This window comes from Neopsephotus bourkii, unplaced genomic scaffold, assembly GCF_033783945.1.
Source record: "Neopsephotus bourkii isolate Nb327-2 ecotype Australia unplaced genomic scaffold, CSIRO-AGI_Nbou_v1 NB_1511, whole genome shotgun sequence".
Classification (NCBI taxonomy): Eukaryota; Metazoa; Chordata; class Aves; order Psittaciformes; family Psittacidae; genus Neopsephotus; species Neopsephotus bourkii.
Genome location: NW_026901987.1, coordinates 1,228,966 through 1,484,885, shown reverse-complemented (window position 1 = coordinate 1,484,885; position 255,920 = coordinate 1,228,966). Strand labels below are relative to the sequence as shown.

General features: G+C 39.0%; 3 protein-coding genes across 4 annotated transcripts; 2 read left to right on the top strand and 1 right to left on the bottom strand.

Annotated features, from left to right (window-relative positions):
- Positions 1–18,024: 18,024 nt before the first annotated feature.
- PNRC1 (proline rich nuclear receptor coactivator 1) lies at positions 18,025–20,130 on the bottom strand. Its single transcript, XM_061369779.1, has 2 exons — positions 19,702–20,130; positions 18,025–19,094 (listed from the first exon to the last, which is right to left on the bottom strand). Exons 1-2 carry the CDS (start codon positions 20,128–20,130, stop codon positions 18,654–18,656), a joined length of 870 nt encoding a protein of 289 aa, XP_061225763.1. The 3' UTR covers positions 18,025–18,653.
- A 107-nt stretch (positions 20,131–20,237) lies between these two features.
- BORCS6 (BLOC-1 related complex subunit 6) lies at positions 20,238–23,504 on the top strand. The gene is given in 2 exon segments (XM_061369778.1): positions 20,238–20,388; positions 20,391–23,504. Coding segments are annotated over 2 exon segments (1,140 nt in total). The 3' UTR covers positions 21,380–23,504.
- A 13,996-nt stretch (positions 23,505–37,500) lies between these two features.
- Positions 37,501–221,761, top strand: RNGTT (RNA guanylyltransferase and 5'-phosphatase). 2 transcript variants are annotated; one of them, XM_061369796.1, is made up of 16 exons: positions 37,501–37,732; positions 42,690–42,799; positions 49,675–49,778; positions 49,908–49,996; positions 55,491–55,566; positions 58,629–58,878; positions 65,171–65,280; positions 66,029–66,130; positions 85,438–85,573; positions 92,663–92,734; positions 107,396–107,560; positions 128,857–128,925; positions 159,697–159,797; positions 188,980–189,046; positions 216,041–216,164; positions 218,913–221,761. In XM_061369796.1, exons 1-16 carry the CDS (start codon positions 37,669–37,671, stop codon positions 219,074–219,076), a joined length of 1,803 nt encoding a protein of 600 aa, XP_061225780.1. In that variant the 5' UTR covers positions 37,501–37,668; the 3' UTR covers positions 219,077–221,761. The 2 variants fall into 2 exon arrangements, with proteins under 2 accessions (XP_061225780.1, XP_061225782.1); XM_061369798.1 differs by lacking the exons at positions 188,980–189,046; positions 218,913–221,761.
- The last annotated feature ends 34,159 nt before the right edge of the window (positions 221,762–255,920 follow it).

Here is a 255,920-nt window from a genome sequence, read left to right as displayed (position 1 = left end):
CTTGCAGCCCAGAAAGCCAACCGTATCCTGGGCTGCATCAAAAGGAGTGTGACCAGCAGGTCGAAGGAGGTGATCCTGCCCCTTCATTCTGCTCACGTGAGACCTCACTTGGAGTATTGTGTGCAGTTCTGGATAAACATAAAAAAGGACATGGATCTGTTGGAACAAGTCCAGAGGAGGGCCACGGGAATAATCAAGGGACTGGAGCACCTCCTGTATGAAGGTAGGCTGAGAAAGTTGGGGCTGTTCAGCCTGGAGAAGAGAAGGCTGCGTGGAGACCTCATAGCAGCCTTCCAGTATCTGAAGGGGGCCTATAGGGATGCTGGGGAGGGACTCTTCATTAGGGACTGTAGTGATAGGACAAGGGGTAATGGGTTAAAACTTAAACAGGGGAAGTTTAGATTGGATATAAGGAGGAAATTCCTGTTAGGGTGGTGAGGCACTGGAATGAGTTGCCCAATGAGCTTGTGAGTGCTCCATCCCTGGCAGTGTTCAAGACCAGGTTGGACAAGGCCTTGGGTGACATGGTTTAGAGCGAGGTGTCCCTGCCCATGGCAGGGGGGTTGGAACTAGATGACCTGAAGGTCCTTTCCAACCCTAACTATTCTATGATTCTATAAGGTAGTTCCAGCATGCTTTAGGAACCTCTCTAAGCATGGATCAAACCCAACAACTTTTGGACTCACGGAAAGAGCTGGCTCCTGCCCTAAGTTGTAGTGAAGAGGGGGGGGGAAACATCACACACATTTTTTCTTCCTAAGTACCTGGTTCCCTGAGGCGCAACTGTTCATTATAGAGTTTTGTATTTCTTGCTCCTGCCTCTCCTGTACTTTTTGTGCAGTCTGTAGGCCACCTGCATGTGATGCAAAGAATGCCCCATATGATGCAGCTTGTGGTCTGAGAATTGAAAATAAGAGGCTTTTTTGCCTGAGTTAGTTTTCTGCCAGGTCACTGAAATGGCTTTGCATGGGGTTGGATGAGAGCAGTCAGCACAGCACACTGCAGAGAACGTGCCAACACGTGGCCAGGGTGGCTGTGACATGAAGAGCAAAGCCAAAGTGGTTCTAGTCTAGGACTGGCTTAGGCTGCTTTGTCATTACAGCTGAGGATGCTGAGTCTCAGAGCCATAGCTGAGCCTTAGCTAATGGGCACAGGAACAGCAAGGCTTGGCCATGGAGCAAATTGCACTGTGGCAACTGCCTGCAAAAAAACAGCTGTTTGTCTGAAGGGCTGAAGAAGGAGCAGGGAGTGCTCAGGAATGCAGGCGTCTGAAAGTGAGACAAACTTAGTCCTGGCTCATCCAGAGAAAATTTACCACTCATGGGGAGCAGCTAAATTACTTTTAGGGATTATGTTATCTGCTCACAGCTTCCTGTTCTCTTTTCCAACCAAGACATCTCAGTTAATCAGAGGGTTGAATTACTCATGTGACCACAGTCTTAATCGCTTAATGAAACTAACTTTTAGGATATACTCTGTCCTTTTTGTCTGCCATGACAATTTGTGAAACATGCATTAGTAAGATATCCAATAATTAAAAGTACCAATATATTAGAAAGCGTCAGTTCAGCTATTACACTGTCATGGTTTTTCTCCTGCTTTAGGAGAAGGCACCAGTATTTCAAAATTTTATGCCCATTTGAAAATTCACTGAACAATACCAGTAGGAAAAAAAAAATCACTTATATTAAATATCTTACTTTACTGTAGGTTGTGCCTGGGTTATGATTATGAGAATGTTGTATTATAGTGAGTCTAAATTATAAGTATACAAAATGCAAAGCATATACCCCAAACATGTTGTTCTCATCTACTAGATATAAGAAAGAAAGAAAGAAAAAAAAAAGTAATGCACTTTTTAAAAACAAGGTCACAAATACTATGCTGGTATTTTGATTGTGCCAAGCAAATTATAATGCAGTATTAGACTGTTAAAAATACTGTTCCTATATAGGGTAAATACTATTCAGACAACATCGTGGTTCTTTGGGCAAAGCAAGAATTGTGCATATGTTTATTTGTAAGTAAACAAGAACAAGCTTCACAGATGCTAATTCAATTCATATTCCTGGAATCAAGCTGTAAACAAATGCTTGTATTTTTGTTTTAGAGGGTGGATGAGGTTTGGTAGCTTTCCATTGGTCTAAAAGAAGGAACATCTGTTGTGGCCATAAAAAACTTGATGATCAAGTTTACCACATCCCACATTAGCAACGTTAGGTATTTATGTTGAAATCTGGATCAGACTGAACTAGGTGAAAGTTTTACTGTTAAACTCATGGTGGTCTGGATTTCAAGCCAAAATCCAAAGCTTTAAAAACAACAGCACAGTGAGTATTAAAACAAAAAGTGGGCTGTTGCTCTGTGTAGGAGCTATATACTGGCCTGCCTAAAATAGCAGTCCCGTCTGGTTTACAGATAGCTTTATATTAGGAAGTATGTATCCAGATATACAATGCTACAGAAGTGGATTGTATGTTTAGAAAGAAAGTGTGATAAGGGCTTCTTTGGTCAGATTACAATGTTCAATATCATCACAGAGCAGAAGAATTGTAAAGATTTCAGGAAAATAAATGGCTTAAGTCACTGTCTTCTTTAACCATTAATGGATCAAGGATGCCACTCTCTTGTACATTTCTTATAAAGGGAAAAGAAATGCAGAATGGATGGATTCAGAAAGGCAAAAGCTTTCTCCCTATAGACATACTGTTTCCACCACTCAACAGTTAATCATAGTGTGGGCAAAATTTTGTTGTACAGAGCAGACTGAGTCAGAAAATAGGAGCTTAATGTTCCCTTTAGATTTGGTTACATCATGTAGAAAACTTGGAATTAAATCTGAGTTTCTTCACACAGAATGTTTATTTCTCAGGACCTTTTCCATCTTCCTTTTCCTGACACCTGTGTGTTAGCTATTTAACTTAGTGGTTAAGACCTCAACGTTTGTCCAAATGCTGTGAACCGGTAACCCAAAAGGGCAAGGTAAAAGCCGTGCTTATTGCTCAGCTACATTAACTGAGAAGGCAACCGTAGCTATTTGAGTCACCACTGCCCCCAGTTCTTTGTACCTGCCAAAGTTGCCTGCCACAGTTGTCATGGCAGAGAGGTGAGTGCCTCTGAGCTGTTTCAGTGTAAAGTCCAAGAGCTTAACTCAAGCTGCCGTGATCCCCCTTGGCATTTTATGCGTTAAACCCTGGGCTTTCTCCTGAAGCAGCTTAGAATTATCTGTGTTTTCAGTCTGCTGACTCCACGAGGTGGGTGGCATCCTCTGGGAGAGAGGCAGTAATATTTTAAACCGACACAGTTATTTTCAAAACAATCACTTTAATGAGCCATTACCCACAGAGGCTGGTACGAGTTTTGCTGGTTGACTGGTTGAACAAAACAGTGCTTTTCTATCTGGTGCAGATTTTCATCTGGCTCTGAAAGCTGGAAGAATGCAATGAGGGCTCAGTTATATTTTTGCCTTATTTATTTATTTAGTTATTTATTTTTAACAAGAAATATGAGTTAGCTCCAAGAGAAGACTGAAAATTGCCCGATTTAAGCATTCCCAATTAGGGCAAGTAGCTATTTAAAAGACAGGGCTAGATAAACTCGCATTTTTTCCTTTGTTTTGGCTCTCCGAAGGGTTACATGAAATTTATCAGCTATTATGGGCCTCCCTGAAGTTTGTACAGCAGAATGTAAACAGAGAATTAAGTCACTGGTGTTACTGATATCCAAACGTCTTAACAGGCAAAACTTACTGACTGCTTGCTCTCTCTTTGATACTCAGACTTCTTTAGATGCAAGAAAAGCATCAAATATAGGACATATAGGGATGCTGGGGAGGGACTCTTCATTAGGGACTGTAGTGACAGGACAAGGGGTAACGGGTTCAAACTTAAACAGCGGAAGTTTAGATTGGATATAAGGAAGAAGTTCTTTCCTGTTAGGGTGGTGAGGTATTGGAATGGGTTGGCCAGGGATGTTGTGAATGCTCCATCCCTGGCGGTGTTCAAGGCCAGGTTGGACAGAGCCTTGGGTGACATGGTTTAGTGTGAGCTGTCCCTGCCCATGGCAGGGCGGTTGGAACTAGATGATCTTAAGGTCCTTTCCAGCCCTAACTATTCTATGATTCTATCACATCTTGGAGAAAAATGCCTTGAACCCCTCCCATTCCTCTAATACACAAATCCTGGCTCAACTATGCCTTTTTATTTCTACACCATTAAATTTACATGTGTATTTTAACCTCTAATATGGTCATGTATTAGTATAGGTCAATTATTATATTTGTATCATTTCTTTAGTAATAGCATCATTATGGTCATAATGTTATCCCAGCTTGAAAAGATTCATGCTGAAAACGACATGATCACATAGATGTCCCATCAAGACATCTTGATGCTAAACCAGCTCCATTACTGACACTATGAGCCTTTTTTTGTTATATTTATTTAATTATTGTATTATATGTTATATTATATTTGGTTGTGTCTTATATGTATACTTCCTTCCTACCTCTAAAAGGCAGATTTCGCTCACTTAAGTCAGATAAATTCACCAATTGATTTCATAGCATGACTTTTTAACCGGCCAATAAACACAAATAGCCCAGAATGAAAGGAAAAAGTGATCATAAGGTGCAAAAAGCTTAAGTCTCTGTTGATGTCAGCTCCTCTCTACAGCCTGAGCAATAAGCTAACTCACCTTTGGGAAGGACAGGAGCATGCGTACAAACAGTTACGGCTGGCTTTCCTGCTGTGCATTTGCTGGCTGACTCATGGACCACTTGTGCTGTGGGCAGCACAGAAAACAAAGGCACGGAAAACAGGCAGGTATACACTGCTCAAAAACTGCAGGCTCTTTGCTCACCATTGGTAACCTCCTCCCCCCACTACCTGTAAAAGAGAGTTAATAGATCTCTATATTCATGAGACCAAATGTTCCCCCTGTTAAATCTTTAAAGAGCTAAAGAGAAAGTAGAAAAGTCTAACACAAATCTCTATGCATTTAACTGCTCCTCTCCTCTGCCAATTTTAAAAGTGGTTGATAATATTTTCCGTATTTATGACAATGCAAATACACGTGAAAAATGAAAACTAGACTCCGATAATGAAAAAATGAAACTGATCTTTCCTGATGTTCAAATGCTCCTTTACTAACATATATGTGCCACTAGTTATATACAATGACAACCTATGCTGTTGGAAATAAAGTTTAATTCTGCCATTGATTCAAACAGAACCACAGTCAGGCCCCAGCTCTTTTATTCCCTTGGAGAAAGAAAGTATTTTGCAGCTCTTACAGATTTTTATTTTGAATCCATTGAGTCTGTGAAGTATAATAGCTGTTTGTTAGTTGACAGTATCTATCTGTGGGTTAGACAGACAAAAGATGACCACTCAATTCAAACAATTCAATATTACATTTTCTATTGTCAGATTTCAATTTAACTATAGATGGAGATTTTCATCTCATTAAAAAATATGTGAAAGCCTCTAGTTTGTTCCGTATGAGTGTACTGTTTTGCAGATAGACAGCAAAATTATGATGTATTTACAATCCACAAGAATCTTAAACGGATTACTTCTGTTAGGCCTCACAAATTACTATTAAGTACTTTGTCAGGGATTTAGTGGTACTGAGGAGCTATTGAGACAGTAAACCAGCAGCTTGCTGTGTCTAATTGCAAATCTCTTTACCCCCAAAGCTTTTTTGTTATTAATTTTTTAAAATCTGGAGTATGATATATTGCATAATCATAAATACACTTGTATTAAGTGTTGACATTTTCCATAATACCCAGGGAAATTACATTAAAAAGAGTCATTATTTGTGTTCCCATTACTGAGCAGATTTGTACCAATCATGCAAATACAAACACAACAAGCCTTATGGGTATTCATTAATAATGATTATTTGCCTGGGATATTAATTTCAAAATAAACATTTGCAAACCCATATTTTATCTATTCACAGTGGGAATATATAAAGCAATAACATGCTGGCAATAGCCATTATAACACACAATGATTTTTTAGTCTTTATTTAACTTAAGTGGTATCATACCCTTAAGTAAACTCAGAGTATATTTGCATTAACCACATGTACTCCTGGGTTTCCTGATGAGAAGAAGCTTACAAGTATAGTGAATTTGCAGATTTGTTTGAGTTTATATCAGAACACAGTAATCACTGTGAAATGGAACCAGTATGTTTTTTTATTTTCTTAAATTTAAGGAAACTAGGACATCCAGTATATCCAGAAACCTGTGAACAAGTACTGAAAACCACAAACAGCTGTGGTCAAACTGTATTACTGAAGGAGCTAGTCAATCCATTTTGGTTTCAACTAATGGTTAAAATGATTTTCAGGTGAAGCCATGCATTGCACAGTGACATCTGGCAAACCTGGGTAATGTGTTCTAGTTGTTTCTAGTCCAAGAGAGTTTGATCGTTAGTAACCCTCTCCTATTCGTTGCTGCCTAGAGTTAAGCTACTTTGGTTTTAAGCACATCATAGAGACCCTGAGTTGCAATTTGGTCAAGTACCTCATAACCTTATTACCTTCTCTTAGTTTATTTTAAATCTCAGGTTTGGTCTGTGCAATTACACTTTCTAGAGATTTGACTCTCCTTCTACCATCACAAATCTTTTCATGAAACGTGAGACAAAAGTGGCTCAACATTAGCAGGTGGAAGATGGTTATATCTCAAACAGCATCCTGTTAGTAGCAAGGTGGCCAGGGCCAGTTCCTGTAATTAACAGGTGCATCTCCTGTTCATGCACCAACAGATACCTGTGTGCTCTCTAGTATGTTTTATGTATGTTATGTATCACATGTGACCTCCCTTCTCCTTAGCATGCTGCTTACTCTATCCCATACCAAAGGCAGTTGTTAGGACTTGTATGTGATGCCAGGGGATGCATCCCCTATTCACTCATGTGGAGATATGCCTTTCCAGAAATCTGCATGATTGCATTGAATGTCATCACTTGAGGTCAAGACCACTATTAAAAGAATATAATAAAAATCATCCTTGCATTGTGCAGGTAATCCATAGTGAACAGGCATGTCAGAAAGAGCTGAGGGCGCTGTGCGAGGAAGTTAGACAACTGTGGACATGAAATGCTCTTTATGTTCACATTAGAGAGCAAGAGAAGCAAATTTAACCAGAGACTGACAAGACCCATGATACACCTGTCGGGGACTGATCACTTCCCTTAGCTTTCAACAAGGCTGCTGGAGAAGCAGTAGGCAGAGAGACACAATCACCTCTTTGCTGACCGCAGTGTTGCCCAGGATTCACCATCAGCAAAAACATTGCACCCTCCTTGTTGCATTCCCTCCCCACTCAGTTACCCTCACGTCTCATATATGACTGCAAGACCTGCACTCAGTTGCTAAAAACATTACCTGATTGAATAAACTCTGGTGATTAGTGGTCTCACTACACGAACCAGCTAGGTAGAGCAAAAGTGCATTAAAAATATACGTTAAACTGCAGGATACCATAGGGAATCTGGAAAAATTCTGTGGCTTTTAAGTGTGAACAGATGGCAGAGTGACCTACTTTGGAATAAATAAAGACAGAAAGAGAGGCTAAAGTTGCTGTGGTGAGGATTGCCTGTGCTGGTACTGGGAAGCCGCAGTGGCTATGGGGCTGACAATGGGGAGTCTGGAGGCTGCCAGCTGACTTCACAGCCCGGGCATCATTAGTATGTGCTGGCTGTTCTGCAGCCTACTCTATATGTGCTGGTAATATTAATCTGGGTTCCCTAGCAGCAGGTGCCTCTCTAGCATGATTACTTTGCAGATTGGCAGAAAGTCCAAGGTTTGAGTGACTTGAAAGAGCAAAATGAAATCTCTAACCCAAGCAATATCTTTGCTGGAGTCAGGCTGGGTATTGATTGTACAGTATCACATTTTACTTTTAATAGATGCTTAAGAAAAAATGACTTCATTCTCCAAAGAGAAAAAACCTCAGTCCGGTACTTTTGATCAGCACCACAAACATAAAAGTAGTTGTCAGATTTTTCCACTCTCCTCTTACAGTTGCTGTAAGGTATACACCTTGTATTAGTACTACTGTCAATTTCAATGGGAAAATCTCTAAAATGTGTTTTTCCTATAACATCAAGCATCCTCACTCTCCTCACCAGCTGTTTTGTAAATTCCACCTATTTTCACTATCACATCTGGCCTTTTCCGGAGTTTTCCTTAAACAAAGAGCACAGAAACCCTTCCAAAAGTATAAGGGAAAATTAAACTTGGATAAAATGTGATACTGTGAGACAGTGTATGGACAGGTCAGGTACTTTACTGAGCTCTGCTTGTTGTGTAACATGGTTGTGAAACTCAGTACCAGCATGTATCCCCTTGATTTTATGGACAGTTAATGCAAAACTGCTGTTTCCACCTGGCAAGCAAAATGAGTTATCTTAAGCCTGCTGAGCATCCTGTTTGTGAAACAATATAACAGATTAATTATCCAGTATAGATCACTTGCTTTTTCTCATCTGTTCAAATTCTTACAGTCTAAATCCATATAAACATCCAGTTCAATTATGAGTACAGAGTATGTACTTGGCTGCCTGTGTGTAATAACAAGGATATGCTTTCCCACCAATCTGGGACGAATCCTCCCAAGGGACACTAGGCTAAATATCAATTTGTTTTGAGATGGCAATCGCAGAATTAAAACACTCACACAAGATCCGTTGTGATTTTGTTAAATCCTCCTGCTCATTCTTAAACATTTTATATCTTTCAGACCTTTTAACTCAACATGCAGAAAACAGGGACAGGTTGATGTCAAAGCTTTCCCAAACCATTAGCATTATGGAGCTATATTTAGACTCTCTGACAGGGAAAATCCTGTATGATAAGAAGATGTTGAAGGCACTCAGTCATCCAAGCCTCTGCCAGGCTCCATTTCAGATGATCAGAACTGGCCTTGAGTAACCTGTAGCTGACTCTGCTGTGAATAGGATGGACTGGAGGACTCCTGAGGTCCCTTCCAGCCTGAATTACATCATGGTCAGTATCCAGAGTCAGGTCTTAAACCTTATAGTGACATTTTTCTGAGGCTCACTGCATATAGTGTGCATTTTTTGCACTTGCTTCCTCTTGGAAACGCCTCTCTGAACCCTTTGAATGCTCCCTCCTGGGCACTGCAGAAGCCCTTGTGTCTGGAAAGTAGACCCACACTCTGTGAAGTGGCCAGGGCAGGAGACCTCTCTGGACATGAGGTAGAGGTCCCAGGGTAAGGGGGAATTTATCTTGTTCAGCATTGTAAGGGATTAAATCATTAACAAAGCTTTATTTATCTTTATGGCTAAAATGGTCCCAAATTTTCATCTGTTACCTATATATCCATCTCCTTTGCTTTTATCTCCTGCAGGTTCTGTGCTTATACAGGAATATTCTATTTGCATGCAGGATGTAAAAAAGGTCTTATGAAATTACTTTGAACAAAGGCCTTGATTCACAAAATATTGTTTAAAATACTTGTGTTAAGCACAGTGAAAGGTGACACACAGGTAAAACACAGTATCCATATGGCATCTCATATAAAAATGCTATTTAAAAAAGTAAATAAAAGGTGTATTTATGCATATAAAGTCACATTTTGCTGTAATGAAACCTTGCATGTACCTGAACTCATCGCTTTTATATATTGCTGAATGGTGTCTTCATTATATTATAACTGTATTTTGAAAGTATGTTGCATTAGAAGGCAGACATCTATACCTTGGAAAAGAATGTGTCACAGTAGCATGTTTTATACTTAACCTCACCTTGGTTTTGACCAAATGGATAATTTTTTTTGGGGGGGAAAATAAGGAACTATTGGATTCTTCTTCCCTTAAAAGTATTAAGGAAATTTTGGTGATTGTTGAGGGTGAGGTTAGACAGAGGTATCTAACTTTTAGACCCTCAATTTATGGCATATTCTACACTGTGTATCCTATGATAAAAACACAGGATGGAGAGCAACAATATACAGTTTTACTCCTAGTTACTGCAATTTCCTCTGAAGTTCATAAGTTCACAGTAGGAATTATGTTCTTCTGTATTTTTAAAACCCCAGGGACACAGTAATTAATATGTCATAAGTCTGTGTTTTACACTATCTGCCAAAAGTGCACTGGATGTTTCCTTTTAGAAATAGAGGTTTCCTGTCTAATCCTTTTGTCTTAATCTTCCATCTGCCTTTTTGGTAAAACACGAGATGAAGAAAACCCAAAACGTCAACTGTTTTATTTTCTTCTGGTTTTTTTTGTTTTTTTTTCTTGATTGCTGTCTTTTCAGTGTTCTAATGCAAAAGTACAACAATAATCCAACAATATTTTCTCCTACTAAATTACAGTCTGATGTTCACTTAAAATAAGTGTATTACACTGAACACAAATACAGACTCAAGCTGCTGCTGGCTGTATTTACCATCCACAGAGCCTTTCCCCAAACTACCTAATAACATCCCATAGATTATTCTGACTCACTAGGATCTTACAAAGCCTCTGCCTAACACAGGTATTAGCAACAACAAGTATTAGCAGTGGACGTCAACTCAATGAAGCAGCAGAATAAAGCAGAAAATTTTTAAGGGTGGTTCTGTCTGCATGTGAACTAATGAAAAATAAATACAGGGAAGGATTCATTTAATCAGTTTACATAACTCACTTAAAAGTAACTTGTATTAGGACCTCACCTAAGGAATTACTCTTGTGATTATACCCTCCAGGACCCTTATATAAGTATGGGTTCTCGGAAAGGCGGTAATGAAGAGTGATGCTCTCAAAAGGGGTCCTTTGTGTGCCACCCCTGCGAAATGCCAAAGCAAGCCACTAGAGGGAACTCAGCCTATGCCCTACGCGGCCCTGGCACTGGATTTTCCCTACTACTCACTCATCACTTGGACTTCTAAGTTATATACATATGTGCACTTAAAGCTATATGCGTACGCTTTAAAGAAACCTGCCACAGTAACTCCATCTGTTAAAGCGAACGTACCAGTGTTCTGTCTCTCACACGCACATGATGCATTTCATCTTTTATGTTACTAGTAGTTTTTAAACTTTTTCTCTTAATTATTTTCTTTGCTCATCATTTCTTTGTCTGTGTGGTGTCAACACTCTCTGGAAGTGAACCAAAAAATTACCTAATGTGCTTCTGGTTACTAGTGGGTGTGTAGAACACATTCCTTGCATTTCTGGAGAGAAGGGGACTTGGGAGTAGGAAACTGAGGAAGGGTGGAGACTTCCTAGAGATCCTTAGAAGGTAAGGTCAAGGAAGCTGGACGGAACTGAGGAAGACAATATCAAGAAAGATTTCTAAGTGAGCAAAGAGTTCCTTCTTCTTTTGGTCATCATGTATTGGTTTTCTGCTCCTTCACCTTGTACAGTATCTTACGTCTGTGCAGAGGGAAAGCATCATCCTTCATGGTCCTCAGGGCTCAGCCCACACAGCCATCTCAGTAATGTTAAATGTAAGTGAAGCTCTTCCTAAGAAAAAAGTGACTAAGCTGGCATTTGGATCAACACAGCAAGATTGGATTAAAATTACTTTTACCCTTCCCCCACATTTCCACATTGTGTCACCACAGTATTTGAAAAGTAGGGCATGTTTGTGTTAAAAATGGTAGAAAAATGCAACAGTTTAGAAGAGAGCAAGTAATAGCAAGCTGTAATAGCAATACAGGTCCACTCTTCAGTGTTGCCACAGGGGGAAGGAATAAAAACAGGCTGTCTCGTCTGTACGTAAGTTTGCTTCATCTCAGGGATATTTAAGTGTGGGGGTTGCCTTCCCACTGGGTGCTACTTTTGGGGCAGTGGAGGGAAAAAACCCTTTTGTTGGAAGGCTTCTTTGTCTGAATGCTCTGAAATACACTGAGATGTTGCCATTGATTCTGGCACATTTCACAGGATTACAGAGGATAGTGACTATGGGATCCAGATGGGCGGGCGTGTGTCACCAGAACTGGGGGTTCTCACCTGGCCCCTCTCTTCACCCCAACACTTCCTCAAGGCAGGAATTTCAGTGAGTATGTTACTTGTTCATTCTTGTGTACATAGCTACAGCTCTCCAGAGCTTCAACATTTATTCAAAACAGCATGGTAGTTAGGAAAAAAAAAAAAGAAAAATTATTGAAAAATAAGGAGTGAAAATGAAATATTGTGAAAGTAGGAATTTAATTCTGCACGGGCATAGTTAGTTGATCACAGTTACCTGTGTGGACAAAGTAACGGCACCTATGTTGCCATTTCCTCAGTATGAAAGTTAACTCGCAGCAAAAAGTCATATGGCTGCTGTTGAATAAGATCTCTATTATTATAAATTTGAAATTCTACCCCTAGCAAAAAATAGGAGGAAACTGTAGGTTCCATGTTAAAGCTTTTGGGGTATTTGCTTAAGAAGGACTGTCTGGTGGTAGAGAGAGACTGAGACACTCATAAACTTCACCTTCTGTCCTGCTACAGGAAGATCCTCTTTCTTGGGAAAGACTGTCTGTCTTCCAGGATCTAATGAGTGCCAAAAGATAAAGCAAATGTAAATTCAAGAGACTGAGGATACAGTGCATGTGCATGGCCCCTTCTGCCAACTGCTGGCTGCAGCATGTTCGCACAGCAATGGAGAGCAGCAGCCAACAAGCAGAAACTCTGTCATCAGCCTTCCCCACTGGCGCCTCTGTGGAGAGGACAGAGGGGATGAACTGAAAATGACAGTGGTGTGTACAGGTTATATATTATATCAAAGGGTCAAAAGCAGCCATGGAGAAAAGTGTAATAGTCATCTTTCACATGCAAATTACTAAAACTAATATGTAATAAAACTGTACACAACATAAAACCTAAATGCAGCCTAATTTATCTCACCAGCCCTATCAAATACCAAACATTTCAAAGCAAAACATTATATTAATTCCATTTTACATACTACACACTTAGATGAGGAAGACTTGCAGATCACACAGCAACCACGTCTACTAGCAAAGGGAAAACCTGGCTGGAGCTCCAGAAACTGTGGTTCTCTTCCTGGGTTAGTGGAGTGTCTGCTGAGTGATCTTAAGCAAGCTAGTTCACTTCTGTCTGCCTGTTTTTCCAGCTGTAAAACATAAAAGGTGCAATCATTCATGTACATACTTTACCTGACCACTTCTAAAAACCTGTGGAAACCTGAGAGTAGTAAGTACTTGTACAGCATTTGGTGATACCTAAAGCAGTGCTAGCCATTAGGAATGCTGTGTCAAGGTGCAATTCCTAGTAATGAATAATAGGTACTCATCAGACAAAGTCAGTTACAAGACTTGTCAGCTCATTCTGTCTTTCCCCAGATGGTCTCAGTCAAGAACTGGTAGCAAATTGCATTTCATCTAGTCATTAAAATTCCCTAAATTTGCAGCAACATCATATACTTAGGGAGATATTTTTTTCTTGCAGCTTCATTCCTTCCCACATAATTCAATGGTGACATCTATGCTGCTTCTCTCTTACCTCGAAGTTGACCTTGTTTTTCAGTTTTTTTTCCTACCTGTCTTATCAATTATCTTATCACTCCTAGGACAGGACATAAAAAGGTATCAGCATTTTCTTCAGTGCTCGCATAAAAAGAATGCCTCAAATTTGGACAAGATCTATCAATCTACTACTCCATTAATTCCTGCAATGATCTGTTGACATTCTAAATATGACAACATGCAAGTTCTTAATATTCTGATGCTAGGAATGCAACCTACAAAAAATTAATTTGTATATATATATAACATAAAATTACAGATTTCAAGCTATATACTAAGTAAGGGCTAACTTTTTTTTTCTCATGCAGCTATGCCACCAGACAGTAAAGAACACAAGATTGAGGTGATGAGAGAAAAATAAGAGAAAGGCCTAACTCTATATACTAAGCTCTTTACTGAATGAAGCTCTAAGTCTTATTTCCGGGAAGAAAAAACAAAGTAAATTGTATTTTGATGGCCACTGCCATCACCACTTACAAGGATATTTGCAAATTAAGGTTCATAGACCTACCTGGTTAAAGCACGGTGCTTCATTAAAGGAGTAAATGACATCTTTCATAGAAATCACATCTCAAAACTTTATGCTTCATGACATCCTGAAAGACATACAGCCATATACTGAGCTACAACTAAAGACTTCGCAAAGTCCTATAAATACAAGAAAAGTTCTTGATCCCCAAATAGTTCCTTTCAGGTATAAATTACAGAAATCACACTGGTTTGCTCACCAGTGCCAAACTACAGCATAAGTACACATAACGAGTGTGGTTCTTGAACTGAAGGGCTTATGAACTACTTGGGACCAAGTGACCACATTTGTCATGCACAAGCCTGAGTATGTGTAACTTGTAGTAATGTCACCCAACTAACATTAAACAGAAGTACCAATGCAGTCAGGGCTTTGTAACATCTAAAGGCCCACTCCCTGGCGTTTGAACAAATGAAATTTTATCACCTCATTGGAAAAAAAGGGTAGAACAGAATGCTGGCTTCAACACAGGCGAACACCTCTGCTAGGGCATATTTGCTGTGCTAATTAATTCCTCGGGGTTTCTTTCCAAATTCAGCTGAATTCTTGGGCTTCCTGTCTTCACTTTGATAACATTCTTCTGTACCCTCAATGCAAAACAAAAAGTTCTCTGCACTGCTGATAACATTCTGTTGCTCAACGTCAGTAGTTAGTTCTTTTTATTGGATAATTTATTTCTTCTTAATTGATGGATGTTCCCTTTATTAATCTTTTCTATTGAATCAGCAGCTAAGTATTTCCTGCTACCAAAAATACCTCAAACTGTGGTTCCTGTTATACAAGGTATCAGCAGATTTTCACAGTAAATGTTAACATTTTACAATCTTCATCTTTTACTTGCTTACTTCCTAGCCTCTTTAGGGTAAGGACAAGCCTACTCATAACATAAACATTTCTTAGAAATTACAACAGAAGATAATTCCTCTTAAACAGTTCAGAGAGACATATGATATGAAGAAAAAAATCTAAAGAATGCATTTTGAAATCAACGTTCAAAGGGTACAAGAAGTTGTGGAAGAAAATAAGCAATGTGTTTAACTGCATGATGGAAGTGGTAAGACTTTCTATGCACAAATAAAGGTGAACTTATTTCTAAAACTACAATGAAACCCAATCTATAATCCTTAAGATTCATATAATCTCTAGGTGTCATATTTGATCTTAAGACTGAGTAAAGCAGGAAAAAAATTATCCCAAAGTGTGGCAGGTATCAAATGCTTTATAATGTAAAAGTTTAAACAATACAACCTGAAAATAACGACAACTGCTTAAAATGACACCACTTAGAGAAAATATTAATCAGATGAAACAAAATTCAATTTTTGGAAAAATTCACCACATCACACACAGACTAGCCAAGACTTTAGCAGCATCTCTCAGGAGATTCTGATGTAACGGAGCTCAAATGCACATGGGATTTCTAGCTCCTCCTGCACTGGGAGGCAGAAGCATTTCAGCTTTAGTGGAGCACCAAGCCAGCCGTTATTAATGAAGCTGTCCAATGGGCTGAAACTCATCCACGCATGAAAACCCAACAACAGATATTTCTGCGCTCCATGAAAGCTCATTTTTCAGTACCATCGCCACATGACAATTAACTGAAAGTAAGCTGGTAGTTAACTCGCACAGTTGATTCCTGTGCAGTTCTCACAGCATTGCGCTGAAGGTTTTAAACGGAAAATATTTTCATTATAACCAAAATGCAGTATGTTCAGTATCCTGACCCTGACTGAAGTCAGACTTAATGAGCAATTCATTTAATTTCTGTACAGCAGGCACATGACCAGCTCATGATAACACATCCACTAAGCTTGTTAATGTTCTTCTGTAAGGGCTGTTCATTTCAGAAGACAACATACTGCATTGCAAAGAAGTCCTCCAAACATGACGCTCATGTTTTTCTTTCATTTACTGACTCTAAACTCAACCAACAGTATGTTCATGTAATACAATGCCTTGCCTTCAGGGAACTGGGAGGAGTAATTGGACTAAGTGGAGGAAATCTTGAAAGTGAATGTAAGTAAAAAGTATGGTAAGTAACAAATTAGATTCAGAACAGTCTTAAGAGATGACGCTGCTCTGACTTTTCAGGCAATCTTGCTGAAGTGTATGTAGCACATAGGCCTAGTTGTACCAGCCCATTGGCCAGGAAGGGACTTAACCCAAGAATCTCAAGAAGATGGAAATGTAAAGTGTTCCACCACTTCGGCCAAGTTTCCACAGGACCAGGGATACTGACCCAGAAGTCAGTTAAGTAAGGGGGAGTTCTGCACCCTTTGGAAAGGCCAATGAAGCCTTTATGGTCCAAGAAGGTATGGGAAGTTTTAAGATTTTCAAGACTTCAGAAGTCTCATCTAAGCAGCCGAGAACTGAGAAGCCGAGAACTATTGGCACTTGTATTTAACGAATTTTGCAATCCCCAGGGATGTGTCAGCGAATCAGAGCAGAAACAAAGAGGTATGTTATTCTGTAGCATCAGAGTTAACATTCAAACTACATAATTTGATGTCAGCTCTAAGGGGCATGGAAGAAAAGAGGCTGATGATTAGAAAGATAATAATCACGGGGAAAAAAAGGGTACTGCCTTTTAAATAATGCCAACCTACATGGCTGATGGGAACTAACTCTTGTCAAGCTAGTTATCAAGTTCAGAAGTTCAGCTGTCAAAAGTAACCGTTGCCTAAAGCTACAAGGAATTGCTAAAGGCATTTTCTTTTGTGCCTGATGACATTCAGGAGGAAGAAAAAAAAAAAGGCACAACAGGAGATCAATACAGCATATTGCCAGCTTTAGAGAACTGGAACTTGAGTCATTCTGAGATCTCACTGGAATTTTTTCATGCCCCAATACTATAAAAAAGGAGGGGGGGGGGGGTAATAACTCCTAGAAGACATACTAGGGTGTCATGCTAGGATATTCAGACTAGGCAGCAAACTGGGCTGTTGAAATCGTAGATTTACCTTGGGCAAGCACGAGCATTAATCAAGGAATATAGGCCTGTTCTGCAAGACAGTGAACCTAGAAGTCTTTGGGATGGACCAAAAAATTGTGTATTGATTCTTAGTTTAGAACATACATAGTTAAACAGCCTAAAGCCATTATAATGAAGAATTTTGCACTTCTATCATTAATTCCTATGAACAAAGCAAAGAAGTTGTTCCTTAGTTTTCAACCAACAAAGGGCTGCAACATATCGGAAGCAGTAGTGCACATGGCACGAACATGACCAACATTGCTCTAAGAACCTGAAAACACCACTTACGTAAGAAACCACCTCAGCTGCAACCTGGCTGCTGGCATTGTTTTCCTGTGTATCATTTGTAGAATACTACAGCTCAGATAAGACTTTATCTTATGTAAAATCTACATTATTCCCTGCTTTATGAATCTTATTTGAAGACCGATTAGCAGAGTACCTGCAAGTCTGTGTTCTCTCCTCAACATGCACATCAGACTAACCTACACTCAGATTCCGTAAGTATTTTAGATCAGATGAATGAGTTTTCCAGCATAGTCATCAGCAAAAGACATCTGGTGAAAGTTATGAAGTGGAACTTGCCCCATGCTCACCCTTCTGTGCTACTTTTCAGTATGAACTAGTTTCATAACCACTAAGAAAACAGGTGCATTGCAGCATGAATGTGAATGCACAACTGCCCAACTTTCTTAAAATCTGAATTTTCAAGAACCAAAAGGATAAGGAAGCTAAAATTACATATCAAAAAACACTTCTTAAGACAAGGAATTCTTACTGAGCTACCAATGCCCTTAATTAATTCCATAGTTAAAAGCTGAGAAGGACAAAACATTCCTACTGCTCACTAGAAGACAACCAAGTACTTTAAATTCACATACTTTAATTAACACACACACACACACACAAAAAAAGAGACATGCTTAAGGGGAGGCCAAATTGTTTTATTTAATTTTTTAGTAACCAATTGGATTTTTGGCAGAAAGCTCTGCTATTTTCTGTTGTTGTGGGGTATTTTATTTTTTTTTATTTTTTTTTTTTTTTACTTCTTTAAAGGAATCAGCAGTGCTCAAATTGATGGGTTGGAATTTTGGTCAAATTCCAGTTAACTTCAAAAACACACAGATGGACAGGAATTCCAGATACCGTTTCCAGAGCAGAGAGCAAAACTTCACATTTGTATGAAAACTCCGTGTTTGGGTACTGATTGGGACACAGCACGTAAAACTATTGTCAGTAGTGCATGAACATTCACATTTGATCTGGAACCTTAAAATCAGAAAGCTGTACTCTCCTTCCAAAATTGTCGTTACCTTGTGCAAATCAAGTCAAGTCTTCATGTGTCAAGTACACACTTAAAATTGTCCATATTTTATATACAAGACATCTACCATTCAGGCAGTGCAAAATACATCCTTTCATAACAAAACTAAAATGTACCTCTCAAAAGTATGAACAAGAATATACACATAATACATGATGTACATTATTTACATAACCATAAAAAATATAATACAAGGAATTTCTTTTTTTATGTGATTATAAGACTTGACAATCTTTTGCAAATTTAGTTGCAACAAGGCATGTTGAAGTTTCCTGGATGGAGTTTTCTCTTTGTCAATGACTCAAAGAGGTCTTGGAAACTAGGCTTGAACTTTCAGGAGAGTTTTCAAGTGGACTGCCATCAACTCGCGGTTTTGGTCAGACAGTTCAGCTGTGCCACCCACCCAGTGGCTGGGAGGCTTTGGAAGGACACTGGGAGATGGCGGGTCACTGAATTTTGCCCCAGCGTAACTTTCTTTTTGGCTCACTTCAGCTAGGGTGATTGTTTTCTTGGACTTGGCATTTCTGAAGTTCTCTGTGTTTTTAAGTGGCTTTTTCTCCTGCTTCTGAATCACTTCTGGCGACACAGAATCTTGCCAGAAGTTCTCTATCTTTTTTGCCGAGGGGATCTTTGTCAGCGGCATGTTACATTTACTCTTTTGCCTGTTTATCTTTGGTTGTTCACACAGATGTAAACTGTGAACAGGCTGGCTGTAGGGGACGGCAGCCTTCTCAGTCTTTCCCATCTTGCTCTTTAACAACTGCGGAGACAAAGAACTCGCGTCAGCGCGCCACCCCTCTCCTCAAGCGGTACCTCCCCACACAAAGCACCGGCCACTCTGGGGGACGCTTCATGCAAGGAGGCGGAGGGTAACAACGAGCCTCCCCCCGCTCCACGCCTTGCACAGCTGCCCCGTTATCACGTACGCGGCCGTGTCAGCGCCAGCCAGCAGCCGGGCCGGCACCACAGCCCCGTCCGCCGGCGGCAACAGCTCACCGCCTGCCTTCCCTCCCCTGCCGCCATGGGGCGCTGCGCTCCGCGCACGTCCCGCCCTGCGCGCTCAAGGGGCGGCGGGCGCGCGGCCAGCAGGCTAAATCCGGCTGTTGCTGGGCGCAACGGCGGCCGCCGATTGGTGGCGCCGACCAGCCAATCGCAGGCCACGGCCCCTCACTCCCCCACCCCCGAGCCCCGTCCGAGCGGGCGTAACGGAAACTCTCTGCCCCCTCCCTCCACAGGCAGATAGGGGCCGAGCCGCCCGGTGACCCCCCTGCGGCGGGGAGGAGAGCGGCCTCCCGGAGTGCGGAAGAAGGGGATGGGGGGAAAAAGGGCAGAAAAAGTGATCAGAAGTAGCGGAGCCCCGTGTTTACCTCCTTCCTGAGGGGTTTGCTGGGCGCGGGTCTCGAAGGGGTGGGCGCGGGGGGCTCCTCTGCGGGGGCTGTTACCGCGCCGGAGGCGGCGGAAACCGCTGGCGCAGGGGGAGCGCTAAATTCGTCCTGGCCGTGCATGCCCAGCGGGGTTTTTCTCCCCAGGCCGGCGCGATGCTGTTGGTACTGTTGGTAGCGGCTGGGCAGGAGCCCCGCGGGGCTGGGCCGGATCTTTCCCTTCCTCCGACGGACTCTCCTCAGCGCGGGCCGTGCGCTGCCCCCCGGGCCCGCCAGGCAGCAGCTAGGCTGGTTTTCACAGTTGCTGTCCCCTCGCCTGAGGCGCTGTATAAGAGCGGAGGGCAGCCGCCTGGGGTCTTCGGTGCCTGCCGAGATCCGAGCCAGGAAGGGCGGCGGCGCCGTGGTGGTGACCATGGTCGGACGTGGGTACCCAGAGCTGTAGCGGGAAGAGGGGTCGAGCCCAGGAGGGAATGAGAGGGTCGGGTCGCTAGGGAGTGTCTGCCCGAGCTTTGTGGGCTGAGATGGTGGCGCAATTAGATCCGCTGCTAGGAGAACATGGCGGGGGAGTGAAAGGAGCTGCTAGCAGCGCCCCGGTGTTGTTACCCGAGTGGGCACACCCCTTTCCGACATCTCACCAATCGCTATGCGAAGAGAGAGCAAGAGGCACGCCTCTTCTCTGGATCCGCCAATCCCGAAGAAACGGCTGCCTCTCTGGCCCCGCCTCTGCCAATCAGAAGCGACACAAACACTTGGAGTCACGCCCCCTTCCGCAGGCAGCCCAATCGGAGCAGACACAAACAGCGGACACGCCCCCGTCTCCGAGTCACGGGCCCGCAGTGCGAAGCTAAGGTACGGGACAGGCGGTTCTCCTTGTGAGCGCCACCGGCCAATCAGAAGGCACGAAAACAGCCCCGGCCACACCCCCGCTCTGTCCGCAGCCAATCGAGGGGGACGTAAACAGGCAGTGGTGCGCCCCCTGGTGGTTGGCGGCGCGCTGGGGAGCAGGCACGCGTCGCCTGCTATGGAGGGGCCGGGGCCCGGGCCCGTGGTGGCCGGGCTCACAGCCACGGCGGCGGAGGGACCCGGTGGCGAGGCGGCGGGGCAGAGACGGGACGAGCGCAGCCTGGAGGCGCTGAGCCTGGCTGCCGGCGGAGCGGCGGCGGTGGCGCGACAGCAGCTGCCGGAGGGGAGGCGGGCGACGCTGGCGAGCGCCCTGGAGCTGGAGGGGACGGTGCTGCGCGAGGGGCGCCTCACCCAGTTCGTAGCCAACAACCTGGAGCGGCGGATCCGGCTGAGCGGCGCCCCGAGGAGCGAGCTCCCGGCGGCGGCGGGGGGCGGCGGCTCCATCCCCGCCATCGACCCCGGGGCGCTGCAGGACGTGGTGGCCCTGGCCGGGCAAGTGGCGGCACAGGTGGACGAGCTGCTGCGGAACGTGCACTGCGGGCTGCAGGCCTTGACGGCCCTCAGCGTCGGCTGCATCCAGACCTACCGCGACGGCGTGGAGAGCCTGGGCGAGGCGGCCGACCTCAGCATCCGCGCCATGTACGCGCTGGTGGCGCGCTGCGAGGAGCTGGACCGCGCCATGCAGCCCGTGCCCGCCCTGGCCAAGCGCATCCGCGACATGAAGGGCACCCTGGAGCGGCTGGAGGGACTCTGCAAGTAGTGCCGCCCCGGCGGGGGTCGCCGCCCCGCCGCCCTGCTACTGCCACCAGTGCGTTGAGCGAGGAGCCGCCGGGGATGCCGTTGCAGTGCCAGTGGCGGGGCCGTTGGGCCTGCTCCGTGCACTGGACGGAGCTTGGCTGCTCCGACAGGCCCCGGCTCGGCGGCTGCCCGCCCTGCCAGGCCTTCCGCCGGGGCTGCCGACGGCCGTCCTTAAGGCCTCAGTTCTCGCCCCGGTAGACGCACCGCCGGGCCCGCTCTCCACCTGTACAGCCTTCCTCTCCCTCAGTGCCGCGTACCTGACCAGCCGAGATCCGTAGCCAGTTCGCTGGTATTAATGTGGAGGAAGTGAGATTTTTGCAACTGACGAAGGAAAAGGTCCTAGTTGAAATCGCGGGGTAAATGGCAGACGGTGCTTCTTAGCTTCAGCTCATTAAAGAATCTGGATTCCACATGCCTTATGCTTTCTATTTATTGAGGGCTAGGAAAAACTAACCAATCGTAATGAAAAGCAGCTGTTAATATTTTGTTTTAAACCAGATTTGAAATTGTTGTGAACGCTTGCTTGCTGCTTACAGGCATACATGCTTATTTGTAATAGACTTGGGTGCCTGATGAGTAGTTCTCACTTGTGCTGTTAACAGCAAGTAAGGACACAGAACACTGCTGTCTCTTAATGGGGCACAGTTTTAAGAGAAGAGGAAATTTAATATATACAGCAAAGACACTTGCTTACAGATAATATAAAATCCATGGAATATAATTGAGGTTCAGATAAAAAATCTACATGCAGAGTTCTAAATAAAAGCCTTCAGATAAAATGTGCTTTGCCTCTGTTAGTCTCTGCTGCTTTTTCAGTGTAGAAGTTTAAATGGCATCACTCTGAAATGATCCTGTGATTTTGCTGTGGAGCTTGTGTTGGTTTGTTTTTTTCAGCTGGGAATATACCTATTTAATTAGATGAGGAATATATGACATGGTTGTATGACTAACATAAAATGGGTACTTTTGGGGGAATGTGTAACTTGAAGCTTTTGTATGTGCATCACTCTATGCAGAAGTGATTTTGCTGTATCAGTAAGTGTTTCCTCTGAGGCCTGAGAGTAGCCAAATTCTCTGATCACTATGGTTCCTATGCAACTAGCCTCTTAGATGATGCTCTTAGCAAGGTGTTTAGGACACAAATGCCTTTGTAACAAGACTTCCAGAGAGAAATGATCACTGTGACCTTGTGTATGTATAGTGGTGCTTTCAGTGACCAGTGGCTCCTAAAAACCTTGGGGCAAAGGCAGCCAGAAATACTACTCAAGTCTAGTAACTTAGGGTTGAAGAGCGGATAGGTTTACAATGGGTGCAGCTGCTACCCCACCATAATCTCATTAAACACACTGAGTGAGGGGTGGATGCTGTGATAAGACTGTGCTTCTGTATGTAGACAGTACTGAATTGTAACAAAATAGTTTGTTTTTATGGCATGCTGGTTAGCACAATACCGGTCTCTGGCCTGTTTTGGGTTTCTCAACATGGCCATGTGTTTCCATCAGCACAAGGTGTACTTCATGTGTGACCCAGTGGGAGGAGGAGGCTGGAAGTGGGCTGTGCCAAGGTCATGCTCTTTGCAGTCACAGTTCTTGTGGCACTGTCTTCTGGGGAATACTTGTGGCTCTGGAAAGGGACCAGCCGTCTTAACAGAGATAAGTGGAGAGAGAAAAATGAGAACTTAACTGCCCCTGCCCATGGGCCTAAGGATATACTAAAGATTTCCTAACACCTCTGCAACAGCTGTACTCTTAATAGTTTTGGGTTCTTCCTCTTGGGACAGTTTGAACTTCTTTATCATGGAGACATAGTAGTTTTGCTAAGTATGTTTTGTATATGTCGAGAGTGAAAACCAAAGTTCTGTCTTGCTTAACTTGTGCATATTGTTGAAATGCTCACACAAACTTGTTTGTATAGTCACATACATACACCTGTGCTTTATTCACACAGGCTAAGGTGAAGCCTTTAAAGCAGACTTGTTTCAGTACGCTGTCAGTTTTCAGTAGCGTTTCATTTAGTCACTTTCAGCGATAATTCCCTGCTAAAATTGTCAAGTCTGTAGAATAAAATGATTACTTTTATGTTTTTAATTGGTAGTGATTAGTTGTCATTGAAGTACTTCACTTCTTAATTATTGCTCTTCTTATTTGGTAAAATGATTTGAAAGCTAGTTTAAACTCTGCTCCTGCATCTGCAGAGACACTTTAATGTGATTGCAGAGCCGGTTTCAGCCTAGGTCCTCAGGCAGTAATTTCTGACAGTGATATCATTCATGTGATGAAAAAGGGATGACTAGCGAATTACAAGCTTGAAGGAAGAAGTAATTACGCTGTTTAAATTTGTTTTTTAATATCTGTCTGAAAGCTGTAGCCTGTTTGAAGGGCAGACTTCCCTGAGCTTGGTGAAGTTGATCCTGTTCCAGGTGTCTTTTACGTTTGCCATCCCTGAGGCAGGCATGGCTGAAACCATGCAAGCCTGTTCTGTGCCACCACAGTCAGTATTGATGTGTTACCACATAGCTGCTTGGTCCTTCTGCAGCGAGAGGCTTCTGTACTGCCTTTTGATCCTAGTCCAGGCTTTCTTGTGCTGTTAATTTTGGCACTTTGCAGCTTCTGGTTGTTGAGCCTGAAAACTTTCAGGTTCTTTGAGTCTTTTTTGCTTAACCTGTTGTTGAGTAGAACCATGTTTCGGTTTTCCAAGACCTTCAGATGGGTTTGCATATATTCTCTTGCTTAGTCACTCAGCTTTTCAATTGACCTCCTTTTCCTCCTTAGCTGCCAAGTGAGCTCTCACTGTAGCAAGATGGACAAGGTCAAAGTAGAAAACTAACAAAATGATGTGCAGAGCACTAAGCAAAGCTACACACAAAATTAGCTGTGTGCCAGGAATGACCTCCCTGCTCTGATAACCGACAGTGACTCTGTTAGGAATTAGGTTAGTTTGATGATTATTTTTTTTTCCCTTAAGGAAAAGTGTCAGATCTGACTATGAAAATCCTTTTTCTGATGAAGCTGTGATTGGTTCTGCTTCCTTCGCAACTTTTTTTCCTTCCCTCCTTTGTAAGGGTTTATATTCCCTGACTGAATCAATTCCATATGCATGCTATTTAAAGGAGCTTTACCAGATAAAACCTTACTGCAGCTGAAAAAAATCCAATCAATCACCCAAAGCAGGAATGAACATCACTGACATTTCACCTTTAAGGCTTTTCTTCAGTCTTACTTAATTGCATCAGGTATTCAGTAAGTAAATATATCAACTTTGTGTATGTCTTGCTGCCAGCCAGACACCAAAATACATAAGTCTTTGTCTGGAATGTCCAGATTTATGGTGGTACTTACACCCATGAGTAAGGTCTTGGCTGAGTTACCACTATGAGGTACAGCACGCGAGTTGAATCCAAGAGCGTATCTCTTAGCTCACAACTATTTTAAAATGTGTTTAAATAGCATGGCTGTATTACCAGAAGACAACCTCCTTAATGTTAAAGCTTTAAAGTTAGCAGCAGCTTTCCAGAGGTGTCAGTAGATCAGCTCTCATAGCAAACCTTGTTAGCTGAAACTGAAAGGTCTTGAAGATAGAGGCCTCTTGCAATAGGTGTCGTCCAATGTAAGACAGGTTCTTGCTGTCAGATGCCTTGTCCTAACCAACACTGGAGCGTACACCTGAGAGCAACTTTGAAGGACTAGCAGATTATGTTGCTGTCACAACCTGTGCGCTTATTGCCAGGAAATTGCTTTGAGAACAGTCCTTTAAAAATGGTACTGGGTCCAATTAGTCCATGTTTGTGGATATTGACTCCTAGCCCTATCCAGGAAACATATCCTGGATCCTCCTGCCATGCATGTAAGAGCACACATGGAAGAGAGAGATTTGTGACGTCTCCTTTAGAAAGCTTACCACAGTATTGCATCAGATGCCGGAACTGAAACTCAGCTGCATTTCACATTTGCTGCTCCAGCTTGGTGCCTGGGGAAGGCTTTTGTCATCATCAGCCTCTGCTATTCAGAGCTCCAGGAATAGAGATACAACAAATGGACTTGGGCCCTGACCTTCCACCCTGTTAAGACAACTGTAGCACTCTGCCCTTATAACAGGAAAAATGATAAAAGATCAAAATTTCAAAGCTTTCTGCTGTTCTGATTCTCTCCTACTGTTATACACATTAGAAGCAATGCAAAAAACCCAAACCAAAATAAAAAGCTGTAAAGCCCCTTCCCCTCCTGCCTCCAAGAGTGCTGATTGATCTTCTTCCCAAATCGGAGAGGATGTAAATAGGTTGGCAGTTTCCTAAATAGTAGTTCCTGGCTGTAAAGGATATTGTGCTTGAGATGTCCCCCCCCACAGTAGTGTTGAATCCTAGTGAGACTTAACGGAACCTGAGCTTAAAGAAAATTAAATACTACATTTTAATTATAATATTGACAGGGTTGGAAACGGGGCAGTCTACACAACACTCGGAACACTGGCATCTGTTGTTTGTTAGCAGGGTTGGGCTGCTGTGTGCATTGACCAGGATGCAGCAATATTCATTAACTGGGAGAGCAGAGAAGCAGAGTTAAAACTATCTTGATTGTTTTCCTAGAAAGTGCTGTCACTGTAATTGGTCTCAGAATTCGAGTTAATGTTGCCGTGATTAATTACTGTGAAGTACCTTTGTCAAGAGTTGATTTATTTCAAAGAAGGGTAATAATTTATGTCAATATTTTTATTATCAGAAATGCTAGTTAGTGAGGGAAGAATCCCAGGATTTTGTCCAATGCTGCATTTCTCGTCACTGTGTGACCTACCATGGTTTTTCCTTGTTTTCACTGTGGGCAGTGATGGAAGAATTCCCAGCATTGAACTTGCTTGTGAGACAAAGAGCCATACCCAGTGAGTGGTTAGGAAGCACTTTTAAGTTCAGCTTCCTTGTCTGGAAGTACCTGTAAATGAAGGGGGAAAAAGCTCTGCAAACTTGCTAGACAATCACTGCTAATTTCACAGTTACATAATAATCCTGGGTATCTGGTTTGTCACTGGGATTGTTTGACAACACTCAGTAGCAGAAAATCAAAAAAAATCCCAAGTGGAAATCTCAGCTTTTTAATAAATTATTTTCTGTGTATGGCATAATATCAGGAGTGACGTTTACCAGCCACTTTCACTCTAATGAGATTTTTTCTTGTCTGAACTTGAACTGTTGCTGTGCAAGGAAATGCTAACCTGAAAATAAAACCCTTTAAAGTCAGAACATTTGACTTTGTTCCTCTCCCTGTTTTCGCTGCCTAAGCAGTTTGTTTACTTGGTGGATTTTTTTTTCCCAGGCTGGGACTTTCCAGTGACGTGTCCTTAGCTGGAAGGGGAGGGGAGTTTCTTACCAGTGAGCAACACTGGGATTTTCCGTTTTCCAAAACTCTTCCCTCCTGCCATTTATAGTTGATGATACGGATCTAGTTTGGTTTTGTTTCCCTCTTTAAAGAAAGAGATGTGCAACTGGGAGCCTTTCATTTCTCCTGCTCCTTTGTCATCAGCTTGCTTTTGTTGGCTGAGAGCACTGGAAGGTTATAAGGGTGTCACCCCCCCTGCTCACTTGTTTTCCACAGCCACCAGCTGTGCTGTCTTTCCCCCTGTGAAAACCTTGTTCCAGACCTCATCAGATTTCACCATTATTATTTGATCCTGCTTATCTTCTGTCTTCAGTTGCATGAGTTGCTACATCAGTGGTGTTATACTACCAAGACACCGGCTTTCTTACTTGGCTCAGTTATGTCCTCTTTCAGCTGCCCTTGCTGTTTTCTGTCCCTATTCTGCCTCAAATTCAAAATGGTTGTCTGCAAGTCCTGGCTGAAGCTCGCTTCTGCTGCCAGCTGACCTATTCTCATTTGATGTCACCCATTCCTTTATCCTTTAAAATACCTTAATACATTACCTTATGCTTACTTGTGCTATTATTTCCATGCTGCTGTCATTTGCAATGCTCCTCGCATCCAGAATATGCACCACCAATTGTCTGTTTTATAAATTAACCCTCAGGAGCAGGCAAGGTAGAAACTACAGAATAGATTTCTACTTATACTAAACAGAAAGCATTACAGAAAAATTAAACATCTATAACAGAAGAAAGCTCAATCTTATGACGTGGTTCTGATCTATTTTAATAATATGCCAACAGATGCAAATAAAACTGAACAAACTACTTGCAAAATAATGCTAGTATAACTGTGTGCTATGATGTATCTGGTCAGAGATGGGAAGATCAAATCAGCTGTTGCTTACACAGGCTCTTGAGGACGGGGTTATAGAATACCAAATACCATGTGACATGGTGAGGTGAGGCCATGTTTGTAAAATGCGTGCAAGACACCAAAGCAAACTGTGTTGTTTGTCCTTTTAATCATAGAAAGATTAAGTAAATACTGGAGTAAAGCTACTGCTAAATGGGATTATGGTCTCCCTGCCTTCCTTTTTGCTTGTACACACACGGGGCCCTCACTGACTTTACTATCTGTATGTATTTATGTGGAAATTAAAAAACTTAATAGAATGTGTTATATTTGTTACTTGCAACAAACCTTGGAAAGGAACAGTGGCAAAGAAGGATGGGCTTGAATATTAGGAGTACAGGATATACCAACCACTTTCTCCCGTTTGTTCACCAAGATTCAGATACACATACTTCAGTATGGCAAATAAATTCCTTTTTAACAAGATTCTTCTTTCCTTACCCTCAGTGATGCAGTTAGTGGACAAAGTCATAACCAAAGGATTAATTTGTTTTAAAACAAAAATTAATGTTGGGCTGTACTGAGTGGAATAGCTGTAAAAACTCTAGCTTAGAAGTTGTTAAAATTCAAGTCTTAATAATGGTCAGCTAGGTAGTTCTTAAGAAGTATTATTAAAATTCCTACCAGCAACGACTGCAGGCTTCAGTCCAACTAAACGTCAGGGTCCTTTTCTTACCCTCTTAACTGAACCGTAAGTAAGTGACGTAACTGTTTGGACATCCAGTGAAGTAGGAGTCACGGAACATGTTTCCCCTATGTGTAAATGTAAACCAGAAAAATTGTGCAACTTGTTGACGACTACTGGAATTTACATAGCACTGTAGAAATTTTTAGTTGCAGCATTAATTCGTCAGCATTTGGGGTTGTGAAATCGCATGTACATAGCCTTTGTCCTTGGTTATTTACGAGCTGTGCTTCCAGACAGGCATTAACACTTTGACTCAGGAACAGCCCCGTTTCACTAACAGACAAAACAAGGACTGAGACAAACCTACATTTGTTTCTCTATGAATCTGTAAGCGAGACATTAATTCATAAATATCTTGCTGATAGTCATTTGTATAATACTTTGGAAAAAACCCTCTCTTATGTTGAACATAGGCGATCAACTCCTTGCACAACGTATCTTCAGCAGCATTACTCGTCACTGCTGCCTGCTAGATAATGTACCTTTAATGGTATGAATTACTTCTGTAAAAAGGGAGCTGGGTGATGCAAACACAGGAGTCATATCAAAAGCTTTCTCTGTTATATCATTTTCTTTATTAGCTTTTTCTTTCCTTCTGATCCCTTTTAATTTCTTACTAGTTCCTTCAGGGAATCCCACAACTGAGCCCTTTTTTCCATTCCCAGCTTTCCTTCTGGTTAGTGGATCATTTTTCTAGGTTGCACTGCTGTTTTAAGCTACCTCTAGGAAACTAAATCAACAAAGACAGTTTGTGCATACATCACGCTGGCACAGCCAGTGTGCTAGCAGGCTGAAATACTTGGCTGTGCTTTGGAAACCTATTGGTAGCAGGCACGGTTGAAAGGGAATTCTCACTGCAAGAGAACATTTTTGTGAGCTGCTGCAAAAGTGGCATGGTCCTAGGGCTGAAAAGAATCAGAGATCCCACAGGGACCTCTGCAAGCCTGGCTCCAGGTTGCTTCTTGAGAAGTAGGAAGAAAGAATAAATAGGTTAGGTAGTAAGTTGCCTGTATTACCATAGATCTGCCAGGGTGGATCTGCGGAGCTGGCAAGTACTCACTGCAGTCACTGTCTCCTTCAGTGACAGAGATTACTTTATCTCTGAGGTGACTGCTACTGTTGAGACTGGGTACATATTTATTTATTATGCCTTTGGATTTCATGGTTCATGTAGAAGAAAATAATACTTAGCATTAAATAGATGGTGAATGTGATAGAACCATCCTTTGTAGCTCACATCCTATAAAAAAAGAGAGAGAAATTACCAGTTTTTGTACATGTGGTTTTGTCACCCAAAGGTAAAAAAGCTTCTTTATGACAGTGGGTGTCAGCAACAGATGGAAAAAAACACAGCTAGATTAGGAACAATGGTAGATGTAACCCGAGTTTGCTGACTGTGGTTCCAAGAGCTGCCCTGAGTTTTAACTTTGTTTTGGTGTTTTCCACATTGGAAATATTAAAAAATACATCAATAAAATTCCCATGCATTTTTTTTCTCTTAAAGGTTGAGCAAAGTGTTTATTTCCACATTGGGATTAATAATGTCAGTTGTGTTCTTTTCTTAGTTTAGCTTTACACATTAAGCTGACCCAGATTTCCTTCAAATCCTTGATAGATCACAAATCTAAGAAGAATCAAGGCTATGTTTTGATACTTTGTGGCAATACCAGCTATGTGTTAAGGCAGCATGAACAGCCCCTTTCCTTTTCCTGCACCTGCCCTGCCCACCTTTTTTTCCTGACCATCTGATGCACTTCCCTCTTGAATTTATCCATACTCCTTTTGCAGCTGCAGAATGAACCAGAGCGAGGAACTCAACCCAGCTGAGCCCAGCAAAGAGGGAGGGGGAAGCTTGTTTGCCTTCTGGCTGCATTGATTCTCTGCTTTGTTCCACTGCACAGGCAGTTGCTCAGCACAAGGGAGGAATCAACATGGCAGAAGAAAGAGTGTTTGAGCTTGATCGCACAGCTGAGATAAGGAAAGTACTCTGGGAGGGCTTGCAGCTGCTACCACTTAAATCACGTTGACCTACAGCCTACAAAAGTACATTGCTTGTGCAACCACGCAAGTGGTTGGGTTGCTCCCAGGAAAGAGGCCCATGGCTAGGAGCAGGGATGTACTGGAAACAGTCATTAAACAATGCCTTCGATTTCAATTTTATGCTGTCAGATACATAAACACTCTTCCTTGTGTGGCTGAAACTTCAGCTACCGAGTGGGTAAAGAGCATTACCTAGCAACAGCTCTACCCATTTTGAAGCTGGTACATACTGCAGTGTAGAGAAGAATAGAAAATAATGAAGTGGGCTGTGTTTCAGGACAAAACTGCCTCGTCTTTTCATTTTATCTTATCCCTCTGTGGTAATCTGATTTTGCATCTGAGATGCAAAAGGTCAGAACAGGCTTCCTATTTTAAACCATCATCATCTTGTGTATAATGAGCATTGTGTCCTTACTGTTTATACTCATTTTGAAACTCTCTGCATCACCATTCACTAATTTACATTTAATAAATCAGTTCGATTTGTGACTCGCTGCTGTTGTGTACCAGCTTTTACTGGCATGTTTTTTCTGATTTTCCATGTTAGAGAACATGTATAGGAAGGGCCTCAACGATTGTCTACAGAGGCTGAGAAAAGTCTTCCCCTGAAGTTTAGAAAGCTTAGAACACATCACATGGCAGGTTTATGACAAAACATTCAATTATAGTAAAAAATACTTAACTAAACTCATTTTAGCAGATTTAGCTCCCAGTACATGGAAGGTTATGTGGAGATTTTCCTCCCGAAAAGGACTTTTGAAAAGCAGTTTCTGTAGAGCAGAGGTAGATATAGGAACTCACAAAGTGACTTTTCTGAAGAAGTGTAACATTTTCCAGTAACAGCTTGCACTGTGTGTAAAGATTCAGCCAAAACCCTAAACTTCAAACTACTTGGAAATACAGGAAATCCATTTCAGGCAAGTACAGAGTCATCTTTGTACCTCCTTCCCTTTCTCAAGGACCTTAATCACTGTGAGTAACTCCCTGAAAGTCCATCTGGACAAGGACAATTTCATACTGAGCAAAGGTTTGAGTACAAGGGTAATAGGTTTGGGGTTTCTTTGCATTAATCTCAGCCTAGTTACAGCAGGTAAAACCAGCACTGGGAAGAAGTGGCATGGCTTCAACTGTAGTTGTATGAATAGCAATGGACCACAGGCACTTTGTTCTCAAAGTTTATCCCAGAATGTCCATCATAAGTTGCCACTGTGCTATGAAGCCTAAAGTGGTGAAAATGTGAAAGAGTATTTCTAGGGATGACAAACATACTTCAAATGAAGAAAAAATCTTATCCTTTCTTTAAGGAATGTTTGCAAGATGTGAATTTACAACCTATACAACATCATGGTCTACAATGACATCTGCCAACATATTCTTAAGGTTTGCTAGATCAGTGATGCTGCAGGTGTATATGCTGGGATATTCCTTTTGCTCTCTATTTCATTTTGAGTGAGACTTTTTTTGGAAAGAATAGTATTTGTTCTTGTAAAGCTCATTCCCATACCGACAGAAAGCAAAACTAACCTCTCAAGGGCAACGTTTGCGCATCTGATTTTATACGTGTATAAATGCATACACATTTTTCATAACTTAATTTGTATACAATATAAATTATGTTCAGATTTGATTTTTAAAAAGCCTGTGTGGCTGCCAGGCTGATCACTTTGCTTTATTTCTTTCCTTTGCCTTTGGCCAGTTTCTTGGTGTTATCAGCAGGACTGCAAACACTTCAAGAAAGAGAATGGGTCTTCATTTACATTTGCACAGTAGTTGCACATGTTTTGTATAATAAAGCCATATAAATAAAACGAGGTCTGTATGTATTTTCTCTGGTACTAGGTTATAGCTCATACATGCATTATTCTTCACAGGCTTTATATCATGTATATTCATGTGTGTATATATATATATATTACATTCACTTATAATGCAAAAGGTCTCAGAGACTGCCTATGGGTAATAATATTTTCTTTGTATGACTAATCACATGAGAAAAAGATTTCTGCCAGTATAGCAACCCAGAACTTCATCATCACATACGCAGCTTTGCGGGCTGAAACGCTGACCCTCTCTTGGCTATTTCAGGCTGTAGAGGAGTGATGACCCTCCAGCAGTTATTGACTGTCTTAGTCTGCCTTCATCATTAATCAGGACCTGAGTTACTCCATTAGTTTTAAACACAGACTCAATTCAGGGCAAGATTTTTGCTAAGGTGTCCATATTCAGGCAGTAGAAAAACTAGAAAGTGTAGCAATAGAACACTGGTTTACTTTGTGGAATCTAGTCACTCCCCAGCCCAGATCCAAAGACTATGAGTCATGCTTTCCACTTGCATAAATCAAATGAGTTTCTTGTATATTATGTCATACTTTTGCTTACTGCTAGTCATTTTCCATTGTGAAATGTTAGCTGGTTGATAACTTCATCTATACTCAAAGCACACTACTTCCATCTTATTTCATTTTGTGCAGTAGACCATATATTCTTAAATGTTACATGTGGCTGTTTCTTATAGTGTAGATTTCCATTGAAAATCATACTTCACATCTGATGTGAGTAAGGCCTCAGATGTCTAGGTCAAACCATAAGAACTCTAGGGAGACAAGAGTTAGTCTTCCAGAAATGACAGGCATCTTGCTTATACGTTTGCTGTCCAGCTTCTTATCTGTTCCATCAAGCACACCATCATTTCAGCTGCAGGGGAACGATTAGCAAGGCATCTTGTTTTTCAGGCCTACTAAGTGCTTGAAGTCACAGCTGTAGGCCTTTTACAAAAACAGCAACCCTTTGGACAGACAGACACCTTCTTCTTGCTGCACAGGCACACATTTTCCCAGTTCCTTCCCTCTTACAGAAAGGAGGGTGTAGTCTGTGTTCTACTAAATGTCTGGGTTGTCTTCTGTTGGAAATTTTATTAAGAACTGTATCATAATCTCACACTAGGGAGTGACTCCAGGAGTTGATTTTGCTATTTTATGCTGTTTCCTGTTTACTTTGGACAGGAAAAGTATTTGTACTTAAACTTACATCATTTTAAGTCTGTGAGATCATGGTGCCCCCTAATGTTGTGAAGACTACAGACTGGTATTTTTTATGTCCTCTCAAAGCTTTCTATAAGAAGAACATTGTAAATGACATTGTGTTTTCTTAAATATATTGCAGCAGAAAAATAATTTGTCTCAGAAGTTAGGTTCTTAATTATTTGTTGACACCGAACAAATAAGTTAAAAAGTGTTGAGCTCTTAGCATTTTAAGTGAGTGCATACTTAGCCTTTTTAAATTTGGAAGCCTATGTATGTATTAGAGAACTTAACTATAAGCAACTATAATACTAACTTTTCATTTCTCAAAGTATGTTCTCACTCTATTTTTTTTAAGGTTTTGGTTTTGCTTCTGATACTATTAGAATCTAAGTATTATTGGCATAAAATATGACTATAGTACCAAAGAAGTTAAAATATTTCTTCAGATTTAGACAGTACTCACCCCTCCCCATTAAAGTTTCATGCACACTGAAAGTAAATCAGTCAGAAAGGAACACTGTACTAGTTATGTGTTTTGTCATAAGTCAGTTTGCCGTGAACATTAAAACCAATAAGCAAGAAATTAATTAATTGAATCAGTAAATAAAGCATAAAAATATATTTTTTTCTGTTCCATATATGATAACTTACAAATTCATAGTCTCGGGTTTCTTTACAGGTGAACATCTATACCATAAAGTAGAAAAATAATACCGTTTAAATCATGTTTGCATACAGTTAGCTTCTTTCATAATTACTTTCACTTAAATCCTGTGGTAGTCTCAGGTTAGCAAATAATACATTTGATCTATGTTTTTTTTAAGAAAGTGTATTTACCAAGTAAGAGTCAGAAATGTCTGCTTCATAGAACATCCTAAGGGATTTTTTTTTATGTTTATTATTACTTTATGAACACATGGAAAATAATGTTATACTGAAACAGAATAGTAATAGCATTGTTGACCTATGTCAGTATAGAAGAGGGCAACACGTGTTCTTCCTTCAGGCAAAATACATAATTTATCCACTTTGCACAGAACAAGTGAACAAGTAACTTAAATTGTCTAGCTACTTACAATATTAATATATGACAATAAATGTGTAAAATTATTCATCAGTCATAATTTGAGTAAATGTTCAGTTTGCAATTAGGAAAGTGTTAAAGTGTGTGTGTGAGGGTAGTGTGTGGTATTTTTTTGATGGGTTTAAGTCAAGGGAGAACACAAATGCAGTTCTCCACTATCTGAAGCAATGAGCTGAAACCAAAGAAGTCAATGTACCCATGGCACAAAGGATGACACACATCCTGGGAAAATGACTTCCTGATCATTGTGTCTTCTCTGCCAGGAAAAGCGTTTAAATTGGTGGGCCGAAACCAGAGTAAGAATACAGGCATCCGAATGCCTCTAGATGAAAGAGAACTGATACAGAGAAAAGAGGAAACGTTGTATCATAGCTGCTTTCTCAAAGCAATCCCGGCAACGAGCACTACGGCCACCTATGTGTTCCTTGCTCAGACACAGCTATGTCTGCTTGTGAAGGTGACATGAATACACCTCTGCCCTCTGCTGTTACACCAGGAAGAAATCATCTTAACTACTGATGTTTCAAAGTCAGGCAGGAAAGTATGCCAGTTCACAAAGGCTGTTTGATGTCACATGCAAACATCATCCTGTGCCTGCATAAACTGCTTCAAAAACGTCTGACGTGACAAAGTTCAGTCTAAACTATTTATGCACAACATGTAACAGCAGCTGTAAATAACTGAGTTTTCCAGACCATAAGGACACGTCACAAAGCACAAGATCAAGTCAAGAGTAAATAGAGTTGCTTGAAATCTGTGTTTTATCTGTGGGAGGCAATGCAGCAACACATTCTCAAACATGAATACTCTATTCTCTGGAATAATGTGGAGAACACTGGTCTTTTGGGTGACTGAATTTTCCCCATGTAAAATTCCCTAAGGAATACACTGAACAATGAAGGCAGCAACAGGGATTATTTCCTGCTTCAGTATTCTCTGTCCTGTATTCCGTTCTTAATGTCCTATTTATAGTATATTCACTTTTAAAATCCAGATGCAAACCACCATTCCTATGTCACCATCAACTGATCAACACACCATCACTCATCTTACTCCATAGAAGCTGTGACACTGCTTCCTCCTTTCTCATTCAACAACTGGCTTCAAACTGTCATCATTTTTAGTACCCGATGTGGAGAAAGATGGTATGTGGCACACTCAAGTATCACAACTCAGGAAAAGCCCTACAGTGTAGTGAAGGTGCTCCTCTAACCAGCTAGTCAGAGGGACTTCCTCAACTCGGCTCAGAACCACCAAAATGCTGAACTATGGATGATACTTGGCTAAGCTCATTTTGCTTCATTTATGCTTCATTTAACTCCCTTATATTTAAAAATTCTAGTATTTTATTCGCCTTGTGCATTGCTAAATAAAGTCAGATGTACATACCCTCCCAATTTAACTATAACATATTCATGCAGCATTTTTGCTCTGTAGCTGTTGTTTTAAACACGCATCAGAATCTTAAAGCTAGATGACAAAACCAGAGATTATTGCTCATTCATACCCTTTTGTACTATTCTTTACCTCTGAAATGGTTTTGTTCCTAATTGTGCCATGCCACTGATGTTAATGTATGTTGCTCCTAATTCACTGAAATAAGAAACGGAGTCCTTTGCTTCTTGCTCTTTCTGAACACTCCTTGCACGTTTCACTTTCTTTTCTACCTGGTCTTCAGCACCACCTGGTGTCTAACTGCTGCATGTTTGTTCTGTAACGGAAAAGTCAGCACCTTTTTTCAAACATAATGTAAGTGTATTTAACACTTAAGGAAAGTAATAAAAATAGTCCTTTGATGTAACAAGATTTTAAATTTTACCTAGAATTAGAAAACTAATATCTGAAGATCACAAAAGCCCTAGAGGACAGTCAGAAACTTCTAATGTAGTATGAGAACCTAATGACTCAGATATGCAAACTACTTAATTGACTACTTCAATTAGTATGAAAGGATAGTCTGTGGAAGAAACTACGTCTAATAAAACCTAGAGTGATAAAATGCTGCAGGAAACAGTCACCTGCTGCTTGGGTTGGGCTGGGTATAGGTCAGTGGGTGGGGAGCAACTGTACTGTGCATCACTTGTTTGGATTTTTGAGGGGGAAGTGCAGGGCTTATTAGTTCATATCTATTTAATTTGATTATCATTAATTATTATTTTACTTTTATTTAAATTATTAAACCGTTTTTCTTGCAACCCATGGGTTTTTACCTTTTGTTCCCACTGCTTCTCCACCCCATCCCACTGGTGAGGGAAGGTGAGCAAGTGGCTGCATGGTACTTAGCTGCTGGCTGGGCTCAAACCATGACACCAGTACAGGGGCATCTCTGCTACAGTAGCATATCTATTACAAGCAGGCTAGCACAGTCCCACGATTAGCTGGCACGGAGATCCATTTCCACCTCCACTCTCAGCTATATGGCAACATCAATAGAAAGCCAAAACCAGAGCAAACATGTCTGTCCAAACCTCCTGCTGTTCTCAGCTCATTACGTTTCCCGAGCCTGACACAGTCAGCTACTTTAATAGCCTTCAATTATTTTCTCTTTCTAGTTCCTGCTCAGTCTCTCCTATGCCCACATAAACTCTCCACATGGGCAACAGCCTTTCCCAGGGAGTCCGGAAGCTCCGGACAACCGATCCCTCCAAAGCCTCCATCCCAGCTCCCACAAGTTTGGCTCGGAGGAGCCTGTGACATAGCCCGGCTACCTCCTCTCCAGGCTGAGGAACTACTGGTAGCTTTGTCCGTCCTCTTCCGACGAAAACCTCGCTTTTCACCAGGAACCTTTCCCGCCCTAACATGCCTTTTTCAGAGACAAGCAACCAATCAGCACCTCTGGCTTGTGGAGCTACAGAACCCGGCGCCACACCGACGCGCCCCGTCCCGCTCTCGCCAACTCTTCCACTACCCCTAAAGCCCAGATAGGCCAGACGCCCCAACCCCGCCTGCGGCAGACACCCGCAGGCCGCGGCCCGGAACCGGAAGCGGCGCCCGCGGTGCATTGTGGGCTGGCGGCGGCTGAGGCGGAGCTGCGTCTGAATGAAGGCGCCGCGGGCGAGGGGCCGTTGAGCGCCCTGAGGCTGTCCTGCACCCCGCGTCTTTTTCCTCCCTTACTTTCCCCGGCGGGCGGGCAGCGGTTGCGCGGGCCCCGCCATGTCCTACAACAAGATCCCGCCGCGCTGGCTCCACTGCCCCAGGAGGGGACAGCCCGTGGCAGGTGAGCGCCCGGCGGGGCCCGGCCCGGTCCGGTCCAGCCCGGTCCTGCCCTGCGTTGCCCGGTTCTGCCCTGCCCGGGGCTGCGGTCTGGTACCAGTGGGGGCGCCCCCTTGCCCACCGCTTCGCTCCTCTGCCCGCCGGTCCCCGCATTTCCGCAGCATCGGGGGACGGGCGATGGCCTCCCTGGGGCCACTGCAGCTCTTCCGGGCCCTCTTCGACCTGTGCCGCAGCGGTGTTGGTTCTGGCCTGTTTCCCCCCCCCCCCGCCCCACCATGCGCTCCCTTGGCCGGTGCTTGTCCTGGAGGTGCCTTCCCGTAGGACGGCTGTTTTACTTAAAGCCCAACTGGCAGCATCAGGGCTCTGCCTTCAGCGCAGAGGCTTGCTTTCTGTTCTGCTGGTGCAATCCCTGGGACCGACTTGCCCGACCCTCCTGCTCTCGAGAGCCTTAATGTTCAGTTCTCACTTTGCACTAAGACTTTTCCCACCCGTTACGTCTAATGAATAGCCGGGTGCGCAGAAGCTACTGAAGTGGAGCCATATCTCAGCCCTGACCGGTTCCCTGTAGAGCCTCTTCCTTGCTTGCTTGCTTTTCCTGAAGGCTCCGATGATTATGAGTGTTGGTCTGTTACTGGGCTGACTGACAGTGACCTGTTAGTCACTGGTGCATTCCTAAGCTGCTTAGCTGGAAGATGCTTAAGCATTGTGCTCCAAAGTTTCATGTGTGTTTCACATATGTGTCGGTGATTGCCGTCATCTTGAATATTCTTACCTGTAATACATTGTCTCGATTGTTGCTAGGTATCTAGTCTTGCTGTATCTGGTGGCAATGAATTAGGTCTCACGTAAACACGTTTTTTGATTGTGAGTTAACTGCCATACTGACTTAAGATGAATGTTTCTCTTGCTGCCTGGTACGAGGTAGAATAAACAAGCTTTGGTGGTTCAGCTTTTCTCAAGTTCTTCTTTACAAGATAAGCAATTGCAACCCCTAGTCTTCTCCCCACAATATTTTCTAGTTTTTACTTTCATATTTCTGTCTGCAGTAATTTAAAGGTATTTTTACAAAACTCAGCAGTTGTTGCTATTCTAGATGGCACTATGCCATGATTTTAATAATTACAGTTGTTACATTTTTCTATCCCACGTTTCTACATCATCATCTTATTTTTTTTTACATTTGATTGTGAAACTGAAGACCCTGATGACCGTTTATTTAGAGCCTATTGAGTCATCTCAGCAGGCTTAATCTTCCCATCAGTATGCATTATTTGGCATGTCAATATTTAATGATGGTTGTTCATTTTATATGTTTACTGGTTTTCCTTGAGTTCCTTATATTTCTCTGAACTTGACTCAGTTAAATAGCAGCACTGCTATATTGTCTCGTTACCTCTTTTTCCTGATCACTGTCAAATGCATTGCTTTGTATCTAAAAAGAGATTTGATAGCCTAAATTGTTAGCCTTTGGCCACAACAAAAATAGACTAATGACTCTATTCTTTGTTTTACTTCTCAGCAAGTTCTTGATCTCTAGAAGTTGTCTCTTTTGTTTGTTTGTCTGTCCTTTAAGCCATGGCTTCTCAAAAATAGCAGCATAGAGTAAGCAGGAATCCAGGTCATCAGCATGTCATCTGCTGTGCCATCACTGCTTGTGTGTTTGTTTATTCAGTAACTGCAAGGTAATTCTTTTCCATTCAGTGTGATCATCCACAAGAAGTTACTGCACAAAAAAAAAGTGCTTGGTTCATTTCTTTGGCTGCTTTATTGTAATGTATTCTTATATTAGTTCACCCGATTTTTAGGTCTTTAGAGGGTACAACTTACTGAAAGTCATAATACACCATGAGTTTTCTCTCTTGTTTTTTTTTTGCTATTTTACATTCAAAGACATCTAACACCTTTATAGAGAATTTTTTAGTTTGATGTTGGTATTGTCTCTGAGGTGTGTTACAGTCTGGTTTTAATTAGCATTTCAGTCAAATTTCTTAGCATCTGTGCATGACTTTATTCCCATCTGATAGTGTAATAGTAATAATGTTGTTGAGCAAGGTTTGTCTGGCTTCTGAGGACTAATACTCATCAAATGTTTGGTCACTCTTGTCTTATGGCTGTGGCATGTAGCATTTCCAGGTTAGCTCAAATACAAGTATCAATGAGGCTTGGAGCTCTTCTCTTGGTGAGATTGGGTTCATTCAGGTTAACAGGACCCTTCATCCTGAATGAGGTGAATTGATCTACATCTCCCATTATTTTCCGGTTTACTTCTTTAAATCTTGGTGATTTTCTGCCACTTCCTGGTTTTATGGTTCATCAGAATGGCACATTTTCACATTTGTTGTATTGTGGTAACACCTCAGTACTTGATGAAAAGAGCTTTCTCTGAACTCTTAAATCTGAAGTGATAAGGTTGTTTCAGCCTTACTTCCTTGTCATTGCCATCTCTGGAGGTACCTAGTTTTATACCCACAGAAAACCCAGTTCATTTTGGTTTTCTCATGGGAAGTGCTAGCAAGATACTGAAAGAGAGACATGAGAAGTGTCTCAGCAGTGTCTTTTAGTCTCCTATTGATTCATGTTAGTTAAACCTGTTATAGACAAACATGCAGAACAGTGATACTATTAAAATCATCCATAACTGCAAGTGGTTGTTGAGACAGCACCTCAAATAGAAGAGTAATGTCTCTGGTTCAGGAAGTTGCTGAGCTATAGCTTGTAGGTGGGAAGAATAATCCAGTGATGGATAGTCATTGTCATTGTTTTAACACTCTTTCCTAGGCATCTGTTTTGGTAATGAGATAATAGGTGAAATGGATGCCGTGACCCAGCATAGTTGTTCTTGGAAACAGAAGACTGTTACGTTTTAGGGTGATGATGTTTTCGGTCTTGTGTTTTTTGATTGTAGATTTTACTCTTTTGTTTTATTCAGGTCTCCCTTTCTTAACCTTGTGCACATTACAGAGTCTAGCCTTCCTAATTGGTGCTCAGTCTAAACATGCCATGGTTGTACATTATTAGTGGCTACTGTAACATATTGAGTTGATAGCTTCCTATTACAGAAAATAAGACTAAATTAAGGGTAGCATTTCCACTGGCATGCTCTAGGATTCAAATGTGCCAAAATGAGAGCATGTATATGTTGGAAATGTGACATTTTGCGTTTTTCACTTTGAGTTCTCTTGGATTTATCCACTTGATGTTCTTACATACTGGGCTGTTATTTTTAGAATTTTTACCTATTTTTCAGCCTGAAGTAAAACCATCTGTTATACAGGTAACTAATTTGGAAAATGGTTTTTAATATCCACTTTCCAAAACTATTTGAAAAATTTGAAGTGATTTATTTAAACAAGACCAAAATGAAATGACAAAAAAGAGACATTGTTTTCATAATCTGATTATAAAATTTCCCTAAATTTGAACCAAATTATAGGAATTCACTGTTGTCTTCTAGACTTGGCAGGCAGCTTGTTTGTTTGTTGACATATGAGCTGTTTCTCAGTGATACAGACTGGAATTTGTAGAAGTTGGGTATCTAAATACTTCTAAAGATATGGGTTTGATCTTTAGAAGTGATAGTAAATGGTCCGTATTAGAATTCTTATCCCTTCCACAGCTGTGTAAAGGTCTTCAGATGCTGCAGGGGATGCTGACTAAACTGGGTCTGTCTTTTCTTGGTGATGAGCAGGAATGTATTATGGTTGCTCAGAAGGAAATCAGAATGCAAATCAGACACTAAATCAAGGACCACTGCTGAGAAGAGAATGAATGTGTTTGTTTTCTATTCTAGAAGATGGAGAACATGAGTCTTCAGTGCAAATGTGCAGTCTAATCAGATCCTACAGGAAATGATCTTAACCTTCAAGCACTGTCTTCCAACTCTATTCTCTTTTCCTGGCATCTCATAAAGGGTGGTAGTTTTCTTTTGTAACCGTTGACTCTTTTTGTCAATAAAGGTCCTTTTCTTGAATGCCTTGGCTAAGGAAAGTTAATTATATTCTTCATGTTGTGTAATGAGTGAGTGGATGTATTGGGATGGGAGTGACAAATTTATAAAACCTTTGAAGCATGCTTGACGTTTTGTAAAACTTACGTTGACGGTAGATTTTTGCATTAAGGTGGGAGTGACCTGGACTATTAAGTTCTTGCCTGTTTAGAAGCATGGGAAATGTTGTCGGGTCAGTATATCCTGCACTTGGAGGGAAAGGCATGCCTGTAGCTGTTCAGGACAAGCTAGGAATCTGATGAGATTATTGTAGATATTCTGTGGTGGATATGATTGATAAAAAATACAATTGATATTAAAAAATAATAATTTGAGTTTCTAGGGACTGATGGATGTAGTCCAGCAAGTACTAATTCCAGTCAAGTTTTTGTTGTGGTTGTGTTACAGTTCTCCAATGTCTGAAGCACATGTAGGTGTTGTGTTTCAGGGGAACTTTGAACACTGATGCAGATCTCTTCCAACAAGCCTTAAGGAACACATTGGGAAGATCTGTAGTGCGTGTAGATATGTCTTTTTCTTTTTTTGTTTTTTTTTTGGTCTGCAGTCTTTACCATGTTTTATGTTTGCAGGTGATGAAAGCTTGATGTTTACACAGTTGGGTAATAGATTGTCATTTAGAATGCTATTTTCATGTTTTTAAATGGACCGAGTTTAAATGTTCCCTGTTCTGTTGTGTGCTGTAGCTCTGCAGCTTAAATCACACTAAAAGGTAGCTAAAAACGTTAAATCACTTTGGTCTGCATTTCCTTTAAACTTCTAAACGTATTTGTGAGTTTTGAGAATTTGTGTCTAAAAAATACATTCCACTTCAACTGTTATTGATACTTTTCCTGTGGTTATTTTTCATTGAAGGTGAGCCTCTAAATCTGTTCAGCATGTTGCTTTGAAATTGCTAAGTTATAAGTTTACATATGAATACACATAAAATACTGCAAAATTTCATTATCTTTCATAGGGAAGTTTTTACCTTTGAAGACAATGTTAGGACCAAGATATGATGAACAGGTTGCTGAAGAAAATCGTTTTCACCCGAGTATGTTATCCAACTACTTAAAGAGTCTGAAGGTAAAGTTACATTTTCTAGTAACTGAAGCATTACTTTGTTAATATTCATTCAAATGTTGCTTTTCAGATTTAAGAAAAAAGTTGTTGGTGGCTTCCTTTGGGACATCTGTATGGAAAATTTATTTTTTTATTTACTTTTTCAGGTTTTCTCTGCAAATCCTGAATTTCCAAAAGTACTTTCTTACAGGCAAGAACTGTGCAAAACCCTCCAGCTCATTCACTGTGTTAGCAGCAATAATCTTGCTCTTCTTTGTTACTAGTCTTGTATCTTGGAGAGATGTCGTCAAAATTCAGATAGTCCAAGTTTGTAGTTTTACAAATTATTCGTGTATAGATACGTTAAGTTGCAATTTTGCTTAAGGAGTGAAAGCATTTGAAAGTGACAGGAGAATTTCATACAACTCTTCTCTAGTTTCAGTGCATTATTTTCTTCTTTTGATGCATAGAATGCATAGATGCTTTATTGTATCTAGTCTGTCATACCCAAGTGTTGAAGAAAATGACTTGCGGATTTTATCCAGTAACTTTTTAGTGGAAAAGCAAAGTGTATGAATAGGGGGAAAAAATACAGGCGCAAAGATGAAAAAAAAGTAGGACACAAGAAGGTGGGTAGATACCTTTATCATTGAGTGACAGAGCTGTGCTTTTGGCTTATTTTTAAATTGTTTCACCTATTTCTGTCCATCTACTTCAAATTGCATGCTGCTCTGCACTATAGCACTTCTTTAACAATAAAGGTGGGGAACAGGACCTTTCCAGCCTTTTGTATAGGTCTGTGAAATGTTGTGCCACTCCAGTGCATCTGCAGATGTGGGAAATGGCATTTTGAACCTGCCAGGCAAAGAAAGGCCTGCAGGCCTACAACCTAATTCTTTTAATCTGTTTATTAAACAGTTATATAGAAAGATAGCATCATTTTGTTTTTACTATGCGTTATATAAAGGTAATAGTGCTACTTCTGTGGTTTTTGTTTGTTTCTTTTATTGCCATTGATCTAAGTTAAATTAATTCTGGATTTGTTTAACAATATCAGAGCTTAAACACTAGAAGAATCAGGTGACTCAAATATGGGAATCTTCATTTTATGAATCTCATTTAAACTTACATATAAAGCAGATGGTGAGGTACTCAGTGTAGCAGCAATAGAAGCACCTGTGGGCTAATGTGATAAGAAAGTACTATCAATGAAGCATATGTGTCTGTTCTCAGGTGCTTGAACTGGTAGGATTTTGTTTTGAATTCTTGGATCTATGCATCTAAATTCTATTTGATTTCCTCTTTTATGCATTATATTGGTTTTGACTCTGACCAGCTTTAGTGGCATACCTAGAATTTCCCAAACCCAATCTTATTTGTAGTTCAAAGTAATTTAAAATTCTGCATTTGTTTTGAAGTTATAGGGAACTTTGTAGATTTATTCAGTTTCTTACTATTTACTTGTTAGTCACTTGCCACCAAAAAAAAAGTCATAGTGAGCCTTCATAGCCCATCCACTAGGCACATCAATCAGTTCTACTGCGGTGCTACGAATTCATAATGTCTTGAGTGACATCAGATGATTAGAATCTGATAGTACAGTTACTAGCATAAGGATCCTCACTTGTGTTTTGGTAATTTTGGTTAACAGGCAGAAGACAGAAATTTTCTAAAACTCCCTATTCTCATTCTGTTATATTGTCTTGAACCCTGGCATTGTTGCTGAATGTTTTCTATTTTAAAACATGACTTTTTTATTTACTGAGATACACAGTGGGTTACTGGAGTACTATATTTGTAGAACATCAGTTTTCCAACGATCTGGCAATAAGATGAATGTGCAATTGAGGAGACCTTGAAAAATGGATTTTTGTAAGGCAAAAGTAGCTCGTAGTGCATGGTTCTCATCATTTTACTGCATTGTGCTCTGCTGCTAATACTTTGCAGAACTAATCACTTCTGAGACCTGGTTATTACTTAAGTCTGTATAATTTATCTTCTAAAAAAGCGACTTCAGCAGAAACTTCTGCATCTGTATTTTTGTAATAGTGAGATATTATTGCTGCCACAGATTTTTGAAGATACTGGTTCAGCATTTAAGACAACATATGTGTGGGACGAACTTTCTCTAACAAGCTTCCTGTGTGATCCCTTTTTCTCATGGAGCTGGTTACTGAAAACCTAAATGTTAGAAACTGATTTGATTAGGGATGGCAATCCCGGTTTTCTTCCGATTGCCAGTGTTGATGTAGTATCTTAATAGTCTCAAAAAAACCCAAAATTGCAGGAGCAATTTTTTTATTTCTTTACATATGTAGTCTAGTACTGTTCATACTTCATAAAAGGTAGTTTTAGTTCTGTTACAAAGAACTAGGACGTTAGTTAACTCAAAAGAATGTTTGGGCATTTAGTATGCTCAAGTTACAGTATTCTTATTAGGAAAACTAGTTATCACTTGTCAGCCACTTCATTGTTTTCACAGATAAATTCAGTCACTGATTTAAACTACTTTCCTCAAATAAGATATGCAAGAAAAAAATCCTGGGACTGGTGGGAATTCAGTGTATTGTAGTATGCTCTCTCTCTCCTGGGGAGAATATTTTCAAGTTCCAATGTCTAATGAGAAACTTCTGGGGTCATACAAGGAGAGCCTAGCTAAGCCCATTTAATTACACAGCAGCAACAGAGCACATGCAGAAGCCATTAATAGCTGGAGATAGCTAGAATGTGGAAAAGTGAGGGAGAAGGCTTTTATTACTGCAGGAGGACATGGATAGCCTGGCCAAAGTATTAAGAGCAGAATTAATGTGGTATGAAGATCATGATATATTGTATGTATAAGATGAGAATTTCAAGCTGTCCGTGAACTTTTTGTCCTTCTATGCAGTCATCTTTTACTATTGGAAGCAAGAAAAGTAACTAGTTCCAGTTGTGTTTCAATGTGGTAACTAAGATTGCAGTGTTGCAACAGTCCTTGTGAGAAATAAATGTATGTTTTGTTGAGAAGTTGTGCAACAATTAAAAAATTATTCTTTCTTCCAAAGCTGTGTCATTCATTGGCTATGGTGGGCTGAAAGATGTGATTCATGTGAAACATTGCCTGGAGAAACATTTTTATTTTCCATTTTAGCGTAGATAGTCTTTCAAAAATCAGTTCTATTAAGAACTTCTAGGAGCAAACTTAAGAGAGCATGAATGAGAGGATGACTGTGATGGCTGGTGTGATGTCAGGGGTTCAGAGCAGAGCAAAGCACCTGCGTGATGAAAGTACATGTACTAGAATCTGTTCTATAGGAGAGAATTCTGGGTGGTCAGGACAAGCATAATATAACCCCAGCTCAGTAACTGAAATACTAGGATTCCTGTGGTACAGTGGGAATCGCATAGGTTTTCGGACATCATAATTGTGTACTTTGATGTATTAAATAATTCCCCTGCTTTTTTAAAATTTCTTTATCCTTTTGCCTTGCACAGTCTAAATTGTAGTGTGTTTTGTGCAGCTAATCTCATGAACTGAGAGAGAGCAAATGTTTATGCTTTGTGAAAGACAAGGAAACTACTTTCAGACCTTATACACTTTATATGCCATACATGCTTTTATAGCTTTGGCTGGATTATATCTGATGCCTGCTTCATTTACTGCTCTGAAATGTGTGAGAAACAATGTCACTTCAGAAGATCTTAACTTGTATATAACTGAAGTGATTCATAACAATGACAAAGGAAGAGCAGGCCAGAAGCCCTAGAATCCTGTAGTAGAGAATTTCCTCTCTAGCAGGCACTTTTCTATATTTCATTCTCCTGTTCAAATTAAATGCAACATTCCAAACGCTTGGTGGCACTTTGGGTCTGAAGTATGTTGCAGTGTTCTCCTAGCTTTTACATGTCAGACAGGAAACAGAAATCTGTGAGTATGCTCAAAAGAGTAATTTCTAAAAGTTGAGGGAAAAGCATGTGAGTATTTTTTGTGCTCAAAATCTTTGCCATAAAAGCATTTTATTGTCCTTTTGTGCACCACCTTAGTGATGATTCTTCATTGTGGTAGGAGTTTGGGGAAGTTTGGAAGCTTCTGGTGGGAACTTTTGAAGATGCTGGTATTTGAGAATAGTGGGGCTGGGAACTGGCTTTGAGTTTTCAGCAGTAAAGTGGAATTCTCTCTTTCTTGCTTTTGGGTGGGAGGGTATGGAACTGTTCTGTAGATCACTTGCATTTCTTTTTGTATCTCTCCTTAAGCAAGTTGCAATATTAAACAGTGTTACCTTTTAATCTGTCTTCATGTTTTTATGAAAGGTTGTTTCCTCACAGTTCCTTTTCCCGTTCTCCAGACTCTCAGATGATGGAGGTTGTTCCCCCTCCCCAGGAGTAACTCACATTTTGGAACATCTTCTTTCTTACTAGAATGGGACTGAATGCAGAAAACTTTACTTTTAAATGGTGTTTTCATTAAATCTTAATCTTACTTTAAAAATAACATTTTTTTTTTCCTCCTTAGCTGAGGACATCTTGGAGGAGTTACAGTTAACCCTGTATTGTACATGAAAGAATAGATTGTCAAGCTGAGCACTATGTACAAGTTAGGGGGCCATTTACGTGGCTTCGTAGTCTAGAGCTCTCTGGTGAAAATACACCTGATTCTCACATCAGTCTTTTTGCCAACTTTAACCACGCTATTGGTAGGATGCAGAATGCAAAAGGGAGATTCTTATGCTTATTTGGGACCATGGCATGTTACTGGAAGATAGTCTATGGATTCCCTCCATGGAGCCATTGCTTGTGTAGAATGGTAGAAAAATATCTAAATAGTTTTTAAAAAAGTAGCTCATTTGTATATACTTTTGTATTTTATCTGTTGTTCCGTACAATCAGCTGGAAATACTGATATGAGAGTATGTCATTCTTCTTTGAACAGTTATTTTCAACCAGTTTATGTCAGTGTCATAGTGCTATGGACCTACTGTGTAGTACCTGTAAATTCAGTGTGATCTTCCTTGTGAATTAAGCAGTCTTTGAGATACTTGGTAAATGCTGTTGAGAAAGGATGGGGAGGGAAGGAATCATCGAATTAATTGCTTTTGTGTACTTCCTACAAAACAAATTGCTGGCTAGTATGCTGTTAGTTTGTATGTTTAGCACGTTCTCACTATATATCTGAAGTTTCAGGTGATGTAACATTGTTCTCATGTGGACCCCTACTGAAGTTGCTTGTGTATCTGCAAAACAGTGTAATAAAAGTGAATAAAGGATTTCATGTGGACCCCTACTGAAGTAGCTTGTGTTTCTGCAAAACAGAGTAATAAAAGTGAATAAAGAATTATGAATAAAACATACAAAGTTGAAGTAAACAAGGTGAAATCCAGAACAGATTTGGCTATTAGACTATAAATGTTTACTGCTGATATAACGATGCTTTTTAAAATCTGATAAAGTATTATAAAAGTATTATGGGAGTATATCCTTAGAACTTTGAATACCATGGATAACTACCTCTGTAGGTAATTGGAAATTTGTCTTTGGGGTCTGCTGAACAATATAGCGATGTAAAGCAGCTGTTTCTGTATTCCAGTTATAATTGGAATTTATCTTTTCTGAATGGTCTGGAAGCAGTGTTTTAATTTGCAGTTCTTTCAACTGCACTGGTAAATTATTGCCAGTCCGTTGACCTAAAGGCAAATAAAGCCTAAAGGTAAATCAGAATCCTGTTTATGAGTATGTGCTTGAGTTTTAGATGCAGTGTTTTATGTTTTTGCATGTGTAACATGCATCAGTGTTAATGTATTTTTAAATGCTCTACTGATATATCTTAAAAAAGAGGTGAAAGTATGGAACAATGATTTTGCCATTCTAAGACTCTTAAAATGCCTTTTAAAAAGACATATTGTTTCATGGTGAGGATCCTACTCAGAAGCATGACATTCAGCTTTATGGCTGAAAACAATTACTTGGACTGTTAAGGCAGGAAAGCAGGAATGCTTTCAGTACACAGGTGTGTCAGTCAGTTGTTTTTGCGCAGTAATACTGGGAGGTTATGGTTGGTGTAAGTTTTGTTTGGATCAAGGACCAGTAGGATGTACTTTGCTAATGTTCTCTGTGTGTTGGATGCCACCCAGTGTAATTTATGTTTTCTATCTTACTTTTGAAACAGTAACTTCCACAAGGCTGCTTTAAGAGATGTATTTTGCAGCTATAAAAAGCAAACACTGAAAAACTAAGTTCATGCACAAGGGGATACATGAGGGTAGAGTGGGCAAAACAGCCTGAATTCAGGTGCATCCTAACATCGGAGGGGTTGACACTGCCACCTTAGTTACTGATAGAATCTTTAAAGATTTCAGGTTATTTCACATTTTAATTTTGAATAAAATCTTTCTGAGAACTTAAGGGAATGTTTTGTTTTAAACTTGAAAATGTGTGTGTTTGTTTTGCACTCTTAATTTAATGCATAGGTAAATTGAGTTATTTTTTCTGAAAGTATACTTAGCCTTAAATAGTTAATATTTTTTATGGTAAATCTACTGTGTCAGTGTTTAATACTGTTTTACTTAAAGCATTAAAAGCACCTGATTCCATCTTATTTCTCTTTTAACACATCAAAATAATTCTTTGCTAGATACTTCTTGCTGTTAGCAGACCTGTCTTGCTTAGAAACGTTGGTGGGGACAAACAAGTTTTTGCACTGATGGCTAGTGCTGATTCAGACACCAGGTTTCACAAAAAAACACAAATGACTGTGGTGGTAAAATACAGATTTTGTGAACCAATGCAATATTTAAGAATTTTTAAATGTGCATCTGTAACCTGCCATTTGTTTTAATGTGGATGTTACTGGCTGTTTAGTATTTAGGCACTGATATTTGAACCTCATATTTAAATTTGTTTTGGTTTGTTTGCTCTTTTTTTAGGTTAAAATGGGTTTACTGGTAGATTTGACCAACACCACTAGATTCTATGATAGAAACGATATAGAAAAAGAAGGAATTAAATATATAAAGCTCCAGTGTAAAGGGTAAGTTGTCAGCACTTTTTGAATATTTAGCCTTTAATATGAAAGATTGCACTCAAGTAACTTTTTTTTCTTTTTCCTCTTCCCTTTCCCCCAGCTGGCTCCTAATCTGTGTGTTCCTGTGTTTTTCAGGCATGGTGAGTGTCCTACACCTGAAAATACAGAAACATTTATTCGTGTGTGTGAACACTTCAGTGATAAGAATCCCTCAGAGTTTATAGGTATGTCTTATATCCATCTTATATCCATCACTCATTTTTACTTTTAATTTATTTCATACTTGCTCATAAATGCAGTCTCTTAAAGCTCTAAGCAAAGGAGTTTCCTCTGTACAGTGTTTATACATGTAGAGATTTGGTGTTTTTACTCCAGAAACTAGTATGTTTCCGTGTCCATCAGTTTGATTACAGCTGTCAACTTCATGTGGAAAAATACACAGGCTTAAGAACTGTCTACAGATACATAATACTATAGAAATGGAGGTTATGTATTGTCTAGGTATTGTTTTGGCATGTGATGATCTGGTTTATTTGAAGTCATATCATTTGAAGTGGCTGATCACACTGTAAGACAGACTTTGAGGTGCTCAAGTGTGCCCAGGGAAGGGTAGTGAAGCTGATGAAGGGTCTGGAGCACAAGCCTGATAGGAATGGCAGAGGGAACTGCAGTTGTTTAGTCTGGAGAAGAGAAGGCTCATGGGGGACCTTTTCATTCCCTGCAACTATCTAAAAGGAGGATGGAGTGAGGTGGGTGTCAGTCTCTTCTCCCAAATAACAAGTGATAGGACAAGAGGAAACAGCCTCAAGTTTTGCACCAAGGGATGTTTAGATCGGATGTTTAGGAAAAATTTCTTCACAGAGAAGGTGGTCAGGCATTGGAACAGGCTGCCCAGGGAAGTGGTGGAATCACCATGCCTGGAGGTGATCAAAAACTGTGTAGATGAGGCCCTCAGTGACATGGTTTACTGGTGGACTTGGTAGTCCTGTGATAACAGTTGGACTTGATTTTACAGGTCTTTTCCAACTTGGTTGATTCTGTGATTCTGTGGTTATTTGCTGAAAACTGGTAATAGATATTAGGCTGTATTGTGGGTGGTGGTTGTGGTTTTGGTGCTTTTTTTTTTGTTGTTTTGTTTTGTTTGTTGTTTTTGGTGTTTTTTTTTTTTGGTGTACTGTTCAGCAGTGAATATTTGAATGCTCCTAAGGATAAATGTTTTTTTTCACCCAGTGTAAAGTGAGTTCTCAGTTCAATTTGGGTAGCTTCTAGATTTAGTTAAAACGATTTTATTCTGTTTTCTGTTGAGCATATTAATGTTTAACTTTATTTGCAAACTGTCAGAGACAAGAAATTACTTTGTAGCTGAGTTTCTAGAGTCAGAGTGGGCATTGTTCTCAGCCCTCTTTGATGATAATTCTGCAACCTGCCTGAATTTGAGTGTCTGTGTGACTTAGGAGTGCATGGAACAGTTGTTTGTGTAGGTCTCATTGGTAACAGCTTGGTAAACTAAGCCGGTATGTTCATATAGTTCAGGATCCTTATGGAATCATGGAATTGTACAGTAGCTGAGGTTGTTGGAAGGGACCTGGTGAAATCAGCTAGTCACTTGCCCTTCCTTAGAGCAGGGCCAGCTAAAGCAGCTTGCTCAGGACTGCGTCACTTTGGGTTTTGATCATATCCAAGTTTGGAGACCCTACAATATCTTCTGGCAAGCTCTTCCGGTGTTTGTTCACCCTTATATAGGGTGGTTTTTTTTTTCCGTATGTTTAAACGCAATTTATTCTGTTTCAGTTTGTGCCTGTTGCTTCCTGCCCTGTCATAGTATACCACTGAATTTTATTTTTTTTTCCCTGGTGCTTGAGAAATTTAATTTGGGCTCACACTTTTTCACAAAATTTTCTTTTAGGTACTTTATTATTTCTTTATTTCACATAGAATACAATTTTAATCTGAGACCTTCTCTGAACTGTAATGCAAGTATTTGATCTGAAAAACTGAGGAGCTGCTAAATGTGAGTGAGGGGGATCAGTCATCAGCAGTATTTCAGAGCTCGCACCAGAACTTGAAATACTGTTGGATGACTGATCCCACTCACTCTCATTTAGCAGTTCCTCATTTTTCACTCTCCTTTCACAGTTCCTCCACCTTGTCCTCCAACAATATTTCAGAACTTGAGGTGTTGTTATGGTCAGCAATTTGTATGGAGCATGGATAGCATGGTGATGTTCTATAAATAGTAGACACATTTAACTGATATTTCAAAATTTAAAATGCCATTTTTATCATTGAGTCACTAACTTTTTGACTTTTATGATTTTTTTGAATGTTCTTATGTAGATTGTCCTACCTCTATAGAAAAAAAAATCAGTTGGAATCAAGGAGAAAATAATGAAGTTCAAAAGGCTAAGCTTTTAGGTAACTTGTGGTTTCAGCTTTCCCAGTAAAAGAGAAATTAAGGATTTTCCATTTCCCTTTCATTAATTACTGAAAAGTTGGTTTTGGTTCTGGCCACTTACTGTCTGTGACAGAGCATTAGAGAGACTGGCATGGAAGATACTTTTATCAAAAGTGAAAGCAGTCTGCAGCAGCGATAGTACTGCACCCTGCGTGATCTTTCCCTTCCAAGCTGTTGGTCTCATTGCTGATATCCTTCTTATCTTTTGTCATGTGCGTAAAATTATTGACTTAACCTTCTTGGTAGCAGTAACAGTTGCAGGACTTATTGGTAGCAGTTGTGTGCAATTTAATTTCCAGTGTCAAGATTAGATATGAAAAGAGACTGAAATGTGAATGATAGCTGAACACAATTTTCTATTCAGCTAAAACAATATAGGATGAGAACTTTATTTTTGCAGCTTGAAGGACTGGAGCATGCTTGCCAACCTTAAGGAAACAAAATGCAAAAATTTTGCTTAAGCAAAAAACAATGGAGAAATGTTTGTGGGAATAAATTCTATAAAGAAGCTAAAATTCACTTTGATTCAAGTTACACAGTCTTAAATATTATTAAATGGTTAGAATGGAGGCATACAAGAAATTTGTTATGGTTTTTGCCTTGCTTCAGAAAGAAGGCAAGTTTGATGGGATGGGCACAAAACCCGACCCTGATACAGTTGATACATGTTTCTGTTTATGCAGATAAGTTTTATCAGTCTACTCTTCATAGGCTTTTTTTGGATCTCCAGTAAAACCAGAAGAAATACTTGCAGTGCTGGGGAGCATATATAAAAAAATATAGATACTAACATTTTGTCCGCATAAGTGTTAAATGAATTGCTGCTCAACTTACTTTGCTCACTATGGTAGAGAAGTAGTATTAGCTTAAAGTTACTTGCTTTATGGTGTTAGATCCTGCACTTGTGTTACAGCAACCTCATGCAGCAGTGCCACAGGCTTGGGGAAGAGTGGCTGGAAAGCTGCTGGGCAGGAAAGGACCTGGTGGTATTAGTTCACAGATGCTGAACATGAGCCAGCTTGTGCCTAGGTGGCCAAGAAAGCCAACAACATCCTGGCCTGTATCAGAAATAGTGTGGCCAGCAGGGCCAGGGCAGTGATCATCCCCCTGTACTGGGTACTGGTGAGGCTACACCTTGAATCCTGTTTTCAGTTTTGGGCCCCTCAGTACAAGAAAGACATTGGAGGTGATGGAGCATGTCCAGAGAAGTGCAACAAAGCTGGTGAAGGGCCTGATGAGGAGTGGCTGAGGGAACTGGGATTGTTTAACCTGGAGAAATGGAGGCTTAGGGGAGACCTTATTGCCCTCTACAACTACCTGAAAGGATGCTGTAGTGAGGTGGGTGTCAGTCTCTCCCAAGAAACAGCTGATAAGACAAGAGGTAACAGCCTCAAGTTGCACCAGGGAAGGTTTGAATTGGATATGAGGAAAAATGTCTTCACTGAAAGGGTTGCCAAGCATTGGAACAAGCTGCCCAGGGAAGTGGTGGGATCATCATGCCTGAAGGTGTTTAAAAGATGTGTAGATGAGGCCCTCAGTGATATGGTTTTGTGGTGGACTCGGCATTAACCATTGGACTTGATGACCTTACAAGTCCTTTCCAACCTGAACGATTCTGTGGTCACAACTGAGAAATATGTGAGTGTTAAGAGTAATTGTGCTAGGTGTTAGTGAAACCTTTGATATTTGTAATTTTGTATGAGGAAGAGGCAGTGTCTTGCTGGAATCCTTCACATTTTTAACAGCACAGGTTTTTAGTCTGGCTTACTTATCACTAGATGGTGCTGTTGCCTTGAGAAAAAAATGTTCCAATGCGTTTGACTTGCCATCCTTTCACTGAGGGATGAATTCAATAAAATAGAGGCTGAAGACTTAATTCTTTTATTCTGACATTGAGAAGATAAGTAATCCAAGGTGATTATACTGTTGCATATTTTTATTTTTGGTGTTGTTTTTTTTTTCCAAATTAATAAGTCTGGTCTTAGCATGGTAGTAGCAAATTTGAAATAGAATTGTGGTCTACTGACACCTCTTTCAGGTTTCAGATAGGGTAACCTGGATATGATTTTTATGCCTGATGGTGCGAAATGAATGTTATGCTTCTTGAATTCACTAAAAGCACAATTACTGAATTTGATTGCATTGTCTTCTGATAAGCATTTGAACAGTCATGAAAAAATGTTTTGAAACTTATCTGTATTAGCTGCATTTCAGTTGCAGTAAGGTAGTGCTCTTGAATTGGGATAAACTGAAGTATCCTATACTCTTGTTGCTAATAATTTGCAGAATGAATGTAATAAATGGCTTTTAGGCTTATGTGCCTTATGTGATCTAGGCTGCCTTGATGGGAAGGTACATAAGTGTTTAATGTTACTGAGGAAGGTAGAAGGATCCAAAAACACACTTGTGAAACTAAAGCATGCAGGGAAATCGTGACATAATTGTCATCACAGAAACGTGGAATTCTTAGCATGATTGGAGTTCTGCAGTGGGTGGCTACAAGCTCTTCAGAAGGGACAGGCAAGCAAAAAGGTGGTGGGGTTGCACTGTATGTCAGAGTGCATCAAATGCCTGCAACTCAGTGGTGTAAATGAGAAGGCTGAATGTTTGTGAGTGAAGGGAAGGCCAGCCAAGCAGATATCCTGGTAAAAGTCTGTTATAGACCCCCCAGCCAGGATGAAGTTACAGATGAAGTGCTCTTCAAACAACTGGGAGAAGTTTCACGATTGTTTGCCCTTGTTCTTGTGGGGGACTTCAACCTGCTAGATGTATGCTGAAAGTACAACACAGCAGAGAAGAAACAATCCAGGAGGTTCTTGGAGTGTGTGGAAGCTAAATTCCTAACCCAGCTTGTTAGTGAGTCAACTATGGGAGATGCCTGGCTAGATCTGCTGTTCACAAACAGAGAAGGACTGGTGAGTGAGATGATGGTTGGAGGCTGTCTTGGGCAAAGCGATCACAAAATGATTTAATTTTCAATCCTTGGAGAAGTCAGGAAGAATGTCAGCAAAACATCCACCTAAGACAATATCTGAGGGTAATCAGGTATTGGAACAGGCTGCCCAGGGAAGTGGACTCACTGTCCCTGGAGGTGTTCAGAAACTGTGCAGATGAGGCCCTCACTGAGATGGTTTACTGGTGGCCATGACAGTCCTGGGGTAACAGTTGGACTTGATCTTACAGGTCTTTTCCTACCTTGTTGATTCTGTGATTCTGTGCTTGTCAAAACTACTTGCAAATGATTATACTCTCGTCTTGTCTAGGTGTCCATTGCACACATGGTTTCAATAGAACTGGATTTCTGATCTGTGCCTTCCTGGTCGAGAAGTTGGATTGGAGGTAACTTTGTTAATTCCTGGGGATTTGGGAAAGTTACCAAAAGCATCTTCAGTATGTTTTAGTCATTGTTCTGACAGCTATCCTCATGTATTCAGTGTTAATTATTTTAAAACTGCCGACTAGCCTTGAGCAAATAATCTATGTTAACATTATTTGTATGATGCCTTGGTAGTTTAGCGTGTTTCAGCTGAGCTTTCCAGGTCCAGTACGTCAAGAGTCAGCTGTATCTGCTGTGTGTGGGCTTTTAGGAGTGTATACACATCTTCCCTGTGATGTGTCCCATATTTTCAGTAAGAATGTAGAGTTTCAGAGATGTCTGAAAGATTATTTCTTTTACTTTTTCATCTTTTTCCATGGAGGCATTTTGGGGTTCTTTGAGTTCTTAAGAGCAGACATTAGCTAGAAAAACAGCAGAGTGGCATACTTGCTTCTGAAGGGTCAAGGGGGAGACAAAGTCATTGGTTTTAGCTTGTTTTTTGACTAAAGTCCACAGCATGCTTCTATACAGACTCTCCAGAGTTGTTTTTTTTTGTTTGTTTTTATAATCTAGAAATGTTGGTGCCTTCATAAAGAGTAGTGATCTGTTTAGATAACAACAGTGTAAAAAACCCATGCCTGTACAATGCTGGTGGGCATGACTTTTGCATGTTTGAGAATACTCACAGAATACAATTTCCTTGCTAACGGGGTCCCATGCAACACCTGTTTCTTCACAAACCCTTTAAGCATTCTGATGATGTTTCTTCTGTGGTCCTTTAAGTGAAGAAAATTCTGCTTCTGTTGCAGCATTTTCTTCTTACTGGACATACATTTATTTGGTGCTTAGCATGTATGTGCAAGCTGTTTGCAAAGAACCAGGTCATTGTTGCCCGTTAGTAAACTTGGAATAAAGACACTATAGTAATGGAGACAGAACTCCATTAGTAGTGGGTGCCTGAATCTTGGCAGGATGTTAGCTGAGTATAGGAAGTAGATGCAGATACAGATATCTTTTATAGTATGATTCTGGCTGTTCCTATGAACTAGAAAATTTGTAAACTTTTATTCTAACAATTTAAAAGCAGCATGCAATAGTTAGAATTGGTCCTTTGTTCTGAACAGGCAATGCACTTGAATCTTTTTGAATCTCATGCTTTTATGCAGCCTCTCTTTACTTTCAAACCTCTGTTTGTTGCATCAAGTTGTTTCATCTCTTTTGTTAATAGAACACCCAGATATCACTTGGTTGGGGAAAAATGTCCATGGCAAAAGAATGAAATTTGGCAAGGTAGTTAATGCTAAGCATCGTATCAAGATAAATCCAATTTGCTGTATCATTCTTTCAAATAAGGCACTGTTATTTGCTGATGAGGAAATAAGATTTTCCTCATGGAAAAATCCATCCATATTCATTCCTTAAGCATATGATGTAGGAGTGCTGATGATATATTGTGAATACTGAGACATATTTTATAGTTAGTTTAAAGAAAGGTCATCCAGACTGAAAGCTCTTCAGCTAGTGGATAGAAACCTTACTTGGTTCTGCTTTTCACAACTCATTTTCCCAAAGACTGCTGTGTTTCTAGAAGTTGCAGAATGTTTTCTTCCAGCTAGGTTTCTGTGCTTGAAATCTGTGCTGCCTCTTTCGGCTTTGATTGCTATCTATTCAAATATAGTATAGAGTTCTAATATCATCAGAGACCAATTTGGGCTACTGTCAGGCCTCATTCCTTTTGGTTGATTTTGTCATTTCATGTAATCAGGTCATGTGATCAATGGCATTGATTACAGAAGATGTGAAACAATTAAAAAAAATACAAAATAAAAATGTCTTGTGAGGAAGAAATTAGGAGTCTTCAGAAAACAGAATGGGGAAAAAAGCACCTACTATAACTCAGATTCTTAAAGGGTCACTTCTGAGATCCGATGACCATCTAATAAAGCATTTTACACTCTGGAAGATGTTTGTTTTTCCTCTCAAAAGATCAGAAGAGAGAACCAAACTTACTGATTTTTAGGAAGTGTTACTGTCTATTCTGGGAAATTTGCCTCAAAGTTCTTGTGCTCCTTCCTGTACTGTACAAATCAGGAAAAAAAGAAAAAAAAAAGTCTTTTGTACTTAAATTCTTTTTTTCCATTTTAGCTGAATATTTTCCTTGCTCCAGTGACACGCTGTTTTCTTACTTGAATATTTTGAAAAAATCTGTCTGAAAAATCTTCTAGTCCAGTTTTAAGAATCCAGACAGGGGCATGTACCCTTTGTGATTTCTTCTCTCTTCTATCTGGCAAGATTTCTAAGTGTTGCTCCATGGAGTGTTACTGCTTCACCCAACCATCATAAATTGTATAATCAGTGTTTTCTGTTGAAACATTTTCTTAGTGTTGGCCCTTGTGCTGTGCTCGCTTTCCTGTTGGCTACTGAAAGTGCATGACTAGTTTCTGGGTTTTTTGTGGTCCAGTGTGCAGTTTCTTAAAGCAGTTAAGATTACTAGCTGCATAGTAAAAGGTTTCTGAATGACAGATCATATATTTATTTATTTATTTATTTAGAGAAGCTTCTGGAAAGAGAAGTAATTTCAAAAGGTTAGGATGCTGTTTTACATTGTGATGGCAAAACCTCTAATGAAAGGAAAGATAATTCTTAGAGGAGAAAAAATGTAGCCAGAATTGAATTTCAAATCTTGAATTTTTCTTCATTAAGTTTGTTCATCTTTTTTCTTTAGTCCTTTTTGTCTTCATTCAGTCCTTAAGTACTTATCTATGTGTCATCCATTCCTTTCTGTAGCAATAATAGAAGTTTTAATTAGGTGACCAGCACAACACCATTAGCTACAATAAGGAGGTGAAGCAGCTCAAGCTGCAGTTCTGAGAACATAAGCAGTGCATGGAGAATTTTGTGCAAGTGCAACTGTTGCCAGGCTAATCTAAGCATGATATTTCAAAAGTAATGAATGTTCTTGCAATTACCAGTTTGGAGTTTGCTGTAATTCGCAGTCCAATAAATCTTAATGTTTGGTAAGGCATAACATGACTAAAACATGTAAATTAAGCATCCAGAGTAATTTTCAATTTTTATTTGACAGTATTGAAGCTGCTGTGGCTACTTTTGCTCAGGCTAGACCACCAGGTATTTATAAAGGGGACTATTTGAAGGAACTGTTTCGTCGTTATGGAGATGAAGATGATGCACCATCACCACCTGAGCTACCAGAATGGTGCTTTGATGATGATGAAGAGGAGGATGATGATAATGGTAAAACAGGATGCCAAGAATCAGAACCTGGATCATCAAGCGCTTCCTTTGGCAAGAGGAGAAAAGAACGCCTAAAACTGGTATTTTTGATTAAGAACTTAATATTCAAAAAGCTAAACTTAATTTCATAAACTCATAGTCATCATTTACTACATAATACATGCTATAAAAGTGTCAGTGCTCTTGCAAATGAGGACCTGCAGTATTGTCTCTAACCAGGAAAATCTGTTAGATTCATTGTAAGCTTGCTTGTGTTTCCTATATGAAACTTAGAGTTTAACATTCAACACCTCAGCTATTTCAGTTGTAAAAGTGACTTAAAATTTCTGTAATACAACAATTTCTTTTGAAGTTTGAGTTGGGATAGTAAAGCACTTTTTAATTATTTACTCTTGTCTTTAGAGGTGAAATGTTATGCAGGAGTGGAGTGTGTAAATAGTTTTTACTTATTTTTTGTAGCCCTGTGGATGAAATTCAGAATCTTTAAAATTCAGTGTTCATTTTGGTAAATACTCTTCTGGAAATACTGGAGGATGGAGAATAGGATTAGCAAAAAGCAAGATGAATTTAAAACCCTCAAGGCAGCTTTGAAATTATATATTTTTCAAAGCAGTTTTAACTGTATAATGATAAGAAATATGGCTGATCACTTATTATGATTATTTTGACATTTGCATAATCGTGAATTATGAAGTGAGTTATTGTAGTTACCGTAATACAGAACTAATACTGAAGTACAAAGAATATACTTGTGTCATCTGAAGACTAATGGCTCGGTTCCCTCCAAATTCCTGACTCTTTCTTCTTTTTCATTTGCAGGTAAAGTAGGGGAAAATGTTGCTGAGTGCAAAAATACATTCTGTTCTTTTTGCATAATACTGACTTATTGAGTGCTGAGGTGTGTTTGTTTGCAAACAGTTAAAAATCCTCATATGAAATATGCTGCAAAAATGCAGTTTGTTGTTACTGCAGCTGCTCAACACTGTTTACAGATGGAAGAAAATAGCCTGAAAGGCGTACAAAATGTAGTCCACAGAAGCAAAATGAACTTTGAAAACTTTCAAGTGGTCCATCAGCTGGAATGAAAAATTGCCCACACTGTGAAAAGGCATAATAAAAATGTGTTCGGGGTATAGCCACTACCTCCATTAGCCTTGCAGTAAAACTTGTATCTAAATAAATTACTTGGACTGGACTGAAACCTCAAAACTTTTTTTTTTTTTTTCTTTTTTTTTACTTGCCTTTTCATGTATTAACAATTGAGGTGTGATTGTGAGGTCCAGTGACAGCCTCTTTTCAGACAGTATAAAACTAAACTGGTCTGTTTAACAGGAGTCGTGATACTGGCTTCCTAGGCTTTTTCTTATCTGCCACCATAGGGTTTTTGGAAAGCTGGAAGCTAAATTATACGAATAAGCATATTAATAATGAAAAGTTAATTAAGAGAGAATTTATGAAAGAATCATCTAGTTAATATGCATATTCGTATAATTCAGTTTTGCAGCTCTGGAGGAACATGAAGAGGAGGAACGGGGAGAATTCTTTACCATGGTTCTTGGCTGGCAGATTGGACTGCTTCTTAACTCAATAGAGAGATGGATACAGTCTATTTGTGGTTCCTTGTAAATAGGCGATCTACAGGGGGAATGATTATCAGGTAAATACCTCTTGCTCAGATTTTCTTATTTTGCTTTCTGAAGAACTACATTTTCAGCATTACATTGATTTCCTGCAGCAAATGATTTCGGCCTTCTAATATGAGTCTCTCTCTAATCACCTAGGGGTAGACAGTGTCAAACTAGAGGTGGCTTTGGTGATAGTGGTGTTCTGAAATATTTTCATTTTGACCCAAATCTTTGTGGGGACAGAATAAAAGTTTGGAGTTAGAGGAGGAGGCAATAAACAACTGCCCAGCTCTCTTGCAAAGTGAAGTTATCATGCTGTTCATCTCAGAAATTCCATCTTGGATGTGAGAAGCCTTACTTCAGCATGTTTCATTAAAACGGCCATATTTTGATGTCAAGAAGTCTTGACAGCCTTTCTTTTCTATGCTACAGAAACTAGGGGAACTGTTAGAACATAATGTCATTACAGTTTCCTTTGTCATCACCCAAATGTAGTTGACAGGTAACAGCAAATCTGTTTGCTGTAGTCTCAAATTCTACACAGGAACTCCAAACATGTTTTGACTTTGTGAGTACATGCCGTAATAATTGTAACATTGAAGTGTCATTGTTAACTGACACTTAGAATCTCACCTCAGGAAAAAAAGTCTTTAGAATAAAACCCCTTGATTTTGCAAATAGGACCAAAAGTTACAGTTCTGAGCCAGAACCTTCAAACTTTTCCTGTGTGAGCTGGATCTTTGTCCGAGGTTAACCCCTGTACATATACTTCTGCCTGTGGGCATCTTGATGGGTCTTGTTTTGTGGTTTTGCAGCAGCATTTTATGTACTTGAATACATAAATATGGGTGTAATTTCTTTTTAGCCATCTCTTTTCCCACATGAGATGCCAATGCAGTGTACCATCTAAAAGGAAGAGAATAAACTCTGTCCCAGCTGAAACCAGGATGTGACTTCTTCCTGTAGTGCATATTTTTTATACTTCTGACCATTCTTACTATTTTTTGTATTCTGTCATGTTGACTAACAGTTTTGTGAGACAGTGGTACCTATAATTGAACACAAGCCTTTAGCTGAGGCCATCCTAGTGCTTTATAGAGGAATTAATTTCACATGTCTTAAGGCTAATACTTCTGTTTATATATCTTAATATAATTGCCTTTTGCAAAACAGAGTAATACTAATTGAGCTTTTGGTCTCTTGCTGCCTCCATATCTTTTTCTCTAATTATCTACCAATGTGTGTTTGTATAATTGCTTATTCTTTATTAACTGTAGAACTTTGTTTATACTGAATTGCACAGTGTTTTTTCTAGCCTGTTCTTAAAATTAAGGATAACACTGAATTCTTAAGCTACCGTAACAGTCTGTATGCCTGTTACTAAACTCACAGATTTAACAAAAATAAGAATATGCTAATGAGAAATGTAGGGAAAATAAATTAATTCTTTTATACCTAAAACAGACTTCACAGATCCTCCTCAATACATTCTTCCATTATGTTAATGAAACTAACTCTGAATCTAGTTTTCAGACAAGTTGCTCTTTTTTTACAGAAGTTACATCTACCTCATGTTTTCTGAGTTCTGTGAACAAGATGAGCAAACGAAACCAAGCAGGCATCAAAATATGTGATATTTCCTGCTTCTCCCAATTCTGTGAAGCCTTTTTCTTCACCAGAGCCAAATGATTTGTTGAACACTGTTGTTATTGAGTGGCAGTCAGTATGATTTTGTGTATCACTTTTACTTGTAAATGCCTAGAGGCAGTTCTTGTGATTTGGTCTTGTATTTCTAGGTATTAAATCTAAGCATTGTAACTCCCTGTCTCTCCCTTCTTCTCTTTTAGAAGATGCAGGCTCTTTCTCTTCCTGATGTGCTTTGGAATGTTTCTTGTCCTCTGGAAAATAGTCTGAACATAGTGGCACTCGGTCAAGTCTGGGTGGCTGAAGGTGGCTATTGCCTGGGCCTGGTGATGGGCACTAGGGTCAGGGAGGCTTGTGTATGGGGTTATTTCCACTCAGCCAGTCCTCCAGATGGTGTTTGTGGTCTTCCCAAGACATTGCCACATCTTCAGCTGAAGTGATGGGTGGAGGGGTACAGATCAAGGAGAACTTGATCAGTGCACATGGTGTTGAGGTTGTGCAGAGTGTAGAAACTAAGTACATGTAGGTTACCTTGGATTCATTAAGGCTTGGCACTTTTGGCTTAATAGCAGCGCTGAGGACCTGAGGTGCTCCTGCTGAGCTGAGTGCTCTTGCATCTTTGCACTGTGTTCTCCACTGTCCTGTTTCCACCACACCGGGGCTGTTAGCTGAACTGTGGTGTAGAAAGTGCATGCATCTGGCTCAGTTCTGGCACTTTAAACAAGGAGATGTCCTGAAACCTAGAGTGCTGAGTTAGCTAAGCATGGGCACCCACATGACTCACCTTGTTTTCATAGTGCTCTTGCCTTAGCTAAGTGGGTATACTTAAGGCAGATAATCTGCAAGAGACACATTATAATGGCAGGCACCGATTTCATGTTTGTGACTTTTCTGGAAAATCTTTCCTGTTGCCTGCCTTTTTGCTTTAATCTTAGCAGTTGTACTGCCGTCACACTCGGCCATTATTCTGGGAAGCAAGGCTTGACTGTCTTCCTTTATTATGTCGTGCTCTTAACCACTTGGAATTCAGACAATGTGCTAGCCAGCCTTATATAGCTGCTTGCCTCCCTCGCCCAGTCGCCTGTCTGCTGTTGCACCTGCTGGTGCCCACAACAGTAATATGGGATAAGTGATGGGCCAAAAGTCTGGGGAACTTAAGGTAATTAAGGTTATGAACTAGTGTATTTCTTTAGGATGTACTATTCTCAGAATACAATTTGCTAATACTGATACAACTGAGCCAGTCTTAACTAAATGCAGGCTATCCTGAAAACTGCTTTCCCTTTACTCTGTATTCCTTCTGCTTCCCTTGTGCTGGCACTCATGCTGATTTATCCTATGGTGAGCTAGTTTAGGATACAAATTTGGCAGAAAATTGCTAATTTATAATGTTATTTTTGCTAACTTAATTCCTAGACTCGTTCAAGAGTAGAGCACAGACAAGTGCCGTGGTATGTGCAAAGAGAAGGGAGCAAAAATCCTGCTTTCTTCAGTAGTAGGCAGCTAGATTTGGTAATGCAAGTTTGAAGCATTTTAGGGAACAGATAAGAAATATTTATATCTTCATGTGCAGGATTCATAGCTCAACAGGTGAAATGTCATGCATTAATTTTCTTAGTCTGCATTGAGAATTTGAGTTTTGAAATATGGTTGATTTTGGATCTGCATAGAACTCTTTAGTTTTGTAGCTTTGTAAATCTGATGGCTTTAATGTGTTCTGTTGTGCAGAATTTGTTTTATTCCACCCAGCATCATTTTTTTTCTGGAATGTGCAAGTCATTTAGAGTTTTATTTTCAGTATTGTTGATCTGTGCATATGCTCTTTTTGTGGCATTCGGGAGACCACCTCCACTTTAGTAATCTGGTTTATACTGAGAATAAAATTACTCAAGTATATTTTTACACAAATATTTTGTTACAAACCAGCTGTACATGTTTTCTTGTTTGTTACGAAGTTTGTCTCAGATCAACTGAGAATCCTTTAAATTTGCTACTGCATGTACCCTCATTCTTTCCATTGTTTTCACTACAGTGTAAGTTTAAGTTTTGAGTCATGTAATGTGGTAGTTCACCCAGGTAGAGGTGAAATCCATGTAGTTGCACTTCTTGTATTGGAATTCCTGTCTAGGTCTGAAAGAAAGACAATATTATATTGAAAGCTTGCATCTCCAGGATTTGAAGGGAGAAAAGTGCAGATTTTTTTTTATTTTATTTTTTTTTTTTGGAAAAAACCCACTGAGCTCCTCATGCCTAAAGATGTTTTCCAGTGACTTTAGTTCACTAATTACCGGACTGCTTATGTATATCTTCCATGTTAGATCTCTACTCTTGGTGAGCAGCTCTTACTTTCCATGAATCAAGGAGAGTATGGAATTGCTGGTCTAGAAATACTATGTATGTATGAAAAAAATCTATTTAACATTTCATAGGTCAATTTTGCCCTTAGTTTCCAGTTTACTTATTTTGGGGTTGTACCTTTTGACACTTTAAAAATTGGCTTCACTGCCAGAAAGAGTTTTGTCACCTTTAATGTGCGGTATTTTGTTCTAGGCTTAGAATATTGTTAGGTTCAAATTCTCATCCACAAATAAATGTCTGGCACTGCCTTACTGTATAATGTTTTGTGTACTAAGGGTGATTAATTTGATCCCTGCAAATTCCATATGTGATCACTTTACTATTAAATACTTCATAATACTGTGCCTGCTTTACAGATAAAACCACTTTAGTTACAAATGAAAATAATGAGTCAGACTGATGCTGTAGCTTGATGTGGGAACTTTCTGGAGAGCACTTGCTAAACAGTGCCTATCCCATATCATTTTCCTCCCTTTTTTTTTTTTTTTTATTGTTGTTTTATTTTTCCCCATAAATAACTCATTTCAGTTCCTGGGTTCATAATATGGCTCACCAGTGAGTTTACTGGCAAAGCTCAGCTGGTATGTCTTGGTATTTGGGACTAAATGTTTAAGGAATATTGAAGCGGTTATTGCTGGTGAGGGTCAAGTTGTAAAAAGAGACTTAATCTTGTATTGACATGTTCTGATCTGCCTTTGTGAAAGCTTAAATACTATTTCTTAATTTATTTATTTTTTCTTTTTAGGGTGCAATTTTCTTGGAAGGAGTAACAGTTAAATGTGTGACCCAGGTGACAACACAACCAAAGTTAGGAGGAATACAGCAAAAATGTCAGCAGTTCTGTGGATGGGAAGGGTATGAGAACATGTAGAACTTGTTTATTTACACTGTCTAGAAATAAGTGTCTCTGTTTTTTACAGTTATTTCTAGTTTCTTGTAAGAAAATGGCCCATTGTAAAAATAAGAACAGGTGACTGTTTTTCGATGGATTGTTTAAGAAAAAAAGCAAACCTCAAAAACGCTCAACAGTGAAACAGATGAGGATCTTTCATTGCACTATGAAAGGGGATTATCAGCTGTTGATCTTAAGAAATGAGATTCTAGAACTGCTTTTCCTTGAAATAACAAAACTTTTTCAGATGCATTCTTGCTGTGCGAATTCCAGGTATTTGTTTAAAATTTAGTGCATGTTCAAGCAGTAGACTCATTTATACAACTACTATTACACTTCAATATTAAGGTATTTATAGCCAACTGTTTTTATAGCCAACTTGGATTTGTGTCCAGTGTTAATGAGAATGCTGGTTTTAATATCTTGGATTCTGAGCTCTCAGTTTCTAAAACTGATGATCCAGGTTGATGGTCATGATGCTTCCTAACTTGCTGATGTTTATAGTTCTTCTAGTGCATGTGATTTTGAATTCAATTATCTTATCAGACATTTGATTCCTCTTGCAAAATACCTGATTGGCAAAGATGTTCTAACTCAAAGTTAACCTTGCAGCAAGTCTAGTACAAGGTGTGACTTTGGTCTAATGTCACACAAGGCAATGCATTTTTTCCTATTGCAGAACACTAACAAACATGGTTCTGTTTTCTTTAGGTCAGGATTCCCTGGAGCACAGCCTGTTTCCATGGACAAACAAAATATTAAATTTTTGGAGCAGAAGCCATACAAAGTTAGCTGGAAAGCAGATGGCACTCGGTAAGTTCATTTTAAATGACAAAGAAACTCCTGGTAAATTGGGTAGATGGTTTGTATTTTCTCGGGAAAGTGGATTTGCTTGTACAAAGGACAAAGCATATTCTAACAGCAAAATTGACTCCAGACATTATTTTTTTTGCTCTCTTGGTACCCAATATTTGCTGAAGTTTGTGGCCAAGTTTCTTTTTAGCAGCTGTTCTGCACACTGAACTAAATGTATGTATTTTTATTCTTCTACCTTGCCTGTCTGTCAGCCAAGACTTGGCACCAAGGCCTTAGAACAATCTTAGATAACAGTAAAAGTTTGTTAAGCTAAATAATTTGTTTATAAAAGCTAAATTAAAATTTCTGGTTGATTCTTCAGAAGCTGGCTAGTATTAGAGATGTATTCATACTGTAATCCTTTGTTCAAATTTGTAGTTCCAGTTAGCCAAAGAGTCAGTAGTTTCATGTTACCTCACCGGTTCTCATACGTTGTTTGTAGGCATGACATTTTTCTTATAACAGACTACAGTCTGATTGAATCAGTGTGTAGAATCATGGGATGCTTTGGGTTGGAAGGGACCTTAAAGGTCATCTAGTTCCAACCCCCTGCCATGGCCAGGGTCACCTTCCACTACACCAGGTTGCTCTTGACTGGTGTTATCACTGATTTGAAATGAATGCTTGTATTTTGATTTCTCCAGTGTTCTCGTGTTAGCATTTCAAAGTAGGAGAGACTCCACACATCAAAAATAGAATGGGAAAACAGTTTTCTCTGCTTGCAACTGGTTATAGATTGGACTCAACTGCATGAAACTCGGTTGTCTAAACATGGGTCTCATTGGGTATACTTCCATTGCTTTGTCTCGTATAGGGTCTTTTGCCTTTACACTCAGGAGCTTGGATGAGGTATAGAAAGTATTTGCTATTCACATTTAAATAAAACACCAAATGTTAGGTTCCCTGTTTGCTTGTACTGTTGTAAAGAGGTAGTGTGGCTCTTCATACAAACAAATCTTTCTTGATCATCGTAAGTGGAGATTGATGCTCCAAGCTTTTGCTTTTCTTCAGTATTTCTGGTTTCAAAGCTAAAATCAAGAATCCCTGATATTAATACAAATGTTTTTAACCTATACTATTCATACCATACAGATCACAACCTTTCTTTTTGTTGTGGGTTCTGTCTTCAGGCAATTAATAATGTAATTTCTTACATTATAGTCAGTAGTGTTTCAGTAACAGGAAGAATGTAAATTGTGTGACAGATTCATTTCAATAGCTTGATTTTTATTTCTAAAAGATGTTCTTTACATACAGTGGTATTTAAACATTTATAATCTGTGCTAAACAGAATGACTTTAGTTTTTATTCACTTAGAGCAGATAAATAGGGTTTTAACCTGCTTCGACTTGATCAGAAAAAGTGCAATTACAATGAATTTACACACAGGAAGAGGAGGACTCTTGTGCTCACTTGTGCGTAGTGGCTTAGACTAGCAAAAGAGTTAAGTGTTTACATGTGTACAGATTAGAAGGCATTGGGTATGTGGATGAAATATATGCTTTCAAAAACGGGAGGCAAGAACTTTTAATTTTCAGGCTGGTGAAGTTAAAATATTGGTTTTGTGTATAGATATGGGAAAAAGGAGGGGTTTTTTGTTTTGGCGTGTTTTTTTGATTGTGGTTTGTTTGTTTGTTTTGCAGGGCACTGGGATATCATTCTCCCATGTGCTGAGACAACAAAGTAAAGTTTTGATACTAAATAAACAAGCAGTGTGGGCTGTAGCTTGTTTTCTAAAGTTCATTCTGCATTCTTTATTTTGTTAAGTTTGTTATCTTTAGTAAGTAGAGTGGAGTATCCCAGATACTGAAAATCCTGGATAATGTGGGGAATTGGGTTCTTATGAGAATTACCAGATGATTCCACATGGAGTCAGTCAGAATTCAGCACAATTGAGAATATAGGACAAGCTGTGTCCTATGAAAAAAAGCCAAACCCCTTCAGGTGTCTCTCATCTGTGGAGTTTGTTCTTCAAGGATTTATTAGCTTGGGCAGTGCATGGTGTGAAAATACAAAGCAAGCTTACACTCAGTATGGCATGCAAGCATTAAGAAATGGGTGGGAATATTTGGCTTATTAACACTGGCTGGTTGCATGCATGGGCACTTGAGTGATGTGATGCAGGAATTCTCAGGATGAGAAATTACAGAAGGATGGTGTTGGGAGATACAGTCTTACTCACAGAGCAGTACAGTGCATTCAAACACTGCTGAGCCTAAACAAGTAAACTCAGCCAACTTAAACTGACCTGAAGAGTCCTTGTCACTTAAATTTTTAATTTGGAATATTGAAGTCTTATGAAACATTCTTATTTCCTTACTCAAATGTACAGGATACATATATTCTGAATACTAGAATTACTATGTAGAAAATTGTGGTGCACCTGGAAGACTGTCTTTTGTGAAAGAGATTAAGAGTGCATATGTAATTTCTTGTGGGAATTTTCAGTATTTTGGACATTCTGTCCATGTTTTTGGAGTTCTAGAATGGTGACAAACCAGAATGGGTGAAGAATGAAACTGAGGGAACTAAACAGTTCTTTTAAATTTTCTCTAAAGATAATCACTTGTAGTTAATTATGGAGATACACAGGCTGATAAGTATATGCAGGGAAGAAAATGGTGCTACAGTCTAAGATCCAGTGTTAATGAAATTCAGCTGAAGGAATGTTGTGAAAGAGAAAGATGAAAAACTGAGCTATTATTTGGACATTTAGACACTGTGCATGATAGCTACCCTAATAAACAATGAAAAATGGCTGTCACAGTTCTTGCATTGGATGTTCTTCTAATTATTTTGTTCTCAAATGATCTGGACTCCATATACAATTAAACAGGTTTTTGTTAATTATTCTGAATACTTGAGTTATCAGGCGTGACCTTCCTCAATTTAATATTAAGACATGAGTTAGTGGAGATCTGTTTATGGATCCCAGCTTACTTTATCTGGAGGTGAAACCCGTGTCATCAGATATCTCTGAAGCTATTCTGTTAAGGGTGGTTTAGATGCAGCAGTCTAGGGTTTGCCTATTACAATATTATTTGACTTACATACTTTGTTTTGTTCTTTGCTTAAAAAAAGCACTGCTGTTTCATTGACCTGATTGGTCTTACAGAAAAGCAGATGCTTAATTAATAGCTTTGTACTGTACTTTCAAATAAAGGGTTCTCATTTCAGTTAATAGCAATATCTGCTCAACTTAGCCAGACTTCTTAAATTTCACCATTCTTGAATATCTCCTGCATCAGTCTTTTTCTAGAGGTTTTAATTGACATGTAGTGTTGGTAATTTCAGTGACGACTTTTGTTTTTTTCCAAAGGCATTTGCTATTCCTAGATTTCAGCTGAAGCTGAACTTTCACTCTTCTGATTCAAGAGCTGTGGTGGTGGTTCTTTTTAATTGTTTAGTGGTTGTACTGTGCATGTTTTCTTGCTTTCTTAGCATAATTACATTTTTATACCCATAATTTTTTTGGGAAAAAGAAAACCTAAATGAAAGAGCATTGTTTAGCATCTTGCATTGACTAAATGTGAAATTGATGACTTCAATTATTTGACAGTGACCCTATAAAATATTTTGGGGAAATTAGCTGGGGTAGTATTTTATACACTTTTGTAACTGTGTGGTTCTGAGTCTGGTTTGGGTCAAAACTCATACTCCTCAATTCAGTTCTCTTGGAGCCTTGAGTCCAGAATCTTTTGACTTACATTTGCTTTGTCTGTCCTTATTGGCAGAGTTAGTGCCTGCGCTGTGGTCTTGCTTATTCAGTGCCTCGTTTCCAGAGCCCATAAGCATCAGCTAGGCATACCAGCTTTTTCTCACTCCTGCTTTCCTTCTGAGGCATGCTTGCTCCAAAGAGCAATGAGTGTGAACAAATACTTCTCCCTTCCTGTATATAAATGCCTCTGTGTAAAGATTTGCATCTCTGGTTTAGACACATGAACTTTAAAGAACTTTGAAGCTCACTTAGTTTTGTCTGCCTTAGAAAAATATGTCCTATGTGCCAGCAATTTGCGTGTATGTAAATGTTATATGTAACTCTTACTTTTGAGGAAAAACACCTCTAAAATCATATTGCTTTAAATTATTACTATGAAAATATAAATTACTTAAGTCTGCAGCTATTCTGACTCATTTGGTATGAATTCTCTATATTTATTGGAACTGTTGTCAAACTTCTGGTGTTATAAAAATAATTTTAATGCTATTCATAAGGCACAGAAATCCAAAGGGCAAATTTGCCACTACTAAAATCATTCCTCTTGGCTTTAATGAGATGGACTATATCTTGTATGTTGACAGTATCTACAAGGCATATATAGCTTTACGAATTTATCCAGTTTTGTAGTTCTGTGCTTCTGAAATAGTAATTGCTCTCTGAAGAAGATAATTGTAACAGTATGTTTAAGGCATACTGTATGACTCTGCATGGTCAACTTTGTACTGTAAAATGATTAACCCAGGTGGTTAGTGGCTTGCTGTATCCCCTGATATGTATTTCATTAATACTGTTTGTAGCAGATGATTGTTCTAATGAGTGGAGATGAATGTTCAGACAGGAGTAGGGTTGGTAAAGTAATAAGATGCCAATTTTGAAAGGGAAAAAACCAAAAAAGATTGTTACCATGAAGAATAATAAAAAGCTTTAAAATGTCTGTGGAATAATTCAGATTAATGCAATCAAACAGGAGTAGATTTTATAATGGTAAAATGTGACCTGAACTAGATGCAAGCTATTAAGGGGTGCAAGTTAAATTTTTTTTTTTTCATTTGTGTGAGTACCTTTTCATTTTCACATCTGTACGCATGCAGTTCTAGTAAAAAATGATAAATATGATCATAATCCTATGGCTGTTCAATTGTGGTAAGGCAGCTATTTAAGAAAATGCAGAGCAGGTAGTTCTTGCCAAAGGCCATTATATTTGAAAATATTCATGCAGATTTGATGGCTTGCAGATACCTACATACAAACTAGATACCGAATATAAAACAGCTCTTTGCCAATTGCTGCTAATTGTCTAAAAGGTGTTTGTAACAACATAGAAAAATCTCTGAAGTTAGGTTTGTTTGTTTGTTTGTTTTTTCATGATTACCAAATTACATTTTAGAAAAAGAAGCCTCTTGCCTAAATAATTCTCATTTTGTCAGCATCATAATAATAAATAAAAACAGTAAAGGTACACTAAACTATATGATAAAAGGGGTGGCCAGATTTTTGGACCGTGTTATTAATAATTTTGATTTATCCAAAGCATGTAAGTTAGTATATTATAAAATTCATGATAGCTTCCCACTTTTCTTAATTTTAGCTTTTTATAGAAATGGAAGAAAATTTCCATTTTTGCTAAGAACTTTAAAATTACTGGCAGTTGCAGCCTCTTCAGAAACACATTTGTGACCATAACTTAGAGAAAGTCTACTGGGTGTGTTTTAAGATAAAATTTCATGAATGTTGTTAAAATTCAGACAAGGTAAAAGCTTTTCCTGACTTTGCATAGCTAAATACTTCTTTCTTTCCCTATTGTTTGATAATTTAGATGATGAGATGAAGCTTACATGCGTAACTGAGAAATTGCAGATTCCTAATATGAAAAGTTATCCAAAAGTAATTTGTGACAAGAGTAACTTGTGAAAAGGTGATCATTGCCGAAGAACAGCTCTAAAAGAAGAGTAAACAGAAACAGCTTTTTTGTTTTAGAAATTAAGACGTAAAAGAAACTAGCTCAAAATTAGGTGGCAAGAAAGAAAAATAGTAGCCGTTGTGCAGAGGATTAAAGAAGATGTGCTTAAATGCGTTCATGGAGAAACTGTTATCCCTGAGAGACAGAAGGAGGTTAGAGAAAAAGTTGGGATGAGTATGAATGAAGACAGAGAAGACTGGAGGTAGTACTCATCCAGTTAAAAAAATCTATACACTTGAGAATTCATTGTTAAGAACAAGAGATGGGCTTGTCACAAAAGCAGATCTAGAGAACAGAAAAATTGTCACCTGGGAGCAAAGATACCAATGTGGAGTTGAACTGTTGGGAATGAGAAAGAAGCTGTAGATTAATTTTCAGATTGCTACAAATGATGTGACCAGATTCTTATGGATGTGGAATTTTATGCCCAGTAGTGGAAATGCCTGAAATAGAGGTTTACACAATTTTTAGTGGATTCTTTCCTAATTAAGAGGAGGGGATCAAAAATGCAGAATGTTGAGATTTGACAGATGGCTTCAGAAATGGTACCAACAGGAAGGTTTAGAGCTATTAATCAGTGGAAAGCATCTGTGAATAAAGAGCTTTTCTCTGTCCCCTTTCTGGACACCTAGATGGCTAGTGAATAAGTGAATATACTGTGCTTGAGTGTTGTCATTTAGTTGTTTTAGGGTTATACATGTCCATGGTCTTGGGGTCAGCAAGGACCTTTTCCCTCCTAATGATAAGATGGGATGAAGAACCCATACAAGAATCACCTGGGTGCTTTGAAACTGCACCTTCCTTTCCTTTCTTTTCCTCATCTCCCCCCTTGTCTTAAGGAATAGACTTAAATGTTCATCAGTTTTGTACCATTGGTTCATAATGCTTTGTACCCCTTTCTTTGTGGCTGGAGCATATTTCTGTGGTCTAAAATTTTGAAGGACAGAAATACTGAGAAGTATTCAGGGCATGTACTGAATAGACTTTTTGGGACCAAATGGATTTTTTAATAGGAGTGACAGGTTTTGTGAACGACTGGACTTAACTCAAGTGGTTTGATTCCAAGTTAAATGAGCTTTATTCAAATCATATGCTTATGTAACCAGCAGCAATGGGCAAAGCCTCAACTGTTGGGTGTTAATTATACATCATTTGTGTGTAGGACAGCTACTCTTCAGGCATTTGTTATCATTTTCATTGAAAAGTAGTTGTAAGGGGTTTTCTATTATTCTTATGAAACTGTCAAAATGGTATGGTAATTAAAGAGAAGGTGTGGAACAAAAACCTTGGTTAAAAGGGTAAAGTGATTGCTGCTAGTACTCTATTCCTAACTGCACTGTTTTCTTTTATGCTATGTTTTTAAGGTTTTTGGAAAATGCAGTTTTTGATTACATGGCATAGTCTCTCATGGTCCTTTTAAATAATTAAGTAGCTTTTTAAGACAAAACAAGCTCAACCATTTTTAAACTAGTTCTGTAGTTCTACAGCTGAAAGAACCTTGGTTCTGCATGGGTCTGAAATCCATGTGGGATTTATTTCACTGACTTTTATTTTGAATAATATACTAAACTGGAGATAGCATATATTTTGGCTGGAAATTGAAGTTGTGAAAGTTATTGAAACAGTTCTAATAAAGCTTCCTTCCTTCCTCCCCCTCCAGTCAAGATTAAAAGCTGCAAGTAGCTTTTCTAGACTACAGTACTAAGCAGTTACTAGGGACCTGCAGATTAGCTCTCAAGTGTGTAACGATAACATAATATCAAGGTTCTGCCAAAGTATAAAGAGGTCACATATATGATTCTGGATTATAATGCATAAGTTGCCTTTCTAAATGGTTGCTGAAAAGAATAATTCATAGGTGTTAAGCATTCTAAACATTCCTTTTAATTTTGTGAAAAAGCAGATGCTTAACTCATTGTTTTGTGTGTTTAGATCGAAGGGGAAGAGAAGATGGGATGAGGAAGCAGGAATGATGTGTTTTGGATCTAGAAAGTTGGGGTTTTGGTAGTTGAGATGCGAGTCTGCTCATTCTGTCATCATAATTATCCTTTATAGTTGTGTTTGGCAATAACTTTAGGATTACAAGACTGGTATCAGCCTGTTCTCCACAGCACTAGAACCCATGAATATTGTAATCTTACTTGAGTTTTTATTTGGGGGTGCAAAAATAAAACTTTGATAAATTCAGGTAAGATTACGGGCACTTTCAGCATTTGTAGCATGTCCCGTTTCTCAAAGTAAAGACATTCTGTAGCTCAGGGTGAAGAAGCCCTAGCACAAGGTGTCCTCATTTCTACCTGTTGACAAGTTCTCTAAGGGTATGTTGTCTGTTCCTCCTTTTCCAGATACTGCACAGGGAATGAGAGCATGCCTAGGCTTTGGCTAGAAAACTGGCTCTGACAGCAGAAAAGGAGCTGGCAGATTTTGGTAGCCAGAGTCATGGGTATCTTGTTGGTCCTGTTTTAACTATATTGATTATGAACCAGGAGTGGTCTCTTTTGACTGTCAAACGAAGCAGCAGAGAGTATCATAAGGTGTTAGATGAATATCTGGAAGTGTTTGGTATAAATATTATTACTCCTAAGAAGTTCCCACAAGGCTGTATTATGTAAAGTAGAGATGTATATTATAGACCAGGTCTGTTCATTTCACTGCTTTTGGGCTAGGCAGAAATTGTTTTTTACCTTAATGCTGCCTTTGGGTTGGGTGGTTTGGCATGGGATTTTTCGGGGGCAGAGGAGTGGTGGTAATGGTGTATTTACTTCTTTATTACTAAGACACATCCATATCACTTTGTTGCTTCTCCATCTGCTGAAGCCAGTTATCACTGGATAAATATAAAGGAATGAATAAATAGATGTGACAAAACATGTAATCCCGGTCTGAATCCAAATTGATCCGAATGGCCAAAGAAGGCATTCTTACTCCGAGTTGTTCTTTCCCATTTATATGTGCCTGCAACAGTGTCAAGACTCTGAAAAGTAATGGTAGAAGGAAAACTTTTGGGGTTTTGTCTCTTTCTTAAGCGGCTAAGGACCACTGCTGATGTGATACCATACGGAGGTATATTTTGTGAAGTAGCAGGCTTGATGCTTCAGAGTTCTGAAGCCGTTTGACAGCTCACAAAGATTTATGGTCACAATTCTGAGCTTTTTGAAAAGGACTGCTTAGCTGATTATTCATATATAACTATTTGAATATTTGGACAGATTGTCTTCTAAGCAAGCTCTTTTGTTTATTTATAAATAGTTAATGCATTAAAATGCTTATTATATAGCTTGTGCTATGAATGCTAATCTTAGAGTATTCAACTGTAGTCCTAAAACATCCTAATTAGGTTGGGATAAATGGTGTGCCTATGTGTGTACCTGATGTTCAAATGATAAGTATCAGTGATTACTGGCTTATTTATTTATTTTCCTTTCTCCCAGACTGCTTTGAATAGTGGAACAGTGCGTCCTGTGCTGCTGGTTTTCTTAGGGGGATTACAGGCACAGCCGTTAAGTGTAATGACTTAAGTTTATTCAGGGAAGAATGACTTTCAGTTTGTAAAGTTTAACTATACAAGTATCTAGGGCAGCCATTTCCCTTGACACTGGTCTTCTAATCTGTGAGCACAAATGGCAGTTGTGCTCTTCTGTGGCTTGTGCCTGTGATGTTGACAGAATTGACCTAGCATATGTTCGGGCATAAATCAGTTCCAAGTTGAGGGAACCTCCTTTTTTCAAAGCTTGGGATAAAAGTTCAAGCTGGGGTACAAGTTCAAGCAATCTTGAAGTTTAATAGATAATAATAAATTATAAGAGAATTAAGTAGTTCATTCAAGCTTTAGATATAACTTGTTCTGTTAATGTTTTAACTAAGAAAAATGAATCAGAGCATTATACTGTACGGTTTGTTTTCCAGTACTGTTCCACTAATGCAGAAATGTACTTGACAACTTAGCATCATTAAAATTTGGGTGAAACAAAGAGAATCTAGTATTTAAAATAAATCTATTAGTATAGAGATTTTGTTACTGGGTCCTATCTTTTCTAGCTAGTGAAGTTTTGCTTTGCAACAGGCATGTCATAGTGCACTGTAAGAATTCTTTGGTGTATAGTAGTTGTAGAGTAATTTACCCTTTGTTGTAGGTCAAGTAATGACAATAAGACAGCTTCAAATTTAACCCATAAGGTTTAATATCCTTTTAGAAACAAAACCCCTCAAGCATTCTAACTTAATTAAAACCCTGGAAGGCAGTCAAGAGAAACACTGTAACTGGATAGTCTTTAACCTTGCTAAATTCTTGGTTTTACCAACTTTGTTGCAGAATTTCACAGTCTAATAATACTTTAGATAGAAAATGTAGTTTTACGTTGGTTTTAAATTTGCCATCTGTTAAATTAATTAAAGGCATATTTATCCTTGAGTTATAGAACAGGAAAAACTAAAGTTTGAAATCAGTCTAAACTATGATACTTTATTAGGAGAAATGATACCTGGATACCAGTTTCCACACTTCTTGTGCATTTACCCGTGCTCCATCCTATTACTTACATTCTTTACTGAAAAACTGCTGGCGCACACTGTATCCCAGGTGAGGGGATACTGGTATGTTGTACAATGATGCAAAATTATTTCTTTATTATGCACCAACCTGTTAGTTATTTGACCTAATGGTTTGTTTGCAGGTTTTGTTTGTTTGTTTTATTTGTTTCTTTATTTTTTTTTGAATTGCAGATGCATTTCTGATCTCTGAAAAGTAGCTGCTGCATGCTGCTATATCTGCTTTCTCAACTGACAGTTAATTTAGAATCTTGTAAGGTGGGGAAGTATGGTCCTATCTCCCTCTTCCTGCCTGTGTCTTCAGATAGCCTGCCTTGGTACCTTTTGAATATTGAAACTTGTATTGCTCATTATTGTAGTTTGGAGCATTCTGAAGATTTCTGTAGTAAGTGTTGTCATCTGCAGACTCACTGCATCACTTCTGATAATTCTCAGGGTCATAATAGTGACAAAAATTTTTTTTCTGGAACTTAGGTTGTCAAGGAGAGCAAAAAAAAAAAAAGGGGGAAACTTGCATTCAGAGCTTAAAGGAGAGTGGTGACAGGCAGGAATAAGACAAGTAATTTGATACTGAGTGAGAGAGCAGTGGAGGAGACTGAAAGGTAGTGAAGGTTATGGAGATGAATGCCTGTATAAGCTATGGTCTACTTGTTATCTTACAGTGGTAACTTGCATAAAGTGTATATATTGTGGGGAGTACCACCTCAATGGATTTTGTGCAAACAAAGTTCTGTGGTTTCAAATAAGAAGGATTAATTGATGAATCTAAATTCATTGATACGTGGAGGTACTTAAAATACATGTGGAGGTGGTGCTGAGGGACATGGTTTAGTGGTGAGCTTGACAGTGTTAGGTAGTATGGTTGGACTCAGTGGTCTTTAAAAGGTCCTTTCCAATCTAAACGATTCTGTGAATATTGAAATCAAGCATAGCCCTTTCATTGTGATATATGAGGTGCTAAATAAGAAAATGACTTTTTTTTTTTTTCCCCATACTAGCATCAAATCAGGGCAGCAGTCACTTGAAGAAGTGATTCAGAACATCAGGCTAGATATTGGGAACCTTCTAGCTTCTCATGAAATTAGACACTGGTCTAGCAGATATGCTAGCATAACTTTCCTTACTGTATAGCATGGGTATTGGAAAGCATTCATTGTTTGGGAAAGAATCAAAATAAAGTTTGAGGGATAACATTTTGTTTTCATAATGGCTGAAGGATAAAAAAGTGTTGCAGATTTTAGGTTTTGTTTTTAAATATCACTACAGGAATCTTCAGGTAAACTTCTGGGTTACTGCTTTATCTGCTGCAGATAGATACCCAGCTGGACCAGAATTATCACTGTGAGCACACTTTAATGCATGTTGAGTGTCTAGATCTCCATTGACGTAATGAGAATTTAGCTGACACAGTTCTTGAAGCCCAGGGTACTATTCATTTTACCTTAAAGTAGACATCTTATGAGACTTTTCTACTCCCTTGTGAAGATGGAGAATTCATGGAGAATTTTGACCAGTGACAAATCCAGGTGTTTCCAAATGTAATAAGAGATACATGAGATACGTTTATTTGCTAAACAGCAGCCTAGTAACACAGTATTTTAATACTGAGGAAAAAAAACCCCTTGGTTGTAGAAGGTAAGATTGGATCATTGATGAAAAGGCTTTGCTTTAAACTTATAACATTATGATTGTAATGAGGGTAAAAATAGATCAGTAATGTAGGTTCTCTCTTTCTAAAATGACAGGTTTGGATAAATTAGGGGAAGTAGTTAATGGAATTAGAAGGAACGAGGAACAGAGTTTTCAGTATAGAAGAGGAATGGCATTTCCTCCGAGTTCAACCATTTGGTGGGAGTCTATATACAATGTAATGGGGAAATAGTTTTTTGACACAGGAATAGTGTTAGATCTCATGCTTCTGGACTTTGACAGAATTTTGATTTATTATAGAATGTGAGGCTAATAAAGATTGCCAGAATTGTAAGGTAGGTAAAGAATGGATTGAAAGAAGATGTCGGCGCATGTTTTTCAAAGAAAATGCACAGAAAGCCACAGGTGGAGATCCTGAATGTTAATTTTATGTTGTCCTTAAGAACTTTGAAACAGAAACGAAGTATGTTCTGACAAACAAATGGGGGAAACAAGTCCTCACTGAATTCACTGAGGAGCAGGATAATAAAACTGGAAAGATACTTAGTTGCAGAAAATGCAAGGTCATGAGTTAGAAATCTTGGAGCTGGAGGCTGTTAATTGGGAATGACTGTTGGTCAGGAGCTAAGGTTTGTGGGTTTTTTGTTGTTTAAAAAAACTGGGGAGACTGTTGGTGAGAATTTAACCTGAAAGTTAATATGTAATTAATACATGAGAGAAATATGTGTTGGTATATTCAGAGCAGACTAACTTCCAAGGGCCTCTGTGTGTGGTTTTTTTTTTAAATTATTTAGAATTTGGATCAAGTCAAATACATAATTCTACAGCTGTTTATGTGTAGCAGTGTTTTGTTTTTTTTTTTCTTGCTGGCTGATATGCTGTGTACTTATGCAAATGAAAACACGTGTGCAAGTTAAAAATGGTATTTGTGATGGAGCTGTCAGTGTGCTGATTAAAAAGATACTGTTTTCCTTTCATTTACACACTGAAAATAATATGAGTCTTCACATAACTTCCTGTGTTAGTGTTCCTGTATCCAGGCTTTATCATCCTTCAGGACACATAGTTTGAAGCAGCGATCATTGTCAGCAGCAATTAATGTAAGAGAAGAAAGCAAGCTGAGCCTTCTCCTTTATCAGGACTTCAGGGTATATTGCTCCATCTGCCAGAGGCCAACTTCAAACTCGTCTAATTTAAACTTACTCCAGATCCAGCACAGTGTGGATTCAGGCCAGGACCTGGAACTGCAGTGACTTAGTGACACAGATAGATGACCTCTTACTGTTAGTGGATAGAGGGCAGTCATTAATTTTCAGTCTCCTGCCCTTTTCTACAGTGTTTGATGCATCTGCCCAGAAGTTGGTGCTGTCTTGCCAGGAGGGAGTGGTAAGGCCCAATGTGACGTGCTCAAGTTGCTTGTCTTGTCCTAGGTGATTTATCTATGGAGTGGTGACACGCTAAAGGTTTTGAAGTGTTGCTGATCATAAAAGGAAATTAGGAAGTTGAAAAAGCCATCTGCAACAAGATTTTGTTGTTGCCTATGCGTCAGTGAACATATTAGTAGTGCTAATTGCTATTCTGAGTTGGGTAATGCTTATTTGTGTGGGAGGGCAGTGCTTTCACAAGACTGAATTCTAGGCTGTGTAATGAACTCCCCTGGGAATGGAGAGCTGCTGTGTATTTTGTGCAGAGAATTGATGATGGAATTTCTTATATTTTGCATTCCTTAATGTGATAACACAGACTACAAGCATATAAACGGGGAAAAAAGAAGAAAGCAATGACAGCAGTTGTTGAAAATAAATTATCTTCATTGATGTAGCCCATCTAAAGCAATGCTGTGGGGCAAAGAAAGCTCCTATTTTTATGCTTGCTTTAAAACATATTTATAATCCATTTGCTACTTGTAGGTTTTTGTAAAATAACTTTGTGTTGAACTCAAACTCAGAGAACAGGGTCTCAAAGTTTGAGGAAGCTGTGCTGTATTTTTATAATTACACTTCAGGTTTTGAAACTCCTATAATGTACAAAATTAACATATAACCTTACTACTAGGATTGTTGCTGGGGCTTTGGCTGAGGGAAAGAAGTTGGACATAGGTAAGGCACATCATAACATTGAATTTAGTGGCAAAAGTTCTGTGGACTTTTAGGAGATCAGCTTCACAGTAAATGTGTTTTCACAAGCACTGTGCTAAATATGAGATACTGTGTTGGTGTTAGAGCTGGTTTTGTGACTCCTAATAAGCTGGGAAAGGGGATGGACGCTGCATACTCTGGTGGGTACAGTAATGGATTTGGAGCTTGGGAGACACAGTTCTATTCTTGTTCCTGTCTCTGAATGGAAGACCAAGTAACTTGCCATATATTGCCTTAATATTTTCCTGAAATGTACTTTCAGATTTAATGGTGAAAAATACCAAACGTCTGCATAAAGGAAAATCCAAAGTTTTTGATTTACAATTTTCAGTGTAGCTTGAGTCAGCTTCAGAATTGTGTTAAAAAAAAAAACAAACAAACCAAAAAACCACCCCAAAAAACCAAACAAAAAAAACCCAACAAAACCCAAACAAAGAAAAAAAACCCCCAAAACTCCATTACCACCACTAAACCAATCTAAACTGAAAATGGAAGTTGAATAAAATCATTCTTCTAGCATGTATTTTGGGACCAACTGATGTGGACTGCATGAACAGGATATGTGTGGAGGCAAATGAGCATTTATTCGAGTATGCTAAAAATAATTGTTTTCTGAAGAGGAAACTTTTCAAGATGATATTTAGTGGTTGGCATTTTTTAAAGTTTAAAGATTAAAGTTATTAATACTCTGGTAGGTGATTCGGAGATCTGCCTGTCTAATGCCAAGAGCTGTAACTCTTTGCTAATGCAATTTTCATCCTGTTTCCTGAATTATTGCATTAATACTAATGTCCAATTAGAATTGATAAGAGACCTTGCCTCAGGACCAGAAGTGAATGAAAAGTAGCTTCTAATGAAACTTTAACATTTCTGACTAGATGTTTATCTGCTTTTGAGATTAATCTGTGTGGACACCATGATACTTTTTCCTTTAACTTGCTTGTCAGAACTTCTGTTGCAGTGGAAACTGACTGGTTTGTAGTAGTTGGATTGGCAGTTTGGAGGTATGATGTTTGTCATTCAAACACAGTTCTTCATTGTCATGTATAGCTATCAAAGGTGATTGAGCAGTTCTGTTATTGCTCTTATTTGTGCTCTACTCTTGCTCTTTTATTCATCTTGTTTTAAGCTCAGATTGAGCCATCTGATACAGGGCCATGTCATCTTGTGTATTTATGCAGAATCTAATACAATAGGGCCTGGTTACTAATTGGAGCTTTTGGGTGCACACACAATAGATAATTAGTAATAAATGTACAGCTGTAATAGCAAGTAGTGCTCACATAATGAAATACAATGCATGACAGTTAAGCTCCTATGTGCTGCTTTAGTTCCTATTGAATGTATTTGAGAAATCATTGTTCTGTCTTTGCCTATGTGGTATTGCCCAGAGGTGCTCTCTCTATTCTGGTGTAAGTGCTTATGCTGCTAATACCTTAATTAACTTCTTAGAATATCACCAGTCAGGGCACATTCAAGTAATACTCAGAAATGTACTGATCAGCAGTCTGCAAGATTTCTCAAAGCCTTATGGTGGTAATAAATTAGTTTTTCGACAAACTGCGTTGTTTGGACTACAGTTAGAGATTTTATCAAAAGTTTATTACATTGAGGGGTGGAGGTGTTTTCAGGCTTTCAGCTTAAAAAAAACCAACAACCCCAACAAATAAACCCCTTTCAAAACAGAAATGCTAGATCAGTCTTACGTCTTTCTCGTACAGAGAACTTGTTCAGCTTTAAGTTAGGCAAATACATCATTATCACAAGACCCGTGACAATGGGTCTACATTAATTTATCGTCCTGAGACCAAATTTTTTTTCCTCTTTTTTGTCTTCAAAGTAAGCACACACTGATCTCAGTAGCTCTTTGAAGTAGGATATAATTGTGATGCCTGGTGATCTTTGATTGGAAGTCTTTTATGTGCAGTTGTAAGACTTACCGTTGTCCCTGTCATTTAGAATTTATGGTATAAACAGTGGCAAATTTTAAAAAGATAAAGAGAAATCATGGGAGAAGAGGTGTAACATTAGTGCTGTGGTTTGAAAGAGAGGGAATCTCGCCACTAGTGGCTGGTAAGCTATCCTGCTACCAATTCTGAAGTAATTTGACTGAAAGATCTAGAGAAAGTAGCGTTGTGTTAGCCTTAGGTTTGATGTTCGAGTAATAGGTTTTGATGAAATCTTCTGTATGTTGTCTGAACCTGTAGATGTTTTAGGTGGCTGAAAGCAAAGCTTTAAACTATCAGTGGTTTTGTTTTTGTTTTTCTTTTTCTTTTTCTTTCAAACTGGTTGTATTGTACCACATCATAATGATGCACATACATGTTTTTTTTGAGTGCTAGATCTTTTGAAGCATCAGATGCTCTTTTTCCATTGAAGCAAGTTACAATAAAAGCATGTATTTAAAGCAGCAGTGAATATGGGAGTGTAGAGATGGCTAATTAAACTTGTTTATAAAAGTGGCGTGCATAATTCCTTTTTCTGTTACTTATGCACCTCTTCTTCCCTCCTTGTGGTTTCTCTAAGTTTTGAGAAAAAACAAAACGTGCTTTTCGTAATTAGTTTTGAATAAATTTACATGGTTTGAAAAATGAATGTTGTCTGTAGATTATTCTTGCTTCTGAAGAACTGGCGCCAAGTTATCTGGGTGAATGTTTATTGAATTATTTTTTTCATAAAGCATCTTGTGCAGCTTTCAGCTCTCCTAATGTTGCATTGATTTAATCTACTCACCCCTGCTGACTTGAGGTTTTCTGCTCATATGTCTTTTTCTTTTTTTGCAACTGCTGTGTAACATCTTGAAGTACACATCTTGTGTGCAGAGAAATGTTAGTTAAGCTGATCCATGGTGAATTATGATTATAGTCATAAGATTGAAAGAAGGTATTAATTTAAGCTTCATGGGTGGTAATGTGCTGCTGTAGTTAGATCTACTGAGTTCTAGAGGCAGCATCTCTGCCGACAACAGGACAGCTGCCTGTGTAGACCATTTGCCTGTAGGGTTTCTGGAGGATACTGTCTGATTTGTTTTGACAGCAGGGGTCCTGTGGGTATTGCTTGTAAGATCAGTGGTGAATTTTAGAGGAAACTACTGATTGCTTTTATTTCTTCATAACCAGGACTTTCTAAAGAGACATGGGTGAATTATAAAAAGTACTGGTTCCTCCCTGTATATATCCAAAAACTTTTACAAGTTCTTTGCCAAATGAGTCTTCAAAATATGCTTTCATTCTTTCAAAATATTCTAGTATGGATGGTGAAACGCCTAGAACCTTTTATGTTTAATCAAGTGATTCCCTGGTCTGTGCCGTGAAAGGAACTGCACTGCAGTCCAAATGGGTTAGTTGCTCTGGGAAGACTGTCCCCACCCTATTTACATCAGAGGTTATTCAAGAAAGTTAAATACTGTGAACTTTGATAACCATTGAACTATCCTGGCAGTTGCTAGTGCTCTTAGTTTTCTCTCTTTTGGGGTTTCTGTTATTTTGACTTTTATCTTCAGAAAACTTCAGAACTTCAATAATAAGACTTGTTTTTAACACATCTGTGTGCAAGGTGAAATGAAAGGATCAATGAAGAAAGCTCGGCTCTGGGTCACACTCTAGTTTGGTGTAGACCAACAACACAATTACAGCACGATCAGGCATAAGCTCAGTCACAGCAGCTCAAGTGGTAGTTAGTAAAACTGACGTAACTTGGGTTTGACTGAGACACTGAACTTGGATTTACCTTGAGTCTTCATGTCAGCTTTGTCTCATGGTTATTTCTTGCACTGCTGGTAAGCCATGGTGTTTCCTGTCTGATTATTCAGTCACATCTTGATAGCTCTATTGTTCTTTTCACGTATCTTACTAAGTGCAGTTACATTTTGTTGGTTCCAAATAGGCACTTCTCTGGTCTTTTTTGCTTTGCTAAACCTCTTAGCACCATGGTAGTTTCTATCTGCCTTTGCCATATCAGATTCAAGCTGCTGTTCTTCACTTCCACTCGCTTGTGGTATATAAATCATGGAATAATAGAATGGCTTGGGTTGGAACGGACCTTAAAGATCATCTGGTACCAAACCCCTGCCCATGGATGGGGCATCTGCAGCTTCTCTGTGCAGGGCCTCACTGACCTCACATTGAAGAAATATGCTCAGCATTTATTACTTCTCATTCACTGCTAAGATGTTGACTTGTTGCATCTGGCCTTTGATACTAGTTTCTGCTGAGATGCCTTCAGTTTATTTTCCCCAGTCAGAGGCTGTGCACTTCTAGGCTGCTGCAGAAGTTTGAGAAGACCTTTGTCTGTGCAGCTATCTGCTCTGTTATTCTTCCTGAAACTGCTTTAGTACTCTTGCAAAGATCAAAGCAAACTTTACAAAGGTAGCTCATGTGTGTTACAGCTATCATGCTGTTTTCTGTCTCTTGTGTTGTCTCTTCCCCCCCCCATTTTTTCTTGCTTTTTCACTGTTTTTTATTGTATACAGAATACAGTAGAGTTACAATAACAATAGTTATCCCTCTAGAGCAGTCTTCTGTGGAACTAGTTTAGAGCTCATTAATCTCATTAATTGAGATTAATGAATTGAGCTCCCAAATGCTGTCATAATGTAAAGAAACTTTTAGAAATATCAGATGTTTGCAAATGAACAAGGCTCGCAAGTTGCTGGTGATAGTGTAGTAAGCTTTTGTGTTTTCTTTGTGTATAATGTGAGAGGAATATACCTTAGCAAAATTTGTCAGTGTTTTAATGAAAAGTGGCTCAGTATTGAATGGGACTTTGCAATACTGCAGTGTTAGGTAGCCAGTAATAGAATGAGGGGAAAGGTGTTTCTTTTGAATGAAACTCTGCAGATTTATACCAGGCAAGGTTCTGGTCCATATAATAAAGCAAGAAATGCAGTAAAGGATCTTTTAGCTGAGTTTAACTGAATTAGCCTCATGTATTTCTTACAGCATTAAACCTCTGTTATTTTTCATAGATTTTCAAGCATCATTTTGTCTGAACATATCAACATTGACATATATATATATTCTGAACTTTCTTATTTGAAACATTTTTCTTTTTTGGCAGTTGCACTGAGCTAAACTGTCTGCCTTCCCAAAGCAATAAGTTTAAACTTTTAACTGTAAAAAATTCCTTCTAAAATGCTTCTCTAATAACATCTGTCATGATTGCTTTTTCTTTAGCACTTAATGTAAGTCAAAAGAGTAGATGTAGAGGATATACCTTAAAGTATAATATCTTAACATTGCCTTTGCAGGTACATGATGCTGATTGATGGCAAGAATGAAGTTTATATGATTGATAGAGACAATTCAATTTTTCATGTATCTAATCTGGAATTTCCCTTTCGTAAAGATCTTCGCACACATCTAGCAAACACTCTTCTGGATGGGGTAAGGAGTGTACTGCATAAGTATCAGTGCTATTTGATTTTGTTCAGAAACAGGACTAAGTTTTAGGCTTGGATCACTGAATCGTGGGGTTTCAAGAATAATATAGATTCAGTCGCTGACTGAATGTGGGAATTACACTTTGTAAGTAATTTCTTATCTACAGAATAGCAGTGATGACTGCTCTGGGGGGAGCTGTTTGTCTTTGAAATAAATCAAGGTATTGAGATGATGTTCTTTGAATATGAGAAAAGGCTTGAAGAGAATCTAAAGAAATTATTGCAGAACTTCATCTCTTGTGTTACAGCTTTATATTTTGATGCAATAAACATGGTCAGTTTGGTTCACTTAATGTAAATCTTTCCCAAATTTGATAAAATTTTCATCATCTTTCGATAGACTTCTGTGAGTTGCTGTTTTTGCTTTTGTCACTTTTTTTTTTCCAGCTGAACTGAATTCTTGATGGACTTAGAAACGGCTTAGCTACATTTGTTTAAGACTCAAACATTTCTATGTTGTCATGCTAATATAAATTATGTAGACTTAAATTATTAAAACTGAACTTTTTAAGGTAGTTGTAAAACAAGCTGTAAAGCATCTGTATTTGAAAGGCTGGCTTGGAAGATTCTTCATAAACTTTTTCAAACAGTATTCACAAGAAGGGATTATTTCTTTCTTGACTTTCCTATTTCCCTTAAGCAAAACCTTATTAGCTCTTACACTAAATACCTGTCAGTGTAGATGGATGCAGTTTCCTGTCATATTTCAGTAGCAGTGGAGGCTCTCTATACTGCTGTAACTCTTGCTTACTGAGGTGTTGAATATCAGAGGTGGTTTTCGATGGTGGTCTTCTGAAACCTAATGCACCTTTCAGATATGGGAGACCATATTGTTAGCTTTCCCTCCTTTGTCAGGCCTTTGTTGTCAGTATCTTTCTTGAAATGTCACTTCTGTGAATGATCTATCTTACTGAGCACACATTTACATGTGAAGCATGTATAAGTTCAATCTGTGAGGATAATTATTGCAAGGAACAATGTACAGTCTCAGGGACAGAGAAGCAGATAATAGAGTATTTTCCACCTCCTCTGCTTCACTGAAAAATCAAGAGCATAATGCAAGAAATGCCATGTTGTCAGCTCAGAAGTGGTTGCACAAGCTGTCATGTCTAGTAGGAGCCTCTTCAGCCAGGCAGTTTCCTAGTGACATACATAATAATATTCTTAATGACATACATTAGGTTCCATACTGTTGAGATAAAAAGCCTAGTACTATTCCCCCCCCCCTGCTTTTTCTAATGCTCTCGAGAAAGTAATGACTTGCTAGTATCCATATGGTGTGATCCTAGGTGTTCTTCAGGGAAACTACTGCTCTTTTTGGCAACTGAAAACAGATGATTTAGTAGGAGTGGCTAATATGTGCATGGAGCAAGACAGGGATGCCCATATATTGAGATACATGCATAAATGTGGGAAAGGGGCTCTCATCCAGTGTGTTGTGTTTCCCAGATTTATAGTTTGAATCTCTGAAGAATAAGTTAAGTTTTCCCAGTTACCCATGACATGAACTATAAATTCACTTAATTTGTTATTCAGTAAAAGTTTGACTGTTATAATGCATTTCAGTATTTCGCGTCATTAACATAAAATTAGTCATAATGTGATTTTTCTTTTTTTCCCCCTAACCTGCTTGCTTCCCCCCCCCCCATGAAATGGAAAGCAAAATGACATTAAATGAACAAGTATTGGTGGAATGAAATACCTTGAGACAGAACTAAAACATTTCATAGTACAGGTTTCTGAATTTATTTAAGTATGGGCAGTTGAAATAAAAACAACAAAAGAACTGTTGAAATTCCTCTCAGCAAATTTGAGAATAAAATTTGCCTGTTATTAGAAGCATGAGAATAGCTTAACTTTGTAGTTGGATATTTGTTCAATGTTGTTGTCGAGTGATAATTTCCATGACTATTTCTTTACTCTGGTTATATATTATTTCTCTTTCTTAGTTTTTAATCCATGGGAAGAAAATTTTGGCTTTTTTTTTTGTGTTAGCATATTTTGCGATTTAATGCCGTAAGGCTGTTGAAGTTAATGCATTAATTACAGGTTGAAGTAGTTTATACTTACTGCCCTTGAAGTACCTTTCTCTCTGAAAAGAGAGTGCAAATACGGAATGAGGTAGCTGAATTGGCATTGCTTTATAGTAATCTTAAAAAGTATGAGAAAAAAGCAAAGACAAAACAGAGGTACTGATGCCATGCAGCAAAAAAGAATAGGGGTGTTAAGAATACAAAAGATTAGGTAATTTTCCCTACCTTTATTTAGAATGACAGTATATATAAAACTTTCATAAAGGCAATTACCATTGAATTCAGTGATCTATTAACTTGCTTTAAGGCTTCTGGTATAAGGCTTTCATATGGTTGTCTTTGGAGAATTTCAAATGCATTTACAGTTCACTTCAGGCTGAAATTACTTGGAAACAGTTCTTATTATGATCAGTTATGACTTGGATGACGAGAGATCTCCTGCAATACTCTGTGCTCACCTCCAGCTCTTCAGTTGTGGTTGTTCCCTTGGCGTGGAAGAAAGTTTTCTGCAAAGCTCATTAGGGGTAATTTGAATATTATCAACAGGTGACTAATGTAATATGAAGTATTCCTTTAGAAGCCAAGTGTTTTGCATCGATACTGCTGTCTGAGGGAATGTGTAGATTTTTGTTCAAGTGTTTTGGCTGTTGTGCAAGAAAACTAATTAGCAATTGTCAGAAACTTTCTTGGCCTTCTGCTTAGATTTGGAACAGTTGAGTAGAAAATACAGAGGCATTCTTGGGCTTGAAATGCTTTTTATAATTTTAATACGGTTTTGTGTGTATTTTATTTAACTTATGTATAAAATATTGTTTACATTTGAAGACTTAGGAGGGCCAAGGACTCCAAAGTGGAGAGCAAGATTGAGATTGATTTATGTATACATTTATGTATAAGTACAGACCTCACTTACTTGTGAGCTCTCTCAGAAATGGCATAACTTGCAACTTTTTGAGTTTGCAAAGGCTGGTACTTTATGCAAAATAGATTAAAAAAAAAGAAGACATTAGACAGATGTGTGATTACATTGGATTCCATACTCTGTACTGACAAAAAATACAGTCTGCAAATGGCTCGTAAAGTGAGATCCTCTGCTTTGTGATTAAATTTTGGATTATTTCACGTCCAAGTTGCTTGCTAGATATGTGATTTAAGGAGAGAAAACAAGTCCATGAGCTGTCAGTCCATTATTGTTCTTTGGTACTAAAAGCTCTAATGCTGCAAGACTATGCTCTGCAGCACCAGAAGATTAAGAAAAGGCAATTAACACCAGCACAGTTTTGCCAGATTACGTGGAAGAAACTGGCCATTGGATTTTCCTCTGCAAGCCTACAAGTTAAGCTGATTCCTAAATTAGCAGCTGATGGACAAGTGGTAAAGATCATACATACTAGCAATGGTAATTTTAAACCACACAATAGTGGCTGTAAATCTACATGTGGTATATAAGAGGAAATGCATGGATGCAGGTGCATCTTACGGATACTTTTGTGTTCTCTCATGTCATTTGAGTCTGGGTTTAAATTTTTAGTTATCAGAAATTTGCCTTAAATATTGCCTTACAGTATCAGGTTATTTCTCAAATCAGAATGAGTGAGTTGGAGTGTGATGAGTTTTCACATACTACATTTTCACAGCAGTTTATAAACTTGCATCTGAGGTCTGTTCCCTGAGGTAGCTTTCAATTCTTATAATTTCAAGGAAGATTCTGAAGTCTAGACTGTTAAATACTGATGCGTTAGAGTATTTCTAACCTAAATTGTTTTTATGACTGCTTTACGGAGTTTGCATTGTGACAGTTGGTGTAACTAATGGAGCAGTGAATGTTGTTGTCATGATGGAGATGAGCAGCACAGGAATTTGCCACCTCTACTTCTAAGGCATATTGTGCTACTGTTTTTTTGTTCTGGTAGCTGGGATTTCAGTCAGGATGGGAAAAGAGAGCAAGAGGTGGGAGGAAGAAAAGAAGTGAGGATGTGAGGAAAGAGGTTAGTTTGACTCAAAGTATGATTTATATGTAAATCATATAATAGCAATAGACTCAAAATGATTTATATGTCTGAAGTAGAGAAAGCAGGTTTCTTTACAAAATAAATTCTACATTAAAACAGAACATTCTGGAGAAGATTTAAAAATCATTCTTAATCTTCTTGGCTGTATTTTGCAATTCTTCTTAAACTGAATATCCAGAGATTCAGATTTTAAAAAGTAGGCATGAAATCTTGTAATACCAGCCATTGAAATGTTTTCAGGATTTTGCATACAAATAGAATCATAGAAACATAGAATAGTTAGGGTTGGAAAGGACCTTAAGATCATCAAGCTCCAAACCCCCTGCCATGGGCAGGGACACCTTGCTCTAAACCATATTACCCAAGGCCTCGTCCAACCTAGCCTTGAACACTGCCAGGGATGAAGCATTCACAACCTCCTTGGGCAACCCATTCCAGTGCCTCACTACCCTAACAGGAAAGAATTTCCTCCTTATATCCTATCTAAACTTCCCCTGTTTAAGTTTTAACCCATTACCCCTTGTCCTACCACTACAGTCCCTAATGAAGAGTCCCTCCCCAGCATCCCTATAGGCCCCCTTCAGATACTGGAAGGCTGCTATGAGGTCTCCACGCAGCCTTCTCTTCTCCAGGCTGAGCAGCCCCAACTTTCTCAGCCGATCTTCATATGGGAGGTGCTCCAGTCCCCTGATCATCCTCGTGGCCCTCCTCTGGACTTGTTCCAACAGATCCATGTCCTTTTTATGTTGAGGACACCAGAACTATACACAATACTCGAAGTGAGGTCTCACAAGAGCAGAATAAAGGGGCAAATGCTAACTCTGCATCAAGCTTGAGGCTCTGAATATGCATGCTGAAGAAATGGGTCCTTAAACCTTAAATATATGTTCAGTTAAATCATAAAATCGTAGAATGGTTTGGGTTGGAAAGGACCAACCCTCCTGCTGTGGGCAGGTATGCGTCTCCCTAGACCGTGTCACCTAAGGCTCTGTCCAACCTGGCCTTGAACACCGCCAGGGATGGAGCATTCACCGCTTCTTTGGGCAGCCTGTTCCAGTGCCTCACCACCCTCACAGTAAAGAACTGAAGAAATGTATTCAAAAAATTTATTTTTCCTGATACTGTGATTGAAGCTTTAAAGAAATATGGTAGCATTGCTTTGTTATTCATTTCACCTGATTGTTATTAGGAATTTTGGGTGGGATTCCTCCTGCCCTCCCCCTACATTATATTTTTACATACTCTTTCAAGTTTGAACATTGTGGCTTCTTTCTTCTTTCTTCTATTCCATCTGTTCTGGCAGTTAGTTATAAAATTTATTGTCAAAGAAGGCATTGGAGTGTTGCATCTGCTATTCCTTTGATAGCTCACTAGCTTCCTACCTAAATATTGCAAAATAATAGAATAGCATTTTGTTACATCTCTTCTATGTAGACCTTTTGCAAATGTTATTTGACCTGTGAGTAAATGATTTTTAGGGTTAGGAAAAAGGCATTGTAATGTTAAAAAGGAATATTTTTCACTCATTGAATTATTTTCTAATATATTATTTTAATGATGAGGGTTGCTTCAGGAAGGGTGCTGAATTCACAGCATTCACCTGAGAATGCTGCATTTGGCTGTGAAAGCGCAATATCCATCTTAGCATTGTACTCACAGGAGATGAGATTCCAAAATACTAAGTAGCCAACTTATAGTTCCTAGTGGTTTTTGAGAACAAGAGGTTCATGTACCTAGTATAGTTTTAAATGCTTCAAGCATTGCTTTTGCTTTAAAACAAACCTGTGGTTTTACACCTGCTTGCATATTTATTTTTCAAAGCCAAATGCATTTAAATACTAGGTACAGTTCAAGAAGTTTGGTATGTGTACAAAGTGAAATCAGTCTTACATTGAGACTCTAGTTTGGATTTACTTTGTAGGAGTTATGGATTCTAAGGGAAGCGGAAAGGTTGTAAAACTCAAAAGCGCAGCTGACCAAGCAAAAAACAAACTAAACTAAGTTAATTTGAGTTGATGTAAAGTTCTCTTTTGGAATAATTCTTGAGCTCACAATTCATTTCATCATGTTACAGTGAAATATTTTCATCTTTTTTCAGTTTTTTATTTTGTATGATTGAATTTGGAATTTTAGCTTGGGATGGGCAGCAAAAAGAACCTTAGCTGATAAACTAACTTAGTAGCCAAGAACTGGGTGAGGGAAAGGAGGCAGGGAGAAGATTGAATGTGAATCAGTGTATCAACTAATAAGCTATGTCTAATTCATATCACAGGAACCTTGAATTACAGATACAGGTACCAGCATGTATGTTATATGCATTTTTATATGTACCATTAAGTTCAGGAAACACTTTTTATTTTGGATGTTGATCATTAGTAGTCTTTCTTCTACCTAATGTATTTTCAAGATGGTTTACCAGTATATATTGAATGTTAAGTAATTTCATGTGATGCAGATAGTATCTGTGATATTTCCATTTGAAAGAACACTGATGTTTAGTCACAGTGCAGCATGCAAGTACATTGTGGTTGTCACTGCTGCCTAAGATGCCTTTAACATGAAAAGGTCCAACTGAGCCTTGGGTGTTAATGCTTGTTACGTAATTCCTTGCTGTTTATACTTCTTTCTGTAGGTGAGATTTCCAAAAATGCTTGGTTAGGATCACAGTTCTCACTGAGGTTTCTGAAAACTCATTATTCACTCAAGAAAGGTAGTAATTTTGAAAGCTGTGGGAAAACTAATGTATAATGTTGCAGACCAGAATGTGGAGCCTTACTGTCACTTTCTGACTTCTTATTGAAAGCTTCATGAGAGACATTTAAGACCATAATAATATTTTCTAATCTTGACCTAATACAAAATCTTTTTTGTAATAAAGATGTAGCCAGTGTTTGAGCGCATCACACTTACAGGTATGTGCACAATAAATGTGTTGACATTCTTCTATATTCATTAAATAAATGTTAATGTAATCTCTTTTCTTTTAAGGAAATGATCATCGACAAGGTTAATGGACAGGTTGTCCCTCGGTACTTGATATATGACATTATTAAGTTTAATGTAAGTACTTCGTTTCATTGCTTTTATCATTAGTTATTGATTCTCATTGCTATTTTAATCTTATTTCTATAAGTAAAAGCTTCAGAGTGAATTGAAACACCAAAAGTGTTTGGTTATTTTGTAACTCAATAGCGAGCAATGCATCAGAATTAAGATTGAAAGCACCCTTATAATAGATGTTAATTTATTTTCACCAGCTCAAGAAAAGATGGCAGTTTGAAACAGTCTGCTAAACACTGTTGGAAAATCTCCCATTTCTAGAGTTTGTTGGAACTATAGGCAGTGAAATGCAGAGGGGATGGATAAGTTGGAACAAGTCCAGAGGAGGACCATGAGGATGATCAGGGGACTGGAGCACTTCCCGTATGAAGATCAGCTGAGAAAGTTGCGACTATTCAGCCTGGAGAAGAGAAGGCTGCATGGAGACCTCATAGCTGCCTTCCAGTATCTGAAGGGGGCCTATAGGGATGCTGGGGATGGACTTTTCATTAGGGACTGTACTGACAGGACAAGGGGTAATGGGTTAAAACTTAAACAGGGGAAGTTTAGATTGGATATAAGGAGGAAATTCTTTCCTGTTAGGGTGGTGAGGCACTGGAATAGGTTGCCCAAGGAGGTTGTGAATGCTTCATCCCTGGCAGTGTTCAAGGCCAGGTCGGACGAGGCCTTGGGTGATATGGTTTAGTGTGAGGTGTCCCCGCCCGTGGCAGGGGGGTTGGAACTAGATGTCCTTTCCAACCCTAACTATTCTATGATTCAAAGTTACCCTGTAAGTGGTGTATTTGTTACCAGAGCATCACAGTGCTCCTTGTTAGGCTGCTCCATCACATCTTTCTCAAATTTTATTTTGAAACTGGGCAGCTGGTCCTCTTTAGTCCTCAGCAGCAGGCTCTCCTGTTTACACTGGCTGTAGGGCAAGTATGTAATAAGGAAATATATTATGGAAGTTTGTGGAGGAAGAAGCCTTTGTTGAAACATTGACAAATGCAGTCTTTTATAACTACTCCTGAGTTCTTATTCTGTCTTTACATTTTCTTACCTGTTTCCCTGCCTGTGATTCTATATCCCTGGCAGTGTTCAAGGCCAGGTTGGACAGAGCCTTGGGTGACATGGTGTAGTGTGAGGTGTCTCTGCCCATGGAAGGGGGGTTGGAACTAGGTGATCTTAAGGTCCTTTCCAACCCTAACTATCCTATGATTCTATGATTTATTTACCTTCATGTTGTCCCTTGTCTCTGCTCACACTTGTGTCAAACCTGCCATTCACTGCTGTTACTGTCCTTTTGAAAAATAAATGTAAGGTGAGAAGTGTACCATCTCCTCCTTCTCAGTTTGGGATATGCATATACTCTCTTTGCAAAATAAAATAACATTTTTCAAAAGTCATAATTATTTTGCTGAAACATTTTTGGGGTGGAAAGGGAAGAAAACCCCTCATTCATTCTGAAGCATCCAGTCTTCACATGAAGAATACCACTTGGCAGCAGGAAAAATAATCAGGGTTTCCAGAGGATTGTCAAGGTTTGGGAGAAGTCTGCTTTTGATCAGGGCTGTAAATGCTCTAAAAGCTTTGTTTGTTTGTTTGTTTTTAAATGCTCTGGGAATCTGGAAGAGAGGAGTTAGTGCTATTCTAATGTCAAGGACAAGTTAAGATACTGTTATCAGTATGAGTACAAGCAGGGCTTCAGCCGCAGAAGTCATTAGCAATGGTCCTACTACAAAGATTAAAAAGCACAGCGGTTTGCAGGTTAATTTTAGAACCTTAATTACAGAAATGGGCACCCGTGAATGTTTGGCTTGGAAAGAAATGATCTAACAGAATTTTATCAGCAAGAGAGGTGAATGTATTAAAAACTTGTTGTTGGGAGGGAAGGATAAGTTCTTTTTTAAGTTGTGTAAGTTAAATCTGTGTAAATTTTCCTTAGCAGAGCTTCAAATAATTACGCAAAGCATCAGTCCTGTTTAAAATCACCACCTTTCCTTTCCAGAACAAACCCCTTGCTCTGAAAAAATACTCCCTGCCAAAACAACCTGGCAGGCAGCTATATGAGGTGCTTGACGTTGCTCCTTTTGATCTTGAAAGTAGCTCTCTTTTCCTGAAGGTGGATGGTGGAGTTGCTGTACTCACTGTCTTATCATGCAAGTTACAAGATTTCCAACATGTCCCCCATCTCATACTCCAGCGATTCAGCATACTCTGCTGTTAGAGATGTGACATTGCAGATGAGGGAAATGTGAATACAAATTCTGTAGATAAGAACCTTTGCTCAGGCAAAACTAATGTTTTAGTCAGGTCTAGTGGATGTGAGACGTTTTCAGCTGATGTCATTCTCAAATGCTCAACCTATTCTGCTAGCCAAGTACTACAAAGTTTTCTGACTTTGTCACAATATTCCTTCTGAAATATTGCATCCACAAATTCCACATGAAGTCCCAAAGACTTATGTGCACTATTAATATTGCTGAGATTTCGTGTGTTTGGGTGTCCAGCACTTAGTACTACAATAAAGTAGTACATACTTTTTCAGAATGCACCATGTATTTATAGAAGATATACATCAACATGTGGCCCTCAGGGTGACTCTAAATAGTACAGTGAAAGCTGTTAATGTGTATACAGAAAAATCATGGGATTAAATTCTAGATCACAGCAAAATAATGTCATAGAATTAAAAATTTCCAAATGTCATTTACTGTAGTATCACTTTGAACTACTCCCAGTGTATTTGACCAACATTATTCTGCTTCAACATTGCAGTGTGCTCCATTCTTGTATTTATTTTAGTTCATTATCTTGTTTTTAGGGGGCTAGATAGTGCTAAAAGTCATGTTTGGAAGTGTAGCAGTTGAGTCAGTGCAACATTCTCTCTGTTCTGTGCATATTTCTCTGGCTGGGGGATATATATACATATATCTACATATACAGGGGATATGTAGGACTGGAGACAGATACGTAAGAGGAGGTAATTCGGTCCTGTTAAGCAAGGGTGATGTGTTCATCAGTACAGAAGGGTAGCAGAAACTGCTCTGAGTAGAGGCATGTCCTGGGTTTAGCAGTGGCTATAGAAACAAATGGAAGAGAATAATAAGGGAGAAAGCTGAGAGAAAGTAAGTGGGCAAAGACTTACTGTTTACAAATTTTAATTTGCATTGTTATCAGTGGGGCTCATTGTTGCTTAGTTTTTTGATTTTGCCGGGTGTATCAGGAATAAACTACAGCAGCCTTATAGAAAGAACCAAAGAAAACTTAAGATAATAGACTGCTTGAGATGTGTAGTGTGTATTTGGCTGTAGATGTCCACATAGGAAAAATCTTGGAAAGAAGGAAAAATAAAAAGAGTTTTAGTGACTGGGAGAGACTACGCTGGAGTTCTTAGGGAAAACGTGGAAATAATCTGTCTTGGCTGTGTCTTTCCATGATGAATTTTTGTATTGAATTCTGATGCTTGTCACCTATAGCTGCTGCAAAAGTCAGTCTTCAGGGAGGCTGATGGAAATGTTCAAGTTCATTTCTTTGAATCATTGCTTCTGTGACATTTGGTTTCTAGAAGCTTGTGTAACAAAATCCCATTGTTTTTCCTGAGATGTCTGTGTCACAAAAAACAATTGATTCTTCAGGAGATAAAAAAAGATGATTTTTTAAATTTGTAATTTTTCTTCAGTCTGAATCATGATGTTGATTGTTATTAATAGCAACTCAAAATATGCCATTGCTGTCTCACTGCTTTCATCTCACATGCTAAAATTAAATTCATAGAAAGGAAGCTATATCCTAGTGAAATAAATCCATCTTTTGAGCTCAACTCTTCGAGGAAACAGAGCAATCCCTGCTTTTTCTTTTCTGCTCTGCTTGGTTCTTTCTCTAAAGAGCAACTTAGAGTATATAAAATCATCTCTCAAAGTCCATTTTTGAGAGGCAGCATATAAATAAATGAAACTGTGAAAAGGTCAGGATCCTGCCACTGAAAGTGTGTTCTCTTTTTAAGTAATTAAAATGGTCCCTGACACAGTTTTGGCCCTGGCTGGCTACAGTGCTCTTGATCAGTTCTCAAGAATAGTTTTAAGTTTAACATTGCTTAAGGATTTTCTGAGATGTCATCATCCTCCTTTTGAAAGTGTGAAAGTGGTCAGATGGTCAGTGGCTTCATGGGCAGAGATGAGGCCTTTGCTATGTTGCTTCACCAGTGTAGATGTACCCAGAGTGTCTCCTAGTTCACAGACCTGGGGCTCGCTTCTCTGAAGTTCAGATGGTGCTGTTCTGTGCAATATCACATATTCTGCTATTAAGGTGCCCTTAAGCGCTGAGAGCAGAGGGCATATGCTCTGCACACATGAGTTCTGTATTTTTCATATTGCTCTGAACGTAAAAGGCTAATTGCACCCAACATTCCTTAGGGTGTTTAGACCTAATGAGTACAGAGCTAGATCCCTGCAATGCCAGTTACTTTTCATCTTCCCGATGTATGTCTTTGTGTAGTTGAGTTCATTATTATAGTAACCGTAGCTATATAGCACTACCTGTTTCACTGGAATAATGAATAAAAAGTTCAAATTTGGTGGGTAATTCTAGTGTAACGGAGGAAGCTGACGATAGAATGATTAACAGTCCCAGAAGCGAATATAAGTAAATCCAAATCCCCATTCCTCAGAAACAATCCACAAAAGAATATATCTTCATTCTCCAGTCATCTTTGAGACAGCTTTTCCTGAGACACCTTGTTTTGAGAGGCTTTTTCTTAGATCATATTTGGTAGCTACATGTAAGATGCATAGACATTAAACTTAAGCAACTTTATTCTTCCTTAGTTAAGTGATAAAAAGTAATGCTGGCGTAATGTAGGATCTAATTAATACATTCTTAGCAGAGATGCTAAAAATTAATAGAACTTTCCTTTTCCTTTCTAACCTTGGCCTTTAAATTTTTCAACTCTAGCCAAGTTTTCATGAGACCAGATTGCAGTGGTAAGAATAGACTGAATGCTTGAAGAATAATTATTTGAATGTTTAGAAAGGAGATAGAATTTTGATTAAATTTCCTAATACTCTGGGCATTAAATTAAGTCAAGATCAAGATTTCTTTGGTTGTCATTACACTTAACAGTGCTGTAGCTATTAGATAAAATTTGTCACGGTAAACAGATATGCTGGTCGTAAATCCTGCCCACAGCAAATGTGCTTATTGAATTCATGCATGAAAAATTTTTGTTTTAAATCCCTGTAAAATATTACCGTGTCTGAGTTTTCCATTACAAACCTCATTTTAAAGTGATGTAAAATGCACAGTACATGCTGTCTCTCATTTATTAGCCTATTAACCTTATCTTAAAAATGTACTGTGAAATTGTAAGGGCACAATTCAGAGATGCAGGTGTTTAATTACATCTTTTCTGTTTAAAAATGCACCTGACTGCCAGTCATCCTTCCACTCTTAATTTTAATTCTGAGGGTACTTCTCAAATGGTACCTCAAAATACAGATTTAAAATGCTTTCATTACTAATAGCACTGGGGAAAATGAGGATGCTGTGCATGTGGCACCCTTTCTAATAAGAAGCACCTAAATGTTTGTAACAGTGCTCTTACTGTGTGTTATGTTCTCAAAATTGGTTTATATCACTTAATTCTATTGGGGTGTAGAGGTGTCAGGTAAGTGACATACAGAGCATCTACTCAGTTGCGTCATGCTTTGTTTTCTGGTGTCACAGTTGGAAGAGATGCATTAAGGTTGCTTTCTCCTCCTCCTCCTATTTTTATAATGCAGTTTATTGAAAGCAGAGGCAGGTTGGCCGTGTGATGTGTTCCAGTATTCTTTAGGCTATGAGAATTAAGGTAGCATTACAGAATAGGGAAGGCAAGAGAGGGCTAGGAGAGCTTGTAAGATGGAGAATCAGCATGGGAAGAGAGTGATGCTTCAGGAGCTTTTGGGTCTATGGAGATGGTTGGACAGAAATGCGTCTTAGTTTGCTTTTCAAAAGTCTTTCTTGCTTTATTCCCCTTCCCTTCATAATCTTGTATTCATCATTGAAAATCTCACTTGTATGTCTGAGCAGCAAAACTTGCAAATCTCCTTACCTGTTCTGTAAATTCCAAACAAATAGTTTGTGCTTTCTCTGCTGTTGCTCTTCGTGCTTGAGTAAAGTGCATATGCAACCGAAAAGCAGCATTTCTATGCAGTTTTGCATCCCTCTTTTAAAACCTGTTTTATGCGATGCCTAAATAATTGCTGAAGAGTGGTAATTAATATATACTTAATTTTGGTTGGTTTTTTTTTTTTTTGTCTTAACAAGCTGTTGTCTTTAGTGTTGTAGTTAGTTTGAAAGTTGACTGTTTTACTTGCTGGTTTGAATGTGTGAAAAATACGTCTGATTTCATTCTTTCCCTTGCATTTTCAAGTTAGATACCCCTTTTTTCAATCCAGGCGCACTATAGACAGTGAAGGTAATCTGTGTTCCGCATTTTCCCAGGTAAAGAATGCATAATGAAATACCACATAAAAGCAAAGGGAGTGTATTAAATTTTGAAATGTCTTGTTTTAGTTCGCAAAGGTCTTCCCATACCTTAACATAGACTGTGTCTCATGAGAACCTTTTGGATTGGCAGATTATTACTCGTTAGAGGAAGAGGCAGAAAGTGTTGCTCCTGGGAGGATGGACAAAGATGTGTAGTTCTCCAAGAGCAGCTCTAGAAGCTGCCATGATATTAATTCCTTTAAATTTTTTCAGGTGTTTTGGTTCTGTAGCTTGCTCTGTTGTAACACTTTCTCAGCATACCATGAAACTTGCTACAAAAAATACAAAGTGAGACCTGAAAGTTGAAGTTGCATCGTAAATGAAAGCGACTCTGAAATACTTCAAACCTTATTGAATTTAGAAAATAAAGTCCACAAACAATTTTGGTTTTGCTTGTAGAAAGCCTCTTTAAAGAACTTTTCACAATATTTTCACTAAGCAGTTTTGTGCCTTAAACCCCTTCACTTCTTATTTGAAATTTTTTTTTTATCTTCTTGTGCTAGGAACATGATTAAATAGAAAAGCTGTCTCCTTGAGCTTGCAGTTTATAACAGTCATTCCCATACGAACTGCCAAGTGGACTTAAACCCACCTTCTGTCTCAAGCAAATACTTGGATGTCTCAAGAATCTGGCAGTAATCACAGCTGAAGTGGAAAGTGTGAAGAACTACAGTGGCGCATGATTTCTTGTTGCATTATCATGTCCAGTTTCCTAAGTATTGGGAATGAAGGATTGAAGTCTAACATGGGGCTTTTTTTTTCTTCTGTGTATTTCAAACAGGAAAAAACTACAGAGGATGTAAAACAGAGGATGCCTGGGGGGGATATCATATGGGAGCAGTGGGAGTGTGTTCAAATGTTGCCACGTTTTATTTCCCTGACTTAGTTTTAATTCCTCCTTTTCTACAATTATTCTGTAATATTTCATATTTTGAGTTTTCTCCCTGTCTATTGCCTTCCCATCTTTTTCCTGTTTCTAGGGGAAAAGAGCTAAAGAAAAAAAAACAAATAGTCAATGAGAAGGATGTACCAAATCTAAAATAATTACACAATTCAGGATAGCTTTATAGGGTAGGATACAATTTGGTATAGCTTTATAGGATATGATACAATTCAGTGTAGGAGAAAGCAGGACCTCTATAATATGTTCTTTTCCATGGGTAATATGTTTGAATAACCTGAGTGACTGTTATGTTCCTGGAAAGAATGTGACAGCCATGTTTTCAGCCTTTTTAGAATATTTCTTTTTAAAAAAGAAATATAAAGAAAAATGCTTTTTTTCTCTTGACATGAATATAAGGTTGATCACTTTCTTACTCATAAGCTAACCATGCACAGAATGAATTAGGTAACTTAAGGACAGATTTGAGTACTGAAGTTATAGATATTTTAGAAGTCTTCAGGATGATGATAACACTGATTACAGGCAGATACTTAATTTCTAGTTCTGTGATAGCTTAGGAACAGTAGGTGCTTACTTATCTAAGATAGTGTTTGTGAATCAGTTCTGGTTGTTACTACTTTTTTTCCCCCCTCTTTTCTAGTTTTTAGGAGTCTTGATACTTGCTGTATTAGGACAATCTTATTTTAAATACTGTGAAATGATTTATATTCTAAAAAAAATCACTGTCATAATCTTTTCAAGTATGAAATGCCCTGAATAATATCTTTACAATGGAGGAATTTCCCTACGGTTCTTTTCTTCATTGTAGTGATAATTATTTGTCATAAAGACAGCTGTGTAAAAAAACCCCAGCAATAGCCATTCTTATGAAGAGTCACTGTGAATGGCTGGTAGAAAGGAAAAGAGTGTGAGGAGAGTAGAAGCAGAAAGAGAAAATACTGACTGGATTATTTAGTATATGATGCAGTTAAAGTAAGGATGCCTCTATACTATGTACAACAACAGCACTAGGAAAAATAATCCAAAAAAACCATCAGCAGTAAAGCTTTGTGTTTGATATGACTGCAGATTGCCTAAATTCAGTGCTATACAAATTTTATATTTCACTGGAAGAACCATGTGCAATTGTTTTGTGTGTAAATATCTTATGATGATGATGATGGCAAAACTAGTTTATGGTTATGGTTTATTAGAATTATGACTTTTACTTCTGTAATTGAAACGGGAAGTTCATCTACTCCTCAGATTACTTGAGGAGGGGCAGCCAGTTTAGAGAGAGCATCATTCCTTTTGGTTTTAATCTTTTACATCCCAGTAAAATCCCCGCACTGAGTTCTGTTTTTGAGGGCTCAGAAGGATTTACAAGGATTATAAAGATCCTAAATGAAGCCACTGCACATGTAATCAAACAATTAATTGGACTGAGTTGTCTGTGCTCCCAAAATAGCAGCTACTAAGCTGCTGATGCCTAACTGGAGCTTTGTTTGCTAAAGAGAGGGCTTAGGTGCTCATCCAGGATAGATGGCTGTTTCCATAAGTCTTCCTCTTTATTATACAAAGTTAATGGTGAGAATTTGTATTCTGTTTTGAGCAATCCAAGGAGAAGAGCAAGCAAAGGAGCAATGTTTGTAGTGCAATCTACTTTTTCTGTTTTGATCTTATCTGTTTAGTCACAGTTTTGACAGTCTGCTGTTTCGTTCAAGATATGTTTGCTAATAAAATAAAAAGTGTGGAGCTATATTTGTGTGTTCTGTTAGGCCTTGATGTTTATGCATGGGCTACAAACTTCTTTCCTTTGATTCATACATATTTGAATTTATTTTCAGTTATTTTATTTGTTTTTAAGGAAAAGACAAATAATTTAATACCTGTCTTAAGCAATCGTTTTAATAGGTCTGATTCCCCAAACCATTTTCCTTCTGTGGTAAATCAAAGTGATATTCTATTGTATAAGCTGACAACATATAAATAGTAATTATATTCCTCCCGCACGTTGGTTGTATTGCTACAATTGAAACAGTATTTCACATGCTGTACCTCATTGATGCCAAGATGAATTTTAGAAATAACTTTGAAACTGCTAAATTACTTGCCATTGCAGTATCTGTTTTGAATATTTGAGTGATAAAAGTTAGAAAAACCCACCAAATTTTAGAAAATATTTTCAGATTTTGATGGTTGTCTTGCCTTTTGCCTTTTAGAAATCAAAACCATGAGTCAATTCTACAAAAGTTTTTTCATTTCTCCAACACTTCACTTTTAATCCTGTTTTTAAAGTAAAACTTAATTGGAAATAAAAAAAAAACACCTTTTAGGTAATTGAATATAGAAATAATCTTATTTGGAGGATGAAACAGCACCTTCACATTGTTTTTACATAAAGCCATGTGTATAAAAAAAGTAGCATCTACAAAACTACGGTCAGAAGAAATACATGCCAGACCATTAATATAAAATGCAAAATATTAGAAGGCATGGTCTTCAGAAGATGGGAGAACTAATAATGGGCTTTTGTTCGAGATGCAGATGTCAGCTGTGGGTGCCTTGAATTGTCAATAATAATGTTAAACACAGGGTAGAATATCAGCCTGAGCTTATTCTTTATTCTTCTCTCAAAATCATTAAAGCGAAGACAGTTGTGACATATGTTCCGCTATGGCTCAATAAGTGAAGACGTGTGTGGAACATATATGTGTGTATCTGCTGAATTATTCATGTCTATAGTACTGCTCTGGGGGAGCAAATGAAGCGTGCTTTGCTGGCAGGTAGGCTTTGAACCATATCTCAGGGAGGAAGAGAATAAATATTCTCTGTTTATCCCAGACCAAGCTAGTTATCAGCTGTGTACACAGGCTCAGGCATTTTTTTCCTTTTTACTATAGCTGCATTGGGATAAAGCTAGATAGATATCAGATTCTTATAGAAAGTACTTTTATGGGATTTAGCACCGCATACCACGTTTTGTTATCTGTACTGCATCCATCTAGGTAAAGGACTTGCCATGTAATGCTCACAGAATTTACTGAGCTGTAGCCACAGGATCTAACCTTAGAGGCAGGGAAAGGGAGACTTAAACCTTGAGGGTGATGGTAGCTCTTTGGGGTACCTTTCTCCAAGCAGAGAGAGAGGGGACTGGGGCAGGTTGTGCAGCAGAAATCATGTTGTCCTCTTACACCTGTGTTGGCAATTCCTGACATCTTCCTGTATTTAATGACCTGGGATTTGAGTTGCCCACTAGCCCTTGTAGCCATATGAGCATGAGGTTGTGACTTGAAGGTGGAGGTCTCTCTGAACCAGATGGAGAGCAGGATGCATGGCAGGAGAACAGCCTGATTCTTGACCAAAATCAGGCTCCTGGCACCTATCTGGAGGAGTTTTATTGGGACTGTGACTGTTGGTGGGTTGTTGTTTTTTTTTTCTTTTGTTTGTTTGTTTGGGGTTTTTTGGGGGTGGTGGTGGTAGTGGTAGTTGTTTTGTGTGGGGTTTTTTGTTTGTTTTTCTTTAGCTTCTTTCAGCAAATAACTTTCCTTTCCTTACCCCCTCAATACAATGGATATTAAATGAGCTGCAGACTGTTTTTTAGTAGTTCTAAACATGTATTTCTTTTGGTGATACACTAGGTTCTTATGTGACTTATTCTTATGGGGTCTGTTGAGAAGTTAATTTGGAATAATGTAAGCTTAAGTTTAGAACTGTTTGGTCCTGGGTAAATTTCAAAGCTCAGTAGAAAAATCATTTCATGTTTTGAGCATGTATGGAGGATTGTGTTTAAAATCAAAGTAATATTTTCAAGCATCACATATAGTGTAAGCCCACTTCATGCTGTGACCTCTTAGTGCTATGCACCAAGTTTCAACAGGTGAAGAGGATTCACTTGCTTGAGGTGTTGATTCAACAGATGACTTCTCTTGAAGCTTATCTAAATGATATTTTGCTTTAGGATACATTTTAATTACAGTGAGGGGGAAGTGTAACTTTCTAGCATAGATAGGAAACACATGCTACTTGTTAATTTTGTTTTACCCTTTACTAACAAACTTATTTTAGGTTAAAAATGTCTAGAACAGGAATTATCGTGTAATAGACTCCAGTAACTGCTGTTAGGCAGTGGTGACCCTGATCCTTCTGAGACAAGTGAAAATCTATATACTGAAAGAAAATCTCAAACATCTGAATGCTTAAATTAAGAAAACAACGTTGTATACAAATGTAGTAGTATTTGATGGCTGGGTTTAGATTATACATGCATCGAAGTCTTGGTTTTGGACAACTTTTAAATGAATGTGTGCTTTATATACTAAATACTCCTGTTTTTGTCAAGGTTGGCAAATTATTTATTGCAGCCTACATTACCCTCCTACGTATTTGCTAAAAGCTGGGATTTTACCTCTTGAAGGTTTTGGATCTGTCTGGGGTAAAATACATTGTATAATAGCAACATTTTTTGTAATTATGGCAAGTGTCTAGGAACAAAGAAGAAGCCCTCCTCCAATATTGCTTTTGTTCAGTATGTCCTTGATTTAAATTCAATGTTATGTTAATTTTCTTATTGCTAATGTCCTGTGATTTTGTGAGAATGAAATACTACTTCTTGGTTTACTTGGCTGATGAAGGAGCTGCTCGGCAGCATTGTCTGTGTTTTCTCATCTCGTATAATCTTATGTCAACCTACCTCTGACCTTTATATGGTGGAACTTAGTGGTAATACACCCTTCTGCTTAACAAGCTTTGAAATAAAAATATATGATTGGCAGAGCTGCAGGAAATAATTGGTTCCTCATAGATGGGAGAAGTGAAAGGATTACTTGGAGGAAAACAGTCATTCAGCCAGTTTATGGTGCATATGAAGTCGTCTCAGCTTTTAATTTAACTATTAAGGGGTTGAAATAAATTTAAGTCACTATACAAAAGCATTTTTGAATGCATCACTGGAAAGAAGCTCTCTAAATAATTTTACTGCTTATTGGAAGCTCAGATATTTGAAACATTAATTAGTTCATTTGCTCTTTCAGGCCTACTCATAAAATGTGGCTGAGTGGAAAAGCTGCTGTAGGAAAGAGAGCATGTGCACTAGATCTTGCTGAAACATACCTAGAAAACTGTTCATGGTGTTCTTTGAAATCCTAAAAAATACATATACACATGTCTCAGGAGAGAATTCTTCAATCAGTTCTTCAATCAGTTGTTACAAAGGTCAAGATGTGTTTTCAATGTTCAGATAAATCAGGAGAAGCTCAGTCACTGCATAGATGAGTTCTCAAGTATGCTACACATGGGGGAAGAAAGAAAGCAAGCAAGCACTATTCTCCAGAAGTTTGTCTGTGGCACTTAAAAATCTGTAGATTGTGCAGCTGTGTTCTTCAACAGATGCATAAAGAGGGAGCCACTCTTCTGCTCCTTGGATTTTTCCATACTCTAATTTTCCATTCTTTTGAATGACTCTTTACTAATAACACCTTCATGTATGAAAGGAAGGCAATGCTGAAGGCAAAGTTAACAACCAGAGAGGCTCTCCTCTTTTTCTCCAGCATGGATCAATGATTAGAGATTAGGCGACATTTCATCAAAGTTGCTGGCTTTGTGCAGGATGTGCTTCCCCCGTCCCCCGTCCCAGGTGATGGTGGCTGTGCTGCCCCTCCTTGTATAGATTCGAGCAGTGTCCTGAAGGAAAGTGGTTGTGAATTACATGTGGTATGGGAGCAATGCATAGTTCTTAAAGCTGTTGCAATGAGCAATTGAGGACTATTGATAGAGGTCTAGTAAGGATCTAGTGCTAGGAAAGAAATGCAAGAGAAACTTAATGCCCCTTTTGGGAGTATGAAATGCAGAGGATTCTGGTGAAAGCCAGGATGAATTTGGAAAGAACTTGATTAAACTCATGTTGGTCTAAAATTGGCATTCCATTTTTCTCGTAATTTAGAGATCTGTTCAGATACTACTCATTCTGTCTCTTTCTGTGCCTCATCAGAATGTAATTTTGCCATTTATTTCCTTTGCATTCGAAAGAATGCAAAGATTGTCCAGTTCTGATTCTCTTCAGTGCACATTAGAGTGGGGCTTTTTTTCCTTTTGGATTTTTACATTTCTCTTCCAGCTGTGTTTAGTACAGGATATACATGGTTCCTGGTTCTCTTGCTCATCCGTGCTGCTGCCATTGATGATTCGAGTCCCATGTCTTCCCAGTTTTCTGTGCTCATTGCTTTCAACTTCAGAAAAATGTTGGTTTTGTAAGCCAGATCTCTGTGGGCTTATTCTCTGTGGAACATGAAAGGGATTTTTTTTCTTTTTAAGAATTAGTTTGTTGTATGAATGGGTGGCAAAATGAGGGGTCATCTCATGTAAATAGCTGTCAGTGTTGTTTCGTACTTGTAACAATGCAGATCTGAGTTTTGTGCCTCATTGCCATGCAAATACCATTTCTGACTGAAACTAACCTTAGAATTTATAAGTTGTCTGTTGCTTATGTTCTCTTAGTGATATCCACTGTGTTCTCTTCCCTGTCTGATGCTCAAAAATATAATAAACTTGGTTACGAGCAATTATTAATCTGAGAAATGCATATTTGGAACATTCGTACTGATCTGGTGCAATGCACCAAATGCATAAAGAGCAGTGTAAATCTACTGCTATATTTCAGATCTTGAAAGGTCAGACTGTGCTACAGAGGCTTAGAGAAGGGCTTTGACTGCCTCGGTCACCTGTATGACTGAGCCACCACGTATCTTGCAGGGATTTGCAGGCACTGTTTATTGGCACATTTGCCAAATGCAGCTATATTGTTCTCTTTTCTGTGACAGAAAAGTGAACATTTGCATAATTAATGTTTCTTTCAAACATCAAAGCAATGAGTTTCCCTAACTCTTTAAATCCCATTGTTGTGTTTTTATTAAGAGTAACAAATGACTTCAGAGGAAAACTGTGTGTTAAAGTATCTATTTGCTATATCAAAAGCTGTAATTAGGGTATATTTAAATTATTTTTCTTAACTTTAAAAGTATTTAGCTATTTAACTAGCATACGCTTGAATACATTCTATCAGTTTTTATCTTTCTACAAACTTTGATTTGATTAAACCTCTTACAGTCTAAGACAAATGATTAAAAACCAAGCGTCTGACAAAAAAAGGTAGTGATTTGATAATATTTTTATCTGTATGCTTCTTAATATTGTGTAAGGAAAACTTGGACTGTGTAAATAATTTGATGCTTGGTTTTAATACTGGTTTTGTTTGTTTGTTTTTAATTTGGCAGGGACAGCCTGTTGGAGACTGTGATTTTAATGTTCGACTTGCATGTATAGAGAAAGAAATTATATTTCCACGACATGAAAAGATGAAAAATGGTCTTATTGACAAAGCACAGGAACCATTCAGTGTTCGAAATAAACCATTTTTCGACATCTACGCTTCAAGAAAGGTAAACTTGATTTCAGTTGCTTATGTTGTGGTGCTGAAGCAAAGCAATATTTGGTATAGTTTTTCCGTCAGCTTTTTTAACTTCCAGGGAGTTCCTCTACTAACCAAGTGTTCAGGAATGCTTGGGGGGGCGATTGGCAGTTTGGGATACCCTTAAAAGTGGTTTTAGGCTACCTTTTCCTTTTGAATTACTGTTTTCCCATATCTAAAACCTGTACTTCATCAAAATATAACTATTTAGTTTTGCAATGTTGAATGATTTTATAAAAGTTAATAGCTTTAGGTTTGAAATATCTCTGAGCTCAAGGGAATGACTGAGAGCTATGTTGTTTACACTATCCTCCTTCATAGGTAAGAATATAATGTTCTTTTTACTTCCAGTTCCCATTTGGCCATAGTATAAGAATCATGAATTGTGCTTAAATTCCCACTTCTTGTTCAGCTGTGATTACTAAAGCCCATTCTAGTTGATGTCTCCACATTTTACTTATTACAATACTGCCCTAGGTCTTCTGAAGTAATGCTTATGACTTGCAAATATATATATGAGTTCCTATCTTTCATTGTGCACTCTTTTCTTCAGTATAGAAATATTCTAACATTCTGTAAAAAACTTTTTTCTGTGAATTAAATGGCTCCTGGATAACACTTCCTTCTAGAGGAACCCATTTTTCTCAGCACTGCTGTTAAAAGTACTGCCATATCTCACCAACACAGAGCAATGAGCGTCACATTTTGGCTTCTATTTGCTTTTGTCATTTCCTTGATCCTGTATCAGGTAGCGAATCTCACCCCAAGAGGAGCAGTAATGGTATTTTGGCTAACCAAAAGTAGCTGAAAGGTAAAGAGATAAGGCATCAGCTGGACCACCTGGCAAAGTGTAGCTGTTTTGGGGAAGTTTAAGTTGCAAGCAATTCTATGAGAAGTTTGTGTAGATAAAGATTGCTCCTTTGTATTTCTGTTGTTACATTATTGCATTGTCTGTTTAAGACCAGCATCATAAATTTAATTTACTGGGGGGTGAGGGAGTAAGGCTGTTTGTCTAGGGCACATAATTTTGAGCTTTTGAAATTAAATAAAACTGGAACAAAAGGAACACATCTTAAGGTTGGTTTCTTACATAAATGTATGGTTTCTTGAAGCATTCAGATGTTCCAGGCTGTTTAACCTCATTTAAAAATCATAGGGAGAACATGGTTGGAAGTATTCATAGAAAAATTTCTAGGTAAAACACATCTGGAAGCAAATCTCATGCTAGTTAAATCTAGTTGCTAGCACATGTCTATTGAAACGATTCTCTGCTTCCCCAAACCTAGGAAATTAAAATTATGCTCCATGCTTTTCTTTTTTTGTGTAAAGGAGATTTCTGAATTTTCCATGTGCATCCCAGTGTATTAGATTTTAAGAGTTCTGACTTCTGTACTTAAATTCAGCAGTGAAATGTGTGCTATTTACTGGTCTTTCTGCCTTTCTCAAAGCTCTGAACATAAACTCTGTAAGGCATTGACTACCTTATTGCCCAGCAGTTGTTAAAGGGAAAAAATTATACATGGCTAGGATGTGTTTCATAATGGAGTTATTAGTGTCAAAAGCAATTATACTTGGGCAATTTTTTCTTTTATTTTGTCCATATTTTTGCCACCAGTTTTGATTAACTTGTGAATTATGGAATGAAGTGGTTATCTGGCCAATTTTCTTCATTTTTATGAAGAATATTACTGTATGTAGCCATTGGAGATAAACACAGAAAGCAGGAGAAGTGGAGTTACTGGCAGCGCAGAACAAATAGTCAGTGCCATTTTTCTTACAGTTTAATAATTGCAAACATTTATGCTTTGTCTATTCTGTGCATATATTAGATCAATTTGAGTAAGAAAATAAAGCAAGGAAGAGTAATATCCTGTTTTTTATCAAACTATAAGTTTTAAGAGATGAGCTGTTTCTTTTCAGTTAACTTTTCCCATACTTACAGCAAATAAAATTCCATGGCTTGTTTGCCCTACAGTTAAATAGCACATTTTCTTTCTCTGAGGGTTCTCTTTCCTCTGAGAGTTTTGCTGCTTTTTTACGAGCAATGAATATACCCTTGGAACAGATACAGTGGCAACTTATGCAGGTTTAGAGAACAAACATCTTTGAGTTAAATGTATCTGTATACTTTTAATTTATAGTGGTGTTTGGGTTTAGTGTGGGTTTTTTGATGGTTTTGGTGGGTTTTTGTTTGGTTTTTTTTAATTTGGGTTTTTTAGGTGGTTTTGTCATTTTGTTTTTTTTTTTTAAGTGGCAGTCAGGGCAGGCTAAAACTTTCTACATTTTGAGTCTGAAATAACCTTAGGTTTTAAAATTATCTTTTTCTACAATGTATGTTATCGGTTTTAAACAATCCTTGTTCTCATTTGAAGTCAGTCATTTAGTTCATTATGCTACTGTTGTAACAGAAAACTTCTTATGAGGCTTTAAAACCGATCATTGTTTTCAATAACTAAGAAGTTTTATGTCTGTTTTTAAGAATTGTTTGTATGGTCTATGAAAAGTGTGAGGAGCTTTAGGTAGTACTACCAGTGCTGATGTGGAGTTTTACCAAAGACAATATTGGCAAATGTTGAAGGGAAATCATTATAGATTCAAAATATTTCAAATCTGTGTCTGCTCGAAAGAATTGTGTATATAAAAATATATTCTCAAAAGAATAATACGTAGACTAAGAATTGTTGTTGCTCTTGTTTACTTCAGAAATACTTTTTTTGTTTGTTTCACTACTTCTCATTACTTCAGAGAACTGCATGAGTGTGGTTCCTGTAACACTTTCTCAGGATAATGAAACAGGGATTACCTCTTAATATTCATCACAACTTTGTGAACGGAACTTTTCATTGTATGTGGTCAGAATAGGCTATTATTATGAATCATTGACCTATTCTAAAAGATGACTATTTAAAAATAGTATTGCTTTGCCCAAAAGATCTTTTCCTATGTTTATTCAGTCATCTCTGCAACTATAGCAACAAATATACTCATAGGGATGAATACCTCACTAGTATAGTTGAAAGAGCAAGGTGGGTTTATTTGCATCAATGGCAGGTGTCTTGACAGGGTTTGCCAACTCTGTGTACAGCACAGCAAGTTCTACACAGAGACAAGGAATTCCTTCTAGCTTCTAAGTCTGCTTATATTCATATTGACTCAGCATATCCATTAATCACCAGATCTGGTGGCAGCTGAATTGATGCTGAAGGACTGGCAAATAGGACCTGCTTGAATAGATCTTTTTCTTATGTTTAATTAACAATTTTTTCTGTACTTCTCCAAGAACAGTGGGATCCTTTTATCTTTAGAAAAGATCTTACAGGATCCTTCCTTTCTTGACCAGAGGTCCTTAAAGATTTACATCCTTGAGTGAGTTTTCCTAACCGTAGGTTTCTCCCCTACCTCCAGTTCTTGTATATTTCACTGACAGAAGATGTAGCTTCTTGGGTTCCCCCCCTTCTGGCTTGTTGTTTTCAAAGAAAGATCAAGGGACATAGCATCTTTGGCCACAGATGAGGTGGGTCTCTGATTGCATCAGCATATTCAAGGCTAAGAAGTTGAAAGAAGTTGAAAACCCCTACCACTGGTCAGAATGAGTTTTCATCAGAATTCTTGGAGCGTATCTTAGAGTTTTTTTTGAAGCATAGCTGGGTTTTGCTTAGGGTTAAGAGAAGAATCAAGTGTACTTCTGAATTGCTGCAGCTGGAACCACATATCACATCTTATTTTTGTTTTGAGAAACTTCAGTTTCTGAAGTATGTTCCCAAGATGCAGTTTGAAGCTCACAAAAGTAAGTATTGTAGACGTCTCCCTTCACAGCCTCCCTCCCTCATTTCTTTCTATAAGCAGAGTTAAGACATAGTGTTCCAAACGGAAAGCTGTCATTGGCCATTCTTCTTATTAATGATAGCACGTGTCAGCAAATGTGTTAGCTTGGGTGGATTGTAGCAAGATTACGCAAAAAGGCCAGGAGTTTCAGTATTATGTTTAATAGCAGAATGAATGGCTAAACTCTTAATTACACCAGGAAAAAACAATGTCCAGGTAGGTTTAGTTATTTTCAGTGAAAATGTGGCAGTAACTGCCTGAAACAGCAGTAAACTTTGTACTGTGTTATATAATATGGCCAATAATGAAATTGTTAGAGTTATGGATTTGGAACTTTAATAACAGGGTACTGGCTGGTTTTTTTTCTAATCTGAAAATCAATTTAGTGTGAAATGAAGTGCACTTTCAAAGTGTAATTACAAAGTATGGCAGTATTTATAGTTGTGCCTTGACATTTGTTGTTGCTACTAGATTTTGGAAATAAGGGCTATAGCTTTCTAATGTTATATCTTTCTGATGTTGTCCTGAATTTTATTTTAAGATGTTTTGATGGACTTCTGTATGTTTCTTGTAAGACTGAGTTTTGGTGCTAAGGAGAAGAAGAGGAAAGGGACAGTTACCTGGGGTCAGGTTGTATATTTTTGCAGTCTGTAGAAATGTTGCCTTGTTGAACTTTTGATATTGATGGAGAAAGCAGTATTGGTAAATTTGTCAGCCTCTATAATCAAGGAATCATTAAGTACATTTTAATGTTAGTTGGGAACACATTTAGTTTTTGAGTGGTTTTTGCCATTTAATGGCAAATTCTTTTAGAAAGGTATTTTCAAGTAATATTGAATCTTTGCTGTTTGTCATTACACTTGCATAGTTAGCCACTTCTGTTGCATATCTTGCTTTCTTTTCATATATTAACATGCATTAGAAAGCAAGGACATGATATGGTCAAACATGTCAGCTCTCCCACCCATCACGTAAGGATAGGGGTAGTGTGTGGATAAAGCTAGAGTTTAGGCTTCCTTGATGATGAAGTATTGAAGACCAGTGAGATTAATGCTTTGTGCAGCACGGAGCTGTAGCCTCTTACTTATACAAATATTTTAGGATTTTCAACAAGGACATTATCTTTATTATATTAAAGGGGAACTGCAGGTACATAGAAGTAATTAAACTCTTGGAAATTACGTAAGTCTTGGCTTTCATTGCCTAAACCAACCTACTGTTCTTTTGCAAGGCTTTTTTGTTTGGGCAGTGTTATCATCACTAAAGCCTATTGTTTAGTGAAAATGCTGTCTAGTATGAGTAGGAAAAAAGTTCCTTTCCGTGCAGTCCATGATCCCATGGAGAATTGTGCCCATCACTCTCGATGGAACAATAGGGCTAAAGGTTAAACAATGATACAGGTCAAATGAACAACCTTTTCAAATGTTAGCACACTGTATGTCAATGACTTGTCAGTTCTTAGACTATTATCTGGGTTTAAAATGACAGTTTGTCCTAGAGGGATTAAAATGAAGATGAGTAATCTCTGCTAGAAGATTGAATGGCCTAGGATCTTGAAAGTTTTCAGTCAAATCTGTGAAGTGTCAGATGGCTTATTTTGTTCCCCTGGTTTATTTGGCTTTTGGATTTTTATTTTTATGGGGGTTTTTTTTTGGTGTTTTTTTTCTTTTTTTTAACAGCTTTTGTTGTATTTAGAAGAGGTGGAATGTTTAAAAGTTCGTACCAGTAAGTGTATACCTACTATTGAGGTTGTTTGCTTTGGCAAATTAAGTGGCTGTGGACCTGTAATGATGAAGGATATGGTGTAAGCACATCACTTGCTAGTGTTGGTGTGAAGTAATTTGCAGGCAAATGTGACAGCTATATGCTAGCATTTGCATGGCCTGAACAAATGAAACCTGATAAATGCAGAATATGTGGACACAGCTCATCCATGTCTGTCAAGAGAGGTGTTAACCCAGTACCGAATGTAAATGACCACAACCCCCTGTTTTATGTCACCAAGTAGCCTACAGACAAAAATGTGGAGAGGTTTGCAGTCATGGGTCAGAAGATCAAAGAATGTAATGGCAGCAATGGCAGCAAAGTGTCAAATAATCTGTATTTATTGGAGATTTTCAATTCTGCGCCTCGGTTGAGGGGGAATGTTACCATCTGGAGAGCATTTAATGCCAAAAGGACTTGTTTCCTCTGTTTGTTTTTTTATTATTTTCTGTTCCTTAAGGAGTAGCTTTGTCTGCTCACCTTTCAGTCCTGCATTTCCTGACCCAGAGTTGGCAGTCACTCTTCATGCCTGGCCTACAACATAGTCCTCACTCCATCTGTTCTCTTCCAGGTTTTTGGCCTGTGTATCATCTCATCTCCTTTTAATTATCTTGTAACCCATCTCACCTCTACCATTTTGTTTGTTTGCTTTTATTTATTCAGATGTTTCTTCCTCACTTTGTTCTATTTCATCTTCCCAAAAATGGAAAGTAAAATGTAAAAGCAGCATTGCCTTATTCTGCCCTTAGACGTTTTTGTGCCGGTGGTTATCTTCACTCATATCTTCTTTTTGGAGGGCTTTTCTTCCTGTAAATGAAAATAATGCTGACCTGAGGAATCTAGAAAACAAGTAAGTGAATAAGAAGCTGGAAAGATGTTACTTTACGCTTGTATTAGATTGAAGTCTTCACTTGGCAACAGTCTTGTATCCCAGCATGTAGTACTTCAACCTGACTTTTCAAAATGATTTCACCATGTGAATTTTAAAGGAACGACAGCCAACCAGACCAGGAGGAAGGTTTGAAATTGCAATATGAAACAGTTGACCAGACTGTGTCTCTTGAGCTGAATGTGAGCTACTACCACTTACAGTTCAGTGGTTGAACTGAGGCTCCTTCATGGAGTCAGATGCAGCTCCGGAATGATATGGATAGTCTTGGGTAAATATAATTTCTGGCAGTGGGAGGATGAAGGTAGCAGGGACTTTGTAGCTGCAGGGGGTTCCAGCTGTCCAGTGGGACAGGGAGGCTGCAGTTATTTGATTAGATTTATACTAGAAAGATTTCTTCTGTGTGCAAGGGAAAAAAAGGAGTGAGCTATGGATAACTTTTCAGCCTTCTTGCTCTTGGTGGAGTCACTTGAGGAGGCCTATTCGAGAATCTCTGTTCATTTCCTAGTGTTAACAAAGGAGGATTAGGCTACTTGCTTTTGATTATTATTATTTGTGATGCCGAAGGTCAGGTATAATATTTCAGCACAGTATAATTTTGGCTAGGAAAAGAAATATTTTTTTTTTCTTTTGGTTTGAGAAATTATTTATGCATTAGTTATATCTCACATTTTTCAGAAAATGATCTACTGAAGTTAAAACAAACAGTCTCAAATATTTCCATAAAGGATTATTTTCGTAACTGGTGGCCCATGTTATATATTGCTAGTGGTACAAATTGAATTAGCATAGGATAGTTCAGATGTGGAACATATAATTAAATTCTGACTTGCCAAACTCTAGTGTGGGAAAGAAACAATGAAACTAGTACAAAAATAAAGGCATATTTATGAAGCCTTGTGCTTGGTGCACACTGTAATTTTAACATCAGAACAGTACGTATTCAGTTTAGTTTTAACATTTTAACATTAACTTTGAACATTCTAATATTTTTGTAAATTATTTCTTTTGTGTTTTGTGCAATGCAAATAATATAAATTTCCAAGTAGGAAAAATGTCTTTAACAGTGGTTTTTACTTTCAGTTTTGTGGTATATTGCATAAACAGTGAAAAGCAAATCTGTTTGGACCTAATTACCAGTTGGTATCCCACTATAGTTAGTTGAATTGGTATATTTGATACCTTCTGAATTACTTAGAGGACACAGCTGTGGTGACTAAGTGGGTCACTCCACTCATTAATTGAGGGGCAACTGTCTAATATTGTCCGCTGTGCCACTTCACAGCCTGTCACTTTCCAAACTGCCTCCTGGCAATAGAGCTCTGCAGGGAAGCCATCAGCCTTCTCGTATTGGAATGATGTTCAAGAGACATGTGCCTAATTTGGGTAAAATGAATAAAAGCACAAAGAAAATTGTGAAGATGGGAGTGAAATTTAAAGCCATTTATTATGATAGAAGATTATAGGACATCCCTGCTAGCTCTTTTCTTCTGATATGCCCAGTTTTGAGAAAGGAAAATAAAACAACCCCACAACAAAACAGCACCCCCCCCCCAACCTATATAAAATTAATATTTTTCTTTAAAGTCAAGAAACTATAAAATCTTTGTATTTTACTGTTACGACCTTACAGTGGTAAGTTTTAATTTCAACTTTATAGCAAATAAACCCTCAAGGGCCATTGCATAGCAAAAGAGTCAGATGTTTTTAAACATCCAGAATATAATGTTAAATCTTACTTTTGAGCTAAAATCTCTGCATCAGTGCCTGGTGGAATACATTAGCCCAGTTTGAATCAGGCATTGCAACAGTAAATGTATGAAGACTATATTTTTGAATATTGTTTTATGTCTTCTTGAATTATTGTATATACAGTTTTGTCTTTGTTGATGAGTATTAGTAAAAGTGCTTAATAAAACATCCTTAATTATCTTATTTAATTAAAACAGGCCTGTCCAAGTTCTTGTCAAACAGAGAAAAGATTATGTTGTAGCAGTTTATACAGGGCTGGATAACAGATAAACCCTATCAAGTTTGCAATGTTGGAAGATCATTTAGAAAACAAAATATACTCGGCCCCATTGCACTCAACTCAGTTTCATTCTTTCCTTTGACAACAGAAGAACTTTTCAATGTTGTAATTGATCAAACGCAGAGTTGTTAGGGAGCTTCTCTACATCAGTGGGAGAACCTTGCTCATTTGAGGACATTGGGTAACAGGCTGTACCAAGTATCTGCCATCCATTCAGGAATGTCACAGATTGTAGATAATTTGTAAATAGGTCAAAGAATTTGCTAGTTGCACCTGTTAAACCTCCTCTAGCTCCAGCAGAGCTCTAGTCTGAGGCAGCTGTGCTCTACTAGGTAGGATAGGATGGGGCAAGTCGTGTGGACAAAATCCCAGTCCCTAAAAGAAAAAAATGAAGGTACCTTGCAGGTTGAAATAGGGAACTGGCAAGAGCGCAGTGAATTAAACAGCCAAGCTCTGAAATATATTGCTGTGTTTCTTCATCAGGCAAAATAAATATGAAATATTCTTACTGTTTGGCAGTGGCATTTCCTCACAGCCTCCAGGAATCCATGTTCTTCCCATTTTAAAGCTATTGCAAAAGTCAATTAAAGTTTCTTGAAGCAGCCTATTTCTCTTACTTGAAAGAAGCATTTGAAAACATCATAGTTAATTGATGGCAATTTCTCAATTGTGTTTTTGAGAAGAGATTGACAGCGAGAAATGCCTAATGCTTATTTTAAATTCAGAAATGCAGATGTGTTGTCAAATTAAGCATTAACACATAGCACTCATGTTATTCTTGGGTATTGTTTTGAATATATTATGTACATGACCTTTGGAGTTGTTCACTCAGAACCAGCAAAGAGGTGGTAGCTGAGTGGGACTCTTCCTGCAGCTTGCTCTTCATTTTTCTATAAATGTCTCTATCCCAGTAGTTAAGGGGCATGGCATGTGGCTGGTGCTAATAGCAGCTTTCAAGGGTGCAGTGAGTGAATTAGTTGCAAAACCAAAAAGAGATGATGAAAGTTAAATAAAAAAACCTTCAGACTTTATTCCCCACCTCCTCCGCAGTGTATTTTATTGTTCACTACAGTATTTTTTTCCCTTACGGCTGGGTAATGAAATCAAGCTAGTGCAGTTATTCCACTTTCTCAGTATCAGAGGTTGCATCCCATCACAGGCTGCAGTAACTTCCAACTGTTCATATACCTGTAAATGGCTTTTCTCTAAATCTTTCAGAGAGGTAGTGAAAAAGATTTAAGAAGTACGTTTAAGAAGATAATATATATGATTTCTTGCGCTTTATGTTCGCTGTGAAAAAGGCTGACTATAACACTCCCTTGTGAAACTGGGAAAGCTCTGAGAGTCCAGTATGAGGATCAACTTGTTTTTTTTCAGAGGTGCCCCAAGCATGACACATAGCAGGGATGAATCTCTTTGGCTTTCTTGCTTGGAGTTGCTTGTTCCCCATCATGTGAATATAATATTGACTTCCTCTTCTGGAAGGAATACATAGACTCTGGAAAAGTACATTTGCTTTTCTGAAGGACAATCAATGAAGACTGGTGTCATTAGTTAGAATGCTAATGCCCAGACCCAGTAGTTTGGGTTGTTGTCTGTCATCGGCTATAAAATTATATGGGCTGGAGGAAGAAATTGTACCATAATTATGGTTCTTTGAATTATGATGTTATTTATGGTCTGTGGCCTACTACCGTCAAGTCTTCGGGATACTTGTTGGCTTTTACATCAAGACGTCAAGGAGTCTATGAGCCCTTCACATCACGCTCTTAGAAAGAAAACAGAACACTTGAAGCTGAAGCACAGACCTCAAGTTACACTGGTGGCAGCCTGAAGCTTTGGCCTTTCAGCTTCATCCACTTAGAATGCAAGAGAGCCATCAAATGAGATCATATTTCTAATACATCTGAGAGGGCTATTGTTACTGTGGTAGCTGTGAGGTAAATAAAGGTTTCTTTCAATGCTCCTGCTGAGTCTTCAACTAGTTTTAAACCAGAGGAAAGTACCTAGGTGCCGGAGCAAACCCAGGTAGAATTAGGTCACCTTCCTTTCTCTCTGTGTGTGCACCTGTCTGTTGCCACTTCATGTTATTTCAGCCCTGCTGCTCCCACTGTTATTAGTGTAGAGCTTGTGGAGGTTCAGTGGAGGTGCCCAGGTGAGCTTTAGGGTACCAGGTGAGTTCCTGTCCTGCTGCAAAAGGTGGAAATGATGTGTACATGGGAGAGGTGAACCCTAGTAAAGCTGACCACCTGCAAAGCACTGTGAAATACTAGACCATGAACCTACTGCGGAAAGATTTTGTCTTGCCAGTATTCGTAATTAGAGCAAGTGGAAACTGTCAACATTTTCTGGTGGAATATGAATTTCAGGCTCATTGTCTTCTAGCAGTGTTTTGCTACATGAGCCGTTAGTTAGGGCCATATGTACTTGAATACAATTAGTGATGCTTTAAAGGGTAAAGCAGCGTGTTCTGTACAGGAATGCTTGCTAAAGATGTTGGAGCGTAGAGAAAAAGCTACGCATGTTCCTCTTGCAAAATATTTTTTGTTACTAGAGACTGGTCAATCTGTAAAGTAAATTCAGTATTACCAAACATACCTTTGGTCAAGCTTGAAAAGGAGAAAAGCTTGCTTTACATGCCCGCTTTTTCTGGCTATGAATTTCCTGTCTTTTTGTGCTGGATTCTGGTCTAGTGTATTTAAATTTATTAGGGTAGCTCCCTTACGGAATTCTTATAATGTACTTCAGTGACCAGTTGTATACACTGTGCTTTTGTTGTGGCTGTTGGCTATTCCTAAACCTAACAGATGGCACTCGCTTAAACTGACAAGCTGTGGGATAGCTGAGCATTACTAATAAAACCTATCACATGTTAAACTTGACCTGACATTAATCAAGTTTTGAACGCTACAAATGATTCATGGATAATAATTAGTCTCTTGATCATATTAGTGAACATCAGTCTCACATTGCTGCCATTATCTGCTTTCATTCTTATAGGGAACAAATCCATTGTGGTAATTAGGTGGTTTTAATGTCTTTTGAGCCAAAATGTTCTGTATGATTAACTTGGCAAAGAGGTTATTTTTAGTCTTTCAGTATGATTGGTTTCAAAGCTTCTAGTAAATTAACAAACTGAAAGGTTTTCCATAAAATACTATTTCATAAAAAGTATGTAGGTTTTTAATTTTATCAACTGAGAACACTCCTGTGTGTCTACGCAGTGAGTTGGTATGATTTTCATCACAGTATGATTCAGCTGTTGCCACAGATAACACAGTTCAGAGTAGCAGTAATTTTGCTAAACAGATGAACCTTTGGAGTTTACTTTTACTTTATTTGTTTAGTACTGAGTTAGTGGTTAACATCCAGCGCTTTCAAGCGGTACATATTCATACAGGCAGCTTTTCTCTGTTTACATCTTGAATTAGCATCTTCAGCGGATGGCTGCATGAAAGCTAGGAGTTGAGCTTTGAGCATAATTTTTTGTAAAGGATTTTCATCCAATTTGAATTACATACTGATTTTACAGCACAAGAGCATGAAGCTTCTTTTTAAGTAATGAGCAAGTGAGAAGTGTTCCTTGTGCAGTTAGGGCAGAGGAGATAAGTAGATAATTTCACTGGTTTACTGAAAATGTAGCAGTTATTTTTCAATATGTGTTTGTTCTTAATTAGCATATACAACTTCTTTAAATAATTACTTCTATGGGAGTTCGGTTTTTAATTTAGTTTCTACAGTTTTTGATCCTTCTCTTCCTTTATGCATATGTTTAGGCCATTAGCATGGGCCAGGAAATATTTTGCAACTTTGTGATTTTTTTTGATTTTTTTTTTTAATGCTTTAGCTTAAGCATCTTCAGTATAACTTGTGGGTTTGTGACTGTACTCTCAGCTGTCGTGCTGCATTTCCTTTCTTGCCTTTTGTTGCTTGTTTCCCAGCAAACAAAAATTCAAGGTCTTTAAGATAAATACAGCCAAATACAATGAATAATTGAGGATGCATTATAGAATTGGACTGTATACCCTACTGTAGGATACTAGTTTTATCTCATTTATTTCACATAAGGTAGCATATCATATTTTGATTTGGAAATGAGAATAATGTGAAAGAAAAAGGATAATGTTAAATTATTAAAAAATCTACTCAAACATTTTTCTAGGTGATTTGGAGGCAAACAGGAAATCATGTAAATGAGAGACAGAACATTTGTGTTTTTGTGAGGGAAGTAAATGTTAATGTTGAAATACTAGTTATAGCTTCTGAAATCACAGGGTGCAAGCAGAAGTATTGCCTTGTATGGCCATGAGCTAAGTTATACTGCTGAGACCATGGCCGTGATTTCAGGACCTTCACCATTACTTGGAAGGAGCTACTTTGAGTCAAGCAGCCAGTTGTAATGAGCCAGTGTAATGGTGAAATACTTTGGCAAGTGTGCATGTATCCAGAGATCTCCTTGAAAGAAGAATCCTCTGGAGGAGAACAGGGAGTACATTCTTTCTTGCTGCTGTGGCCCTTCTGGAATATTCTGTCTGGTCTAGCAGGAATGGTTTCATGAAAAAAAAAGAACTGCGAGTCTAGGGGAGGCTTTATTGAAATATCTGAAGAGTTACTTCTGCTTCCTTGTGAAATGCTTGAAATGTGAAGCTTGTTTCTTTGCCCAAAAAATCTCTAAGAGCTGTCTTTGTCATTGTCTAAATAGAGAAACAAAAAAGAAAAGTTGGAGGAAAAAATTGCTGAGAAATAGGCATTAGTCTTTTAACTGTGCATGCAATACCCGACTAGAAAATTGAACAAAGATTGTGGTTCTCCATCACAGCATGCTGTAACTTGAAACTGCACAGTGATCCAAGAAATTACTTGGTATTTGAGCATAGCACTTGAAGAGGAACTTAAAATATGCATGAGAGGTTTTCATCCTCATAGCTGCCTGAAAGTTAGTCTGAGCTGGTGATTAGTCTGTGTCTGGGTTTGGGCAGGAAGCAGTGGAACTGATGGAGGTACATCTTTGATCCTCTCCCTTCTCCCTGCTGTTAATTTGCATGAGTTTTGTTTAGATCAACTGTTTTACTTCAGATGCTAATGCTAGGATGCTAGGGGAGGTGAATAGTATCCCCGAGTGTGAAAAGATAAAACTCTGAGTGAATTTGGCTTGATTTTTTTTTTTATTCCCCCCTCCCTATTTTTCAGAAGGTCTGTGTTCCCTTTTGTTCCCAAAATCCTGTATTCCCTGGGGTCACTAAGCACTATTTTGACAGTTTTGCTGTGTATTTGTGGTAATTTCAGTCAATGAACCAAAATCAAAGTGTCTTTTAACATTTCATTTTGGGGTCTATTTCTCTTAAAATGTTAATTAGCTTACTGTTATTTGTGGAAAGTTTGAGATTATGAGTTGTAGTTTAAAATAATGTACGAAACTTTCCTCCGCTCATTTGCTGTCTGGTGCTTTTTTGCTTTGAGTCTGAAAGCAGCTGTTTAATTCTTGATACCTTCTCTTCTTTCAGAAGCAAACCAAACTTAAAAAGAGATGATGCTGAAGGACAGAGGGAACTGGAAAGGTTCTGGGGATAAGGAAGAAACAGGGACTACAACCGTAGCTTTCAGGGACCATCTCCCTCACCTGACATTAAGCTCCATTTGATAATATTTTCAAGCATTGCACAGTAGTCTGTGTATCATCTGAAAGGAAGCTTATACCCTACCACCAGCATGTTTAATTCTTTTCCAGTAGGCTTTCTTTTCAAAATGTAATATTTGAAAGCTGAAGTTTCGAATGTTAATTGCGTGGATAATGTCTCTGTCATTGCCTGTTAGTGACTGATTTATTTTGGGAAATGTAATAGCTTAGATAAATCTGTGTCAGACTGGTTTTGTTTTATTTTCACTTAACTGAGCTTAACATAGAAGTTCTGCAGTAGGATTTCTTATGCAATTCAAAATAGGTTTTCTGAATATATTACCTAGTAGGCTATTCACAATATATTTTTCTTCTACCCATGACAAGGGAGATCCAGATTTCAATTCTGATTTTTATGTGGAAGAGTTCAAAATGGTTATGTTAAACAGGATTATCTTTTTTGTGTGTTTGTGGGTTTTTAGAATCATAGAATAGTTAGGGTGGGAAGGACCTTAAGATCATCTAGTTCCAACGCCCCCGCCATGGGCAGGGACACCTCACACTAAACCATGCCACCCAAGGCTCTGTCCAACCTGGCCTTGAACACTGCCAGGGATGGAGCATTCACAACTTCCTCGGGAAACCTATTCCAGTGCCTCACCACCCTAACAGGAAAGAACTTCTTCCTTCCTGAAGAGTCCCTCCCCAGCATCCCTATAGGCCCCCCTTCAGATACTGGAAGGATGCTATGAGGTCTCCACGCAGCCTTCTCTTCTCCAGGCTGAACAGCCCCAACTTTCTCAGCCTATCTTCATATGGGAGGTGCTCCATTCTCCTGATAATCCTCGTGACCCTCCTCTGGACTTGTTCCAACAGTTCCGTGTCCTTTTTATGTTGAGGATACCAGAACTGTACACAATACTCCAAGTGAGGTCTCACGAGAGCAGAATAAAGGGGCAGGATCACCTCCTTCGACCTGATGGTCACACTCCTTTTGATGCAGCCCAGGATACGCTTGGCTTTCTGGGCTGCGAGCACACACTGAAGCCAGCTCATGTTCATTTTCTCATCGACCAGCACCCCCAAGTCCTTCTCCGCAGGGCTGCTCTGAATCTCTTCTCTGACCAACCTGTAGCTGTGTCTGGGATTGCTCCCACCCAGGTGTAGGACCTTGCACTTGGCATGGTTAAACTTCGTGAGGCTGGCATCAGCCCACCTCACAAGCGTGTCAAGGTCCCTCTGGATGGCATTACTTCCCTCCAGCATATCAACCAAACCACACAGCTTGGTGTCATTGGCAAACTTGCTGAGGGCGCACTCAATCCCACTGTCCATGTCAGCGAGAAAGATGTTAAGACCGGTCCCAACACCGATCCCTGAGGGACACCACTCGTAACTGGTCTCCAGCTGAACATAGAGCCATTGACCACAACTCTTTGCATGTGGCCATCCAGCCAGTTCGTTATCCACTGAGCAGTCCATTCATCAAATTGATGTCTCTCTAATTTAGAGACAAGGATGTCATGTGGGACAGTGTCGGAACGCTTTACACAAGTCCAGGTAGATGACATCAGGTGCTCTACCGCTGTCCATCAGTTCTGTAGACCCATCATAGAAGGCCACCAAATTGGTCAGGCAGGATTTCCCCTTAGTGAAGCCATGCTGGCTGTCACCAAGCATCTTGTTGATTTTCATGTGCCTTAGCATGCCTTCCAGGAGAATCTGCTTGAAGATTTTGCCAGGCACAGAGGTGAGACTGACTGGTCTGTAATTCCCAGGGTCATCCATTTTCTCCTTCTTGAAAATGGGGGTTATCTTTCCCTTTTTCCAGTCATTGGAAACTTCACCCTCCTGCCATGATTTTTCAAATATGATGGACAGTGGCTTAGCAACTTCATTCACCAGCTCCTTCAGGACCCACGGATGGATTTAATCAGGTCCCATGGACTTGTGCACGTTCAGGTTCTTAAAATGGTCTCGAACCAGATCCTCTCCTACAGTGGGCCCAAGGTCTTCATTCTTACAGTCCCTGTGTCTGCCTTCCAAGGCTTGGGTGGTGCGGTCAGAGCCTTTGCCAGTAAACACCGAGGCAAAGAATTCATTCAGAACCCCAGCCTTCTCCAAATCCAGGGCAGCCAGTTCTCCTGACAGTTTCCAGAGGGGGCCTGTGTTGTCCTTAATCTGTCTTTTATTTGCTACGTACCTGTAGAATCCCATCCCGTTATCTTTAACATCCCTAGCCAAGTTTAATTCTAACTGAGCTTTTGTTTTTTCCTTTGTTTTAAACTGATAATCCAAGGATGCTACCCAATAGAAATACTGGTTTCGTAACACAAATCTTCACCTGGATTTATGATTCATAGGTCCTTTCTTTAGAGACTTTGTATGTAATGAGATGAGTTCTTTTTGATGTGTGTTAACAAAAATATGGTGAAAATACTTATTTTAGTAGCAGACACATTAAGCTGTACATTTGAAAGCATTTGTACCTCTCACTTCAGATATAAATCTTTTTCTGGTATATCTTGATTGCATCAGCAACCGGTGTTAAAGGAAATAATATATTAAACTTGGGCAAATAAGACCTCATGGAAGAGTGTATACTGATTTGATGTGGGGCTATTGAGGAGTTTGTCATGTAAAAATAGAAAAATATGGAAACAAATTAATGTAAAAAAACCCCAGGAGTTTTATTTGTTAAAATAAAAATTTATTTTATTAAAGAAGGCGTTTTTACAGCAGAATAGTCCATCTCTTTTCAAGAAGTGTGAAGAAAGTACCAGAATAATTATTTACTTTTCTAAAAGGTGGTTATTGGTGCTGGTAACTACTGAATCTTTTTGTGGAGACTGTATAATAACTTTAAAGAATCTGCAGTATCTGTACAGGGATTTATGAAATCAGGTCCGTAAAACTTGACAGTTGTCATGATGTGAGAATTACTTTGTAGCCTGATGGTAAGGGTTGAAACCCAAGCCAGGGAAAATGCTGGCTCTGTGAAGTTAATAATGACAGTATGCTCATGGCCAAAGCTGTTTCACATTCTTGTTAATTGACAGCTTGTTTGGTAGTTTAATTGTAATTAATACTTTTAATTAAAGTATGTTCCCTTTCACTGTGAGCACACAGGTAGAGAATCAGCAATTCAAAGGCGGCTCTGAAAAACTGCTTAGGGACTGGTGCAGCCAGAGTTGCTCTAGCTTGACTTTAAACTAAGTGAAGCATATAGCAGTTCTGAAAAAACAAGGAAAATGGATATATATTTGTCTTGTATTATAAAACACAAATGGATTTCCAAGTATTTCAGTAGGCTAATAACCCGTACCAGTTCTGAATCAGAAGTATGGAAAAAATGGTTAGGAATATTGTGACACACAGCAGATCGATAATAGCTGTGTGTGAGGACCTTAACTAAAATATTTTGTAGAAAGTCAGTATGACTTTGCAGAGTCATTACTATGTTTTGGAATCTGTAAGTCTCACAGCATGTTGAGCTTTTTGGTTTCTGGGGATCAAAAGGCACAGAAGTACCTACTGGACTTACTTAGTTTATTAGTAAAGGAACATCTGAAAATTTATCAGATTCATGTGGCTTGCCTCAGAATTATAGGAACATTAACGAAAGCATACTAGGATTACATGGAATCTGCATGCACCTAATTTTTCTCCTCTTCCTTCTGGAGGAACCAAGTGATTCCTTTGTTGATAAGTTTAGAGAGAACTCTAAAGCGTGATTTTTCAATGTCCCCACTCAAGACCTGCTGACTCATTCAGTGTTCTAGGAAAATCAGGTTCAGCAGGGTATTACTGCTGCTTTGGTGACATACTGCTGCTCATCTCAGTGGTTAAAGAGCAAGGAGAAATCCTGTTACTCGTCATACAGCCCCACTCATTCCATGCTATTGTACCATTTTTTTTTATTAGAGAAATAGTATTAGATGTAGCAATATTTTAAAATTTGATTTAGTTAGAAAATAAGAAAGGAAAAGTTTTAAATATGAGCAAATAGCATGAGTATGAGCATACAGTTTATTGCAGCGTTCACAGTGAAGCAGGAAGGTGGAGGAAGTGAACAAAGGTGTTCACAGGTGGAAATAAATGCCACAAGGCTACAAGGAATAGCATGCCAGAAGAATTGGCTTGCATGCATCATTTACGCATCTTTTATAAAATGTCATTGAGATGCATTGCGTTTTATCTGATCCCTGGCAGTCATCCCAGCCAAGCAGGTGTGCCATTTATCATGGTGCCGATTAAAAAAGACCGCGCTGTTCAAGTTAATTAGAAATTGTAACATCTTTTGAAAGTGGAAGATAATTTATTTTAAAGATGAGCCATTATATCTGCATTTTAAATTCATAAAACTAAAAAACCTGATAAGCCAAACATTCCTTTTCTGCTCATTCTCCCGTCATTCCAAACCTTTTGCAGTATTCCATGGGTACATATTCTGCTGTTCACAAAAAAACCTCTAAATAGTTTAATTCTTAAGAAAATGTGTACACATTTCTCTGGAGAAACTCAGAGAAAAATTCCATTCCCTCCCTCAGATTGCTAATCCTTTCTAGTAAAAATTCCATTCTACAGTGATCCAATACTTGTAACTGACCTAATGACAGTGAGAGCAGCATAGCTGAGGATGAAAAAAGAGTAATAGGGAGTACAAAGAGGTTTAGTTATCTGTTGAGGTTTGTTCTGGTCTTAAAATCCTTTTGTCTTTGATAACTAATAGACACTTGGGAGATGTCTTAGTGAGAAACTGGGGACCTCCAAAATAAGAACAAGATCAAGTCTGAAACTGGGTGTCAGGTTGAACTTTATAATTCTGGTGAAGCAGTGAAAGAAAAGGATTACCAGTATGTATTTTTGAAATGGTAAATTTTGAATTTACATTTTCCTCCCCATTTATCAAGTTATAATAGTGCTTTCCGAAACTACATGTAGACCAGAGTGGATAGGGCTGCAGGTAAAACAGTGCATGGTAATAATTTTCTGCTTTACCCGTCTGAGTTACATTCCAAATTAAAAGATTGTTTCTGTATTCTTAAGTTGTATTTTGGAAAGAGTAAATGCAGTTCATGTAAGCTCCAACACCAAAGTAACCGTGTCCTTAAGCTGTTGTTCCTTTAGGAACTTTAAATAAGCAGAAACACCCATGACTGGTTTCTGTTTGCCACTTTGGTTAGTGCCTTTTAATAAGGTAGGTCCACATATATTTGAGATACAGTCTCAGCTAATTTGAAGTTCGTGTTTTATTTTTAAAGTAGTATTATCATCATCAGCCTCCCGAGAGAGGCTTTTTGAAATTGAATTAATTCTCTTTTTAATGTAATGAAATCTTTCGTGTGTTTTTGTAAGTATGAGTCATATTCTTATTACAGATTTCTCACTGGCGAGTCAGTTTTGGAAACGCAGAGTAACCTTGCAAGTGATCCACAGAAGACTTAGCTTGTGTAGAAATTAAAATATATATATATATATTTAAACTTTTTGACATATGTTTAAATATTTTCCCAGTTTACTCATTGCTCTGATAAAGCAAAGGCTAACAACAAATTATGAAAGAATTTGGGATTATTTTTGTTGTGGTGGTTGTTATTTTCTGTAGGCATCTGGTAGCGGATGCATTATCCTTTCAGCCTCAGCTGTAAATTTCAAAATGATAACAGGGCAAATGCAAGCTACAGCTGCAAGTTCCAAATGTGGGCTTTCTCTACTGAAAAATACTTTTTCGCTGGGTGATTTCTTACTCGGAATCAGATATTTTAAAGTATTTTACCCCTTGAGAGTATTCTCTTAGAGTGTGTTTTTTCAATTAAATTGTATGCAAAAGTTGAATAGTGGAAGCTGTATTTGTCAATGCAGCTAGAAGCATGAATATGCTAATGATTATGTGAATAAGGACAAAGCTAGGGGGTTTTATATCAAAATGATCAATAATTCTATGCAAACAGTTGCAGGTTTAAGTGAAATATCATGTTACATTTTTACTGTTTGAAATATTTGACCATCAGGCTTTTGATGCATAGAAGAGGTAAATGCATTACTTTGAGTTGCACAGCCCATATTAAGACACAAATGTTATTTCTCAACTCCTTTCATACTTTTGCCCTTTACTGACTTTAATTTGAATAATTTAGTCAGTGGTCATTGAGTGAAGTTGCTCTATGTAAAGGAAATGGTGTAAAATTAGCAATCTAGAGCAAAATGTTGCTTATAAAATGGATTGTGATTTACTGAGTTCCGTATTTTGTATCTTTTATGACTGTGTGATAACTTCTACATCAAAGATTTTTTCAGACTTTAACAGCAACAGATTCTTCATGTCTACAGTAAATCGTAAATTGAAATTAATAGAGATGTTTTGGTTCTCCTAATTTTTTGCTATTACTTGTCACTTGTAGTTCTCTTTGGTTATTTGCTTTTCCTTAGGCAACTCATAATTTAACATGGAAGCATATCATCAATTCTCATAACTGTTGACTAACTGGTTTCATTAGTTTATTTAATTACATGTTTTTTCTCTGTTAAATGCACCTTGATGGATGTATTGACCTCCATATGGAATTCACAATCTTTGAAAATATAAACCAGAATATTCAAGATCCAAATTAATTCAGACAGTTGTTTGCAGTACTGTAGCTGTGTTACTGGGTTATGCTCTTGTTAGGGAGTCTGCCAAACGTGAGTTTGAATGATGCCCTGAAATATTTTTCTGTACATAGTTTCAATCTAAAGTCAGATTCAATCTTTTGCATGTTAAAGTGGTAGATGTGGTTTCTAATTTGGCCATGAATGTCTGTGATGTCCTTTTATTGGAACTGATTTTATTTCCTCTTTTGTTATGTCAAATTATCGTGGTTTCTTAGTATTTCCTTTTGGACAAAGGTATTTTCCTTGAATAGAACTGTAAGAATTCCCCTCTCTGAAACTTGCTTCAGCCTCAAGTGTTCTTTGGGAAAATGACAATTTGTTGAAGGCTTCTCTGTTGGCATTTCCCAAGCTCTAATGTTAAACCATCAATAAGCAGTTTACTAGCAAATGATTGCAGTAGTAGCGTAAAATCTGTTTTGATGTGCAGTCTTCTAAGTGAAATACTTCTCTATGCTAAAAAAGATTTCTTTTCCTTTTGTTCTACAGCTCCTGGAAGGAAGCTTTGCTAGAGAAGTTAGCCATGAAGTGGATGGATTAATATTTCAGCCTACAGGAGTAAGTAGCATAAACAAGGGTTTCTCTCCCTTCACTCTCAGATGAAATTCTCACTCTCCACCTCCACTCATCCTCCCATCTACTACCTAATCTTTCTTTTTTTTTTTTTCCTTTTTTTTAATCAGCATTATTTTGCAGTATTGGGTCTGATTTTTCCAGTTCCTTAAGCTACTTAAATTCAGTTGGTTTCAGTGTAATTTGTAGTCTGTGACTTCAGAATAATCCATGGTGGTAGTTTTCAGGAACCAGCTCATGGGTTTTTTTGCATGTGTACTATGAAGTGTCGCTAAATAAGGAAGGATTTTTCTGACTGCATGAGTTCTGTGAATTTTTCAAATGTTGACTTGAGATCTTTGAAAAGTTTTCTTTCTTAAGGATGTGCACATCAAAAATTTAGTAACATAGCGACTCATGCTGTTTTAGTTCAGGTAAGGCATGATGTAGTTCTGAGCTTTCTCTGACAGTATAAAGGTATATGACTGGCTAGGGAGAAGCCACCAGAAAAACTGCAGACTACCAGGAGAAGTAATGTAAATCGTTTTCAAGTAGAACGGGTGGCTTTAAAGGAAGTTAGTAGCTTGGCCTCATTGGAGCTGCTGCTCCTCTTGACTCATACAAGGGATACACTGCAGTGTTTCTGTGTATTGGCATAGATAGTGACTGTAACATCATCCATGTTGACTTCCCTTAGCTTATAAAACAAGGAATTGTTTCTGATTCACATATGACAGATATTGTTACCTTTACAGTCACTCACAGAAAACAGTTGTATTTAGTTTTCCAGATAAACCCATTTTTTCTGGTCTACTTCCTATATTGTAGGTGAATGCACTTCCATCTGGAAAAAAGACTAACCTCTCTACTCTATTGCAAGTTCTACACCAGCTAGCCACAAAGTAACTGAGCAATTATACCACATACAACCTTAGTTAGTTAGTTAGTTAGTTATTATAAATATATAGTTATTTCTAATTCAAAGCAAAACTACCAAGGTAAAGAAAATTCATACTTTCATAAGAAGTCCTGATTATGTCTTAGAATGTTGTTAGAATTTAAAACAATTGTAAAGACTTATTAGAACTACTTTCTTGACTATTAGAGCTACTACAACTAAATTTGAAATTACCTTTTCTAATTGAAATGAAATTACTGAAGAATGTGCCTCTTTGCTGACGTTACAGAAAATTAGTATCTGATATTTTCTGTTTCTGAAATTTGCATTTTCTGATTTAGCGTACTGAGAAATTTGTAACCCTACAAAATACTAATTTTCTTGCATAAATGCTTATGAAGTTTCTTCATCTTTAAAATACGGGCTATATTTGTTTAGTCTAATGTTCAAATTTCAATATTAGTTCAGGATTTATGGAATTCAAGTTTGTTGCATCTGTTATTAAACTGATTATCATGGATTAAGCAATGTGCAGTTTTCTCAATGGCTTTTGTAGTTGGGAAAATGTAAATCATATCTTTAAAGAAATGGTTCTATATCTATTAATTGGGAAATAATTATTAAAGCTGGTTAACTGAAAATGGTGAAGCTGATATAGATAGCTGATACTGCTTTTTTGTTTTATGTGGTATAGAGGACATAAATTAAAAGGTAACAATAGAAGGGCAGCAGAGTATAACAGTGCATAATGATCCCTTGAGGATACTAAGTGAACTGATTTTTCTTTTGGTATTATAGTTGCAGTTATATGTATGACATATTACACCTTTTCATAGAGATAGATAACTTGTTGGCTGTGGTAGAGATCTGAATTTTCATCATTGTGAGACCTTTGTAAAACCAGTTTGTCTCAAGTGAAGAGACCATGCATCTCCGGAAGAAAACAATTCTTAACAACCACTGTTATTGATGTGTTTTATCTTGCGGAAAAAGCGACAGGTAGAATTTATGCTGAGTTCTAGAAGATCAAGCAAATTTAAGAACATCTTCTGGGAGCTCTTGAAGTCTCGTGTGCATTTTGAGGAGAGGAAAACAAGTAGGCAGGAATTGGAGTGAAAACACAAAGAAGAATAAAGTGGCAGTGGAGGAGGATGAATGCAATTTACAGACCATTTACAGACAGGAAGGTTTTTTTGGGAAAAAATACCCACACTTTCCATACTTCTTACATTTAAAACAGAATTCAGAAGTGAACTATTTAATATAAAGAACATGGAGCTTATTAGTTCAGTCTGTTTGAAAGCGTTTTCTGTGTTTTGTGGGGTATTTTTTCCATTTATGTTGACACATTCCTTTGGTCTTAGATACATGTATCTAGACCTGAGTATATGGATATATTCCCCACTAGCTATAGGCGACACTTGTAAGTGGGGTCAACATAGATGGAGAAAGAATATTTTGCTGTTTTGAAGTTTGGTTTAATTCTGACTTACAGTAAAAATCAATATACCTCACATTATTTGTGAATAGGAATTACACTTTAGCTTCTAAGAGCTCTGGGTTTTCTCACTTTCCTTGTGGGTTCAAAGAGATTTGACATTAAGTGCCCGTAATCTGTTCAGTTTTGAGAAATTAGCAGTCTTTAATGAAAAGGGATTTGTTAAGAAGTTTTACTACTGAATCTAGGGTTTCAGTTAGCTACAGTAGGGTTTGTTTTTTTCTGTTAGTCTTCCTATCTAAGCTCCTATTCTGAATAGCAAAGTTCTTGTACTAAAGCAGAAATTGTTTTGCAGTGATTGGTGATGGTGAAACAACATTATGGAGCAAGGAGATGTTTTCTGCCTGTGCAAGTTAGTTTATTTTGCAAGGTCATGCAAACTGGACATTATTATTACTGATTCACCAGTTATCTGAGTTACATATGTTCGTTATTGTTCAGGGTATGCAAGTGCCTTAATTTCATAATGGCAATTAAAAGGCAGTGACTGAGGCCTCCCTTCATCTTTCCCTTTTCTTCCTTTTCAGAGACTGAAAGCTTTCACAGATGATGAGAAGAGCATGTTTAGTGAAAGCAATGGATGGTTTTGTCTCATTTATGAGTTAAGAATTCTTTGTAGGTGATGTGATATGTGCTGCATAGGCCCCCCCTATGTTGCTGTTGTGTTGCTTTTCCATGATGCTTCTTCTACCTGCATCATTTTCTGTTCATTTAAGGTGCTACTGATACAACTCCCGTAAGGCTAAGTCAACTCCATTCCATCTAATCAACTTTGTGATCCCTCTACATGTAACGGGTTGGCAGAGCAGGGGCTGAAGCTAAATGCTAATTAGAAGGAGTGAAACAGGCCAGCAGAAAATTTCATGGGCAGGGGTGTCAGCCTGGGATCATGCCCCAGACAATGAGTGAATTAGTTTGCAGGTAAAAGCCAAACACCTTACTCACAGATTCTGAGTGCTTGTGTAAAGATTGGAAGCTTTCAATGCTTTTTTTCTAAAAGGTTACTTCAAAATGCAAACAACTTCTTATATTTGCTTTAGAATGCTTGTAGTTTGCAGCCTGCATGTTTTTAAGGGAAATCTCAAAAATGGCCTCTTCTGGTAGCACAGTTGGCTTTCTGACCAATGCCCACTCATCAGAATGATTACTTTTGTTGTCTGCCTTGTATATCATACCTTTGCTAGGTAGCTCATACTGTCTAATTTTCATGCTAGCAATATCTTGATTTCTGACTTTCTTGCTGGCTATTATTTTGCCTTGCTTAGGAGCAGGATGTGGGAATTATTTTCTTACGTAAGCCACCTAAAAGAAGGCTCACTGGCCATCAGTTAGGATGGCCTATGGACAGTTTATGAGCATCCGTGGAAAGCTTGTATCAGAATTTATTCTCTTCCATCTTTTTGCCTCCTGGGCTCTGTGATGTTTTTGCATTGGCTAAGGCTGATTTCTGTTTAGTGCTTTTCTGTGCTATCATTTTGGATAAGGAATAAAGTCTAGTTTGGGGGTTTGGGATATTTCTGGTGAAGGAAGAAGGGCAGCTGCTGAGCTCTGTTCTTCTAAGATAAATGTTATTTTAAAGAATGGTGAATTATTTAACACATAACTCTCCGTATTGAATGCTAACATAAAGCTAAGCCTCTAAAATGAAAGGAGAATAATGAACAGGTTTTATTACTAACACTGCATGAGTTTTTAATATATCTTCCTTCCCCTGCCTTGGCAGACTTAGTCATGATCTGAAATGCTTGGTTGCCCATTAATTATTTGTGCTGTTCCCACTGCATAATAGACTGTGCTGTTGTCTGTCATTGTAAAAGTTCACCCCAAATCACTGAAGTTAACACTGAATGAAATATCTCCAAAAATCACCACCAAATAAAGTATCTCCAAAAGGCCATGTTTTGTTTCATTAAGCAGTGTCAATTCCTCCTAAATAATCCTGTATACTCAGTAAGCCTTTTCTTCCATAGTGTATGTTTTATCAAAACATACACTATGAATTTTTAAATGTAGACCAGGTCAGTTGCTGGCATGTTTCTGAAACTCAGGCACCATGTTTACCAGTGATGGGACATCAATTATTGTTAAATATTTCTATTTCAGTATCAAGGAGTGGCTTCAGATAGGTTCAGATATAGTCTAAATACCAAAGCTGACATATGAAGGCTTGGGAAGAATCATATGATAACACAGTTTTTTGATTCTAACAAATACAAAAGTTTCTGGATTTAACTTTCTAATCTTGTAGTGATTCATATAAGATTTGAAGGTAATGGAATAGACTAGACTATTTCAGTTGAAAGGGACCAACAGAGATCATCTGTTCCGATTGCCTGGCCGATTCAGGGCTGGCCAAAGGCTAAAGCATGTTGTTAAGGGAATTGTCCAAATGCCTCTTAAACACTGACAGGCTTGGGGCATTGACCACCTCTCTAGAAAGCCTGTTCCAGTGTTTGGCCACCTTCTCGGTAAAGGAATGTTGCCTAGTGATCAGTCTAAACCTCCCTAGACACAGCTTTCAATTATTCCCAAGCAGCCCATCAGTGGATACCAGGGAGAAGAGATTAGCACCTCAGTTCCTTAATACAGATACTAAGGCAACCTTATGTTTTTTCATTAGAGTTTTCAGCAAAAGGGAAGAGAATTTGGAGAGAATAATTTTCATCAGTCTTTGTGTTGACCTGTGTTACTGAAAACTTCCACGTGCCTTTAGAATATCTCTTTGCTAAATGTGATTTCTTCTGTAAGAGGAATGTTTATAACTGAATCAGTTAACTAGTCAGGGGTTGCAGTTGTCATATTATCATGCACTTTCTGTGCTGTTGTAGGTTTTCCTTTGACAGAGAACATGTCAATCTCCTGAAATGCCACTGAGTTTTACAACTCTTCTGCCTTTGGATAGTTGCTATATTCAATTTCCATGGCAATGTTTCTTGCAATTCATCTTTTAAATAGCTAGTCACATTTCAAATACACCATTCTCTCATATGCTTTATGAACATACTCAAATTTATCAGCAACACACAGTATTTGTTTGAGAGTTTTTGTGATTACACAAGTAAACTTTTGATAGAATCACAGAATGGTTAGGATTAGAAGGTACCTTTTGAGGTCATCTACTTCCAATCTCCTTGACATAGGCAGGGACACCTTTCACTAGATCAGGTTGCTCAAAGCCCTGTCCAAAATGGCCTTGAACACTACCACCAGTGGGGCAGCCACAACTTCCTAACCCAGGTGCAAGACATTGCCCTTGACCTTGCTCTTAGACTTCATGAAGCCTGTCAAGGTTCCTCTGGATCCCATCTCTTCCCTCCAGTGTACCATCAGCAACACACAGCTTGGTGTCATCAGCAAACTTGCTGGGGGTGCTCTCAGTCCCACTGTCCATGTTGCCTATGTTAAACAGCACCAGTCCCAATACCGGCACCTGAGAAATGACAGCTGTCATTGGTATCCACTTGGACATCAAGCCGTTGACAGAAACTTTTTGAGTGTGACCATCCTGCCAGTTCCTTACACACTGAGTAGTCCATCCATCAAATCCTTGTCTCTCCAGTTTAGAGATAAGGATGTTGTGCAAATGCTTTGCACAAGCCCAGGTAGATGTTGTCAATTGCTCTTCCCTTACTCACCAAGACTAACCCCGTCATAGGAGGCTAGCAAATTTGTCAGTCATGATTTGCCTCTGGTGAAGCCATGCTGGCTGTCATCAGTCACCTCGTTATTTTCAATGTGTCTTGGCATAGTTTCCAGGAGGATCTACTGTATGATTGTGCTGGGCACTGAGGTGAGACTGACTGGCCGATAGTTCCCTGGGTTTTTCTTTTTCCCTTTTTAAACATGGGGATTATGTTTCCCCTTTTCCAGTCAGCAGCAATGTCCCAAGACTGCCACAACTTCTCAAATATTATTTACAGTGGTTTACCCACTTCATCTGCCAGTTTCCTCAGGACCCACAGATGCACCTCATCAGATCTCATGGACTTCATATTCCTTAGATGTTCTCAAGCCTGATCTTTTGCAGTGGGCAGTTCTCCCAGTCCCTGCCTTTGCCTTCTGATACATGGGTGGTGTGGCTGGAGCTATTGGTGAAGACGAGGCAAAAAAGTCATTGAGTACCTCGATGTTCTCCATATCCTGGGTAATGAGGTCTCCTGTTTCCTTCCAGAGAAGACACGTTTTCCCTAGTCTTCCTTTTATCATCGATATACATAGAGAAGCTTTTCTTGTCCTTGATGTCCCTGGCCAAATTTAATTCTGTCAGGGCTTTAGTTTTCCTAATGTGGTCCCTGGCTGCTTGGACAATTTCTCTGTATTCCTCCCAGGCTACCTGTCCTTGCTTCCACCCTCTGTAGGCTTCCTTTTTGTGTTTGAGTTTGTTCAGGACCTTCCTGTTCATTCATGCAGGTCTCCAGGCATTCTTGCCTGACTTCCTTTTTGTTATACCAATACAAGTATGTCTTTGGTGTCTTGAGGGGATTTGATTTCTTTTTTTGAATATTAGAAAACTAGAAAATTAAGAAAAAAATAACAACAGAAATACTGACTTCCGATTTCCACTTGCTTTCTGAGGAGCTATTTCACACCTCTGGAAATTTGAACGTTTCTTACAGGTACAAACTCCTAGTGTCTGTATTTCACAAAATATAAAAGAGGGAGGGGAGGGGGGGAAGTTATTAGTGATTGTTAGTTCTGAATATAGTAAGGTAATAATGTAGGAAAAGCTTTTCTTGTTTAACTTTCTGCTATTGGTCCTCTAGAACATTTGGAGGTGCAGGTGTATGTGCTATTTGCCAGAATTGTTTAAGCTGACTTCCTTTTCATGTCTGAATAGGTGTCAGGGCCTTGAGTCTGATTTCCTAAGGAAAGTGTTTGTTCTAATTGGCGTGTTATCTCATTTGTTTGCTTATGACCTATACCATGTGACAATCACAGATTTCTCAGGCAATGAATTACATTTATGGGAGCTATCTAAATAGGTTCTTGAACTTATGTTGTGCCATTTAGTCATCCTGCCTGCCAATGGCATTAGGCAGGAAAGATCTTTCTTACATTTTACAGTATGTGTACTAGTCATCCTCAGGATTGTCAGTTGACATTAATATGGTGGTTTCTGTGCATGTGTTATTTAGGAGAAGAGAAAAATGCTTTTTCTGAGTGCTGCTGTTGTAAATGTTGGGGAAATAAAGATGTATTTTATATTAGGAGAGGCAGAGTCATCATCCATAAAGGCTTTCAAATGTGATTTTTGTGTACCTTCTTTGTCTTGAAGCTAGATGCCAAGGAGTTTGTTGAGAGCACTTGCTTTTGCGCTTCCAGCTATGTCAAATTGCATGTACTTTCTAGCTAAGTTAAATAAATAAATGCTAGGAATATATACTGTAAATGTGTTATTCAGGTGAGAATCAAAGCACTTGTTCAGTTTCTGCAAAACGTACCTGCTTTTAAGAGTGTAAGTCTGTATTCCAGAAATCACATTAAGTTGTATGTGTGGTAGATCGGCTTTGGAAAACAAATCTCTTCTATGGCTGCGTAGGGAGGTCTAGAGCAGTTCTGCTTTGAATCAGTGAGACCTCTTTACTGAATCATCTGAGTTGATTCAGATCTTGATGCTTAACGTAGGTTAATGAAGTGGTCAGCTGTCTCCATGGCAGTGTTCCTACTCATCCTAAATTTTACAGTAGTCTTTCCAGGACTGAGAGTTTGGTAGATCAGGAATACTTTGGAAAATGGAAGATATAGTGGAAATTATTTTGTCAACACTGTTTTTTTTCTTTGGATCCTGGAATAGCTATCAATAAACAGAATGCCTCTTGTATGGTTCCTCTATACTCTTTCTACCAAACGGAAAAGATTTAGGAAAAAAAGAACTGGAAGAACTATCTTCTTGTGATGATTTTCTCCCAGTACTGCTTCCTGTGCATGCCAGAACAAGACAGCCAGCAGTTCCTTCATAAAATATTCATATTTTTTATTAGTCAGGAGTGCAGTAGTAAAGCAAAAATAGTGGTTTGTGTGAGGATAAGGCAGAATGTTTAGCTAGATCTTCATCCTGCTGTTTTAGGGTAAGCAGTAGCCCAGCATTTGTGAAGTGACCTGTATACTCAAAGTTTGGGAAAGTATGGTTGCTTTCAGAGGGGTGATGACACTTGCGTTGTGGTATCTGGATGGTCAAAACAGCTAAAGACATTTTCTTTAAAAAGCAGAATTGTTTATTCTACATTACCCTCTTATTCATAGTTTGAAATGTTTAGTGGGTTATTGCTCTTATAAATAGCAAGTGTGAAAATGAATGATCAATATCACAAAAGGGTAACTGAATTTTGATAGTTATAGAAATGTCTGTTAGGTGCTAGAATGTATTATCAGATAAATCTTTGAAGGTAACTGTTTGGTGGCAACACATTTAAAGTAATCATATGCACTGTACTGTGCAGAACGTGCCTTGCAGGTATGCTCTGCAAGGCTTAGAACTTCCTGTGTAGTATTCTGTGTTGAGGAGGTACAACAGAACACAGTTGTGATAGTTCAATCTCATTTTGGCTGCCAGTAACTTTAGTTTCAGTTATAATTGCACTTCCTGTTCCATTTATCAGTTCTCCTAGTCTTTCTGACATTCTGAAAGGGAAAATGAGTAGAATTCTTAGCTGGAAATATCCCAGATTAACAAAATGCAGATGCGCTGTGCACTTTGAATTGTTTGTTAAAAAACCAGTACACTTGTTAAACCCTATGTAAAAGTTTTGACAAGCTTGAACTGACAAATAGTAGGTTGCTTCTTTCCAAACAGTGATCACTAGAAATCCCAAGAACATCTTGTATCTGTATATTCATCCAACCACTGAAACAAACATGTGTTTTATGAAACACAGAATTCTCTAGAGAGAACTTTTAACTTATGAGAGCAATTAAAATGTGTCTTAGGGACCTGTCAGACTGTGAATTGATGTGGCCATTGTTAAGGGAAAATATGGCTTGTTCTCCTGGTAATGAGGAAATAGAAAAATAGAAGAATAAAAGGTAATTCTGAGTAATTCTGGGAACATTCAACTGTTAAATAAATGTAAGCTGATCACAGGATCCAGTGCTCACAGGATGATGAAAGGTTTGTGATGTAGTTAACAAAAGAAGAGTTTCAAGGTTGCTCCTTTTGTCTTGATGTATAAAATGGAAAGTTCCAATTTTCTATCTAAATCTGTCCTACAAGATGTCTGTTGCATACTATGGTGAGCAAAAGTGAGGAAAAAACCCCAAAGTTTAGTTGGAGAAAAGAATGGCAGTGATCAGGTTTTGCTGCATTTTAGGCAGCATATTCTTTTGAAACAGTCCTAGCATCAGCTCAAGTCAAGCAAGTCAAATCCGTATTTGGCTTTTGGGGATTGTCTGGTTGTTTCTTTTACCATTACACAGCTGGCTTGAAGGCCAAATTCAAAAGAACAGTAGGTACAAGCGTTACTGCTCTGTGTGGTATTTACAGAAGAGTAAGAAAAAAACAGTATCGGTTTTAGGTAATACAGATTTTTCTGTTAGACAAATAAACATATATGTAATGGACCGTATCTATCAGGTATATTGTATTTCTGAAACCTTCAGGCCTTTTCAGAGCAGTAACATGTTTTTGGGAGAATGTTTTTAATTTTTTTGAAGGAGGATCAACAACACTCTCTAAAATACAGAGCACAGTACTATTTCCAGGTATTAAGACTGTAGAAAATAGACTTCTCTCTTCTGTTGATTAGGTATTCAAACAAAACTAAAGATTTCCTATGCAGTTCTTCGCATGAGGGATGTTGGTATAGGTGGTTTCTTTTTTTTTTTTTGCATTTTTCTACATCTTAAGTAATACAGTCATGATACTTTCATCATTTTTAGAGGATTTGGTTTAAACTTTACATTTCATTAAAACACTTGAACCGGTAAAGAACATGAGTGTACTTTTCATAATTTGCATATGAACCAGAACAGGCAAGTAGATTATTTTTGTGAATACTTGTTCACATTTTTGAAGACGTCTGCAGGGTAAGCTCTATTGTCTGTGCTTGTAAAAATATTACAGGAAATACATTTTTTACATGTTTTCACTGCTGACCCCTTTCAGTTTCTGGATTGAAGGGCAATGTAGCACCACATGCCTTGTGTCAGATCAGTGAAACAGCATTGGTGTGCACGTCAAAAAATAGACTGACATAGAATGAAATTGGGACAGTAGTTTTCATTGGAGTCATGAGTTGCATACAAATAGTTCACAAACAGAACGTAATTTGTCAAATAAATTGCTCATTGCAAGTTATTCCCATGGCTCTGATTGCTAACCACTAAGTTGATCTGACTCTGGAGAGCAGCTACAAGGCTGAGAAGAGTCTTCAGTTTTTTGGGGAATTTTGGTTGGAGGATTGTTTGATAAAATATTTAAAATTCTCTATAAAGGCATGTAACAAGAATTGCTTAGCTGCAATTAAAAATTGTACCTTTGTATTCTATAGTTCCTTCTGAGTGTTTCATGTGAGACACTATCACACATCTGACAATTCTTGCATGGAGTCAGATAATTTAATGGAAACCAGCTGTAATATAATTATTCTTTATGGTGCCATCAGCCTTTTGGTTTTTGTTTTTCTTCCTGAAAGGCAGTGTTACTCAGACCTGCTTTATCACAGTTAATCAATTTGCCCTTATGTTCAGCTTTAGCTTTGATACTGCATGCTTGTGAACTGTTAGTGGTTTTTAATAAATCTTTACCACTGCTAGATACATAGAATATTATGGAATAAATACCAAATGAAAACTGGAATTAGGCTAATACCATGTCTTGAAGCATGTTAGAAATTGGAGTGGTTAGCTACCATACCAAGGATGATGTTACCATGGAGAGAGCTTCTGTTTCCATGACATTTGCTTACACATTTTGCTAGGCCTTCAAAAGAAGTAGGGGTTTTGTCCTTTATCAGATTTGGTGGGTGTTGTTCCATTACTTCTGGAGCTCTGCAATATCTCACTGCAAACGTATATGAACTCATATTAATGGCGACTGGACTGGTCAGGAAAAAAGTGGAAGAGAAAAGTTATTAAAACTTTTAGCATGTAGAATGCAGGGATTTTTCATGATGTTTTTTGACCAGATGAGATATTCCAGCTAGATTTTAGCTGGATATATACAGCTCTGCTTGTATGCATTTTAAGTAATTAAAAAAGTCTACAGCTACTAAAGAAGGAGAGTTTTACTGGTTTTAGGGGGGGGAAAAAAAAGGTGTTTAGATGTATAGCTAAGGGCTTTATATTGTGAGATTTAAATCAAGTCACAATGTTTAAGAATGAGCTGTTGCCACTAGGGGTAAATCACAAAACCTGTTTTTTCTAAAGGTGAAAGATGTGCTTTTGAAATTTGAAAATCTTGGTAGCTAACCATAAAGGGGAATTTCTTCAGTACTTGTTATGTCAGTATCATGGTCATCTACAGGCAGCTCTTGAATTTCTTCTGCTTTAAAAATTCTGACCGCAGTCACATATAGTCACAACTCTTTTCTGCAAGACTGGACATACTTAAATATAGGTGGGTACGACCCCTGGGTGCTTGAATAGGAGTTTGGGAACAATACTAGTTGTTGATGTCCTGTTCTGTCCTGTACGAAGGGTACTGGGGAGGAGAAATGCAGGTAGTTAAACACGATTCAGTAGTATTATGCCACACCCCTACGACAAAATTCAGTTCCTAATGGACAGTTGTCTGTTCTGCTCTTCTGTTCTAATTATTTCAATGTGTCGGTTTGGTTTTTCTTCTTTTGTTTTAATGGTCTTTCTTCTTCCCACAGTGAAACTTTGATCCTTTGTCATACCTCCTTGGAGCAGAATATTCTGAAATATGTCCATTTGCAACACTTGTAACCACTTGAGTGGATACCCCTTTTAAATTATTTTTTTTAGAGGTTTATCCAATTTCACATTTTGAAAGCGCAAATACAACTATTCAACTGAGGGACAAATATTCCCAGAAGTCTGAAATCCTGAGAATTTTCTATTTAATGTAACTAAAATTTTAGTCCATCTATTTTAGTATTCTAGTAAGTGAGGAATGGTGTTTTACCTAATATCCTCCCTCAGCTTTCATCATAATCATTGTTATAGCTTTATTTTAGCCACAGTGTCTTTTATTTCCACTTGAACTGAATTTCTTGATCTTTCTGCCAAAACCGGTACCGCTGACTCCCCATCTGGTAAATACAAGGTTCATGATCTTTGTCTAGAATCATTTCGTTTCAACAAATAGCTTATTAAATGTTTTTTTTGGTTTAGGAAAGTCATGTTCTCCTTCTGTTGAGGTTGTACTATACGGCAGAAATTATTTTTACAAGACAGTTCATAAAAGAAGCATGGTACTTGGTGTCTTGGTGTCCAGAGAGGTGTAGCTCAACGTGAGTCTCTAATCCTTTTGGGAGTACCTGCTGATTTGACTCCAGGTAGACTTACTTATTCACTTTGTTGTCATCTCTGTGCCTCTTTTCTCCCGCTGCTGTAAGAATTGTTTTTTTAAGTATTCTGTTAAAGCTGTTTCACAAATAGGATGGTTCTTCACAGAAATCTAGTGTACTGTCTCAGAGTTCATAGTAGCGTGCTCATTATTAACTCTTTGCATTTTAGTAACATTTACATTGGAATGATAAACTCGTGTTATCTTGGAGGTGGGAGGAGATAGGTAAAATAAGTTCTGAATGTTGTCGCATTGCTTGAACCAATGATGATATTTTTTTTCTCCATGTCATTTGCAGTTGTGACAGAGATACTAAGTTTATGTTGTAGAGACTAAAGAAAGGGTTTTTGTCTCTTTATGACATTAGCAAAAAGGACTCATGGGAAACCAAGTAAGTTGAAAAAACTTCCAGAAGATTATCAGATATAAAAAAAAAAAGTTTCTTGTGAATTGGCTCAGGTTTGTCTTTCTTCTCCCAGAATTACCCACTCATTGCATATCAAACATACCAGTGTTCATTTGATGGATGGTGGTCAATTGGCTCCATGAGGAGCAATTCTCGTAAGAAATGCAATTCTTTTTAGATACATTCCACATTTGTTTGTGGAAAAGCTGTGCTTAGGACTCTTTCTGTGTCCTCTCTTTGCTTGTAGCAATGTTAAAAGCTGCCAAACCTGTTGACATTTGGTTTTGTGACTAGAGATTGTAATTTACCCCTTCCCTAATTCTTTACACCTTCAGGTTCTTGCTTGCTCAAAGCAGTTTAATGGTTGGTGTAATTAAAGTAGAGGAACTGTTTAAGAGAAGGGAAAGGAGAGAAAGTGACAAAGACTAGAAACTGTCTGAAGCCCTTCTGCCAGTAACAGAATGAAAGTTCCCTGCCAGCAGCAGAGAAGTTGGAAGAGGTTCTTCACAGCAGTTGCTCAATCCCAGCATTCAGACCAGAGGTTCTGTGTTGCATGTCCAATCAGCAGTTGAGTGGTCATGCTCTGTAGAAGGGGTGAAAAAATCTAATGTGGCTGAAACTATTGCTTTGTTCTCAGATTGGTTACAAGGCAAGATTAACAATCGGTATCAGAACCACTGCTTTTAATTGCAGAACGTTGCTCCCTGAGGAGGATGACAACTAATCTTTACAGTAACTGAAGTACTTTGAGTGACTTCTAAACACAACTTAAAGAGTTCTCTGCCCTTTACTTGCAGTGCTCAGAAAACAATTACCCCATTCAACTTAACCTGTTCTTACCCAGAGCCACTGACTTATTTGTTCCTAAGTCTGAACTATAAGGATTAATTCTTTGCAAGGAGTGGGGAGGACCCTTTTGTTTTCCCCCTTTGGCATGCTGTGTTTTTTCTTAGAGGAGTTTTTCCTTCTCATTATCCAAATTACTTTCCTGAAAATGCAGTTTTAAGTTGTGCTAGTCTTGTAGCAGACTGGAAAGAGAAAATACATACGAATTTTTTTTTCAATGTACTTTTTTTTCCCCTACTTTACTTTTCATTTCCAAGCTCATCAGCTTGCTGCTTGCAGAGTAAAAGTATTGTGAAGCACATGCTGAGTTTGACTGTTTGGATTTGCTGTCATGTTGTATGAGTGTTGTGAAACTAAGAATGTAAAATACGGAGTTTGCTGCTTTAATTTACATAGATAATGATGAATTTAATATGATGAAAACTCGTCATTTTATAATTTACGTATTAGAATGTATAGCTGAAAAGGCTAGCTTCTGTTGTTGCTTGTAAAATACCACAGGATTCAGCATACTGAGCAAGACTCATGAATATTTAATCCAAAGAGATTTGTAGCCCTGTAAAATGTAATAAGCTAGAGCTTAATGACAATTTCGTGTAACATACGTTTGGCAACATGTAGAAAGAATCCTGCAGGCAGTTCTGTGCATCATCTTTCATGCATCTCTGTTGAGCTCTAGGGACTTTTTAGCTCAGGAATTAGAAAAAGAAATTAGACTATGTCTGAGACCAGCATGCTGCAATTTCTTAGTTTGTACTTGTACATTTCTCCTTATGTTCAGATTAGCTTAAAGCTGTAGCCCACTGTTTGCCTTTCAGTGTAAGGCTTTGTTCTTTTTTCAAGATTGGCATCTCTCAAGAAGTATTTTGGAATAGATTTTTGCCTCTTTCTATTTGGGATTTGTAGTTTGCATTAATCTTTTGGAGCTCTAAGACATTTTGCTGAAATATTATTCCTGGTATAGTGATTATCATCATAGCTTAAGAAAAATGCCAACAAAACCAATAGTATGATGAAATCTTAAATTTACAAGTTTTAGCTGCTGCAAATGTGGTCTCTAATACTGATAAATTACCCAGCTTCTAAATCATGTTATTGTACTGAGTCAGCTAAGAGCACTGCTGCTCGCTTCATGGAGATTCCTTTGTTACACTGGGGATGCTTTTGCCGTCAGACTTCAAGCACTGAATACTTCCTGCTGATCCAACCCAACTTTTGTGATATTTCTAGGAGCCTTTGATCACAAACTAGCCATCCACAAAGGAATAAGTCCTCTGAGAGACTGACTTCCCTCTCACTCTGGTGTAAATTCAATTGACTGCACTTAAGCTTGAGTAGGGACAGAGGTAGTAAAAATGAAAGGAAGGAAGATGAGGAGAGATTAGGGCTGTTGGGCTTTGAGAAATGAGAGAAGATTTAGGCTGATATATACAAAGTTTTAAACACTAGAGATGTAAACAGTAAGGTTCACAAAAAAGTGATATAATGAAGCAACTGAACAAACCAAAACCACAAAAAACAAGTAAAGGAGAAGGGCCAGGAGTGCTGCTGTATTATCTTGGTTGTCCCAGCGGTTTATTTCAGACACCCTTCATCCTTTGTCAGCAGCTTCTGTAGCTGTGAATTAAGAGGTAATGTCCTAAACAGCCCTCCAGAGATGAATTTGGGTAGAGTCATGTTAAATATGCAGTGGAAAGAGAACATCAGCGTGAATATTGGTTGTGCACGCAGAACGCATCAGCCGAGTATTGCTATGGTATCTGGCAATACAGTTGTCCAAGGGTTTTTCTAATTTGTTTTCTAAATTTCAAGTAGTGCTGACTAAAAATAATACAAATTAGTTAAAAAATAAAATGGAATTAAAATTGCTTCTGCCTTTCATAGTTAGTGCTGTGGCTTGTCATTGTAAACATTACATTTGTTAGCTATATTAATACCTAATTAGTTCTGAAAGACTAGCAGAAAAAACAGCATTAGTAGTTTCAAATGTTCTTATTTAAGGTATGTTTGAAACTTTCAGATAAGTAGTAATATACTGACTTGAAGGGTATCTGAATCTGAAAATACAGAGCAGAGTATGATCTAGTACTTGTGAAGGAAATTCGTAAGTAGTATACATAACCAGTGAGGAGCAAGTGCCGTGTTTACCTGTTTAGGTATATAAACGTGTAAAGCTTCAGATAATCATCTTCCTCCATTTGCCACATAGGAAACAGATGCTTATTGGAGAACTGCTTTATTAAACACCTAGAACTCCATGTCTCTGTTATGCCTAACTTAGACTGTGTTTCACCCACAGCCTTCCATGATTATGGCCTTCTCAAAAATAAAAGTAAACCTAATCTTTGGGTACAATACCAAGCTAACTCCTCTAGTTTTTAGCAGTGATGGTGTTGATATCTTCAGGAAGAAAAGGGTTTCCTGATCACTTAAGAGGAAGAGGCTGATTGTTTTGGGGGAAAAGTTGGATGGAAATGAAGAAAGACTGACATTACTGATATATTTCATAGGGTCTTTGGGAGATAAAGGTGAAACTGTCATTTAGCCTAACTGTGACCAATCTTTCTGGACAGTTGTTTTAGGCTATGTAGCTTCTTACCTCTGGGTTTGTTTCTGGAGGGGGGGGGTGGTGGTGGTGGTGAATTAACTGTATGACTGATGAAAAATTATGTAGACTTGATCTTTTCCATTATTTTAATTTATACTTATGGCTGCTAGTGAGTTGTGAAGTTTAGTTTTAAAGAAAATTTCATTTGGAAAAATAAATGTGATAGTATTCTGTAGTCATTTTGGCATCCAGGTCACATTTTACAATGTGGTTATGAACTGAGGCCATCTCAGTTCAAGTTAGTGATACAAAGTGAGATAAAGAGAATGAAATAAAGCAACAGAAGGCAAATTGAAGTTTCTTGATTGTTTTTATTATTGTGTTCATTTCTCCTGAAGACTTACACAGCATATATTTAATGAGGTTATAAATACTAGATGGTGAAAAATAAGAAAATTGCAGAATAATCAATACAAAATAATCAATATAAATTTCATATCTTAAGTAGCAACCTTGAACCACCAGGCTACAACTCTGTTGTCAGGACATTTATTTTGTCACAAAGGTAGAAGTATGTAGCTTTTTAATGGTTAACATTTGCCAAGAGCAGAATTTGGAGTTGAAGGCATGTACCATTTAGTCGACTGTGGATCATGTGTATATTAGCCGACAGTTGGAAAGCATTTACTTTTCTGGTTTTGCTTCAGACCACAGGTTGGAGTTTTTAGTTACAGATCATAATATTAAGTGAAGGGACAAATACAAGCAGAACTGACTGAGAAATAGGTTGCTGCTTACAGTAATGTGTGAGGGGCTGTGGTTACGAAAGAGTGATGAGTAATTTTGTGGTGGCTACACTCTGATTGCTATAATCACTGATTTTTGAATGTGAACTGACCTCATTTATCAAATATTAATAGGATTAATATGTAAATGACATTAGTGATAAAGAAAAATCCTTATATTTTTCTCCTTGCTTGATGAAATATTGAGAAAAGCTATTAGTGTAGTTGTGAAATAAGGTGTTTAATGAAGCTGGAGGTATAAAGCTAAATGAAAGTGCAAGAGTAGAAGGCATTTAGCCCAATAATTACCAAAGAAGTCCAGTATAAATATTGCATTATCTTGAAGTTCAGAGCTACTTTCGGAAAAAGCAATTGAAAAAAACCTATTAAAATATTAACAGATTAATTTCTGCGTACAGGTTAACCTTCTAAACCTGATTTTCATTCAAATGTTAAAATCCTTAGTATAAAACATAGTTGAATGCTATTTAAATGAGTACATATTAGTAGTTTGTTTTACTTTTCAGTCTGCAATGGCAGTTAAGCTTAATATTTCAGAAATCATTTTGGTTATATCCCTTTTCTTTCTACTTCATATAGCTTCAAGTCACATTTTCATCAGATACAAATTGTGGTACAATAATATTTTCACAATAAAACCTGCTACTTCTGGCTAACCAGTACTAATGTTTTAATGTATTAAAAACTATCATTCCTACTCAGTCCTTTAACTCACTAAAGGAAACATTTCTGGAATACACTAAAGTTGAATCTTGAGAACACGCGTTAATTTTAATTTTTCCTTATTTCACGTTTTAAAGTGGAAGAATGGAAGAACTGGCACAAATTTGACTATATGGAGTTAAAGCAGCATGGTGACTTTGCTGTCAAGTAATGAGCTGTTGAGCACTTTATTATTAGGAGTGGGCTATGTCATCCTTTTGACTTAATTGTGGACCCTAAATGATTTGAGCTTAGCCGAGGAACCTCTCTTTTCCCTGTCTTTTCAAGCCTTTTCAAGATTTGCTTTCCATGGTGTGACAACATTACGTTGCATAATGCTTGGAATTCACTAGCAATCTTACTTTCAAGCTGATAAAATATTTATTGACCACCAGCAAGTCTCTGTATTCTGATCAAATTGCTGAACCAGGGAAAAAGCTAATATTTAGTGAGGACTGCAGCTCTTTGATTATTCAGGTGGTTTGAATCAGTAATATAGAATACTAGGTATAAAAAGCAGCATTTATTAGTTTCTTTAATTTTTAGTGAAAGGAGGTTTTTTGAGAGGGAGGAATTTGCTTGCCTTTTTTTTTTTTTTTGGCCAACTTTTAGCCTGAGCATAATGGCCATCTGTCTATAGTTAAACAAAGGTTGTGCTACTTGATTCAAGGTTTGTAAGGGTGAAGTGGTCTAGCATTTGGGTCATGTTTTGGAATGGTATGAACTTTGGAGCCATTTTGTGTTCTTATGCATTTTCTATTCACTGTTCAGATTCTTCTGTTTTCTTTCAACTATGAAAATGCCTTTTGCAAATGCCAAATGTTTGGAAAGTACTGGCATTTACTAAGGGGTTTCTCTTAGCCTCTTCACTTTTAGGAGTACTTAAAAAGGATCGTATCTCCCCATCTTTCCTTTATAAATATAGGGACAACTAGTGCTGCCTGCTTCTAAATTTCAAGAGTTTTTATAGAAATTATGTCAAACATTTACATGAAAGAAATCAGTACTGGGTATATCTGTTTTGTTTTCCTAAAGAATAAAGGAATCCTCCAGTCATGTTGGATACACTGAGTGCCATTGAAGAGATTTCATTATAGCAGCTTTTAGCGGAACCTGTACAGTCAGATTAAATACAACACATACTTCCCTTGCTGACCTGCATTTGTCAGTTTCATCTAATGCATTCACTGGTGGAAATTTCTTAGATGCTTCTGGATTCTTGAAACTCTCCAAGCTTGATGAGCCAATATTGTTTATATCTCAGCTTTAGCATCTTGTTGTTTTACTACCACCTTATAATCATTTTGTCCTGCTTCTAAATGAGTATTTTATGCACCCAAGTACATTTCTTAACCTTCAGATATAATGAGCACTTAAACATTTTTCTCAGTAGCAATTGCTTAATACAGTTCTATAGGCTTCCAAGACCTGCATATAAATATTTTTTTCCTGTGTGGTCAATAACATGAGGGGTTTTTGTTTTGTTTTGCTTTTAATTAAAAGGCATTTTAGAAATCTGAGTAAGTTGTCTCAACTGGTTTCACAGGTATCAAACGTTTTGTTAATATGACTGAGTTTCTCCAAACTCTTCATAGGAAAAACACTTTCTCTCTGGAGCAGTCACAGTTATGTTTCTAATTCGAAATGTTTCAAAAAGTTCTTGTCTTGAACAGTCATGGCTAGCTCACATTGGTCCATTCAGCTCTAAACGATATTTTCTAAGCTGCAGGATTATGGTGTAGAACTGGATTTTAGTGAGGCTGGGTTTTTTTTCTCTGCGATTCAGCTGTTTCTTTGTGAACCTGGTTTGGGGTGTTTGAATGTACAGAGTGAATGGCCGGATGGTACTTTGTGGGCAGTACAGTGTTTGTCCTAGGAAGGAGAAGATGGGCAAGGGCAGGAATGGATGACAGTGATGATGGGGAAGGTGATGGTTATTTCCAGCTACTTCAAGAGTGAAGCCAGCTCAAAACTAATGTGACCAGTATCTGTGGGATGCCCAGGGACCTTTTCACATGCTCAGACCCCAGTGAGAGACTTTCTAAGAGTTCACTTTCTGATTCTGAGGCGTGTGGAATGTATTTGGCAAATATTGACCTCTATAAAGATTTTGGTGTGTGATGATCAGTTTGGGAAGCTCTGATGTATTTTAAATAACAACCAAATATGATGGTTTTGTGCAAAAGTAAGCAATAATATTTTTCCTTTACTGTGTAATAATATTTGGTCTGTCTCACTACATGCTGCTGTCCTGATGTTTTTATTCCCTTGTCTACTCCAGATCAGTGGATTAATTTAGTCACTACTTCAGTGCATCAGCCTCTGTAATCATGCACCCTGTTGTTTGAACCTGGAGGCTTTTATTCTTGGACTTTATTCTCCTTTGTCTCCTAGGTCATTAACATGTGAGGTAACTTTCCTTATGCATATGGTGGATAATCTCTGAAGCTGATTCTCTGATCACTTATGATAGCCACCAAACACCATAAATACTATAGTGTACAACATAGTTTGCCTTCACCTGCAAGGATGTGAGTTACGAATGAGTCCACTAGTCTCAAAGCAGTCTTCTGAAATAACCTCTTCTGTCAGACTGCAGTAAGAAAAACTGGACTTTCTGCTCCTCAGCCAGGGAGTGCTGTGGGCCTGTGATCAGACTAGTATATCTCTTTCTTCCAGTTCTCAATGCCCTGCTCAATATATAACAAGAATTGGCATTAATCGCATTTACCTATCAGTGACCAAGACACTTCTGGTGCCAGATTTCCTTTTGCTTAGCCTTTTTACCAGACAAAGGAAGTAGAATACATAGGGAAGAGCATGGGGTATTACATGGTGGTGTATGGGGAGAATGCAAATTGTTTGTGTGGGTGCTTTGAGGAACAGGAGTTGGAACTGAAGAGGAAAGCTAGAAGGAGCAGAAGGCAGAACGCTTCAAGAAGTTTAGAGTCACAAGTTAGATGCTGATGGGATAGCTTATTTTCTCAAGTAGCTTTTAGTGTCTTGTATGGTTTTTTGGGGGGTTGGATTTGTGTTGTTTTATTTGGTTTGTTGGGGTTTTTTTGTGACAGATGAATTATTTTATGACTAAGGGTTTTAATGGTAGGGTTTTGAATTTTTTTGTGTCAGTGTGCATGGTCATGTTACTTTTTCGAACTTTTTCTGCAAACTTACTTATTTTTACAAAAGATCAGGTGTGTAGGCTAACCTGGATGGTCTTATGATGATGCTTGAATGCAGCCAAATGTGGGCTGTATATCTCCGAGCAAATACATTAAATCCCAGCTAAAGGTGTGAATATGAAAGAAGTATTTCAGCTAGTTATCAACACCTTTCTGTGCAGTGCAAAAGAAAACAAAGGCCAGATACACTTTGTTTTGTATACTGCTCTATGCATAAGCAGCGAAAATTGGAAGAGTAGATTCTGTTCTGTTGCCTACACTTATGAAGGCTTTTGTGAAATTACTCTATGAAGAAGTGTACATTAGCCAACTGAAAAATTACCCATGCAGTGAGACTCAGACTTAGTAATTTTATCTTAAAAAAGGGGAGTAATTATATGAAGAGCTGGGTTTACTCTAAACTAAGGCATTAACAAGATTCAGTGTTGAAATAAGCATACATTCTTTAGCACAAGTGTAATAAGTGGCCATTGTAACCTCCCTAGATATATGCTGTGGTTTCTTCATCACTTGGTATCTTTCATGAAGGTGTGCTGTAATTTGAATATGAATTATAAGCTTGATATAAACATTACTGGAGTTTGTATAAGAATTATAAGCTTGGTTCAAACATTAGTGTTTGAATTTCTTAGTCCTGTATGCAGCAGAGCTGCTTCCATAAGCCTGCTAATGGTTTCTAGTCTTAAAAACCTATGAACGTACAGTTGAGTCAATGATTGCCTTTCATCTTGTGGTTTCTTAATCCATTTTTTCACGTAATCTGTCAACAGTGTTAGCAACTTCTGCTTCTCCAGCTCATCTCTCTATAAGGACTAGCGTGAAATCATTTATTATAATCGATCCTTTTGGTTCTTTAAAATGATCCAGGGTCTGTGGTGCAAGAAAATAAAAACACATTTTGGGTAATCGTTCTGTCTTTATGTTTACACAGCTGAATGCTATCAGATTGGGTAGGGCAGCAGCTGCCCTGTGGATAGTAAGAGGCCTCAGAATTAAGTAGAGCTCTTCAGAGAAAGTATTTAACCATTGTTTTGAGCTGGAAAGAGGAGTAAATTTGTTGTTAACATAGGTTTTGCTGTAGTTAACTTTTTGCTTTCAAGTGAAAGCTTTAGTATCATGTTGAATGTGAAGTTGCTTGCAAAGTTTAATTAAACCAGAAGAATATTGGTAATGGAAACGGGTGCATTTTACAACAGAAGAAGTATTTCTTCCTGTTTGTGAGCCTGAGGCTTCTTGAGTGTTTTTAAAATGCTTTTAGTGTCTTCATTCTGGTAAGTCAGTCTAACTAAATATCAGAATATAATTTTTGTAATGACTGAAATTTTTTCTTGGTGTTAAAATATGAAATAGTACGGTTAAAATTACTAATGATTGATATGTTCAAGGATACTTAATTGCAATTTATTGTATTTTCAGTGTGGTTAAATTCTTGTGTTATTTGCCACGTGGCAAATTATGTTTGATGATTTAAAAGAATTGCATTAGATTCCCAGTAGCTGGTTAACTCCATCCCTTCCTACCCCATCTACCGTCACTCCCTGGTGGTACTCAAACTACCATTCCTCTTGGGCAAGCATGGTTATTCAGACAAATCCTCCCTGAGCCTTCTGTGCCCTTTTTTAAATCTTCTTTCTGAATTGGTGTCTGCCAGCAGCTCCCACCTTAGCAAGCCCTCAGGATACCTTTCAGGGCAAGATCTGACTAGTTTACTGAGGGTAATTTATAGCTGACAAGTAGCACCACTGTAATGTTTGGAAGGAAAGAAAGAGCTGAGTTACTTGCTAGTTTCCTGTCATTTGGAGGTGGAAGGAGCAAAGGAAGATGTGGAGGAAGGGAAATGAAAGGTGGCTTGTGTTATCTGCTGCAGCACTTCAGGAGGATGATATTTAATAAGGGTTACAGAGGTAAAGCTGGCTGATTATGCTTTGTAGGATAGTAAGGCACCCTTGTCAAGGAAACTTTCCCTTCCTCCTCTAGATGAGGCACGAAATTCTCTCTTGGTCATCCCACCACCTCTTCCTTTTCAGTCGCAAGGAGAAATGAACCATTTGTTTTGTCTAGACTTTCAGCTGAAGTAACTCAGTCTTCCAGGTGGGTGTCTTCATGGTGAGTCAGCACCACCCCACAGCCCAGTCTGCCTGCCCAGAATTCAGTCCCAGAAACTAACCTCGCTCTTCCTCGTACAAAATTGTAAGCAGGAAAGTCTATCCCGTGTGAAAGCAGCTGTTTGGAGTGAAACTACATCTGCATTATGGGCTGCTAACCTCCCTGCTGTCCAGGCTTTCTGCTGAACTACCCACTGAATACAAATGCCGATAAGACACATGGTTTTAGGCAAAACTAAAGCCTGTGTGGGAAGAATATCTGCAACTAACAAGAAACGTGTCAGCAAACGTTCAGATAACAGAACTTTGTTTTCCAAGTGACAGCCTTTCTCTTCAGCTAGGGAGAAGGAAAAGAAGAGTTGCCCCTCTATGGACAGTTATGGAGGAAGGGGGCAAGTAGACTTAGTACTTTTGGGACAGGGCAGAAGATTGGGGTTCTACATGACCAACAACCCATCATTTTGCCCTGCAGTGCTAAAATGACCCATCAGGGTCTTACCAAAAAACCCTACCTATGGCTTGAGTGGACCCATTTCAGCCTTGGAGTTGACTATGAGGTTCAGAATTGATGAGATTAGCAACCTAAGAGACATGCCAACAGATGTGCTTTTTGTTGGGGTGTTTTCAGTGATGGGTCTGAATCCCAGGGTGTTGGATGTGCAGCTGAGTTTTAGGGTTATTTCTGTGCCCTTGCCTGAAGTTCAAGATCTCCATAATAGGGGTACATTTGCCATGCTACTTGTGACATGTCTGTCATCGCTGGCCTTCATTCTCTGGACCTAAGGTGATACTGATTGATAGAGCCCTTGTACACTGCAGCACTCCTGAAGTTAGTAACCTGTTGCTTCTGCCAGTTATTTTGCTGCTGGAAAAGTTTGTGGTCCAGTAGCTTTTGGTCCACTTTTTGTCAGCATAGGCTGACAAGTGCTAACTGGCTAAGCTCCATGTTCTGGGAGACAAGGTGGTTGATGCTGCTTTTAGGAGAAGCCCTGACTGGAATGGAAGGTTGTGAAAAAGAAATGATGAAAAGAAAGGGGCTGGGGTTCTGCCAGAAGAGAATGGCCACAGAGGGTAGGACATTTATAGTAATAACTGTCATCATCATCATCCTCAAAAGATAGAAGTTGGGTAGGTGCTGAGTGAGTATCAGAGTTGTAAAAATTTGAAGGCTGGGGTTTCATGGCCAGCCTGAAGGCACTGACACCGTTATTTCTATGAAGTAGCATTTCAGGATGTTGCCAACTGTCTTCACAGCTCAGCTTCATCTGTGCTAGGTAGGTGCAGCCTTTGCCTTGTACTCCAGTGTCCATACGGTGGGGTGGAGTGCATTAAGATGTATCCCTGAAGTGAAATGTCAAGTTTGGTTTTCTGTAAATAGTGTCCAATTTGCATGTGCCAGAGCTGCCCAACTATAGTAGTAAGCGATAAAGAACAACTGGAGAATTTGAAGTGCATTATTTTTGCAAATTAAAATGCTAGTGTAAGTGTACCTAGTATGACTGCTACAAGAGCAAGCATCCAAAAAGAGATTAGTTTTGTAGAATAATTTAGATTGGAAGGGACTTCAGGAGGTCCAAGCCTGTAAAGCTATTTGGGGTATTTTCTGATTTGTCAGTATATTAAGTTTCTGGTGTAGAGTTCTAATTTCTGTGGTTAGACTAAGTTGAAGGGTTTCAGACTGAAGTGAACTTTGTATTTGAAATTCTATGGGATCCGATATGTTTTAGAAGTAGTCGTGTACATGCATATTTGTCGGGGGGTGGTGGTGAGGATATCATTGCTATGAATGCTATATTTAAAATGCTAGGGAGTAGTTTGATCTCAGACAGATTGCTTCACATTTTGTTTTGGAATTAGAATATAGAAAAACTTCAGGCAGAACAGGTCTGCTGTATGCAATGATTCATCTAAGGTGAAGTTTTCACATACTTAACAAGCAGAATTCTTGTTTGGCTCCAGCTCATGTTTAAAGAAATTGATTTAGCACTTAGCATTCAAACTCAATGATTTTCTACTGCTGTATTGTATGTAACAGGACTCAACCTGTTACAAAATTTAATCTCCTTCTCAGGGATTATTAATGAGTTCTCATTTTAAACTAGACTTCTGTGAATTTGTCTTTCATTATAATAATAGAAGTGTGGGGGGGGAGGAGGGCGGAGGGCTGTATAACTTGTTTGTAATATGAACTTTGAAGTTTTCTTATCTAAGCCTTTGTATCTGTTTTGAAAAGATGTCTGTAAATTACCTGTTACCTTTACCGGGTGTTCAATGCTAGCAGATTGCTGTGAAGTGAGAAAGGTGTTACTTAACAATTGTCAAAACTAAATATAATAGTCAAAAGTGTATATTTATTGCCGTTGCTTTCTAGGTAAGATACCTTTGGCTAACTTGAGGTGTGGTAGAGAGAATTTTTCCTCTTTTTTTTTTTTTCCAATTAATAGGACAAAATGTTTAACTGAGGCTAGTTTCAGCCTGTGCTGGTTATAGAGGTAAAGAAAGGTAACTCAGTTTTAAAGAACAAATCCTCCCCCACTCCCCTTGAAGCAAGTCAGACAATTAATTTTATAATTAAACTTGAGTCAAAATTGTGGATCCAGCAGTGCAATTACAGGTATGAAGATGTATCCTGTCAAAACATTGCTTTTCATTACTGATCTTGGAGTAGCTGTTTCTGTCTTGTGTGAAGTAGGTTTCTTACTGATTTTTAGGAAGGTGTCACTTGTCTATCTTGGAAAAAGAATCTGAAAAAAATGTGTAGTAGATCCTATGTAGAAAATACACATCCGTGCCTAAGCATGAGAGGGTAGAAAATGCAGTTCCAATAAGAAAAACTGAGGGTGGGTACAGGTGTCATGGAAAATCAGGAAATAAGTAAGGCCTGTAAGTTTGATGTCTCTATTGGACAAAGGAGTCGAAACTATAATGAGGAGTACAGGAGTTGATAGTGTGGGTAAACATGATATAGATGGGGAAAATTACATGCCTTTTTGAAAGGTCACATCTCTGCAACAGAGGGATCAAAACTCATTCGAGTAAAGCTAGTTTTTCAGACCAAGACTTCCAGAAAGCCTCTGTCATGTGAGACATAAAAGAAAAGGGTTTTCCACAGGTAAGTAATTGGTTAAAAAGTAGGAGCCTGTACTGTGCATAAGCAAGCTGAAAAACAGGGTGGACTGTAAAGTGGTATTTTCTTGCTGGATCAGCAAGGACTGGCGCTAAATCTGGAGAATTACGGTAGGCCATTAGAAGACTGGGTGGTTGAGTGATAAAACAGCACATAAAATTCTATGTAGGTAAATGTAGAGTAATGTCTGTAGAGAACAAATTCGTAACTACACATGTAAAATGATATTTCAGTGCATATAGAAGAGTATGAAACGATTAGTAGCACAGAAACAATGTGTTTGATTGTTCAGCATCTCTCTTAATGTGAGCCATAGGGAGTGCAGGTCTTTGAAATCAACAAAAGCTGTTTTTAAATAAACAGAAGGTGGTGGTTTTCCCTGCAGTGTATTTGGGCTGTGCATGAAAACATTGTGCTGCGGGCTTTTACAGCTGCCAGAGGTTTATGTGGTCTTACTGGGGAGCTAGATGAGCTAGTGCAGGGGAAACTGAAAATCATCTACATAAGGAAGTCTCTGGGCTTGAAAATGTATAATCTCTCAGAGAGTAGTAGAAAATACATACGATTGCCCTGCTTTTCACCTTCCCTGGGCACATGTTGTTGACATCATTGCCTGTTGTCAGAGTAGGATGCTAGAGCTCTAGTGAGGCCATTCTTAGGTGGTTATATAGATTGGATGCATCTCTTCTTCAGAATTTCAGTACTGTGACTCGGAGAGATTGGTTTATTCTTTTCCTGTTGGTAAGAATTAATTTCCTAAAGGAGCATCTAGTGTTTGCAGGGTCTGTGTTCCAGGCAGAATTAAATACAAATAGAACAGAGTCTGCAATCCTGAAAGACACCTGGTCCTCCCTTAAAAGCTTTTGAATTTTTTCACATTGCTCAGAAGAAATCTTGGTCTTTAATTACAAAAATGGGGTATTTTACAGTACTGTTATTTGTTTCTTCAGAAAGTGAGGCTCCTGTTTATAGTTGGGAGCAAATATTTAGTACTCATGAATGCAAAAGTAGTCCAAATTTACCTTTTGGACAGAAAATATGGGGTGTTTTTTTTTGATTAAAATTGGTGTTTCTGTACAAAAGAGGAAATTTCCTCTTGAAGACAATTAGCCTCTCTTCATAGCCTCCTTAAAGCAATGATATGTAAATGGATGGTTTGAAGCCATATATCAAACCAGCTGAGATTTTCTAAAGTCAAAGACTGGGTCTAATCTTAATAGCTCAAAGGTCTCAAAAATATGACCTACTGCATAAAAAGGAATTGATGACTTGAGTATTTATCAATAAATCCATCACTGTAAACACTCCAGTAACCTTGCTCTGAAGATTATTGCAAATCAATAAATTACACACTGTGTCACACGGGGGCTTAATACAAGATTTTAGGCTTTCTGTATGATTGGAAAATGTCACTTTTATGGAATGGTTGAAGACCTCAGTCATGCTAAAAGACCCAAGAGCAACCATTAAGATAAATTTTGTGTTCCATACAGCAAAATATATGCCTGTTCCAACAAACTCAGCAACTCAGCTTTATCCTGGATTCCTTCATACCTGCTTTCGCCACTGTTTCATAAATTAGATTGTCACTACCTGTGGAGAAATTTGTCACAAACAAAAGTGATCCCCATATTTCTTCTTTGAACTAAGAGGTAAAAACCCAGTAGTAGTGTCTTTGTCCAAATTAGAAACTGCAAATGAAAGAGAGCAACAAATAATGTCTTTTGAATACTGTATTATGTCCTATTATTCCTGGGACATACTTTATTAATAAAAGTTACATAGAATGTAATTCCACATTATATCAGATATAAGTGCTAGAAAATTTCAGGAAAAGTTAACTGAAAATGATATTTCAGTGCCATCTGCCTTTATCATAATTCTCATATTCAATGCTCACAACCAATTGAATATATGCTAAAATAATAAATACTTTCTGTAAAATTGAATGTGAGTACTTCAAACTATACTTAACACATAATCTGCAGATTAAAGTATATAGATAAAATTTATGATCAAAAAAGCTTAAATGCTTTCTGAGCATCTTGTTTTGTATATTCTGTTTTCTCTACTTAATGCTGGTTATAATGTGTGGCATGAGTCCTTAAATGTTTTTTAACGCCATACTGCATAAGAGCAGATTTTTAGTTTTGGAAAGTAGAGGACAAAACTATAAAGCAAGATAAATCGCATTACTATAAGAATTTAAAGATGAGATCATTGGAATTTTAAGATATTTCTGGTGAACGGAAAAGAGTCAGGGAAATGAGGGAGGCTATAGCAGGATGGTGGCAACTAAAGGAGTATTTCGTTACTGCAGAAAGATTTTTCTGGTTTTTGTAAATTGCTTAAACGATACCTTTAAAAATCCCATTTTGGAAGGGTGTAAAGGCAACCAACTTTCTTCAAATACCTGCTGATGTTATAACACATAAGTCATAGGAAGGGGAAATAGGGTGGGAAGAGAAGAAAGAAAGTAGATGCTTTCATAACTTTACTATCACACTGTTTTCTGATTCGAGTGAAACAAGGATGTTTGATTTGATTTGGCAAGACTTACAGATGTGGGGGACTACTGAAGAAAGTTGCTTTGCAAGGGAAAATTTTCAAATAGAAGATAGCTGGAAAGAAATGGCATAAAAGATGTGGAAGGAGAGCAGGTGTAGATAAGAGGTATCAGAAGCAGCTCCTGTATGTTGTCACGAGGACAAGGATAAATCATTTAAACATTATTCAGATGCTGAGACTATTGTGTAGAAATGTAGTGCAAAGCCATGCATTGTTAGAATACTTAGTTGGGTAGGTGACTCTTAATACTGATGTTTGGAACAGGTTTATAGGGCCCTAAATGGGAACCAGAATATAATGCCTGAAGCCATTGCCCTCGGATGTTTTAAGGGCCATGATGATAAAATCGGAGCTAAGGCACTCTAGCCAGCCACGTTGAAGCTCCAGAAGAAGCATTTAGTAGGTTATTTTTGTCATGTGTCGCAGAACGATGGCTAAAAATGTTTGGAGCTGATTTGCATTTCAATTATGTGGAACTTGTCTTTATTCACTGTCTAGCAAAAGTCACCATCTTTCATCAAGAAATTATAAACAATATACGCTGCATTTATTTTGGAAAGAGTAGCTTTCAATTTTTATGTGAGAAAGCAGAAAAAACTTCATCTGCTTTTGTCACTTTACACGCAGAACTGTTAGGTTTAGCATCAGTAAATATTGTATTTTGCAAATATTGAACACTGCATGGGTGCCATGTGGTGCTAGTGATTCCTTTGTTATCAAAAGACACTCGACATTATTGGTCTGTTTTTTGAAGTAAAATTGCATAATTATTTTTTTCACTGTGGATTAATTAATATCCAAACACTAAAAATTCAGCATTTCCAGAAGATTCTTTTGCTTTTGCCTTATTCATGTTAATTCTGATTTTCTCCTTTACCAGGAAACATATTCTAGTAAGGAAAGGGTTAGCGGGTTGGCTTTTGCTGTTAGCTGAGGATGAACAAAATGGCAACTTACTAAACCAGAGCAGATGATAGAAGAGACCATGAGAAACCAAAGCCCTAATTTAAGAGAAAATTCATCCTTGCAACTTCTGGTTCTAGTATTTACCCTTTTCATAAGTAACGGATGTTTCCTTATTTATGTTCCTTTATGCCATGATATTCTTTAATCTTCACGTAAATTCCCTTGGTATGAAAGAACATGTTTCTGATGGGCCTTTCTAATAGTTGGCAATATGGTAACCACTGACTGTTTCATGTTTTGTCAGCCAACAGCATGGATAACAAAAATACTGTTCATGAAATTGTTAAAAAATGTAGAGATTATTTTAAATGTATCTTTAATGTATGTTACTGTCAGTGTGTTCATTTGTTCTGCGCTGTCTTTCTTGAAATTTTCCATTAGCCAGAGAGAGATAATGAAGTATGCTAATTTTTATTTCCATTTTCAGCTTTTTATTATAGGCAATGGCTTGGCTACAGAGCCTAAGCAGTTTTAAAAGGGAGCAGCAAATAAAGTAGTGAAGCACAGCTATCTCTGTGGTAATGGAATTCATTGTTTCAGTCACTAAGTATTGTAATTCATTAGAGACAGCTAATATAGTCTGGAATGCTGAATTGTTACTTTCAAAACTAGTGAAAAGCAATAAGCATAATTAAACTGCTTTTTAATTTGCTTCAGAAATACAAGCCTGGTCGATGTGATGATATTTTGAAATGGAAGCCACCCAGCCTGAACTCTGTTGATTTTCGTCTAAAGATAACAAGAATTGGTGGAGAGGGGTATGTAATCTCTTCCCTTTCTAAATGCATAACACTCATGTGAATGTCCCAAAGCAGTTAATCACTCCTCTTGTATTTCTTAACACTTTCTGAAGCTAAGCCTTTCTATATGCTGTAAAGTTTGTTCACTGGAGATACAGGCAACTCTGGTAATCAGTATTGTTCTGAAAACAATGGCAGATGTTTATAATGCAAATTTACTCATTCTTAAATCAAGTTTCATAAAATTTGTTTTAGAAGTCCTGTTTGGATTTGGCACTATGTTTTGGCATTCTGTTTTTAGAAAGTGGGCAGGTTGTATTAGCTTAAGTTCTTATGTAAAATAACTATTTTCCATCAGTTTTATGCAAAATAGTAGCAACGTATGCTTTCTTCCATTTTAGAATTCAGCACAATGACAAATGGCAGTTGTTTTCTTAGAGAAACAAAACTTGACATTTTTACTTGCTAGGTATTATTCGGTGCTGCCTTTAAAACTATTACAATCTTTATAAAAAAATGTGGGTTCTAGTAGCAGAAGACACCTAAATCAGTTCTATATACCATTTGCCTAGTTCAGGCACTGCACATGTTAAACAGGGGCAATTTCCATGTTCAGTTGTGCCAGGGAGGGGAAGGGGAAGATTGAGTCACTAGATGAAAGCTTGCCTTGGAAAAGATTTTGTTTAAAATGAACGTCATTGATTTTTAGGTTGCTTAATGTTTTAACATCTGGGACTCATTTCAACTGACAGTTTGAAATACTGACATTTAGCTTTTGTTTTTCTTGGTGCCACAGGCAATTCAATACAAGTAAACAATTAATTCCTATGTTGCTTACATGTTCCATAATGCTAATAATGGCCCATCTGACTTTTAGACTTCTGCATGTCATCTTAATGAATGTATTTGGTGAATAGAGGGTATCTTAAGGATAGGGGGTTTATTCTGCAAAATGTACTTAACTGCCAACTTTGGAGCATTTCATGGGGTCAGAGTTATCTATTCAGAGTTCTCTGTCTGAAAATGCAATATCAGGTCCCCAGTAACAACATCGCTATTTCAGAGAATATACAGGAATATTTTAGTTTTCACTTCAGAGAATCAGCTCATTACAAATATTCCGTGTTTGTTTGGCTTTTAAGTCACAGAGCAGTGTAATATGAAAGATCTCTGGGGGGAAAAAAAAGATTTTAAAAATGACCCACTCTTTTGATAGGAAGGTTATTTTTATTATGATATTCTCATGACTTCTGCTGGAGTATACAAATATACAGTAGTAGCCTGTGATACAGAAGCAAGATGTAGCAGATGACAAAATTTCACATTAAAAAAGAGTATTTGCTTGATCAGTTATCACTGATTTCAAACACAAAACTGTCAGTGCTGCTGTTTTACGTTCAGTGTATTACATTGTAGATTATTTGATCAGAACATTAAAAGGTTATAAAATATGAGCCAGCAAAAAAAAATATTCCTAAAAGGTTGGGCAGTTAGTATCAAGTTACTAAAGAATGGCTGATCCATTGTGGAATTGGAAACACTTCCTAGCATATAGAAAAGTTCTGCCATATTCCAGCTATGTGAAAATAACTGCATTGCTTATGCTGTGGAAATAATTATCTGAATTAGTCTGTAAATACTGTAGTATTTAAATATGTTAATATTTATGTTCCTCTCACAAGCATAAGAAAAAATAATCTTAGAAATCTGACATTTGATAAATAAAGTATGATTCTTCCAGATATGTTTTACTTCATTTCACATGATAGTTGACTGCTATTAGTAACATTAGTGCATTCATCCAACAAAAAGAAAACTTAATGAAGTACTTGGTGGAAAATAATAATTTGCCATTGTTGGAAGAGAAGTATTTATGTTAAGTAATGATCTATGAAACCATAGCTTCTGCCCAGTTAAACACAAATAATGATTGAAATACTCCAGGTTTAACTGCTTCAGTTGTTAATTTGAGTATCCAATTTATCGCTTGGTGAAAGATGAACCAATTTGAGGAAACATCAGAATTATACTGATTTTGCAGTTGTTGACTAGAGTTTTAAAAGAAGCATCTTTAATTTTAGACTGTAAAAAGGCCGTTATTGAGTTCTGAACACTACCATAATAAAATGGTTGATTTACGCTATAGCTAAAAATTCTGGTTTGATGAACTGAATGTCTTGCTACTGGCAATTCTAAGATGACAGCATCAGGCTTCTTGCCTCCCCCCACTGCCTTGAGATTAAAAGCAAGCATTGATATTGGCTTGAGCCTTTTAGGTAGAAAAAAGTTTTCTTCAGTAATCCAAAAAGAAATCCTGCATGTATTTGACAGCCGAGTAATATAGATGTGTTTGAAGTACTATTAGGGAATTTGTGTCTTGTTTTGCTGTGGTTAAGCAATAGTATTTATGGAAATAGAAGGTGTGTCTTTGTATTGAACTCTTAGTGACAAATGAGGAGTCAAAGTATTGATCTCACATACCTGATAGCTTTAAACAGTGAGAAAAGGGATTGTCCGTAATTCCCAAGTCCTCTGTTCTGATATACAGGCTCATCTTTAAATCTGAAATGCAGCTGTATCTAAACATGAGCTACAAGTTCTTATCACAGTTTACAGCCTAGCCAGTAGTGTGTGTACAGGCTGAGTCTGTATCGCAAAACTCCAACCCTGCAGCTCTTGTCATTATATTTCCCTGTTCACTTAAATAGTGAAAAAAGCATATAGGAGCATTATTTATTCAGTAGCATGAGATGAGAGCAAGGTCAGCTGTTGAACATGTCTTTTTGGATAGCATGTGTAATTGAGATCCTGAACAATTGTAAACAATCTTGTGCATTTTTCATATGAATGAAGGAGTTACCTCTAGGGAGTTTGCCTGATTTTAGTCAGCGTGATTGTTTTCCATCTACCTGAAATTCCCCTGTGTTTTCAGTTGTGTGTTTCCACCCATTGATCAGTCTGCAATAGTTATGTTAACTGCAAAATAGCTGCTGTTTCACCCAGATGTAGTTCAGCTATGGATGAATGACCAGTTGTTTTTATCTAGGGTTCAGTTATTTCACTGTTGATATTGGAGGGAGTGTTGCTGTTGAATTGAAAAGAAGGATTTGGCTTACAATCTACATATAAGAATAAGCTTTAGAATAAGCTTTCCTGTAAAGAGGAAGACTGCATAACAAAGAATAAACACAAAGAAAAAAGATAGTATTGAATCTCAAAGAAAGGCAGGGTTTCTGTAACCTCAGTGACCTAATCCTGACACTCCTGTTCAGTGCACATCTTTAAAAGAAATTGCATTATTGCACCTTAGTGAGTTACAGCTTATCAGCTGAGCCATGGTAATTGTCCCCTGTGTGTTGTCATAGTCCAGCCTGTCCAAGCGTCAGGATGATGGTTAGATTAACTCTTTATGTTGTGTTTGCAAGAATTCCATCTTATGCTTTCTCTCAATCTCTTCTTATCACATCAATATTGTTACTTTTATTAGAAAAGAGAATAAAAAGCAAACCAACCCCAAAACAGCAACCAGCAACTTTCTAAGTCAGTTAAACCAAAGTACTTCATTGTTTATCTCTGGTGAAACACAGCAGTTGAACTGAAAAGCCCTCGCATTACATGTGCTTTAGAAAGGTAGACCCACTTCCCAGGCTCCTCCATCATTTCAGGCTTACTAAGGTAATGGTCTCACATCAGCAGTGTGAAGTGGAACCCTCTGATTATATAACAGTGCCTTGTATTTTTCCTAAATTATGATGATACTCATAGAAAATAAAATACAGCAGGGACTTTAACACATCAACTGCATTTCCAAATTAAACGACCTTATCAGAAGACAATGTGGAGGATAGTTAATTGCTGTAATACCTCAGATACAGTACAGGGAAGACGGTTTTAAACAGTGGAGATGCTTTCCCCCAAAACTTCTGATTCTAAGAATATTTCTTAAAAAAAATAAAACCCCCAAAGTCAGAATCTTACTTAAATGTCACAAATACCAGCTGAAAATGCCTACATTTGTGGTAGCTTCCAAAACCAGAATTTCTTAAATGTCCATGCTTCCTTTTACAGTTTTTTAATTAGGCTGTGCAATTCCCTTAATTTTATCTGAATCAGGCATGCTAAGATCAAATTACAAGCAAGGCTTTGGTTTTATTGGCTTTGAATAAGTATCTTGCTGGGTTAGTCTGATAACATTTTAAATTACAGAATAATATAAATTTTCTACAGAACTTTGAAGTATTGGAAAAAAATCAAGAATTTTATTTGTCTTTTGTAAAAGTAGTAGTAATAACAAATTATCTCTTGGAAAAAAAAGTTAGTAATCTGAAATAGATGTGAACTCTTTGTTAGTAGCAAGTCTATTGTATCCATGATTAAGTAGAACACAGGGGGGGAAAACCCAATGGTGTTTAGGTGAAGTTCTGTTTACTTTGGGCATTGTCAAGTAGTAAAAAAAGGCAGATAAAGTACTATACATTTGAGGACAGTGGGGGCTTCGAATCTTGACAGCAGGAGCCTAAAATTTTGGATACATTGGTAATTACAAATCAACAACCAGATACAGACATCATGACTACAGGCAAGTGAATGTTTACTCTTTGTTAGATGTGATGATGTCTTTTTTTGTTCTGTAAATTAGAAAGAGCTTCCAGGGGCAGGGAGGAAACTGCAACTGGTTCAAAATAACCTTGATGTTCCTGATTTGCTGTCATATAGCTATGTTGTCTGTCATGGGGTAGCTAATCTTCTCACTCTTCTGCTTTGAAAACAAACCCCCAACCTGGTAACTGGCTGCAAAATCATGAAAGTTAATTGAATCAGCTAGATCTGCAGAACTAACATGATAGTTTGTTTGGACCATGTTTTTGTTGCTTCCTCCTCTCTTTCCACTCCCCCTTTTGTGTGGTTCATAAATTGTTGGTCTGGGCTGTGAGCTCTTTGCCTTCTCACCTGTTTGCAGATTGCCTGTTATCAAAGAGCACAAACTTGTTCTTACACATGCTGTCCATCACAGAAAGGGAGCTTTACAAAGCTGGCGATAAAAATAATAATATTCCTCTAGCCTCCAAAGGTCACAGTCAGTACTGGGGCTGCATTGCTGTGAAGTACAGTGGAATTATGAGGCAGAATACAGGCAGCGTCACCCAGCAATTATGGAACAAATAAGGATAAGATGTTGCAAATAGATCCAAAGATGGACAACGTTGGGATGACAGAAGGAGGAGTGAAGGTTTGACTATGTTAACTGCATTTATGGCTGTACTGTGAAAGGAAGCATGTGCTTCAAAGTTGGTTACTTTTTATGGAATTGTGAGAGTTGCAGATGAAAGTATAGGAGTAATTTGTATTACCTTCAGGCATTCAACTGTTACTAGAGTAGGTCTTACTAGTTCTGAAGAAATGCAGGGGCAAGGTTGTGCAAACTGATTGAGGGAGGATGTTACGTGTAGAAAGATTAGTGTGGTGGCAGAGAACAGGGAAGCACAGATGTTACCATTACCTGTGCAAGTGCCATCATTGGTGTTGCAATAGAAACAAGCGGATTGGCATTTTACCTATGTACTGTGCTGAAGTATTTACGCTGTATTTCTTATATGATGATATTTAAAATCTCTTTGTAACACTTCAGTTTTTAAAAGCTGCTTTCAAAGTAAAGCTTTGAATCTAACCTCTATTTATACTCTGGTACACTGAACATAATGTTGTACCTTCCACAACTAATACTCAGGATGCTCTTGGAATTTCTAATGTTGGATTTCAAAAACGAACTCAGCCTCATCTTTTTTTATGTTCGAGCAGCAGCCTTGGGCAATCTCCGTCTGTCACATAATTATTCTACTTTAGCTACTCATTCCTCCAGATTTTTAAAAGCTTTGCCTCATATCATCCTAAAATTATCTGTACACTTGCAAAATGGAATGTAAATGGAGCCGTGTGTTTTATAAATCCTGTTCCTTTTTCTTGCACTGCCTTCTTAAAGTAGTCTTCCCAGTTCCTTGTGTCAGCTACCATAATGATTATCTACTCTGTTAAAGATCCATTTCTATCTGTGAGATCAAGAAAAGCTCCCATATACCATATGTCTCTAAAGTTTTCTTATCTCCCATGCACTTCTCTGTCCTATTTTACATTTTGGTAGCTATTTTATCCCTATTTTGCCATGTAGCTTAGATTCCTTGCTACTTGTGAATTTGGAAATTGAAAGCTGATGCCATCCCCAGCTAAGCAACTGTAAGGTGTTAGAACCTGTGTGGAGAAATTATCTTGGGCTTCGAAATGGCTGGCTTTGGCTTTTTCAAGGAACAGGTAGGTAGTATGTCACATGGCAGGTCCCGTAAAGCGCAGAGAGGCCCAAGAGAGCTGGTTGATCTTCAAAGACAGCCTCCTCAAAATGCACAAGGACATGCTCTTCCCACGTGCAGGAAGACAAGTGGGTGCAGTAGACAGCTGGCTTGCTTTAATGGGTAATTCCTGAGTCAACCCATGCAAACAGTTAAGTGTCTGGAAGATGTAAACAGTGGCAGGCCTTTATGGAGAACATGAAAACAGTCTCTGGGTGTAGACAGTGGAATTAAGAAAGCCAGAACTCATCTGGAGTTGAAGGTAGTCAAAGACTTCTCCAGGTACCTTGGTAAAGAAAGGAAGACTAAGGAAAATGGTGTGCTGCTCATACAGCACTAGGTGTAGTGACAAAAGATACAGGAAGGGCTGAAGGTACACACTGCTGCCTCTGCTTTGGTCTTGACCAGGGAGGTCTGCTCTCAGGTCTCTGTGGTCCCTGAACGTTATAGCTGAGTGTAGGGAAATTACTACCAGAAGAAAGGAAGTTCAAGTTAGGGACTACTTAAGCAAAGTGGATGTCAGAGTATTGTAGGGCAAAACTTTGAAACTGGGGTAACAGCCCTTGTGGCAGAGAGAGCCAACTGATAACTGGGTTGCAGGTAGAGCAGATGATGCTTCACCTCTGTTCAGCATTTGTGAGGCTGCATCTGGGGTACTGTGTCTAGATTTGGGCTCCCAAGTATTAAGCAAGTCCAGTGGAGGGCAACCAAGACAGCAAGAGGACTGGAGAACATGACATACAAAGACAGGCTGAGAGAAATGGGTTTCCTCTGTCCAAAGAGGATAAGGCAACATAATACTCTATTACTACTCCCTAACAGCAGGTTATAGAGAAGATGGAGTCACAGTGCTCAGAGATGCACTTTGAAAGAATGAAAAGCAAAAGACACCAATTATAGAAGGACAGGAGAGAGCAATACTGTAAGCAAGGTCAAACACTGTAGTAGGCTGGCAAGTTGTAGAGTTTCCATCTTTGGGGGTGTTCAGAAGCTAACTGAAGATGGCTGTGAGCAACCTGGTATAACTTGGAAGCTGACCCTGTCTCGAGGCAGATGACATGCAAAGTTCTTTTCAGTCAGAGTTATTCTAAGATTCTCTGCACATCAAATGTTAAGTATTTTGCAGATAATATTTTCAGTGCTAGACATTCAGTTACAAAGGTTTTTTTTTGTTTTCTTTCTTTATGCTTTTTTTCGTGTAAACAGAGATTTTTTTCAGAATACTTATGTACCCATACTTAATTTTCAAATAGTGGTATTGTCCTTTTAGAGATTTTTGAGTTGCGAAGTAGAATAACATGCCTTTATTATAGAGAGGAATTTGACATTCTTCTTTGTTATATACTGTAAAGGTTTGCCAGATACATAATTTAAACTGTCTAAATAGGGAAAGTGTTTATCTTCCTTTTGCTATAGCTTGAACAACAGATATGCTGCTTTCAGACTTACAGAAATTCAGTTGTGGCCATGCTTTTCTATTGCACCAATATAAATTAACTTTTTAAATTGCAGGAGTTATCAGAGAGTACTCTTGAACATCCTGTTCAAAGTGCTTTTAATGGATTTTAGAAATTGGTATGAGCTTCTTTGAAATGCGTTTTTGCAGGTGGTAACTATTTGGTCTCCTTCAGACAAGGAGTATTTTCTAGATTTTGTGAGCATGCCATAAATGATGCCTTAACTCAGAATATTTTTTTCTCCATTAGTTGCCTACAGTATGAATTAATAGGGTTTTATTAATTTAGTTTTGGAGGCTTTTTTGGAGGGAGGGGTAGTTTGTTTGGGGTTAATTTTAGTTTGTTGCTTAATGAGATTTTCTTGTCTGTGTTTAGAAAAGAGCATAAGTATAGAATTATTACAGATCTGAAAATTAAGTATTTTTGAATGGTGTTTGGTATTAAAGAAATATTGGGCAAGTCCAGAGAGTGTCCTGAAGATGCTCAGAGGGCTGGAGCACCTCTCCTCTTAAAGACAGGCTGAGAGGTTTGGGCTTGTTCAGCCTGGAGAAGAAGGCTCCAGGGAGATGCAGCTTCCAGTACCTAAAAGGGGCTACAAGAAATCTGGAGAGGGACTTTTTACAAGGACATGTAGTGACAAGACAAGGAGAAATGGATTTAAATTGACAGAGAAGTGATTGAGATAAGACACAAGGAATAAATACTGTGAGGGTTGTGAAGCACTGGCACAGGTTGCCCAGAGAAGCCGTGGTTGCCCCATCCCTGGCAGTGCTCAAGGCCAGGTTGGACGGGGCTTTGAGCAACCTGTTGTAGTTGAAGGTGTCCCTGCCCATGGCAGGAGGGCTACAACTAGATGATCTTTAAGGTCCCAGCCCAAGCCGTTCTATGATTCAGTGATTCTCTGAAGCATGTATTTAAGGCAAAAACCAAAATCTCAGCTCAGATGACTTCCTTGCATGCTGTGCTATATTTCGAAGAGGAATAAAGCTAACTGAGAGGGGAAAAAACTATCACCATGGTAGAGTAGAACGAACAGGCTGGACAGCTAAAGATATGGTACATGTACATGTTTCGTACTTTTTGATTGGTCTTACTCTGAACATCTTATTATTTAATATTCTGATAGTACCAAACTCTCAAATCATAAGAGAAACAGATATAAGTACTAAATAATGAATATATTAAAGATAAAAATTTTTCATTATAATCATAACTCCACAAGTACCATTCAGTTTTCTTTGATGCCATCTGAATGTCTATTGGTTTAGGAATTGGAAGCCCAACATTTTGTGTGTTTCTGAATTCATATTCAGAATCAGCAAAACATGTCAACACAATCAGTGACCCTGATGGATGCATATTGTTTGCATTTCTGCCTTGACTGTATTATCTTCATGGTATGAATGCATGGGCTTCTAAAACTCTGGGAGATTATCAGCACTTTTACTTTCCCTGTTTGACAGTGAAGAGAAACTCTTGATACATGTGGTTATCTTACAGCCTCAGAGACATTTGAAAAGAAGCCCAAGTAATTATTTTTTAGAGCAATTGTCAAGTATCTGTGGTTTTGTAGGGATTCGGCTTGTGCTAATTGTTTTGGGGAAAAAAAACAGTTTTTAAAAATCAGCATTTCAAATAACATAATAAAGGAAAATAATCGGATTGTTAATATCTGTTACTTTAATGATTTTGGAGCTGCCATAGGATTGTAATTTGCACTTGCCATTGTTTTGGCTAACACCACTTTGTAGCTTTTTCAGGAGATGCTTACCCTGTTGTAGAAACACATTAAAACCAGTGATGCTATAGGTGCATGTATCTGTCTGTGGGAGACTAATTTGCATAATCAAGGCTTGATGAGTCAATGGTAATGAAGAATCCATGTTGTTACTTACCTAAGTGATAGGGAAACTAACAATAGCTGCTGGGTTTGGAGCTTGTGCACATACTGCAGTTTGACAGGGAATGTCTAGTGCTTTGTAAAAAGCCTTTAATGGTTTTCAGTAGAGATTTGGTTCCCTATGACACCAGATGTAAGCATGCAATCCTACTGCAAGATCTTAAAAAGGCCCAGATTCCTCATTTTCGTACACTTTTTATGCTTGCTTTTTACAAAGCAGCCTCTTGACAGTGAGTGTGAACTACAAACACAGTTTTGTACAGAGTTCCATTCTGAAATCAACTTCAAAGCTTTTATCTTAAACACATGGAAGATATGTTCATTCAGAGGATGGACTTCATTTTTAGCATCACTGTATATATAAGAAATAATCCTTTAACTTTGAAACCCAGATTTCCAAGGTTGTAAGCTGCTTCAGCTTCATAGGAAATGAATCAGATTTTTTAGTTAATAAATATATATACCTATACCTGTGCCTCTGTGTGTGTATAAACACACACATGACAGCTGCTGCTTTATGTTGCAAAATTAAAAACACAAAAATGTAAAAGAATTCCCTTGGCTGTTATGATTCAAAACAGCTCTGTCCCTCCTCATATTTACATGTGGGAACCCTATCCTCCTTTTGTTGTGTTTCTCAGTTTTAAGGATTATCCATTTTATTAAATCAGACTTTGCTATTTCCAGGTTTTAGCTCTTTTTTTTTAACTCGACATTCTTTACTTCTCCTTTTTTGTTATTTTTCCTGCTTGAGCTATATGGTTTTCAGTGCCTTGGTTTTATGGTTTTCAGCTAGGTAACGAACTGGTTCTGCATCTGTACTCCACCAACCAATGTTCCATCACTGCCTTTTGAGTGGCAGAGAAGTTGTATATAACTAATAGAGAAACAAACCTCAAAGTGTTGCTCTGCTTTGTGTGTATAAGCTGAATATTTTTTAATTACCTAACTGCAAAATTTATATATGTGGAGATACAAAAGCATGTGAAGTATTAGGAGGTTTAGATATTCTTGAAAGATTAAAAGCATCATTATTCAGATGCTAGCCATCTTATCTCTTGTCAGTCCCTGAGAGATAGGACAATTAGTATTTTTATGTTACAAGTTTTAAGGAGGTTGCTATTACATACTCCCCAAAACCTCTGTATATATCTGTATCAGGTTTCAAGATGGAAAAAAATGATCCTAAAGTGAAGAGAATTCACTCAGGGCAGCAGCATTGTGTGTTAGTAGGAAAAGGACAGTCCTCAGCTGTACCCAGCAGATGGCATTTTTCTTCCTTATAACTAAAAATCTTAAAGCTATAATCTTTGGCTATTATCATACTTAAAAAAGAAGCTCTTTTTCAGAAAGTATTTAAGGATTGCGCTATGAGCAAGTATTTATCCGTGGATTATAAATGAAATATAATGTATATAACTCTACAGAATTAAGAAGATTACAATGAGGAGAGTGAAACAGGATAGTGAGCTTGATTATTTCCCCCACCTCGAGCCTGCATATCAAAACCACCATCTCTCACAGTTGTTGGTAAAATCATTTCACTCTTTTGGTGAATGTTAAAAGAATCAAATCTCAAATGCTTACATTTTTAATCTTTTTACTCAGGCGTACAAAATTCTGCTTGAAAGTGGATATTCACTGGTAAGAGATCACTAGATTTAGGGAGTAGAGAAGGATGGAAGGATAGATGGACTCAGAAGTGAATTGGGTATCTTGTAATGAAGGCTCTGAACTATTGTCTCCCCTCCAGAAGGAAAAATTCACTATGGGCATGGTTAACCCTTCTCAACTAATGTATTAATAATACTTCTGACTTCTTAAGTTTTTATTAAAATGCTCTGTACACAGTCCTGATTCTGGACTTGCTGTTGTTCATTGTGCTGTCATTCAGAAGTGAAGCAGAAGTGACTCTCAAGTCTCACTGAGCAAGTTGTTTATGCTTAATTTGTGCACAATACTCATTTTGATAAGAATCTTCACACATTACTTATGTGCTAAGAAAAATGTGTTTTGAAAGATGAGTTGTGTATCGTGATAAACTAGCATAATGTTTTGGTTTTAGAAGAGGCAATGGTACAGTATGCAAATGCTTTCTCACAGCTGAGATAGGTCATGAATGCAGATTGTTTAACAGCAGAAGTATTAAGCTTCAGTTATTTGAATTATGTCATTGAAACTAGATAATCAAAGTTGATTCTTTTCTTACTCATCCTTCTAATAAGATATGATGGCTGATTTCTGCATAAACAGTGATACTTTGTCTGTTTAGCTTAGTTTCTCAACATTAAAAGTAAGAGGAATATTCAGAGACATGAACCATGGAGGAATTTTTCAGATGTCTTTGTGAGATGACATCCTGCCTTTCTTTGAGACGGAATTAATGTTCTGTGACGTTATTTGCCTGGCAAATTTTTATGGTTTGGTAGAGCCTGTATGGGCAAAAGGCACATCTCTATTCAAACTGTGGCAAGAGGAATGTCCAGTGATGCACACTTGCAAAACACTTTCATTTTAGTAAAAATAAATTGATCCTGCACACCTAAAGCATGGCATAACCTGTGCCACTTACTTAAACTTGACAACAATGCAGGATTTTACTAGACAAGCCTGAGGAAGAGGAATGAACCCTAACTATAGTGGAAAAGATGTAACATTGAAATTATACAGCATTACCTGTTCTGTTGCTTTCTGTTGTATAGACTGAGGATCATTCATTTCCCAAAGGGTTTATGTAGTAGTTGGTCCAAATGTTTCTGTTGCTGAAAGCTGTGTTATGAAACTGATGATTCTTTTTAAATGAAAGTTGCAGACAGAAAGATTTTTAAACAATCCAGGAATTCAGAAGATGAAGATACTATAGAGGCAAACTTTGTCCTTTTTCTGTTGCAGTTTTTTACCAAGTGAATATTTAAACAGTGCAATCCAGATATGCACTCTTGCTTAATGCAGAAGCTCAACCTAAATTATTCCTTAGATTCAGTGAATTTGAATTTGTATGAATTTTTTGCAAGACATGGAAGATTTTTCTGACAGAAAAACAGATGGATTTGACAAAAGGGCAACAGCGTGGTGATAATTTGAATTTAAGTCTGCTGATGTAATAGTTCCAGGATCACAAATAGGGGTTTTGGTGTTGTTTTTGTTTGTTTGTTTGTTTGTTTTTGTTTGTGTTTTTTTTTAACTTAGAATTAACTCTAAAGAATTAAAACAAAAATTGAATGAGTTTCTGAAACAGCAACTCTGTCAACAGAGAAATTGGTAGGTTTGGGGTTTTGACAAATCCTCATCCGGAAGTTTATTTACTAAGGGTACCTGCAAAGAGAGAAATAAAGAAGATATGGAATTACATTAACAATGAAAAAGGATGAGTTTTTTGGGGGGGGAGTGAGGTGAAGGAAATACGAAATGTAGAGAGCTTTTTTACCGTTGTTTTAGATAACCTCTTAGTTATTTACTGGTAACCGTACCAGCTTTGTGCGCAATTTTGTTGTACACAAACAAAACCAGCAACAAAAACATCATCACTCACACCCTCCAAACTCTGAGATTCTGTAGATACCAACTAGTCTTCTGTATACGGAAAGACCTCTGAGAAGCTTAGCTGAAAGTGGGTTTTACTAAAAACTGATGACTGGAGAAAGAATAATGTATAGTGAGGAGAATAATCATTCTTTCAGCTGCAGTGAAAACAGACTAGCTTGGATCTACAGAACTGGCTGGGATATTGGAACACTTGCAGAAAATCTATTTGTCTCATTTGTACAAGGTTGACACAGTTGGATAAGAAATAATTTTGCAACGCTCACAAGCTCTCCAGTATGGGGTTGCACCCGCTTTCCGCACTCAGACATCTTTAGCCATGCATCTTCATAACAACTTAATGAAAAAAGAATCCTCTAGCTTGCCTAAAACCCCTTTTTCCTGCATTCTAGTCCTAAGGAAAATAATTCTCTTCTCCTTTGTTTAGTTTGCAAATGTCAAATGCAATAATTACATTCTATCTTAGCTTTGACTGATTTATACCTGAATGAAATGCCTGTTTGCTGTCTGGTAATAAATTTTCTCTCCCATAATAACAAGGTGGTGGTGAAAGTAGCTTCAAAGAAAGGAATTGCCTACTTAATCATAGAATCATAGAATAGCTAGTATTGGAAAGAACCTGAAGATCATCTAGTTCCAACACCCCTGCCATGGGCAGGGACACCTCACACTAAACCATGCCACCCAAGGCTCTGTCCAAGCTGGCCTTGGACACTGCCAGGGATGGAGCATTCACAGCTTCCCTGGGCAACCTATTCCAGTGCCTCACCACCCTAACAGGAAAGAATTTCCTCTTTATATCCAATCTAAACTTCCCCTGTTTAAGTTTGAACCCATTACCCCTTGTCCTGTCACTACAGTCCCTCATGAAGAGTCCATCCCCAGCATCCCTAAAAGACCCCCTTCAGATATGGGAAGGCTGCTATGAGGTCTCCACGCAGCCTTCTCTTCTCCAGGCTGAACACCCCCAACTTCTCAGCCGATCTTCATATGGGAGGTGCTCCAGTCCCCTGATCATCCTTGTGGCCCTCCTCTGGACTTATTCCAAAAGTTCCATGCCCTTTTTATGTTGAGTACACCAGAACTGCACGCAATACTCCAAGCGAGGTCTCACGAGAGCAGAGTAGAGGGGCAGGATCACCTCCTTCAACCTGCTGCTCACACTGCTTTTGATGCAGCCCAGGATATGGTTGGCTTTCTGGGCTGTGAGCACACACTGAAGCCAGATCATATTCAGTTTCTCCTCGACCCCAAGTCCTTCTCCACAGGGCTGCTCTGAATCTCTTCTCTGCCCAACCTGTAGCTGTGTCTGGGATTGCTCCGACCCAGGTGTAGGACCTTGCACTTGGCTTGGTTGAACTTCATGAGGTTGGCGTCGACCCACCTCACAAGCGTGTCAAGGTCCCTCTGGATGGCATTCCTTCCCTCCAGCGTATCGACTGAACCACACAGCTTGGTGTCATCAGCAAACTTGCTGAGGGCGCACTCAATCCCACTGTCCATGTCGCCAACAAAGATGTTGAATAAGACCGGTCCCAACATTAACCCCTGAAGAAACAATTGAAACTTGGTTTTGCAGCATTTGTATTAATTGTTGTCTGACAGATGTTCATTTACTGGTTCAGGAAAGTAAGCATGTGCATATAAAGGTAACCTGGAGTTAACTATTTTTCTGTATATTTTCAATCAGTTATGGATAAGTCTTCTTCCAGTGTAAGTGCTGGATGTGTAAAATTAAACCAGTATTCTGACTTTGAAATTAAATACGTTAGACGAAAAAAGCATAGAATTGTAGGAATTGCCAAACTAATCTGATTGCTGCTGGTCTGCGCATGTAAAATGTAGCAGAGGAATGTAAGGTTATACCCTATCATCCAAAAGAAATTGAGGTCCTCCAAAAAGAGGTACCCCAGGGGCTGCGCATTACTTGTGCTGGGACAGATAGATCCAGAGCACAGATCTGTAGTAGCTGAAGAAACAGAGTAACTTTGACCACTTGTAAGTTGCACTTCTCTTAAAAAAAAAAAAAACATGTTGTAAAAGAAGATATGAGACACTTTGTTGTTGTGTTTCCTCACTGGTGTAAGACTTGACAGCAGGGATGTGTTAAAATGTAGGTTTCCCATCATCTGTTATGGGAATATGTGCTCTACAAGTTTGCCCTTTTCTCTCTTCTGTGTCTTCTCATCTTCTGTGATTCTGTTCCCAGATAGACTCAATTTTGTGTTCCTGCTAAAGTTTTACTCATTTTCCTTTCCTTCTCTCACCCGTGTTCGCATGTGAGTCTTCAGGGTTGGTTTCCCAGTAAAGGCAGTTATTTATTTTTTTTTTGCTGTCGCTTCTGATTAAATCCATGGTTAAAATGCATAGGATTTCCATGAAATAACTGAAATTGCGTTCCTGTATGCCAATTGATAAGTTTCTCTCTCTGATGGTCTGAAGATATAGGTAAGACTGGGTATATAGGAAATGGCAATAGCTTATGATATTTTGTTATGCTTATCATGTATACTTTAAAAATAACCAAATTCTGAGACATCAAAGCCTTTCATTGTACTCAAGATTAACTTGCATGCTCCAGACCTTTTTATTCCCAGCTATATCGCATAGTCTAAGAAAACATACTACTTTTTCCTAGAGACTTTGTCTTACCTTAATTCAGATATGAATTAAGTTCACAGTGTTTATAATGAACAGTGTGAATAATTTTTTTTCTGTAATACCTGTAATTAATTGCAGTTAACTGTATTGCCTAAAAAAGCTTATAATCCATGCAGGTAGCTTATAATACTGCCATGAGGATCTTCTACTTAGAAAATCAAAATATACTGAACCATGTTGCCCTAATTCTTTTAGCAGGCTTTTTTTGGCAACAGTAAATTATAGTCTAAATTATAGTCCAAAAGACATGCAAAATTGCTTGCAGTAAAAAATGATGTCTCGGAGGCATATTGCAAAAAAGAAAAAAACCCACTCTGCTTTACTGTACATTTGTTAATTAATAACTTAATAATTTACATTACATAAATCTCCTCAGAAACAGATGAAAGAAGAGACAGAGCAGGTCATCCTGATACCAGTTAAATCGGTAGTTAGCAGCCAGGGACTGGAAGTAACTCATTTTTTTGTCCTATGCCATTTAGCATTTAATCATAATTGCTCTTTCACTTGTGCCCTACATAATAAAAATACATCATTCAAGACAGTAAATGGAAAGATGCTCTATTTCTGTAATAATAATACAGCCGTTTTTATGAAGAATTCAATTATTTTTTTCCTGCAGTTTATGGGAAAGATACGTTTCTGCAAGTTGCTCATCACCCCAGGCTTGGCTTCTTTGACTTTCTAGAAAGCATGTCACAAAATAGGTTAATAATATAAAGTCTAAAAAGCTGGCATTAGAAGATGCTGGGAATACCAGTAGCTTGCAGAATGGTTACATTGGACCAGAAGTGTTGTAGAAGCAGCTCCGTAAGATGATGATGCTTCCTGGTTCTCTTCCTCAGCCCTTGTGCAAGCAAGCAGGTGACTCTAGCTGCATGGGACTTCTTGGGGTGTTTGTGAACTCAGATGTGACGGTGCTGCAAGTGCCTAGGCTAGTGCTCAGTTTATTTTTAGTAGCTGTATCAGGTTTATATTGCTGTGGAGATCATGGCTGCTCAGGAGAGACTGGAGCACTAGTTCTCAACCTGGGAGCTGCTGCTGTGAAGCAAATGCTGTGTGTGGTGCAGACACATCTCAGAAGGCTTTTAAGTTCCTAATCTGTTTGCTGGCTGCCCTCTATTTCTTAGCATTCTCCAAGCTGCCATCATCCCAGTGCATTCCCACTCCCCGCTTGGTGGGTCCATAATAGTATGCTTCCTCTCTCTGAATTTGGGAATCAGGAGAAATGGTGCTAAAAATTGGAGAAAGAGGAAGGGGAAGGAAGGGAATGCATTTGAGAGGTCTTCTTAAAAAGCCTGTCCAAAACAAAACCAAGGAGCACCTGACTGTTAACGTCAGAGGTAAAGAAAAAAAGAATGGAGAAAGGAGTTACTAGATGAGATGTGGCACTTCTGAAGTGAGGCAGAGCTCCCTGACAGCAGAGCAGTGATTTTCCTTATTGAGAAAGCAGCTTATGAGTAAGGATACTGATCTTTTTGAGCAGAGTAATACACCAGAAAGGCAGGGCAGCTTTGCTGCAAATGCCTTCTTGATTACAGATGCAGTAATCAGTATTACAGTGTTGATAGTTGGTATTACAAGGTAATGGTCCTTTCTTTTGTCAAACCCAGGAAAGTACTTCAGCTGCATTGCTTAATACTTGAAAATGCAAAATATTCATTCTGTGTTCATTATTACCTGAAGAATTGCTGTAAATAAATTTCATTACAAAGTTCATATAATGAGTACAGTGAGGGACTCAATTTTATAATGAACAGAGGAACTAAATCTTGCACCATATGTGCAGGTTTCAGAAATAAAGAGTGAAGCATTCAGTAGAGTTCATGAAGCCTCTGACAGCCTTCCTACCTTATTTTGGGTGGTAGGTTTGTTCCTAGCAGACGGTTGTTCATGCATTCTGTTGGTGGCACTTGTGTCTGGCTAGATGGCAGCTGGGTGCCTATAACTCCCAATTCCAGACAATTTGTTGTTTGTTGCGGGCTTCACTTTGGGATTGTGATCTGCGTAGTCCCCCATAGACCCATACCTAAATGGTTTGTAAGCTAATTCAATCATTTATTTGGTTGTGCATAATTAATTAATAAAGTATTTGTTTCGAATTAATCATTAAATTGTGGGGAAACAGGAAGATAAAGAAATCAGTGAGTCTGGCAGTGAATGTGCATATGGCTTAAGGGTACTCTTTCATGGTGCCTTCCCATGGAGGATCTTTAATAAGAAGGTGGTATTTTTCATTTTGATTATATCTCTGATCCATGTAGACAAGTGAATTTTATACTATTTAGTGGTTTATTTTAAAGGTAAATTGTTAGTCTTCTAGATATTTTTATTATGCACCTGCATGTTCAGTCCTTGTTTCTCTTGCACACCAGGGCAGAGTCAATGAGCTCCAGTCTAATTAGGTGTTTTGCAAGGATGTATCAGATTTGAATTCTCCTTCAATCAGTGTACTTCAGTCACTCCTTGTTCTTTCGTTAAGAGAAATGAAATACAGATCACCTGATCAATCTTCGGTTTGTCTTGCATTGTCAGAAGGGTACTGGTACCAGCTGATGTACTCGGGGTACCTTATGCTGTGCTTCAGAGTGGTTTACAATATTTTCTTTGAAAGGCTTTTGCACCCATAATTCATCAGATATTTGATATATGATAAAGTCACCTCCATGGGGTCCAGAAGCGCCTTTTCCATATTGCAGAGGAACTCTGTATTTGGCTAGACTGCAGAGTAGCCTGTTTTCTTTTACTTGGAAACCTCAGCTGCCAAAGTCTGGGACTGCTGTGAGGTCTTGCCCCCACTGGTGCGGCATGCAGGGCACTGGGAAAGCCAGAAAACTGTTGGAGCATCTGTGCTGACAAATGAAGGGCAGACTGGGGGAGATTATAGCCAGATGAGACCACCCCATTTCCTGCCAGATCTTTGTCGTGGTTTTTCAGCAGCAACCACCTGCGCTAAAATTGCTGAACATTTCAATTTCCCACTCTGCTCTGATGTTTTAGAATAGCTGTGCAGGACAGAAGTTTATTTGGATTATTTGTTGTTGGGTGGGTTGTTTGGTTTTTTGCTCATTCTGTTGGCATTTTTTGTTTGGTTTGATGTTGTGTTTTAAAGAGGCCAAGGACAAAAGAACAACAAAACCTCACATGAAAAGAAAGTTCAGTGAGCTTCGAAGTCAAGCTTTAAACGTTAGAAGATAACAGCGTTCTAGTTGCCAGGTTCATACACGTTAGGATACATTCCCTAGTTAAATGGTATAAGTACCTTTCCCTAATTTTTACATCAAAGAGCCCATATCTTTCGCTGCAGAGTAAAGTAATGCTGAGGTTCTATGAAGGTTTCTAAATACGCCATCAGCTTCCTTTCAAAGTGATGAACTTTTTAATCTAGCTGAAGTTGCCAGCCTGTGCTTGGTAACTTGCTTCATCAGCAGACTTTCTCTGTACATGACTTTTTCAGTTTACTAATAAATATATTAAAGTCTGTTACATAAATTGAATAGTCACTTGGCCTTTGCCAAGAGGAAAACTGACCATTTATCCTGCTTCTCCAGTCTCTTAATCAGGGTTTGATCCATAACAGAAATAGCCTCTTCAATATAAAAGTACTTATTGCCTAGTTTTATGTTTTAAAAAGAAATGACTGTAAAGATGTAACAGAAGCCTTTTGGCAGTCTGACTCGATTATGTCAGCGTGGTGCCTCTCCTGTCCCCCACAACTTTTTAAGCACTCTTCCATTAAAATGATCAAAAGAGAGCCAGATGCAGCCACAGTGTGAATGCAGGGGATGTGCAGCCTCCTAAGTAGCACTGCCATGCATGCTCAAGGTAGGCATGGTGAGAACTGCTATGCTGAAGGGTAGGACTCCAAGAAGTTTGCAGAAATTACCTTATCTGGGAGTTAAAGATTGACATGGGGTTTTCTTAATAACAGTTCAGGCACTCTATATTAGGAAACATCAGAAATCCTGGCTATACTGCGTCAGGGTTTGGTGATTTATTTCACCTTATTATGAATATATCCCTAGAGCATCATTTTCAGTACCTCTATTTTTGCAGGAATTTCATTTTGGTAACTAAAAAAACAACCAACCAACCAACCAACCAACCAACCAACCAACAAAAGGCAGCATTCTTGAATAGGTACCTTTAGTTTTTCAGTGGGTACAAATAAATCCACCAGCTTCTCAGCAGTGCCCCTGTCTCCCTTAGTTGCCTCTTGTATTTCCACATGATCAAGTGAATTTTACTAGTTTCGTAGTTAGATAAACCCGAGCTTTTTTTTCCCCCTAATATCTTTTATTTCTTATATATCTTATTTGCTGTTAGAGATCTGTTTTTCTGGATTAGCTCCAGAGACACTTAAAATGTCCTTGTTTTGACTTAAAATATCTATAATTAGACATTTTATTGAAGTCTCCTGATATAAAGCTTTGTATTGTGGTGTCAGTTTTTCATTAAAAATTCTGGGTATTGCATGTGCTAGTATTGTGGCCTCTCTTACATTTTAAAAGGTGAACGGGCTCTATGGGGCCCTAGACTAGAACATGGATTTACAGTGTTCCAGTGAGTCCGCTGCAGGGCTGCGTGAGTCCTCTTGCTTTGTGATACATGAATAAATCTGGTCAGAGTTGCAGCACAGCCTCTGTCAGGCAGGTCTTTCAGCAAATTGCGAATAGTTCCTATCTCCCATCCTATATTTCAGTGAGATGAGAGAGATGATACTCACAAAGAAAAAATGACATTTACTATCAGAAATAGTTTCTAATATTGAAATTTCTCAGACTGCATAATAATCTCCCAAGGGAATAGGCAAACAGCCTCATTTTTCAGATAATTTATGGCCAGCCTGGCCAAATTGCTCATTACACTACAGGGAATAATATTCCGTTGGTGGTGGAATTGGCATGATTATTTAATGGTTACTTTTTGTTTCTACTTACTTCTCCTTTCTACTTTTTGTGGATAAGTTATATGTAAATGTAGTCAGAATGCTTCTTTATGTGATTTGGCCGTAAGGCAGAACGTAGACAAACATTAAAATATTATTAGTGCTAGACATAAACACAGCAAACAAAAGGAAGTGCTTTTGGAAACATCTGATGTCATGATTTTATTTATAAAGTGCAAGAATGTTTCTTGAAAAATCTCCCTGCCTCTAGGAAGACATTCATTGACCCCAACCTCCCCCAAAAAAACCCACAACAGCCAAAACTTGTTCAAAAGTAATGGGAATTAAACCATCCTAACTCAAAGTAAACCCAGGTATTGGTCTGTTTATTCTCTTTGGCCGTGATCTACATCCACTTAGAGACCATTACCTCACTTATGTTGGAACTTCATTTTGCAGTTTCGAGTTCTCTAAATGTAATTTTTGGGGTTTGGTATGTAACGGTGGTGACGTTATTCAGTGGAAGTACGTCTTTCAGGGATCAGTTACTTCATAGATTGCCACTATCAATACTCAGTGACAGACAGTGATTTACTGTAGGGAGTGAGGTAGTTCAGTGAAGCCTTTCAAGTATTATGCATAGGAGCTTTTCCTCTGAAGGGCAATTAATACACAGCACTGGTATTTTTGCTTGAGTTGCATGTGTTTCAGAAAGCATCATGCTTATTAATACGATTAATAATACACACTGTTGGAGTACCGTAGGGGGAAGGCTTGAGGGTGTTAAATTCAAGTCTGTAGTTTGTGCTTTCGACTGCTTTTTTCCCCCCATGAATATTACTTAGAATACCATTTTCTGTTAATTGCCACCACCGTTAACCTGGCTTGGGATATTCTCCAAATGCAGAATTAAATGAATGAAAAGGTTTAGCTTTACGTTTCTTTGGGGTTGTTTACTACAGAGACAAATTTAGCATTGTAAAATCGTTTACAGTCTCTTTTTTAACACTTGATTGTATCCCTTCCCAACCTTCTTCCCCTCTTGAGTTCCAGTCCGGGGGGGGGGGTTTCATATTCACTGTGTAACCAGCTGTACATAGTATCTCTTCCAGTTCTTTCATAGCTTTTGTCATTTTGCACAATAATTCGAGGAAGAATGTCCTAAATCAGATATAGAGCCTATTTGCCTACTCTTTACCATGATAATTATATTAGAATTGCTTACATTTGTCCATGAAAAAAATTTTCTTGCATGACTGATGAGTAAAAAATTTTGTTAGAATTTTATCATAGCCTGAAAAAGTGGTTTGATAAATGCACTGCAGAAAGGAGGAGAGAAGTCTTCTGCCTTGTCTGAGAAGCGCTAGCTTTCCTGTTGGCAGTATTTTGCATGCAAGGTTCACTACTGCTTCTGTGAACTGTCAAGTTCTTTGGCTCTTTATTTTTAAGAACAAAATGAAATCTATATTTCTGTGTCGTTTGTTGTCAGTTTAAATTCACAAGCTTATCTGTGCACTGGTATTCGTATTTTCTAGAATTTCACTGAATCTTTTTATATATTTTGATATTTCATAATACCTACTATAATGATTTTACTGTTACTCTTAAATTAATCTGTGAAATAAATTATGAAATAATTAATGATCTTAGAAAAAAAAGAATGTAGGAAGTCTGTTATTTTGGCCCTAATGCCAATTTTTGTAATTATTCATGATTTTCTGGCTTTCTTCTTGCTTTTTATTTTTTACTTTCATATTCCTAGAAAATGCATAATTAAAGTTGAAAAGCAATAGGGAATGATCATCATAAGCAAGAAGCAGGGTATAATTGTAATGTCACTGTAGCAGAATCCAAGTTATGGTTCAAGAGATTACTTAAGAAACTGCTTCTCTTTCCATGATTAATATACTGCAGCACAGTGCACAGTTTTCCCTCACAGCTTAAGTGAACGCAGGATAAATACAGAATATTTATTGTATTCTTAAGAGCAAGTAAGCTGCATCATGTAAATATGGTGTCCTTTCTGCTGCCATGGTGCTTTAGTTGTGCTTATGTCATCATGTGAGTAATGACATACTGGGATAATTTCTTTACATAATGGAATATAAAATTTAAAAATTGATGTCTTAAAGTTACCTTTATCTTCAAGGTTATATGTGAAAACCATTCAAATAGTGTTTGAAAATACAGTTATTGAACTTTCAAAGGTGTTGCTTCTTCTCTTAGGGCTGTTGCTCATCTGTGTTTGTAACTTAAAATAGTCATTTCTGCCTAAAATGTGCAAACGCATCTGGAGCAATTTTTAGAGACAGTTAAAATTACATATAGAGTGTAACAGTGGAATGCTTTGTATATGACTGTCACCCATAATGTATATTTTTAAATGAAATGTAAAAGCATTCAGACCATAACTAAAATTAATCCCTCTTATATAGTTATTTTAAATATGGGAGTTCATAATGTGAGCGTAATCACAGGGATCCTCCTAGAATTTTATCAGCGTCCAATTTATACCTTAATCAGGTTGTGTTCCATTTTTGCCTTAATCAGCCACAAATAGGTATGCTGAGATGTTCTTAGCAATAAAGGCAGAGATGGGCACAAGGGTCAGTAGTCCCACTGAGTGTCAGGATTGTTTTTTCTTTTCCATTTTGCTTCACATCTATTCCAGCCTTCATAAAAGTCTTCTCAGGATTGAAATCTTTGCAAGAGCAACCCCTGTAAAGACTGCAAATACCTGCTGCAGCATATGAAGGAAGAACTTGTTAAATCAGATACCAGCCCCTTTATAGTTACTTGTTGCAGCATCTGACTGTGAAATAGAAGTAGTTCATGCATCTTAATCCTGTAGTCTTGTCAGTGGAAGTAGAGACCGATAGGCATGGCTGCCAAGCTGAGTTTTGGAAGTTTCTGCAGCCTTGCATGCACCCAAATACTTCTCTGGTAATGCAATATGACAGTGATGTTTTATTACATTCAACAAAGTTTTGGTGGTGGGCTGTAACACTTACCAAGCTCCTAAAAACACACACAACCCTATCTAGAGTCAGGCTTTTTGATGGTTGCATGAGCAGGAGTGAAAGAAACAAGCAGCAAAGAATAAAACCAGCAATACAGAATCTAGTGCCTTGATTTATGTGGAGCGAGGAACTATTGTTCAACCGCAATGAATTTCAAGTTAAATTTTAGGATTGCCTAGTACAAATACCGCAAGATTCTGTTTGATAAATTGCCATCAGTGCTGGGTTGTTTTGGTTTTTTTCGTGTGGAAATTTAAGGGAGAAGTTACACGTCCTGTTTCATAGGGGTAGTGAATAACAGAACTGTTGCTATAGGCAGCTCTGCATGCCTATCACTGACTGTTCCATGGCAGCTTTCATCCTGAAAAGGACAACTCAAGCCAATATGCCTATTCATTGTTATCATTTCCTTCGGTGCATTCCACTATTCCAATGCCAGTTACCTGACCTCTTTTCGGCAATTCTACTGCACATACTGCATTTTTCACTCTGTACTCCCTGCTTTCCAGTCCTGCCTGACCTCTGTGCTGTTGGCTATAGCTGCAAGGCTCAGTCTGTGTTCCTGCACGATAAGCCACCGGTCTTGCAACAGAGCAAGCACAGGAGCTGCTGCCTCGCACAGGAGCATGTTACTGCGTTCAGCTAATCTGCAGTAACTTGCTCCTGTGAGAGGTGGCGGCTCCTGGCTCCAACCTGCTTCTTTATTTCTCTGCGTGCTTCTTTCTGGAAACTTCCTTCCATAGTCTGCACAGCAGTGCAAGGATCCTGGTAGTCTAGAGGGCAACTCTCAACTTGTTTTGTGTATGAACTGGTCAAAAGTTTTTCAGGTCCACAGTTTACATGGGGCTGTTTGATAGCCTGAGCAGACTTTCAGGGCAACCCTTGGAGTCTAGAGAGATTGGGGTTTGGGGTTCAAATCAAGCTAAAGTGTTATGCTTATGGTATACCTCCCAACAAGATACAGAGGAACTATTTGACCCCTACTTTCTGCCTTCAGAAACAGTGAGCTGTGCCTGAATTTTGGTTGAGAATATCTTGAAATACCTTCTTAACATCTTAACAGACAGCTCTCAGTGAATTACCAAGAACAGTGTGAAGAAGAGGTGATAAAGCTTCTCCAAAATGTGCTGCCCACATAAAGCTCGTAGCCAACAGTTAGTTGCTGTACTTCCCATTCCATGGCCGAAGGCTGTAGGAAGGGGGTGATGGCACTGGGACTGTCCCAACCCCCAAGCAAGGTCAGCTGTGCTCAGGGAAGGTGAGCTCTGTGGTGTATCACTGCTCCCATAGCCCTAATCCACTGATCTTCTCCAGCCCAGGGCTCTGCCCCAGTGCTTCCCAGCCTGGAAGGCTGCTTTGTCACTCCTTTATACCTCTGTCGTCCCTCCTGTGTTCCACATTCCCTGCTGTCTGACACTGGCACTTATTCCAAGTTTACTTTCACCCAAGTCCTGTATTTATTTCCATTTACCCCTCCTTGCGTCCCTTTGCCACCACATTTTTTTAGATTGCTATGCCTGAGCAAAAATGTCTCTTTCCCAGCTGAAACCAGGGCAATGCCTCTGTCAGTGCCTAGCTCCTGCAGCTTGGATTTTGAAAACACTGGGTATGTTTTACATCCCAGAAAAGGACAAATCTAGGATTCTGAAGGCAGAAAACAGGGAATTTAGTGGTAACTATATGGGAGCGTTTTCTTGGTACTGGAAAGGCCTTTAAGACCTTGACATTATGTTGGCAAAAGTCAGAAATGTTTTGTCCTGACACTTTGGGGTTTTTTTTTATGCTGTTTGTATGGAACATAAGGATACAGCCCTAATTAGGCACACTGGGCTAGAATTGTGCTTGCTTGGGTGTGTAGGACAGGAGTGCAAGGAGTGTAATGTTATATGTAGACAGCATATTCTAAAGAGCCACTGCTTCTTGGAGTGGTGTTTCTTCTACTTGCAGAAAAAAGTGGAAATTGTGTTCATAATATATTCCATAGAAGAGACTACAGATAGAATACACAGCAATCCATAAGCTAATATTAGTTGAGGCAACTCTGTATATTGCTACATATTTTCAGGTAAAAGTAAATTTATGTATTGAAATGACAGTAGGCATTTGCATCTTTGATGATAGTTTCTTATAATTTTAAGGTAATTATTTAAATGTGAAACTCAGAGATGATAATCGCACTATGAAAGTGTCACCACTGTTTCATAGGATGGTATTGATTTTGGCCAGTTACAGATGGCATCCAGTTCTTGAGTGTTGAGTGCCACTGATGGTGTTTTGAGAATAGAACTGTATAAATATGAAATTAGGTAAGAAATAGAAGAATGACATTTTAAAAGACAGCAGTGGCGTATGGAAACGTAGAAGTGCTTATAACCAAAGCTGCCTACCAGGTCTTCAAAGGCAAAGGGTAATTAGTTGAGAACATTAGGAGAGAGTGTTTTTATCAATTTAGACGTGGTGGAGTTCATGTTATGAAGTTAAAAATGCAGCCTTCTGTTGTGATAAAGAACTACAAGAACAACTGGTGAAAAGTACATCTTAATGGTAATTAGAGATCAGTCATGATGCATTCCTATTGGTGAGATGGAGATTGGCACATGCTCCTCTCGCCCCTCTCCTTGAGTGGCACATGGTTTTTTGGTACTGCCACTGATGGCTGCCAAGGAGGGCAGTAACACCATTGCAGTAGCTTGGCCTATCCAGTGCCTCAGCAATGATTCTTGCCAGCGTCTGCTCATCTCTTCAGACTCTTCAGTGTGAGCTCAGCCTCTGAATACAGAGATTATGGTGACAAGAAAGTCCCTGAATTAAAGGAGTTTACCCTAGTCATGACATTCATAATGGCTCATGCCATTTAAGGTGAAATAACAGAGTATTTTGGGACATTAAATTTTGATCCCATTGGGATGCTCTTTTAAACCTCATTGAGTGCTTAAATGGAAAACTGACTAGTTTTGCGTGTTGGTGGTATAATTTTGAACTTAGAACTCATGAGGAATGTGAAAACTAGAGAAATAAATACTGCAACCTTTTATTTAAGCAACAGAGAGTTACAAATAACTTTCTATTCCCATAAAACTTCACTAACGTTGCACTGAATTAATGTTGTCTTTTTGAAGTGCCAGGAGAATACAAATAAAAAATTATAAGTAAAATACTTTTTCAGCCAAGGCAGTGAAAGGTGAATAAATAGTAATAAGCTTGTGCTGTGTCAATATTAGGCTTGTTAAGGAAAGCAGTTCTTGCAGTCCTTTTGCAGGTTTGGGGTGTAATCAATGGTAGCAAGTTAAACAGTGCAAGACAGCTGTGTGGTCTTATGAAACGCCCAGTCCTAAGGTTCCCTAGATGTTCATTACTTCTAACTAAAGACACCCTAAATGCTCAAATTTTGATGGCTCTACATTTCTGTCTGGTGAAGAATAACCATGTGGGAATAGTCACACTGTATGGCTTCTTTTTTTACGTCTCTTACTAGAAACAGGGCTAGTGGATTCTTCTTTCTTCTGCCTTACAAAAATTATGTGCAGCTCTTTTAGAGAATACTTTCTTTTTTCTTCTAAGGTGCCTCTCTCTGAAATATGAAGACATACCCTAAATCCTTTTTACAGATTCTCTTGTAACCGTTTTTGCTAATGACGTTCTATGTGATTCTTTTCATTTAGAAAACCCTTAAATATTTTACAAGTTTGCTTTATAGTCCTAGAAGAAGGTTTGATCAATATGCTGGCTTTTCCAACCCAGACATCTGAGTTCTGAATAAAATTGACTCTTTGTGACTGAAAATAAGTTTAATATGCTTATCCTGAGTTTTGTATACTGCAAACCATTATGAAATAGTACAGGTCTTCCTGACAAGAGCCCAGCACACTGATGGGCAAAGGGAGGAATCTACTTGCTGGTCCGTAGTGTGACTGCTTTGCTCTGAATCTGACTGGTCTTTCCTTCCTTTGAGTACTCTCAGTGCCCAGGAAATTTTTGTATAACTGTATCAAATTACAGAATAATTTTTTAAAGCCATTGTACAGCTGGACACTACTTCTTACTTAACTGTTTTATATATGTGAATGTTTCAACTTTGTCATTTTGCTGAGTTCCACTAATTCTCGCTGTTGGTGAATCAGTTTAAGGTCATATGCATCATATTGTTGTCAGAACTGGGAAGAATCAAAATGGTACTGAGTACCTTGTGTGGGGTCAAAATGATTTACTGCCGTCTAAGTTTCTATTTTGTTTATGAAAACAGGTGAGAAATGAGATGAAAATTACAGCTGGTTTATATATAGGAAAAATGTGTAACTCAGTATGAATTAAAAGTGTATAAGACTTAAGCAGAATGATGCTTACATTTCTATTTACTTCTGGTTGTTTAATTCATATGTGAGGCCTTATTATGAAAGGGAATGGGATGTAAAATTTAAGGAAAATATAGCAAACACTTAATGGAAACCTGGAACTCCTGAAGAGTAGGATGGGTTTTGAATGTCCCTTTTAATCAAAATAGAAACTTTTTCAAGGTTTTGTGATGAGAAAGTTCTCATTGTGGGATGCCCTTCAGCACAATGCTTTTGGAGCCCTTAAACTGGAGTGAATGTCTGCTGTGCTTTTGCTTAGCATGAGGAATGTCCTGATGTCCAGTGTGAACAGCACTGTACTCTCCTACAGTTTTTGCTGTCCCATGGTGTTCTTGTCTGCCTGTTGATAGCAGCAATACCCTAATGTTCCTCTGGGATTTAAAGTTTATGTGCATAAATCAAACGTAACTTTTTTCCAGAAGTACCAACAGCCATTTGAGTCAATTTATCCCACTGTCCCTCTGGATTTTGATGGTGTCTCAATGACTTTATAAACGGTTGAGGAGAACAGCAAGAACAAACTGCATCTGAGCTTCTTTTAATTTAGGAAGCCATTAGACAATATTGCGGAGATTTTCTGTTATTTCTCTACTTGTAATGATGTCTTTTTTGTATTACTGTGCATACTTTTATTTGCCCTAATCTGTTTTAACTCTTAGGCCTACCCCTGTGAATGCATGTTTCCTAGTCTTTTCTCTTACTCTCTCTCTGTCTCTAATGGTCTCTAATAAATAGAAGAATGGCACATACCTGCCATTCTTCTGTGTTACTGAGTGACATCCATCACACAGAAGGCTGTGAAATAATTTTGTTGAACAGCTTCTTGCACCATAAACACAAATTACTGGTGTGAATCCACCTTTAATGTGCGTCTTCCCTTTTTTGTAGTAGTTCAAATAGAATCTTGTAATCAGACTTGCAGAGGTAGCTCTTGCTGTGATAATGAGGCTTGTTACCTTGCTAGGATTCAGTAACCACTACGGGAAAAAACTTACGGTTATAAAATGATCTCTTAAAAGATTTTTTTCATTTTTTTAGGCTACTCACGCAGAATGTTGGTCTTCTTTATGTTGGAAACTTTGACAGACCTTTTGCACAGATTAAGGTACGATTAATAAGCTGGGGGTATTTGGATATTTAAGTTATCTCACTTCTATACGGTTTAACTCTTGATTTAGAGAACGTTATCAATACAGCTTCAGGAAAAATAATAGGAAATAGTGCTGCTTTGGTGATGTTTGCCGTATTCTGGGTTTGCTTCTAGTTACATCTGTGTACTTAACTTGTCAAAGAAGTTTAGGTTCTCCTGTCATCTCCTGATTAATGTTGTCTCTTGTTTAATTATCAGAAGGAAAATGTTCCCTCCCCCCCCCCCCCTTCTTTTTTTTATCTTAGGTTGCATCGTCAGAGGCATTTTTTATAAAACCCACCACTTTTGAAACTCTGTAATTATTTAAGTGATCCTTGACAGGGAAGACACTGCAGTAAAAAACACAGATTGTTTTCCCATTATTATTACATTTATTATGAAAGACTCCTACAACTGGCAGAAAATAATTTGCCTTTTATGACTTATTGTTTCTTTTCCTTCAGTTGAACTATAATAGTTCCACATTTCTAATTGCCAGTTGCTAATCAGTTATTGTCATGTCACTTGCAAACAGAGATGTTTTACAAGAATATATGGACTGATTTTGTTGTTTCATTGGGTTTTGTTTTTCTGTAGGACAAAGAGAGGGAGGCATTAGCACGTCAGTCATTACACTGGGATGTGGAAATGTGGTATCTGTTTTAGAATGCTAAAATGTTCCCATGTCCCAGATGATACCTGTAATTATTACATATTCTGCACTCTTGGCAGCGTTGTTCCCTCCATCATGTGCACATGCTTGTGCCTCTCAGAATTCTAAAAGCCTAAGTTTTCTTTTAGATCAAAATGAAACTTGGTTTCTGAAACTGAGACGTGTTCCTTTGCCATCCCTAATTGCATTACTAAAGAACAGTATTCCCAACTGGATTCAGCAAATACTTGCTTTTTATAGCTTAAGCCTTAGTGCTGTTTTAAAATCACTTTAAAATAAGAGCTGCTTGCTTTTCATCCTTCCTCTTCCTTTTGGAACTCCCCAGTTCCTATATGTGTATTATTCATTTTGGTTAATCATCAGACAATTAAAATGTTTCTTGCCAGTAGTTTCATCACGAATAAGCTTGTATATATTTGGTGATAACTCTTCAGAATCATGCTTGTTTAAAAGCTTTACAAAAGTTCTGTCACACTGTTCTCCCCTTCCAAATGAGGACCCATTCCCACCTGTGTCTGTCCCATCTGCTTCTAATAATAAGCAGCAAATGGAGGTTTTCCCTATTGCCAGGAAGAGTTTGTAGCTTCACTGGGTGGATTTGGGAGAGAAGAGGCATATACTGTGCTTGTTTTGAGTTTGCAGTCAGCAGTGGTATGGTACTATGGCCATGGAGAGGCCCTTTTGCTCACAGGACAGTGGTAAAGCAGAAACCGTGCAAGATTAAACTTCAGGGCTGAGTACCACATCATTAGTGAACACCTCAGGAAAGCGTGCAAAACCAGGATAAATACAAAGTATGCAGCCAGGTTCCTGCAATTTGCATGCAGGGGCTTCTCTGCTGGAAGTTGTAGCTGCATCCTGGTGCTTAATAGACTTAGTTGGACCTGCCCTCCCTGAATGTGCCTAAGGGAATTTGCGACAGACAAAGCCATACTGTCACAGTGAGTTAAGGTATTGTTTTGTTTCTTTTAAACCTGTTGCCTAATCATTCAGCTTGGTTCAACCTAGGCCTTGTATCAGAAGAAATAGTGACCAGTTATTCTATATTGCTGACTTTAGCTTCTCTTCCACATTACATCAGTCTTGCATTTTCTAAGCTGCAAAAACTTAATGTATTTAATTAATTAATGTATTTAATCATTTCGTATATCCAACCATTCATTACCTTTTCAAGGTAGGGAATGGCACAATATTCAAGATACGGGCACAACAGCATTTTCTGTTCTGTTTGCTGTTCTTACCTTATATATGGTACAGTGCTTGATAAATATCTGACATACATTTAATTTGAGTAGGTTTATATTAGACTTTCTAGTAATATATTGCTGGTGTAGTCTCATCCTAAATGTTGTGTTTGCCCCACAGAATAAGTAATGTGGCTATTCAGAGCAACTTTCAGTTGCTACCTGAAAAAGACAAAGCTTATTATCTACTAAATTACTGTAGATTACATAGACACATTCAGATAACATAGTTCTACAAGCTGTAATTTACAAAACTGAACTTTTATTTTTGGAGCTATAGGTGCAGGTATATGGGTATATATTTGCACACAGTTGCCTTGCTTTGTGGCTGATGCTAGAGATAATCCTAAAATGGTAAGCTTATTTGTTTCAGAGTCCTCTCTTCTGTGGCTTGTATTATTAGCTACAACAGGGAAATGGCATACAGTTAACAAAAAAACAATCAGCTTTTTTAATTGAGGCTCCCATCTGATTGCGTGGAGATTCCAGAAGGATGTTGGCTGTGTAACAGCAGAAGGAATTGGCATAGAATGATGGGATCACAGCTTAAGAGAGATCTTCAGCACCAAAAATGGGGAGTAATAGTTCACACACTGAGAGTTGGTGCTGCAAAAATAAGTTTATGTACTCCGAAAGTGTACAGTCGTCTTTTGTAACTTGACACAAGTTTCTTTCATTCTTCCCCAGCAGTTCTTCAGGTCTTTCATTCATGGTTGCTAACGATTCCACCAGTTGAAAGACCTGTGAACCCCACACATTAGATCATGGAATATATATAAGGCGCAGTCTTTGTAACCTTTTAGTTCAGATATGCTTTTGCTCACTGTGTGATGGATTGGTCTCTCTCTTTATATAAATTACCCACTCATGTTCATTTGCAAACATCCCAAGTATTATGTATTCTATTGAGATATGGCATTTCTTCCCAAACGTGTGCATTAAGGAATGCCCAAAGCACTACACTCCTCTGTCAGTGTAGATTTATTACGCAAAGTGAACCGTTGTTATACAGCAATTATACAGCAGCATCCTAGTGCATTTTCAGTTGCACAAATAGGAATGTTACCAGACCTTTGAAATATTCATAGTAAACATATAAGCTGCCATGCTAGTACCCGTAAACTCATGTTTCAATTTACGTGCATTTGCAAAACTGCAAAGAGGGAAACTCCTTATCACAGTATCACTTCCCAAAAGCAAACAAGCTTGATTTTCCAGAACTGTACAGGAGATAATTGCACCAGTGTCTTTGATGATGAAGACTGTAGATGGCAAGTCTGGGAAAAGAGTCTGAAATACTAACATTTCTTCTAGGAGGGTCTCATATCAATTATTCATTAATATTTATATATATATTAATATTTATAAAGTTTCTGACATAGTTGAGCTGGTAAGATTAACTAAAATTACCTGATCTTTCTCCTCCTGACTTGCTTTTGGTTGTAGTGCTTGATAAATGTTTTATCTCTGTACTTCATTATACAAAAGAAATGTGAAGCTTTCACTCCTTAAGCTTTTGAATCCTGTGTCTGGTAGCAGATAGATGGGAAGAAATGGAAAAAAGAGTGTTTTCCTACAGGGATCGGCCTGGAACTTTTCTTTTCCAATAATGTGCCAGTTCATAGATATTGCAAGATTTTTTATGTTGCTACTTTGAACAGAGTTCACAATATAAAACTTTCAAGTTATTGCACAGTGTTTATGATTGCTCTTGTTCTAGGGTAATATTCAGTGAGTTTCAGTAAGTTCAGTGGCTTATAAAAATGATGGTTATTTCAGCTAGCTGCTGAGAGTACTAAATTACTTAATGATTTGAAAGTCAAATTCACTGTGGCAATGAATTCTCATTTTACTTCCAGGGGATTGTTCTTTAAGGTTATATTGAAAGCATCAGTTTCATAGAGGGTAGTTCTTCTTAATAACTTTATTTTATAGAATTATAGAATCATAAAAGAGTTAGGGTCGGAAAGGACCTTAAGATCATCTAGTTCCAATGCCCTTGCTATGGGACAGGGACACCTCACACTAAAACATGCCACCCAAGGCTCTGTCCAACCTGGCCTTGAACACCACCAGGGATGGAGCATTCACAACTTCCCTGGACAACCTATTCCAGTGCCTCACCACCGTAACAGGAAAGAATTTCCTCCTTATATCCAGTCTAAACTTCCCCTATTTAAGTTTGAATCCATTACCCCTTGTCCTGTCACTACAGCCCCTAATGAAGAGTCCCTTCCCAGCCTCCCTGTGGCCCCCCTTCAGATACTGGAAGGCTGCTATGAGGTCTCCACACATCCTTCTCTTCTCCAGGCTGAACAGTTCCAACTTTCTCAGCTTGTCTTCACACAGGAGGTGCTCCAGTCCCCTGATCATCCTCGTGGCCCTCCCCTGGACTTATTCCAACAGTTCCATGTCCTTTTTATGTTGAGGACACCAGAACTGCACACAATACTCCAAGTGAGGTCTCATGAGAGCAGAGTAGAGGGGCAGGATCACTTCCTTCGACCTGCTGGTCATGTTCCTTTTGATGCAGCCCAGGATACTTTTGGCTTTCTGGGCTAAAACTTTTGTTTCCAAATGAAATTATTCTAAGTTACTGTTTAATTCTATTGTCTGTTGAAAGGTGTTATAGAACAGTTTCACCATAAATGTTTACTTTTCTTATCTTTTCCCATTTGAATAGCTATGTTAGTCTGGTAGTTACTGTCATATACTTCTTCATTTGTTCAAATAACTCCAGAGCAATTTAGTGATTTGCAGCTTTCTTTAGATCTTAAGTGGTTATATTTATTACATATCTCTTGGAAACTGGATGAAAATGAAAAAGGTTTCTATGACAATCTTGATCAGCAAGATGTAGTATTGACATCATCTGGAATTAACTGGCAAACTTTCTCTAATCTATTTACATTAAATATTGTTCGTATTATTTTACTAACAGGCAGGTATTAAAGCTGCAAATTGTCATAGGAATTTTGTATTTACTAGAAGAAACTAAATCCATTGTTCTGGCATATGTGATAGTCACCTGTTGGAAGGGTATGTTACAGGGTTAACCTGTTTGCTGAACAAGACATCTACATAACATGTGACACATTGTTTTTGAAAGGGAGACTTGAGCAATGTAGCTCAGAACAAAAACTTAGCTACACTATATCCAGTAATTATAACTATAAAGAAAATGATCATGCTTAATCAACTTGTTAGGACTGAAAGTTTTTGCAGTTCAGTTCCTGGTTGCTGCTGGGATTAGGGGAAACTGTTCAGTACGCTGTGTCCTTCATTATTAATCAGTAATGAAGTTTCTGGCAGTCTTTACTATTGAGCTAATCACTAGTTTCATTTTGGGCTTTTAATACATTAAATTACCATTTAAATAAAGATTAATTACTGCTGTTTTATTTTTAGTATTTTAAGAGTAGTTATTAAAAAGTTTCATAATAAATACTGCTTTGTTCCAAACAGAATTGTTCAATTTAATAGAATATGAGGACAGTTATAGTGAAAAGAATACTTTGGAAATAGTGATGTGTTCTTAGCATTTTGTTTCTATGGTAGGAGCCCACTGGAAGGATTCTGAAAGCTTTAAGTTTGCTTCTGGGGAATTTGCTCCTGTAGTTACAGCAGTCTTGTCAAGGTCTAGCCAGGAATCAAGCTCTCTTCTCTGACCTGCAGCTCAGTAGCCATTATCTGGGATTTTATTAAACTTGAGAACAGTATTGCTGATTGCTGAGGCAGCTAAATGTACCGCCTACACTCCAGGAATGGAGTTTGGTTCTAAGCTATTATTTCCCCAACTGCCTCATTCTCCCTTGGCAATACACTTTTAACTTTAAACGTGATAAAGCATAGTGGAGTTCCGCCAGAGAGAGGCCTTGCAGCAGATAATCTCCCCAGAATAATTTATCTGATTTTATCACATTAAAGCCAGTAGACCCTCCAGATACAAATCCATCCACCTTTACTGTAAGATCCACAGGCAGCTTATCAGCGCCTGAGAGAATTTAGTGTAATGTTCCCAAGAGCTGAAACATCTTCAGCACAGCTGCTTTACCTTTCTCCAGACACAGAAGCTGGACTGATGTCTGAGAACCAGGCTAGACCTCATTTCTGACTCCTTCAGCAATAGCCACCATCTGTAGATGATTACTGAAGTGATTGGCCACAATTTACTAATCTTTCTCTGAAAGAAGAGGGAAAAGGAATGAATTGTTGAACTTGCTGCTTTCAAGAGCTTATTTTTAAGCTAGTATAAGCTGTTGATTTCTTGACTGAAGCTGGCATGTTTTTCTTCCCTGTATGACAGTGACCTCTACAACCAGTTTGTGATCTCAAAGCCAGGTGGACTGCCACTATCTAGTCACAGAGGTCAGATACAGAGCAACTTGTTAGGGTTCAGTTCTTCAGAGTACTCCGAATTTAGCAGGGGGTTGAGTTCAACTTTCACCATACACTTAGCTGCTGTTCTGACAGAGCTCCACAACAACGTGCTCTAGCAAAATACATGTATAGGTTTTACGTCTCTGCCTGATGACAGCCAGTAAGAGTATGTTGGTGCCCTAGTTATTTGATGCTTTGCTTACTGGACATGTAGACAGAGGGTTTTGCATTTACTACCACAGCAGAAAAGGGTTTCTCGTTTATCACAGTAAAGTCATAACCTGAGTCTTGTTTCTGTTGCCTACCTCCGCTTCTTATTATTTGGTGCTGTTAGCGTATTTTATGTGTTGTGAAATGCCATAGTATAAAACATAAGAATATCATAGCTTCAGCTTGCAGAAGATGACAAATACAGCCCTATAGTCTCTGGAGTGAGATGTTCCTGAAGACAAAAATACAGATTTATCTGTAGGTGTTTGATTCTGGTTGTTCATGTTGAAGACAAATGACTTCAAACTGAAAGAGAACCACTGGGTTGAGCAGAGGCCTGTCAAATTAAAGAAAAATAGTGCTAACTTGCTCGGTTAGCTGTGCAAGATAGTGTCAGAGAAGGATTATTTCATCTTCGTATTAGCAGAGTTAACATGGGTGGTGAGGGGAAGGAGAAGATTATTTGAAAGTAGGAAAGTAATGATAGGAGAAGAAATGGGTTATACTGGGTAGAAATAGGTGTTTTTTTCTGAAAGCAGAAGAACATTTTTGAGAGCTACAGATCTGGATCCAACTTCCACTAGGAAAAAACACCTTTACAGTGTTGAGAAAGAATGTGATAATTATATGATTTGATGACTGTGAAAGAAGACTATAAACTCAGATAATCTGAGTCCCTGCGTTTCATTAAACACAGTCCCTCTGAATTAAAACACACAAACCGAGAATAAAGCTGAATAATATTCTACCTCTTCTGAAGCTCAAACTATGTATTTAGGATAAAATAATCAACATTAATGATATTTATTTATTCTCATTAACAGTCTCTGAACAGAACTGGTGTGTGTCTCTAATGTTATAAAGAGTTTTATAGGATGTTACAGCAGGATTTTCGTATCCTCTTGCTGGCTGTAGAAGCTGCAGTGGGCATTGTTGGAATTGCTCATATTGGGCTGTTGAGAAGCTTCATAAGGAAATCCTTTCCTTCCTCTTCCTTATTCTGTTTATCTTTTGTGGAAACCTCCTGTATTTGTGTGTCATGCAGAAGTCAACACATGGAAACAGTTTAGCCCGAACACTTAAAAAGTGGGGCTTATTTGCTAGATACTGTTTCAAAATAAATTTCTCAGTGGAGTGGGAATTTATGCCTTGTTCCTGATATTTATTGTTACAAGACGATGATGTTCAGTCTTCTCATGGGAAGTCATACAATACTGAGATAATGCCTTCTGGTGCCTGAACTTGTCCTCGCTTTCCCCTCATTGCTTTCTGCTGTACTGATTTCACATAAAGGACTGATTGAAATTCAGACATCTTAGTTTTTATCTTCAGGGTGCTTGCATGGTCTGGGATATATGAAAAGTTACCTGGCATAGGGCTATGAGCTGTGTTTGCCTTCCTCAGGAATGCAGGAAGCTTTTACATTAAAAATAAAGTTAACTCTTAGCAGTGACAGGATTTTCAGAAAGGCAGCCTAGGACTTGAAGTGAACCTGAGGGAACCTGGGGTGGTTAATCATCTCACAATCTTCAGTCCCATGTTCAAGGTGTCTCACTTTGACTTTGTGTCCTAAACAATAATCTGAATGTGTTCAAAACCCAAATTCTGAGTTTGTGACAACAGTAATAGAAACTGCGAGGTAAAAAATTGCCCTACCCACACAGTTTGTATCATGTAAAGAAGATGAGGGAGGTGCTAGAGAGAATTAACTGAACAAACTGCAAGTTAGGAAATGATGTAAGGTGCTAGCAAGAAATCACCCACTGCTCATTCCTAAATTACCTCTTTGTTAAAGGCAGCAAATTTAGTTCATTTTGAAACTAGGATACTTTTGAAACATTACTTTAAGAATTAATTAGGGAAAAAAGCTCATATGGCTTAATTCTTTATCCCTTGACTTCATTTCTCTTCATCTTGATATTCTTTGCCGCAGCTTGTCTCAAAAGCAATTGCTGACTCTTAAGGCTAAGGGGTCCTGACTGCCTGTGTGTTTGTATAGTACCTAAGTCCTGTCTGGGAATGTTAGACACCAGTAGTATAAATTAATAGCAAGATAAGTTATGTGTTTATATTACAGAAAATGCCAGCATACATTGGGCATATTTACTCTCTACAGACACATTGACAAGAAAAAATTACTAAAAAAGTGAAATAATTAAAAATAATCTAGCATTGGAACTGGTGATGTAAACAGAAGAGTAACTGGTAGAAAATCTGTGTGAGCACTGCGAAAACTGCAGCAGTGATTTTGTATGCTGACACAATTGCTGCCCCTAAAGGGACGTAACATTAATGAGCTGTAATGTATAAATTTGCTCTGTTCTGATGATCAGTCCCCATTTTGCTTTTTGCCATGATTATGCCTATGAATTCAGTTTAAAAATTTGTTCTTTGTAAAGCATGTGATGTTCCATAGAAGTCAACAGAATTAGGAAGATTACCTCTGCAGTTTTCTGTTTTGCTGCCAGTAAGATAGAATAATTGGTGCTTGGTTTTGGACTACGAATTTTGGGGGGGGAAGAGCAGCAGGAGAGCGGCTCTTGTTATTTCAGCTTCTAGTAGGTTTTTGTGAAAATCAATCCAAGTTTGTTCTGGCCTAGGCATAAGGTAAATCAAGCCTTCTGGAAAGGTTAAAATAATAGCTAATTGGTTGTACAACTTAATTTATCAGGGGGTTGGGTTTGGGGTTGAGGGGTTTTTGTTGTTTTTTTTTTTCCTTTTTTTTAGTTGTTTTTTTATTTACTTCTGTATTAACTGTTTAAGAAAAAAAAAACCTGCAAAAACTGTAATGGGTATTATAAAAAATGAACACATTTCATTTTTTAAGCCAGCCATTTCCTGGGTTTTGGAATACAAATACATCCTACCAATGGAACCTCAGTATGATAACACCTTATTTACCTTATGCTTAGAAGAACAAGTGCTGGCAAAGGAACTTTGTGAAGTCCAAGAGAAATAAATGCAGGGTTGTGCATCGGGGACTGAGCAAGCTGTGTGGTATATGTTGAGAATAAAGTGTCTTTGGCTTAAACTGAAAATCTGTGCGCATAACTGGTACTGAGAGAAACTGCTGTTCTCAGGAATGTCTCTAAAATTCAAGACATTTATAGATTATTCAGAGCCATGCAACTATTTTTTAAGAGAATGGTAGCAAAGAAGAAAAATTGGAAATGGCAGTACTGGCTAGATCCGTAGAAGAGGTCATGAGTAAAAGGCTGGAAGAAGAGCACCCAGCTATTGGTAAATATCATGAGGAGACTTCATCAATGCATGAGATGGGGTGTTAACTGTTGTGGATAATGGGCATTAGTAGGGGAACATGAGTGCATGGCAGCATACAACACGCGACTGTAGAAACAAAACTTGCATGTATGCTGGGAAGACATGGTCATGCTATCTAGCATTCATACCTTCCCTTCTCTTCCAGTGGCCCCTTTTCCAGCAGCAGTGCTGACCTACAGTGACTCTTAGGAAAAGCCTTCAAAATTAATCTCTAAGACCATTCATGTTTTCTTCTTCAGTTCATATGGTTGGAGGACTTTAGTCATAAGACCTATGAAATTAAGCCAGCCAGTGATATTATTTATTTTTTTTATTGTGTTAGGGATGGTTGATTTAGAATTTCCTGCTTCATTTCATTTGGTAAGTAATGAGATTTGAAACCAGCAATAGTTACTATATGTGCCACCAGACTTTAGTTTTGATTATTTCATTTTTTTGTCTCAGCATCTTTCTTCTTTAAGTCATTTGCTTTCTTGCCTTCCTGGTAATTTTCCAAATATTTACCGTTGCCCCCTACAGATACTGTTCTGGGAAGTATAGTCATACAGAAAACTGGATTTTCAAAGTGGTAAGCAGGTTGTGCTTACAGTAAATTTCCTATGCCCAGTGACATGAAAATGTACAATGATAAATGTGAGCATTAGGACATGCAGATTATGTCTCATTAGAATAGCACATTAATAGATTTATTTTTCATATTGAAGAGATGGCAAGACAAAAGGGTTAAGCTGTGTCTCTGAACCATAAAGTTATTGTTCACTGCCTAAAAATTCCTGATAAAGATACTAGGAGTGAGAGATTTGGTTTAGCAATAAATGAGCATAGATATTGCAGATATTTCTCATCTGCATTGCATTGAGCCTTCACGCTTGTCACGGTAGAATAACTGCCAGATTGCTCGTGCTGTACTGCAAGTTGTGTTTTGCCATTGTCCTTGTCCTCTTTGTCACATTGTTCTCTCCCAGGCTTAAGTGTTTGAGAGTTCTGGCTCCCGTACATGGGTGATTTGAGTTTGGCACCGTCTTTTATTTTGCTTTCTTATGTTTTACAAAAATCATCTTGCTGAAGAGGATGATTTGTCCATGATGATTTTAAGCTCTTGAACATGGTAATTTGTTGCTGCAGCTGTTCCTGCATTGTCAAACCTGGGTTTGGGTGTGCTTCTGCACATAGAGAGTGTAATTTATTCTGAGTAATTGAGGATACCTTGATTACAACAGCTGTTTATGGGGCCAGCTCCTGAGCTTGCCTGAGTTGCAGCAGGGACTGGTTTTCCTTTGATGCAGACATCCCCACGCTTAGTTTCCATAAATGCAATTGCATTTGCATTTTCTTTTGACTAGAATACAATACTCCAACAGCATGCTGGTGTGCTCAAGATTCTCAGAGTTTTAGGCAATTTAGGAAACTCATAGATAATTGTTTTGTCAGAGAAGTAGTGTCCTAAATTTGTGTGTCTTCATTGTTTCCTTCGGAAATTATTCTTTTCATGTCATATTTGTTATCATAATTGTTCTTTATTAATATGTTCTGATTTTTAAAATAAGTTCTTCATCTTTTCTTTCTGCATTAGAGGCTTTTTTTTTTTTCCACTGGTACTGTTGTAGGCAAGTGAAATAAAGGCAGTGGAATGGATAACAGCCAAAGAGAAAAAATAGATATGAAAAATAGTTTCTAAATAAAGGTATAAAAGCCAGACCCTGTTAGAAATTTATTCTAATTGAATTAAACAACAAAAGGTATTTGAGCAAAATCTTCTAGGTCTTCTTTTAAACGCTTCTTAATTGCTTATTGGTTTAAAGTATCATGAGAACATCAACCAAGATCAGGGGATGAGAAAGCAAATTGTTGTAAATGGTTGATAGGCAGAGTATATCTAAATTTGTTAAGCTTTTTAGAGGTGAGTTATTTTGAGTCTAAACTGAACAAATGAGGTTGAACTTGATAGATGAGCTTGAACTTGTAGTACCATTGTGAAATGCAGATGATAATGTCTTTTAAATAAATTACTCATGAATAAATCAAGATGTTGAAGTTGCAAAGGGTGAGAGATGGTGTAACAGGGAAATTCTTTGACTAGGAAATTGTTTCTGAGACCTTTCTTTATAGTGTATATAAAATGCATAGTGAACATCATGAATGAGAAATATTTTAAATGTCAGATACTGGTAAGATTGCATGGCAAAAATATTGAGAGGTACTGTGCTGGTTTAGGACTAGTAAAAGGCAAATGCAGATTAAATTTAGATAAATGGAAAAGGATAGGCCTGTAAACAATGACACAGAAGGTAGAAGAAATATCAAATGAGATAATTATGCAGGATGTCAGCTTACAAAGGAAAAAGGGTTGTGGATAATATCCTGTCTAATTATCATACCTGTAAAGGAGGATAGCCACTGTATACCCCACAGGCTCCCTCTGTTCCCACTGTACAGATAGTGGAAACTAGTTGAATCCAAGGGTGAGTCTAGGAACCACCAAGGAAAGCGCCTGACAGTTGCCTTGCTGGGTCTTTTAAATTGCTTTCTAGAGGTGCCAGCCTTTCGCAGTTGATTTCATGCTAAAACTAGCTCCTAAATTTTAAGTGCTTAAAGTAATGGTCCAAATACTTGTCTTGCCTGTCTCTCTGCACTTTTCAGTTATGAGATTAAAGGCTGGGTAAAACCAAATTCTTATTGTACAGCTGTTTTAACTGCAAGTGAGCATTTCCACTGTAATATTCCCCACAGACCTGTTGTGGCTTAAATGTCACTTCAGCTACTGCTAATAGATTTTCAGAGATCCAATTTTTTTTCACCATTTCTATCCTCAAATATAATCTGTAAGACCAAATAAGTCCTGCAATCTTCAGCTCTGTTAAATTTCTGATGAGAAAGTTGGTGACTCTTACAGAAGGTTAGCAAATGAGGAAGGTGGAATTAAATTATATTGTACCCATGAAAGGCTGGCTTGTAGGCAAAAAGGTGAGATTTTATACTAGTAAAAATAGAAGGATGCTTATATCCTACACAAGGAAATTATAAATTAGTACCTGTACACTTTGATACTTAGAAAGCAGTAAACCTAGGGGAAAATGAAGCTGTACATAGACAGTAAATCAGGTAAGATAATTTCTTTCTGCGTTCTTAATGCCTTCCTCTATTTGTATGATTTACATAAATAATTTTTTTCATCAAATTTACTTTCACAGTTTTCATTGCAAGGGTCACATACACCTCTGCTTGGCAGTGTATCAGAATGATTTTATTTGTAGAATTTCACATTTGAGTGAGAAACATACTAGTACTCAGTTGAATAATGGTGATGCAGAATCTTGTTATATGTAGTCAACGAAACCATTATTTATTTACTTTCTGTTTGACAGTAGTTAAGCCACTATGGTTTCATCTTTCTAGCATAAAGTGAGAATAAAAGTGAAGAACAAGAAAGCTTGGTTGGTGCTATTGTATTTCAGCAAATTGAAGTTTTCAAAATGGGTCTTCCACTTCTCTCCAAAGGAAAAAAAGGTTGATTATAGAAAAAACAGCATGTTATCTTTGGGAAAAATAGTGTAGAAAGGTATGAAAAGGAAAGATCAGAGATGTGGCAGCATTGTTAGAACCATTGTGCAGACACTTTATTTGTGTTGTTGAGAACTGTAGATGTTTTCATTTACTGGGGAGAAAACTGTAAATATGCCATATTGCTTTTTATGTTACTAGTGTCAGTGAGTTATTGTTTAATTGGTATCCAGTAAAATCTCTGTCAGTGACTTTACAACCAAATGCTGTAATGAAATGTCACTTGTACTCAGAAAAATGTTACTTTCCCTTGATTAGCTGAAGAACTAAATCCGTTTCGGTAAATGAATCTATTGATTTTAGCTTAATGTGCTGTAATAAAAAATATTTGAGTATGTTCTCAGTTGGTAGATTCATGAGATGTCATTCTGGATTCTGTTCAGGCATGGAAGTGAGATTTTTATCTATTTTTCATGCGTAAAGCAGAGGAGTCAGCGTTGGTACAGAAGGGAATTAGAGACCTGAGTTCTGCTGGAGGACAGCTCTCTCACTTAAGCTCTGCAGCAGTCATCCACGGGCTTCTTTTGCTGGGTCAGCAAGACCCTGACAGTGCTCTAAGGAGGAGGGAATGAGACTATAGCAAAATAGTTCTGTAAGGCCTCTTGATCCAGCTGCTCAGTCTGCTAGGACTCAGGCAGTCTTCCAGAGAAGGTTAGTATCGACCGTGGACCACACTGCTTTGGGAGCTGCCCATTGCTTATGTATTAATGCTGCAATGCACAAGAAATAAAATGCCCAGTTAGTGTCATATGTTAACCTACCCAGTTGTAATTCAATAGCAATACACCCAAGTGCAGCCCAGCTTCTGCTTCGTTTCATTAGCGGGTCATGGTTAGACACACTTGATTGCTGACCATTGCAGGAGCAGATTAACTAAATGTTGTGGCTTTGTATTTTTTTTTTCTTGTACAGACCTGTGTGTCATGTAGGGAAGGGGCTGGCCTATGGCAGAAGTGATGTAAAAGGATATGCAAAAGCAGAATTAGAGGCAAAATTGGTTTTGTTCTTTTACACAATAACGCAAGACACAATTACTGAATTTTCCTACCTCATCACATTCTCTTTCCACCTGTTACACTTTGAATGCCATTAATGTGTGGAAAGAGGTATCAGAGTAATTTAACTTCAATAGAAGGAAAACAAAAGAAATATCTGAATAATTTAGAAGGATGTTTATAGATCAGCGAGCCAGAGGTTTTGGACTTACAGTATTGAAGCTAATGCTAAAACAGACCCTGAGTTACTTAATAACTAACTTGTTAATATTTCATTCGGAGCTATAAGGAAAAAAAATCTGTAATTAGTAATTAGTGCTAATAGTTATAGCAGGAAACTATAAACCAAGGCCGTTTAAGCTCATGGATTAGGTTCACTGTGGGCACTCTTGCCTGACAAATCAACTCCATTTTACCTTGGGCTTTTCAGTACACAGAACTCTTTTATCTAAGCAAACTAATTAAATTAAGTTGGCTTCATGTATAAAAATACACATTGAGATTATTGGGCAACAGGTTGCAGAATTGCTATTGCCATTACCTGTTTTTTCCTTGTTTTTTCTTTTCTTATTTCTTTCCAGCACTGCCTATTCTTCTGAAGAAAAGCCTTTAAGAATTTATTTTTTTTTTCCCTGGCTGGAATTGCTGGTGACATTGGCTGGCTCTAGAATGGGTTTATGATGTTACTTGCAATGCTGTTACATCATGTGGAAAGCAAACCAAATGTTTTCAGATGTATTTGTTAGAGAACCAATGCTGCTTCAGTCCTTGGCCTCTGAAAGGGGAGGAAGGCTGTGCAAACACAACTGTAGCACTTGAGCAGAGTGCTCAAATTAGGTTCTGGATTTTGGAGAATCTACGAATTGGCCCAAGTAGGGGTCTTTGCAGGCCACAGCTTATGACAAGGGATTTCTGAGATTTGAGAGGTCATCTGGCTAGAAAACTCTAGAGACTTCCTGGCTTTGCTTGCCTTAGCTCTTGCAGGCTAACTGGGTGGAGTCATAAGAATAAAGACAATATTTTCGCTTGCTTGTTTTGTTACTGATCTACTGTACAATAACAAAGTGTATGAGCAAAGCCATACAAAGTGTGCTTATATACAGTGGGCTTGTCTAGATTTCCTGTCTTGCAAGGCTTGGGCAGGACCAGCTGTCAAACCATGAATTATCTCCTCTTGTCAGCATTCACCTTTCAAAGATGTAATCCTGTTTAGTTGGTAGTAAACCAGAAGCTTGGATAAAATCCTCATTGATTTGTATAGAAACACTGCTGTCCAAAGACAGATGTTCATAGGTTTCTCAGACCTCATCTGACAAAATCCATAAAATCTTTTGAAGCCAGTTGTGACTCTTCCAAGTCCATTAATATTGTCCATTCATTTGCGTTGTGATTCCTGCAGTCTACCACCCCACTCCACACCCATTACCATGAAGTCCTGGGAAATCTGGCTTCCTAACTCTGCAGATTCATTAACAGCAAGGAATGGCAAAGAAAGAGGGGCTTGCAATGAAAGGTAAAGCAGTTAGAACCCCTCTAAAGCCTCATTTACTGACAAGTTTGTGCCATTGATAGATTAGCCCTTGCTTACCTTTCTTTCAGAGGACTGACCTCATCAGCTGGCAGGCACCATAAAACCATCTGCAGTGTTTGAGCCATGATCGACTTCCGTATCTAGCCCCTTCCATTCTGTAACCCTGCAATGATTGAGAAGACCTACATGCTTAGATTTTAGATTATAGGTCAGATTATACTGAATGTCTTTAATTGCTTTTGAAGAAGGAGGAAAAAAGCCCTCTGTGATTTAAGCCTCAAAGCTGGTTAGACTTTGAAGTTTAAGGCAAACTGTTCAAGAAAGGGAGAGATTTCAAGCCAGCTCAATGCTATAAAGGTGGTTGAGAAGTGAGTTAGGGCAGTTGTCTTTCCCTACATCAGTTGCTTTGATCAAAGCTGATTTTTGAAAGTCTGAGTTAAGTCAGCAACCATTGATCTTTTTGTTGTGATGTCTCATCAGTAAAACAAACAAACAAACAAACAAAAAACCAAAAAAATTTCCTTCTAATTGGAATATGGAAATGCCTAATACGGCTTTTGCAGGTTTTTCCTCAGTATGGCTTTGCTTCTTGTTTAGATTATAGCACTGCTGAGTAGTTTTTGTTTGTATTTTTTTAAATGTTGTTTGGCTTCTCTTGGCTTTGTGTTTTATATTATTGCAGTGTTTTTATCAGCTCCCTCACTTCAGTGATTGTGGCAGTCACCTGGAACTCATCATGTGTCATTACATACCAAAATGAAGGTGGAGCCAGCAGGACTGTGAACTCCAGGATTGGCTTTAAGAATGCCCTCTCAAATGGCAGGGCTTTAAAAATCATTGTAGTTTGATTATTTTTTTGTCAGCCTGTATTTGAAAATTCAAAGTTCTTGCTTGCTTATGCAATAGAAATACAAAACCTGAAAATTTTCTTTAAAAAATGTGATTCTGCTGTAAGAGACTTCTGTAATTTCAAGATGTCACTCTTTTAAAAATGCTAACTATTGCACAGGTCATATAAAAGCCATGATAAGCAAGACTGAACTCTCCTCTCTGGCTTGAACCTTTGGTTTGTAGGAGACTTAGTTGATAACAAACAATTCAATTTAGCGAAGTGGATGTTGGATTGTCTGCATTTTTATTTCCTACATGTCCTATAAACCTCTGTATGTTCTAGTATCATATTTATGAGAAACTGGGCATTGCTTCTGAAATGTATGAGTAAAAAATAAAATCACTACTTTTCGTAGGTAGTTATAGGGCAAAAACTGAAACGTTATAAATACAGAAGACTAAAAGCAAGCTTTCTTACTTCTGGTCTTAGTTTATGGGAACATTTTCTCTGTGCAGTCTCAACATTTTCAAGTATGAATAGGATTTCTAGATGTTGAAAATATATAAATCTATAATCTTGCTCCCTACCCCCCACCATTCTAATAATGCTTGCATAGCATGTTTAATAATTTACATGTCACTTAGCTACCAGTGCTTGATAAAATCAGTAGGCCAAATTCAGCTTCCAGTGTCTTTGTTTCTTTGTTTGCCTACTATAGGGAAGAATACAAAATAAAATTTTGATTATATTTTTCTTAATGTTGTTATTCAGTAATGTTCTGAGGTAAAGAAATTTGAGCCATGGGGGAAGCAGAGCTCTTAACAAACCAGTTTGGGCTTTGTTAGGCAGCGGAGTAGACATATGAATATATTACATATGATTATCATAAAATTATGGCCTGGAAATTGAGCAGTCATGCTGCTGCATTTTAGACAGTACATTTATAATAAGCTGTAATAAAGTAAACATTTTGAGTGGATATAAGAAGAGGCATTACTTGCAATCACAAAAGTGCATTTAATTCATGCTTTTGAAGCTCAATTTAACAAAGCAAACAAATTTTCTTGTAGTGTTAACACAGTTGTTCTCAGTGGTGAATTTTGATTTGGGGGTTGGGGGGAACTTTAAGTTAAACTGGCTGTTTGGGATCTAAATGAAGAAAAACAATATGATTCACAATGGCTGTAATTTGAAAGCCATGTATTGTTGCAAGTAAAAGTGGGTTTAAAAGGCTCACTTGCAATTACTTGTTACTTTGGATTCTAGTTTAAATTTCTTTTGGCTTCTTCTGATATCATTTGGTGTCTTTCCAAAAGAGTATAAATCCATGGTTTCTAAGAATGTTTCACAAGCCAGATAAGTGATGTCTAGAATTAGGTTTAGGGCCCCATCCTGGTAACACTAGTGTGGGCTAATTGATCTTACGAAGCTACTCGAATGTGTGTAACTTATAAGGGGATGAGTTTGTAGAGCAGGGGCCCACGTGAATAGCAGTCAGATACCATCTAATTTATAAAAGTAGTTTTTCTTCAGACAATGCAGAAAGGCTGCTGGGAAGCTCCTGATAGCCTGGCCCCAGGGGGTCTCCCTGTAACCCATCCCTGGCAGTGTGACAGCAAGTGACAGAACCCCTTGTAGGGAGTAAGAAGGACAGATAAAATGAGATTAATTTAGACACCTACAGTAGCAATAGCTCAGGTACAAAGAAAAGATGAAAAACATTCATATGAGAATGTACACTGTAAAATCTGTGTGTGATACCCACAAATATTTGTCAAGAGAGCCATCATTACAGAGGTGATCCAACATGTGAAAGGCAGAAAATGTCAGAAAAACTCTTCATCCTATTCTGGCACGGTCATCTAGGTTCTCTTTCAGTTGTTTTGAGGGATAGAAATAGCATTTCCAAAGGTTGTAAAATAGTGATAGCATTGCTTTGTCTTTGGAAGATTAGTTTGGGTTTCTGCTTATAAATTATTAAAGAGATCTCAGCTACTCTCTGTCACAGGATTTCTTGGTAGCATGAGTGTAAGTACCTGAGGGGTAATTAGGTTTAGAGAACCTAATGGGGGGTAAATGCTTTCCCTGTTGTGTGACCACAAACCATCTTTCTCTGTTTCCCCGTTTGCAAACTGAGAATAATAAGCCTTGTGAATTTCATAATTTATGAATGAGCTAAGTGGTGTTTTCGAAGTATATTCTTTACTGTTGGTGCATAACTCTTGTCTCCTGGATCTTTGTGTCTTAGCATGCAGTGCGCTCAGTTTGGGGCCGTCTCCCTTTTGCAAAAAGCAGTCTGAGTGAATAAACACAAACGAGGGTTAAGACTGGCTTTTTGCAAGCTAGCTCACGTCAACTAGAAATACAGTCCTCAAAATATAATTAATTGGCCGTAGGTGAAATATTTCCTCCCAGAATCATTTCTACATTGTGATTTCAGCTTTTCCTGTCAACTTGCATTCTATATCCTTGCGCTGTCTTCCCCTCTCCTCGTACCGTTGCTTACCTTCCTAGTGAGGGTGGCATTCTCAGAAATCTCCAGTTGGATTCCTTGTCCTTCACCAGAAGGGTTTTTTTTCTTATTTGTGTTTCTGTAACCTGCTGAACAGCTCTGCAGTTTGCTGTGTGATTTTACTATTTTGTTTGCATCTGCCTGTTTTTCTTTGGTACTTCGATGTCCTCAAGTTTCTGTACTGACCCCAAGGATCATTAGTGGCACAGTTATTCTTGGTGTGCCAAATCCAAGGTGGCTGTCTCTGGCCTCTGCAAAGTTACCCAGGTACTTGTGGTGAAGCATTGTTCTTGTCTCTTCTACAAATTAATGAGCTGCAGAGCAGGTGAAGCTCTGTTTGTGCCTAATGCACATCTTCTCTACAGTAAGTTCACACTGATGCTTGCTTTGAGAACTCTGTTACTGCCTGGGTGTTTACTGCAGTTCCCCCATCCCCTAGAGTTTCTTCCTCTTTCATCAGCACATGCTGAGGGTCAGAATTATATCAATTGCTTTTTTATTTCGACTTCATTAAGAACTTATTGCAGTGGAGGCATGCCAGGTTCATGAGTCCTCAGCACAGAATTCTTCCATTTCTCACTTTTTACAGAAGATGCAGAAAGAACTTTTTCCTTTAATCCATAGACCTGTTGTGATTAGAGTAACTGGGCAAGGGATATCAATCTTGGAGGACAGCCTTTTATTACTTTGTTTCATTTAATTGTTCAAGATCTGTATGGACCCTTGGCTCTCTGTTTCTTGTTCTTGATGGTGATTAAAAGAAAATAGGGTGAAAAAGCTTAAAGGTTCCCTCAGCGGTTAGGTGGAGATAGCAAAGTCTAGCAAGAAGGTCAGCTGCTCTTTAAGTACTGTAGATGCCCAAGTTATAATGCCCAGAAGTGTTCGAAGACTTTGCTGGCTTGCTGTGCCTGACCAGGTTTTCCCATTCAGTAAAACGGAAAGTACAGAAAAAGAATATCTTGAAGAATGTTCATCACTGAGCAAAGCATTTGTGCAAATACAGATACAGTTCCACATCCTTATCTTCAGAGTTGCAAGATACCTGCTTTGTTCTGATACCAGTCCTCTTCTGAGAGTCCCAAACAAAGCTCAGGAGAGCATCAGTTACTTTCACATAGTTCAGATGGTGTTGCAAGGTCAGGTGTACAGGGGACCTTCCAGGGTACATTAAGAATTCTATTTCTAGCTGGTGCTGAAAGTCATTAAACTTGTAATATAATATATTATAATATGTATGTAATATAACTGTAATATATAATATATATGTAATATAACTGATAAGAGGAAGGCTTTTTATTTGAGATGTTTCTAGCAGTCAATTGTAAGGAAAACCGCAGGACTCCCAATCATTCAGTGTATCAGAAAACTTTATCTGTATGTAAAAACTGTATGTAAAAACGGGAGATTCTTTGAGAAAATATTGTGTGTTAAAGAATAAATCAGAAACTGAGTGCCAGACACACTGGAAGACCAAAAAAAAAAAAAAAAAAAATCAAAACAAAAGAACCCCAAATGCACAATTTAAAAAAGCCTCACTCTTGTGATTTTGACACGTATTTTTTTCTTTCTGGGCTTTTCCGTGATTTTCCTGTGCTTGCTGTTAGCATTGTGGTTTAATTTGGCATGAACAAAAATCTTAAAATGTTGATATTTCTTAGTGTTCCTCTAGGAATGATATCTCAAAACTGGAGCATTTCCATTTCCTATGTACACAAGGAGCAGTGTAGTTACACTTGGATGGCTTCATTAATGTTAAATAAACATATCAGCTGCATTGTGTTTACCCAAGCTGATAACCATTTGTTGGGTAATATATTACTTAAAAGGAAACACAATCAGTATGTTTAATTTAGCAACAGAGTTGGTTACCAGAGTTCTTATATTACTTTTGACAAATCTATTGTTTTGTAACATTATTTATTGAATGTCATATTAAGAGATGGGTATTAAGCTACATTACAAAATCTGGTTTGGCTTGAACAAAAATATGAAGCAGATTATTTAACTGAGTAACTTTTGCCAGTTGGCAGTATTAATATTTGAAGTCCTGTGTAATGATATGAACAGGCATTTATAGTTCTTTGAGAAGTTTTACTGTGTGGAAAACATGAGATACTTTGTGTGAACAGGGAAGAAAGTTCTTTAAAAGCATCTGAACAAGCTGTCCAAGAATTAGGAAGAAGCTCTGAAGGAACAGCTTGGGGTCTGTATTAGGTGCTGTGTTGTGCCCTGAAAGTATTGGGGTACATGGCTGCTGACTCTCTAGGACTGTCTTAGTCATATCATTAGCATTTCTTATATTCATGTCCTCATCTGTAATGACATGTAAGAGTGTTTTCCCAGGATAGTTCTTGCCCATACGCATGGATATGCGCTAAAATCATGCATTTCGAGCTTTGCTTTAGGTATATTCTTGAACTAGATGGGAATCCTGTTTCTCACACCTCATTTCCTCTCAGTTGCCTTGGTTTGTCATGAAGGTCCTTGGAGTTTGCTTGTCACCTTTCAGTCTCCAAAAAGTTCTCGTTTTGAGTTTGGCTTACCTTCTTATCTTCAGAAGCTGTATATTTTGTAACTGTTTCTTCATGTTTTCTCTCTCAGTCCTGTTCCTTCAGGAATTCTTGACCCCTTGTTTCTGAAATTCCCATGTAATTGTTCTTTCTGTTCCCTGACTTGTCATTGCTGCCCTGACTGCTAAGGAGTCAGTACCAGCGGGCAGGTTTATTCTCTCTGTTGTCTAGGACATTCCGCATTGCTTGAGAAGTTTAGAAATAAAGTCTATAATAGTACATGGCAACTGTGGGCAGTCACAGCATTTGAGAGTAAAGCAGAAGTCAGGATTTGAGATGTGCTATTTCGCTAATAATAACAGGTCTTATTTCCTAAACTGTTGTTTGTGGCGGAATATATTCCAGTTCCCTCAGGACAAGGAGCTTGCAAATGTTGTATTTTTTGACAGTTCTTTGAAAAATGTGTTTTGATTTTTGCAGGATGGCTGAGTAGAGAAGGTATGGGCTCCAGTTCTCCCGCAGTAGGAGACTGAGAAGCAACCAAACAGTTTTTCCCTCATGATCGCACAGGTGATCATTTATGTTGGCGTGTGCTACTTTCACAGCAGACAAAAGTTAGGTACAATATCAGAGAGAGGAAGAATTACTTTCCAGGCTTACACGGCAACTTTTCTCTTCTCTAAGCATTGGAATTTGTGTTTAAAAAAATGAAACAGTTTATGCACCTTGAGCATATCAAAAAGGAATGCCTTCACTGCACACACCAGCTATAAAGAGCCAGATTCTTCTTGTAAAATGGAAAGCCGTTACGTTTAGAATCTTTCTTGCATGTGTGTTATGGTTCCTTTTTTAAGTTCTGAGTTTAGAAATAAACATCTTTTTAATGTCAAGATTTCCACTGCTACTTTTGCTTGTTTGTGCTTGCATGGAAGTCAACATTTTCTGCATCTACTGTGGCGATCATTTCTTCCAGGGTCTTAGAACTAAGCTAGTGACTAGAGATATGGAATAAGCAATCGAAATAGGTGAACTGAAGAATCATTCTATAAATGTTTGGTAATAAAGCAGAAAGTGCAACAAAAAGGCATTCAAAAAGAGAAAAGACTTGAAATAGAATGTGTTAAGATTTTGCTTACAAACATTACTTTCTTTAAAGGGGATTATTTACAGAGCTAAAAATCACTTCAATTGCTTTGAAAAAAATATGCATTTGGAAATATAGGGCTTCTTTTAGTCAAGGTTCCATTTATCTAAAAGCTTACCTCCTTTTTTCTTTCTAAAGAATTTGAATATGGGAAAGGTAGATGCATTTGTGAAGTTTAAGCTTGTCCATTGTAGACGTGCTTTCTCCAATATGAAATTAATTGCCTTAAAATCTAAATTCTCATTGTTAATACCTCTTATGTAAAGTAGTGGCTTGCCCAGAAATTTCATTCTCCTTTGGTTATGATTAAGGGTGATGAGACTAATTTTTGAGTGAAGTCTTCACAGAAAATATGTATGCTTCCAATAAATGAATTGGGGGAATGATGGACCAGTGTGATGATGAAATGCACTGTGAAGATGCACAGAAAAGCCTTGGCCACTGATAGCCAGCAGAGGTAATGCAGGCATGTTTATGGGACTTTAGCTAGCTCCATTAGATGCAAATGGTTTCTTTTTCAGCTGGATATATTGTACTTTCACATCTTGCTCTAAATTAACATAAAATGTGGCTGCATATAAACACACTGTTGTGATTCATCTCAAAACGGCTTCATTATTCTCTCAGGTGAGATAATTTGAGATGGATTAGATACTTCACTTCTTTTTAATGTTTTGAATTTCTTTCAGAACATAGGAATGGAAGGAGACTGGAAAATGGGAGATTTCCTAAATCTTAAGTGTCGTCATTCTTAGTAAAAGAAATAAGCTTACCCCACCAAAGTTTTTCCTAGTGAGTAGCCTAGATTGTGATGGCAGTGGGAAGCCTTTATCCATGGGGAGAGGAGGATAGCTGTCACCTTTATGTAATCTGACATTCTTGGGCAACTTTTCCAATCACATCTTGTAATCTCGCAGTAACATAGTGACTCAGCTTCCAAGGGGAAGCTCATCTGTAATTTGGGGAAGTGATTTCTGTTGGGCAAGTAAGCTGATTCCTGGTAAGTAGATCAAATGCAGTCAGGAATGATGAGTGCTCTTGCTGAGGAATAATTTCATTCGTCTTTGAAAGAAAGCAGTGTGCAGGTTGGTGTTCATCCTTGCCTTTGGCACAGTTATGGCCCAGACTAGAGACGCTGTTCTGAGGAACACCACCTCAAATAGCCTCATGTTGGAGATGTGATCCTCTGGGCTTCTAATCCTCACTGTGTGAGAATAGGCTAAGGAATAAATATTTAATTAAGGGAGGCTTCATGAAGTCCTTAGTGTGGAGCATCCATCTTGAAATTCCTTAATGCAGGTTCGAGGTATTTTAACCTACTCTATAGCAGAAGCATTGGCACTGTAACAAAAGCATTGCTGCTGCTGAGGATACGCATTTTGACCGAGAACTGCCATCATCCCTAAGATGGCTCCACCATTTCTGTGAAGCACTAGCTAGAAATACCAGTTATTTCTCAGGAAGAGAAATGATGGTGCGTTACTCAGATACTCTGTGGACTGAAATATTTAAAGGGGAGAAGGAGGGATGAGCCCCATACAGCAGATGGAGAATCGAGAAGACACTGCTCTGAGCAGCTCAGAATTAATTCTCAAAGGGAAGGAAATGCAAGACAGTTAAATGTGATGGTTTCCTGTCCCACTTTGAAATACCAGAAAGTAGTATTCAAGTAATAGGTAGATGCAAGGTGTAAATTATGGGTACAAGAATCACTATGGACTTGTTCAGTCCTGTGCATAAACCACTCCCATTTGGAAGTCTACTAAAGCACAATAGTAGAAGAGTATTTTTAATGCTGAGAAGTGTGTTTTGCACAGAGTACTTGTAGTTTTGATAAAATGCCTAGTAATTCCTAAAATGTTAATTAATATTACAATAAATATATTTGCAAGACTTGAGGTCACTTAATAAAGTATAGGGAAGAGTAGGTGCTGTATTTCTTCCTTTGTAAAATATTTACTACAGCTTGCATTCGTTAAAGACTCTGATCACCAGTTTTCTAATGTGAAAATTCATTTAAGTCAGTGCTCTGGCAGGTGCTCATATTTTGTGGAAAGATCTATCTTCCAGATTGCTAATGCATGGCCAAGCAAATGTCTAGATAGTTAATAATCCTGCTTAATTGCCACAGTCAGATAAAGCTGCCATCTAATTTATTGCTGTTCTGAGCATCTGAACACTAGAAGAATGATAAACCATAAGAAAGCCTTATGAGATGGTTGTTTAGTTGAAGTCATTGCCTGCAGTTTTATACTTTTCTCTCTCTAGCAGGTGATCCTTCTAACATTTCCCTGCTTGGCAGAAAATCAGACACATGGTCATACCCCTCACTGCCCCGCTTCCACTAGGCAGCTGTTTTCCAAGTAATATACCTTCCCAAGGCACTGCGCAGCCAGGTTTCCTCCTGCTTTTAGGTATCCACAGTGCACTAGAAAAGGATGTTGTGTTTTCCTGCATACAGTTACTGGAACATAAATAAATCCACAAATGTGTGTCAGTCAAACATCTGGACTGTATACAGCTTTTCAATGAGGATGGAAAAAAGTGCCGTGCTGTGCAAAGCATGCTGCAAAGGAAGAGATTGCTGATCTGAGCAATCGGTTGATTTCATCTGCGTGCTCATCAGCAGATGCAAACTTCACTTAAGGCTTAAATGATTTGGGGAAAAAAGCTTTTTGCAGATGATGGAATGGATGAAGAAGCAACATGTGACACAGAAACCTGACTTCTACTCTGTTAGTCCTGCAGCAGGACAAGCCACAGTTGCAAGCGGGTTTAACAAAATTATCATGTTCACTTGACAAGTAAAATCCCAGGTCTCTCTATCCAGGAACAAACACAAGTATTCAGGGTAAATACCAAGAAAAATGTTAGGTTTCTGCTTACCAAATTAAGGATAAATCCTGTACCATGCAGTATAGGAGACTCAGTTCATGCTCAGGACCTTTTCATGAGTTAATTGCCTTTACCTGGGAGTTAATGAAAAAGAGGTTCATGGGGTTTTCTACTGTATGTGCCATTAAGCTGTATGGAGACAGTTATGGCCTTTTTCAAATTTGCATCCCTCTGACAGTAGTAAATTCCTGTGTCACCACTCAGGAGCAAGTAGACAACAGAGGTGAAAAATTATGCTAATGAATTCCAATAACCTGTCCCTTTTTATGAGGGCGCTTATGCATAAGATTCTGAATCCTAAGTATTATATTACCTTGTACAGCTTTTCATTGGTAAACTATAACAAAGTAAATAGAGCTAGCAGTTAAATACAGCTTCATAGTTCTGAAGAGGCCCTTTAGAACAAAGTGAAGTATATGGATAAAATTGTTAAAGCGTTAGATAAGGTTCTGGGGTTACCATGGTTACTTGAAAATTTTGCATTGTATCATAGATTAGGATGCATGGGATGAAGTAGCCAAAACAACTAGAAAGTCCAATGCATATAAACTACATTTCCAAACCACACAGTGTTGCCAAATAGAAAGACAAATAGCTCAGGATATTGGCTGCTGACAAATCTATGAATCAATAAAGCAAGGCCTGAAGGAGATTTAGAATGTATGGGATTTGCAATTCCGCATTATTTTGGAGTTACAATCTTAATTTTTAAGGACAAATGGAGACAAAGAATAAAAGAAGAATCCTCAGTAATGTAAGGAGTGGAATGATTTTCCACAAGCTCTTTCTGGTATTGAAATCAGACGTTTGGCTTTGAGACCTTCAGCAAAGAAGGTTGATGAAACATGGATAATACATTTCGTGCACTTAGGCTGGCAGTAGCACTTACACTAGAAGCAGTTTATTCCCATGGAAACCTATTTGTGTTTGGGCCAGAAGTGACTTTTTTCCCCCTCTGTTAGAGCTGTTGATGTTTTAGCATAATATAATTGCTGTATATTGACAGCAGATTTGAAAAGTATTTTTTAAATGTTGAGTAGCTGAGCATATGTAGAATGGAGATGGAGTCTGTGCAGATTTTCTATGTAGGATGGAGGCATGAAAAATGCCGGCAGCTTTTGATCCTCTGTTATTTATCCCTAACAGAAAGAAGAAAAAAGTTAATTATAATATGTTTATCCCAAACATTTTTTTTTAACAGGTGACAAAAGAGCTGAAACAGTACGACAATAAAATTATAGAGTGCAAGTTTGAGAACAACAGCTGGGTCTTCATGAGACAGAGAATAGACAAAAGCTTTCCAAATGCCTACAGCACTGCTATGGGTGAGTAGATCGGTTTGCTTTAAAAGTTTTTCAGGCTCTCACTCTGTTCTAGTTTAAGGCGGAAAGGCACTCTGTGTTCTTATTTTTTAGCTTGGGTCCTCTCTAACTTATTATAGTAATGCCTCATCTTGCAAATGCTTATGTCGTGTTTAACTTTTATATAGCAGGAATCGTTTGGCTTCAGGTTTATTTGATGAAGTCAGTTAAACAGATACTCTGATGCAGTATTTAGCAGATTATGCAGAATCAACTGCCTAAGTCTCTGCAGAACTGCAAACATTTGCTCCAAGAGAATCTAAATAGCAGAGTATGCCTTTTAAGTGAGACCCTGAGAAGGTTTTATTTATGATAGCTTTGCAACAGCAGTTGCTGTGTTGGTTTGTTGGGAGGTAATGTAGACTGGCAGGCTATGAGTTGAATTTATTGAACAAGAAATCCTTTATAATTTCACCTCTATTCAAAACACCAAAATCATTATTTGGCAGATGGGCTAGAAAATGAATAGGGGAAAATGTCATCTTAAGTTTCTACAGTAGTTGCACAAACAATGGAGAGGGAAACAAGTGAAAGGAGGGGGTATATCCCTGCAGAACTGTGGGACTTTTATGTTTCTCTACCAAAAAACATCTTGCCAATTACTGTGAATTAAATGATGTTGTTTACTTTCAGGTGAAGTATAAGAGTTTGAATTAAATGTGTGTGAGACTGAATAACAGTAGTCACATTGGAACGGACTTATTAAGTGCCCAAATGAAGTTTAATCAAATTTAAGACCATGCTATTTACTAGGGCATACATAGATGATATAGGCTTTTCTCTGAACCATTCTACTTGTATTTCTGCCTGAGCAGTGAGATTTTCTTGAATAAAAACCAAAAAATGTGGTCATTTTGTCAGAAGATAATGAATCTGTTGGCACCTTAGGGAACGAGCACAGAACGTAGCTGAAACATTTGCTGAGCAGTCCTGTCAGGGAAGAGGAATGGGCAACAAAAGTTGTACAAGTACAGCCACGTTTCTTCAACACCATGACCTAGATTTCTCTTTTCTGTTTCACCTTAATGTTTCAATAGTTAGTTTTCCTTGGTGTTTTCTTTGAGAAGTAGCATATTCTTCTTTCCTTTCTTCGTAACAGCAGATGTAGTTGCCCTTTTCCTCTTCTCATGTTCTCCATTTGTAGAGCACTTATGTTATTCCTGACCTTCCCCCCCCCCCCCAAAACATAATGAACTTCCTAAAAATACAAGAAAATTAAATGCTACAGGAAGAACTGTTTTGTAAGAAATATTTCAAATTTTTCATGGGAATTTTCAAAACAGAAAGTTTTCTTTTGGTTTTAAATTTTCACTTTTGCCCATTTTTCAGAATCCCCACAAGTTGTATTTTCTCATTTGAGACTTTCATTGTCTTCTCCTCTGGATCCTTCCTCCTCTGTTTGCTTTAATTTGATGAAAAATACAGTTTGTTTTTCTGTATGGTTGAAATAGCAACAAAGTACCTGTCTCCAACTTGCTTTTGGACTTTGATACCTTTGAAATTGAGGACTTTTTGAGTGATTAAGCTAGGACAGCCCTTAAAAGTTAATGAAGAGTTATACCATTGTGGCACAAATTCTGTTCCTAAACTACTGATAATCGTAATGCTTTCCAACTGCCTAAGTCATGGACAGTGCAACTTTCAAAGCACCTTTTCACCAAAGAAATAAATGAGATTAAAAAAATGCTAGGAAGGTGTTTTGTTAATTGTAAAGTAATGCTTTGAATGGTTCTAGAATTCTGCAGGAAAGAAAGGAGGTTTTTTAAGAGTCATTGTTATTTGTAACCATGCTCCATTACAAGTACATTTTAAGGAGTCTTAATATTGTTTAGTACTCTAGGGGTTCAATAGATCATTTTGCATAGAAATTGAGTCCATACTGAGGCCAATCCATACATGCATAATTTTTGTACTTACTTCCAAGATAGTTGTAGGATTCCTACTTCATTTCTTGCTCTTTATTTTTTCCCTCCTCCTTAAGTCTTTGGGGAGGATTAATTAGAGGAGTATAAAGTTACATAGGGAAAGTACTAAAAATATTTAATTTGTTTTAAGAGAAGTAAGCCTTTTTGTTTGTTCCATAAAATCCTGTGAGCCTTTACTTACAAGCTACAACCTGGGGGGTCATGTTGAGTAATCCAAGTGTGCTTGTACATGCATGCCTTAACCACCATGCAACACTCCAGCCTTATAGTACACATGTAGCTTGCTTGTTGTCAAGTCTTTCTGCCGTATGAAGGTACATGGGTTAAAAAAACCATACTATGCATTGTGGGTTTATGGTATTGATGGTACTTAGTGGTGAAGAAAAGAGGTTTCCAGTATTAGGCCAGTCTTGGTTCTTGCTATTAGGATTTAATGAGCGTTTTAAAGCCATGTCTCACAAGGCCTTCACTGCTGTTGCTTGCTTTAGTAGGATGTCAGTTCTTGGTGTTTTTATAGTTGCCCTATGAAGCCTACACACACATGTACCTTTTGTTTGCTTTATAAAGAGAGATTCCATGACATAGGGGCCCACTACACGCTTTGCTCTCTGAGGGGCAGAGCAGGGACACTTGACTCCTGACACAACCATCTTGTGAAAGTCCGCCTTCAAGGCTGAATACTGGAGCCGAAGTACGTTATTTATTTTGCAAAGAGGGGATGAAACTATTGAAGTGCTGACTGCAAAACCTCAGTTTAGTGACTTGAGATCCTGTTCTTTATTCCCAGCTGTATGCAACAGCATCCAGAATCCAGTCACAAAGGAGATGCTGTTTGAGTTCATTGACAGATGTACAGCAGCTTCTCAAGGACAGACACGGAAACACCACCTCGATCCCGACACTGAACTTATGCCACCCCCACCACCCAAAAGGCCACGTACCATACCATAAGGCCTTGAGCTCAGCAGATAGTGTTTACAGTTCTGCAGAAGGAGAAACACAAGTGTGAAGGCTGGAAGAGAAAATCTGACTTGCTGTAAATACTTGGGTATGGGGTTTTGATTTTAGAGGGGTTTGAGTGGGTTTTTTTCTCCCAAATTCCACATACAAATGGACATTGTTTTTTAACTGATAAAGTCAACCTTACCAAGTGGTATTTGAAGATAAATTTTCCAAAGGTCTAGACAAAAACAGTACAATGGAGTCAATGGAAAGCTGCCTTGTTTATATACGGATCTCTTTTCACCTTTAATTTATAATGTCAGCAATCTGGAACTGAGAAGACATTGGGATGCTTTACTTTTTAGAGGCTGTGCTTAAAAAATAAAAAAAGCAGAAGTGTTTCTTTATTACTGTTGTTTAACTGCTTGCGGTTTGTCACCCGTAGTATAACTGATCATGGTTTCCCTGCGTTTCTGAGACTTGTGTTTAACAGTGAACAGCAGTGTTGTTTGTGCTTTATGTTGGTTCAAAACTAAGCCACCTTAGATTTCACTAATTTCAAAATTAGCTGGGATTTTGTTGTTGAAATACAAAAAATGTGAATCCTTCTTGTAAATAGCATCACTTTGAAAGACTATGTGCTGCGTGTTTAGTTTTCCCCCCGGGTTTGAACTTAACACACCATATGTATAATGGGCTGATTTTAGCTTTGCCTTCGTAAGTTTACCTGTAGATAAGGAATACACCAAATCCTTAGTATTAAAGTCTCTGTTACGAGACTGTAGTACAGGGCTTATTTCTCCACAGTGATACCATTGTAAATATCACTAAAAAGTAGACATCACTGTGATATGCAAGAACAATAATCAGTGCTAATCATAATATCTTAGTTCCAGGCACAAAATGGCAAAAGAAATGCCAGACAATGCCTGTGTAAACTACCAGAGGAGGTAGTTTCAGTGGGAGAGAACCACATCAGGCAGAAACGATCCTGGTTTAGGTAATTGCAGGGCAAAAATAAGCCATTTAGGGGGCGGATGAGTGTCCCAGGGAACAGGTTGCTCATTTCCAAAGGTGGGGTTGGCTGTCCTGTGGCACCATGCTCCTCCTCTGGCTGACTTTCTTTCATACCAAATGAAGAAGCACATGAATGCCCAGGCGGCTGTTGTTTGCAGCACACTGGCAGATGTTCCTAATATTCATCCTGAGAAGCTGCATTCTGGGTGTCGAAGGGAGGAGTTATTCTGAGCTAGGATTAATTGGAAACCAAATGCAGATTCTAAAGTTTACTGTGCATTGATCAAGCAGGGATCGAATTGGCTCTTCCTCTAGTTTACTTAGTGTGCGAGTCTTACGTTCATTCAGCAATCTGATAAGTGAAGCTCATAAATTTGTTATAACTAAACCACATTTCTGTTTCAATCAGTTTTAATGTTAGTAAGAAAAATTAACTCCTGCTTTTTTTTTTTTTTTAATTTTTCTGTATTTTCTATATGGAAACTTTACGAGTGTACGTTGTGGTGGCTTCTGTAGTTGTTTCAACCTGTTGTATAAATGCACACAGCATCGTTTAGATGGCGTTCCTATCATCTCTTTCTGGGCTATTCCGTACATGTTTTAGGGAACTGAAGGAGTTACGTAAGTTACTTTTTATACTATGGTAAAACTTGAGGGGAAAATAATGTATTCATCAAAAAAAAAGTTTTTTTTCAACTGTACATAGTTTCTGCATATTATCTATAGAAAAGATATAATTATCACCTATGCAAGGGCGCAAAATTATATCCTAAGAAGAGCCTTATGAGTTTGATGTGAAAACCTATGCAGCCTCTGTGCATCTGGCATCAAAACACACAGTTAATTATTTCTTCACTCAATTTCTCCAGATTATACTTGTCATTGAGATTGTCATAACATACACTTCATCCCTGATCTTCATGGTTCTATGGCAGTTGCAATGTGTGTGATGATTACAGCCTTCTCCGTGAGGTTAGGACATTTCATTCTTGTAAGGATGTGTCCAAGTTATTTCCGTCTTCCTCCTTCCCAGCTCTTGCATCTTGTATTTCAACAAGACCTAGCTCTTCCACTTCAGAGCTGTAGCACCACAGGCTGTCTTTCACATGCATTCCACCAAGCCCATGGATGTGTTGTGGCCCTTGTATTTCTGATAGTGTGTTTTTTTCCCACTCTCAGCTTAAACTGGATATTTTGAAAGAATAGTGACTCTGAGAAGGTTTAGAGCTCCACATTAATATGTGATTGTTGAACTCTTCTTGCACGATGACCTGTAGGTTTTTAGAGAGGTCAGTTGCCTTTGCTTTTCTGGAAAAGGAAGCTACTGGGGAAGAGTTGAATGAAGAACCTGATGAAAACAAATGGAATTTCACTTGGTCCAGATGGGTTTAATCTGTGAGAAATGCAAACCTCCTCTGTCTGCTACTAGATGTTCAGGAGGTTGAAGCTAAGAAGCAAAGAAGAGTCTGTACCAGGAAAATAATGATGATTTAAAAAAACAAACAGCCTAACTTGTCTATTCTTTGGTGTACAGCATGAATCCATCCACTGTTTTGTCATTTGTTAAATATATAATTAAAATTTGGTTTCAGTGGAGTTTCCAGAAAATGTAAGTACATTCCTCAACTGTGTATGAAGTATTTTAATAAAATCGATGGTTTAAAATACCTTTCCTAAGGATGTGTTTGGTTTTCATGCCTTTGCTTTCCTGGTGCCAGTGCAAAACACAAGGTTACTGTGGTAACATTGCTGTTTAGTCCTCCAAGAAGGTTCATCCTTGTTTTTCAGAGGTTGATGGCTTTTCTGTCAGGTAGAAACACCCCAGCCTGGAGGTGGCCATGATCCATAATGCCATTCTTAAGTACAATTTGCTCTTCTTGCAGCCAGAACCAGAAAGGAACCAAATGGTGCTTGAAGCACACATTTTATGGCAGGCTGACATTATGTAGTTTATCCATGCAATGTTAAGTGCAGTTGCATGAAAAATTGTGCAAGGGGTCTGCATAGGTCTTCCGTGACAGTTTATCATGCAGCATGACCCTAAAGCTGGTAATTCACCTACTTGGACCAACTCCTGGACTTGTGTTGTAATAAGGCAGTTTCCTTTTTCAGGTTGCACCTGTCTAGAGTCAGGAACTAAAACGATTTTTAAAAATGATTTTTGAAATGTCCTTATAGTTAAGATCCTGCCTTTGCTGCTGGTATGTTCTTGTTACATGTGCAATTCTTGCGGTGCTTGCCTCGACCGTTTCTGATTTTCTGGTGTCTGAGTGTGAATGTCAAACCAGATCTGGCATTTGAGCGCACCTGGGGAGTGTACCTTCTCTAGCCTCTACTTGGTACTTCCCTCCATGCAATAAGGAAGCAGGTTGATGCACCCGGCCATCACATCACACTGTGTAGTTTTTGTTGTCTTGCTTGTTCACTGAAGCAGTCATTCAGGATCCCTCCTTGTTGGTTTTGTGCCTAATAGGTGTGACTTTATATTTGCATAATGTATAGCTGTACACATCAAAATATTCACAAAGGCATTGGCACAGCTAGCTTATTCTCTTGGGTTTATCTGTAGTCAGTATAGAGAGAATGAAAGCACAAGTCCAGTTTGTTCCTCCTTCATCTCTCCTGCAGATGTCTGCCTGTCCCTTCACTGTTCCCTCTCAACTCTTCTTCAGTCAATATGATGTGTTTCATTTTATGTTACTCCACTGTGTTATTGTGAGCACCGTGTTAAATATTTTTATTGAGGGTAAATTTCACAGCATCAAAATTCTTGCAGTGGTCGATTAAATTTATAATCTCATTAGAAGTATCCAATTAGCTGGTCAAGAGCTATTTATTTTCCATAGATTCTATTGCGTACCTTGGGACATCTAATCAAATCCTAAATCTAAGCAGTTCTGTTAACCTGCTTGACAGTCACATTTGGATGAAACACCTTAAATAGTCAGATTGCTTCTGTCCTCCTCCACCATTTCACAAGGTTTGCTTTTGCCTTGCCTGAGGACCAGTTCCAAGGTTCACAAGCCCTACAGGGTTTAGATTTAACCAGTATCCCTTTGTTTCCAGTGTCAGATTTCTGCCATCTGCTTGCAGCACAGCTCCACAAGCTTGCATTCCTCTGTCACACCTACAGACTGACCCTCTGCTCATGTTCCTTGATGGCAGCGCTCCACTCCAAGCCTGTGTGCTCATTCCCATGTGACAGCAGCCGTGACAACTGATGGATAGGGCAGTACCGTCCTGGTAAGTCATGCTTGCACAGGGAAATGAAAGCAGCACCTACCAGCTGTGACGGTATTCATCATATGAGCAAGGAGCCTTTTCCACTTCCCTCCCACCCTCATGAGGTCATCTCCCTATTTTATGTGCAAAGGTAAGTTGTACTCTTTGCACTGAGATCTGGACCAATTAGTTAATGTTTGCAATAGGAATATTGGTTAGTGCTCTTACTGCTTCCCTGGTGAGAATCTGCTGAACTTCCCAACAAGGTTGATTGAGACATTTACAAAGCAGTTTTCCCTCAGTCGGGGCTCATTTTCATCTGGTTTATTTCAATCATAGTCAGCAGTAAGGGGGTACGTGAGCACACTGTAACCAGTACTTCTATGAGAACTTACCAGTGATGTTGGTGCATATAGAAGCATAAAAATGTGAAAGACACTCGGTGAACTTGGTGAGGGAACAATAATAGTTTTTTCCAGCATAGAAAAAGAAAACCCAATGAAATAAAACCTAAGTTCTTTCAACCCATTTCTACTTCTTTTAGAAAGCACTGGATAAAATATTAAACATTCTTTAATAAAATGAAACTATATCAAATCGACTCCCATGGCAGGAATTCATTTAATCAGAAATACTTCTCATGTCCCCTTTCTCCGTTCTCCTCCTCCTCCAGTATCTTTGTGTCTGTTTGACTAGCAGAAAGCACACAGATTGGATTCAGGAGCACACATCTATCATGTTTTGAGAAAACTAAATTTTTAGTAACTCTTTTACAGAGAACTTCCTCTTCTGTGAGTAGGCGATAAGGTTAACGTGTCATATAGGTCTCTGTAAACAGCAAAGACGTTATGCTGGAGGAATGGTATTTTGCTATTACCAAAATACACTTCAAAGAGTTTCTGAGTTAATTTGATCATCAAAAGGATGGTAAGCTTTACTCAAAAGGGTAAAAAATCATTCAGAAAGATAGAATGGTTTGAGAGAAAAAAACCTAAGCACAGATTTCCATAGATAGACTCTGGCGTGGGTCTGGGAGGGGACAGCACGTGTTTCTGTGGCCCACAAGTCAGCAGTGGGTCGTAACGACAGCAACTGGGGACCAGGCAGGAGTACAGAGGTCACTGTACAGATGCTACAAGTTCGGCTTTGTGGAAGAAAGGGCATGAAAGGCAGCCAGAACTGGTATATCCTGTGCCACAGAGGAAGGGAAGAGGTAAAATTGTGGTGAGGTGGTGCTCAGAATGGGGAGCTCTAGTGGCGAGATCAGGGGAAAGCAGGCATCAGTGGTGCCAAGAAAAGAGATTATCTAGAAGAAGATGATGGTGACTGGAAACGGCAGAACAAGTGAGCGCAGCAGGGGCTAGCATGAGGGTTGAGGACCTACCTTTCAGCCACAGTCTCAGGAAGGCTGCCTCTCAAGAGCGCCAATAGCAATGAAGTAGGACCAAAAGCCAAAGTGTATGGGCTGAAGTCTTAAAGGAACAGAGGAACAGGTAAGTGTTTCTCTTTTCCTAACAGTTATGCTGTTTCTGAGCTCTGAAAGCTCTGGGGTACAATTACATGCTCAGCAATGTGTATGCTCCCAGATCAATGGGAGTAGTGGGAATGTAAGACACATCCCTGCATCACAGCACAGGAGCATGGGGACGCTTTTGAGCCCTTTTTAGGTTAATCAGTGCTGTACAAAGCCACATGCAGTGCTGGAGTGCCAAGGGAGCTCCCAGATGTTACTATTGCAGCAGCTGGGTAGGATGCCCTTGTCCTTCCTACCACCTGCTCTCTCAGCAAGCTGCATGGGTATAGCAAATCAGGCTCTCAATAGTGTGCCATATGGGGCCAGGGCATTGCACACTCCACTTTCCTCTTGCCTCATCCTACCGATAGAAACACACATTTTACCAGCATACATGTTAATTTAAGGTGAAGGACTGAGCAGATGCCAGAACTGGAGATGTAAAAGAATCAGTTCCAGGCAGCTGCCCTGCCCAGCCCTGTTCTGATGAGCTCCACAGTAAGAAGCCCCAGAACTGGGCCACATACGTGGCAATGTAGTAATTCCATTCAAGTGGACCGTGAGCAAAGCAGGTCTGCTGAGAGCCCTGGCAGTACAGGGATGAGGGGATAGATCCGAGTGGCACAGCAAGAGTGCAAAACCAGAACATGTCTCTCTCTCTGTGGTAAATGAGGTAAGATAAGAATATTACTTGTAATGAGGTAAGATAAGAATAGAAGAACAATCTTAGTTTGAATTCCCCCTGTCAGTTTGCTTGGCAGTTAGGGCTGTTTCATTGTGTATTCTAGTACTTATAATCTTCTCTTTTGGTTCAGTTTATAGACAATCATATGCAAAATCTTTTTAATAATAAATTCTGGTTTGACTATATGGAGGCTTGAGACCCAGGAAATAACTGCTCAGAAAGCACTGAGGAGCAAAAAAAGTCTCTTTTCTCCATCAAGCAGTGAAAACTCACATCTCTGAATGGTTTTCTGGTCTTTAAAGCAGTGGGTTCCCAGGATAATTTACGTTCTCCTGCCATGACAGTTTGTTCTCTTAAAAGAAAGGATTTTGTATGTTACTGTTGGGCTGAGAAATCAATCATCTGAAATCAATGATAATTCTGCTGCCAGGTAATATTTAACCATGTGTGAGCGAGTGACCCACTGGTGCTCTGCAAAAATCATCTGTGGCAGGTAAATGCTGAAGTTTGAAGCAGTCGTGTTTGGCTTTGTGCTTTTCACCATTTGCTGCTTGCATCGAAGCTGGGTGTTGTGCCCCAGCCAGTTTGACTAGCAGCTGGCTATTCACTTTCCCTTACAAACATCAAGCAGAAAAACACGGCCTCTTTTGGTCCTGGTGTCCTGGCCAAGTCGTTTCTCTGAAGTGGGTGTAGTTACATGAGGGTGATGGTTTCCAGCTGCTGAGGCTGGTCCACGTGTTGGAAGTGGTGCTGGACTCTTCCTCTGTGTGGGGTGAGCTGCCTGATGCAGCCTCCCAGGCGCAGTGAGAGGAGTGGGGCTGTGCTAGGGAAAAATCACAGAACCAGAGAATAGTTTGGGCTGGAAGGGGCTGTCAGAGGTCACGTAGTCCAACCCCCAAAAGGCTGGTGTTGCACATTCCTTCCCTCAAATACCTGAAACAAGCCTTTTGGCATCTTTACCCACCCCAATCCACTCCAGTGTTAGAAGCAGAAGTAAAAAATGGTTTCAAACTGTGATCAGCCCTCCCTTCCTGAGGCCAGTCTCGTACTGCTGGCTCTGCAGGAAAGGTCTTGCTCTGTGTTCCCTAAATCCCTGGCACCAGTAGGGAAGATGGAGAAGGCATGTGCTGCTATTTCTCCAGCGCTATAGCTGCAGGTGGGCAGGCTTACCACCTCCCTTTTCCTGAGAGGGAAAGCCCAAGAGGCTTCCAGTAATCATGCTGGGGTTACAATGAACCTGGGGCAGTGCAAGGGCTGGAGAGCCTGGATATGGTGTTTCCCCCAAAGTGCTGCCCCCTCCCTAGGCTTGGCTGTTTGCAGCATGGCCTCACAAGAGCGTTGCCCCGTAGAAGTGAGCTGAGCTAATTCAGATACTGACAGGCTTGTTTGTGCTTCCCCACTGCACAGCTTTTCCTCACCCAGCTTGGTAGTGCTATTCACTCCCCCAGCCCAGGGCTCAAGGCTTTACAGAAGACAGATATCGGTGTCTGAAGGGGATGCTTTGGTCTGATGGGTGGGAAGACACCCCATTTTCTTTCCCCCAAGGTTCCCACTTAATCAGCAGAGAAGGCAGGTTGATCCCAGGGGAACAAGGGAGGGTGTTTAGCTGCAGTGAGAGAGGCCGTGTGCATGGCTGAAGCATCCTAATGAGTGAAAAGGGCCAGTGGTCCATGAGAAATGAACAGGAAGGCACACAGGTCTGAAACAAAAGGAGGTCACTATTAGCTATAGCTTCGTAGTTATTAACTCCTGTAACTCTTGTATCTCACCAATTTACAGGAGCCAGAAAACCCTTGACACAGAGTAGATGCAAAAGTACTAGAGCCTTGTGTATTTCTGTATAATAACTGTTGTCCTTTTGGAGTCTGGCTGTGCCAGTGGAGCTTCTTGATGCTTTACAGAAAATTACAGACAGGCACATTAAGGCTTGGCCATGCTGTCCCAGAACTGTGGAGGAGCAGGGAGTGATGATGAGGCTTGCAGAAATGGAACGAGAACAACAGCCTGTAACAATGGCATTCCTCATCATATTGACAAAGGAAAGAGTTTAACCTGTATGCCTGTGTCCCTGCTGAGGACTGTGCTGCAGATAGCAAAGGCCTGGAATATTTGCTAATGATGAGCTTCAAAGAGGAAAGCCAAACAACTCCTGCTAAGGGTAAAATGCAAGATTTACTGCATTATGTAGCAGCTCCTGTTAAATTGGTAGGCAAAATATTTTCTGAGTTCGTGGAGATTTGATAAAAATACCCATTCCCTAAAGGCAGTTTTGAGCACAGAACAGCTCTGCTTTCACACACAGTTTCAGGAGGGAAAACAGAACAATTCCTGTACAGGCAGCTGGGTTATGAAAACTGACAGAGCACCGCCTGTGTGGAGAGAGCTTAAATGATGCACAGGGGACTGGTTAGCGTGTGATGCTCAAACGCAAATCTACCAGTGAGATATTACAACTGCAAAAAGTCTCACAATTATGCTCATTTCTAGAAAAGTCATTTGAAAAGTCATTTCTGATTATGGATTCCTGCCCCTCAAGGCAGCAGGGCTTCACTCCCAGAGTGAACTGGTCTTGGTCCTTTACCCCATCTACAGTGCACATTGGCTAAAGCTGATGGACTGACAGCTGGAGAGATTGTCACCTCTTGTGATACACCTTAGAACCATAGAATTATTTAGCTTGGAAAGGACCTTTAATATCAGTGAGTCCAACCATAAGCCTAACACTGCATGATGCAAGTCCACCACTAAACCATGTTCATGACCAGTATCAAATCTGAAAATACCAGTCAAAGTGTTCAAGGCCAGGTTGGACAGGGCTTTGAGCAACCTGGTCTAGTGGAAGGTGTCCCTGCCCATGACAGGGAAGTTGGAACTAGATGAGCTGTAAGGTCCTTTCCAACAATACTGTGATTCAGTGTTTGTCATGCCTGCCATCTGCTTGCAGGAGGACACTGCAAGGGAAACATGGCTGGTATGTCCTATGGACCTCCTGCCAGGGACACAGAATGGCACAGGGCAAAAGCTTACAATGAAGTGAGTCCTGCGGCAATGGGTAGAGCCACTCCTCTAAACAACTGTTTCTAGCTTCCCTGATTTGAAAATACCTAGTAACTTCATTTTCAGTATGGCCTACCACATGTTCATGGAGTGGTGTTCCTTGCAACCCCCAGATCCTTTGTGCTATAAAAGTCATGTCAGGATGATCTGCTAACTAAACACTGGCCAGGTAGTCTGTAAATGGTGGATGGTAATGGCAGTGCAATGTCAGGATTACCCACAAACACCATTCTACTCTTCAGTGGCAAGTCAGCTGCCTCATAGGAGCTTGAATCCAGAAAACCTTTCCTGCACTTTTCGTAAGTTGTATTTTTCGGCTTTGGTAGATGTGCCTTGAAAAAGGCTTGCAATACTGCCTGCAAATGACTTCAGCACAGATACTGGAAGTGTTAAGACTCTTGTTTTCAAGTTCCTGGACATATTCTAAGTGACAATGGAACTCAATTCACATCCTAAGAGTGCCTGTTGTTCGTTAAGGGAAATGGTATCAGACATGTCACATCACCTCCCTGCTACCCAGCTGCAAGTAGCTTAGTGTAAAGATTCCTTCTGACATTCAGGCAAGCGATCAGTGCTATGACCCCAGTTAAAGGTGACTTACTATGCAGGATTGCTCCTATTCTGTTAGACTATGGGATGCCTGCCAAGCTGTTTTGGATCAGACACCAGCAATTTTCTTTAACAGATATAATGAAAGGTTTTGTTGAGACTTACTCAGAAGAAAATTAACTCTGTGAAATGCAGATGATTGTATGGACGTCGGGTTACAGCATAGCGACAGTTCTAGTGAGAAACAGGTAAGATAACTTTAAAACCCTGAAGTGCGCATGTCACAGACTAGACTCTTACCTAACAGAAGTGATCGCCATGAAACAACAGGGAAGCGGAGGATATTGTTTTTCTCTTTTTGAGCAGGATGTCATACATCAGCCATGTCAATTGAAACACCAAACCTGGACTTATGGATGTGGACCCCAACTTGTACCGCCACCACTGCTGTGACAAATGATGCTAGTCCCAGGGCTGAAGAGGACAGTCAGCAGTGGGTGCATAAGCTCCCCCAGTGCTGTTCTGGCAGCAGAGTGATGCACATACCTAAGCCCCAGCCTTGTGCACTTTTTGCTGGTAACGTGGGATTTTCTTTTGGTCCTTTACAGAGAAGCACATTCAGCGTGCTGGTGTTGAGCAAGGCTCAGAGAGACTGGCGACCAGCTGAAATGTAGCCAGATAATGGCTTGATAACTGCTTTTCAAGAGAATTTTTAACAAGTTACATGGAACAAACATCTGTCTGAAACAGCGCTCACCGAGCTCTCACATGCACATTTCTGTAACGAAGCGAAGGCATTTCTGCTGCAGTGTGGGATAAAAGCAACTCACTACAGTCTTGCTTATGTTTCTGGCCGTGTTGGTGACTCAGCTAGTTGTTCATGCACAGGTAATAATAACTCCCCTAATGCTCTTTAAAGACTCTAGGCTATTTTCAGAGTCACAGAATAGCTGAGGTTGGAAGAGACCTCTTGAGATTGTCTAGTCCAACCCCTTTAGAGGGTGTATTTGTCCTTTTTTAATTGCATAACAGAAATAAAAAAGAAATGGCAGAAGAGTTCTGTTCCTCATTGAAGCAGGACAGCTAATGTATATACGGTATGTTACGTCCATCAGCCAGTCTGCAAGTCATCATCCAGAATGCCACAGTTACTTTCTAACATAAAAGAGCGCCAGCTGTGCAGTGTCAGGAACAGTAGCACATAAAGTGCACATAGAGCACATACAGATTAGATCTGGAAGATAGCATCTATACTAGCTCATTGTGAATGTCTATCACAGCTCGAAGTACTCCAAGCCGGTGATCTTTTTGACATTTTTAATTAGTGTCACAAATGCATTCATTGCCAATAATAACTAACATAAAATTCTGTGCTTCTGGAGTATCCCCCGTCCTGGGGTCACAAAGGTACTCACAGTCACTGGCATGGGATTATGCTCCCACTATAGTTGGCTCTTGTCCTGTTTCGCAAATGGGGGAAAGAGACCAGAGGAGTTACTGCTATATGTAATGCCATTCCCATGGCAAACCCTATAGCTCCTCTCTGCTGAACTGTGCTCCTGTGGCAGTACAAGATTACCCCTTGTGACAGCCCTAAACCTTCTGCATTTCCTCAAGGACACAAGGACTGAAGGACACACAAATGGATAGAGCCTGCAGTAATTAGAAGATGATTTTACTAAAAATATCTCAATTCACAGCCTTATATTTAAAACACTGTAATTTCCCAAATAGGAACCCGGCCTCATTCCTGCGTATCTGTGATGCCTAGATCATCGCCATGTATGACTTTCCCTAAATAGGATCTCGGAGCTTCTGGTGGCTCAAAAAGATGGCCTGTTTTGTTCAGTACTGAGGAAAAAATCAATTGCCCCAGATATAACAAACAGTCCAGAATGAAAGCACAGTAAAGATGAGACTTTCTATGTCTTGGACTAGGGTTTTGATGACCTTAAATACGAAAAGCTGGCACAAACAAGGTGGCCGTGAAGGTTCCTACTGAGAGGAAGACCATTCAACTAAGTTCTAGGTGTGATAGTTTCAAAATGGGACTAGGGGGACCTCATGGACATCCAGTTGAGCTGGTCTAGCTTAGCTTAGTTACTCCTCTGGATAAATAGGAATTCAGCTTTGGGACATCCATGTGACTGGATATGAATTACAGCATTTTATGTCACCGTAACTTTCTCGGCACATAGATCATTGTTCCAAAGCACCAGTGGGTGGATAGAATGAGGTGTAAACTGAGATCCAGGGAATAAATATTCCTGCTATAGCTAGGAGGACTTGCAGACCAGCTTACCTGAATAAACATTTTCAAATATCGTTAATTCCCTAAACTTCCTGAAACTGAAAGGCAAAATGGGATTGAAGTTAACTGCTTTAATGCTTCCTAAAAAAATCTCTGGGCAATTTCTCAACTGCAGTATCTGCAGATACTGCATAATTTAATATTCTTGACAACTTTACTGAGCTGCAAACTCCTGTGTTACTTGGGGTATAAATTTCACTGGCATGGTTTTGGCACTGCTTAAGAACAGAGCATAATTAAACTTCCTTTCAGCATATTCCATGTGTCTGGTTCTACCTCCATTCTGCAAGTAAATCCTGTTTATATTCTGCTTTCTGATGTACTTGGGCAGCTAATCATTCAAACAGCATTCCTACCCTCTTCAAAAAATTAATAAGAGAAAAAAAGACTCCTGCTGTCCAGAGAATTAGTTAGAGCTGGTAACCTTGGTTATTGCTGATTGAGACAGGAAGCTGATCCCTGGAGAAGGAAGCTTTTTGCTTGGCAGTCTGTGCTGTCAACAGAACTGCTAATAAGTCACACCTATGAAGTGGATCAGATTTTGTTATATCAGACAAAGCTGTCAGCAACTGATAGGAGTAAGTCCTAAACTGACTGAACATCTGAACAGACTGTTTCCTCCCTCCTGTTCTCTCTCACATAAGTATTGCATGTGAGAAGAGGCTGTTTTGAAGTCCCTGAACCCTCTTGCAAAGCCTTTGATTTGCTGAATTTCTCGCCGTTCTTCCTTTTCATTTGATAACCATGTAAGAGGTTAAACTAGGACATTTGGGTGCCTCCGTGTAGCAGTCTGCATTTCAAAGGCAGATGGAAACAGGCAGTAGAAGGTTTTACTGTACCCAAGCTGTATATTAATCATCTTAATAGCTGATTTTTCTTTCAAAGTGTTCACTAACAAGAGGAGTTTTTATTGTTCTAGACATGAGTGTTCTTTAGAGATGAGGGGAAAATGGTAGGATCCACAGTTTCCTGTGAAAGCTGCTCTGCAAAGCTCTAGTAAGACATCTAACACCTCCTCTGCTCTAATACAACTGTCACTGAAGAGGGAGGACTTGAACAGTGCCTTGCTGAGAGGACAGCCATTGTGCCTTAGAGAATGAGTGATTTTTCACACACTCTGTGTGGTCTCTAATTAAATGATTCTTTTAGACTCTTTTGAGATGTGGCTTTTCCAGAAAATAGAATTCATCTCCCTTCACTCCCTTCTGTAGAACTTCAGCCATCCAGGACCTCTAGGAAACTCAGCTTCCTCAGTGTTTGTATGGCCATAATGATTTCACAACTTCTTCACATTCACCAAGGAGAGCGCTGTGTTGTTAAAACCACCTTTCCTTGCTGTCTTGCCACAGGATTCACTTTCTGGAAATGACATTGTTGGCAACGGGACAGTGGGACTTTGGAAAAGTCATTAGCACAGCCTGCCCTTCCTGAACAAGTATCCCCTTACAAGCCATCTGCTCAGCTTGGAAAAGCTTTGTTCTTCTCATAGGTCATCTAAGGATTTGGGAGGAAAGGACAAGATCAGAATCACCCAGTTGGTACAGTGCTTTGTGCAAAGCTAACAACCAGCCTGGACCTGCTGTCAATGGCACAGGAGCATCAGAACTGGAGACAAACTGAGAGCTGATGTGGGATGGAAATAATGTCTGCTGCACACACGGACTTTGTAGGGAGGATTGATTGTCCTGCCAGTTCACAGGGAAGCACCAGCCACTTGGAGAAAGAAGGGCAAACCCCTGCAACAGGCAGATACATTGGATATTGTAAGAAGCAGAGGAAAATGTCTTCAGATTTTTTAAGACTTGAGACTGGGATTAAAACAGTTGCATTTGCAAATAAAGGGTCCTCTCTCCACAGATCTTCAGTGATGCAGCTCGAGGGGTGATGTCAAGTGTGCAGGAAGCTGAGAGCACAGCTAGAGTTGCTGTTCAGGAATTCTGAGGACTCAGCCCTTGATGGGGCTCATTTATCCTCTTGCACAGGATGGTGGGATTCCTCGTTAGCTCGGTCGTTTCTGCTTGACCTTGTCCCCAACTCCTAAAACATTTATCATTCTGCTTCTCAACCTACATATATAACAGGCTGGAATAGAGACATTGTTTGAACTCTTCTTTTCTGAGAATAATGAGAAGTGTTCCAACACCTTTATCATTATCTGCTTTTTGACGAGCCATGAACTTGTTCCCACCTTTTCTGGTATTTGGGCTTAGCTTGTGCTGCCTGTTAGTAATTCCAGACATTGCAGGAAGAAATGCTCAGCCATAGACGTATGCCTCAGTCTGAAATTAAAGCTCAATTTACTTTAATTGTCCTTGATTTTATCAAGCATACAAAATGACTGATTCCATATGCGAAAAATAAATACATAGCAGCCCAGAGGTGTCTTTCTCCTTATGGTAGTGATTTTATATGGTTTTCTGGCCTGCCAAATGATCTTTTGTTTGTTCTGGATCTGGTTAAATCTCTTTAATAAAGGCTATTTTGGTAGTGTAAGAAGCCAGCATAATTAGTGCAGAGGCACAGAATAGTTTCCCAGCACTGGCTGAGCATGGTTTGGGGTGATGATAGTTTTTGTACTAATCTGATATTATATCAGTGTCCCCAGAAAAGGCAGGAGATTTGGAGACCTGTGCAGCTCAGATGGGCTTAATGGATCCAGCCTGGCAATTAATCTTGGCCTTGGGGTGAAGGTGACGTCCTCCCATTTTCTCTATAATCATGTGGCTGTTCTGAGCACTTCAGGCTGCACTGGGAAGACTTCCTAGAGGTAACCTGAACTTTGAAGTGTTACTCTGTTCACTCTTCAATTCTGCTACTGCTGTTATTGCTGCAGAGCCCAAAATTGAGGGGGAATAAGTAAGCAAGAAGCTGGAGGAGGTAATTGCAAGAGCTGTTGTTGGTTTTTTATTATTGTATTGACTTCTGATCTTGTATCTAGGAGCCCACATCATGGCTGAGGACCCATGAACAGAAGCCATGCTGCAAAGAGCTCTCAGTCCGCTCTGAGGAGGGAAGGGGGCTAGGTAAAAACCACTGGTGCCATTGAAATGACATTACCTGCCCCTTTGGCAGTTGTTCTCACCTTCTGTCCACTGTGTCAAGAGTAATGAGTGTATTCATCCTGATTTGCAGCAGTGGAGGGAGAGATTGCAGGTCCTGTCTCATGCACCGATGCAACCACTGAACAGGCAGCAGGGAGTGCCAGGAGGCTACTATTGTTCACATGGATGTGGCTTCCTGCTGGAGCTTCCAGCCTCCTGTGCATGCTCTGAAGCTGTCTGTAATATCAGTGGGAGGTATGTGTCCTACAGGATCCTAATTTGCACACTCTAAATCCTCTCTGAACCAGACATCATCCTCTAGGCACATCGGTGGCTAAGGTCATTTATCTGAATATGGCTCCAAGGCTACCAGATGCTTTGCAGCTTGCTTAAAGATTTGTAGGTCTTTTATCCTGCTTGTGTCCCAGCTCAGTCTCACACTCAGTTGTGTAGTTTCTGACTGTGTCAGCTAGGCAGACACCATGCATCTTTTCGGTGTCAGGGAAAAGCAGGGAGCATCACCTGCCCCGCTGTGTGATATGTGTTGAGCCCATGTAGATAGTGTATGCATGCAGAGCATGTTGTACTTCCCAGAACCACCTGCCTCACCATTCTTTTGCAGAGCAAAGTCTAGGGTGCAGCCCATGCTCTGGCAGGACCTGAGAACCCTCTGAAAAAGGGAGGGAGGAAGCAGGCTCCAGGTAGCTAGGGACTTCATGGGTCTGGGCACTGTCCTTCCCCCAAGGGCCCCAGACCCCAGGAGGGAGCAGTGTAATAAGTACCTGTGGTGGTAGCGGACTGCCATCTGGGAGCCCTCCTTCTCCAGGGCCTCCCGGTCAGTTGACCTGATCTGGGCCATGATGTAATAGCAGAAGTGGCCAACAGGACAGATGGTGGCTGCTGCCAGCCGAAAAACTCATCCGACCCACACGCTGCTCCGCTGCGGCTTGGGAAACAGGCCAGGGCTGCCACACTGCTCCTGCTGGGCTTGGGATCAACCCTTCTCCTTTACAGAGCACTGAAAGTGTTTTGTTAGCTACCCGTGGAGAAGCTTCCTCTCCCAGACAGTTTCAGACAGGATGCTTTTCCGCTTACTAAAGATGTAAAGATCATGTCTTCCGTTATTGAAGACTGAAGACTGTCCTAGTTCCTTTGAATGCTGAGGATCTGTATCAGGCTGCACCAGAAGACGATGTGTCTTCTTAGTTTCTTCTCAATACTAGGACAGGTGATGTTATTTTGCTGGAATCGATACTTCTTTTTTTGGTTTCTTTTGTGTGAAGAGAAGGAAATAATTTAATACAGGATTTTTTAAAAAAGTTTGGAGTACATGAATTACCTCTTTTACCTTCCTTGTTTTTTATAGCTTTGACACAAGACATATGATTCAGTTTGCATTAAAGCAGAAATAAGCTTCTTTTGCTCCTACACATTTCTTTAAAAGCCTGCACATTCTGCTTTTGATATTTTCCTACCAGCTGATTTCTGAAGGGAATATGGCTGCCTGTGACTTGTAGAAAGGGTAGCTCCAAAAGCTTCAGAACAAATCTAATCCATTTTATGTGTGCACATGTCTGTCTGCATGCGTGCAAGTGTGTATTTGTATATAAAATCTAACTGGAATGTCAGTGCACACAGGATATCTGTCATAATTTAGTTATTCCCTATTTCCTCTTTCCTCTTGCATTTTGTGCAGTATTTTCAGTCTCTTCGATTTGAAACTTCCGGAAAACATTACAAACGAGAAGTCTTACAAAGTTTGTCCCAGTCAGGGGGGTGCTGCGTATGTGAGACAATGGTCACAGTTCTTACAGAGCAGCTTTCCTTACAGATGCATTTGTTTGGATTTGTCCATACACCAGAAATACCCTCCAGTATGCTTTGTAGGATGTGTCACCCTCTGGATATCTCTAACTTAACCTGAAAGAAAAAGCTGAACCGATTCCCCCACTCATGCAATTTGCAGCCATGCAATGCCAGGAAACTGAAAGCACCCAGTTTAGAATAATAGAATAGTTAGGGTCAGAAACGACTTTAAGATCATCCAGTTCCAACCCCCCTGCCATGGGCAGGGACACCTCACACTAAACCATGTCACCCAAGGCTCTGTCCAACCTGGTCTTGAACACCGCCAGGTATGGAGCATTCACAACCTCCCTGGGCAACCCATTCCAGTGCCTCACCACCCTAACAGGAAAGAATTTCCTCCTTATATCCAATCTAAACTTCCCCTGCTTAAGTTTTAACCCGTTACCCCTTGTCCTATCACTACAGTCCCTAATGAAGAGTCCCTCCCCAGCATCCCTATAGGCCCCCTTCAGATACTGGAAGGCTGCTATGAGGTCTCCACGCAGCCTTCTCTTTTCCAGGCTGACCAGCCCCAACTTTCTCAGCCGATCTTCATACAGGAGGTGACTTTCTAGAGGCTTCCACTCGCACCTGCCATATCCCAGGGGCTCTGGTGAAGCTGGCCTTTCATAGAAGGTAGTGTGGGATTCCTCAGGCAAGGAAACAAAACCATTAGATGACTTCCTTCCCCTGGCTATCCCCAGCTGCCATTGCAGGGATACTCTCTTTACAATCACAGCCTTTTCTCATGTGGCAACTTGCTCTGCCAGGGAGCAGCAGAACCAAGCTGGCAGCAGCAATGGGGCACGGCGGAGGTGAAAACATTTGTGGCCAAGGTGTCTTTCGTCATGTTCAAATGGCTTGGAAAATGTGCCATTAGGGAGAAATTACTTCTCCATTGCTTCTCCCCACTAAGCCCCCTTGATGCACATTCTGCACCCTCACTGTGGGCTTAACCCAAGACCCTGCTGCCACTCGCATCTTCTCAGAGTGGCTGATGATGTGGGCACAGACTTGCATGTGCTAATGCAATGCAGAGCAGCAATGAAGTTCTCATCTACCAGCCCTAGGTATGAATTTAAAGTAGACCTCATTTTGCTGGGTGCTCCCTTTTGATTTATTGGCAGATGCTTCTCACTGCTTGAGCCTTGTTAAATTTCCAGGGAGCACTTCACTGACCAGCTGTTCCTATTAAGTCAGAAGAGTGCTGCAGAGGGGGTCATTGCTGCCTCACTTTTGGCAGTTCTCATGTGCAGTCCCCAGAGAGCTCTTCCAGGGAGAGAATTACACCCATTGTACCATGACACACCTGGCTAATGCCAGTGAAGCATTTTAGGTGTCCCCTATTTCTTACATTCTGTGTGCTATGAATCAACAAACACCTCATAATCTTTCTGTGAGCTGATGGGCTAGGATCATTTTCCAGTTCAGGTATTCCTTCTCATTATTAAATACTCTTTACTTTGAACCAGCCAGTTGTTTTCTGGTGAGTGAAGACTGAGCTGCTCAGGCCTGCAGTGCAGTCACATGCATTAGCTGTTCAGAAGTCAGACTTTGATTCTGTACTTCAGATATGTCATTGAAGAAGTTGCAAGGTACTGGTGTTTTACATGTGAAAGAGGATAGCTTTTAACATAACGCATACAGTAAAGCTTGCAGATTTTTTAATTCCTTTTTATCACAATAATGCTATTTTACATTTAGATCGTGTCTCCCTGCTGAAGGGGACCAGGGTAGCTCACAAACAACATACACACTTTAATAATACATCATGGAAGCACAGCTACCTCTGCGGTGGAAAACAAAACCAAGGAAAGCTCAGTGTGTAGTATAGTGGGGGCATGGAAAGAAACTTGAGTCAAAGCAGCAAAAGAAATTGTGATGCTTATACAACACTGTTACAACTGCACTGCTGTGGAGAGCTGAAAGACCCTAGTTTTTTAAGTTTTCACCCAATATGTGGTGAACCCTGTGGAACTCAATTTATTGAGCTCTCAGGATCATGAGTTAGGTCAGCCTTGCTGGGAATTGATGCAGTTTGTAGGTAAGCCAAACTTGAGGTGTCTGAGTGATGTTATATTTCTCTGATCTCTTGCCTTGCTTTATTGTTTATTCATATGGCACCATATAGCTGTGCCTGGGGCAGAAAAGGCACTTCTTCGACCTCCAGACGTAGCAATTTGGTCTAAACCTGAGAAGGTTGAAGGGCCTCTGCGGACCTTCCTTCACACTCCAGGTGTGGAGTTAGCAACTAAACCTACCTGTTTGTTTAAAAGTGTGTGTTGTACTGGTGTTTGGAAGGAGCTTTGCCCTTCTTTCCTTGCTGAATTAAGCATGTTATGCAGGTAACACTCCAGTGTCAACTCTAGCCCAGGGCTTTTGGGAAGCCAAGAGGATGACTAGCATTCAGTGCTGAGAACAACAGAAAAGCTCTTCCCAACTCACATCTGGAAAGGGCCCTTCCACCAAGTGTTCTGCTCTTCACTCAGCAAACTCCTTTACCTGTTTGTCTTGAGTGAGATGTTGGAAGAGTCTGTTGAGTCCACATCAGTATCAGGGCTTTCTGATGTTACAAATACTAGATGCATTGAAAGAGCAGCTGGGAACACTTTCCCTTTCCTTTTGCCTGTTGGTTGAAAAACGAACTGGAATGGATTCTTGCAACTCTGTCACAGCAAATCTGTATGCAAACAGTAAAATGGAAGGCTGTAATACATTATCTAAAATTTAGACTGAAAAGATTTAAGAGCATGACAGAAAATCCTATGTGCGGTAGGGAAGATGTCACCCCCCTCTGCTCTGTCAGCCATAGTTAGTTTGCTTCCATTAAACTCTTTGCAGATCTGGACATATCATCCTCTTTTTAATTCCAGGCAAGCAGCAAATTGGTTTAAAATACAGAAGCTGATGTGTATGCACGCTTGCTCCTGCCTTCAGCTTTTAAGCATCTGAAGGCATGTGTTAGATTAGTTATTGCGTTAATAAGTAGATTTAAGAAATGTAGTATGTGCTCGACTATCACTTGGACAAAACCTCAAGTGATTATAGACTTCCATCTAGATATATCAGGGAACTGACCACCACCCCAGAAAATGTGACTTTGAGCTCGTTTTATCTGCCAGAGATAGAGAGGAATCTTAGTGCCCTAGTAGCAAACAGACTGAAAAGCACTTGGGAGATTAGAGGTGGTTCTGGCTGATCCTGAATTCCCATGCTGATGAAGAAAGGTGAGCTTATTTATTATAAAAGTTGCATTTTTCTGGGGGAAAATTATTAAAAAAGGAAGCAGCCTTTCTGGATCCTTGTCAAGGTAACAGAGGATTCCTGTCACTGTTATTGCACACCCCCAGCCCGTTTTGTGAGCAAGGTTGACCAGGCACCATGTGGAAGTAAGAGGACTGACTGTCATTCACATGGGGGGGGGGGCTTAGTGGTGGTGGTGTGGTGTGTTTTTGGGATGGTAAGGGGAGCCCTAGTTAAAAAGATCAGCCATGAAACTGGAGGAATGGTGATTTCCCTGCTTCAGCGTGTAGTCATTCCCTCTTTGCATCCTGTTAAATCTCCTCTGCCAGAGATGACTCATCCCTGAGGTTCATAAAAATACTTCTGAAGAGCTGATTATTTTTTTCCATTTCCTTTCTTCTTTTTTTTTTTTTTTTTGGTCTCATTTTTACCTTTGAAGTGGACTCATAACACTGAGCGCATATTTACAAAACATTTCCCTAAGGATATTCCAGAATCATGCTCTTTAATTCCATTATACTTTTAGCACAAATATAAGTATCCCTGTGACGCAGGGGACACCATGTCAGAAATGCAGGGAAAGAACACAACTGCAAAACCTGGAATAATGTTCCTTACTTTGGAGAAAAGGAGAGAGATGCCATTTTCTGCTGTGATATCTCGGCTTACTTAGGATGCTTAATCCGAAGAGAGATCTGAGAGAGATCAGTTAACCACTATCTCGTGCACATTTTAATATTATACAGCATGAAGGGAGGTCTGCAGTGTTACCTGATGTTCTGGGCTCCTTACCAGCTTAAGCAAGGAGATGTTGATTTACATAAAAGCAATACTAGAAATTGCAGCTTTGGTAAATACCAATCTTTTCCCTCATACGTAGAAATAAACTTGAAGGCTATTTAAAAAACTGTGACTAATACTGAGAAGTTTTATGAGACATAAAAGAGACAGAAGGTGCAACATACAGTATCCTGACAAAAGGTGCTGTATATTTTATACTGCTTGACTTTAACAATCATGTTGCAGTGTGTTAGCAGGATGCTGGAAACCTTTACACCTTGTTGTCCGAGGAATATGAAAGAAATCAGAGTAGAGACACTGGCAAGTTCTGATGCTATTTCCCAGGCCCTGTGACACAGACTTCTGCACTGCTCTTATGTTCTGCAAGCATGGGGATAAGGTTGGCCCATGGCTGATTTCCTATGCAAGGCTGTGCTGTTTGGGAGATGTGCTGGAGCATCAGCTTCCTACCAGGCCATGGCAATAAAGAAAGCAGCTTGTCCTTGTCCAGGTTTCTTCTATGCTCCTAATCTTCAACTGGGATTGAGCAAATTTTTTTAATCTCTTTGTCCATGGAAAGAGAAGGGAAGAAAAAACAGGAAGGAAAAGTGAAGGGAAGGGAAGTGAAGGGATGAGGATGGAAAATTAGTCTAGCTCCTTCCCCCCCCCAAAAAAAGGAGAAACGAAGCAGAATTTTATATAAGCTATCACTTCAGTGGGAAAAGGAAAAGCGAAGAGATAAAAGGAACAGAGTGAAGACAGTTTGCTGTTTTGTGGTGCAATCTAATGCATGCAGCTATTCAGTGCCCTGCAAAGGAAGTTGTATGACACTGACAGACCAAGGTAGCTAGACAAACCTTCCAGGGGCCACCTTCTTGGGCATCTGTAGCAGTTCAAAGAGCTGGAGCCTGTCACACAGAAGGCAGAGCAGAAGACAGGGGCCACTGCTGAGGTATGGGGTTCTAAGATATGATGGCTACGTGGAGAGCACCTCCCTTTGAGTACAGGGTTTTACTAATGGGACTATTTCCTGGTGGCAGCCCAGCACCATGAGCACTCTCCCTGTACACTGGGATAATCTGTCAGTGCTGCAAGGTGTTGTACGTCACACCAGGGAGTGGAGAGATTGCTCCCCAAGTATTTTCTGTATTGCATTACCCAGCAGGGCTGTGATATGGGAGCTGACTGTGAGTATTGTGTGAGGATGAGTCACAGCACACTCAGCCCACTGCAGATATTGGTACTCAATCAGTCCGGGACCCTAAGGGACTCTACCTGACAGCAGAGGTGATGACCGTAACCGTTTTCTTCCCTGTGCAAGTGAACAGCAACCTGTCAAGTGGCATCTTAGGAATGAGTCATCTCTGTACCAAGCAGCATCGTTATTTTGGGAATTAACCAATGGAGCACGTGTCTGTGAATTTTAAAGGGCATAACAATAAAATCTACACCAAAGAGTTTTTTACATACCACTGTAACCAGATTGCAAACAGCTTGGCAGAGGTCAGGCAAACTGGGAAGTTTCTATCTGCAGATGCCTTATTGATGTTATTCCAGCGCTACTACCATTATATCTTGCACGTTCTCTATCCTTCCTAGCCACACATTTAGAAAGTAAATAAGCTCATCAGACACATGTTCCATTTTATGAGAGCAGAGATGCGTACAAGAGCGTGAATGAATATGAATAGCCCATTTTTGGCATTACCCAAGCTTTGGAGCTGATTTGTATGAGTCAGAAATAAGTACTGTGCTGAAAGGGCTCCCATAAAAATACGGACGGTGAAAGAACTGGGGAAAAGAGGAAAGATTCCTCTCAGAAAATGGCTGCCTCCTGGAACAGCTCCCCAAGACACGTGGCAAGCTGTTATATGGGGCCTGGTTTGCATGGCAGCTCTTTGGGTTTGCTGACAGCTCTCCACCCAGGGAGTTCACATTGAGTAAATGTCTTCAAAATGTAGCAAAAAATCAACTAGATTTTGAAGGAGAAAGAAGATGAAAGAGATCTAAAAAACCCTCAGCAACTGAGGGAAAGTTAAAAAAAAGCCCTCAGAGCTTTGTTTCTGTTTGGGTTTATTTTTCTGTTTTGTTTTTCTTAGCACTTCCCCCATTTCAAACTCAGTCTTAACTAGGAAGGTGGCTTCGAATACTGCATTTTTACACTTGGCAGTGAAAATTATTAGACTAATTAGCATTATACATGAGCTGGGAATGACCGTAAGCCTAATAAGGCCAGGAATGGCCCTAGTAGTTAGGATTTTTCCTGTGTTTCTCTTTTTTTTAAGAATGACTTAAAAAAGGGACCACTTCTCCTACCACATAGGCTGTAAGCTTGCCTCATGGCTACCCAACCATGGGAAATCATCCATGCACCAGGTCTAGTGTAAGAAGGGCACCCAGAAAGCTGACAGTTGTGTTGGCTTCTCATTCCAAACACATATGAGAAAAGGACGTTTTTTTTCACTACAGGATTTTGGTGCCCCTTGCTTCTTGGTAGAAGGGCTGTTAACGTTGCCCAGATGCCCACAGGCATACCTCTAGCTTTGTAGATCCTAGATCCTCACCACCTCCTCCAAAATCTAGTCAGCTGTGAAGATCAGCCTGTTTTTTTTTGCTAACGCTTGGTGCTCACCGAAGGGTGAATAAATAAAGCAGTCCACTTGTGACAGATGGGAGATACTTCTCTCCTGGACAATGAATGCCACTTTGATAGCAATGCTCACTTTGCAGGCCTGCCTTTGTCTACGTTTTAAGCCAGTCTAGATGGTGTCAGTTTATTCTCTTCATTGTATACTCAAACTGAGGTGTGGGATGCCCCAAACAGGTCTCAGAGCGAGAGGCCATCACGGGTCATTTCTTTTGAATGTTCGCTACTGGTCTTTCCAACCTTGTAGCAGAGTAGATCCACGTCTGCCAAGCTAAGAGAGCCTAAAGATACTTGCTTTGCAAGGCAGATGTAGAACATGATGTAGAGCAAGTTCCTTTTAAAACTGTCTTTAGTAAATCACAGCCAAGTGTTTCTGAAGTGGCCTGGAGAGAAGGCTTGAATGCTGCCTGGAATGACCCCATCCAAGCAGGGAAGGGAAGAAGAGGAAAGATTCAGATCGGCAATTTTCCCACCACTGGTTGATATTGCTTTCTACTATTTAAGATTAATGTGACAAGGTTAAATTCAGTAACCCTTTACTTCTTACTTTATTTTGGTATATTTTTCCTGGAAGATTAAACTTCCAGATTAAACTGTTTGATAAAAAGCAGTGTTCATACAGAGAATAAATATCTTGTAGGAACTGGAGACTAGAAAGGCTTTGGCCCTGGGCTGTGGTCAGCTTTTGGGGTCCTACTGCACAAATAAAATGAGCCTTTGAGAGAAGCAGTGCGGATTTGGTGTCCAGCTGCCAGACAGAGGGAAGCTGAGAGGTTCCCTCAGAGCTGAGCCAGGGCCTGACTGTGAACCTGTCATACCAAAGTCCCAGGTGGGCAGGTAGCTGCCTCACTGATGCTCAGTGCAGATCAGCTCCTGTAGTGGGGGATGCCTGATCTCAGGGAGTGTGCTGGCCTCCAAAGAGAATAAACAGGGAGAAAAGGGAGAATCTGTTTTCAGCACCTGGGCAGTCCAAAATTGATTTTCAGGACCTGACTGATAAGCTACTGCTTGATACTAAGTGGATTCAAGCAGAGGTTCATGAGGGTTTAGACAGCCTTTCTTCCATGGTGGAAAATATTGTATGGGACTCACTTTCCCATTGTGACACTGTGGCCAGAAGGATGTTTCCTGAGTGAGTTTCCTGTAGCAAACAGTGGGAATTTGATGTACTGGTTGCCTCTCATCACCCTTTAAACACAGGGTTTATTTAGGAGGTGATTTATCTTTTGCTCAGGGGTGTTTGTAGTTGCTCAGGGGAAAGGCTTCATGTATCTCCAGATACATGTGCACACAGTAAAACACTAAAATGTTCTCTTCCTCCTGGAGGCAAAAGAGCCTTTGTCTGAGAAAAGTCCTGCTGCCAGACCATGTCATGACCCTGACCCCAAACTGGGCCCACCTGCAGGTCCAGCTTCCAGCCTGAGAGGACAGGCTCTTGGTCAGCAGTGAATGCACTGCAACCAGTGGTGTACCATGCAGGGTCCCCCTGCTACTTTCTGTTGGCACAGTTGCCCTGGTGGTGTGAAGTCTCCCTACTCAGGGGAAGAAATACCAGGTGAGGTAACAGAAGGAATGCTATCATCTGTTAAACTTTCGGCAGAAGACTTTTCTCTGAGAGTTGGTTGACAAATTAGAGAGAAGCTGTCAATGAGATGCAGGCATATACCTTCATCCAAGCGTCTCAGACTGTTTTGCTCTCTTGAATTAGTTGGGGGATTCACTTCCAGCACCCTGGGAGGCTGTATGCTGGGGTTTTGTGGTTTAAGCATACTGGGTTTGAGCTACTAGGGCAGCAGCATTGCCAAATATGTTTCATCTGGAGTTGTATGATGCTGAATCACTTTCGTTTTCCCCCTACAGATTCAGCCACTGGAAACAGGGGGGGTGTAAAGAACATCATCCATTGTCATTGTGGTTACAGAAAACACTGGAAGCGTGTTCATACTGAAGTGTGATTTAGCTTCAGAAATCAGGAACCAAACCAAAGAAAAACCTGCAGTGTTTATTAATAAGTTTCAATTAAGTCTCCCTGCCTTCAAGCCCAGACACACAATCTCTCAGATGAGAAGGAGGAATTGGACTGTTGAATGTTTGAACCTGTCAGAATTGTGCTGGGCACTACAAGTCATGGATGGCTAGAAATAAATTTGGGTGTGAATATGCTATTTCCTCCACAGATCTGGTTTATGCTGGCAGGGTGCACTTAGTGATTGACTAGAGGAAAGAAATGTGACAGACAGCGTGGTTCCTTACAGGGTCCTCAGAGATTGAAACATGAGCTCTGTTCTTCTTCCCTTTAACCCACCTTCTGGTCACTGGCAAAATAATTTGGATTCAAGCTTCAGGTTTAGAGGACTTGCTGGTAGGAGGGGAAGGGTTAATTTGTTTACTTGGGGTGGTTTTCTGTTTGTTTTGTTTTACTTTTTTAAACCCTGATGTGAATTATCCACTTTGGCAAGTGAATGGGAACAGTTGCGTGTACTTGGTATTTTCCGTCACATACACTATTATTAGTAAGAAACACATTTCCTTTTGGGGCGCTAAGGACAAAAATAAGGCTGTTCAGATTGCCACCCCCCTTATTAACTCTGCTAAAGCAATTGTGCTGGCATTTAAGACAACTGGCAAATGCATTTGCTCAGCGGCAAATGTGATGCGTTCAACATTCTTTTCACATGAAGAAAAAAACAGGGGCTTTTAAGTATGGGCAATTTAATAGCCAAGCTTTGGTGATGATTTCTAATATTTTCAAGAGGGAAAAAAGATTCCTTCACTTGGTTCAGTGTGAAGGAAGCAGAATAGCTCTAATATCCAAAATCTCCTCCAGAGCTTTCAGAGCTCCTTGGTGCACAGTTTTTCTCTACATGTCATCAGATTTGCCTTCAGTGACAAATCATTTGACTGTATCTTGGATTTTGCATCCAATATGCACAGTACCTTAATTCCTGGAATGAATTACTTCATAATCAATATACACAGTATGCCTTAATTCCTGGAATGAATTACCTCATAATCTAAGCACAAAGATAGGACATGTCTCAGTAGCATGAAGTTTTTCCACTTGTAGGGGCGGGATACCTTTTTTAAGAACGAATGGTATTGTCATGCCCAGATGCTGTTGGGCTCCCTTCTTTTGGTAACAGTGCTATTGTTGGTCGTAACAACATGGTTCATCATGCTGAGTATCCAAGCAATTCAGATCATGGTGTACAGAAAAGCATTTGTTTCCTTTCATAATCTTGTGCTCAGTGGCATCGGCTTTGCATTTGGCCCTAGTTAGTTTGGTTTGAAACTGCTGAGGTATTTTCCCACAGTAGCTCACGCTTTTCCACTGATACCGATTAAACAGAGTTCTTTGACTCTCCAGAAAAGATTTTTGTGCTCATCCCTCACTGCTTGTCACTTATCTCAACTTATTGTGGAGAAAATGGGGGGTTTTAATTCCAAGCAAGGGCTTAATGTCACCTCTCAGCATTGAGAGGAATAAATGGCAGTGGTAGAAAATGCTACAGTAGCTGATGTACAGAACACTTGTTTTCTTTTCTTTAACCGAACTAAAGTGCCTGAGCAGTTGGCAGTGATAGAAAGCAAAATGCCTGTTGATGGCTGATGGCAAAAAAAATCATATAGATAAGGCAAACTGATAGGGAAGTTTACTTACTCTTAGCTATGAGGTATTTTTCCTATGTCTGCTTCAAGGACTTTGGTCTGCATCCATCAGTCTTTATATATATACTAAATAGCGTTTAACAAGTGGCTTTTGAAATAGGGTGAACTTTTGAAAAGGGAGTATTTATAGAAGTAGCTATTTAGTTTGCTCGTAATTTTCAGTATTCATTTTGCTATTGCTGAATATACAGAACAGGATTATTCACCCACATTACCCAGCTGTTTCTGTTTGATAACGCAACAAAGACTGTGAGGTAAGTGTCTTTCTATGGAAATGGCTGTGATGTCATTATTCGTGGCTATGAAAAAGTGGGATCTGTGAGGAGGAGTTGGGTTTGAGACAGAAAATCCCAAAAATATAAATGCCTTGCACTATTGGTTAAACGGTCAATTAAAATGAAATCCAATTAAGGAATGTTGCAAGAAATTCATTCTCTTGCACACACTTGAAAAATGCTTCCTGATACCGGAGTTCACAAAAACCACAATAGTAACCTATTAGAAGAAGCTGTGGCACTTTTCCAACTATACTTTTCCTATAGGTTAGTCTTGGCAACATCATAAATTTACAGGAGGAGGTGATATTAGAGTGCTTAGTAAAGAGTATGTGGGGGTTGGGATTTTTTCATTTGCCTTCCTGGCAGTTGAACTGGATAGGTAATTGCATTTGGAAGTTCTCTGCCCTCTTCAAGAGCTGGGACTTGGAGAAGAATTTTAAATCTGACAGACACTTGCACAAAGACTTTCTGTCGCTGCATCTCCCTGGAATAGCTATGAAGGTATGGAAAGGCATATTCAGAAATTCAGGTTATAAGCCAAGTACACAACCATTCTCACTAGATGCTTCAGTGAGTGTTTTGTGTAGAAGTCCTCTTACAACTGACTGAGCTGATCTAACCCAAATGTTTTTTGTTCTTCTCTTCGGAAGTCTACTGAACTCGTCTACCACTTCTCTCAGTAATGTGGCAAATCTCAAGCTATTCCAGGCTGGATGGTAGGCAGACCTGCTTCTCATTCATTTGCAGCTGGAAACTGAGGCTTATCACTGCTCTGTGACAGTGTTCATCAGATCAGCCTCCTTGGTGATTTATTGACCAGCCTCAGATGGCACTTGGGATCAAGAACAGAAAAGATCCTAAAAAAAAACAAAAAAGATCCAAAAAACCCTTGCTGGTGGTGAGCTTAACAGCTAGCAGAGTACTCTTTTCAGAAACAAACTTCCAGGACATGGCCTTCACCATATGACCCAGAGTAGTTGCTGCCTATTTCAAGACCAAACATTTTGATGTTTTGGGCAAGGGGGACTGACACGTGAAAGTCTGATTCTTGCTCAGTAAGGCTGTTCCTATGCTTCAAACCTTCCATTTGGTTCTCCCCAGCTTGCTAATATTATCCCAGTCCCGTCTCTGTTGGTGACAAAGTATTCAGCACTGTGAAATGTATGTACTACTAACTGGTAATGAGCTAAGTGGTCTCAAGTTTCTCCACCCGTAGTAACTTCCACTTATGGTTTTCTGCATTTGGGTGAGCAGCGTGTCAACTGCTATAGAGGAGAATGTCACTTTGCACTAAGGCAAATGTGCTGGGGAGAATCCAGTTGGGGTTTACATTTGGTATATCCACAGATGTCTCCTCAGGTTTTCCATTCCATAAACACTTGCGGCCAGGCTGAAAATGTGATTGAAGCTGGGGTCAGTGGATAAACACATATACGCTCTATCGCTTGGATCAGAGTATGACCAGGACAAAAAATATACCAGGAAATCTTTTACAGCAAAACTCAGATGCAGGAAGACAGTCATGTCTTTGGAACATGATTTGGAATGACACAGACAACAGACCCACAGGGACTGAGAATCTTCTGCAGGAAGATCTCCATTATCACAATGTCCTCCAGTGCCATGGATCAGCCAACTTGCTCCACCAGAGAGCTGACTTCCCTTATGCTGATGTAATTGTGAATCCTAATACTTGGGAGCTGGCCTGGAGGCCGATACCAGAAAAGCATGCCTGGATGTAGCAGCACGTGATCGGTCTGACCAGCAAATGATCCCAAAAGGCAAAAATCAATGATAGTTTTGAGGGAGTCTGTCAAGAACCAGCTGGAGCAAGCTGTGATGTGTTTTAGACTCCCAGGCTAATCTCATGCTGACCAGCTAAAGTTTGAGATGCCAGAGGGAGCCCGTCTCTGGGACACTCAGTGGCTCTGAGTGCTGGCCAGACAGCATACAGCATGGTGGGTAAGCAGTACAAGGCCAGCACTTCTAAATTACAAGGCAGAGAGAAGCACTGCCAGTGTTGAGTTTCTAGGAAAATGGTAGGTATCTGAGGAAAGTACAAAGTCAGCTTTAGGTCACCTCTGCAAAGGGAAAAGAAGACAGCAGACAGCTTTATTTTTGACAGCAGGTGATCCTGAAGATGTTTTTAATTATTTCCTACCCACTCAGACATTGTTACCTATGGAACTGTTACAGGTGTTCGAAACTCCCCTTGAAACGAGCGGTATGTTTTTAAACTGATAGTGTAAAGAAAAGGTGGAGACCTAACATGGTCTGTGATTGATCTAAGGTTTCTGAGTCAATCTTGCGATTTCAGAGCTGGCAAAACAGCAGGCTGTGATCTGTAATGAAACCAAAACCAAACCATCAAAACTGAAACCCCACAAAACCCCCAACCTTAAATGTCCAACACATCGAGTGTGGGAGACAAAGGAGCACTACTGTGGAGCTGATTAACCCTTGGCAACAAAACAAAATCTTCTTACTTATAAGGCAGCTGACTTGCTCATATTGAAGCTTAGGGCAAGTGTTAATACTCCCATAATATTGACTTATAGGGAATGTGAAATATCTTAGGGAGAAAGTCTGGAGGCAGAAAAGAAGAAAGCAAGTCACAAACTCAGAGACCATAAAAACAGATCATGGAGCTGCCTGAAGCACAGAAAAATCCCAAGGCATCATAATAGCCAGTGACTGAAAAGAAATACCCCAGAGCTGAAATGATTTTCCTGTCTTGTAAGAGCATTTAGGCTTCAGCAGCCATGATAGTAGGAAGCATTTTGATGCATTCCATGGGGTCATTTTTTGTTCTACCCTTTCCTTTCTCATTCACATATGTGAGGGAGAACTTTCTAGTGAGCCTGTTTTCTTTTGCCCTTGTGCCAGAAGCAAAACCCTATATCCTGCATGGTGAAATGCAACGGGATGGAGACAGATACCTTGCTAGAGGGACGGATGGGCATCACTTGTCCTGGTTGCATCCCTTTGAATTCCCAGTGACTGTAGGAGTTGCCTGGGTTGATGCTGCTCTGCAGCGGTGCCAGCCATTGTTCTGAATGTGATGGTGATTGCCTGACACTGTCACTGCCCAAGAGTGAACGTAAATGATGTCACCAGAGAATTGCATTAGGTTCATTTTCTCAGAGGTGTTCTTTTTAAGAGTGATGGAGGAGATGCTGGATGGGCTGACCTGAAACCAAGCACTGCACTAGGTAGGTCCTGGTTGGCCTGCTGTGAACAGGAGCATGGGCTGTCAGAGGTGCTGCTAAGGGCACAGAGGCATTTTCAAAAGTACTGTCAGTTAAAATCAGAGCAGCATGCAAAAGCAAACATACATCACGATTTATAGCTCCCATCTTAGCCAAGACTGTCTTTAGCAGGTGACATCCACACCAAGGACAAGAACTACAGTGCTTACTGCTCTGTTCCTGTGTATATATTGGATTATTGTCAGAAAGAAATTAAACAGAAACAGTCCAGGACATTTGTATTTCTCCCCTCCCAGATTGGTATCTCAGCAACTAGGCTGACCAAAGTGTCTTCTCTCTGCCCTTCTTTTTCATTCTGTTGTGGCTGTATTCCTGATTGTGCAATGGCTCAGTGCCGTTAGAGGGTGTGGAGAGCTTTCCAGCCTGGGGTGTGCAAAGGGTTAGTGGTGGGATCCCAGTCCAAGGATGCTGAAGATAGTGGTTTCAGAACTCTCAAGTCCTAAAGCACCTCTTCAGCCCAACTATTAATATCTGTTCTTGAGGGAAGCCCAGGGTCAGTCTAGGGGAGCAGCTAAGTTAAGCACCTAAATTAAGTGAACTGGAAATTATTAGCAATCTGAACACAGGTTCTGTGAAAGAAACTTCTATCTGAGGCTGAGAATAGGAGGTTTTCCTGGTGTTTTAATTCATTGAGGCATCTCTCTGAAGAGATGAAGGCTGCATAAGTGCAGCATGACTGGTGGCCAAAGAGTGTGGAAAGTGAAGTGTGAGCCTTTACATGTGCAGTGGGAGTACGACCATTAGCTATTTGTGGGATTTACTGGGATACCTAGAAAGGAAACAGTTTCTAATACAACGCAGGAATGGAGCTGAAGCTGTTTAGAAAAAAGAACAAAACCCTGCTTGTTGCTGTTCTTTCTAAGAAAAGTCTGTTGTTTAAGGACAGTTATTGTAAACATATGACAGAGGAAACAGCATTCGGAAAGCAGCTGTGTGCTCAAAATACCATTGCTTAAAAATGTAATGATTTCATATACTGTTTTGGATCATTTGACAGAGGCATAAAGTTAGATTTGCTGGGTCCTTAAATCGCTCTGCATGTATAATTAAGCACCCAAATATATTTTAAGGATTCGCTCTTTTGAATTCAGGCCAAGATCTTAAACACAAGGCAGATTTGGAATAACATGCATTGACTTCATAGGACATGTAGGACACTGGATTAATCATGAAGTAAGACGCCTATGCTGAGGGACTTTGAGCTTTTGAATCTTATTCAGATTTGTTGTAACACTCTGACATTCACGAGCCCAAGAATGCAACAAGAAAGTGGGACATGAAATGAAACTCATCCAGCATCTTTTCCAATGCGGTACATTTCTCCCAGCAGACCAGAGTGTGTCTAATAAGACAACACAAGGCCAAGAGACCCACCAGGGGACTACAAAACCGTTAATTCCCTATCACTTGTGGGAAAGTGCTGGAAGCAACTAAAGGATTTGTTAAGCAAAAGACCTGGCAAAGTCAATTGATTTGGGAGATTTCAGAGAAAGCTGTTCTTGCCAAGCTGCCAACGTAAGAAGGGGTTATTAAGTCCAGGAAATTTCTAAGTGTCTTGTTGGCACCATGTAAAACAAAATAGGTGCTGCCATATAAGAAAAGCTGAAGAACTAAGTGAGGTGTTCTGGGTTTAGGAGAATAGTATTTGATCTTTCAGCAGGAATTCAGTCAGTCACCTCCTTTCTCTATGTTGAAACTCCACAGTGCCCAGTACATACAAGGGGCCGACAAATACAACTATTGTAATAAATACTCTTTAAAAATACTAGAGTAAAGCACCTATTTCAAGGGCAAAACCCTTGCAAAGATGGAACTGTCTCTAAATAGGAGAGAAGCTCAGTCAGCAAGCACACAACTCAGTGTTTATCCATTTTGTTTGTTCCTGATCCTTGCACCAGCTGAAGACTCAAACCCATAAGAGTGGACGCGCTCTCTGCAGCCCTCCAGATTAGAAGCTATCCTCAAGCACGCCAGGATTTCAGGAGGAATGAGGATACATCTCTGAATAAGGTAGAATTGTTTCTAAATCTGTTAAAAATTGAACGTGAAGAAAGTGTTACAGCAAGAGTTTCTGCAGAGTCATCAATCAATGTAAGAAAAATCTGCTGTAGATGGCCTCTATTCCCCTATAATGAGGTCAAGAGACCCAGGTTAGGTGTTTGGAGGGAAAGAGCTGCTCCACAGCATCTTGCCAGCTTGGGAACTTTTCAGTGGAAGTGTCGAGACACAGGGACTAAGTAAAGCTTAACTGCTGTGCTTCGTGAAGCTCTCAGGCAGCCGAGGAAAGAAAGTCTGTGTGATAAGGATGAGAAGCACAGTGAATGTTTTTGACTAGTGTAAGCTATGTTTATACTCAAGCTCCTAGCAGAGCTGTGCTTCAGTGGTGGTCACCCTTTCCCACTGTGAGGGGAACAGAGGATGAAGCCCATACAGTGGGATCACGCAAGGCTTGGCAGCTTTGTGAAGTAATGCCTGGGGAGAAGTGGCCAGGCTCAGCAATGACCAGAACCTGGGGTGCAGTGACACCCCATGCCTATCACTGTAAGAGAGCCTGCTGGCTGAGGAGAACAACTGGCTGGGTTCAGAGATGAAAGGAGCAATGCACAGGGGATCCATGGCTCATGCCGTTGCCACATCAGCTTGCATGCTGGGGATGCAGTCAATGTCTGATGTCATAGAATCATAGAATAGTTAGGGTTGGAAAGGACCTTAAGATCATCAAGTTCCAACCCGCCTGCCATGGGCAGGGACACCTCGCTCTAAACCATCTCACCTAAGGCCTCATCCAACCTGACCTTGAACACCGCCAGGGATGGAACATTCACAACCTCCCTGGACAACCTATTCCAGTGCCTCACCACCCTAACAGGAAAGAATTTCCTCCTTATATCCAATCTAAACTTCCCCTGTTTAAGTTTTAACCCATTACCCCTTGTCCTATCACTACAGTCCCTAATGAAGAGTCCCTCCCCAGCATCCCTATATGCCCCCTTCAGATACTGGAAGGCAAGTGTGCACACAGGAGACCAGAGCATTGCACAGTGCTCATGAAGGACTGCCAGGCTGCCCAAGCTGAGCATGCAGAGCTTAGGAGCAGATGAGCAGCTCATGGAATATCAATGCTCGCCAGTGAACCGTGGGGCAGCAGCCACAAAACAGCAGGAGCAGCCACTCAGAAAAACCATAGCAAGGAACCCAGACATGCGGGGATTTCTTTCTCTACAGTGAACTGGCCAAGACCCAAAGACCTGAAGGGGCAGTGTCAGCTCTATATTGCCATGCTGCTGGTTATAAAAGACCATTTAGGGAAATGAACTTTTCTGTTGTATGATTCTCCCCTCCCCATTCCAATTTTAAAAGGAAATGAAGTAACAGCTTTTTATTTTTTTATGTTGTTTTAAGAAGTGACTACATAATAAAATGGCAGGTTCCAAGGGAAAAAAAAGCAGAAGATTTCTGACATGCTTGTTCTTTGTCACAAGAATATGAAAATAGTTTAAATGTGGTTGATTGCTTCTTCAGGATTCTTTGTATTTTGCTTTGTTCAAACAGAACAAAGACGCAGTGACTGGACTACCGAAGAAACAAGTTTTGCATCTCTCCATGGCAGAGAAGAAAGAAACTGAACTGAGTTTGAGCTCCCTTTGATGAAAAAGTATCTAATATTCTGATCTGTGGGATTTGTGGTTCTGACAAAAGCTAGGCCAGTACTACAGAAACTCCTGAAATAAACCAAATAATTTACATCCTCCCTCAGGGGCATGTATGAAACCCTTACATACATCTCAGTGGCAGTAAAACTTGGGCATTTCTCTTCAAGCTAAGGTGGCACAATTACAGCTGCTGTTGGTGGACTTCTGGCAAGCTGTAGGGACTTGTGATGCTGCATGTGGGAGATGGAAGAGAGGAGACAAGGTACCTTCATGCTGAAGGTGGTCTGCTGTGTGCGGGGCAGCTGAAGGTCCCTGGTAGCTTCTAGCTACCAGCCTGGATGCAGGTAGGGCATAGGGCATATAATCTCAATGAAGTTAGTCTATGCAAGAACCCTGTTTGCTTGTCCCTCCTTTTACCTGAAGGATTGGTCAAGGCTGGCCACTCTCACAGCCTGAAGAAATGCCTCTCCCTGTCCCTGAGGAGTGTGTCCTGCCCGTTTTCCTCACAGACATATTTCTCTTTCAGCCAGTTTAGTGAGCTGCATCAGTTCACCAAGGGCAGATTGAGTCAGAGCTGGCTTGAAGAAAGCAGCCAGACACAGGTCCATGTGCAAGCAGGAGAAGGAGGAGGAGAGGGGTGGGGAGAAGGACTGCCCTTCAGCCATGCCAAAGAAAAGGAAAGGTCAACTCATCCTCTCTTGGCAAACCTCACCCAAAGCATTGGGTAACCAGTGATTCAGCTCAGATTGTTGCTGAGGCTACCCCAGACTGGGGTGGGGGACCCTCACCTTCTCCCACTTCTCCTGTTGACAGAAGCTGCCTTCCCTGGAGCATATTCTGCTGCCTGTGTGTTAGGCCAGGTCAGCAGAGAAACAACCCTGAAATACCATGTCCCAGGAAGCTAGACCAGTTTGCTTCATGTACCTACAGGTGCCCCATGCCCACCTTGACCAAGAATACCCAAAATGTCTGTGCACTGGCACCTGTCCCTGACTGCAGCTTACTTCTCTGAGGAAATCCACGTAGGTTTCCTCAAGGAACAAAAATATCACAACTATTCAAATTTCTGGGAACAAAGGTTTTGCATGTACTAAAAAAGATGTAGCCAATTATGGCTTACTTAGAGGGTTGGGAGGAGGATTTGGCAGGGATAGCATCTCACAAAACTTATGTTGGAAGCAACCCCTCCTCTCTCTGCTGCCTGTTATCTTGGCACTGTCCAGATCACGACTCATGGCTGTATCCCAAGTTTCTCCTAGATGCACTTATTGAATCTCCTCCCCTTATTTTCCCCAGTGTGTTTGGAAGACAAAGCTACACAGTGGGGGTTAGTGAAAGAGTTTCATTTTCCACCCCGTGCGCTAGTTCCCAGGGGAAGACATTAAAACCCACCCTTTATTAGTTGCTGCCTTTCAGTTTTGATGGCCTAGCCTAGATACCACACTTTCTAGAGCTGTAACCAATTCTGGCCAGGCCTCTTGGCAAATGCATCAGTGCAGTGTTTCTTTGGAAGATTTTTTCCTTTGCCATTTTTCAGGAGCTGCAGACATACTTCCAAACCTGTTGACAGAGTGGTGTGTTTATTTTGCATGAAGCGTGTTTATGTGATTATACTGAATTAATATACACCTAAAAAACAAAGGTGGAATAAGATCAGCACATTTTAAGGTGGAGTATCTGGTCTCTGTTTCAGGGAGAAGGTATTCCCTGGGGATCTGTAAGGGTCTAGCATGCTCTGTAAAGTACATTCTAAGTATTTAAATGGTATCTGTATCTTGGATAAAGGAATCTATTTTAAGACAGGAGGGTATTACGTTCTCTCTGCACATCAATGCTTCGTGGCTCCTGAAGAGAAACTCATCAATCTGTGGTGACAATTATATGGGAAACCTCTCTGGAAGCAGATTCTAGGAAGAGGGTATATGGATTAGTGATTTGAGAGGCAGCAAAGCATAGGGCAAGCAGTTAAGCTGGATCCTTGAAGATCGTGAATTATTTACATATCAGTGAACTGGATCACAGAGAGCAAATCCAGGACTTATATTGCTTAACAAAGACTACCTGATATATC

Excerpts from the sequence above, each read along its gene's own strand:
- PNRC1 (XM_061369779.1), bottom strand. The coding sequence starts at position 20,130 with ATGGTCACCACCACGGCGCCGCCGCCCTTCCTGGCTCGGATCTCGGCA. Across the intron at positions 19,095-19,701 it reads GCAAACCCCTCAGGAAGGAG|TTGTTAAAGAGCAAGATGGG; the intron begins GTAAACACGGGG and ends TTGTCTCCGCAG.
- RNGTT (XM_061369796.1), top strand. The coding sequence starts at position 37,669 with ATGTCCTACAACAAGATCCCGCCGCGCTGGCTCCACTGCCCCAGGAGG. Across the intron at positions 85,574-92,662 it reads CAAACACTCTTCTGGATGGG|GAAATGATCATCGACAAGGT; the intron begins GTAAGGAGTGTA and ends TTTTCTTTTAAG. Across the intron at positions 189,047-216,040 it reads GACCTTTTGCACAGATTAAG|GTGACAAAAGAGCTGAAACA; the intron begins GTACGATTAATA and ends TTTTTTTAACAG.